General features: G+C 40.2%; 13 protein-coding genes and 2 long non-coding RNA genes across 24 annotated transcripts in view; 8 read left to right on the plus strand and 7 right to left on the minus strand.

Moving 5' to 3' along the window:
* Positions 1 to 3453: 3453 nt before the first annotated feature.
* On the minus strand, positions 3454 to 17138 carry c1ql3a (complement component 1, q subcomponent-like 3a). The gene is made up of 2 exons (XM_071485532.1): positions 16548 to 17138; positions 3454 to 4281 (listed from the first exon to the last, which is right to left on the minus strand). The coding sequence occupies exons 1-2, from the start codon at positions 17136 to 17138 to the stop codon at positions 4102 to 4104; spliced, it is 771 nt and encodes a 256-aa protein (XP_071341633.1). The 3' UTR covers positions 3454 to 4101.
* Positions 17113 to 33576, plus strand: LOC139625499 (uncharacterized). The gene is made up of 3 exons (XR_011691901.1): positions 17113 to 17247; positions 22838 to 22991; positions 32656 to 33576. It is a non-coding gene; the product is annotated as an uncharacterized lncRNA (long non-coding RNA).
* On the minus strand, positions 26750 to 58155 carry rsu1 (Ras suppressor protein 1). Of its 2 annotated transcripts, none has more exons than XM_071485530.1 (9): positions 57850 to 58142; positions 57603 to 57724; positions 57401 to 57451; positions 50827 to 50947; positions 46551 to 46669; positions 45053 to 45135; positions 43873 to 43987; positions 42809 to 42941; positions 26750 to 27645 (listed from the first exon to the last, which is right to left on the minus strand). In XM_071485530.1, exons 2-9 carry the CDS (start codon positions 57709 to 57711, stop codon positions 27543 to 27545), a joined length of 834 nt encoding a protein of 277 aa, XP_071341631.1. In that variant the 5' UTR covers positions 57712 to 57724; positions 57850 to 58142; the 3' UTR covers positions 26750 to 27542. The 2 variants fall into 2 exon arrangements, with proteins under 2 accessions (XP_071341631.1, XP_071341632.1); XM_071485531.1 differs by lacking the exon at positions 26750 to 27645 and adding an exon at positions 32612 to 32747 and having other exon boundaries at positions 57850 to 58155.
* Positions 58156 to 66301: 8146 nt separating this feature from the next.
* Positions 66302 to 68303, plus strand: LOC139625501 (uncharacterized). Its single transcript, XM_071485534.1, has 4 exons — positions 66302 to 66319; positions 66504 to 66548; positions 66901 to 66998; positions 67446 to 68303. Exons 2-4 carry the CDS (start codon positions 66516 to 66518, stop codon positions 67858 to 67860), a joined length of 546 nt encoding a protein of 181 aa, XP_071341635.1. The 5' UTR covers positions 66302 to 66319; positions 66504 to 66515; the 3' UTR covers positions 67861 to 68303.
* A 9990-nt stretch (positions 68304 to 78293) lies between these two features.
* Positions 78294 to 81037, minus strand: LOC139625500 (uncharacterized). The gene is made up of 4 exons (XM_071485533.1): positions 80926 to 81037; positions 79934 to 79978; positions 79472 to 79569; positions 78294 to 79050 (listed from the first exon to the last, which is right to left on the minus strand). The coding sequence occupies exons 2-4, from the start codon at positions 79964 to 79966 to the stop codon at positions 78633 to 78635; spliced, it is 549 nt and encodes a 182-aa protein (XP_071341634.1). The 5' UTR covers positions 79967 to 79978; positions 80926 to 81037; the 3' UTR covers positions 78294 to 78632.
* Positions 81038 to 96470: 15433 nt separating this feature from the next.
* LOC139625502 (DELTA-thalatoxin-Avl1a-like) lies at positions 96471 to 100181 on the plus strand. Its single transcript, XM_071485536.1, has 3 exons — positions 96471 to 96626; positions 97748 to 97845; positions 98233 to 100181. Exons 2-3 carry the CDS (start codon positions 97760 to 97762, stop codon positions 98648 to 98650), a joined length of 504 nt encoding a protein of 167 aa, XP_071341637.1. The 5' UTR covers positions 96471 to 96626; positions 97748 to 97759; the 3' UTR covers positions 98651 to 100181.
* A 1178-nt stretch (positions 100182 to 101359) lies between these two features.
* LOC139625503 (uncharacterized) lies at positions 101360 to 106805 on the plus strand. Of its 5 annotated transcripts, none has more exons than XR_011691903.1 (5): positions 101360 to 102924; positions 103206 to 103342; positions 103635 to 103888; positions 105654 to 105751; positions 106050 to 106805. It is a non-coding gene; the product is annotated as an uncharacterized lncRNA (long non-coding RNA). The 5 variants fall into 5 exon arrangements; XR_011691905.1 differs by having other exon boundaries at positions 101362 to 102924; positions 103251 to 103342; XR_011691904.1 differs by having other exon boundaries at positions 101364 to 102924; positions 103286 to 103342.
* Positions 106806 to 108176: 1371 nt separating this feature from the next.
* Positions 108177 to 116368, plus strand: trdmt1 (tRNA aspartic acid methyltransferase 1). 2 transcript variants are annotated; one of them, XM_071485539.1, is made up of 12 exons: positions 108186 to 108331; positions 108566 to 108718; positions 109061 to 109170; positions 109960 to 110036; positions 111153 to 111224; positions 111728 to 111793; positions 112802 to 112871; positions 112968 to 113039; positions 114616 to 114941; positions 115188 to 115245; positions 115868 to 115997; positions 116080 to 116368. In XM_071485539.1, exons 4-12 carry the CDS (start codon positions 109999 to 110001, stop codon positions 116178 to 116180), a joined length of 933 nt encoding a protein of 310 aa, XP_071341640.1. In that variant the 5' UTR covers positions 108186 to 108331; positions 108566 to 108718; positions 109061 to 109170; positions 109960 to 109998; the 3' UTR covers positions 116181 to 116368. The 2 variants fall into 2 exon arrangements, with proteins under 2 accessions (XP_071341639.1, XP_071341640.1); XM_071485538.1 differs by lacking the exon at positions 108566 to 108718 and having other exon boundaries at positions 108177 to 108331.
* Positions 116369 to 116497: 129 nt separating this feature from the next.
* cubn (cubilin (intrinsic factor-cobalamin receptor)) lies at positions 116498 to 163301 on the plus strand. Its single transcript, XM_071485537.1, has 67 exons — positions 116498 to 118161; positions 118638 to 118767; positions 121064 to 121159; positions 121502 to 121540; positions 121639 to 121740; positions 122459 to 122562; positions 123674 to 123800; positions 124418 to 124586; positions 125159 to 125290; positions 125483 to 125578; positions 126429 to 126553; positions 127184 to 127376; positions 127771 to 127889; positions 128918 to 129152; positions 129911 to 130092; positions 130492 to 130654; positions 131639 to 131829; positions 132618 to 132774; positions 133733 to 133908; positions 134121 to 134286; positions 134712 to 134937; positions 135825 to 135955; positions 136531 to 136720; positions 137086 to 137246; positions 138244 to 138425; positions 138998 to 139154; positions 139838 to 140025; positions 140405 to 140564; positions 140866 to 141047; positions 141893 to 142061; positions 142449 to 142630; positions 143267 to 143423; positions 143777 to 143893; positions 144007 to 144120; positions 144273 to 144401; positions 144496 to 144628; positions 144922 to 145127; positions 145292 to 145473; positions 145746 to 145938; positions 146730 to 146927; positions 147068 to 147214; positions 147395 to 147585; positions 148320 to 148488; positions 148769 to 148943; positions 149837 to 150015; positions 150366 to 150575; positions 151032 to 151172; positions 151350 to 151534; positions 151634 to 151805; positions 152973 to 153176; positions 153457 to 153606; positions 153741 to 153862; positions 154309 to 154534; positions 154785 to 154972; positions 156666 to 156822; positions 157079 to 157228; positions 157346 to 157531; positions 158086 to 158215; positions 158772 to 158989; positions 159194 to 159393; positions 159627 to 159789; positions 159908 to 160116; positions 160399 to 160543; positions 160863 to 161044; positions 161644 to 161809; positions 162378 to 162613; positions 163048 to 163301. The coding sequence occupies exons 1-67, from the start codon at positions 117935 to 117937 to the stop codon at positions 163153 to 163155; spliced, it is 10995 nt and encodes a 3664-aa protein (XP_071341638.1). The 5' UTR covers positions 116498 to 117934; the 3' UTR covers positions 163156 to 163301.
* Positions 163302 to 163472: 171 nt separating this feature from the next.
* On the minus strand, positions 163473 to 175155 carry LOC139625506 (putative ferric-chelate reductase 1). Its single transcript, XM_071485540.1, has 16 exons — positions 174763 to 175155; positions 174325 to 174653; positions 173502 to 173638; positions 172543 to 172640; positions 172233 to 172395; positions 171683 to 171880; positions 170968 to 171069; positions 170677 to 170821; positions 169577 to 169684; positions 169112 to 169227; positions 168810 to 168896; positions 167812 to 167903; positions 167336 to 167394; positions 167053 to 167196; positions 165577 to 165596; positions 163473 to 165466 (listed from the first exon to the last, which is right to left on the minus strand). The coding sequence occupies exons 2-16, from the start codon at positions 174509 to 174511 to the stop codon at positions 165377 to 165379; spliced, it is 1746 nt and encodes a 581-aa protein (XP_071341641.1). The 5' UTR covers positions 174512 to 174653; positions 174763 to 175155; the 3' UTR covers positions 163473 to 165376.
* A 687-nt stretch (positions 175156 to 175842) lies between these two features.
* On the minus strand, positions 175843 to 198627 carry LOC139625507 (glycogen debranching enzyme-like). Of its 2 annotated transcripts, none has more exons than XM_071485543.1 (33): positions 198527 to 198627; positions 197057 to 197267; positions 196230 to 196399; positions 195466 to 195669; positions 193048 to 193229; positions 191829 to 191940; positions 191481 to 191613; positions 191105 to 191213; positions 190878 to 190975; positions 190575 to 190714; positions 189656 to 189843; positions 188135 to 188258; positions 187493 to 187656; positions 186664 to 186765; positions 186043 to 186168; positions 185211 to 185361; positions 184963 to 185081; positions 184735 to 184844; positions 184500 to 184634; positions 183729 to 183859; positions 183435 to 183571; positions 182593 to 182726; positions 182047 to 182222; positions 181451 to 181553; positions 181056 to 181281; positions 180581 to 180692; positions 179918 to 180053; positions 178734 to 178846; positions 178162 to 178373; positions 177684 to 177781; positions 176557 to 176644; positions 176347 to 176480; positions 175843 to 176198 (listed from the first exon to the last, which is right to left on the minus strand). In XM_071485543.1, the coding sequence occupies exons 1-33, from the start codon at positions 198564 to 198566 to the stop codon at positions 176081 to 176083; spliced, it is 4536 nt and encodes a 1511-aa protein (XP_071341644.1). In that variant the 5' UTR covers positions 198567 to 198627; the 3' UTR covers positions 175843 to 176080. The 2 variants fall into 2 exon arrangements, with proteins under 2 accessions (XP_071341644.1, XP_071341643.1); XM_071485542.1 differs by lacking the exon at positions 188135 to 188258 and adding an exon at positions 188772 to 188895.
* Positions 198628 to 199819: 1192 nt separating this feature from the next.
* On the plus strand, positions 199820 to 221261 carry abcd3a (ATP-binding cassette, sub-family D (ALD), member 3a). Of its 3 annotated transcripts, none has more exons than XM_071485545.1 (23): positions 199820 to 199991; positions 200979 to 201015; positions 201134 to 201232; positions 203481 to 203569; positions 205101 to 205170; positions 207683 to 207780; positions 208697 to 208820; positions 209615 to 209671; positions 210663 to 210805; positions 210897 to 210966; positions 211194 to 211263; positions 211712 to 211809; positions 212471 to 212562; positions 212750 to 212841; positions 212949 to 213021; positions 213114 to 213177; positions 214138 to 214215; positions 214347 to 214412; positions 214784 to 214873; positions 215022 to 215141; positions 216221 to 216325; positions 217389 to 217445; positions 218576 to 221261. In XM_071485545.1, exons 1-23 carry the CDS (start codon positions 199882 to 199884, stop codon positions 218651 to 218653), a joined length of 1980 nt encoding a protein of 659 aa, XP_071341646.1. In that variant the 5' UTR covers positions 199820 to 199881; the 3' UTR covers positions 218654 to 221261. The 3 variants fall into 3 exon arrangements, with proteins under 3 accessions (XP_071341646.1, XP_071341647.1, XP_071341645.1); XM_071485546.1 differs by lacking the exon at positions 205101 to 205170 and adding an exon at positions 206556 to 206625 and having other exon boundaries at positions 199828 to 199991; positions 200982 to 201015; XM_071485544.1 differs by lacking the exon at positions 205101 to 205170 and adding an exon at positions 206556 to 206625 and having other exon boundaries at positions 199829 to 199991.
* A 1507-nt stretch (positions 221262 to 222768) lies between these two features.
* On the plus strand, positions 222769 to 227092 carry acp5b (acid phosphatase 5b, tartrate resistant). The gene is made up of 6 exons (XM_071485547.1): positions 222769 to 222959; positions 223416 to 223606; positions 224632 to 224759; positions 224948 to 225139; positions 225734 to 225881; positions 226647 to 227092. The coding sequence occupies exons 1-6, from the start codon at positions 222884 to 222886 to the stop codon at positions 226899 to 226901; spliced, it is 990 nt and encodes a 329-aa protein (XP_071341648.1). The 5' UTR covers positions 222769 to 222883; the 3' UTR covers positions 226902 to 227092.
* A 1165-nt stretch (positions 227093 to 228257) lies between these two features.
* Positions 228258 to 234198, minus strand: f3a (coagulation factor IIIa). The gene is made up of 6 exons (XM_071485548.1): positions 234013 to 234198; positions 232725 to 232836; positions 232083 to 232276; positions 230883 to 231064; positions 230623 to 230791; positions 228258 to 228979 (listed from the first exon to the last, which is right to left on the minus strand). Exons 1-6 carry the CDS (start codon positions 234074 to 234076, stop codon positions 228834 to 228836), a joined length of 867 nt encoding a protein of 288 aa, XP_071341649.1. The 5' UTR covers positions 234077 to 234198; the 3' UTR covers positions 228258 to 228833.
* Positions 234199 to 270435: 36237 nt separating this feature from the next.
* cnn3a (calponin 3, acidic a) overlaps positions 270436 to 288358 on the minus strand; it is an 18394-nt gene continuing 471 nt past the window's right edge. Inside the window, exons 2-7 of the mRNA XM_071485552.1 lie at positions 274450 to 274571; positions 274259 to 274325; positions 273940 to 274077; positions 273705 to 273821; positions 272783 to 272929; positions 270436 to 271555 (exon numbers count right to left, since the gene is read on the minus strand). Of these exons, the coding sequence (XP_071341653.1) occupies positions 271214 to 271555; positions 272783 to 272929; positions 273705 to 273821; positions 273940 to 274077; positions 274259 to 274325; positions 274450 to 274571 (933 nt within the window). The 3' untranslated portion in view covers positions 270436 to 271213. The remainder of the gene's footprint in view (positions 271556 to 272782; positions 272930 to 273704; positions 273822 to 273939; positions 274078 to 274258; positions 274326 to 274449; positions 274572 to 288358) is intronic.

A 288358-nucleotide genomic window follows, 5' to 3' on the forward strand; every position in this document is an offset into this window, starting at 1 on the left:
TGGAGCACAGGAGTCTGAGGGATGAATAACAGCAGGCTGGAGTCACAGCCACAACTCCCACAACTCATTATCATCATTATCATCGAAAGCTCCTTCATCAGAGAGCGAGAGGTGTTTGTATGAGTGTGTGTGTGTGTGTGTATGTGCACATGTATTTGTGTAAAATGTGGTAGGTGTCAGTGATCTTATTGTTTCTACGCCTGAAATCACAACTTACTTAGAGGTTTAAAGGCCTAATCAGTCATGTTTGACTATGTTTTGTAAATTACGTAAAATTCACTTGGCTTACACTTGTTACTGTAACGTGGGAAGAGCACGAGAGAGAGAAAGGGAACTTTCTTATGCGATAGTGATAGTGACAGAGACAGACAGAGGGCTCGAAAGAGGGACAGAGGTTGAGCCTGTGAGTGACAGAGAGAGAGTGTTAGGTGATGCATGTCTCTTTGGAAAGACAGTTTCAGTAATATTGTACAGCACAGGGTGCACCGTTCTCCATTGTTGTTTTCTAGTGTTGTCACTTGAGTTTGGTCACAATTCAATAGTTAAGTGTGTTGAGGGAAACTGAAGCTACACTTTTTATTTCATTTTTCAAAAATTAACCGCTTTGTTTTAAAATGCACATTTTTCAGAAGCTCTCTGTTGTGTACGTATTACTTACAGCACCTCTTTTCATTGATATGAGGAAAGAATATTTTATTTTTATTAGCGATCCCCCATTCGCAATGTTTCCTTTTTTAATCCTCGTAAATTTGTTTATAAAAATAGAGAATATATAGACAACCTTACGTCTTATTCATGAAATCTGTGCATACATCTGATTTGCTCTTACCCACATGAGAATGTTGGTGAATCTGAATTGATCGTAATTGGATGCACATCCCGGGCAGTTTCCATTAGCATAAGTAAACCTCCAAACAATCCAATGTAAGGACAGGAGTCTTCAGTGCCATATGCAAATCAGCTGTCTTCCTCAGCAAATGCAAAAACAGAAAACTGCAACTCATGGGAAAATAAATGAAAAAAAAAAAAAAAATCAACAGTGGAAACACTTCTAACAAATCAGAAATTCAAAAGAAAATGTTATTTTCCCATGTGCAGTGATTTGACAGCACCTGCAAAAAAAAAAAAAAAAAGTACAAAAATTTTAAAAATGGTTTCATGGGGAGCCACAGAAGCTGGAACCTTTGGTCACTTCTAATCTGTAAAATGAAATGTAGATCAACTCCCTCTTCACCACAATGGTTTGGTGCAGGGATGCCTGAATTACTGCTGACACTGCCTGTTGGTCTCACGCTCCATTTTACCTTCTTTCATGAACAAGACACCACAATACTTGAACTCCTTCATTTAGGGGCAGCAGCTCACTCCCAATTAGGAGAAAGCAATCCTCCCGTTTTCAGTAGAGACCACGGCCTCAGACTTTGTTGATAATTTTGCTGCCTTTTTATATAAGTCTCATCTTAGATGGCTTGCATCCTTCCCTGGAACGCTCACGCCTCTCATCAACAAACACTGAAGTGACTTTGCAATCCTGTAAGGCTTTTACCTCCTGACCTGCAGTGAGACCACCTGACTATACTTTCCTGGGCTCAGTATTCCTGTCAGGATTACTCTTAGATTTAATACCTTTTATCCTGCACATTCTGTTTTCAGTACCTAGGCTTGATAATTTGATGATATTTCCAGGATCTTTCTCCAGTTCTCTTTGCTCCTTTTAAACTTTCAGTCTGCTTCAAATAAATAATTCATTCTAAATGATCTAATTACAACTCATAACCTTGATTTCCTATTCCTCATTGATATCTGGCTTAAACCTGGGGATTGTTTCCCTCTTGTGGAGCTCTGTCCACTCAATTATACTTTTCTGACTGCAGTTTTGGTTGTTTTAAAGGTTTCATATTGTAGAAAGTGAGATTAAATTTTTTAATTTTTTAATTTTTTCGATAAAGCAGGTCTAGGTGCTATATTAATACTTTGAAAGTATCAAAGTACTCAGTCCACAGAGAAACCCTGTATATATGTATATAATAAACTGTCAGGACTCTGGTAACTTTGACATGTCACAGTGAAGAAGTCATTACCCTCAACCCGGCCCATCCGGTCCATGTTGTCTGGGTGTTTATCTGATATCTGCTATATTTTTATTCGATCGCTCAAGAAACAGGCAGCAAATCAGAAGAGAGGCTCACAGCTTCTATGAGATAAGCTCTATGGACTGAGGCCCAATTTTTCCCTCACTATTTTACCCTTTGCTCCAGTCTTACTATTCAATTTTGCTCCTATATCCTTGTAGGTCCTTTTAAATAATGTAGCATATATGTGTCCCTCTGTCAGTCTCTGCAATATACATCCCACAAAATTTCTAATGTCCATCTAAAGTCAGAGAATTATATACCAAGTGCCAAACTACAATTATTTTACAAAGTCCTGGAAAACAATGCTACGGATCAACCCCTGAAGCTGGTTGAAGGTCACAATATGATGATAAATTTCAAGTCAGGCTTTTGTCAAACAGACAGCTTTACTAAGACCAATGAAAATCTTATGCATGCAGATAAAGGTGAATTCCATTCTTATTATACTCAATCAGCCTGCTGTCTTTGAAGCCGTCAATCATGCCATTCTGTTCGATAAGTTGCATAACTGGGTAGGCATGTTATGGTACAGCTTCAAGTTTGTTACATTCCTATTTGACTCTAGTATCAACCATTGTCTCCTCAGTCAGTCCCTCAGGGTTTGGATGTTGGACCAGTCCTCTTCTATTCGTACATGCTTCATCTGAGTCAATTGTTCAGTGGTTTTCAAGATTTCATATCACTGTTATGCTGATGATACACAGATCTAGTTCTCAGCTAAACCCAGTAATCTCAATCATCTGCCATCTCTCCATGGTTGCTTAGCCGCCACCAAAGATTGGATGTTCTAATTTCTGTCACTTAAACCCTGATAAAATAGAACTCTTTTAATTGGGCCTGAAAACACTCCATACCCCCTATTGGTGAACTGAAAACAATTTTAGATTTTTTTGTAAGTGTATTAAAGAGGAAAAAAATTAAGTATCACATTGACATAAGTATTCAGACCCTTTGCTATGACTTGAAATTTAGTTGAGGTGCCTGTGCTAATTTCAATTGATTGGACATGGTTTGGAAAGGCACACAGCTTGTCTAGGTAAGATCTTACAGCTGATAATGCATATCAGACCAAAAACCAAGCCATGAGGAGGAAGGAACGGTCTGCAGAGCTCAGAGACAGGATTTTGTCGAGGCACTGATCTGGGGAAGGCTAGAAAAAAAATTTCTGCTGCATCGAAGGTTCCCAAGAGTACAGTGGCTTTCATAATATGCTCCAAGTGCACCATAATAAACTTCAAGTATTACTAGCTTTTCCTTGATAGCTTCACAGCATGCTATCAAAAAAGAAAGAAACAAAAACACACATGACTGAAGGCACTCTTATTAATTATCACCATGAATATAGTTTATTATAATAGGTATTGCACAAAATCATCCAACAGTCAATTACCTGACACGAATTGACTTGACAGTTTTTAGAACTACACGTTAGCTGATGCATTTCTGCCTGATTTCCACTTTTCCACTTTCTTATATTTTCCTTTCTTGACTTAAATGTTCTCTGTTGACAGGCAGCTTATTGCCCAATCAGATTTAAGGGTGAAGGGTCTCTACTTGTCCCACACCCCCTCAACACACACACACACACACACACACACACAAACACACACACACAATCTCCTCCCTCTTACCTTCACCACTAAAGCTCCATCACAGTACGACATTAACACAAGGACATCAGCTTTAAGTGTGATGTAATGGTAAAGAGAGGACATGGTTTGATCCCACACTGACAACTCAGCCATTTCATTACTGTTATTGTCCGAAGTCACTTTCACTGAGGACAGTGATGATGGCAGAATGTGGAAAGGAAAATATTACACAGGTTATGATGGTACTTTCATATTGGTTTTCTCCACACATGTTAAAAAGTGTGAGTCTTGAGCATCTTATTAGTAGTAGGAAGATTTGTAGAAGGACTGGGCCCCAAGGCCTATAACAGCTGAGGGCACGAATGTGTTGTTGTCTAGTCAGCATAGATGATGAATCCAGAGAAGGTGCTGTACTTGTTGTTGTTGCCTCCGTGAGCTTTGCCTCCATCTAGTTTAATGTAGACCTCATCTCCAGGCTCCAGATGCAGCACAGCACTGTTACTGGCATAGTCATAGTTCTGGTCTGCATCCTGGGCTATGGCGCTGGCCCGCACCTGCAGGAAAGCACACAAAAGCACACAACCGGCATAAATCATACACATAACTGAACATATCAAAAGCACAAAAAGTCTGAAACAGGGCTTCAGACTTTCACATATGAATACATTAACAGTTTCTCTACCAGGCAAGCAGTAATAATGAATAATTAAGTTTAGTTTCAGCAGCTGAAATGTGCAAATACAATGTGGTAAGTATTACATGTAAGGTCAGCTAATTAGCCTAAAACTTAGAAATCGACTCTATCAAAGCTTCAACATACAAGGAGGAGGGTGAGGAGGTGGAAGTAGCTGCAGCAGTAAATAGCAGAAAAGAACCAGTCCAGCGTTACAACTCACACTAGTGCTGCTGTGACAGCTCAGAGCTCCCATGACTGCAGTTTCACCGGTCTAACCAGAGTGAATCAGAGCAATGAAGAAGCTTTATACCACATACAACTCGGGAAAATTATGTAAAAAAAAAGCCAAAACAGAAACCAGGGGATGGAGGGGATGTACCATGCATGCTTAGCATGTAAGCGCTCCAGAGTTTGATTGACAAGATCTCCAAGTGTATTACGGCTGGTCTGTCACTCTACACACCCTGAAGTTATTCCATGTCAATCAAGGTTCTTCTCCATTCTGCCCTCACAGATACAGATGATAGAATAAATTAGGTGTATTTGGGAGGGTTGCTTCTAATTTATGATGACATCTAGCTCTTGTTCAAACAAAAGGTGCATTGGTCAAAGGCATTTGCCAAGTGAATGTAATATTTGGAAAAAATCTCTGCACACCTGAATGAGTGAGGAAGAGAAAGGTAAAACTTGAAAAAGAGTAAAAGGAACTCCTGCATGCCGCCTGAACTCTTACTGCTGAAATATTTCTTTGATTGCAATGTTTCGATCTCCCTTTCCTGAGTTACAGCACTGAATGACCAATAAGGAAACTCCAGCTGACCAATAGTCTGACCTTATCACTCAAGTCACAGGGCATTCGGCTGGCCAATGGTGCAACTCCATTACTAACATAACTCTATCACTCAGTCAGTCAATGACTCAGTCATTCTGTCAGTCAGTCACTTAGTCAGTCAATGGCATTTGTGTTTACCCTGCTGTAACCAAAAAGGTTAGAAAGATACAAAAGTACTAAACTGCATAATACTGTAATGATACTAATAAACCTCAAGCAATATCCTCAAAACTGTCAAGGTAAAAAAATTAAAGAATAAATATATTTAAGAGCAAATATACTGATTCAAACATATTATATATTCTATAAACAAGTCAAAAGGGTAGGTAAGCAGTGACAAAAGTCTCAATTTGTCAAAAGTGTTGTTGTTTTTAGCACGATACAAAAACCCCCTCCTGCAGTGCAATTGCTGTCACCTACTAGTTGCCAGCTGTCACAACCTGATGTGAAATGACTGAAGTAAAAATAAAATATGACAGGAATGACTGAGTCCAATTACATAAAAGAAAGTATGACAAAGCGCAGAATGTTAATGAGATTGTGTTTTGCTGGGATGAATAACATTTTTTGTAATGAATATGATATAAACATGGTTATTCACTGTAACTTTGGGTAGGATTACACTTTGCTCTGTGTAGGGCTACAGAGAGAGACTGTGAATAACCGGTAGAAAAAAAAGGTAGTCATCACATGATATCACAATCTTGTGTAACAACCAAAATAATAGCACTGGCAAAGATAAGTTACTGTAGTAAACTTAAGAAATAAAAATGTTCCTCGATAAGGTATTTAAGGCATTTATAAGTGTAACTGATTCCCTCTAATGTTGCATCTTTAAAACTCTCATCTTGGATCATTAACTCAACAGGCGACAGGTTACTGATGCTGAGCAGAAATACGATGACTAAAATTCATAATAAATTATAATTTCTTATTATATTTATGTATTTATTTTCTTATGCACAAGAAAATTACCATATATATTGTATTAGTATATATACCGATAATACAATTTTTACCAGTCTTGTTGCCTAAATGTAACCACACAAGGTTGGGGGATGTTGTACTGCACTAAAGTTTCCCTCAGGCGATATCATCAGGGAGGAATCTGATCAGCCACATATTCACTCTGCAGCATAACATTCCCAAAAAAACAGACCACCAGAATCATGAAGAACTATCTTCTTCAGTGACAATGTAAATAAAGAGTCCTGCAACAGATGGTATGGCTCCACCAGAGTCCTGATCTCAAGATCATCAAGTCAGTCTGGGATTACATGAGGAGACGAAAGCAATTGAGAGAGCTGTGGCAAGTTCTCCAAGATGCTTGGAACAACCTACCTGACAATTATCCTGAAAAACTGCGCACAGCTGTGCTGTTTTAAAGTTAAAGAGGGGTTCACACCAAATGTTGATTTCATTAATCAGGGTTTTTTTTCAGTTTACTGTACTTTGCATGAAGTCATTTGACAAATGGCAACTATTCTTGTCATTACCTTGCTTATCTAAAACCTTTACACAGCACTTTATACAGTAAGTAGACTAAATACACATTGCTGTGTTTATATGTTTGTTTGCTGAATAGTGAGTCCCACCTCCCACTTTGTTCACTGTGCTGGCACGTGACAGGCCACCAAAACAAAACAACATGTCCACTGTGTGGGACTTTTACAAAGCGTGTGGGACTAATATAACACATGTTATCTCAATGGTAGGTTTAGATATGGCCAACATGGGCAACTACCCAGGGCATTGCCAAAAATCGCTCATTTCATGAGGCATCCCTGATGGTAATGTACTAATGTATGTAGCTTACCTCTGTTAATTAATCCATCTATTTTCTATACTGCTCATCCAAACCAGGTCGCGGGTTCCCAGCTGACATTGGGTGAGGGCACGGTATACCCAAGTAAGGACACCAGTCCTGCACACCAGTCACAGGGCTGACATATAGAGATTAACAACCACACACTCCCATTAACACCTATGGGAAATTTAGAGTCACCAATTAACCCCTTCCCCAGACTGGAGGAGGAAGCCCCGGAGAGAACCCACACTGACACAGGACGCATGCAAACTCCACGTTCTCCCTGCGGTTCAAACCCAGAACCTTCATGCTGTGAGGCGACACCGCTAACCACTGCACCACCATGCTGCCCGCTTAGCTCTGTTAATGACCAGCTAAATAACAAATTACTTTACTGGTAGTCTGGAACTAAGCTCTGCTAATTAAAAGCCAGATCACATGAGATAAGGAGCAAGCAAACACAGTAGTTAGTGGTAACATTATGACAAAAATAATTCCAGTCACACTAGACTTTGAGGTAGATTGTGTAACTTTGCGTCATGTTTGCTTCCACTAATAAAAACTCTAATATTTTCACCCACCTAATATTAAGATATTAAACCACAATCACAAACAGCAATAACAGAAAAATGTAATCCCCACACTTCTGCCACTTCATCACAGTAACCAATAAATAGTAGAAGCCAGTGTTATAAGTTACTGGTTGAGTAAAGCAATTGCCATCTCCAGAAACCCAGCTGTTTCTTCGTTTCTTTCCATTGAGTTATTTTTTTGACCAAGACTCACTTCCTTTTTTTTCCCCGCTCACCCTCTAACAGTCTTACTCTAGTCTTCCTACTTGCAATGCTCAGTGCTCCGGTTGGTGGTGGCTCATCCATTTCCCCTGACATGATTGTTGTGGACAATTGTTTTGATGTTTTATGGTGGCTAGAAAACTATAAGTAACTCACACTACTACTCACTCCTCACTCTAAATAGAGAGCGAGACAGGCGAGCACACAGGCAGGCAGGAGAGAAGCCCCTCCTGCCAGATCATCAAACACAGGCTTACCTCAGTCCTCAGCATAGCGGACAGCTTGTGTACTTGTTTTTATTCAGAAATAGCAACATGTTGATATTTTGTGGTATTAATCCGGAGTGCAGTCTGCTAACTGTGAGACCCAAGGTGGAGAATACCTGTTCAGGTGATACTGATGTCCTAGGACAGTATTAAGAGAGGCCCTATGGGAAGTTAATTATGAACCCTACCTCAATTCACTCTTGTTGGGAATTGTGACTCCCAGTTGTGAAAAGATCCTTAAGCAACCTTTGAAAGGGAATACTTAATTTATTTAAGTGCATCAAGATATTGCTTTAATAGCTCTCCAAAGCTTGCTTAGCTGTGCTGAAGGTTCAAGACTATAAATAGAAAAAGGCTCCAATATTCCTGTCCAGCTCTGGTGGATCATTTCTAACCTTTTGCACCAAAGTTGTAAAGTGTCTCACAGCTCGCCATTTTATCCTGGGACATTATATGCTGACAGGCAGGATTCCCACAGCTAACTCTGAGGTGGAGTGGCAATATTGGAAACATTTTCAGTAATAGCCAATCACTTGAGCTACTCTCACCCCCCTTTACAAGCAGCAGACCTACCGAATGCTTCAAAAGAGAGAGGCCCTATGGGAAGGAAAAAAAGTTCACCTCATGAGGCATTATTAAATAAACCCACTGTTTGTACTGCCTCACACACTAATAAATTATAGAGAGGTGACTTACCGAGAGACTGTCCTCAACAGAAATATGACAGCATTTGTTCAAACGCCTAAAACACCTATAAATGTTTACATTTTCCTGGCAAGGACCTGACTATGGTCTGCCAGGAGCACACAGTGTGATGTTATTGACCCATAAAACCTTGTAAGGAATACGGACAACACCAAAATATGCTAGTTAAATAATTATATGATAACAGATACTAACAGCATCCAAATTTTTACAGTAATATATGAACCCTTTTTACATTTTTTTCCAAAGAGCTAACATAGCCTATCTTTTGTTAATAGCGTTCTCATGTTTTTTTTTATATATATCATAGACAGACACTTTAGACTAACTTTACATCTCATGCAGTATGGACCAGTGTGAAGCTGACTTGTATTTTCCTGTGTAAAACCCGTTTTCTTTCCACTACTGATTTCCATCCGGGCCATTAATTTCCACCTGGAAAACAGTTACACAATCGTTATTTAGACTAGTTCAGACTTTTTTCTTTTTTCTGAATTAGGGTTTTAAATACAAATGATGCTTTCTTATTTGATTATTTTAGGCACATGGTCATGGTTTGAATATTTTGTTGGCATCCATCCATCCATCCATCCATCTATCTATCCATACATGCATTTTCTGATGCTTATTTGGGATTGGGTCGCAGTGGCAGCAGATCAAGCAAAGTAGTCTGTAATGTGGCATTCCCAGGCCAGATGAGATATATAATCTCAGCGGCATGTTCTGGGTCTACGCCAGGGCCTCTTTCCGGTTTTACAAGCCAAAATGACCTCCAACTGAAAGTGCCCCTTGAGGTATCCTAACCAGATGCCTAAACCACTTCAACTGGCTCCTTTTGACATGAAGGAGCAGGGGCTCTACTCCAAGCACCCCAAGGATGTCAGAGCCCTTTGCCTTATCTCTAAGGCTGAGCCCAGCCACCCTACAGAGAAAACTCATGTCAGCCACTGGTTTCTCGATCTCATTCTTTCGGTCACTACCCAAAAACTCATAACCACAGGTGAGGGTCAAAACGTATATCAAGTTGTTACTCAAGAGCTTTGCCTTCCGGCTCACCTCCCTCTTCGCCACAATGGCACAATGCTCGCTTTACTGGTGACATTGCACCGATCCACCATTCAGTCTCCATCCCACCTAATCCAACTCACTAACAAATGATGATCAGCTGACAGCGCTACACTTCTCTTTGCCCGAGTGTCCAAGTCTTACGGCCACAGATCAAACGATATGACCACAAAGTCAATCATTGATTTTAGGCCTAAAGTGTTCTGATACCAGGTACACTTATGAATCTTCTTACGCTCAAACTTGGTGTTTGTTTTGGCCAATCAATGGCTAGCACAGAAGTTCAACAACAGCAACAAAAAAAAAAATGGTAAGGTTTCATCGCATCTACTTACTGTTGTCCTCCATAAAAAAGATCAACTATATTTTCGTCTTCAACGTGATTTGAACATGTGCAATAAACATATCGCAAAAGACTGACTGAAAAAAATCTTTTTATTTACATGCGTCATGCATTCACACATGGTTTTCAAAGCACAGGCCGTGAGCCAAATAAACCGGGAAAAAAAGGTTCTTTTTTTTTTCTTTTTGTGTGTTTTGGTGTCCTTGTAGTCAGGCTGCAGCCTCTCCTCTCTGACACACACACACACACACAGCGGACAGCACGGGAGACCAGTGAGAGGTGAATGTTTTACTGGAGTTAACAACATCTACAGTTGTAGCACTGTGTCATCAAAACCTTTAAGAGTAAAAATGCAAAAAGCGTCCTTCATCATGCCATCTGTTCAACAAGATTTATACACCTAGAAAAGACACAATTTCAACTGTTACCATCCACCGCGCTTTGTTTTACACAACCACCGTGCGCTAGCATTAAGCTAGCACTGAATTGTTATGAACAAGCTAAAAGGAAAGCTTTCCATATGTAGACTGCAGCTTTATTTGCGTAAATTCAGTTACAGGCTGAGACAGCAGCCACCCCTCTGAAGCAGCATCAACTGCAGGCGACATCAGCAGCAGAGGGAGGAGGACGGAGAAGATTCAACTCCAACATTCAACTTCACTCAGCGTTTTCGTGTCAGGAATACTATTTAAATTTTTACATTTCAGAGACATATTATATGTATAGTTTATATACAGTGACTCTGCTGCTGTAAACATTATTGTTGCTGCTCTAGAAACAAATTTTGTTTATTCTAATCCTATTGCAAATTTGATTCTTAAAAAAAAACAACAACAAAAAGAACCATACTATATTGATGAGATAAGATGAATATAATATTATATAGCTATACCCAATGAAAGAACCCTAACTGTCTCACCGCTGCACCCTCATCATAAGCCCTCCAGAAACTTAGGGGAAACCCTGCATTCACACTCAGCAAACATTTAATTTGTCAGATGGAGCACTGGATGAATGGGCCGTAGTGTCAATTTGGTGGTGACTGGGAGGTTAGCTAGCATGATGGTAGAGGAAGAAATAGGAATCATAGGAGTAAATTTATATTTTTGCTGGCGGGCACTCTAAACAGTTGAATGTCCCACCCCCACGCCCAATATAAACCTTCTGCAAAAACCACAGCCTACATGACTTGTTACTATACAGATATGGAAAAGTCAAATGCATGTATTTCACCGCCGCAAGAAATGAACAGCAGTGACTGACACATATACACACACAGAGGAACTGGAGAAAAAATTAACAATACACAACATGAAAAGCAAGGATAACACTATGCCATGCGTGCACAGTTTGTGCTGGGTTGGGTGGAGTATAGTAAATGCTAGATTGGATCAATCAGGGGGGAGCTCTGTGATTGGTGGTTGCAGTTAGTGTGAGGGGCCTGACAGCGAAACAAACACAACAGTTTAGTTAGTTTATGGCTGATCCGACCTAGCACCAATCTGGAGTTTGTCATCAAAATAATGTAAATTTGGGCCCAACTGCACTGTCCCGCATGTGCTTGGCATTCATGGACAAGCAGATGGGTGCTTCAGGGGCCAAGCACCCACCGTTTCGGCGCTTATAATAGGAACTGTATGCACTCTTCAATATATGTTTATTTATCACAAGTCCTATCATCATCACAATATTGAACAAGGTTATTGCACATCGCAGATTTTCCTATATAAGGAAAAATAAGGATAATAATGGGATAGAATTATGCTTACAAAATAAATTAAAATGCTTATACTGCTCTTATATTGATATTTTATATTTGATTATTATTTGATAATTTTGTTATTTGTATTTATTTGTATTATTTGCATTTCAACATTTATTTCTTCTTTTACATCAATATCCTTGTACAGATTTATTCTTTTTTAATGGCACTCTTATGACTCCATACACAGCGCCCGTAAGCCGCAAGGGGAAAACACGCCTCAGTCAGCTACTACATGCACTGCTTAAATCAAGCAAAAATGTATCACACAGTACTGAGATGAGGTCGTAATACTATTTAAGGTTGTAATTCCATCATATAGGGCTGGTAGCTAGTTTGGTAACATATAAGAGGAGGGTAAGCAGGATAAGGCATAAGCATTTGCCAGTGTCAGACTTAGTGTTGCCATATGATTATTTCCTGCAGGTCCTTCTCAAATTTGCACAAATACAAATTAGTTCATACATTTTGGGCCTGCACTAATTCACTGGGCCTTATCTACGCCACTGGTGCCCCAGGGATTGATATTTTCAATACATTTTAGTAGAATTAGACAAAAAATTATATTATTTTATCATTTTAAGTTCAACTTCATTCATCTCCTGCTCTGTGTTATTTCACCATCACCTTTCAATAAGAATCTTTACATAAGCACTTCTTTACATCTGTACAGGAATGTGTCTGACACCTCCACATCCCAAACACTCTCTGTCACTTGTGTCCCGAAGGAAGGAATTATTATTAGTATTATTACGATTATTAGTATCTGACTTTCACTTATAAGTCTCCTGACCACGTTTTATGATCCAGCTAAAATTTCAATTCTATATTTCTCATTATAAAACCTACTGTGCACACTGTAATATAACCTGCTCCTCTTCTATAATATTTTGTAAATTGTCTATACATGTATAGTATTTTCTATAATATCCACACAAAGATGAATCTGTTGCAGGACACTTTGGACAGGATTCAGACACATTCATTTATCTCAACATGAACAAAAGGCTGTAGTTTTCAGGATTACTGTCGAGTGTAGTTCACCTGCAAAATGTCTCTGAAACACCACACTGCTGCTCCCTGTTGATATAACTAAGTAAAACTGAGAGCTGTTTTTATATATTTTGTGGCACTGCAGCACAGTATGGCGTCTTTGACATCTGTTATTCGAGGAGCTGTGATGTACTAAAATGCCTGGATTTAACGGTCCCAATCTTTGGATCACCTCAGGACACCCTTTAATTTCAGATTATTGTTTTTCCTTTTTCTTTTGTTAAACCTAGCGATTTCCTAACTACTACACAACTGGAGTTGATGTCACACCTTCAGTCATATTATCTGTTTTCTGATTTTAAGTGTTATTCTGGTGTGAATAACACACAAGTGAGGGCTAATTCATCGTGGGATCTGCAAAATAAGCGACAGACAGTAGACTACTGGCACCTGAAATAAATCCTTGGCACCCCTCCAGCTGGTGGCGCCCTATTGCTATAAACAGCCCGGGTTGTTCACCTCTCATCCCTGTTTAAGGCTGCAGTTTGGAACACATTTTGTTCCTCCGTGTTTTCAAGTTTCATTGGTCAGATTGTAAGCCATTTTAGCCTACTGACTGTATAGGCTAAATACTTTGATACGACTATTATCAAGAGCTTTTTCCATATATCAGAAAGTATGCAATTATTATTGTTTACTTAATTATCATATTAGGTAAGGGTGAGTCTTTTTTTTTTTACCATTTTTGTAATTGTGCAGCAGTGACCGAAGTATTTAGAGCATAAAGAACCTCTATATAAAAATACTCCATTACATGCGTTCAAAAAAATCTTACTTCAGTAAAAATATTATCAGCAAAATGTACTATCAAAAGTAAAAGCACTTTAATTTTGTTCATGGTCAAGGTCATCATATTTTTTGTATTTAGATTAAAATATACAAAGTTAACACACCAGTCATATAGTACCCTAGAAGTGTTTTCAAACACAATACTTGAGTAATTAGAATTAGTTATGTTCCACAACTGTCACAGTGTCATTGTGACATTTTTATGGTTACTACCATCTTATTTTTCCCAAAGTTCTTTTAAGGTAGAAAAAGGTATTTGTTGGTTTAGCATGTACAGTGGTGTGGACACAGAAGGAAGCTGATGGAGCCTGGATATAGAGAAAAAGACAAAGATTTCCTCCCCCAAGGTGAGTTTGATGTCAGTCAATCCAGATGCCAAATAAATACCAGTAATTATAAATTACTAAAGAATGACTTGTTTGTTTTATTAATTTGTTTGGAGAGTTTTTGAAACATGATATCAGGATTTCCTTTTTAAACTTACCTGATTATTTTCATTATACTTGATATGAGAAGGTGAATACACCTTCAAAAAAGCCTCAAAGATGAAAGAACATCTGTCATTTGTCAATACAAATGTTCACATGCAGTGAACTGATTGGCAGATGTCTGTAGACGTTTTTACAAAGGGAGAAAGTCTTGCACAATCTTTACGCTGCGGATATATCCACCTGAATGCATAATTTTGGGCTGCAATGGTGCACTTTTTAAAACGAGAAAAAACTATATGCCAATTGCTGTGGACTACATTTTTTTCTTTTTTTGACATGAATTAAGAATTGATTTAAATCTATCTGTATCTTCAAAAAAACACAGAGTGTGGTTGATTGCTATGTAAGAAACTAGTAAAATGACAATTTTAGAAAATTACTGAAACAAGATAATTAGCTTTTTGTTTGTTAGAAGTCCGTAACAGAAAAAAATACTTGGTAAAATGGGGACGATTTGTATCAATTATATCAAGTGACTCCACTTTTCTTTTAATCAAATCAAAGCAATGGGCAACTGTATCATTTCCCTTCTGACCAGTTTAGAGGTCTCAGTAGCACCAGACCTAATTGAAACATGTCTTTCAGCATCTGATTTGTCACGGGGTGCAGCTCTGCTGGTTTAATCCCAGAGATGTTTGCTGTGTTCGTTGCAGTCTGCAGCAGCATTACAGTAGTAGGCTGACAGGCAGGAGGGATGTGCTTGGTGGAGCGATGCTGCAACACTGGTTTGCCCCACGGATTAGATCTGCTGCTGACAGCCTGATCACTACAGCGATGCACAGAGAGCAGGACACTATGATGGAACAAACACACAACAGAGGAGGAGGTGGGCAAAGGGCTTCTGTAGGTCCTCAGGCTTCAGTATTATCATTATTATTATTATTATTATTATTAACATTATCATTAGAAGTAGTTGTAGCAGTAAAAGTAGTCTTGTATTTTTCATTTACTTCCTGTTTGTGAGTTTTTTGTTTGTTTGTTTTTCTTTCATTCTACTTTATATTTGATGACTCTAGCATGATTACATACCATGACGATTTTGATAAAAATATGAAATAGTTATAAAATATAAAATAGTTTCCTGTAACCACTACTTTCCTGTAGTGGTTACAGGAAAGTTTTGGAAAACTTCAAGAAACAGATGTTGTGCAGAGGATTCTCAAAAGCTGACAAATCATTTTTATCTTATTGCATCTATATAAATATAACAGAAAGTTCTTTTCAGACATTTGGGTGATATGAAAAAAAGAAAAACCCAAAAAATGAATTTAATTGGAATGGAGCTGGGACACATTTGAAGTTTTATATAAAGTTTATGATGTTTTACTGGAGTAAGTAAAGTAATGCAGTGACTTTGCAAAATAGCCTATATATTCATGTTTACAATATTCCTTTGTATTTATTTATTTAATTTTCTGCAAACATGCAATAAATAGGATACAAATATATGATGCATTTCTGCAGACAGTGTATGCTGTGCAACATGTTACTACCTGGACCAAGGGATCCGAGAAGATGGAATCATGTTGCCTATAGAAAGCATTAAATGCACAAGTTTTACAATGTGGTCCTGCTAGTTCAGCTACACGTGACGATTGGGTGAGAAAAAAAAAAGGAAAAATATTAAATGAAACCTGTTGAGATCACAGAGAAATTGCCATTCTGGTTTTAATAATGAAATAATAATGAAACTAATGAAATTTTGAAAATAGCTCCAGACTAACCTGATCCTTCAGAGGAACTGTAAACTCATACTGAGGACAGTAGTAACTATGTATCCTCTCTTAAGAATCTGACCTCTGACCCTGTGGCCCAGTATGCATAACATGCTATGGCCCAGGAGCAGGGTTTGCATCCCCCCTCGTCCCCCCCCCCCCCCCCCCCCCCCCCACCCCCACCCCAGTTGCACAAGTTGTACAAGTGTTTGCATCCACACAGACTCATTGCTGTCATTGTTTTGTTAGATCATGCTCACACATACTAAGTGGTAGTGATATCTGTGTTATAATCTTAGTTTATTGTGGGGCTGAATTATTAAGAGCTGCTGCTGCGTCATGCCAACATTGTACCCGGGATAGTTCAGTAAATCAAACTGTGGTATGTGTGGGATACAGGTGAATTAACGAAGCCTTGGTTGACATAACATAATCGCGCGTCGCTCCTCCAGCCGACGTAGAGACCAAATGGAAAAAGACTCTGTCTTTAATATCTGTTCTTACATGCACAGTTTGAGTTACCTGATTGTTTTTGCACAGATCAGCCCACATGCTGGTGCCGTCCCCTCCGCGCATCAGGACGTGGTAAGTGAAGAAATAAATCCCGGGGATGGAGCATGTGAACTTCCCGGTGGTCGGATCATAGTGGTTTCCCAGGTTGGTCACCACGTCGTCGAACTTGAGCACCTCGTAGCCTTCGTGTTGCTTTTTCAGCCCTGCGTAAAAGGCGATCTTGGGCACGGTGGTGTAGGTGGCCGCGCTAATTGCACCGGCAGCTGCGCTGGATCCCGCGGGTCCTGGTAAACCGGGTCTGCCTGGTTCACCTTTTTCTCCAGGTGGCCCGGCTGGACCGGGCGGTCCCGGCTCACCGGAGGGTCCCCTTGGACCTGCCTTACCCGGCCTACCCGGTTCCCCTTTTGGACCTTGGATAAAAGTGGGTAAAGACTGGACGAGGTTGTTGTCTCGGACCGTGTCCACCGTGGCGGTGCTGGACGGAGATTTGGTCCCGTATGGGTCGCAAACCATCCTGCAGGTACCGAGCATTTCGTAGTGCGCCGCCGTCCCCGCTGAGTTGACCAGAACCGGGATGAGGATGACCAAAACCAGGACCATAACGACCCCCAGGACTCCCGCCGCAACCAGCCGCTTCCTGCCGACCAGCCGCGTCAGCGCAGGATGATCCTGTTGTCTGCTTTTGGGTGAAATTTTGCTGGATGGAGAGGTAACCCTTTAAAGAAAAAAATGTAGCAGAGCTACACTTTGTTGGTAATGCTGATTAACTTTTTAAAGCAGAGCCCCCCTCCCCTCGGCGTCCTCGTCTCTCTCCTCTCCAGACTTTTTCTGCTGATGCGCTGCTTATTCAAGTTTCTCTGAAAGTTCAGCCCTTTACTGCGCTGTGATCTCCAGAAGCACTGGGTTCAGCATCTCTGAGGCGCTCTGAAATCCAGACTTGCGGTCTGGCCCCTCTTTGATCCACAGGCCCCGAACCAAAGTGTCTGCACAGCAGCTGAACTCTTAAGGTGGATCAGGACCAAGTAGCCCGTCTGTCTGATACAGGGCGCTCAGAGTCAAAAGCAGAGAGACACAGTCTGAGCTAAGGAGAGAGAGAGGGTAGAGGGGGGTGGTGGCTGGGGGCTTCAGACGCTCTGTCATCCAATAGAAACAGGGCAGGTTATTCAAATGGGACTGATAACATTTTGTCGAATCTGAGTTCGTCTCCAAATCCACTTATCAAATTCCTTATCTTTGTTCTGTGGGGAATTAAGAACTTCTAGTTAAATCTAAAAAAAAATCTGTCCTGTTTTTATTTCCCTCAGTATCAAATCTAAGAGATTCTACTGTGGGGTGAAGGGCTCTCACCACAGGTCATGACTGCTCTGTGACATCCATTAACCCATCCATTAATCTTCCATTTGCATCAAGGGAAAATGTGTTTTGTCCTGACTATTTATTCAAGTATATTATTCAGCAAATATCAACTAAATAAACCTTTACTTATTCTACAGGATGCTCATGTGAGGTGAAGTGGTTGCACTGCTACAGGTCACAGAATCTGACGGGTCACTTTTGGGTCTTATAGTGGTCTGATGGGCTGTAGGGGTCCTTAAAACAAGGAAAATTCCTACACTCACATGATGGACCTCAGATAAATACTGAAGCAAAGACTTGGTGTTTTGTGTGTGTGTGTGTGTGTGTGTGCACGTGCGCACTGTGCCAGGCCTGTGGTGCAATGTAGGACATAAAGCACAAGAAAGCCCCAGCCTATATGCCACTATACAGCGAGGGGCCAAAAGCTGTGTATGTGTGTATGTCTTTGTCTAGCTCTCCTTCTGTGTGTGTGTGTGTGTGTGTGTGTGTGTGAAAGAAAAAGTGGGGGATGTGGTACGAATGATGGATTAAAAAAAAAAAAAGATTAAAATGTGTTTTATTGTATCCAGTAGGCCATTGTTAAGGATGTAATGAAGCCTTGTTTTTAGTCAGAAAAAATGAGGCATGTTTCACACTCTCAACTTAAAATCAGTCAAATTTGACTGGAACACAAGAGGAGGGTTATTGTGTTCAAAAAGAGTTTACCCTCTGAGCGCATGTGAGGTCAAATTCATGAACAAGCACTCAAAAAACACTAATTATCATCCAGTAAAATGTTTTATCTGCCAATTAACTTATTATTCAACCATAACTTTAAATAAACCTCAAACCTACCCTTTAAGGAGGAATTTTGAAAGCAGGACTTTTACTTGTTATGGAGTATTTTTTACTTTTACTTACATAAAGGTTTTGAGTACTTTTTCCACACTGATTAAAGCTCACCTGAGAGTCGGCAGGTCTCCTCTCTGTGTGTGTCTGTACTGGTTAGTGATGGGAGGTCCAAGTGTTAATTTACCTTGGTACAGGGTACCTCTAAATGTATCAAATGTTTCGATTATTTCGCATTGCACATTTTCAGGCCACTGAATGCAGGGCACACTAATTTGATATGCTGGTATTAAGTGGAAATTAAACAATATGCATCAGTATCCCATCAAAATAATATACTGCCCCAGCAGACCACAGCATAGAAAAGGGTATGGATCAAAAAGAGCTGACTCTGGCCCTTCCTGTAGAGAGCTGCAGAATTCCTAGCCCAGTCCAGTTTGCTGTCCAAGTTGACAGCGAGGTGTTTGTTCTCCTGTGCCGTCTCCAACATCTGTCCCATAAGAGAAAGAGCAGGAGTCCTGGATCTCCTTAAGTCCACCACCAGCTCTTTTGTGTTGCTGATGCTGAGCTGCAGGTGAGTCAGCTAACATCAGTCCAGTCCACCAGTTGACCACCAGCCTCTGCGTCATACCTGAAGTCAGAGGTCTACAGGATAAAGAGAAAATGGGACAGGACAATCCCCCGTGGAGCTTCAGCACTGCCCACCTCTGTGAAGAGGTGAAGGGTTAGGGTTAGGGTTAGTGAAGGCGCTATGGCCTGTAGTCACTGGTGGCTTTGGGATGGGCCTTCACAACACAGGGAACAGCTGTAGATGTAAATAGTGAAATATGACCATCATTACACCTGAAACCCAAGTTAACATATTGGTGCTTTTGTTGTCTGACCAATAATGAAAAACCCTGAAGCCAAAAAAACTATTTTTGCCGTGAGGCTCCAGAGGAGGTTAATCTGGCCATGAACTTAATCAAACTGCAGTAGTGAGTCTCTCCAAAGACCCCAGGCAGGTGGAACCAGGAGTAATAATCACAGGCTAACGAGCATTGAGGCCACTGTGGCCGATGAATGAATCTGGCGAGCCCAAAAGCTCCCAAGAAGTCTCTTCAGCATTTTTCAGTGTATGGGCTGCAGCTGGGCTCTCTACAAGAGATGGCATTAGCAGCAACCAAGTTGAGTCGAGTTGAGTTTACCGGTTTGTGCGGGTTTGTTGGATTGAATGGTCTCAGCAACAAGTGCATAGAGCTACAGTAAGCCCCAGGGAGAAAACATCTGATTTGGTTACTATCTGTGCTTCACTGCTTAAATCAAGGTAAACTTTGACATACTATCTAGGTGAATTATATCATTTTTATGGCTGGCTGATAGTTTGGTAATATATAAAAGATGAATAGGTGAAAGAAGGCGAAAGCTTTTGTCAGTGTGGGACTTGCATCTATCTCACAAACATAAGGGTTGCTGTTACTCCTACAGTGATGACAAACTAGTCAGTTGGACAAGGTGTGGTTACTAATATCAAAGATGATAAATATTCCGACTGGTTACAGAACACCATCATTGTCACTGACCCTTTGGCTGAGTCTGAAATCACTCACTACTCCCTATATAGTCCATAGTGAGTTTGCCATTTTATAGTGCTGTCTGAATGTGTTGTGAGAATTATTATACCTGATATAGTGGACTCATAGTATCCCACAATGCATCATGAAAAGTAGCGTATAACCGATGGTCACGAACCAAGCAGTATATACCAACATGATGCAATGCACTTGCGCTGAATGAAAGGAAGATGGTGCAGAGATAACGACCTGAGTAGCGTCCAAAAGTGTTTTTTCATTTTGCCACTAGCTCACTATATAGGCCTCCACATAAGACTCTCTAGATAGTGAGTAGAGAGATGATGAGAGAGATGAGTGAATGAGTGAGTGATTTTATACACAACCTTTGATTCTTACTAATAACTCACTCGTTCATTCTTCACTAAAATAACCCTCTTTTTTACAGTGAACACATTAACCTGGAAACTCTGCTGAGACTTTACTTTACCTGTGTGGCAGGGGGAAGGGGGGCGGGGTCAATTCAGCAGTGCTTTAAAATTGGTAAGGACATTATAGTCCATATACAAAATCCAGGCCTGCAACCAAAGTCATTTGTCTTGTGGATCAGGAGGATACAGAGGCAGCGACGGTGTATTGATGCCACTAAAATCAAACTAATGTCATCTTCTCTGGCTTCATTAGGTCTCCAAACGTCCACTTATTGAGAGTCCCTGAAAATGAGCTGCGAAGGTAGCAGAGGATCATTGGATTGGCACTTCACTCAATATCAGCACAGTGAATGATTAATTGCTGTGGAGGGCTTACAAGAGTCACAAATAGGCGAGAGACTGAAAGTGGTCAGGGTTATAACAATAAGAATAATAATAATAAATTTACAAGCCCTGTTCAAAACAAATGCTAGAAAGTGCTTCACAAGGAAATAAATGCAAGATGAATGGAGCAATAGTCAAATATTAAAGTGGTTTGAAACACCACTTTAAAGTTAATTGAAACAATCTGTGTCTGTGTGTTTACATAAGCGTACATTTAGATACATGCATTCACACACACAGGCACGTCTATACTGTACATTTTTGCACACATGCTACATTGCACATATGCACAGACACATATAACATTTTGACATTATAAAAATGTCATCCAATGAAGTGTTTAAATGCTTTTGGACACAGGTAAGGGCAGTATAATCTCTTTTATCATGCTCAACCTTACCCTAATCCTAACCAGTTATCTCTGCTACACCTAGGCATAACCTATCCTAAACCCTAACCCCAGTCATGGAGGGGGTTCTGTGAGAAATATCATTTAACAGGAGGGAAACACCACACTACACTATCTGACACAATACTGGCCATAAAAATAAAACAATGGCTGGTTGGCCAGGATTATGCTCAACTTTATTGGGCCAGTGTATCAACAGAACCCCAATCTGTACGTCTGTCACCACAACCTTATTTTGGCTTGTTATCAATAGCCTGCACATAACTATTACAGTGAGCAGCTACAGTGGTGAGTTTGCATTTACATTGAATGGCAGAGCTGGTATGTTGCTAATGCCAGTTGATTTACTTACTGGTGGGTTTCAGTCTTCCCAAACTATTTCAAATGAATATCAACTCCAGTCAGTATTTTCACAGCGTAAAACAGAGACCAGTCTTCCCCCTTTCCTTCCTCTCACAACCACAGCTGCTCCGTAAGCATGAAGCCACTGACACACTCTGGTGTGCTGCTGCACATCGAGCTAACCTCACTGCCTTTTAACTCCAAGAACCATCGGTGAGTTTCAAATAAGTAAGAAGTTGCATGGGGTCCACTTCTACTTCATAGCTACACACTGCTGCACCCCTGAGCTGTGAGAACTGATTAATATGAGGCTTAGAAGACTTTTTTTCTGTTTGGAAAAGAGGCTACAGCTTGTAAAATTAAAGTATGTCTTACATTTCTATCACAGTAGGACCTCAGTGCCAGCATTACAGCATTTTTGGTACACTGCTGTCCATACACAGACAGAACATGTCAAAAGTAATCATTTGTTAAAAATATGGATAATGTTGGTTAGTGCTTTTCCATACTATATAGCTGTTGCTCTATAAATATCTATTCTATTAAATGTACACCTTATTTTTTTACTGACAGATGCATTATGTATTTTAAAAAGATATATTTTTAAACACAATAAAAAAAATCTCCCCTTTTTAATCACATTTGTCAGGCTACACCAATACTGGTGTACTTTGCTTAGAGAAAGTTAATTAAAGACGAAAAACATTTAAATTTCAGTAACTATGGCCAGATCACATAGATATAAACAGATAGAACTAGACGGTCTCACATCGCTTCACTTCCTGCCTGTTAGGTATAAGATCCTGATTAAAATTCTCTCTCGCGCTGCATGATCAAGCTCCTGCATATGTGGCTGATCCACTTCACCCTCACTCATCAGTTCGCTTTCCTGGGTCCAATATGCCAAATGTACTGTATGTCCTAATCACCCGCTTACCTAGACAGCTCTAAACAAACAGTGTAATTTACAAGTAACGCTGAATCTGCCATGTTTTACAGATCATCTGAGTGACCCGATGAAGCTCGTGTTTGACGAGGTGTTGCTACTCTCCTCACACAGCGAGGGACCATCACAGGAGGAAGTTATCACTTGGTGGGTGTTGCGCATTAGTCAAGTGACAGCCTGAAGACAAGACAGCAGCCAGCAGCATCAGTGAGTATCAGGATATCTACAGAGGGACATGTCAAGATGACTACTCTTGACACACTGTTTTATCATTTTTAAATGTAGTTATAAATTAAGTTTGTAGTTATATTAATTAAATTAATAGGTGTCCTGTGGTATTGAAGGAATATATTATTTTCTCTCACAAAAAAAAAATGACTTCATGCAGGGAAATGGGTCAAAAAACGTAGTTCATTTAACATCTGGGCAAAGAAAATGTGATATTGAGTTTTTCTAGTAACCCTTTATTACCAGTAGTTTTTATCTGAAAGCAACACAACATTTCAACAACATTTCTGTGTTTGACAGCCAAGTGTCGACACATCAAAACATATAATGAAAAGTTTACAATGTTTTCAAGAGGTATCGGAAAATAATCTGAATCATTTTAAACATTTTAATGTGGGAAAAATATTGTCAGACAGAAAAACTTCCAAGTTCCTCTGTGAAACATGGACACAGTGCAGTCCCGACAGTATTGTAGATGCATTGGCTACTGAGCAGTTTTTCAAGTGACAAAGTTTCTAAACAACATGCATTGTTTTACGCCCAGCATGCACCACGTTAAGTCGTCGCTGCAAAGTGCTGCAGGAAGTCGAACACACCTTAAAAGTCAGGATATCTCTGCCTCTGCTGCACAAATTTTAATCATTTATTGTGTCCCAGTGGATTTCAACATTTTTTTTTAAAAATTCATCTAATGAGTACTAGTTTGGATTTTAACTTGATTTGTTATTGATTAGTTTATTGTAATGGATTGTCAAAGTCCTACAGTACAGTATGTCAGATTTGCAGGTGCAGGCTTTCCTCCCCTTGAATGGGACATCAACCTCCATCACACTGCTCTGATCGGAGAAGGATCATCAGGCCATTTTCATCTGATTTTGGTCTGGGGAGGCTTCATAAAGTACACATAGCCAGCTGAGGCCCACTCAGTCACAGAGCTTCAAAGACACAGCATCAATACTGTAAACTGTAGTGTTTGGTGTTCTCATTGATTTGTTTCACTGCACGCTTTGTTGCCTGTGTATCTGCGCTTATGGTTTAAGTACAACGGTTTTGCCAACTGCATGTGGCTGAACACATGTGCACGAGTATGGGGGACTGCCAGGCTGTTGCTTTTATTTATACACTTATATATTACATTTATATATTATACCACCTGAAATTCTCTGTGCCCACCCACTATATGATTTCTGGCTATGCTACTGCTTCACCATTTGTTTGACATCAGACATCATCCCTAATTGACAGTTCTCTCTCACTCAGTGTGGACACTTCTGACTGTGCGAACACACCATGTCTCTGCAGACAGTGGTCCCCTGATACTGAAAGTGAAAACACATTGTGGCTATTCTGGCAGATTTATCCAGAGCGTTCCAGTACATTTGAGAGCACCCAGTTTTAGCAGTTGCCCAAGTGGTTCAGGTGTTTTGAGACATCTGCTGTGCCTCAAATCGGATAAACAGTCAGTGCACTCGCAGGTAGTAAAACTGTGTACACAGTATCACTGCCGCACTGCATGAATTTCAACAGAATAGTGTTGCATTTTTTATATACAGTCAGTGGTCGTCCCAAATCAAACACTGCCACTGTGTAATCACGGGAAATGATGATCGACACAGGTGCCCGCGATTCTCGCCAGCCTTTCAGCTGCTTTGCTAACTTGACTTCAAAATAAATGTTTTACTTTCCCGTGTCTGCCCCCCGTGTAGGTCATACAACATGGAAATCAGGCCGCCATCACCACCGACAACGTTTTCTCTGTTTTCAGGCGCTGTTTTCACAAGTTTGAAAATATGTTGGTGACCCCTCCCCTTCCGCTACGTAGCCAAAATGGCGAAGGCTCTGGTGTCCACCACCGACGTTGAGATTTAAAGAATGACTTTGTTATTTCTGACTTCCTGGATCAGCGTGGGCTTACTGTCCTCACCATCACCTCTCTGGTCATCACACCACTTTGATGGATCTTGTGTCATTCGACTCAAGTAATGAGTAATGTTACCTTGACCTCAGTAGTTAATTTGAGTAGTTGTGGACAATGTTATCATAACTATCATAAACCCATAGAAATGATGGGAAATGCTGCAAGAGCCAAGTTGTAATAAACTCAAATTACTCCAAAACTCCAAATCTTATATTTGAAAGCTTTATGATACCAGTGTATTGAGCCTCTCTCTTTCAAAATATTGAAAATAATTTAAAATAATCATATTAAAAGAAATTTTGTTGCAAAAGCTGAGGAGTAAACAGAATGACAGACTGATGTTTATTTTAACAGAACACACTGTATACATGCTTTGGTCATTAAGTAAAGCAGCGGCTGTATATTAGCAGCTCATCCTGTGGTGGGGCTTGCCTCTCTGCCCTGTGTCACCTCCCTCATTAAAGTGGCACAGAGCAGCCCTCCTTAGACAATCAAACCTGCCCTAACACACACGCCACCTATAAATCACCTCATGAAAATCAATGGGCTTTAGTTAGCCTGGGACTCATTGTGTCCTTGGAAGGGTGTGAGATGAATTGAGATGAAGTGAGAATAAAACAGGAACAGCATCCACCAAAAGGGATGCGGTAGAAAAACACCAAAGAGTGGAGCTGGGACCATAATTAGCCCAAGATTTAGGGTGGTGGTGATGGGTAGTTTGGGATGACAGGTCATTGACTCTTTAGATTTCCAAATCTGACCAGTATTAATTTTGCATAACGATGCATTGTTAATTTTTCAGTCCAAGCTTTGCCTTCAGAACAGACTCTGACAAAACAACTGAGAGACAACAGAGGTTGAGGTACTTAACATTCTCTCTGAGACGACTGGAGGTCTAAAACTAAGGCAACCATATTGAATGTTCTTTTCTTTCAGGAAACTTTCAAAACCCTGTCCCCTGCACAAATGTATTGAATAAATACCCTGCCTCTGCCCAAAATCCTATAAGCAAACAAAGAAACGTAAAACCTATCCATCTCAGTGGTGCTCTCAATGCTACCTTACTCAAGATCCACCTTAAAAATGAACATAGATAAATGTGGACCTACTCATAGTAGGTTATGGAAAAGAACAGCCAGAATAGCAAACTGCATATATCAGTATGGGTCTTTTTTGCTAATTTTATTTCAGTTTTGTTTTTTTTTGTTTTTTTAATTCAATTCTTATTATCATCCGTGATAGATATTTAATAATGTCACTGTTACTAGTAATGAGTGTGTGAAGCATCTTGACTAAAGTTATAATAGTAACCTAATGTAAAAAGTGGACCAACGTGGCCACAAGCCCTCTGAATTCACTTAAGGTGCACTTTTCTTCCTATTTAGTTAACATGGAGCCTACAGCATCCATTCAGTTTCTGACATGATGTGTCGTTGTCCGTGTGTTCCTGTCAGGACAACCGGCTCTGAGGACACTGACAGCCATAATGGAGAGAGTTGATGTGGATTGATGGATGGACACTTCAATAGCAATATCTCACATATGGTGTTAATTTTGATTAAATTGGTATTTTAATACACAAGAATGAGTCCACACCACAATTTGCTCTTAGTTTGTTTACATAAGGCGTCAAACCCATAAACCCAGAGGCAACACGGTGTTGGTGCTATGATGTCTCTGAGTACGTTGAGATGTACTGTGTACTATACTGTACAGTGTTCAAAGTGATAATGAAGAATGGTAATAGTAAGTTATATTCAAACCACAAACATCTCAGTCTTTTACTATATATTTATCTGAAATGAATGAAACAAGAGAATACTGTGATTGTTTTATTTGAAATGTTCAACATAGACAGTGAACTTTCTGTATATTTTGGCCTGTGATAAAAGCATGGTGAATTTTTAAAAAAATGATTACATTCATTCATTTTTGCAACAGGCTGAAATGTGAGCGACACTTGTTTATGCTTTAAAAAAATAAAAATGTGAAATTAAAGGTACGGTGAGAGGTACAGTGGAGTGTAATATTCTCCATTCAGGAAATACAGACATGAGACAGTATGGATTAGTGTAGTAAATAAACTGAGTGAAGTGCAGCCACAAAGGGTCTGTTATCATATATATATATATATATAAGCTGCAAATGTCTTTTAATATGCTTGTAATACATTAAAAATAACTCTAAATTACTCTAAACTGTATAAGAAATATGGCTTCCTGTGATCATTGGAACCACAATGAAGCTGAACCTTTGGCATTATTGCAGTTTAACAGCGTTGCCTTACAGCACTTTTCAATACTGATGTCTTCAACAATAGACAAGTTACAATACCTCCGTTTACCTGGGGGCCACCAGCATATTAATATTATTTTCTTTCTTAACTCCAAGACCAGGATTCAAACAGTTAAGAAGAGTTGAAAAAAAAAAATACATCCATCTGAACTCACCTGCAGAGGAATACAGTCACGACAGGTTTTATTATTACATATTTAGAAAAAAAAAACTTGATAAATATCCATGTAATACAAAAAAGAGAGAAGAAAAAGGCACATGCAGGGAGTTTGGCTGGCTGAGCGTGTATTCATCTCCATCCTCCGCCTGTCTTCTCTTCACTTGTTCTTGGCAGCCAGTGGTTTGCGGCTTATCTTCTTACTCTTATCATTGCTCTTCTTTGGAGGTTCTGGGTTGGCCTGCATGTGTCTGCCATAGAGACTGAGGAGAGGAGAGGAGAGACTTGTTTCAGTTTACACTGATGGTGTGCCTGTATAGTTATCTGTCACAGAGGAACACAGACTCCTAAAAGTCTTCCTAGTGGTCCCTGAGCCTGCCATACTCAAGACAAATCACAATGTAAAAGCAGGACAAATGATGTACAGATCATACTGCTATTCAAAGATTCTGCATGTTTATATAATATATATTGAGATAAGATAATTCTTTATTAGCCCCACAGTAAATTTTTTTTTAATTCTTTTACATAACTGCACATTGTACATATTCATATTATTCTTCTATTAGATATTTTTATGATATTTTTTCAAATTTTTATAGTAAATATTAATTGGAAAAATGTTCCATTTATATTTAAGATAAGATTCATTAGTACCACAGTTCCAAAAAAGAAACTCCAGAATGTTGATATCAAATAATTAGATAGATATAGGATAAATAATAGATAATAATATAATATGTGTGATTAGATATTTAAATATATCAACAAAAAGCAGCAGACAAGGGATATTGCAGAGTTGGTGTGTGTTCATTATTGTACACGGTTTGTCAGTTTTTGGTGTGTGTGGTCTAATGAGTGCAGTCAGTTTAACAACCTAACTTGCAGTACTTGCTTTTGCTTTATCTTTTTTATATTTTTCCTCTTCCTATGTTTAATGTTATGCACTGAAACAACAGCAAATTCCTCCAATGTGAAATCCTACATGGTAATAAACCTAATTTTGATTCTGATTAGCAGGACTGAAAATGTAACAAGAACATCTGGAGGAATCTGGTTTGTCAGTTTTATGTCATCTAGTTCTAAAGAAGAGATTTGATTCATGAACAAACCAACTCTCTAAAGGTCGTTAGAGCAGGTCTGACCAATGGCAGAGCGGGAGGGTAGGGCTGTTAAGAGCACAAACCTCCTTTGGTATGAGAGGGGAAGCTCTGAAGTTCCAGTTTTTACTGGAACATCCATCCACATTTCAATGGGTCTGTCTGTTAATGTATCCATCGATGTAACGCCTCATATAAAGTCATAAAAACAACTTTGACGTCAAAATGGCTGGCTACTCTCTTGGCTCTCCTCTCTGGTGCCCACCCTCACTCATTCCAGCACATGCACAACCCCACAGAGACACAGATTTAACTGAACAACTGCAGGCAGATAAAAGTCTAAGTGTGGTCAGCAGCACTGCTGGCACACAATCACTGTGATCCGCACCGGCACAGTAGTGTCTGACAGTTTCATTGGAACAAATACAGAGACACCAAATATTCACACAGCATCATCAGCGGTGGACACATACACAGTCATGGAGTCGAGGTCAGTAATGATGGTCAACATTCACTGTGGTTCACCTATTAGTGTCGATTACTGCTGCGGAGGAGACAAGGCGAAAAGTGTCCTTAGTCTATCCCTCCCCACTCCCCACCTCTCCTACCCACACCCACACACACACACACACACACCCCTCACCCCACCTCTGTCTGTCACTTTTCCTCTCCCATGGGTGTCTCTTGCTCGCACAGAAGCGAGAGAGCTCATTGGAGTGGAAAAGACGTTTTCTTCAGCTCGGTCTCTGTGCTCCTCCCTGCAGCCTGTTTTACAGATAATTGTGTCTTCGTTTTTTCCTCCTCTTACTGTACTTCACGCTTAGCCCAGGTTTAAAACAAGCTTACTGAAAACAGGAAAATGTTGGAGGGCGTCAATGACGTGAATGACCAGGATCCATCACTCAAATCACACAGTGATTTCACACAGTTTTTTTTAGCTTATCAGTGGTAGGTCCACAGATTGCTAATTTATAACTTTTTATAAACAGGTGTCTCAGGGGATCACAGCTGTAGTTTGCTCCCACCTCAGCTCCAACCAAACGTCTTTGACCAAATGAATATGTTAACTTATAGTGCCACAAGAGGAAAACTAAAATAAAAACTTCAAAATGTCCCTTCCAGATCTTGTTAGTGACACTACAGCCACTATGCTTTTCTACAGACTGAACACACACACACACACACACACACACACACACACACACACACACACACTCAGAGGGTGTTTATATACAAATCCACAGTGGTGGAAAACTGTCAGCCTATGACTTAAGTGTCTTATATTCTCTCCTCTCTCTGTCTCCATCCCATGTCAACACTCTCAACTGGGAATTAAATGCTGCCAAACCCCCTAACATATGCCACCCATCAAAACCACCGCAGGCCTACAGCCCAGAGACAGACAGAGGAAACAGAGAGAGGAGGGGTGAGACAGAGATACACCCCATGGAGGAACTGTTGTCCTGGAGGAGACACTTCCTCTCCATTTTAACACGAATGAGTGCTTGCTTTCTAGGTGGCTGTCTTCTCTTAGCTCACATGCATTGTGACTGTTCACCTTTGAAAAACTCACCATAGCTACTCTCCAACTCTGTGTGAGTGTTACATTACTGTCAGCCATCTTGGTTTATTTCCCAGATTCCTCCTACCTGGAGATTCAAAGCCAGGTCTCATTCATAAAGACTAGCAGCCGTCGCTATCCCTGCTTTTTGAATCGTTATGTGGAACTCCTGTTTCCTGCTGACTATGGTGATCCTTTGACTTTGCCTTTAGCACCATCATGAGGTTGATATTTATGGTTTGAAGTTCAATGAATTAACTGTTGCCATGAAATCTGGTTAATTTGCAGTCAATTTAATCCCAGTATGACTTCTTGTTATCTTGTTATGTGATATATATTTCATCACTTTGATAACCGATCACCGTCATCAGGTCAAAATCTCTTCACATTTTGGTTAATGACCAAACATGAATGACTAATGGCATTCCCATCAGCCTCAGATATACTTTGTGTGTAGTGATAAATAGCAAATGTTAGCATGCTAACACATTAAGCTAAGATGGTGAACATGGTAAACATAACCTGTTAAACATTAGCATGATAGCATTTCATTGTGAACATATTAGCATGCCAACATTAGGATTGAGCAGTGCCTAGGGAAGGATGACCATATTTTCAAACCCCAAAAGTGGGACCCTACACACATTCATGCACCCGCACACATATGGAAACAGAAAAGGCGTTTTCATCAGAATGGGGGGCAATAATTTTCACCACTAGGTACACCAAGTGACCGCACCTTTTTTACACCTGGACAGTGGCTCAGCAAACGAGTCAATCCCTGGACAACCCGGTAGTTCTGGTTACTGTAGCCTAGGTGCTGGGTTATGGTAGGAAAGAACTCCAAAGAAAGAACCATGCTGGCAATCAAATGAGTTTATAGCTGTTGTGAACGGCCACACTTCAAACCTGGGTGAAAAGCTGGCCGGTTCCAAAGCTATTTGATCATTCACCAGGCACTTCTCATAGTAGTAAAGCATACTGGCAGCTAGCGTGGCTGTAGACTCTGACGGCGAGTCCGGAGGCTTTTCAGCCATGTTTTTTATTCATCCATCTCGCATGTGTCTGATGGAACAGATACACTTCTGTTTTAATCAATACAGCTGTCTACACAGGCTGCTTAATAGGTGACATTTCACTCACACTATATGCCTCTAACTGTGGCCTTCAGGCTAATTTTTAGGCTTCCAGTTTATATTTTTTTCTCTTTTATGTTCATAACTACTTTGATTTCATGCTGCCTACTGGGTGACCTACACTGAATACTGTTCCTGAACACATCCTGAGTAGACAGATGGAGCTATGAAGCTGCTGCACCGCTAAGGTGCTGCTCACGCTATGCCTCCTATGTAGACATGGTGTTAGTCTTGTTAACACTGTATCTGTCAGCACTGAAAGTCAAATCACCAACTCATGAAGCCGTTGAGGGGAGCTCCGGGGTACTACAACAGCAATCCTCAATCGGGTTCCTCTATCACGTATCCTGTGATTGCTCATGGATTATCATGAAATCCGAAGCATAAACTGTTCAAATTCAAGACAACCAGCCAGAGCATAAAATGTCTGAGTGTTTCTTTTCAAGTCAAAGTAGCTCCATCCCACACCTCCAATCTGATTTCAATGACTGGAGTCCAGGTTTGATGACCTCTGACTCTAGTCAGCTTTCGTTTAGATCATTACCTGAGTTGCTCACCTTTTCTAACCTACTCTGTGAATGTTTAAATTATGTTTTCAATACAGTCAAGAACAATACGACTTGTGTGTTATTACTTAAAATAGATTGTTTACTATTGTGATTTAGATGGCCATATTTTAGGACAAATTAATATATAAATTCAGTTAATTCCAAAGGGTTCACTTACTTTCTCTTCCCACTGTAATTTGCCTCTATTGCAAAAGTGATCTTAATGAGATTTCCCGAATAAACTAAGTTTGACTGAGGGAAAATCAAAAGTTAGACAACCTGACTTAAAGACAAATGGAGCTCCAAAATCACCAAAACCATTTTGGTATTTCTTCGTGTATTGATAAGGATGTGTGCATTTAAATTCTATAAGAAAGCATAATTACACATCACAAACATATTTATATTTTGTGAATATATGCCATGCTATTATAGCTGTTTGTACGTGAATTGGAGGTGGCATGGTGTAATGGTGTAACAGAGAGCACAGCTGCTGGAGGAGGAGATCAGGACTGTGGTGACTAATTATCTGAGCTCCTTTTAAGAAAAGAAAGATTATTCATTTAGTCAATAAGTGGCCAATGCAGCCCACTTGGTGCTGTCATAACAAGCTAGCGTTCATATAATTGTGGGTCCCCAGCACTGATGGATGAGTAGAGGAAAGAAGAACGTGGAGGGAAGAGGAGGAGTGGAGGAGGGGAATAATCAGTGAGTGTGTCATAGAGGAAAGAATAAATCAATGTGAGGAGGGGAGAATAATGCAGCCTAATTGATGATGGAATGATCACTCAAAAAAAAGAAAGAATAATCAGGGAGTCAATATTTATTAATGATTTTTAATCATTTCTTTTCACTAATAGTATGTTTAGTAGGTGTTGCTGTGATGTTAAGTCATACAGTCATGCTCCATCTCTTGCCTATCTGACAGATGAGGGGGCAAGCGGAAGAATGAAGTTGGGGATCTTAGACGGACGCCCAGGGACTGGGCAGGGGCGGGTCTGGATACCTGAGGTGGACGGCCTGGGGGGAGGACAAAGGCATAGCAGGAGACCACAGGCGAACGGCCCAGGCACAAGACAAAGGTAGAGCAGAACGCTTCAGGCAGATAGACTGGGGGCTGGAGAGACGATGAGCAAGACACCATGGGCAGACAGCGGACAACTTTACAGCTAAATGTACAATTCAAAATTGAATTTGCTAAGATTATTTACTGCCGCTGGGTCCTATCAGTTTATTGCACTTTAGCCCTCGTACTAGTAAAAGAAAGTGAAGTGTTTAAGGAGGTTAATTTGCTAACATATTAAAAGTTATGGTCTGTTTTACTTGAATGACGCAGCACTGGGTTTCAAGTGATGCTAACCAAGATGTCAAAAAGTGCAGCGAGTATTCAATTTTGAAATTTTGAAGTGTATTCATTATTCAGCTTGACTAATTATTCACACAATTAAAATGTCAAAGTCTTGATTTTCAAGGCTTCAAATTTTCACTGAAATACAGTTTGCAGGTGATAGTTATTTATAGTTATAGTATTATTCATTTGATTTGTTATTTAATATTTATTAATTTCATTTTATTTTGTTATTTATGTATTATTCATGTATTTATCTATTTATCCATCTTTGCCTATTGTTTTTCCTACAATAGACAATATCAAAATAACTACAGGATCTACTTTAAGTTAAAAAAAAAAAATACTAGTGTTAATCACATTAAAGTCAACGATGGAAGAAAGAAAAGACAGAGTGAGACAATCACGTTCAAGTACATAGCTCTGTGTAAGATTTTGCAAATATTGAAGTCGCATCAATTAAATTCTATTTATACTGCACCAAATCATAACACAAGTTATCTCAGGGCACTTTTCATATAGAGCCAACTGGTCTATGTGGTTTGTCCAACTGTTGTTGCCGTACCTAGCTGTCCAACATGGTGGATCCACCCAACAATTACCTACTTACTGCCAAAAAGAAAATCACCTTGCGAGCAGGTGAGAGACAGTGACAGTAGTTGTGCACTTGGGCATAACAGTTACACACTCATTTGGATTTTGGATGCACTCAGAGCATGGTTTGCTCCTTGCAGGCTACAATATTGCTCTCGTGAGCAGAGATATTCTGCACGCAAATGCTGTGAAAACGCTCACAAAAATATAACGGGTGTGCAGCTGTTTGAGCTGCGTGGGTGGCTCCTTTACATCCATGTGCGTGGATCTCATTTCCACTCGCTCTTTTTGGCAGCAAAATGTCATCACAAATTTTTGTCTCTCTCTCTCTCTCTCTCTCTCTGTGTGTGTGTGTGTCTGTGTGCATGTGTGACGAGACATACAATTTTAGTGAGAAACCACACAGGCGTATGTAGGTGCGTCTTGTCCTTCTCACCACCCGTGTGTGTGTGTGTGTGTGTGTGTGTGTGTGTGTGTGCGTGCGTGTCTGCGTGTGCTCAAGTGCAGCTCCAGTGATGAACTGTTAGGGCCAATTAAATGCAGAAGAAGAGAGGCGAATGGATTCAGATTTCTGATGATGTCTTTATGGAGTTCTACTATTCCTCACGGCTTAATTAATCACAGCAAAGTTCTCTCTCTGTGCGTGTGTGTGTGTGTGTGTGTGTGTATAAAGAGATTGAAAGTTGGTATTTTCTTTTCTTTTAGCCATGTGTATGCATGTGTGTGTGTGTTGCAAAGTTAAAAATATGTATGTGTGAGTGCGTGTCTGATAAATGTGCAGGGAGGCCAAAGGCCATTGATCTGATGGGGGCCTTCCTCTCGCAGCCACCTCATCTTCACCAGAGCTGCCAAGCAATTTAGTAGCTTCCAGGGAGGCAAAGAAACATTAGTAGGAAGGAGAAGAAGGAGGAAAGGAGTAGTGAAGATAAGGAGGGGTGTATGGGGAGTGGGGGGAGGGGGGGTGGAGAAAAGGCACAGGAAGAGAGGAAAGTGTAGAAAAGATCCTAATTAAGATTCATGACAAACAACTGGTCTTTTAGCCAATGGCGGAAAAGCCCTCTGCCCTCATCATTAGTTAGTTACAACTCCTGCTGAGCCATGAGTACTCTGAGGGATGTGTGTGTATATGTGAGAACTATTTTACCCATAACTTAAATCGAAACACAAATATCCTCTACCTTAATTATCCACATACGCAGACATGCATAAGTGCAGTCCACATTTTTTCTGAGGCATTTTTCTGCTTTTGACCTCCAGGCCCTGCCCTGGCAATACACAGAAGAAGTCAACAGTCTAAGTTTAGAGTAGTCTAACTCGCCTTCATAATGTGGTTTGTACAAACCACATTATAATGATGATCAGAAACTCCCTACAACAAATGAAGGTACCTGTTTCTGAGACCTAAAGCTAACTGATACAGTAATATTCTCAAGTGAATGTATTGTGTAGCAGTGAATTACATCATAAACACTAACATGCATATTAAGGTCATTATTATGTGTAAAATCTGAACATTTCCAAATTTCCAGTTTCTAGAAAAGCACCATGGAAAACAGCAACACACGCTGCTCATAGTTTAACATACCCCCTCCATTACCCTGTCTGCACCTGCATGGCCACAGCAAACCTCTAGGAAAGTATACAATTTCATACTTGTACACAGCAATGTAAAATACACACTGACAGTAGAGATAAGCTGGAGACTCAAACAACTGCTGCAACACTTCCTTTTCACAGATTTAGTACTTATTGCGTGTCTATGTTCAAGCTGATACAGCAGAAGACCACAGTCCGACAGCAGCCATCATGCATCTCCAACCAGACAAGGACGCAGTTATGGATGTAATAATCAATCGACCACAGATCATTATTTGCTGATGGTTGAAATACTGTATGTCTTTGGTGAGTGGCTGATCATTATTCGTGCTTTCGTCCCACTTGACAGTGACTGAGTATGGTCTGTGTCTTATATAGTGAATGGATTGACTGCATTATAAGTGGTTTATTAGGTGACTGGGGTATTGCAGTAAAGGAAGTACGGTTGCTGCACGTCAGCTGAGAGCCTCCTCGAAGTGAAACTTTTTGACGCGGGTAGACAGTATATTCATGGCGTGATGAATGGAGGGCCGCCAATGGATAGCAGACATACACACAGTTTTATTACATGCCGCTACAGCATGTGGCTGTTGTTGTTTTCACTTTGTGAGTCTGTGTGTGTGTCATCATGGCAAAATGTGGTCATGGAGCCACCCCCTACAGTGTACTACTGTCTGTGATTTATCAACAGTATTATTTTTGGTTTGTCATGAAACTTAAGGTCAGTAATGTTAAACGGTTAAAACATGCTAATCATATGGCTATAGTTGGTCTGTTCCATAAGAAAAACAGATGTTATTTTAAGTACATAAAATTGTAGAAGTGTGTAAATCTAGCTCTGGGCTAACCGTTGATAAAACAAAGCAACTGAATTTACTGTAAGTCACACAGGTCAAGTAACACATCTTTCACTTTCTCACTGACTGAACGTCACACACTGCTGAAGCTCTGTAATAAGAATATTCAGAGAATATTTCTCAATCTGACTACGGCAAAGATCACCAGCAAAGATCATTACATGCTTTGTATAATCCTGCTACATACAGGAAAGCCTTGACACTGAACATGACCTCTATTGTGAATTGTGAATTTGAATTGAGGCCTTCTGGACGACATTATGTGACACCTCTGGTCAACAAAAAGATAAGAGGGATCCTTTGTAACAAATACAATCAATACAATGAATAAACTGGCAATAGAATATCCCCATGTTGGAGGATCCCATTAACTTGTACTGTATAACCTGTAGCACATAGCTGCTGATGTTTGACCTTGTGTGTGTGTGTGTGTGTGTGTGTGTGTGGGTGTGTGTGCGTTTCCTCACTGCTTTTATTGTCCCTGCTGTTTTTTATTGTGCTGTTGTTTTAATGGTGAGACAAAGACACATTTCCTCAGTAGGATAATAATAATAATAATTCTATTCTATTCTATTCCGTGTGTATCTGTGGAGAAGCTTAATTTCAGCTCAGGATGTGAGCCATCACTCAGCCTGTGTTGACAGCAGTATTAATTAAAATGGGGCATCTGTTCTGTGAGACGCACATGAGATGGATGACCACAAACACGGCTGAAATGCTTCCTGTGACACGCCTTTAGGGTCAATTCTTTCTAGTGAGGCAATTGAAGAGCATCCAGCGTACGCTGTGTAAAAGCACTGAGTAAGGTCTGTCTGCAGATACACAGTCACAGCTCTCTAATTGGAAGCTAATTGGCTGTTAATTGTAAATTCTTCTTGAACTTGAGTTCTCATCTGTTTAAACAGCTGCTACATGTGGAGTAGGAAGAAATCTGAGACAGAAGAAGAAAACACTTCTCAACTATTACAAATTTACAGGATCCACAGTATGGTGGTATTCGTTTATTTCATATTCAATACCATATCCTTCTGACATCCACTTTTTGGCAGTAGACCTCTGTGATCCAGGGTTGGGTTACCCTAGCAAATGAGTAAAGATGGCACCAGGTGTCTGTGGGGGTCTGTTAGCAGATTGGTGTCAACCCAGGTCGTTACTGCCCTAACTGTGGGAAGGTTGGGAGAGCTAACGCTAAAGCAGTTCCTTTTGATTTCTGTGATATATTTGTTAAGATAAAATGTGGAAATATCACATCAAAGGCTTATGATCTTGCAGTGAGGAGTAACTTTTCTATTAAGAAATGTATTTATTTCATATATTTATGTTTAATTGTTAATGAGTTTTGGTTTTTAGGATTGCTTTGCTTAGTTTTTATGTTAAATGTCTTCTTTATGTTTGCCTTTTAACATCTTGGGACCATGTTGGAGATAAGTGTTTTTCACTTCAACATTGGATTTTTGTTTGTGTCTGATAATACATAAATGAAATCAATCAATCTTCTGTATTCGATTTAGATTTTAGTCAGTGTAATGTTTGTAAAGGTAGTAATATTAATACTGGGATTTTAATTCAATAAATATTTATACAAGTCATTTCAAAAGTATTCTCAAACAGAGATTGAGGAAAACTCAGTTTTTTCCCCAACAACACTGAAACGCTATGAAACGAGAGCGATATGGAAAGAGAAAGGAAGGCAGGAGGAGGAAATGAATAAAAGATAGTGTATTGCAGGGAAAGAGAGGGGTTTCTCTCTACAGTATGTTAATGTGTCATGAGCTACATAGTCTTGCGGCTCTCTCTGTCAGGATAACAAGATTGCTGATGAAACATGTATGACAGGTAACATATCCCAACACTCTCTCTCCGCCTCTCTCTTTCTGTCTCTCATGCACACGCACACAAAATGATGTAGCTGGATGCTAGTATTTTAACATTTAGATAAATAAATGTTTGAGTCTCCTCACTACAGAAGTGTTATTCTAGGGACAATCTCACTGTACACTCCAAGCAGTTTAGAACCGTCCCAGTCGGAGGGTGATGCAATTCCAGAGGGAATTTTCCTGTGAAACAAGCTGCATGTAGTTCAGAATAAACTACGACAGATGTGGCCAAAGGAACAGGAACTGGCATCAAAAAGTGTTATGAAAAGAGTTGAATTCTTCCTATTCTACAAAGACCTTCTGAAATGACCTGATCCAAAGAGCTGTCTGAGGTGATAAAGAAGAAAATAAATGCCAAGCATGGTGGAGGTAAAGGCCACAAGGCAATTTCCAAGCAGCTTCATGTTCCTCTGACCACAGTTACCCATATTTTGAATAAGTTTAAGGTCTGTGGGATCATAGCCAACCTCCAAGGATGCGGCTTCAAAAGGAAAACTAACCCACGATGGACCAGAGGGATAGCTTGAATGGTGGATAAACTGAACTCCAAGATGAAGGTACAACAGTGTCCAGTTACACCATACGTTGCATTGCTTAGTTGAGATCAACAAGATTTCCACAGTGGGCAGACTTAGGAGTTAAAGAGACACTCTACCTGTTCTATATGTCCACATTGGAAGGTAAGATGAAAAGCCTGCTGTTAACAGCCTCCCTGACCTCTTTCCAACAACTCCAAGCCTTCTGCTCGTCTTTGTAGTCTCAACGCCACAAATTGCATGAACAGGGTGAAGCACACTTTTATTCTCCTCAAAGGTGTTCATGGTGTTGCACTTCACACAAAACAAGAAAAAATATTTTCACAAGTGAGAATCCATCTTGCCAGGCCCCAAGCTTTAATGCTTGCAGCAGAACCACAGCAGTTCAGACCAACTGGCATCCTATGAGGGTGATACTACTAATTACTTCCATGCCTGTATACATTTTTCCTAAAATATGGTCAGATCTTCATCCAAGTTACGATAATGAACAAACTAAATCTATATGACTAATAACACACAAGTCATTGTGTAGCTCTTGTCAATACCGAAAACACCATTCAAACATTCACAGTCTAGGCTCTAAAAAATTATGTGAACCCCTCGGCTAATGGCATCAACAAAAGCTAACTGGAGTCAGGAGTAATCAGACCTGGAGTCCAGTTCTGTGGCTACTCTTCCTAGAAGTGGACATCCAGCTAAGATGACAGCACAATGCACCATGATCAGCCATGTAACAAAGAACCACAGAGTAACAGCTAAAGGCCTAAAGGAATCATCGGAGCTGGTTAACATCTCTGTTCATGGTGCTAGGTTGAAAATAGTAGAAAACATCATTTCTTTACCAAGGAAAATAGAAGAGCAGAGTATTATTATTACTTTTACTTTCATATTAAAGGCTCAGCCCACTAAATTAGACAGAAACTGGAGGTGCAGACATTGTTTGTGTGTGTGTTTGTGTGGGTGCGGTGGTGGTGGTGGTGTGTGTGTGTGTGTGTGTGTGTGTGTGTGTGTGTGTGTGTGTGTGTGTGTGTGTGTGTGTGTGTGTGTTGAGTTGGAAGAGGAAGGACATTTAGTCAGGTGTAAATGAAGCTGTGAAGACACAAAGATCTCTTTGGGAAATTATTTAACACCTGTCTAAAGACAGGCTGCTCCAAGCTGTGTGTGTGTGTGTGTGTGTGTGTGTGTGTGTGTGTGTGTGTGTGTGTGTGCGCCTACATAAACATTGTGTCTTCTCTTTTGCTGTTGCCCTTTTTCACATGCAACCACACATCTTTCTCACGTGTTCTCACAGTCTGTTCAAACAGTGTCTGCAGCAGACTTAGAGGGTATATTCAGCGCGATGGTCGTCACAAGAGGCAGAACAAACTGAAAATAACCACATTTGGAGGAAAATGTGCTCCTGCTCCTAATTGTTCATCAGATCAAGAGTAACCGAACACCCTCTAAAAATTGTGTTTTTGTTCATCTTGAGTGGTCCCAGACTCCTTGGCATCACTGTTGTGATGGTGAGGTTTACCAGTGCACACTTCTGGCCACACCAACGCACACAGGTTACTGATACTGACTGTGGTCACAGGTGAAACATACTGGAGCTTTCAACCAGAGGGGGTTGCTCTTAAGTTACTTTTTAAAAGGTACCCTGTGGAGTTTTTGGTCATGTAGCAATGTGCCAATGAACACAGGGGGGAAAGAAGACTGCATGCTACCAAGCACAGATGTAAACAATGTAGGATTTTTAAAAAAAGATTTGCAAATGTTTAGTGAGGAATGAAAAACATTCTAAGTGATTATTAGACCTTGAGGATACACACAATGAGTTCTTGTAAGACATAACTTACGTCTGTTTACAAGAGAAAACTACATGGGGCAACTTTAACTCAACTAAGTGAACGCTTAAGTTGATTCTCTTTCTCTATGCCTTTCCTTCCGTTGATGTTGATGTGCATTCGTAAGTGAGAGACTTGTGTGGTTGATTGTTGATCATTCCTATTTGATTGATTGATTTTGATCTGATTTGGTTTTTATTTGGTGACTGAAACAAGATTTAATTGATAAAACTGAAATGATGGGTTTATCTTGTACATTTTTGTACATTTTTGCTATCTGGACTTTCTGTCCAGTGTGTTTATATCAGTGAACAGTTAGTGACTGTGTCAATTCTCCTTGTCTAGCACCCAACTCAATTTTGAATGTTAGGGAAACACCTACGCTACAACCTAATTGACTTGTTAGGACTTGTAGGCAGGTCAAGAATTGTCATTAAGAATTATCAACCCATGACATCCTAGAGCTTCATAGACTCTTCAAACCTTGTGGTAGAACTCTACAACCATCAGCTCATCTAAGCAACTCACTGTGGATCTGAAAATGAATCTAAGTGCCAATTTCTGAAGTGACTAATAACTTCAAGAAACGCAAGTTGAAACTGGAGCATACCTCAGAGTCTCCTGACCTGAACATCACTGAAAATCTGTGAATAGATCTTAAACATGCTGAGGATGCAAGACAACCCAAAAATATCTCAGAGCTTGATATGATCCGCAGGAAGAGTGGGCGAAAATTCTAAAATCAACAATAGAAAGACTCTTAGCTTGTCACAAATGGTGTTTGAAGGCTTCTTTTTTGTTTTCAAATAACCAACTCCTATTGGTTCAAGAGCACTGTATGGAAAGATGTGCTAATAGATAGAAGACTTGCTTGCACACATTGCTCATACACGTATGCAAACATAAGATGGACTGGAATATGGTTGAGACATGAGACTTTTTGTCCCACTCACACACAGCCACACAGTGCAGGGATCAGTTCCAGAGCATGCCTCAGAGCAGCAGTTTGAAGCATTCACACAAAGGATTTGCAGCATCTCTTTCTGTCTGGAACAAAGAATTAATAGCAGCCTTCTGCTTCACTGTACTGCCTCCAACCCTTTCTTTTTGGCTTCAGAAAGTATTACACCCTGTCATTTTTTGCACCCTTTTCAATGTTGTAGATTTTATTTTAAATGGATAAAATTGCCACTTAATTCAGTACTTTGTAGAAGCCCCTTTGGCAGCAGTTACAGCTTCAAGTCTTCTTTGGTAAGTCTCCACAAGCTTTGCACACCTTGATTGGGGCAGTTCATCCCATTCTTCCTTGCAGATACTCTGAAGCTCTGTCAGATCGGATGGTAAGCGTCTGTGAACTGTCAATTTTATGTCTCTTTGCAGATGTTCTACGGGGTTTAAGTCTGGGCTTTGGCTGTGCCCCTGAAGTACAGTCAGACTTGAGTTTACAACACACATGCGTTGGCTGTTTGCTTCCGGTTTTGTATCAGTCTCTGGTTGAATGCACACTGGAGCAGGTTTTCTTCAAGGACCTCTCTACAATTGGCTGCAATCATCCTTCCCTCAGTTCTGACCAACCTCCACATCCCTGCTGCTGAGAAACCCCACCACAGCGTGATGCTGCCACCACCATGCTTCACTGTAGGGATGGTATCAGCCAGGTGATGAGCAGTGCCAGGTGTTCGCCAGACACAGTGCTTGGAGTTCTGCCCAAAGGGTTCAGTTTTTGTCTCATCAGACCAGAGAATCTGATGATTCATGTTCTCAGAATCTATTACTCCAACTGGGTTGTCAAATGCCTCATATAATTCTCAAGAGTGACCTTGGTCTAGCCACTCTACCATAAAAGCCTGATTGATAGGGTGCTGCTGAGATGGTCACCCTCCTAGCAAGTTCTCCCATCTCTGCAGAGGGCTGCTGGAGTTCTGTTGGAGTGACCTTCTTGCCCAGTTACTCAGTTCGGTCAGATGGCCAACTCTATGAAGGGTCCTTGTTCCAAACTTCTTCCATTTCACAATTATTAAGGCAACTGTGCTGCTGGGAACACTGAAAGCTTTAGGGATGGTTTTATACTCTTGCCATGATCTATACAACCCGAACCCTCGCCACAGTTTTACCACAGAGAGTGGGATCTAGAAAGAGTTCCCTGGACCTCATGGTTTGGTTTTTGTCCTGACATGCAGTGTGAATTGTGTGAGCTTATATAGAAAGGTATGTGCTTTTCTAAACTATGTCCAATCAACCAATCCAATCCAACCCTACTGCCAACGGTCAAATAGCAAAGACAAGCACAGCAAGCACATATTTTCATTTCAAGATTTTCCTAACAGTGTAAAGAACCTGGGTTGAGTTTATAAAACCCACCTGTTTGTAGTGTGAGCAGCAATATCAATATGAAAATATCATATTGTGTGTCTGCATGGGTGTGTGTGAGTGTGAGCACTTACTACTTATAGGTCTCTGAGCGAACATATTCAAAAACATGCGAGACACCCAGCTGGAACTGGTCCGCGATGGGAGTGACCCAGGGATTATTCTCTGCCTTGAACACCTGTTTCGGACCAGTCAGATCCAGATTACCTACAGACAGAGAGACACACAAACATACAACTGAACAGATCACACCTGAATCTGAGCATCAGATTTATCTGTGATAAAGCTCATGTGTCAGTAGCATGGATTTCATGACGGTGGTGGTGTGATGGTGAGGGGAATGTTTTCTTGACACACTTTAGCCCCTTAATACCAATCAATCACGGTTTGAAAGCCACAGTCTGTCTGAGTATTGTTACCGAGCATGTGCATCCACTGACGTTCACAGTAGCATGGATAATGCTCCATGTCACAAAGCAAAAGTCACCAGATCTGAATCCAGTAGAACACCTTTTTGGGATGTTGTAGAACAGTAGACTCACAGTGCGAATGTGTAGCTGAGAAATCTGCAGAAATGATGTGATGCTGTCATGTCAACATGGAGGAGAAACATCAAATGAAAGTCTCCAACATCTTGTAGAATCAGTGACATGAAAAACTGAGGCCGTTTGAGAGTAAAGGAACTACCCGCTATTAGTGTGCTGTTACTAATTAAGTGCTCAGTGAGTGTGTATCAGTATTTTTTACCTTTGAAATAATCCTTAGTTTTCACACTTAACCTGATTTGTATTGGTGCACATTAGTCATAGTACATCCTTCCAGAGTGTGCCACCCCCACATTTGAGTGCACACATTGAAAATCAGTGGATGAACAAATCAGTGCAGTATGTGACAAATAAATCTTTGAACCTTTGAATCTCAATGCTACAGAGCTCATTATTTCTGACTAGCATGGACAGTAGCCGCTGATTTATGGACACTGAAACGCCACATTTGTTAAAACAAACATCCAAGGTGTACTGTTAGCTTTCTATAAGCTGGTGTTTTTGATTTTCACTGGACTCCTTCGTGATAGATGATGTGTGATTCTGTGTATACAGTATGTGCATGTGTCACTGTGTATGTGTGTGGTCAGTACCAAGTTCAGGGGGCAGAACGGTCAGTCTGTTGCCCTGGATGTGAAGCTCTTTGAGTTGAGCCAAGTCCCCAATCTCCTTAGGTAACGAGATCAGATCGTTGTCTCTCAGACTCAACTGGACAGGAGGAAGAAACAGAAGAGGAACAGGACACACTCATTTAACACACACAATCTGATCCTTATATAGAAACAACAGCATCAGTTTGTTAAAAGCAAAAATACTTATACCAAATTAGATTTCACGAACATACTGTTTTTTGTTCATCTGTTCCTAAAATCTATTACTTTGATAAAATCTAAATCCATCATCGCTATCATGTAAAACACCAAATATCAAACTTATTTTCTTTGTCTCTAGGTACTTTATTCATGGTTCTGACGTTCTAACTCTGCCTCTATCACATGAACATGCTTGTAGTTGGAATAAGAAAACCAAGAGTTGCCAGATAACAAGAAGACATTCTGGATATGTTGTAGTACAGGCCTCTGGATTGTCACAGTATGCTACCAGAATAAACTGAAAGATACCTCACACACATGCAAATTCAATACCTACAGGATTTAGAAAATACAAGTACTTGTATTTGATCTGGATAATCCATGGACCTCATTGTTATCAGTTTTCACTTCAAGTACTTTCACTTAATGAAACAAAGAGTCCCTGTGTAAACTGTTTGGTGGAGTAACACTGTTCCTGCTGCTATTTTTTAAATGTCTTTTTTTCCAATGCTGTGACCACTGAAGCGAGTGAAATTTCATTTACCTCTATTGTACTGTAGTGGAGACCAAAACCTTGACAAATTAACTCGCCTCAACTCATCTTTATTTATATAGCCCTTTACACACAGCACAGTTGATCCAAAGAACTTTGCAGCGCACACAAAGTGAAAAATACAACAAAAAAAGGTCAAAAAGAAAAAAAGAAAAGAAAAATATGTCATCTTTATCTTTTCAAACTAATTATCAAGTCATTAAATCCAATCCTATTTTAAAGATGAACTATAAGATTACTGTAACATATGCGCTGTACACTGTCTGGGTGCTACAGTGTTTTGTATTTGTGAATCAGTTAAGAATCGTAAAAGACAAGACACCGTTTTTCAGCCACCCCTACTGGTAACTCATGTACCCACTAGATTACCTACTGACTTTCCTCTATGTTGCGTTGACATGAACTTACTATTTGCAACTTGGTCAGCTTCCCGATGTCGACAGGCAGAACCTCGAAGTCGTTGTCACTCAGATAGAGAGCACGGAGAGTGGCTGCAAAACAAGCATCTCTGTTAGTCTGCGCGTGTGTGTGTGTGTGTGATTCTAATCAATACCACCAGTCAAGCCCGATTAATAATACTGCCTCACAAACTGGACAGAATCAATCTACACAGACCTTGTGCTTGTCTGGCAAGACCACAGACAGACAGACAGACAGATGGTCAGCTCTGTGTGCAAAAACAGTATTTCACAAAGAGGCACTAACAAAGTTGTCTCAAAAAAAGCTGCTTCTGCTGTAAAGTCCTATTCATCTTTTAATGTGAAATCTATAATACACTGTATATGACTAATGTAGCATGAGGCCTGGCACCTTCTTCTCTCACCTCCATCCCCTGATCCCTTCTACTCTGTTGCCACCTGAGTGAAAACACTGTGTCAGATCATCATCAGCTGGTTGTGCTACTTAGCGAACCTCAGGCTAGTGGGCAATAGAGTAGTTTACCAAACGCTGTAGCTATGATACAGTTTAAAACAAAAAAAAAATTCATTGTCTTTGGGACACATGCACTGGAAGTTACACAGCAAATCACTAAAACATGTTCAAACTCATAACCATAGGAACATGAATATGCACATATTCATCTAACCATGAAAGTTTGTTTGTGTCACATGTAGTTTTTTAGGAGAAGTTGGAGGAATGAGTCTGTATTGTTGCTGGTGAGAGAGTAATCTATATACGCTGGGATATACTGATAAATACGAGGTTCCCCAGCATGTTGTCCACTGTATTGGGAAACGTTGGCCCTTAAAACAGGGCAAGAAGCTCATCGACACAGTGGCAGGATGGACTATTAACTCATCTAACTTCTTCTCTGAGAGCAGACCACTTCTCTATCACTGGTAACTTAGCATCAGATCACTGAAAGTTTACAGTACTGAATGATGCTGAGCAGACAAACATACACTTTAAGATGCTTAAAGCACACAATAAATGAGTGCTGCTAGAATGAACATTAGAACATGTGCATTTCTTCTAATCTTTCTTAATGTTAAAAGAATAGTTCGACAATTTGTGATACTTACTTGATTTCTTGCTGAGATGTATAAGACACTGATATCCCTCTCATTTCTATCCATTAAATATGAAGCTACAGCTAGCAGCCAGTTAGCATAAAGACTAAAAACAGGGAAACGGCTAGCCTGACTCGGTCGAAAGATTAAAAAAATAATTCCTAAAGCTCAATAATTAATACATTTTGTATTGTTTGTTTAATCTGTACAAAATTTGAGGTTTAACAAAGATTATTATTATAGGAATATTTCTTGACCAAATGCATCAATTTCCTTGGGTTTCTTTAGTAAATATTACACCAGTGTATGTATGTGCACCGCGACAAGTGCCTTCTTTCCCCCATAGTGTGTGTGTGTGTGTGTGTGTGCTTGTGTGTATGACAGTGTGCACTCACTGAGGTAGAAGAAGTTTCCAGGCAGGGAGCTCTGGTTCAGGTTGTTGTACGTGAGGTCCAACACTTCCAGAGCCGGCAACGAACCAAACCCTCTGGGCAAGGTGCTCAGACGGTTCATGCTGTGTTCACAAACACACACATGCCAAACATACATTACATACACAAACCCACCACTGTGAAAATGCCCTTAACTTGAGCCAGTTGCTTTTCAGATGATGGTACAAGATCCATCCATCTATTAGCAATATAATGGCAGAGCTGACATGATCACATTTACTCCTACAGGCCAAGTTTCCAGTCAACCTAATCTGCATGTCTTTGAACAGTGTGAGGAAAACGCAGGAAACCCGAGACAAGAGGACATGCAAACCCCACACAGCCCTGTGTGTGGTGCTAAACACCACACAGTCATTTAGTTAAGTAACATAATGACCAATAATCTGAAATAAGATCTCAATTTACTGATCATGTATCAGAGTTATTTCAGAATAGCTTTCCCACTGGCATTGTTTTATTTTGACAATACAACGGTGAAGGCCAACAGCTCACGAAGCATGTGCTTCCATCTGATCGCTCCATAAATTAACTAGTTCTGAACGATGTTCTCATACATCAGCACAATATTTCAGGGCATTTGAAAGGGACAGTGTAGTGATTCAAACATGAATGCAGTAACTTCATGGCTCCATGACGGGGCGTCTGACCAACTTAAACTGTCTTACTGTATTCACTCCTGCTATTAAACGAAATTCAAAGATGTGTTTTGCTTGTGGTTACATCACTTGGATGCTTGATCTTCACTGTGCAGTACGATGTACAGTATTGACACTAGGCGGTCTGTTTTGACTTTCATCTTGAAAGAAGAAAGCCTCTCTGTGCTAACCTCCAGTCTCAGTTTAACATTTCATCGCACTGCAACGATTTGCACCGTCCAGTACGCCGATTTTTTTAACAGCGCAAATAACAAGGTGCTTAGGAAGCCACTGGGTGTTCCATATGGGCGTAAATAGCCCGATAGCTGCCATGTAACTCCACAAATAAATTTTAATTTTTCACTGAGGGGAAAAATTTTCCAAAGTATGGTCATGTGTTTGGAGGTCATGTGTATGGATGTCATGTTTCATATTTGTCGGAAAAAATTGGCAGAATAGTGGATTGGCAGTGGATTGAGCACTTTGATACTTTCACAGGATTTATATAGCACCTAGACCTCCTTTATAATAAAAAAGACATGGAAATCACACTTTCTACCATGGGACCTTTAAATATGGGTGAAAACCTATGCTTTAAGTGTAGTAATGTCTCTTAAGACTACTGGACTATAGTGGAATTTAGGTAAACAATATTTATTTGTTCTAATCTACGACAGTCAATTAAAAAATCATCTAAAATCTCCAACCCTACTTCTAAATCTTAATCTCTCGTTTCTAAACAAGCTCCATGTTCATGTGGACGAAGCATCAGCCTCGTCAGTAATCAAGTGAGTAGGAAGCAGCTAACCAAAGAATACAAATTTCTTGATTTTGGTGTATTGCAGGCAAAACAAGTGATAAAATGGAAGAAAATAGTTGCACCTAAACTTGCAACTACACTTGTGCTCCGTCTCGGCCACTGCGTTCCTCCAGGGAAGGTCTGGCATTGCCGTCTCTGTACACAAGGCAATCTCAGTCCAGATTGTTCTCCTTTGTGGTTCGCCGATGGTGGAACGAGCTACCAAGTTCTATTAGAGGAGGGGCGTCTCTCTCTATTTTCAAGAATCTCTTGAAAACTCATCTACTCCGAGAGCACCTTCTTTCCTAAAAACCTTAACATGTCTAATTAGCACTTTTTGACGCACTTCCTTATGCAAACTCCCAGCACTTATTAAACAGATGTAGCACCTAATGCTTACATGAAGGTTTCCCACTGCACTGTAGCTTTACTTTTGTCCTTCACTTGTAAGTCACTTTGGATAAAAGCGTCTGCCAAATAAATAAATGTAAATGTTAAAATGTATTGTAATGGCTGTTTGTTTATGTTTATGCTTTTCTTTACTTTGTTGGAGGAACTGTTAAATTGTATGACTAATTTTGTCATATGCTTTTGGTTTTAAACACAAGGAAGAGAAAGAACAAGTATGTATTTTTGTTTTGTGTGTGTGTGTGTGTGGGGGGGGGGTGTATACTATGTAATATATACTGCATAATAAGGCTATTGTCTATATAATGAAATCTCAATAAAGACATTGTTAAATAAATTTAAAAAAAGTAGGAAGCAGCTCAAAAGTCTAGACAGACAGATGAGACAGGGAGGATTTGCTGCTGGAACAGACACCAGCTGAGCTTACACACACATATACACCTGTGTACGACTTCCAGGTCATACGGACGACTATTCTGTTTCAATTCTATTATGTGTATTTGACAAATGAGATTAAGCACTTAAACGGCTCAAACACAGAGGCACACATCGGCCGACAAATACACACAAGAGAAAAATAAACAGACGATGAAAAGTGAACGCACAGACTGAATAGCAGTGTGCGGCTTACACTATCCAGATGATGTTTGTCTGCGGATCAATACCCACCCAGGCTCACCTCCTAATCCTCCCGTCACCGACATCCTGCCTGTGTGAGCCTGCACTCATTTCTAAAAACACACAACAAGCACTTCTAGCCAACAGGTGAGGAACTGAACCCCTCAAAAATGTGTTACATGCATCAACACACTTGTGAAAAATTTGGAGGTTGGATCAGTTTATATTTGTAGCGTCAGCATACAACGTGAATGGATCGTTAAGCGTGTTTGATAATTACTTAAGCTCGAACTTGCTGGTGAAGTGTATTTTAGCTGAAGTGTAAGTACTAACCTGAGGTTAGACCACCCTTTAAATAAGCTCACTGACCCATTGATTTGGTGCTTCCTTGCCATACAGCCTCGTTAACCAAATCAAGCAGAAAGGCTTAAAGGTTCAAAATGACTGCTGTGTCCAGATCTGAGCTGGAACTGTCTCAGGGTGCGATTTGGGTGTCAGTGTGGAGAGACTGCAGTGATGGAAAAATGAAGGTAGAGACCGAGGTAGAACTGGAAGTGCGTATGGCCTTGTTTTACTATATTCATGGGGTCCAAAAACCAGGAGCGATCTTTATTTGCAGGGTACCAAAATGCTGGACCCCACAAGTTTAAATGGCTGGGTTAGGGTGGTTGTAGGCATTCAGGTGTGAGGGTTAAGGCAGAGACAGTTCATACACGCTTAGAATCATTTCCTGTGTCTGCATCATGTGGGTTTCTGCCCCGGCCCTTTAGAAGACTAGAGGTAGGTCCTGAGTCTATTTACTCCAATGGGAGAAGTGAGCATGAGCACAGACTATGACCAATTCACAAATCAGGAGAAAATCAGCTTTGTGTGAGTGTGAGTCTGTGTCATATTTTTGAGGGGTCCTGCAACACATATCTCCTCTCTCTGAGGGTTGCTGCTCAGCTCACTTTCCAACCAGATAAAGAGGAAATTTAAAAGATTTATATGTGAAACTATGAATTAAAAGTTAAAACTGAAATAAAACTAAAAAAAGATAATTCCGTAAGACTCTCATAATCTTGTACTAGGTAGATCAGATATTAAGACGCAAATTTGTACTGTATCTGGTGTTGTGCTTTTTTTTTTTGTAGACAACAGACAATAGTCCATCAATTAGTGTTAAAATGTCCAAGCGTTGTACAACAACAGACTGTAATAACAGCAACAACACAGCTGCCTTTTCTTTTCCAAAGGATGCAGACAGGTTAGTAATTAATTAGATATTTATATTAGCTACTGTACTGCTACTGTCACATTTCATACCAGCTGACCACACCCCTTTTAGGAGACAGGAAGTGTATACCACACCATCATACCAGTGACAGTGATACCAGTGATCTTAAATTGACCCAATTCCAATTCACAGGGTCACAATTTGATGTGATCCCCAATTTGATTCAATATCAATTCAGTTAGAAATATTTCAGTTACATGCATTATTACAAATGTTGATGTTTACATTATGAATGGACCCCAAAGCAGTTACATTAACACACTGTTTAATTTAACATGAGCAACAGATTGGACACACATTTCAGGAAATAATCGGTTCACCGGCCACGAGGCATTCTAATCCCGAGAATTGATTTTGGTCAAGGTTAGGGTAAGAGGCTCGGGACTGCATAATCTAGATGGTGGGGCCCCACAAAGATACTAAGGCAAAGGTGTGTGTGGGTGTGTGCGTGTGTTAAAAAAAAAAAAAAAGAGTGGGACATACCCGAGGTTGAGGTGTTTCAGCTTCTGAAGACTGCTGATCTGAGTGGGCAGCTCTTCGATCTGGTTGTTGAACATGTTGAGAACCTCTAGGTTCTTCAGTTCAGAGATGTTAGCAGGCACCGCTGGAAAACACAGCCACAGAGCAGAGAGATGACACACGCAACACACACTTCTCCGCGAGGTTCATCGCGTTTCATCTCTAGATCACACAATGTGTGGTTAGCACCCATCAAAAGCCCCAATTCCTGACAACCAGAGCTGATCTTAATTAGCTGCAGGCCTCTGACAAACCTCATGTAATTAACAACACCATTAGCTGCTGTGTGGCCCTGCTTCTACATGCTGATATTGGAACAGCAGACAGAGCAGTTTCTCTATCCGCTACCATCTACAGTTTTATTCCCCTGTGGTCTGTGGCCACAGAGCCGGACACAGATCAATGGGCTGATAAAAGAAACAGGAAGTTTATTGGATTATCAGGCTGATCAATGGAAGAAGAGAGAGATAGAAGCAGTGAGAGGGAGAGGAGAAGAGCAAACCAGGCTCTGACCTGAATGCCGCCAGAAGGATCAGTGTTAGAGAGGTGAGGTCTGGGCATACTGATACTATATCAGCTGGACCTGTGTGCGCATGTGTGGGAGGATGTAAAATACATACTGTACAAATTTAGACACTAAGTGCTGCTGAGGTGAGGACTGCCATGAAAAGCAAGACAAACCTCAACTATTGTGCTTATCTGTTTATTAATCATTTGGCTATGTGCCAAAGATGTCTTCATGAGAGGTTAGATCAGCGTAGATCAGCCGCTGTCTGCAGATACAAACACACACACACACACACCAAAAGCAAAATCTCCACCTCTCCAAATGTCTGTGTAGGAGGAGTTGATGAGTGGAAGAGACAGGGCGCGATTAGGCCCAGGAGGCAGAAAGAGAGTAATGATTTCTGTACTTCGTGATGCAAAACTGTGATGAAGAAATTCAACTTTGGAAGGAAATTGTAACTGCTAACTAGATCCTGAAAAAACTCCTAAATCATATTAGACTGACCAAGAATCAGGAGCTGTTACCAAAGCAATCAGCACTTTGATATGTGACTTTTGAAAGCAACAGAGGAGCGACAGAGCTCCACTCACACAGCTTTACGTAGACCCAAAGGTCCAACTAAGCTCAAAGAGAAATCCCGGGGCTAGAACAGTGACATGAAATTTTTGGCACTGAAATAAAATTTGACATTGAAACCAAAACCTGAAATGAAAAAAGGACACTGCTGCATTCAAAAACTTGTATTGGCACTAAAAACGGGTCCCACTGAAAAATAAAACAGAGACATTACAAAAACACAATCTTATTGTGTTATTTAATTTGATATTTTGTGTTTTTCAGTGTCAACCTTCACATTTTTTCTTCATGTTTGTCCTTTTTTTTAGCAGCAGTTTTTCTTTGTGTTCTTGAGAAAATAGTCCAGAATGTTTCCACTGGAAACAAGATAACATCCGATATCTGCACAGGCAACTGATTTATCACATACTAATAGAACAAATGCATTGTGTATGTTTTTTTTCAATTATTTCATACAGTGAAGAAACTATGAGTCAGCTACTCTGTCATCCGAAAGTAAATCAATTTTGTATTTTAATTAATTGTCATTTAAGTTATTTATGAATTAAGACAGGTCGTTTAAAGTCACCCAACTGTGACAGGCATTTTAACAGTTTTACTCCTTCACCTCCAACCCAGTGTAAGTATGTTTAAACAGAGGGTGTCAAAAATGAGTGAAGATCAGCCGAGTTTACTATCAGAAGTAGGACAAACCCATTGTTCTGCAAATCACAAGTAAGATTCAAGTCTTTGTTTTGAGGACCCAAGTCCAGGACCATCCAGTCCCAAACCAAGTCCTAAAGATTTTACATATTTCTGTCTCTGTTGTTGAACAGTAGAGTCTGTACATCTGAATTTGAGAATCTGAGGCATCATCTGTTGTGTGTCTGCTGAACTGACAAACTCACATTATGTTTTATATATATACATATATATATTGTCAGGAAAACGAACAGTACAAAATGAAAGGCATGGAGAGGATTTGAAGGGAGGGTGGGAAGTCATTCCAAGTCAAAAGGTCCAAAGTCCATGTGAAGTCACAAATCTCTGGTGTTAAAGTTAGAGTCAAGTTTCTGGTCTTTCTTCAGTTTTTCAACTGAAGTCTTAGGTCTTCAGTCTCCTGACTAAAATCTGACTCGACTAAAGTGAGTCAAGCCCACGCCTATCAGTATCAGTGAACATCATCACTTCATTAACATGGACCAAATACTGAAGTTCACAAAAAGTTGTCAATTAACAGCCAATTAAATTGAAACATTTTAATCCAACTACAGCTGTCTTCATCTCACCTTTTGTTTTGTTTTTTGTTTTACCTACACAACCTGGAAACAAGAAAATGACTTAGATTCTGCTTTCTCAGTTTATATTTACAAAACTAAAATATAACTGGATTGTTTGCTTTTAAATTCTGGAAACGTGACAGTACTTGTTTTTCTACAGTATGAAAGGTACTGAAGATGTTGAAGGTGGTTCTTCTTCTTCTGATGTCAAACGCAAAGGGAAGAGAAGGAGGGCAGGCTCATGTGGTAAATACTGAAAACATCACGTGGCATGGCAGCGGCATGTGCTGATTCAACAACAGGTCCGCCGCCACACACCAAGAGTCATGTGTGGAGATCATCAGTTATAGACGATTAAAAGCCAGGAAACACCAAACTGATCTGAGCAGCTCAACACAGGACAGGTTTTTTTTTTCCTTTGGTGTTAACTTTGTATTCACAGCATGTCATCGACATGTTCGTGTCCTGAAGAGTCGTCATTATTGTTTCTGAATTGCGACTGCTGGCATCTGTGGAAGCAACACTGTCAGAACATAACTGACTTCCTAAATGAATATTTTCACACCACCGATCAGTCACCTCTTTAACCAATTGAAACTACTGCTTGCACACTGAACTACAATACTACTGTGCATGTGTGTGTTGTGGTATTGAATTTGGAATAAAATTTCACTGGTATTTGCACCGACTACCACATTTCTGGTATGGTGACATCCCCAGTAGCTTGGAGCTAGTAACTGTTTTCCACTGACAGCAAGAGAAACTGTAAAGAGTTTTTTGTTTATCATTTTCTTAAGAACACGCAGAACATGAAATTTTTTTCCCTAAATAGGATTTACAGTCAACAGCAGGAGCTGGCTCTGTTCTGTGTGTATCTGACCACATTCAGCTCATCCATCTGAGAGAAATTGGTGTTGTTTATTGGGCAGTTTTTGCTTTTTGATAGAGACAGTGACATGAAATTAGAGGGAGAGAGGGAATGAGGTGCAGCAAAGGGCCCGGGCTGGATTTGAACCAGCTGCAGTAAGGACTGAGTCTAAGTGGTATGTGCTCTACTGGGTGATTATTTGGCTCATGGGCTGCTTGATAGGGTCAGAAAAATAAAGATTCTCGCAAGTTCAGAGACATAAAAGTGAATGTGAGACCCTGTCATACAGTCTTCGTCTATAATCCAGCAAGTGGAAATAGAGGATTGTGGAGATGGGCTTGGTCGGCATGCAGCTGCAGGAGAGAGAGAGGTGTGGAGATGGCTTATGAGAGCAGTGCCAGATGAGTTGAATAATTAGCTGCTTGTTACCTAATCATACTCCTTCTTTAAATGCAGTAGCACCTCAGAGCCTGTGGAACTGTTGTAAAGCCATGCAACCAGAGACGCACGGCAGAAAGTTGAATTTATGTTGGAAGTGTGTGTGAGCAGTCTACACATTAAAAAGACACTGTTGGAGAGTGGATCGTCTGGTCAGTGTTTGCATTGGGGGGGAACTCACAGTGGCTGCAAGAGCTGCTACAGGGATATAAATAGGAGAGTCTGCATATTATGATTTTATAGACGGTTGAGCAGCTGATCATCATCTCTCTATTATCCCTCTATCATTTACTCGTTTCTGTCGGTAAAACAAACAAACAACAAGTTGCTTTTTTCACTTCCCCTGCTGTCATTCTATTCTGCTCTATTGTAAATGGAGTAGAGCAGCGACACAGCCGCTCCGCCGCCTGAATCGCAGCGCCAGCACTTGTACAACAGCCAACAGACAGACAGTCTATGGTGTGTCACAGTCAGTAAAGACTATGTTTCTCCAGAGCTGCTGCATTCAAAGGTCCCACTGTTTCACTGTGGATGTCAGAAATCAATTTCATTTAGCGGCCTTCTCTGTCTCCCTGTGGGCAATCAGTGCTCAGTCAATGGAACACCACAACCAGCAGACAAACCTATCGTATTTATGAAGTCCTCCACACACTAAATGATATGCTGCATCCTTTTATGTGTTAGTGGGACCTTGGGAGCTGCTGGATCATCAGGGTGTGTGTTGGTGTGTATGAAGACAGCCCAGCAGCCCTGTGAGACAACACTGACATGACCTGCGACATTTAATGTCGGTGCGTGATGGGGAGCGGTCACCTGCACCACCTGTGACAGTGTTCCCCTTAGGTTGACAGCTTTAGAGGGAGGCTGCTCCATGATGGCTCTGTAGCTGTAACAGCAGGACAGCTGCTGGTGCTCTCAGAACCAGCATCCCTGCCATCCTCGGATGTGTGTTTAAAAAATCCTGAAACGCTCTGTCCTGACTGTCAGACGTTTGTCGATCTTTGGTTTTAGAGGGATTTCTAACACTGGTCGTCATTGGACCCGCCGATCTGTCCCTCCTCTGCTCCGCTCGGGGGAGGGGAGGGGAGAGACTAGGATTCACACAGTTTAAGAGGAAGCAAAGGAGAGGAGAGAAATGCCACCATACATGTCAGCAAACCGCAGTACACACGCTGAGCTGAAATGAAACGCGTGCCCGTAAATTAGGTAAATGACAAATTAAAAATACAAAATATTTAGTTTGGGGGGGGTAGCAGCCGGAAAAAGCTCACCCTCTCTCCCCTCGAATGGAAGACTTTGGAAATGCAACGATAACTCTTGACCACCTTATTCAGCAGGGTCATTCCATACCGACAGACCTGGGACCTCGCAGTTCATCTCATGGACTTTCTTGTAAAATTAATGTGAAAACTTTAGCATTAGAGTTTAAACATTCATGACAATGAAGTTTTTACCAGAATTTTTTTTAAGAGATTCCATGAAATTAACTGGAAAAAGTTCTGAATTTTAGGTGAGTTATCACTGAATGACACAGCAGCAACATCACTGTCCTCTGGATCAGACGGAGGTGAGGAAGAGATACAGAGGGCCGACTGTTTAAAGAAGCATAAAGTGTTTTTATTCAGGCTCTTCCTTTAATTTATCACCTGTCTATTGAACTCGCCACACAGTGATATTTCCTGCTGCTTTTACATGCTGTTGGCTGAGTGGGACAGCTGAGATTTCTCTACAAGGCTGGAGTTACTGAGCGTTACCTTGAGAATGCCTGAAGGTGGGTAACTATGCTGATTATGTTATCGCCACTTCTGTCTGATCTGGGCTATAAATAGCCTAGAAGAGTGAAATGTGTGTAATCTTTTCATCTCCAGCAGCAGATTAGAAAGCAGCTCACTTTGATATGTCACTATAAGCTCTGCTTACCTGGAAAATAAGGAAAGCAGGAGAGGAAAAAGAAAAGGCAGAGGAAAAATGACTTAACATTCCTAATCCTATAGTTTTATTATACTTTTTATAATTACCCTTCACGTTCAACATTCAAATGACACACAAATTAAGTTATCAAACAACCAAAACTTTATTTGGTTATTCACTTCTCTATTTTTTTTTTTTTCATAATGTATTTTAAACACAGGTTGGTGTGAGTGTGTTGATGGATCTGTGATGACCTCTGCTGGTGCAAAACACCATTACATCACTTCATTCCAACCAACTGTTTCTGAAGACGTCCACTCAATTTCTCATACAAGAACTATGACAGAAGACCATGAGCTGCCATATTTACAACATCAGCAAGCTGTATAACAGACTGTGACTGTAATTAAACAATCTGACTATATGAACGTCAAGTCTCTCAATGCAGCTGGCTTAGGTGTAAAATATCAGTCATGTGATACGTAGCGGTTGTATGTGGGGATGTTCTGCAGAAGCGCTTCAGAGCAGAGCGAACAGGTCCAGGATGGACACTGATAAATCAATGGGGACACCACAAGCATCCCAGTGGGACTCCCTTCTGCGACTGCACTGCCAGACTATCTAACAAGGGGTCAACCCTTAACTGAAAAAAAGAAAAAAAATCAACCACCACCACAAGATCTCTACTGGCACACCTTAAACACAGGCTCCAGTGCCACATCCATATCCAATGACGCAGACAGGGTTCATGGTCTCCCCTCATATATGACCACCTATCATGTGACCTAGATTTGGAGACACCTAGGTCCACATTGAAGTCACATGATGACACCTGGTACAGCCCCACCGAAAAAGACTGTGAGATGCAACTGGAGCTGCAAAGAGACACGCAGACTCATTTCTCTGCTGTGAGACGATTCGAGCTGCTGTCTGCAAGAGAGCAGGGGGTCGGGGACGGGGGGTGGGGGTGTAGCTTACCTGTCAGCTTATTGTGGCTGAGGACCAGCTGGGTGATGTTAGACAGAGTGACTGAAACGACATGGAACAGCATCATAACAGTTTAGTGCTATTTTAATCAGGTTCTGCAGCTGATGTTATTAACATACTACAAGTGTTTGAATTCTCTGTTCCTGTAATAACCTGTCACCAAGAACCACTGAGACATAAGACGTTGTCTTACACAGTCCTGGGATGTCCAGCATGTTGGAAATGCCTCTGTCGCACATCTCAACCTCAGGGAGGTTCTTGTCCCGAGTCTCCTCCACTATCTTCTTCAGAGACTTGGACATCTTCCTGAAAACACTGATCCAAAGCACAGGGAGTAGTTAGGAAAGTAGTCATTCGCACAGTATAGTATATAACAGCGAGAACAGCACAACCAACGTTCAGCCACAGGAGAAACTTCATTAATTATTGCGGGTGTTTACCGTTTGAAAAAAAGGGAATGAAAAAGGGAGAGATGTTTAGTTTAGATCCAGAGAGCCGCTTCGCTTCAAGCTCACACCCTACCGGAAGTTTGTGTGAGAGACACTCTTCCATAATAGGATACTTCCGGTTCCTCGATGTGTTCAGCCCCGCCTCCGTGTCAAATTCCCAAAACTCAACGTCTGATCGCAAAACAGCCAAACTGCGAATCTAAATTATTGTCATTCAAAAATATGATTTACAATGTGAAGTGTAATTTGGATCTAAAGTTACAGTTCGTTTTCCATGTATCTTGTTTTGAGTTCAAAGTTTTTCCTTTGCGTTAGCCATTACGGTAAATGGACAAACGTTCAAGGGGCGGGGATTCTGCGTCGTGTAGCCCTGGTGCTCTCCAATTGGTCCGATTCACTGTCAATCATATCCTGCAAGGAACAGTAGGAAGTGACAGCGTCGCCGTATTTTTTATTTTTTTTTAAATCAACTTTATTAACTTCAAAATATTGCAGAAAATAATGGTACGGGGAAAAATAAAACATAAGAGAAGCAGAAACAGAAGCAGGATTGTACAATTTAAAAGCACACATAACAAAATAATGATAATAATAATAATAACAACAATAATAATAATTTATCTGCTAGTGTTGTATTCTGTGTTTTCAGGGGATGAGATGAGTCTTTTATTTTTAAATACGCGACATCCTGAGTCACAGAGCGGCTGTTTTTGCCAGGGAGAAGCTGAAGAAATCTGGTTTTGTGAATGTTACCTTATGCGGTCCATACTTTACCAAATTAATAAGGAGATTTGGCCCAAAAATTACTTTAATGAGTACACACTACTTTAATGAGTGGCTTCAGAGACCTGGTAAAGTGTGCACTCGAGGGGAAATATTTGCTTCTCATCCTAGTTGCTTTCCACCATTAATGTGGGGGAAAAAATCCAGTCTTTACGCTAAGATAGGAAGCTGCTGGCAGTAACTTCATATCTACTGGGATGAGACATGAGGGTGGGAGCAATCTAAACGTCTCACTCAGCACATGCAGAATGTTGAGTAGTGTCGACCCCACTGCCTTTACTTTAGTTAAAGCAAAAGTGCTGCACTAATGAATCCTAAAACCTGGAAATAAGTTGGCATTTTTGCCCTCTGGTTACCTCATCCAAAAGTCTAGTTTTTTGAATGGGATTTTGGTTCGATGATTGACATAAGATCTCTGGCTAACACAAGCTCAAGACATTTTTAGGTTTTACTTGACCAAATTAAATTCCATTGTGAATACCCCACTTTTTTTAAGCTTGTCTTAGAAAAAGTGTTTGCCAACAGTTGGTTAAATGAGACTGTCCGGGACCTTAAACGTCATCACACCGAAAATGAAAACTGATCTATTCACCAATCCACCTTAAAAGCCTCATTGTCTTTCTACTCACATATTTGAAAAACATTAAACCATGTCATCCATGCAGCTCTCTATCCAACTATGTCAAAATACTACACTACAAAAAAAGTCCTGCATTCAAAAGTGGATTTGAGTAAAAAAAAAACAGAATATGTATTATAGACAAACATGTACCAAGGCGTGAAGCGCAAGCCTCCTGAAGCTTTCCAGATGCTTCTCTGTGTCTGACTGACACAAACAGTGGCTGTGGTTGTAATGGCCATTCAATTAACAGTTATCATTGTTGGACTCATGATGGACATTTTTTTAAGGACCAGAATCAATGCAGCAGAACCAGAGATATTATCCTTTTTATTCCACACATTTGAATCCTCGTCAGAATTTAGTGCCTACATTACCCACAACAGTTTGGTGTTTGATGGACAAAGATGTTGCTAAATCCTGAGTGGTGCATGGAAAAAAAATGACATTACCATTAATCAGCTGATTCTAATTTCTGTCAACAATCAAACTCCTTCTAACTATAAATACCCTAATGTTCAATGTGACTCACACTTTCCGAGGATATCATGACCTCTGATGTCCATCAACAATAAATCTCCATAAATCAGTTTAGAGAAGAAAGAAACAGAAAAAATACACTCCTTTTAACTACAGAACTTCCCTGAGATTGATCTCATTTTTAAGTTTTGTTCAGTATCACTGTAATCCAGCGAATGTTGTTTGAACATTCATGGCTACACTGCAAACAGGAGCTGAACACAGCTGAGTCAACAACTTTTCATGGGGACAGTTTGATAAAATGAAAACAAATATAGGTTAACAACCAACTGACTGAGTTGTCTTTGAGCTTTATCAAAATGGCAGTTCAAAATAATTTGCCTGAGCAATGTAAAGTTTTGAGAACCACTGACCATCACTCACCAATTACATATGAATTGTGTGATTCTCCTGGAACCACCAGAGGGCAGTGTTTAATCAAACAACTCCATCCTGAGCTTCATAGCGGTCATCCTCAAATCTACTGTGACAAGATAAGTATTAGAATTTATTCCACAACAACAATATTAAGTCAACTACTAACAGTTTTTTTTTTTTGCTGCAAACACAAAAAGCCCAAACGAGATGTCTGCATTGTGCTGCAGAAGAGACGTAATTTGTGCTCTGCTGCAACTGACTGAAGAAATAGGTCTCTGATGTATGTCTGTGAAGAATCTCAGTCATCCTGGTCATGGATGACTTGGAATTGGACCACTGTGACTCTTTACTTCCCCCGTTAGCATGACCTGAGAAAGGTTCTATCAGGTTTGACAGATGTGCTGACCAACACACCACAGGAGTCCAGGAACACAGCGGCTTCAATACGATGTTTAACCAACACAGTCATGTGAAAACCCACTGCACAGATACACACCCATTAGTGTTACAGCTATTATGAATGAATATGTCAGAGCCAGAATCATAACAACCTCCTAACCTCATAATGATCAGCTGCATTAACAAGCTCTGGTAACCAGCTCCACTAGTTATTTACCATAACTGTAGATGTACCTCTCAGCAGACACAGTTGAGGGTACTATTATTCCTGCTGTGGTCACAACCAGCAGCAGTCTAATGCATAACACATAAAACTACATCATAACACAGCTCAGCCTTCCTCTGTGTATCACAGGGAACGCAAAACCCATTGCAAAAGTAATGCAAGCAATCATTCTGTACGGCATACGACACTGTGCCTGAAAACTCAAAAACTCTCCAAAAAACCTTCAACGGGGAAATAAAATGGAACAAACCTGTGTTCTGCGATCAGTCTACACTTGGTCCCACAGACTGTTTCGTGGAGGCAGCATGTGCCAGTGCAGACCTGGTACAAAACGACAAACCTGAAAATGCAATTTGCACAATAGATTGTTCTTTTTTTTTTTTTTAAGTGCACGGTTGCCATGCTAAAAAAAAATCCTACTTTGTACTTTATTATATTCATGTATTATGTATCATGTATTATTATTAATTTCATTTACTTTAATGCTTTGGAATCCAAGGGACAAGAGCAATGTGCTTTGGGTATTTGGCAATTCAATTAATTTAATTAACTTGTCAGCACTGTGACCTCACAGCAGGAATGTTCTGGGTTCAAGCTTGCCCAACAGTTGGCATCTCTCTGTTTGAAGTTTGCATGTACCCCTCAGGCCTGTGTGGGTTTTTATATGGTACTCTGGCTTCCTTCCACAATCTAAAGACATTCCCCATAAGTGTGAATGTCAGTAGTTTGTCTCTACATGTCAGCCCTGTGATAAACTGACAGGCAGTTGAGGGTGCACCCTGTCCTTGCTCAATATCAGGTGGGTGTGAGCAGAAACTATCTGCTTATGACAAAGGCAAGTAAAGTCACACTGGAAGAAGTGACAGAACAAGACAAACATCCTCTGGAACCTGGGGTGTTGATGAGTAAGATGAGCTGCAATTGATCAAATGCTGAAGATGGCAGATATTGATGAATAAACTATGCCCACATTCATCAGTCAATATGGCACTTCAGATTTAGGTTAATACTTATCCTGAGAACAAATATACCAAATTTGGTGAAATTCTGTCCACCAGATTTTGAGGTAAACATTTTTGGTATTTATGGCACCCCCCATGGGTGAAGATGAAAATGCTGTGGTTGACATGTTTCCTATCATGGCCAGAAGATATATCCCAAGTTTTATGGTGACTGGACAAATGGTTAATTAGTTATGGCCAATATTTGTGAAGCCCTGCCCTTTGCAAAGGAGGCAGATTGGGCTCATACTTCTTGGGCAGGTAATGAGCATCATTTCCAGGCATTGGGCCAAGTTTCACTTTTTCTACCTCATTCCAGCTAATTTGAGCAAACTGTGAGCTGTGCCAGATGACATAAATAATAATAATAAACTAATTCCAATGAAAACAGCACAAACTGTGTTTTTGCCTACAGGGTGATATGTTAATGTTTCCCATGAGTTTCAAATTTCATGAGCATTGACAGTAACACAAAGACGATATGTTGTACTTGATTTATCCAACTCACTCTGCAGCAGCTTCATAGAAGCTGCAAGTAAACTTTTGAATATATTTAGCATAAAACAAGGACTGTGGATTTTGTGCATTAACACCAAACATCTTGTACATTAAACTGAAATGAGCTGCCAGGTTTGAGTGTTTCCTGTTTGAGTGTCATGAACATTATTTATTAAGTAAATTCATAATCTTATAACTTACAGCACTATGACATTTTTATGAGTTATGACACCAGCACATTCCTCCAGTCCATATGTCCAAATGTCCCTGTGCAAGATACTGAAGCCCAAATTACCCCCAATGAGCTATTAAAATTTTTTCAATTACATTTTTTTTTTCAATTACATTTTTTTAATTTTGAGGTGAAGGTGCCTCCCAAAGTGAATTTCAACACCAAGTCCTTTTTTAACAAATGAAATGTAACAGTAGCAGCTGAGCTCAGCTAATAAGAATGTTCTGTAATCAATCAAAACACTGATCTTCTTTGAGATTAGTCAGAGTTCTTACTACTTCCAAATTACCCCCAATGAGTTACCGCTGTGTATGTGTAACAGGAAAGTGCTGTATGGATGTGCGTGTGAATGGGGCTTGTAGTGCATAGTATAGGAAGTTGTAAACATGATTTGGTTTCTCACAAAACAACATGTTTAAATACATATTATATAATAATAGAAATAATCATTCATTCATTAAGGACACAGCTCATTGGGATCCATGGCAAGAGAAAAACAAAAATGAATTACACATAAAAAATAAGACATTCAATAATCAGAAATTTGCATTCAGGCTGGAACACCAGTGGATGCACTTTCTAGTTGAGAAGCTGACAGAGCTCAGTTGTAGATGATACTATTTGCAGAATCAAATAACCTACACATACATCTATATATCTGCAACAGCCAACATTAACAAACATATGGATAGTGCTGCAGCCTCATGCTTTTATAATTAGCCACTGGTTAGTCTCCGCTGCCTTTACTGTATCAAAGTGGCAGGGGGGCAGTATGCAGTGGGGTATAAAAGCTTTAAGGAGAGAGATCTTAGCTGTCACTTCACACATACCCAATTTACAAGTCAACATATCTGCTTGTGCTTAAAGCTTTTGAATAATCTTTATCATCTGATAGATCATTGATCGTGTAGATCTTCCACAGCAGTGGCATATGGTGACTTTTACAGACAGGCCAGCAGAACCGAGCAGCCAACCTCTACCATATGACAATATTACTGTAAATTGATCGTTTACTGCTACTGCTGCCTCTTAACACTTAATGTGAGGGTTTAGCTTCCAAACACTGGTCTGTGCATGATGCGTGCAATATCATAACCAATCTAAGAAGGGCAGAAACCAAGGACAGGTCGGAGTCCAGGAAAGCTTGCCCAGCACACTTTGGCTGGAGCTTTTCATCAGTTAAAGATCCTAAGATTATCACAGATGAGCACGACAATAGCCTGCTGCCACCACAAGTGTGAAGGAAATAACACAATGAACGCAACCAGGCATCGGATCCTTGATGGGAAAGAAATCTGTTCTGAGATCAGATGTAAGGAGAGATGTCTCTTCCACTTCAGTGTCGTTCTAACTGCTTTTATCATTTTATCATTCTAACTGTATTTTCAGCTTTAGCTGGGCAAGCACTGCTTGCCTTGCTTGCTCTGATGGCACGCCACTATTGCACACTACTGTACATTAGGGATGAACAATTGATCACACAATTGTTGTTAACTGGAGGTCAGTAAGATTAATGCAAAGAAAATGTTGGACTCCTTAATTTTCTCTGGACTCCGGCATAATTTGACCTGTGCTGACATACAGCTGCATGTCATTATTCAACTGTCCAGGTGATGACCAGCAAACAATGTGGGATATGAAGATTATTGGCAGACTTCCATTAGAAAGCAAAAGCCATGACAACCCAGAGTTGAGTTGGTGGACTTTGGGAAGACTTTGGGAAGTGTGGTAGGAAAGCTGGTATACGTCCCACACTGGAGGGAGCAGCTCTCATATCAAAGTTTATTAGAGACTCAAAGCCATGACAACCCAGAGTTGAGACCAGGAAGTAGAGTTGAAGTCTTATACGCTTCTCTGTGCTTCTATTAGAGCAGTCACCTGCCATAAAGCCTGTAGAAATTGTGACCACCTCAATTTCTTAACTCAGACATATGGGCCAGGTCAAAAGGTTACTTAAAGAGTCACAAACATGATGAAGTAATAAAGAGGCAATACTTAATTAGAAATGATTAGAACACTTGGAATTCAACATAATACATATGCACTGCTGCAACAGGTCAGTTTCAGTCATGTCCCTTTAATGGTAGATTTCCCTTAGAAGAAAACATGAACATCATTAATAACTTGGAAATCACCACCAGGAAGACAGAAATGTGAAAATGTTCAGAAGATTAAACAATGTACTTTTACAAAAGTGTTTTATGCAATTCATACAAATGCTGATAGGATGGAAATGATTACAATAAACTGTTCACCATGTTTTGTTCAAAATCGGCAACATATACAGCTTATTTTGTCACATAGCAGAACATATGTCTTACTAATTGTTCATTTTAATGTATAAAAAAAGGCAAACAAGTTCTGTTGGGAATTATTTTGTTTGCTTGTCATGGTCATACAATATATTTGCCTGCTCATAAGCAATAAAAGAGAAAAACTGTGTCTGTTTTGACTCAAGAAAGGCCTATGTTCGATGCAAAACAAAACCCAGTAAAAAATACTTACTCAGGGTTGGGAACAGTTGCAACATCTAAATTCTTCCATTCAAATAAGTATTGTGAATGATGTGTCATATGTAATCATCTTTAAATGGTTTGGGTAATTAACAGACATATGTTAAGTTTAATATATAAAAGTTTGGTTGGTCTAAACCAAATAGTATCTGAGTAACCGAGAGAAAAAAGTGCAAAAAGTGTTGAACCATCTCCAGTCTCCTCTATTGATATTGGACAGTATAGTATACTGTACATTGACATTACACAAGAGTGTTATTGACAGTTTTGGTGTGAGTGATCGATTGAGAACGGTGTTGATTTCAAAATCTGACAGCAGCAGAACAGAAGGACCAGTGGTACCTGTCCGTCCCACACCGTGGGTGGAGAAGAATCTCCCTCTTATCAGTAGAAGTTAAAGTCTGCCACGCCCTGTCAGGTAATATGAAACACATAAAAAGCTGCTTCTGTCACAGCCTCACACACTACGACCTGTCTGCACAGAGACTGCACTCTGCAAGCTGAACGTCTGACTCCATCTCATCACTGCTGTAAGTCCAACACTTTTACCTGCTAATGCTTTAAACTGGTCTGAACTAGTTATCACAGGATTCTCATCACACTCCACTCACACAACATACCTGCTGCTGTGAGAGAGGGCGGCAGACGTGTGCAGAGGGAAGTTTATTTTTCTCAAGGATTTTAGCTGTAAGAGGACGTTGTGAAAGAAGGTAGTGGCCAACTGTTGCTGTAGCAACTTGGTACCATGGTGAATTGGCCCACCAATGTTTGTCCTTGCAACAGTTAGTATATATATACTCTATATACTATATACTCGTCATGTACATGATGTACTGCCTCCTTTATAGCAGCAAGTATCAAGCTTTTACCACACAGGTACAAAACAGGATGTTTGAGTTCCTCTATTTTCTGTATTTAAGGCAGGCAAAATCAAAGCCATGGTTCTTCTTTTTCATTTTCCTGAGGATTCTGTGCTGTTTCTTTATTCTTTTTATATTAGATTCTGTAGCACTCAGAGACTGCTTTTTGTTAACCTTAAATAAAAGACTTAACCTTCATTGGGAGAAAACTCAAACAGCTTGGTCCTCCACACCTCTTTAAGGTAAGTCCCACTGACATGATGGCTGTTGAAATAGATGTCAGGAGCCCAAAGTATTCTTTGCAGTTTCATTAGGAACAGGCTGGGGAATGCAAATAACGCTTAATGTTAATTTATATTAAGGGTGACTAACTACTGGACTGTCCCTGACTGTGAGGTTGCTCCCTGAGGTAAAAGAGAGGGAAAGTCACTGGGTGAGGCAGATCACAAAGAGACTCAAAAGCACCACAAAGAGACGTAAAACAACTATTTGGTTGTGCAATTGCAAAAGGGGTCCCACCCAATTACTGGCGCTTTTTGACTGCATTTGGAGGTTCCAGGTGTCTGCTTTGAAGTAAAGTTGAACAAAGACCTGATGTTGTCTCTGTCTCTATACAGGTTGAAGACAACATGGAAGCCAAGAAAATGTCAACACGCAAAGAGGTAAAACTCAAACATCTTGGTCCTCCACACCTCTTGAAGGTAAAAAGGTCATTTCCAATTAGGTCTAAAATAGACCTTGGGAGCCCAAAGTGTTCTTTCAGGCTCCGACAGGCTGCGGTATGCAAGGAATTGATAGTGTTAATTTATATTAAGGGTGACTCACCATCAGGCTGTCCCTTGACAGTGAGGCTGCTCCCTGGTGTATCTAGAAAAGGGGTACAAAGGGGAAAACCCTTGGGGAGACAAGCAAAAGGACTACTACCCAATGAAATGACTTGTGCTTTCAGTGGCTCCAGGTGTCTGCTTAGGAGTAAAGCTGAACAAAGAACTGATGCTCTGTCTCCATATACAGGTTGAAGGCAACATGGAAGACAAGATTATTCCAACACATCGTCAGTGCAAAATTAAGATTGAGAATAAGCACTCTGAGTACAGCCTGTGTAACCCACAGTAAGTACAGACTTTACTTCCTCACAGTGTTTCTTTTTCTACATTTCATCTATTTTCTAGTATTTGTGGTTAGGCATTTTTCGGATATTACATCTTTTTTCATCAACTTAAATAGAAAACAGTTAAACTGTAAACGTAATTTATGCAAAACATTGGACGCCCTTCTACCTGTAAACCACCAGTTGCAAAGGAAACACCGATGGAGGGAGGAGTGGATTCCACGAAATAGTAGCATTGATCTGCAGTCAGCCAGGAAGGTGAAAGTGAGAGGGCACAGCAGTTGCCCTTGTTACTGGTCAATACAGGCACATCAGTCCACCTCCTACATAGCAGTCAGATTATCTTTCTTATCTCCATCTTCTTACCTGACTCTGAGGATTTCAAACCACATTAACATTTTTCTTCACCTGCAGGTATCTATACTCACTCGTGTTTCTCTTTTTTCAGAGTGTACATTGAGAGTGGATCCTGTGAAGAGACTCTCACAACAGAGATCAAGCCCTCTGAATCTGGCAGCGGTCTGTTCATAAAAACTCCTAATGCAGCTTGTGGAGCTGTTGGAGTCTTTACGTATTCGCTCCTCCATGTACCCTCAAATCAGTACAAAGGAAAACTCGGTGTCATGTTCTCTAATCCTTATGACTTTAACCTGTTCGATAACTGGTACGCAGTGGGTATCTTTGCCATGGACAAAAGCTGCGATGAAGGTCTCTATCAAGAGATGTATTACAACACAGAGAGCGGGTTTGTCAGACGCAAAGCTAGTGACCCTGCTGTGACTTACACTGATCGTGGTGTCACCGTCAATGCCTCCATGTCAGACAGTTACGAACCTGTCATCGAGTTAAATCTTCACAACTAAAACAGCTGAAATGTGGAGCATCTTTAAACCCTGCAGACCTTTTTTTTTCTGCTCACAAGATTTATCTTTTAGCTCATCTCCTACATGCACCATTCATCCCAATTGGCTCACTAAGAGAAAAAGTCTAACTTATGTCAAATGACAAATTTTCTCTTATTTCACAATGTCACTTTTCATTCTGTGCCTCATTTTATTTCATATATCTCTGTATGAACTTTGCTACAGCTTGCTCTGCATGGCTAAATGGTGAACAGTATTTTGTTGTCTGTTGTTATTTACAAAATCATTCTTTCATAAACTCTGGAAACCTGCTGTGCTTAAAGATAAAATAAAATAAAATGAGTGAAAATAGCTGTTTCAGTGTTGGGCAGCATTCGCAGTCTTTCAGCATGTCTTTGTGAACACCTGTGTATTGCAAATACAATAAATGCTGACAGAAACAACATGGTCTGGGGTGTAGTTTTTTAATATAAAATTCAACATGACAGTATTGTCAATGTCAAACATTCAATGTACAACCTAATCTAACAGTGGAATAAACCACTCGACCCAAAGAATACAAAAATCAATCAGTATAAAAGATGTTAACATAAATAATCCTATTGATAAACTCTGTAAATTCCTCAGTTGAAGTGCTCTGGTTAGCACATTTTGTCACTTTGTGTAATGTGTTGCTTTGTCTACGCAGTAAATTTAATTATTGTTTTCATTACTGTGGCTAACTACTTGCCATACATTTAAACTTGCACTAGTTCTGTTTAAACACTTATAGCTCTATTCTTTTGGTGACTTTCTTGTAAATGAACAGTTGTTTACATGCTGTTCAGTTCTGCAAATTTCTTTAGCTTAGCAGTTAGCGATGGCTTCTCCCCTGCTGTTTCTTGCTAAGTTCCTTTAGTGCCCAGTTCCTTAACCTAATCAATACGTGTACATCAACCAAAGTTAACAATGCTGCTCTTAGCTGTGCTGTGCTATGCTAGGTTAGGTCAGGCCCAGTCAACAGCAAGATGTAAACACATTGTCACAGCCTGGCTCTCACAGCCATGACAAAGAGGGAGACACACCATGTTAACAACAAAACATAATTGTTTATTAAATAATCAAAAGCAATAAAATCATAATTCCTAACCAAAAAACCCTAACTCATGGAGTGTGACAATCAGTAAGTCAGTGTGAAGTGTATGTTGTGTGAGTGGACATGTTTGTAGGTGTTGTAAGGTGCATAAAACAAACAAATGAATAACAGAAGACCTAGAGCAGCACCCAACACCACCGGAGATGCCTACAAAGAGAGGGAGAGCGAGATGAGTAACAGGAAGTGCCTTTTATAGGCTGGTGAACACTGGGCCCAGGTGTCACCAGGAAGCACTAACAACCAGAGGTGTACAATACCATCACCGACCATAGGGGTCGCCACAACATATAGGTAAAAAAAAAAAAAAAAAAAAACACAGCTCAAGTTATATCCCACAGCTAACTGACTGAGACCTCTAAATGTAGACAACACTGTCTTATGTATGTCTGTGTAGATTCTCAGTCATCCTGGTCATGGAAGACTTAAAATAAATGAAATGGAATAAATCTAAGAAAACAACCTCTTCACAAGGGCATGACACAACACAGAAGAGACAAGTCCTCAGGTCAGGACTCAGCAGTCCACCTACATTTTAGGGACAGCGACACTCATTTGAGGACAGCAATGTACACATATGGACACAAATTTGGAGATTTCGCTACAACAGTTGCTAAAGGCAGATGAAGAGGGTTTGGGAAAAAGCTACTTTCAGTTGTCATTGATCTTGAAGTTGGATTCGGTGTACCAGTATTTAGGCTCAGTCACATCAGCAAGACCACAACACCAAAATTTTACACAAAAAACTAAAAGTCCATCTTGGTGGCCTCTGTCATCACACAGGCTTTTTGTTGAACATATTGCGTTGTAGGCATGAGTTACATTTGGAGTCAGTAGGACAGCCTCTAAAACTCTTTGACCCTTAATTATAGTGCCACCACCGAGCCAATTGAGATCATACTTTGTGTGAAGCATTAGCACATTATTTATAGTCATGGTGCCAATTTTTGTGTCTGTGACTCATTCCAACTCAGCTTGCAAAGATGTTGTTGATGACAGACATGCTTTTTGACTGATCTTGTTCTTTCTAAAAGAAATTTGTATCTTAAGGCTGTATACCAAATTTGGTGTTGCTAATGCTGAAATTCTTCTAGAAGACTTTTATGGTCCAGGAAGCTTTTTTGTAGATCACATCGAGCTGGACTTGTGGGTGAAATTTTAAGTCAGTTGGATCAATTGTGTGAGGCCTTTTGACTGTGGCATGTTTATCAATATTTTACAACCAGGTCAAAATGTAAAAAGGAAAACAGAAACTGACACACACACGTTGTAGTAAAATCTGCAAGATTCCTTGTTTTCTCAATTTCTTTTTAATTTGCTTTTATGTCATTATCCTTCCAATTGCATCTAGTCCATATCTATGTTTTTGTTACTTCAATCAAGGAAATAATGTTTTCTAGCACATCTGTTTGTTTTTCAGCAGGATTACGCAAAAAGTACTGAACTGATTTGCACTTCCTATGAAAGGTGTGGCCTGTCCTTTCCCAGTGTCGGCTGCGTGTGAGCAGAAAGTATGGGGTTACCACTTGGAATTTCAACATTCGCCTCTTCTGAAGAAGGCAAAGGCAAGTAAAGTCACATGCAAAAAAGTGACAGAGTAGGACAAAAAGCATCATCTTGTAAGAGAGCCTGAGGTCTCAGTGAGGAGTGAGTTGAGCTGCTCCAACAAGGCGAACACAGAGGTCAACAGGGAGGTCAGGGATGATGCCACAAAATAAATATGGACACAAATGTGGAGATTTTGGTAAAACAGTTGCTCAAGGCAAAAGAACAGGATGTAGATAAGAGTTGACAAGAAGTGATGTATGGTGAGAGTTTTTAAAGTGAGCGGAAAAAGGTACTCTCGGTTGTCAGTGATCATGAAGGTGGATTCAGCGTTCAAAGTGATAGTTTGGGTTATTTGACATGGGGTTGTTTCAGGCACAGCAGGAGAGGGAAGATAAAGTGCTGCAAATGTTCTAAATGAAGCAAACATTTCAACTGATATTGGATTGTTTAACTAGGCATCTTTAACTAGGCATCACAGTCCACACTGTACCATCCCTCCCTTTTCCATAGCCACCTCTGGCTGAGATGACTCTAAGGGCAGGCTGAGCGCTCGTTGGCTCAGCATAGGCCAGGACAGCGGAGATCACCTGGTGTGTCAGCCGTGAAAAGAATATATCTGGATCCACAGTCACTGATGAAAGTATCTGCCTGATTTTCCTTGGTATGGATTTGGAATCAGAAAGTGTTTTCATCCACCCTGGAAAACTCGCTGTCAGTTTCCACCTACAACAGACCCCCTGCATCAGAATGACCGCTGTCCAAGTTCTGAAGCATCTCCAAGCCCACAGCAGATAATGAATAGAATAGTACAAAATTCTGTGCGGTCAATATGACCGTCTATGGCTGAAATAGGTAAAAATTATCATATTTTCTTTGCCTTTTGTGTAATTTACATGAAAACTATTTTAAATGAAAATACTGACACTTTTATGAAAAGTCAAGAAGCAGCAGTGCTGTATTTTCTCATTTAACAAAGTTATTACACATGTACATTTTAAAACGGTCAAAGTGACTTTCTCAGCTGTCCTAGTGTTAAAGGTTCTGTGCTTTTTCCCCCATCAATTTCACATTTCAAGAGCGGCAGTGGAGAGACACAAATGACATTTTGTACTTCTAGCTCACTCTAGATCTAGATCTATCTAGCTCACCCTGTGGAAGCTTCAGTATACCTTTGAATATAGTTTTACATAAAACAAGTGCTGTGATTCTCTTTCATAGCATTTGTTTCGTCTCTCACTATGTGGAATGCCTCTGGCGTGACCTCATCAGAGGTAGACATAACATTATGCCAGCCCTAATTGGCTGGTCCTGGGGAGGACTATGTCAGGAGGGGAAGGGACCTTCCTCCTATAGACTGTATTACTCTGTTTATAGTAATAAAAGTGATAATAAAAGACTCCCTCCTACGCGTAATCTATCAAACAGATCAGAGTTTTTTTTCAATAAAAGGTTATTCTTGGAGTGTCACTGCCAGCGATCCCTCTGTTACGTGTTAATTTCCACACTCCAACCACTTTCTTAGTCACAGCGGCTGTGATATGAGTTCACAGTAGGTCCAAGCAGAAGTGGTTTCACTACAACTCATAATGTTTCTGACATGAATGTTCAATAAAGATAACAGATTCAAACAGACGACAGAGCAAATATGACACACCCTCTGCACACAGTTACAGGTGCTATCTCTGTCTGTATCAGAGCCCGCACAGTCAGCCAGACATCGCAGTGCAGCTGTGTTCACACTTACTTACATAATTGTGTTTTGATTTGGCTTTATACAGTATGGAGGCAGACACACCTGAGTCTGTTAAATAATTTGTTTTCTGTTCCTGTTCCATATTTGCTGTTAAACAAAAAAAAAACCCTACACACCAAGAAGCAATGAGTCATTTATCCAGGTCAAAGTTCAAAATGCTCTCCATTATATATCTCTATCTATACTAGAATATAAGTTTGGGATAATGGTTGATTGCTTTTTTGATGATCAGTGATTAATGGTGTGTGGGTTGCAGCCAGTTCTCATCAGTATGTTTGCTTGTTTTGGCAGATGTTAGTGACATTGCTGCTGGGATACTCCCCACCTCAGATCAGGAGGCAGTCTGAACAATAGTCAAAATTAGATTATTGCTTCAGGCTCCATGCCCAAACAAGGGCCCAGGCAAACAAATATCAAAGAATATGATCAATTGAATAGATCAATTGCACCAATCACCAGAAAAAATTCCTTGTATGTGAAAACATACTTGGCAATAAAACTGATTCTGATTCTGATTCTGATTCTGATTCTGATATAGTGTCACCAGTCACATTAGGTGTAGATTCATCTGTACTCACTCAGGAGGGATTGGCTGCAGTGTTAATGTCTGGCAGCCCTCATTGATACTGATTCCTTGCTCAGCAATAATGAAAGTGGCAGGGTTTGGGATTGGGGTGCGGTCAGTATGTGTCTCTGCCTGGGGCTCCTAACCATTAAGCCCACCCCTCAGACAGCAAGGAGGCTTTTGACACCAAGATACTAAATAGGAGTTCGAGGTGTTGACCTGGCCTCCAAATTCTGCAGATCTCAATCCAGTCAAGCATCTGTGTGATGTGTTGGAAAAACAAGTCTGATCCATGGAGGCCCCACCTCTGAACCTACAGTACTTAAAAGATCTGCTACTGATGGCTAGATGCAAGATACCACAGCATACCTTCAGAGGTCTAGTGGAGTCCATGCCTCAAAGGCTCAGGGCTGTTTTTTCAGCAAAAGGGGGACCTACTAAATAAGCAGGTGGTCATAATGTTATGGCTGATCGGTGTATTAGGCTGACATAGTGTCAGTTGTCATTCAAAAGATGTCTGCACTGGAATCACCTCCTCCCCCCTTCCCCCCCTCCCCTGGAGCAAATTGTCTTGAGTCACTGTGTTGTAAGATGTGTTTGTTTATATATGCCTATGTTGCTGAGGTTTTTTTCCCGAATCCCACACTGTACCCCAGTATAGTTTGTATAAACACTGTATAGTTTGGGTTCTGTTATTTTTTCTCCTCTCCTCTCCACTTGTTTTTCCCCAGCCTGTACCTTCACCCAAAGACTTCTATGCTTTCTTCGACTCCGTCTCTCCCTTCCCTTCACCAACCTGACGACCAAGGAGAAAGAGGAACTCCTTGACACTCCTATTGTCCTTCAGGGTCTCTTAATTGCAGCCATCACCTCCAAGCAGAAGAGACGTGACGAGGAAAAGGAGAAAATTGTAACATTACGAATACTTTTTTAAAAAACAAAAAACTAAGACAGGCTTTTATTAACTGGTTGCAACATGTTCAACCGACCTTTGTGTGTTTTTCAGAAAATGACATGCCATGCCTAATTTTATTAGCATTTTACACTGTACCCAACTTAAAAATATTGTTAAAAACAATTAAATAGTGTAATTAGGAAAAATCAGTTTGAATTTGTGTACATTCAGCAAACATTTAGGACTATTTAATGTACTTATTTTCAGTCTCTTCGCTCCTCTTGTTCCTTCCTCTCCTCCTCAGCTTGCATCTCATGTGAGAAGAAATGAGGGTGCTGAATAATTCCACATTGTGGTGTCTCCCTTTCAGTATGCTGTTTGTTTATTTGATATCATACTATATTCCTTCATGTAATATGGTTTTAATGACTGGTTTTGTATTGCAAAACACACTCTCTCACACACACAATGCACAATGGGTCAAAGAACATTTTTCATGTCAATTTAAGATATGTATGTGAGTCATTATGATCATTGAATCCTTAACCTTCCTCTAGTGTTAGGCTCAGCACCGTCCCGTTTATAGGTTTTAACCCTTAGATGCATAAGTGGGTCAAAAATGACCTGGTGAGGTTGTTTTCTGGAAATATCTTCGTAATGAAAAATTGTTATCATTTCATATTCCAGGTATTCCTCAAAAAACATGTTTTTGATATAATGCCATTTACATTTTTAACTTACCTTTGATACATTTTAAGAAATTGTAGTTTTTGTATTACTACCCCAAGCTTCCATAAGTGGGTCAAAAATGACCCGCATGCATTTTCTATGGAATCCAATGGGAACCTTTGATTCTTATCAACTGTGGCTGTCAGGAATAAATTAACTGTGGACAACACAGACTATATCAGAAGTGTGTGTGTCTTTCATGACTGTTGTTATTATTTATCAACAAATTTGCCTACTTTATAACTAGCTAACACTAGCTAGCTAACATTACTATGGCCTTGTTCAGACTGCCAGCCAAAATCCGATTTTTAGCCCATCCAGATTGGAACTGGAGCTCTTTTGAAGTCTGAACAGTCACAGATCACATGAAATCCGATTTTTGGAAACCAGATCAAAACCACCTTTGGGAGGTAGATTCAGATTGCATTTGGACAGATGCGTCTCAGTCTGAACAGCTCCAAACACTCAGATTGGTTTTGACTGTCCGTGACGTCACTCTACGCGACGCCTACATTTTCCCACCAGTCATAGCTCTTCGGGTGGCACCACAGTCATCGCTGCACAGAAACTCCGGCAGTGAGTGCAGCATGAAGCATTGTTGTGTATAATCCTACCAGTTTCCTGCGGCGTTGCAAATGTCGAGTGCGTCTGACAGTGATAAGGCCAATATACTGAGGTGACCTGCCTCCATCATGTTTGTTGTTTTTGTTGTCGCTGTCGCAATTATATGACGTCAGACGCTCCATTACAACAGCAACCTGTCAGATCAGTCAATAATGTGGCACAGTCTGAACAGAGCCATATCCGATTTGGACACTTGTTAAAAACAGTGTGGACAGTCAGCCCTAAAAATTGGATTTGAGTAGGAATCTGATTTGAATCAGATTCGCCTGCAGTCTGAACGCGGCCTATATGTATTGTCTGTGTGTGTGTGTGTGAGTGTATTTATTTATATAGCTACATATTGATCTATTGAGAACATTACTCTTATGTTACACACACACAAAATGGATGTTCACATTTTTCTATTGCTGTTCTGGGTAATTTTCCTTTTCAAAAATGTTAAAAAGTGAAAAATAAAGATATTTCAAATATGAAATCATTCTTGTGTGGTCCTAAATATAATACTAAATATTATACAAGTGATTATTCTTAACCACAATGACAAAAATGGCATGAAAACACATTGATTCTAATATGGGTCATTTTTGACCCACTTTTGGAAGAGTGTAGGGTCCAGTCACTCGTGCATCTGAGGGTTAAATGCATAAAAGTAATACATACATTTGTGTATTGCATCAAGACTTTTTGACTTTGTCAGGAACTTCTATTTACAACAACAACAAAAAAAAAAAAAAAAACAAAAAAAAAAAAAACAGTTTTACTAAATTATAAAATGCTCTGCTTATGACCTTTATGTTGTTCAGGTCAGTTTCGACCCAGTTATAATATAAGATTATAAAACAATAATAAGTGCCAAAACTAAAACCATAAACATACTGTCAGCCAGCAACCCACAGCCAGCTCTTCCTCCAACCACTTGAGCTTCAGTTAGGGGCTTCTCTCTTTGCCTGTTTGACAAAACAAACAAAGACGGACATGTCCAGGCACCTAAGGCCAATTCAGTTTGGAGTTGGTGACTTGCAGAGTCACACATCTCCAGTTTACAGCATGCAGCAATGAGAAGAAGATTTAATGTAAGCCAAGCTCTGGATCATATCTTTGCTGACAATGAGGCAGAGGACACACAGCAGCATAGCGATACAGATGAGCAGGTTTCTGAGGAGGAAGATGATGTGGAGTATCAAGCGGAAGACACAGACACATCTGATCAGTCTGATGAGGAGGTCACCGGTGCTGAAGCTGCTCCCGCTCCTGCTGAAACATTCAAATCCAAAAGTGGCAACATCTGTTGGAGCTCAGTACCTCCTGGCGTACATGGCAGGGCAGCTGCTGCAAATGTCATCAAAATGACCCCTGGGATCACAAGGTTTGCTGTGACGAGAGTAAGTGACATCAAGACGTGTTTTGATCTGTTTATGCCATTGTCACTGAAAAAAGTCATCATTGCTAATACAAACCTTGAAGGAAAAAAAGTCCACAGCCACATGTGGAAGAACAGGGCTCCACTTTCCTCAAAGTTTGTTTTTTTTTTACAGACACCACCACTGCTGTTTCATATTGTCCAAAAAAACGACGGAATGTAATACTGATGTCCACTCTTCACAAAGATGCAGCTGTGTCATCAGGAAGTGACAAAAAGCCCATAATCATCCTGGACTATAACAAAAACAAAGGAGGAGTGGACAACCTGGACAAGCTGACTGCCACCTACACTTGCTAGCCAATGACCAGGAGATGGCCAATGGTTGTGTTTTACAGCATCCTCGATGTGTCTGCATACAATGCATTTGTGTTGTGGACCCACATTCACCAAGGGTGGAACTCAACCAAAAAAAACAAGCGGAGAATGTTTGTTGAGGAGCTAGGAAGTTCCCTTGTCAAGGTGCACATTGAGAAAAAGGAACAGGTCCCCCAAGACCCAGCCGCTGCAGCCTTGGTCAGACAGCTGCAGAGCTCACCAAGCACTCCGTCCACGCCCACAGCAACACGATGAGCATCAGCACCAGCATCCTCCTCAGCCAGCCCTGCCTCAACATCAACCACAACAGCCACAGCCACAACCACCTGAGACCACCTGATTCTAAAAGAAAGAGGCGTCAGGTCTGCCCTAGCAATAAGGACAGAAAGACAAACACATTGTGCTTCACCTGCAAAAAATATCTCTGCAAAGAACACACTAAAAGTGTCACTTTTTGCCACACATGCATCTAAACACACACACATACACACGCATGTTCTTGCACAGAGAGACATTTTATGGACCTAGTACAAACATATTGTGCCTCTACTGCAAAAAATAGCTCTGCAAAGAACACACTAGTGTCACTTTTTGCCACACATGCATCTAAAAAAACACAAATCCACATGCATGTTCTTGCACACAGAGTTTTTATGGAACTAGTACTTGATTTCTGTTGGTTTGATTTGCTTGATTGGTTGTTGTTTGTTGTTTATTTGACCTTGCAAATCTACATTTTATTATGATTTTTTTATTATTTATTACTAGTTCTGCTTTTCATTTTGTATTTGTATTAAATTTCTATTTTTTGAAAAAGAAGACTTGTTTTTTTGCCTTTTCTTGAAGTAAATATATATATGGGTCACCATAGATGTTACTATAGTTAATAATATTAAAATTTAAAAAAAAATCTTTTGAACATTTAAGAGATATGTTCTAATACCCTTCACTAATAATCAGGTAACATAACAACCTTTTATTTATTTGTATTATTCTCTTGAGGTTCATTTGACAATTTTTTAAATATTGAAAACTGTCAAAAGAAACGCCCAGAGGGCCACAACAAAAATATTAAAACCAATCGTTTCATGGATAAGGAAGCCTAACAAGGTAACCAAGAGGTTAGAAACAAACTGGATGATAAATAATTGTTTTTGGGTATTTTATGGCTGATTTAAGACACGGGTTAAAACCGACCCATTAACATAAGAGATAGTAACAGAAAGCTAACACAAGAGAAAGGCTAAATGTACAGCAGGTAGTTGGCTACTGTGATGAAGACAATAGCTAAATTCATTTGTTTAGGATTATTTGTTAACATATTTTATATTGATTGATCATTGTGTTCCAGCAGTTTGTTCCACAGTTAGATTAGGTTGTACATTTAACATTTGGGACTGACAACAGTGTCATGTTGATTTTTGGCCAAATATTACACCTAACACCACGTTGTTTCAGTCAGCATTTATTGTATTTGCATTACACAGATGTTCACAGAGACATGCTGAAAAACTGTCGATTCTGCTTAACCTGTTCACCATTTAGCCGTACAGAGCAAGCAGTAGCAATGTTCATACAGACATATAGGAAATGAACTAAGGCACAGAATGAAAATTGGTATTGTGAAATAAGAATAGATTTATCATGCGACCTAATCTAGACTTTCTCTCTTAGTAGTCCAAATGGGACAATTCGTGCATGGAAGAAATAAGCTAAAAAATAAATCTTATGAGAAGAAAAAAAAAGTCTGCAGGGTTTAAAGATGCTCCACATTTCAGCTGTTTTATTTTAATTGTTCAGAAACTGTATCTTGATGACAGGTTGGTATTCGTCTGACATGGAGGCTTTGATTTTAATATCAAGATGACTGTAAGTCAGATCATGGCCACTAGCTTTACCTCTGACAAACCCCTTCTCTTCACCGTTGTACATCAGATCATAAAGAGCATAATCACAGCTTTTGTCCATGTCAAAGACACCCACTCCGTGCCAGTTAGAGTAGAGGACAAAGTCATATGGATTAGAGTACAGGACACCTATTTTTCCTTTTTTCTCATTTGTGGGTACATGGAGGAGCTCATACATAAAGACTCCAACAGCTCCACAAGCTGCATGAGGAGTTTTCTTGAACAGAGCGCTGCCAGATTCAGAGGGCTTGAGTACTGGTGGAAGAGGGTCTTCACAGGTTCCACTCTCAGTGTACACTCTGAAACAAGAGAAACATGAGTGAGTACAGATACCTGCAGGTAGAGAAAGGTGTTAATGTGTGATAATCATCTGATAATCTGACTCTGCAATAGGCTGTTATGTGGCAGGTGGACTGATGTGCCTGTATTGACCGGTATCAATGGCAACAGCTGCATCTTTTCAGGAAAATGCTACTATTTAGTGGAATCCACGCTTCCCTCCATCAGTGTTTCCTGTGCCACTGGCGGTTTACAGGTAAAAGGGCGTCCAATGTTTTGCACAAACCACAATTACGATTTATTTTTTCCTTTTTAAGCTGATAAAATAAAAAGTAATTGTGCATTAACATTTGAAAAGAAGTCTAAGTCTAAGCACGATGACTGAAAAATAGATAAAAAGTAAGAAAAGAAGCACTTGGAGAAATTGAAGTATGTACTCACTGTGGGTTAGACAGGCTGTACTCTGAGAGCTTATTCTCCAGCTCAACCGTGCACTGACGATGTGTTGAAATTTTCTCGGGTTCCATGTTGCCTTCAACCTGTATATGGAGACAGAGCATCAGTTCTTTGTTCAGCTTTACTCCTAAGCAGACACCTGGAGCCACTGAAAGCACAAGTCATTTCATTGGGTAGTAGTCCTTTTGCTTGTCACCCCAAGAGTCTCCCCAAGGGTTTTCCCCTTTGTACCCCTTTTCTAGATACACCAGGGAGCAGCCTCACTGTCAAGGGACAGCCTGATGGTGAGTCACCCTTAATATAAATTAACACTATCAATTCCTTGCATACCGCAGCCTGTCGGAGCCTGAAAGAACACTTTGGGCTCCCAAGGTCTATTTTAGACCTAATTGGAAATGACCTTTTTACCTTCAAGAGGTGTGGAGGACCAAGATGTTTGAGTTTTACCTCTTTGCGTGTTGACATTTTCTTGGCTTCCATGTTGTCTTCAACCTGTATAGAGACAGAGACAACATCAGGTCTTTGTTCAACTTTACTTCAAAGCAGACACCTGGAACCTCCAAATGCAGTCAAAAAGCGCCAGTAATTGGGTGGGACCCCTTTTGCAATTGCACAACCAAATAGTTGTTTTACATCTTTTTGTGGTGCTTTTGAGTCTCTTTGTGATCTGCCTCACCCAGTGACTTTCCCTCTCTTTTACCTCAGGGAGCAACCTCACAGTCAGGGACAGTCCAGTAGTTAGTCACCCTTAATATAAATTAACATTAAGCGTTATTTGCATTCCCCAGCCTGTTCCTAATGAAACTGCAAAGAATACTTTGGGCTCCTGACATCTATTTCAACAGCCATCATGTCAGTGGGATTTACCTTAAAGAGGTGTGGAGGACCAAGCTGTTTGAGTTTTCTCCCAATGAAGGTTAAGTCTTTTATTTAAGGTTAACAAAAAGCAGTCTCTGAGTGCTACAGAATCTAATATAAAAAGAATAAAGAAACAGCACAGAATCCTCAGGAAAATGAAAAAGAAGAACCATGGCTTTGATTTTGCCTGCCTTAAATACAGAAAATAGAGGAACTCAAACATCCTGTTTTGTACCTGTGTGGTAAAAGCTTGATACTTGCTGCTATAAAGGAGGCAGTACATCATGTACATGACGAGTATATAGTATATAGAGTATATATATACTAACTGTTGCAAGGACAAACATTGGTGGGCCAATTCACCATGGTACCAAGTTGCTACAGCAACAGTTGGCCACTACCTTCTTTCACAACGTCCTCTTACAGCTAAAATCCTTGAGAAAAATAAACTTCCCTCTGCACACGTCTGCCGCCCTCTCTCACAGCAGCAGGTATGTTGTGTGAGTGGAGTGTGATGAGAATCCTGTGATAACTAGTTCAGACCAGTTTAAAGCATTAGCAGGTAAAAGTGTTGGACTTACAGCAGTGATGAGATGGAGTCAGACGTTCAGCTTGCAGAGTGCAGTCTCTGTGCAGACAGGTCGTAGTGTGTGAGGCTGTGACAGAAGCAGCTTTTTATGTGTTTCATATTACCTGACAGGGCGTGGCAGACTAACTTCTACTGATAAGAGGGAGATTCTTCTCCACCCACGGTGTGTGACGGACAGGTACCACTGGTCCTTCTGTTCTGCTGCTGTCAGATTTTGAAATCAACACCGTTCTCAATCGATCACTCACACCAAAACTCAATAACACTCTTGTGTAATGTCAATGTACAGTATACTATACTGTCCAATATCAATAGAGGAGACTGGAGATGGTTCAACACTTTTTGCACTTTTTTCTCTCGGTTACTCAGATACTATTTGGTTTAGACCAACCAAACTTTTATATATTAAACTTAACATATGTCTGTTAATTACCCAAACCATTTAAAGATGATTACATATGACACATCATTCACAATACTTATTTGAATGGAAGAATTTAGATGTTGCAACTGTTCCCAACCCTGAGTAAGTATTTTTTACTGGGTTTTGTTTTGCATCGAACATAGGCCTTTCTTGAGTCAAAACAGACACAGTTTTTCTCTTTTATTGCTTATGAGCAGGCAAATATATTGTATGACCATGACAAGCAAACAAAATAATTCCCAACAGAACTTGTTTGCCTTTTTTTATACATTAAAATGAACAATTAGTAAGACATATGTTCTGCTATGTGACAAAATAAGCTGTATATGTTGCCGATTTTGAACAAAACATGGTGAACAGTTTATTGTAATCATTCCCATCCTCTCAGCATTTGTATGAATTGCATGAAACACTTTTGTAAAAGTACATTGTTTAATCTTCTGAACATTTTCACATTTCTGTCTTCCTGGTGGTGATTTCCAAGTTATTAATGATGTTCATGTTTTCTTCTAAGGGAAATCTACCATTAAAGGGACATGACTGAAACTGACCTGTTGCAGCAGTGCATATGTATTATGTTGAATTCCAAGTGTTCTAATCATTTCTAATTAAGTATTGCCTCTTTATTACTTCATCATGTTTGTGACTCTTTAAATAACCTTTTGACCTGGTCCATACTTCTGAGTTAAGAAATTGAGGTGGTCACAATTTCTACAGGTTTTATGGCAGGTGACTGCTCTAATTGAAGCACAGAGAAGCGTATAAGACTTCAACTCTACTTCCTGGTCTCAACTCTGGGTTGTCATGGCTTTGAGTCTCTAATAAACTTTGATATGAGAGCTGCTCCCTCCAGTGTGGGACGTATACCAGCTTTCCTGCCACACTTCCCAAAGTCTTCCCAAAGTCCACCAACGCAACTCTGGGTTGTCATGGCTTTTGCTTTCTAATAGAAGTCTGCCAATAATCTTCATATCCCACATTGTTTGCTGGTCATCACCTGGACAGTTGAATAACGACATGCAGCTGTATGTCAGCACAGGTCAAATTATGCCGGAGTCAAGAGAAAATTAAGGAGTCCAACATTTTCTTTGCATTAATCTTACTGACCTCCAGTTAACAACAATTGTGTGATCAATTGTTCATCCCTAATGTACAGTAGTGTGCAATAGTGGCGTGCCATCAGAGCAAGCAAGGCAAGCAGTGCTTGCCCAGCTAAAGCTGAAAATACAGTTAGAATGATAAAATGATAAAAGCAGTTAGAACGACACTGAAGTGGAAGAGACATCTCTCCTTACATCTGATCTCAGAACAGATTTCTCTCCCATCAAGGATCCAATGCCTGGTTGCGTTCATTGTGTTATGTCCTTCATACTTGTGGTGGCAGCAGGCTATTGTCGTGCTCATCTGTGATAATCTTAGGATCTTTAACTGATGAAAAGCTCCAGCCAAAGTGTGCTGGGCAAGCTTTCCTGGACTCCGACCTGTCCTTGGTTTCTGCCCTTCTTAGATTGGTTATGATATTGCACGCATCATGCACAGACCAGTGTTTGGAAGCTAAACCCTCACATTAAGTGTTAAGAGGCAGCAGTAGCAGTAAACGATCAATTTACAGTAATATTGTCATATGGTAGAGGTTGGCTGCTCGGTTCTGCTGGCCTGTCTGTAAAAGTCACCATATGCCACTGCTGTGGAAGATCTACACGATCAATGATCTATCAGATGATAAAGATTATTCAAAAGCTTTAAGCACAAGCAGATATGTTGACTTGTAAATTGGGTATGTGTGAAGTGACAGCTAAGATCTCTCTCCTTAAAGCTTTTATACCCCACTGCATACTGCCCCCCTGCCACTTTGATACAGTAAAGGCAGCGGAGACTAACCAGTGGCTAATTATAAAAGCATGAGGCTGCAGCACTATCCATATGTTTGTTAATGTTGGCTGTTGCAGATATATAGATGTATGTGTAGGTTATTTGATTCTGCAAATAGTATCATCTACAACTGAGCTCTGTCAGCTTCTCAACTAGAAAGTGCATCCACTGGTGTTCCAGCCTGAATGCAAATTTCTGATTATTGAATGTCTTATTTTTTATGTGTAATTCATTTTTGTTTTTCTCTTGCCATGGATCCCAATGAGCTGTGTCCTTAATGAATGAATGATTATTTCTATTATTATATAATATGTATTTAAACATGTTGTTTTGTCAGAAACCAAATCATGTTTACAACTTCCTATACTATGGCACATTTTTGTAACATATTGTACTATGGCATTTGTAGGAGTAAAATGAACTGCACTGTGCTTTGCACTACAAGCCTCATACATGCATTCACACGCACATCCATACAGCACTTTCCTGTTACACATACACAGCGGTGACTCATTGGGGGTAATTTGGACTTCAGTAACTTGCCCAAAGACATTTCAACATATGGATTGGAGGAATGTCTTAGTGTAGTAAGTCATGGAAACATCATAGAGCAGTGAATCATAAAATTATGAATTTACTCAATAAATAATGTTCATGACCCATAAGAAGTAGTAAGAACTCTGACTAATCTCAAAGAAGATCAGTGTTTTGATTGATTACAGAACATTCTTATTAGCTGAGCTCAGCTGCTACTGTTACATTTCATTTGTTGAAATTCACTTTGGGAGGCACCTTCACCTCAAAATTAAAAAAATGTAATTGAAAAAAAAAATGTAATTGAAAAAATTTTAATAGCTCATTGGGGGTAATTTGGGCTTCAGTATCTTGCACAGGGACATTTGGACATATGGACTGGAGGAATGTGCTGGTGTCATAACTCATAAAAATGTCATAGTGCTGTAAGTTATAAGATTATGAATTTACTTAATAAATAATGTTCATGACACTCAAACAGGAAACACTCAAACCTGGCAGCTCATTTCAGTTTAATGTACAAGATGTTTGGTGTTAATGCACAAAATCCACAGTCCTTGTTTTATGCTAAATATATTCAAAAGTTTACTTGCAGCTTCTATGAAGCTGCTGCAGAGTGAGTTGGATAAATCAAGTACAACATATCGTCTTTGTGTTACTGTCAATGCTCATGAAATTTGAAACTCATGGGAAACATTAACATATAACCCTGTAGGCAAAAACACAGTTTGTGCTGTTTTCATTGGAATTAGTTTATTATTATTATTTATGTCATCTGGCACAGCTCACAGTTTGCTCAAATTAGCTGGAATGAGGTAGAAAAAGTGAAACTTGGCCCAATGCCTGGAAATGACGCTCATTACCTGCCCAAGAAGTATGAGCCCAATCTGCCTCCTTTGCAAAGGGCAGGGCTTCACAAATATTGGCCATAACTAATTAACCATTTGTCCAGTCACCATAAAACTTGGTATATATCTTCTGGCCATGATAGGAAACATGTCAACCACAGCATTTTCACTTCACCCATGGGGGGTGCCATAAATACCAAAAATGTTTACCTCAAAATCTGGTGGACAGAATTTCACCAAATTTGGTACATTTGTTCTCAGGATAAGTATTAACCTAAATCTGAAGTGCCATATTGACTGATGAATGTGGGCATAGTTTATTCATCAATATCTGCCATCTTCAGCATTTGATCAATTGCAGCTCATCTTACTCATCAACACCCCAGGTTCCAGAGGATGTTTGTCTTGTTCTGTCACTTCTTCCAGTGTGACTTTACTTGCCTTTGTCATAAGCAGATAGTTTCTGCTCACACCCACCTGATATTGAGCAAGGACAGGGTGCACCCTCAACTGCCTGTCAGTTTATCACAGGGCTGACATGTAGAGACAAACTACTGACATTCACACTTATGGGAAATGTCTTTAGATTGTGAAAGGATGCCAGAGTACCACACAGGCCTTAGGGGTACATGAAAACTTCATACAGAGAGATGCCAACTGTTGGGCAAGCTTGAACCCAGAACTTTCCTGCTGTGAGGTCACAGTGCTGACAAGTTAATTAAATGAATTGAATTGCCAAATACCCAAAGCACATTGCTCTTGTCCCTTGGATTCCAAAGCATTAAAGTAAATGAAATTAATAATAATACATGATACATAATACATGAATATAATAAAGTACAAAGTAGGATTTTTTGAGCATGGCAACCGTGCACTTAAACTCGCACTAGTTCTGTCCAAGCCCTCATAGCTCTCTGTCTCTCTTTTAGTGACTGTCTGGCAAATTAACAGTTTTTTACATCTTGTTCAGATCTGCTAGTTATATTAGCTTAGCAGTTAGCGGTGGCCCCTTTTTCTCCACTTCACTCACCTGCTCTTTCTTGCTTGATGCATCTTAGGTTTGGTTACTCCTCTGCCTCCTTATAGGTACATAGTACATGGCATAGCTGTAAGCCGAAGCCCTCAGTTCACCACCAACCAGCTAATGTTTCCATCAGGTTCTCTCCACTCAGTAGCGCACCTGCTCTGGTTATAGGCAGCTCTATTTTGAGATCAGTTAAATGTATTCCTGGGCTGAGAGCAGGTGGCTTTGAATCCCATCTGAAACCAGTGGCTGAAGATGGCAGAGTAGGATTGTTATTTTTGTCGGTGCCAACAATACCAAATTTCGCCAACTGGAGGTCACTCGGAGTAACATGGACTCGGTGTGTAAATATGCAAAATCTAGTGTATACAGGTGTGTGGAAGTATGTGTCTGTGGGGACAAAGACAAAGGCAAGATGTCCGATTCAGAATGGTCGCTGTGACCACATGGCTTAACCAAGAAAACTACAAACAAGATGGCAGTAAACAAAGAAACTAAACAAGATCACAAGATGGCGGACTCGAAGATGGCATGTGGGGGAGGGAGAGTGTGAGTTTCTTTGTTTAGGCCAGTTCCTTTAGTCTGAAGGGTGCCAGCTAAATCCTAAGAGTGGGATGTGCTACAGTATGAACAAACAAGTATCAAGTTAACTGTGTGATTAACCAACAACCTAAACAGACATCACAACACGCTCAGTGGATACATTAACCTAATCAATACGTGTACATCAACCAAAGTTAACAATGCTGCTCTTAGCTGTGCTGTGCTATGCTAGGTTAGGTCAGGCCCAGTCAACAGCAAGATGTAAACACATGTAGGTAAAAAAAAAAAAAACACAGCTCAAGTTATATCCCACAGCTAAGTGACCGAGACCTCTAAATGTACCCCAAGCATATCTCGGTAGTTCAAAACGATTTGACCGAAGGGGGTGCACAATGTCAGGCTGTGACAAACCACTGACCTTCACTGATCCCTTATGTGATTTTTTCCTGAGACCACCAGAGGGCAGTGCTTAATCAAACAGCTGCACCCTGAGCTCCAGAGAGGTCACCTTCACCCCAATGGGACAAGAAAAGTATTGTACCCCTTCCACAAAATCTTTTCCCATATTTGTTTTTTGTTACAAAAACAAAAAGATGAAATGAAATGTCAGCATTGTGTTGTTGTAGGGTAATTTGTACTCCGCTGCAACTGAGTTAAGACAACACTGTCTTATGTATGTCTGTGTAGATTCTCAGTCATCCTGGTCATGGAAGACTTAAAATAAATGAAATGGAATAAATCTAAGAAAACAACCTCTTCACAAGGGCATGACACAACACAGAAGAGACAAGTCCTCAGGTCAGGACTCAGCAGTCCACCTACATCTCAGGGACAGCGACACTCATTTGAGGACAGCAATGTACACATATGGACACAAATTTGGAGATTTCGCTACAACAGTTGCTAAAGGCAGATGAAGAGGGTTTGGGAAAAAGCTATTTTCAGTTGTCATTGATCTTTGATTGAATTCCTCTAGAAGTTCTAGTCATTTTACTGATTGTCACCTTACGCAGATTCGCAAAAAACGTTCCTATGTGGACTTTTATGGTCCAGGAAGCTTTTTTGTAGATCACGTCGAGCTGGACTTGTGGGTGAAATTTTAAGTCAATTGGATCAATTGTGTGAGGTCTTTTGACTGTGGCATGTTTATCAATATTTTACAACCAGGTCAAAATGTAAAAAGGAAAACAGAAACTGACACACACATGTTGTAGTAAAATCTGTAAAATTCCTTGTTTTCTCAATTTCTTTTTAATTTGTTTTTATAGTCCATAACTATTTTTTTGTTACCTCCATCAAGAAGATAATGTTTTCTAGCACATCTGTTTGTTTTTCAGCAGGATTACGCAAAAAGTAAACACCAAACTTTTATACAAAAAACTAAAAGTCCATTTTGGTGGCCTCTGTCATCACACAGGCTTTTTGTTGAACATATTGCGTTGTAGGCATGAGTTACATTTGGAGTCAGTAGGACAGCCTCTCAAACTCTTTGACCCTGAATTATAGTGCCACCACCGAGCCAATTGAGATCATACTTTGTGTGAAGCATTAGCACATTATTTATAGTCATGGTGCCAATTTTTGTGTCTGTGACTCATTCCAACTCAGCTTGCAAAGATGTTGTTGATGACAGACATGCTTTTTGACTGATCTTGTTCTTTCTAAAAGAAATTTGTATCTCAAGGCTGTATGCCAAATTTGGTGTTGCTAATGTTGAAATTCTTCTAGAAGACTTTTATGGTCCAGGAAGCTTTTTTGTAGATCACATCGAGCTGGACTTGTGGGTGAAATTTTAAGTCAGTTGGATCAATTGTGTGAGGTCTTTTGACTGTGGCATGTTTATCAATATTTTACAACCAGGTCAAAATGTAAAAAGGAAAACAGAAACTGACACACACACGTTGTAGTAAAATCTGCAAGATTCCTTGTTTTCTCAATTTCTTTTTAATTTGCTTTTATGTCATTATCCTTCCAATTGCATCTAGTCCATATCTATGTTTTTGTTACTTCAATCAAGGAAATAATGTTTTCTAGCACATCTGTTTGTTTTTCAGCAGGATTACGCAAAAAGTACTGAACTGATTTGCACTTCCTATGAAAGGTGTGGCCTGTCCTTTCCCAGTGTCGGCAAGAGGTGATGTATGGTGAGACTTTTTAAAGTGGTAAAAGGTACTCTCAGTTGTCAGTGATCATGAAGGTGGATTCAGCGTACTAGTGTCAAAGTGATAGTTTGGGTCATTTGACATGGGGTTGTTTCAGGCACAGCAGGAGAGGGAAGATAAAGTGCTGCAAATGTTCTAAATGAAGCAAACATTTCAACTGATATTGGATCGTTTAACTAGGCATCTTTAACTAGGCATCACAGTCCACACTGTACCATCCCTCCCTTTTCCATAGCCACCTCTGGCTGAGATGACTCTAAGGGCAGGCTGAGCACTCGTTGGCTCAGCATAGGACAGGACAGCGGAGATCACCTGGTGTGTCAGCCGTGAAAAGAATATATCTGGATCCACAGTCACTGATGAAAGTATCTGCCTGATTTTCCTTGGTATGGATTTGGAATCAGAAAGTGTTTTCATCCACCCAGGAAAACTCGCTGTCAGTTTCCACCTACGACAGACCCCCTGCATCAGAATGACCGCTGTCCAAGTTCTGAAGCATCTCCAAGCCCACAGCAGATAATGAATAGAATAGTACAAAATTCTGTGCGGTCAATATGACCGTCTATGGCTGAAATAGGTAAAAATTATCATATTTTCTTTGCCTTTTGTGTAATTTACATGAAAACTATTTTAAATGAAAATACTGACACTTTTATGAAAAGTCAAGAAGCAGCAGTGCTGTATTTTCTCATTTAAGTTATTACACATGTACATTTTAAAACGGTCAAAGTGACTTTCTCAGCTGTCCTAGTGTTAAAGGTTCTGTGCTTTTTCCCCCATCAATTTCACATTTCAAGAGCGGCAGTGGAGAGACACAAATGACATTTTGCACTTCTAGCTCACTCTAGATCTAGATCTATCTAGCTCACCCTGTGGAAGCTTCAGTATACCTTTGAATATAGTTTTACATAAAACAAGTGCTGTGATTCTCTTTCATAGCATTTGTTTCGTCTCTCACTATGTGGAATGCCTCTGGCGTGACCTCATCAGAGGTAGACATAACATTATGCCAGCCCTAATTGGCTGGTCCTGGGGAGGACTATGTCAGGAGGGGAAGGGACCTTCCTCCTATAGACTGTATTACTCTGTTTATAGTAATAAAAGTGATAATAAAAGACTCCCTCCTACGCGTAATCTATCAAACAGATCAGAGTTTTTTTTCAATAAAAGGTTATTCTTGGAGTGTCACTGCCAGCGATCCCTCTGTTACGTGTTAATTTCCACACTCCAACCACTTTCTTAGTCACAGCGGCTGTGATATGAGTTCACAGTAGGTCCAAGCAGAAGTGGTTTCACTACAACTCATAATGTTTCTGACATGAATGTTCAATAAAGATAACAGATTCAAACAGACGACAGAGCAAATATGACACACCCTCTGCACACAGTTACAGGTGCTATCTCTGTCTGTATCAGAGCCCGCACAGTCAGCCAGACATCGCAGTGCAGCTGTGTTCACACTTACTTACATAATTGTGTTTTGATTTGGCTTTATACAGTATGGAGGCAGACACACCTGAGTCTGTTAAATAATTTGTTTTCTGTTCCTGTTCCATATTTGCTGTTAAACAAAAAAAAAAACCCTACACACCAAGAAGCAATGAGTCATTTATCCAGGTCAAAGTTCAAAATGCTCTCCATTATATATCTCTATCTATACTAGAATATAAGTTTGGGATAATGGTTGATTGCTTTTTTGATGATCAGTGATTAATGGTGTGTGGGTTGCAGCCAGTTCTCATCAGTATGTTGTGCTTGTTTTGGCAGATGTTAGTGACATTGCTGCTGGGATACTCCCCACCTCAGATCAGGAGGCAGTCTGAACAATAGTCAAAATTAGATTATTGCTTCAGGCTCCATGCCCAAACAAGGGCCCAGGCAAACAAATATCAAAGAATATGATCAATTGAATAGATCAATTGCACCAATCACCAGAAAAGATTCCTTGTATGTGAAAACATACTTGGCAATAAAACTGATTCTGATTCTGATTCTGATTCTGATTCTGATATAGTGTCACCAGTCACATTAGGTGTAGATTCATCTGTACTCACTCAGGAGGGATTGGCTGCAGTGTTAATGTCTGGCAGCCCTCATTGATACTGATTCCTTGCTCAGCAATAATGAAAGTGGCAGGGTTTGGGATTGGGGTGCGGTCAGTATGTGTCTCTGCCTGGGGCTCCTAACCATTAAGCCCACCCCTCAGACAGCAAGGAGGCTTTTGACACCAAGATACTAAATAGGAGTTCGAGGTGTTGACCTGGCCTCCAAATTCTGCAGATCTCAATCCAGTCAAGCATCTGTGTGATGTGTTGGAAAAACAAGTCTGATCCATGGAGGCCCCACCTCTGAACTTACAGTACTTAAAAGATCTGCTACTGATGGCTAGATGCAAGATACCACAGCAAACCTTCAGAGGTCTAGTGGAGTCCATGCCTCGAAGGCTCAGGGCTGTTTTTTCAGCAAAAGGGGGACCTACTAAATAAGCAGGTGGTCATAATGTTATGGCTGATCGGTGTATTAGGCTGACATAGTGTCAGTTGTCATTCAAAAGATGTCTGCACTGGAATCACCTCCTCCCCCCTTCCCCCCCTCCCCTGGAGCAAATTGTCTTGAGTCATTGTGTTGTAAGATGTGTTTGTTTATATATGCCTATGTTGCTGAGGTTTTTTTCCCGAATCCCACACTGTATCCCCCCCCCCCCACCAGGAGTATAGTTTGGGTTCTGTTATTTTTTCTCCTCTCCTCTCCACTTGTTTTTCCCCAGCCTGTACCTTCACCCAAAGACTTCTATGCTTTCTTCGGCTCCGTCTCTCCCTTCCCTTCACCAACCTGACGACCAAGGAGAAAGAGGAACTCCTTGACACTCCTATTGTCCTTCAGGGTCTCTTAATTGCAGCCATCACCTCCAAGCAGAAGAGACGTGACGAGGAAAAGGAGAAAATTGTAACATTACGAATACTTTTTTAAAAAACAAAAAACTAAGACAGGCTTTTAATAACTGGTTGCAACATGTTCAACCGACCTTTGTGTGTTTTTCAGAAAAAGACATGCCATGCCTATTTTTATTAGCATTTTACACTGTACCCAACTTAAAAATATTGTTAAAAACAATTAAATAGTGTAATTAGGAAAAATCAGTTTGAATTTGTGTACATTCAGCAAACATTTAGGACTATTTAATGTACTTATTTTCAGTCTCTTCGCTCCTCTTGTTCCTTCCTCTCCTCCTCAGCTTGCATCTCATGTGAGAAGAAATGAGGGTGCTGAATAATTCCACATTGTGGTGTCTCCCTTTCGGTATGCTGTTTGTTTATTTGATATCATACTATATTCCTTCATGTAATATGGTTTTAATGACTGGTTTTGTATTGCAAAACACACTCTCTCTCACACACATAATGCACAATGGGTCAAAGAACATTTTTCATGTCAATTTAAGATATGTATGTGAGTCATTGTGATCATTGAATCCTTAACCTTCCTCTAGTGTTAGGCTCAGCACCGACCCATTTATAGGTTTTAACCCTTAGATGCATAAGTGGGTCAAAAATGACCTGGTGAGGTTGTTTTCTGGAAATATCTTCGTAATGAAAAATTGTTATCATTTCATATTCCAGGTATTCCTCAAAAAAGATGTTTTTGATATAATGCCATTTACATTTTTAACTTACCTTTGATACATTTTAAGAAATTGTAGTTTTTGTATTACTACCCCAAGCTTCCATAAGTGGGTCAAAAATGACCCGCATGCATTTTCTATGGAATCCAATGGGAACCTTTGATTCTTATCAACTGTGGCTGTCAGGAATAAATTAACTGTGGACAACACAGACTATATCAGAAGTGTGTGTGTCTTTCATGACTGTTGTTATTATTTATCAACAAATTTGCCTACTTTATAACTAGCTAACACTAGCTAGCTAACATTACTATGGCCTTGTTCAGACTGCCAGCCAAAATCCGATTTTTAGCCCATCCAGATTGGAACTGGAGCTCTTTTGAAGTCTGAACAGTCACAGATCACATGAAATCCGATTTTTGGAAACCAGATCGAAACCACCTTTGGGAGGTAGATTCAGATCGCATTTGGACAGATGCGTCTCAGTCTGAACAGCTCCAAACACTCAGATTGGTTTTGACTGTCTGTGACGTCACTCTACGCGACGCCTACATTTTCCCACCAGTCATAGCTCTTCGGGTGGCACCACAGTCATCGCTGCACAGAAACTCCGGCAGTGAGTGCAGCATGAAGCATTGTTGTGTATAATCCTACCAGTTTCCTGCGGCGTTGCAAATGTCGAGTGCGTCTGAGATGTTCTGCACCTCTACTGGACAGTGATAAGGCCAATATACTGAGGTGACCTGCCTCCATCATGTTTGTTGTTTTTGTTGTCGCTGTCGCAATTATATGACGTCAGACGCTCCGTTACAACAGCAACCTGTCAGATCAGTCAATAATGTGGCACAGTCTGAACAGAGCCATATCCGATTTGGACACTTGTTAAAAACAGTGTGGACAGTCAGCCCTAAAAATTGGATTTGAGTAGGAATCTGATTTGAATCAGATTTGCCTGCAGTCTGAACGCGGCCTATATGTATTGTCTGTGTGTGTGTGTGTGGGAGTGTATTTATTTATATAGCTACATATTGATCTATTGAGAACATTACTCTTATGTTACACACACACACAAAATGGATGTTCACATTTTTCTATTGCTGTTCTGGGTAATTTTCCTTTTCAAAAATGTTAAAAAGTGAAAAATAAAGATATTTCAAATATGAAATCATTCTTGTGTGGTCCTAAATATAATACTAAATATTATACAAGTGATTATTCTTAACCACAATGACAAAAATGGCATAAAAACACATTGATTCTAATATGGGTCATTTTTGACCCACTTTTGGAAGAGTGTAGGGTCCAGTCACTCGTGCATCTAAGGGTTAAATGCATAAAAGTAATACATACATTTGTGTATTGCATCAAGACCTTTTGACTTTGTCAGGAACTTCTATTTACAACAACAAAAAAAAAAACAAAAAAACAGTTTTACTAAATTATAAAATGCTCTGCTTATGACCTTTATGTTGTTAGGGTCAGTTTCAACCCAGTTATAATATAAGATTATAAAACAATAATAAGTGCCAAAACTAAAACCATAAACATACTGTCAGCCAGCAACCCACAGCCAGCTCTTCCTCCAACCACTTGAGCTTCAGTTAGGGGCTTCTCTCTTTGCCTGTTTGACAAAACAAACAAAGACGGACATGTCCAGGCACCTAAGGCCAATTCAGTTTGGAGTTGGTGACTTGCAGAGTCACACATCTCCAGTTTACAGCATGCAGCAATGAGAAGAAGATTTAATGTAAGCCAAGCTCTGGATCATATCTTTGCTGACAATGAGGCAAAGGACACACAGCAACATAGCGATACAGATGAGCAGGTTTCTGAGGAGGAAGATGATGTGGAGTATCAAGCGGAAGACACAGACACATCTGATCAGTCTGATGAGGAGGTCACCGGTGCTGAAGCTGCTCCCGCTCCTGCTGAAACATTCAAATCCAAAAGTGGCAACATCTGTTGGAGCTCAGTACCTCCTGGCGTACATGGCAGGGCAGCTGCTGCAAATGTCATCAATATGACCCCTGGGATCACAAGGTTTGCTGTGACGAGAGTAAGTGACATCAAGACGTGTTTTGATCTGTTTATGCCATTGTCACTGAAAAAAGTCATCATTGCTATAACAAACCTTGAAGGAAAAAAAGTCCACAGCCACATGTGGAAGAACAGGGCTCCACTTTCCTCAAAGTTTGTTTTTTTTTTTTTACAGACACCACCACTGCTGTTTCATATTGTCCAAAAAAACGACGGAATGTAATACTGATGTCCACTCTTCACAAAGATGCAGCTGTGTCATCAGGAAGTGACAAAAAGCCCATAATCATCCTGGACTATAACAAAAACAAAGGAGGAGTGGACAACCTGGACAAGCTGACTGCCACCTACACTTGCTAGCCAATGACCAGGAGATGGCCAATGGTTGTGTTTTACAGCATCCTCGATGTGTCTGCATACAATGCATTTGTGTTGTGGACCCACATTCACCAAGGGTGGAACTCAACCAAAAAAAACAAGCGGAGAATGTTTGTTGAGGAGCTAGGAAGTTCCCTTGTCAAGGTGCACATTGAGAAAAAGGAACGGGTCCCCCGAGACCCAGCCGCTGCAGCCTTGGTCAGACAGCTGCAGAGCTCACCAAGCACTCCGTCCACGCCCACAGCAACACGATGAGCATCAGCACCAGCATCCTCCTCAGCCAGCCCTGCCTCAACATCAACCACAACAGCCACAGCCACAACCACCTGAGACCACCTGATTCTAAAAGAAAGAGGCGTCAGGTCTGCCCTAGCAATAAGGACAGAAAGACAAACACATTGTGCTTCACCTGCAAAAAATATCTCTGCAAAGAACACACTAAAAGTGTCACTTTTTGCCACACATGCATCTAAACACACACACATACACACGCATGTTCTTGCACAGAGAGACTTTTTATGGACCTAGCACAAACGTATTATGTCTCTACTGCAAAAAACCTTGCAAATCTACATTTTATTTATTTATTTTTTTTTAAATTAGTTATTACTAGTCCTGCTTTTCATTTTGATTTTGTATTTGTATTAAAGTTCTATTTTTGAAAATAAATAAATAAATAAATAAAAAAAAAAAAATCTTTTTTTGCCTTTTCTTGAAGTAAATATATATGGGTTGAAATTGACCCGTAACACCATAGATGTTACTATAGTTAATTTTAGAATTAAAACATATTTTTTGAACATTTAAGAGATGTGTTCTACCCTTCAGTAATAATCAGGTAACATAACAACCTTTTATTTATTTGTATTATTCTCTTGAGGTTCATTTGACATTTTTTTTTTTTTTTTTTTTTTTTTATATTGAAAACGAGGGGTATGCTGTCAAAAGAAAGGCCCAGGGGGCCACAACAAAAATATTAAAACCAATCTTTTCATGGATAAGGAAGCCTAACAAGGTAACTAAGAGGTTAGAAACAAATTGGATGATAAATAATTGTTTTTTGGGTATTTTATGGCTGATTTAAGACATGGGTCAAAACTGACCCATTAACATAAGAGATAGTAACAGAAAGTTAACACAAGAGGAAGATTAAATGATAAGAGTGCAGCATGTCAAAATAAAACAGGAAACAAGACTTGTCATGGGAATGTCACACATTTTTGTGCTTTGTTCTGAACAAAGTGTCTGTCAATGTCGCATAAATGTAGTTTATGTTCACCCACCTCAAAGGATCTTCCCATTTTGACTCCCCTCTGTGTGACTGATAAGATCTTTGCAGCAACTATGAGCTGCCAGGTTTGTGTGTTTCTGCCAAAATGTTGGTGATCATGATGAAGACTAAAAGCCTGTGATACGGAGACACTCAGCTTCAAACTGAATAACACCCTGTTGAGTGGATGCAGCCTACCAGTGGCAGTGGAGTATTTTGTGTTGGGAAAAAACATGGCAGAAGGCAGTGACAGAGATTTTTCAGCCTTGTAATACCCTTTTACACCAAAGTTAGCTAAGGATGGGTATTGTTAAGATTTTAACGCTACTATTATTGATACTGCTTATCCATCCGGTACTTTAATGGCACTTTTTTTCGTTCTTTATGTTAATTTGTAAGAGAGAAGAAAAAACAAAGACAAAGAACAAATCAAGAGCAGAATTAATATTATTTTCATCATGTAACTAACATTCTTGAGTAGCAAGCGTCACCAGCATTGTTTTAAACAAATCACTTTTATAGATTGTTTTTGTAATAAGAGAAATGTAAATCAAATGTAATGCACAATGATTGACTCTAGAATTTTTTATTTGACAGTATTTTTACTGTGCAGTAGTTTCCAGCAGCCACCAAATCACTAACCCCAACTGATATCATGACTCATATTGCAATCACAAGATCTACTACTGTACACTGACATTGCACAGGAGTCAGTTTTGGTGTGAGTGGTCTATTGAGAACGGTGTTGATTTCAAAATCTGACAGCAGCAGAACAGAAGGACCAGTGGTACTTGTCCGTCACACACCGTTGGTGGAGAAGAATCTCCCTCTTATCAGTAGAAGTTAAAGTCTGCCACGCCCTGTCAGGTAATATGAAACACATAAAAAGCTGCTTCTGTCACAGCCTCACACACTACGACCTGTCTGCACAGAGACTGCACTCTGCAAGCTGAACGTCTGACTCCATCTCATCACTGCTGTAAGTCCAACACTTTTACCTGCTAATGCTTTAAACTGGTCTGAATTAGTTATCACAGGATTCTCATCACACTCCACTCACACAACATACCTGCTGCTGTGAGAGAGGGCAGCAGACGTGTGCAGAGGGAAGTTTATTTTGCTCAAGGATAGTCTTACAGTCGCTGTAGCAACTTGGTACCACCATAATTTGAGCAGACTATGATTTTCCTCACAACACTAGCTTGAGCCTTTTATCAAATAAGTATGTGGCTGTGCATTATGTACTCCCTCTTTATTCAGACTCAGACAACTTCATTAATCCCAAGAAGAGCAATTCCTTTGCAGCTTAACCAGTCCACACACAACTTCAAAATCCACAGGTGAACTAGTTAAATGTCAGAGGCAACAGATGGGTCAGTCCAAGGGAATGACAAGCAGTAAGTAAAAACAGAGTAAAATAACACATTTCGATTCATTAAGTGACTAGATAATTTAAATAATAAAATGAATAATAAAATGAGTGACTGTTACATGTAACAGTCATTAAATTTACAGCTGTCAGCATTTAGTGCCCTGATAGTAAAATGAACGAAGGGCTTGAGTAGCAGTTTGTTCTCCTAAGCAGCATGCTATCAAGGTCATATCAAAACAAAAACACAACCATGGTTTCGTTTTCAGTTCAAAATCAGTCTAAAATCTGCAGCTAAAATCAGCTAATTAACTATATGGAATGTTTGAGTTCCTCTATTTTCTGTATTTAAGGCAGGCAAAATTAAAGCCATGGTTCTTCTTTTTCATTTTCCTGACGGTTCTGTGCTGTTTCTCTTTTTATATTAGATTCCGTACCACTCAGAGACTGCTTTTTGTTCACCTTAAATAAAAGACTTAAACTTTGTTGAGAGAAAACTCAAACACTTTGAATCTCAACACCTCTTAAAGGTAGATTCCATAGACATGACTGCTAGACATTAACTCTAATTAGGTTTAAAATAGATGTATTATTTATGGTTTCATTAGGAACAAGCCAGGATATACAAGGAAATGCACAAGAGGGGTGATATCTCCATCTTTTATCAGGCTCCAGGTGTCTGCTTAGGAGTAAAGCTGAACAAAGAACTGATGCTCTGTCTCCATATACAGGTTGAAGACAACATGGAAGATGAGATTCTTCCAACACATCGTCAGTGCAAAATTAAGATTGAGAATAAGCACTCTGAGTACAGCCTGTGTAACCCACAGTAAGTACAGACTTTACTTCCTCACAGTGTTTCTTTTTCTACATTTCATCTCTTTTCTAGTCTTAGACATTACAATTATACATTTCAAATGTTAATGCACAGTTACTTTTGAATTTATCAACTTAAAATGAAAAAAAATAAATAAATAAATGGTATATGCAAAACATTGCACGCTCTTCTATCTGTAAAACACCAATGGCACAGGAAACACTGATGCAGGGAAGAATGGATTCAACTAAATAGCAACAAATTTTGGAGGCAAGTGTCCTGCAGTAAGTCAGGAAGGTTAAAGTGAAAAGATGCAGTTGTTGCCCTTGATACTAGTAAACATTAATGATTTTCTTCACCTGCAGGTATCTGTATTCACTCATGTTTCTCTTTTTTCAGAGTGTACATTGAGAGTGGATCCTGTGAAGAGACTCTCACAACAGAGATCAAGCCCTCTGAATCTGGCAGCGGTCTGTTCATAAAAACTCCTAATGCAGCTTGTGGAGCTGTTGGAGTCTTTATGTATGAGCTTTGCAATGAATCCACACATCAGTACAAAGGAAAACTAGGTGTCATGTTCTGTAATCCTTATGACTTTAACCTGTTCGATAACTGGTACGCAGTGGGTATCTTTGACATGGACAAAAGCTGCGATAAAGGTCTCTATGAAGAGATGTATTACTACACAGAGAGCGGGTTTGTCAGACGCAAAGCTAGTGACCCTGCTGTGACTTACACTGATCGTGGTGTCACCATCAATGCCTCCATGTCAGACAGTTACGAACCTGTCATCAAGATAAACCTTCACAACAATTAAAACAAAACAGCTGAAATGTGGAGCATCTTTAAACCCTGCAGACCTTTTTTTTTTTTTTTTTTTTCCCTTCTCACAAGATTTATCTTTCAGTTTAATTCTTCCATGCTCCATTAATCCCAATTGGCTCACTAAGAAAGAAATTCTAGCTTAGGTCAGATGACAAATTTACTTGGATCACAATGTCACTTTTCATTCTGTGCCTCAGTTTATTTCAAATATACAGTTGTGTGAAAAAGTGTTTGCCCCCTTCCTGATTTCTTATTTTTTTGCGTGTTCGTCACACTTAAATGTTTCAGATCAAACAAATTTAAATATTAGACAAAGATAACACAAGTAAACACAAAATGCAGTTTTTAAATTTCATTATTAAGGGGAAAAAAAAAAAAAAAAAAAAATCCAAACCTACATGGCCCTGTGTGAAAAAGTGATCCCCCCCCCCCCCGTTAAAACGTAAATTAACTGGTTTATCACATCTTTGGAAAGCTGAGTTCAATTTCTCTAGCCACACCCAGGCCTGATTACTGCCACGCCTGTTCTCGATCAAGAAATCACTTAAATAGGACCTGCCTGACAAAGTGAAGTAGACCAAAAGATCCTCAAAAGCTAGACATCATGCTGCGATCTAAAGAAATTCCGGAACAAATGAGAAACAAAGTAATTGAGATCCATCAGTCTGGAAAAGGTTACAAAGCCATTTCTAAAGCTTTAGGACTCCAGCGAACCACAGTGAGAGCCATTATCCACAAATGGCGAGAACATGGAACAGTGGTGAACCTTCCCAGGAGCGGCCGGCTGACCAAAATTACCCCAAGAGCGCAGCGACAACTCATAAAAGAGGTCACAAAAGACCCCAGAACATCATCCAAAGAACTGCAGGCCTCACTTGCCTCAATTAAGGTCAATGTTCATGACTCCCCCCATAAGAAAGAGACTGGGCAAAAATGGCCTGCGTGGCAGAGTTCCAAGACGAAAACCGCTGCTGAGCGAAAAGAACAAAGGCTCATCTCGGTTTTGCCAGAAAACATCTTGATGATTCCCAAGACTTCTGGGAAAATACTCTGGACTGACGAGACAAAAGTTTAACTTTTTGGAAGGTGTCTGTCCCATTACATCTGGCGTAAAAGTAACACGGCATTTCAGAAAAGGAACCTCATACCAACAGTAAAATATGGTGGTGGTAGTGTGATGGTCTGCGGCTGTTTTGCTGCTTCAGGACCTGGAAGACTTGCTGTGGTAAATGGAACCATGAATTCTGCTGTCTACCAAAAAATCCTGAAGGAGAATGTCCGGCCATCTGTTCGTGACCTCAAGCTGAAGCGCACTTGGGTTCTGCAGCAGGACAATGATCCAAAACACACCAAGTCCACCTCTGAATGGCTTAAGAAAAACAAAATGAAGACTTTGGAGTGGCCTAGTCAAAGTCCCGACCTGAATCCGATTGAGCTGCCGTGGCATGACCTTAAAAAGGCGGTTCATGCTCAAACCCTCCAATGTGGCTGAATTACAACAATTCTGCAAAGATGAGTGGGCTAAAATTCCTCCACAGCGCTGTAAAAGACTCATTGCCAGTTATCGCAAATGCTTGATTGCAGTTGTTGCAGCTAAGGGTGGCCCAACCAGTTATTAGGTTTAGGGGGCAATCACTTTCACACAGGGCCATGTAGGTTTGGATTTTTTTTTTTTTTTTTTTTTTTTTTTTTTTCCCTTAATTTAAAAACTTTCATTTAAAAACTGCATTTTGTGTTATCTTTGTCTAATATTTAAATTTGTTTGATCTGAAACATTTAAGTGTGACAAACATGCAAAAAATAAGAAATCAGGAAGGGGGCAAACACTTTCACACAACTGTGTCTGTATAAACTTTGCTACAGCTTGCTCTGTATTGCTAAAATGGTGAAGAGTATTTTGTTCCGGTTAAATTTTTTTTTTCTTTTTTTTTTTTTTTTGACAAATCTGAATTTTTAAACTGAAATGTTGATGGGATAAAACATTTCAAATTTTACAAAATCATTTTTTCATCTGAAAAGATCTGGAATTATGTTCATTTATATGTTGGGCATCATTCAAAGTCTTTCAGGATGTGTCTGAACATCTGTGTATTGCCAATACAATAAATGCTGACAGACACAATGTGGTTTTAATTGTAAAATTCAACATGACAGTGTCAACACCAAATGTTAAATGTACAATCTAATCTAACTGTGGAATAAACCGCTGGAACCAAAGAACACGATCAATCAAAAGACTAACAGATAATCCTGTTGATCAACTCTACGGTTCTACAGTTAGCGCACTGTGTCAGTGTGTTGTATTTTAACTATTGTTTTCATCTTGTCTGCTGTACATTTAAGCGCTGGAGGATGGGTCCATAGGGCTATGGTGCAGGACTACGGAACAAAACCCACTGGTTGAAAGCCACCTTCTGGGTCCATATCGGTCAGTTCGTTCTGTTATGTTTCTAGACAAGATGGATCCAAAGTGCAGACAACTTGGAAAACAAAAGTTACTTACAAGACTGGTTCTTTCATGGTACTCAGCAGCCAAAGAGGAAAAAAAAACTGGAGAACTGGAAAACATCCAGGGAACACTGAAGCAAAGCAGGAGCAAGACACTGGGAAACAGAACAGAGCTGAAGACACTGGGGCAGGACGTGGGGTGGGATGGGATGGGGTGGGGCAGAGACAAAGGGGAAGACAGACTTAAATGCACAAGGAAGGCAAGGGCAATTGAACACAGGTGTATCACATTAGGCGGGGCTGACAATTAACAAGGAGGGAAACAGACAAAGACAGGAAGTAAGTAAACACACAAGGAGGCAGCTTCAAAATAAGGCAAGAAATGAAACAAAACAGAATAAAAAAAGTCCAAAGTCCTAGCATAAAATGTCTGTCAGGGCAAACCCTGACACAATCCTGCTCAAGTTTCCGACTCAAGAATGTTAATTGATAATTGGTGGACTCTGGAAAGACCTGATGTGATTAGCAGAGAGGGCTTACATCTCGAGCTGGATGGAGCGGTGCTGAGAAATTTGGTCATCTATTAGAAAGCCAAAGCCATGACAACCCAGAATTCAGATCAGGAGGCAGAGTTGCAGTCCTTTACACTTTTCTGTGTTTCTGTTAGAGCAGTCACCTGTCATAAACCCTATGGAAGCCACCTAAATTTCTTAACACGATACATATGCACTTTTGTGACTGGCTGTTTTTCACTCTTGTCCCTTTTTAACGGTAGATTTACATATGAATATCATTAATAATTAAGAAATCACCATATGGAAGACAGACATGAAAATGTTCAGGAGAGTAAACAATGTGCTTTCATACAAGTCAGTCATTCACCCATCACATCACCACATCACACACATCACCTCACAGCAAAGAAAACAAAAAACAAAAAAAAACCCACAACATTTTCAGTTCAAAATCAACAATATATGCAGCTAACTTACAGAACAGATGCAGAACAGATAATTACTGAATTTTAATGTATAAAAAAAAAAACAGCTTACTTTGGGACTTATTTTGTTTGACTGTCATGGTCATACAATATATTTGCCTGCTCATAAACAATGAAATATATACATCTTGTCTCAAGGTAAGACTATGTTTTATTCAATAACTCGTTGATACTTATTTGATAAACATTAATATAAAACATTATAATATTATTATTTTCAGAATAGTATGCTTTTTTAAATTTTATTTTTATTATTTATTTTTCTATTTCTATTTTGTAAATACTCAGGGTTGTGATCAGTTGCAACATCTAAATTCTTCCATTCAAATAAGTATTGTGAATGATGTGTCATATGTAATCATCTTTAAATGGTTTGGGTGATTAACAGACAGATGTTAAGTTTAATATATAAAAGTTTGGTTGGTCTACTCTAAATAGTCTCTGCATAATTGAGAGAAATGCAAAAAGTGTTGAACCATCTCCAGTCTCCTCTATTGATATTGGACAGTATAGTATACTGTACATTGACATTACACAAGAGTGTTATTGACAGTTTTGGTGTGAGTGGTCTTTTGAGAACGGTGTTGGTTTTAAAGTCTGACAGCAGCAGAACAGAAGGACCAGTGGTACCTGTCCGTCACACACCGTTGGTGGAGAAGAATCTCCCTCTTATCAGTAGAAGTTAAAGTCTGCCACGCCCTGTCAGGTAATATGAAACACATAAAAAGCTGCTTCTGTCACAGCCTCACACACTACGACCTGTCTGCACAGAGACTGCACTCTGCAAGCTGAACGTCTGACTCCATCTCATCACTGCTGTAAGTCCAACACTTTTACCTGCTAATGCTTTAAACTGGTCTGAACTAGTTATCACAGGATTCTCATCACACTCCACTCACACAACATACCTGCTGCTGTGAGAGAGGGCGGCAGACGTGTGCAGAGGGAAGTTTATTTTGCTCAAGGATAGTCTTACAGTCGCTGTAGCAACTTGGTACCACCATAATTTGAGCAGACTATGATTTTCCTCACAACACTAGCTGTAGCCTTTTATCAAATAAGTATGTGGCTGTGCATTATGTACTCCCTCTTTATTCAGACTCAGACAACTTCATTAATCCCAAGAAGAGCAATTCCTTTGCAGCTTAACCAGTCCACACACAACCTCAAAATCCACAGGTGAACTAGTTAAATGTCAGAGGCAACAGATGGGTCAGTCCAAGGGAATGACAAACAGTAAGTAAAACAAATTTATTTTTTTTTTTTTAAAGAGTAAAATAATACATTTCGATTCATGAAGTGACTAAATAATTTAAATAATAAAATGAGTGACTGTAACCATCATTAAATTTACAGCTGTCAGCATTTAGTGCCCTGATAGCAAAATGAATGAAGGGCTTGGAGTAGCAGTTTGTTCTCCTAAGCTATCAAAGTCATATCAAAACAAAAACACAACAATGGTTTTGTTTTCAGTTCAAAATCAGTCTAAAATCTGCAGCTAAAAACAGCTAATTACATCCCACCACAGGCCAACGTGCAGGAGGCACAGCAGGCACTTGCCGATCAGATACTGTGTGTGGAGCGGACCAACCCGGACTCCGTAGTTATTGTCCTTGGTGACTTTAACAAAGGTAACCTCAGCCACGAACTGCCCAAATACAGACATTTTGTTAATCGCCCGACCAGAGAGGGGAACACTCTGGACCACTGGATGAGTTCACAGAGGCTGTGACGTCATACATCAGCTTCTGTGAGGACTGCTGTATCCCATCATGCACCAGGGTGAGTTATAACAATGACAAACCCTGGTTCACAGCTAAGCTCAGTCAGCTCAGGAGGCAAAAGGAGGAAGCTTTCAGGAGTGGGGACAGGGACAGGTTTAAAGAGTCCAAGTACAGGTTTAGCAAGGCGGTGAGAGAAGCTAAACGACTGTACTCTGAGAAACTTCAGCTCTAGCTCTCAGCCAACGACTCTGCTTCTGTCTGGAAAGGGCTCAGACAGATCACAAACTACAAACCTAACCCCCCCCCACTCCATTAACGACTTCCGTCTGGCCAATGATCTGAATGAGTTCTACTGCCGCTTTGAAAGACAGTGGGACAAGCCTGACACTAACCTCCACATCAGAGCCACATCAGAACCCCCCTCCTCCCCTACCAAAGGAACATCTCTCTCTATCCTGGAGAGAGATGTCAACAGGCTTGTCCTGACCATCAGCACTGGATCCCCGCAAGGCTGCGTTCTTTCTCCTCTGCTCTTCTCCCTGTACACCAACACCTGCACCTCCAGCCATCAGTCTGTCAAGCTCCTGAAGTTTGCAGACGACACCACTCTCATCGGACTCATCTCTGATGGCGATGAGTCTGCCTACAGGTGGGAGACTGAGCGTCTGGTGACCTGGTGCAGGCAGAACAACCTAGAGCTAAACGCTCTGAAGACAGTGGAGATGATAGTGGACTTCAGGAAGAGCCCAGCCCCACCCACCCCCATCACCCTGTGCGACTCCCCCGTGGCTACCGTGGAGCATTTCCGCCTCTTGGGAACCACCATCACAGAGGATCTCAAGTGGGAGCTGAACATCAGCTCCCTCATCAAAAAAGCTCAGCAGAGGATGTATTTCCTGAGGCAGTTGAAGAAGTTCAACCTGCCAAGGACAATGATGGTGAACTTCTACACCTCCATCATTGAGTCCATCCTCACCTCCTCCATCACCATCTGGTACGCTGCTGCCACAGAGAGGGACAATAACAGACTGCAGCGTATCATCCACTCTGCGGAGAAGGTGATTGGCTGCAATCTTCCATCCCTCCAGGACCTGTACGCCTCAAGGGCTCTGAGGCGTGCAGGGAAGATTGTAGCTGACTCCTCCCACCCTGGACACAAACTTTTTGTGACACTCCCCTCTGGCAGGAGGCTGCGGTCCTTCAGGACCAAAACCTGATAGCACAAAAATAGCTTCTTCCCATCTGCTATTAGCCTTATCAACAAGGCTAGAGAGCCCCACTGTTGCTGATCCCCCTGATCCTCAATTGCACCAATCACCAGAAAAAAATCCTTGTATGTGAAAACATACTTGGCAATAAAACTCAAACAGCTTGGTCCTCCACACCTCTTTAAGGTAAATCCCACTGACATGATGGCTGTTAAAATAGATGTCAGGAGCCCAAAGTATTCGTTGCAGTTTCATTAGGAACAGGCTGGGGTATGCAAATAACGCTTAATGTTAATTTATAATAAGGGTGACTAACTACTGGACTGTCCCTGACTGCGAGGTTGCTCTCTGGTGAATCAAGAATCAAGAGAGAAACTCTCAAAGTGACACCTCCACGATGTCATCAGAGCACGGAAAGACTCAAAAGCACCACAAAGAGATGCAAAACAACTATTTGGTTGTGCAGTTATTGTGCAGGTGTCTGCTTAGAAGTAAAGTTGAACAAAGAACTGATGCTCTGTCTGTCTGTCTCTCTCTCTCTCTCTCTATCTATCTATCTATCTATCTATCTATCTATCTATCTATCTATCTATATATATATATATATATATACAGGTTGAAGACAGGATGAAACCAGAACAACTTCCAACACATCGTCAGTGCAAAGTTGAGCTGGAGAATAAGCTCTCTGAGTACAGCCTGCATAACCCACAGTGAGTACATCAGTTTCTCCAAGTGTTTCTTTTTTTACATTTCATCAAGTTTTCAGCTTCTCAGTCATCAGACTATTTTTTCAAATGTTAATGCACAGTTACTTTTAATTTATCATCTTAAATAGAAAAAAAATAAATAGTAATTGTGGTTTGCCATTGATACTGGTCAATACAGGCACATCAGTCCACCTGCCACATAACAGCCTATTGCAGAGTCAGATTATCAGATGATTATCACACATTAACACCTTTCTCTACCTGCAGGTATCTGTACTCACTCATGTTTCTCTTGTTTCAGAGTGTACACTGAGAGTGGAACCTGTGAAGACCCTCTTCCACCAGTACTCAAGCCCTCTGAATCTGGCAGCGCTCTGTTCAAGAAAACTCCTTATACAGCTTGTGGAGCTGTTGGAGTCTTTATGTATGAGCTCCTCCATGAACCCACAAATGAGAACAGAGGAAAAATAGGTGTCCTGTACTCTAATCCTTTTGATTTTTTCTTCTACTCTAACTGGTACGGAGTGGGTGTCTTTGACATGGACAAAAGCTGTGATTATGCTCTTTATGAACTGATGTACTACGGTGAAGAGAAGGGGTTTGTCAGAGGTAAAGCTCGCGGCCGTGATCTGACTTACAGTCATCTTGATGTTAAAATCAAAGCCTCCATGTCAGACGAATACCAACCTGTCATCAAGATACAGTTTCTGAACAATTAAAATAAAATGGCTGAAATGTGGAGCATCTTTAAACCCTGCAGACTTTTTTTTCTTCTCATAAGATAATTTTTTTAGCTTATTTCTTCCATGCACCATTTGTCCCAATTGGACTACTAAGAGAGAAAGTCTAGATTAGGTCGGATGATAAATCTATTCTTATTTCACAATACCAATTTTCATTCTGTGCCTTAGTTCATTTCCTATATGTCTGTATGAACTTTGCTACTGCTTGCTCTGTACGGCTAAATGGTGAACAGGTTAAGCAAAATCGACAGTTTTTCAGCATGTCTCTGTGAACATCTGTGTAATGCAAATACAATAAATGCTGACTGAAACAACGTGGTGTTAGGTGTAATATTTGGCCAAAAATCAACATGACACTGTTGTCAGTCCCAAATGTTAAATGTACAACCTAATCTAACTGTGGAACAAACTGCTGGAACACAATGATCAAGCAATATAAAAGATGTTAACACAAATAATCCTTTGTCTCTAAACAAATGAATTTAGTTATTGTCTTCATCACAGTAGCCAACTACCTGCTGTACATTTAAACTCGCACTAGTTCTGTCCAAGCCCTCATAGCTCTGAACCTAGCGTAATCTGACCCGTGCTGACATACAGATGCATGTCATTATTCAACTGTCCAGGTGATGTCCAGTAAACAATGTGGGCTTTGAAGATAATATGTGGACTTTTATTAGAAAGCCAAAGCCATGCAGCCTAGAGTTGAGTTGGTGGACTTTGGGAAGTCCTGGTGTAATAGAAAAGATGGTATACGTCCCACATTGGATGGAGCAGCTCTCATATCAAAGTTTATTAGAGAATCAAAGCCATGACAACCCAGAGTTGAGACCAGGAAGTAGAGTTGAAGTCTTATACGCTTCTCTGTGCTTCTATTAGAGCAGTCACCTGCCATAAAGCCTGTAGAAACTGTGTCTGCCCCCGGAGCTCCTAAATTTCTTAACTGAAAGGTATGGCCCGGGTCACCAGATTAGTGAAAGGCTCACATGAAATAATGAAGAAGCAATACTTCGTAATGATTACAACACTTGCAATTCAACACGATACACATGCACTGACGTGAACATCATTAATAACTTGGAAATCATCACCACAAAGATAGAAATGTGAAAATGTTCAGGGGGGTAGATGAAGTACTTTCACGAAAGTGATTTAATGCATTTCATACACATCACCTAGTAATATAGCAATAGCAAGTAATATAGCAATAGCACCACTGTAATGATTTCATTTAAACTTTAACATTTTATTATTATTATTATCATTATTATTATTATTATTATTATTATTATTATTATTATTATTACTTAGAACCATGTCAGTGTTAGAACCTTCACAGGAACCTTTAAATGCTCTTTATTTTGGGTCGAAAATATGGGAGAGACAGAGACAGGTTCCACAATATAAATTATTGCCCAAAAAAAATTATATCAGCTAATCATAGCTTAATCTGGATATACATTTGTAAAGTACCTCATGACAGTAAAGTTCTCACACATTTCACTTTTATTTTGACAGTTTAATTTCACTTCCGTTTTTTCACGTTGTTCCAGTTGATTTTCAGTGTTGGAAACTGGGGTCATTTTCTTTTCTTTTTTTTTTTTTTTATTATTATTTTTTTGTTGTGCTATATTCCGCTTTATTACTCTGACAGAAATCTCCATGTGACTGGTGCGCCAGCCTCCAGGCCAGTGGGGGGCGGTACCGCACCGTTTGATTGCCTTTCAGTTTCCATGACCTGTGAAGAACAGCAGCTGTGAACGGGGACAATGTGCCATGGAGCATTTACGGGTGCTGGAGCTGTACAGCGGGATAGGAGGGATGCATTGTGCTCTGAAGGGTGAGCTCATCGTAGCTAGATACTCTTCCTTGTTCTTATTTTATTGTAAAGTAGGAACGGGAATGATCCATGTCGCGTTGCCTGTCATCGGCGCAGACTACAGTGCAACACGACCAGGAGTCAGACTGGTGTTTCTGATCCACCGGTCAGCTGGGGGATGTAAACATAACATAACATGACAGCACTCCACAAAGTTATTATTAGTATAATACCATGTTTTTGCAAACATTTCAGCATGACAGTCACAGCGGATGTAGAGAGGGAGAGATGCTGGTGGTGTTGGAGGTGAAGGCACAGCGGTACAGTCCCCCACTAAAATGCCCCTTTAAGTCTTCAGGAACAACAGTCACCTTCTCAGTTGTGCATTGAGCTAGTCCTTGATTTGAGGTAATGTTGGTTAAATGATCTGCTTTTGAAGTTTTGTTTACTCGTTCCTGTGTAACATTACCATTACACCAGCTGGTGGTGCTGTGAGAACATCTGCCACTCCAGCCCTTGAGGCACCAGATAGTTCATTCATGCAAACTCCTGTCCTGTTGGTGGACTTTTGTTTGAAAGAGTAGGGCAGAAAATAAAACGGGATGAATGGAAATTTAAAAAATGAAATGAAAAAATAAAAGAAAAAAGTGATAAATCAGGCAGTTTTAGTTTGCTGTGGAGCTGAAGGCACCAGCCAGATGAAGTTTAGAAACTCTGCATCTGTGGCTTATCTGTTTTTTCTTCCTCCAGAGAGTGGAATACCTGGCCAGGTAGTGGCTGCCATCGACATAAACACCACAGCCAATCAGATCTACAGGCACAATTTCCCCGACGCGCCCCTCTGGAACAAAACCATTGAGGTGGGTGATAGTGAAGGCATGACATCTTGTGGTAACACTTAACAATAAGGCTACAAACCATATACTTAACTACTGCTTAATTCATGCACGACTCATGGTGATTTAATGTGTGAATTCATGTAGATGTATAATGGATTCCTGTTGCTCACCATGAACTAATGACCACTAATGTCACTGTGGCTCTATGCGAAGTGACCACATCACATATGATTACTTCACACTCACCTGATCATCAGTTATTGATTGTGAAATCACAGTTACTTCATACATTAATTGATATGCCCCCAAATTAGCTGGATCCCAGAAATGTTAATTTCATATCCAAGCATTTGATCAGCCTCTGTAAGGAGAACAGAACCTATTCTAATATTATTAATAAAAAAAATAAAAAAAACATATGAAGCTTTTTAAAATTAAATAATATAATTGGACAACAGAGGCAGAAAATTCACATTTTAGTGCAAGACCCAATGGTCAGAAGAAGCACTCAAAAAAACTGAGACAGTGTAAGTAAGACACATCAAGTCTTCACCATTACTCAACGGTAAGTTTTTAATTTAATTTAATTTAATTATAAGTTCATCATTACCCATTGATGAGTCCAAGAATATAAATCATTAGGTCACTGTTACCTCATTATCTGCTCAATGATTTGTTTCCCCTTGACAGCAAAACATAATCAACAAGAGCAATGATATGCCACCTAATAAATGAAACACTACTGCTACTCTCATGTTTACTTTTTTAAAAACGTCATGTTTTTGTTTGTTTGTGTGTCTTTCCTTTTAGGGCATAGCACTAGACGACTTCAATAAATTATCTTTTGACATGATTTTGATGAGCCCTCCTTGCCAGCCTTTCACCAGGTGGGTCTCACGTGTTTTGTGATCCAGTGAATTGTAGAACTTCAGTCAGACAGTCCTTTGTTGAGTTTGTATTTTCCTTCCTTGTTCCTTATTTGTGTACATTTCACATGCTCTCCTTACTTCCAAAGGTAATAGGTGAATTAGAGAATATAATTTGCTTGTATGTCTGAATGCGGGTTTTCTGCCGATTGGCTCTTTAATAGACACTTGCCTGTCAAAGGTAAACTTGGATAGGCTTAGTGTATGTAGTGAGTGTAGTTCAGTGTGGCTAGGTGAATACAAGAGTAGGAGTCTCGACTCCATTTCATGCACTTGTGCTCTGTTTTCAGACCTGAAAAATGTACTGCATCTCGTCAGTAACGGGGATTATTATTGTTAAACTGCCTGTAAGAATCGGGTGCTGTCAGGGTGGGACTGGGAAATAAACTGAGCCCTGGACTAATGGGGTGGGGCACTTAGCTGTCAGTGGTTAATTTACTTGTGCTTCAAATATCAGTATTATAGGCTAAATTGTTATTTCAGACTGCGGCATCTAACAAAGACTGGCTCTCTGCTTGGCAGCAACGGGCTTAAGGACCTGTAGCATTTACTTTCTGAATTTAATACTGAAGATTCAGTGTTAAAATCGTGGCTTATTGCTAACCTGACTCCGCTGTAGTGTTCAGCACACCTGTCTAGACTCACCACCTCTCTCCTGCACATTCACCACTCACTGTATAGAGCGCCACCAAAGAGGTTCGCTTTGTTTTGGCCTGTATTGTGTTGACATGAGCCTACACAAGATTTGGTGGAATGCATAATGCATGTGACTGGTAACTGTAACTGCAACAACCCAAAGCCAGGCTGGATAGTGTGACGTAACAGTGTAAAACATGTCCAGCTGGTGACGGTAGTCTGGCGTTTGACCAGTAACGCAGCACCTCTTTTCTTGATTCAAACCTTTTTTATAGCCCTCTGGTCCCTTTACTGCATCATATATCATTTTATACCTCACCTCCCACACTGTCTGCTTAACCATCATAGAAACTTTTTTTTTCTAAATCACTGTATTATATGTCTTTTATGGATTTGAACTATTATTTCCACTGAAATCTTGTTTTTTTTTTCCCTATGCAGGATAGGACTCCAGGGTGACATCAGTGACCCCAGAACCAAGAGCTTCCTCTACATCCTCGATCTTCTGCCAAGGTCTTTCATCTCCAGATTTAGCTTTCTACTGCCCTCTTTGTGGCCTGAATAAAAAATATTTTTACATCAAAATAGGGAGTTTGAAAGACTTTACATTTCTAGCCCAAAGAGGTGCTTAATTATAACTTGTGCTATTTACAAAGCATTAACTAGCTAAAAATGCTGCAGCAAACTTTCTTTTGTTTGTTTGTGAAACCGCTGCATAAACCACAATTTTTGTTAGCTTCACCTGATTTCAAGGAGCAGCTCAGTTTCTGTTTTGTTTAGCTGTCCAATCAGAGGCCAGCATTTTCCCCAGACACATATCATAGCGTGTTCTGCACTGATCATTTATCCGTTGTGGAGGTGTAGCGGACGAGGTATGAGATGTGGACTCCACACACACACACACACACGGCTTTGTAAATGAGGTGTGTTCTCTCTGTCGTGGGCTGTTGGTTGGATATTGTCTAAGCATGGTTTCTGGCAATAAATTCCCTCATGTTTTCTTCCCAACCGGCCAGGCTTCGCAGGCTGCCCCGTTACATCCTGCTGGAGAATGTGAAAGGCTTCGAGAGCTCAACTGCCAGGTAATGATGGAGAGAGCTGGGGTTCAATAAAAGGCCTGAAAGGTCACCATGTCAGCATGCAGCAACATGCACAGCAGGCAGGTAGTATTGAAATGTTGCAAATGATTTCCGTCATGTCTTACCAATACTGGTCAGCGGAATAATCTGCGAACGCTCTGTGTAATAGAAAAGCTTTGTCTTTGCTCACACTTCAAGATCAAGTTTACTGTTTCACAATAGTGTTCTCAGGATTTGCATGCATACATTTGGAAACCAAGTGTGTTTTGAAATGCATTTAGAACATCCACAGACATGCATTGTCTGATGATTGTGGTTTACTGTCCGAGCTTTGAGAAGGGTTAGAAGGATTTGATGGTTTGATTTAAACTCTAACACTGTAAAACATTGCGCAGAAAATTCTGTGGAATCAACTCATCTTTTCTGGTTAATTCAATTTAGATATGTAAGTAAATTTCAAGTTAATTCAACTGAGAATGTCTGGTTTTAATTTAACAGACCACTTTAGAACTCAAAAACAGTTAAAAACATAAAATAGGTCTCTTGAGTTGATGATGAGTTGGATGAATGAATTTGCTGAGTTCAAATTTCTTTTTTCATCTGGATCATCAGAAGCTTTTCTGGGATGCTTCCTAGGTTTTTCTGCCATACTCCTGCTGCTGTAGCTGCTCTGTCTCTGTCTAGTGGCACCTTTTTGTCTGTAAGATATCTCAAGACTGACTCGTGTTAATTGATTTATTATTGTTCTAATAATAATGATAATAATAACAATGATAATAATGTTCTTATCAGCTATTTAATAACATCACTAATCTTGTTACCAGCTTGAAATTTGCCTGTGTAATTAGTAAACTTTTTTTTTTTTTTTTTTTTTTTAAGATTTAAACTCTATTAAACTCTATTTCTCAGCTTCAATATTACTTGGAATCAGTCTAATTTGGCTCTAATAAACCACTGCAGTAATGTTCTACACAGGTGAATCTGTCCTCATGTTGTACTTCTTTTCTCTAGGGAACTTTTGGTGAAAACACTACTGGAATGTGGATATACTTTCCAGGAGTTCATGATCTCACCCACAAGTGTAAGACATACTCACTGTGTGACTCATTTCATCAAATACATCTGTACATGTACATACTAAGTCTTACTTTTATCACTTCTGTATTCACAAATCCAGGTTGGGATCCCAAATTCCAGACTGCGTTATTTCCTGATCGCTAAGATTGCAACAGAAAACTTTAGCATTCAGGTAAGTTCAGAGGTGATCATGAAATTTATCAGTAAAACATTTTCGCTTCCATCGTGAACCAACGCTGAACTTGAGTAATATTGTATGTTTTCAACCCTTTTGTGAAAATCTGCCTTTAGGATAGATTCACTTTTTGCACATGTCTAAAGTCAAGTTGGTTTTTATTTATATAGCCTATTGTCACACAAATCTCAAATTTTCTTCATCTGAATCAGATGAGAAAAAACGTGAATCGAGAAGAAGGAAGGATCCATCTTCCCGGATGGACAGACATCAAATAGATTTTGCAGTAATCAAAGTTATGTGATATCCAGCATTTCACAACAGACAAGCAGCAAGTGAGAGGCTGGGACCTGCTCCCCTGAACTCTCCACCTTCTGATCACAACACTGCGATTTTCTTAAGGAGAAGTGTAACTGCCCATAAAGTGAATATGATAGCCATATCAGAAGGAGTAGTTGAACATGAAAACATATTGCTTGGTTAAACCATGTTAAAATTTAAGTGAGGGAAAAGGAGGGAAAACTACATCTTCTCAAAAATGCACAGAGGCATAATATTTATATTGATGTACTGCAGAAGAAAATCCATTAAGAAGTCCAAATGAAAAAGTCCATCAACTAAGAACCATACTTGAAAGAGTATCTTTGAATGAAATCAGTAGAACTAGGTTTGAAATCAGTAAAATAATTTTCAAACTACAGTGCTTTTTGACAAACTGCTGTTATAGTTGTAGTTTCACAAACAAACAAAAAAACAAAAACAAAAAAATACATACCTACAACCCTAACATACATAATAATGTGTATGTACATGTCTTTAGAATTACTGTGGATGTTCATATCTTACCAGAGTAGTCATCAGATCTCAGGTTCACAGTTTCGTAAAGAGAAGAGTAATTTCCCATGAACTAAAATCAAGTCGTGCTCAGTGATTTTAGAATAGTCAAATACCTTTACAGGCACATACAGCTGAGTACCACCGGCATAGAGGTGGAAATTAATTCCATCACTGCAAATAATTTGGGAAGAGGTCTTATCTTAAAACAGCGGTGAAATGCCTGCATGTAAATTGAAGGGGTCCTTTTCAAATGCAGTTTCAATATAAGTGATGGGGGACAAAGTCCACAGCCCTCACTCTGTGCAAAAAATGTTCAGAAAAAGAGAAGAAAAAAAAAAAGAGGAAAAATTCAGCTGAAACTAATATGAAGCTTGTTATACAGCAGCAGTGGTTTCTTCCAAATTAAAAGTCTTTAGGGTATAAAAGTCTCTCTTTGTGTAAGTAGCCATGCTTTAATTGATATGTCCAACTTTTGGGATTTCTGCCTCTTCATTAATATTATTCATATTATAACTTTTGCTGCTCAGTGATTGAAAAAAAAAATATCAAGCTGTCACTGTTGCTCTGGACAATCCTCAGATTGTGTTGCAAACCGTTTCTACCAAAGAAAATGTCATGTTTTTTTGTAATTTGGATGAACTGCTGCTTGAGGAAACCAAATCTGTTGGATGTTTGCTGACATTAGGGTCCAGGTCATAGCTATAAGTAAGGCTTTTGACAAAGTATGTGATGTTAGATTTCAGATGTCTTCCCACATCTTGCTGAGGGTGATTCCTCTGAGCAGCCTACGGTCTTGAGTCCTACCTGCCCAGGTACCTGCCAGCCAGAAGAGGAAGTGCAGGGCGGTCAGGTCTTGTATAAACTAGAGACAGCGACCGATGCCCAGAGGAAGATGAGTCAGAACAACAATCTGTCCATCAGGCAGATCCAAGACTTCCTGGAACCACAGATGGAAGTAAACATGGAGCACTACCTCCTTCCTCCTAAAACACTGCTGAGATACGCTCTGCTCTTGGACATCGTTCAGCCCACATGCAGGAGGTCTGTCTGCTTTACCAAAGGGTGAGTACTGCGAAATCTTCATCTGTCATTAACACTGTCAGTTGGCGGGGTAACGCTACTGTCTGCTGTTGGACAGGTCCAGTATAGGTTCTAGGTCAGGTCTGCCTTTAATCTGAATGCAGCAAAAGTGTAAATGGTGATAGTGTATCTCACCCCTGCTGTATCTCTGTTTGGCCAGGTGATCACTGTTAAAATGATGCATTAGTAATGCTGCCGTTTGATTGTGTTAACATGTTGTATCCTCAGCTACGGACGGTATGTGGAGGGAACTGGCTCAGTACTGCAGTGCTGTACGGAAACAAAGGTAGGTTTCGGCTTCAGTAAACGGGTCAATATGGCTACAGAGTCAAGGTCATTGTCTGAGGTGAATGTGCAGACTGTGTCCAGCAGCAGTAACTGGAGCTGTGATATAATGCAGCCAGACTCTGTGTACATCAAGAATTATTGTGTTGATGCAGATTTGTCCAGAATATGTAAAGTCATTGTAAAAAATCAACAGGCAGCGTACCGGCTGGTTAGTTGGTCAGCAGTTACACTGTGAAGTAACATTTAGCTTTAAGGCAGAATGGGAGGAAGCAGCAGTTCACTATGATGTAACAGCTCGGCTTTGGCAGCTTTGCCAGGCAAACATGTGCCTGTTAAATTTATATTTCTTCATCTTTACAATTTTTTGAGTTTTGACCCATATTAGATAATATAGACTAAAAATGTAAGGACTGTTTGAAAAATAAGGACGACGGTATGTGTGATCCAGCTAAGCTTTGCCAGTGAAGTTTAGCATCAGGGTCGATGTTCATCCTGCAAGTCAACCTGCCCACCTGTTTTAACTTGAAATTTATTGTATTTAACTCCAGTCTAGTTCCTGCAATGCCTTCACAATAAAACCTGTAAGTGTGTTGAAGGCTTTTACTTTGTGTGCTCTGCAGATGGAGAGTGTGTTTACTGGTCTGGACCAGTATTCCGAAGAAGAAAAAGTCCAGCGGCTGTTGAAGTTGAAGCTGCGTTACTTTACTCCTAGAGAGGTTGCAAACCTCATGGGATTCCCTCAGAGCTTCTGTAAGTAAAAAGTCCATCAGTAATTAAAATATAGTAAGTCAGTAAATATTGTCATTGTAATTACATTTTATGTATTTATCAGCATTTCCTGAGGAAATCTCTACCAAGCAGCGGTTCAAAGTTCTAGGAAACAGCCTGAATGTTGTGGTGGTGGCCAGACTCCTACAGCTGCTGGTGTCCTAGCACATGGGACGTGTCCCTGGAAGAGAGGACCATTTTATTTGTCATAGTGGATTTTATGACGGAGTGCTGCCTGCCCAGTGGCTGCACTTGAAAATGTATAGAGAGCATGTTTTTTTGCCGACTTGAATATGTTTGTTTTCTACATTTTTATAATAACACAAAATAAAGACCTAAAAATAACCTGTAAAGTGCATTGTTGATTGTTCCCCTGATTAATCATTATGCATTTCCCCTGTTTATGAAGCAGAACTACTTTGAGTTTAAATTTGAAAATTGAGGCACAATAGGTGAACCAAATGAAGCATTCTTACAATCAGACATAGTAAATCCTCGATTCTGGCATCTCCTGTTTCCGCCTCACAAGAACATACAGGACAACAGCTTGGTAATAAATTAACATATTTATTATATGTAAATGTCTATAAGTAACTGAATGAATAAAACATTAATAATGAACACATAATAAAAGAATCTGAATCAAATAGATGAATAAAAATTGATCTAAAATGAACTTGTCACCTTAGCAAAAGTGAAATGAAGTGTTACAGAATTACAGAAAACTACTATTAATATATATGAAGAAAACGTGAATTATCACCCTGATCCCAGTGCAATTATTTAGAATGGTAACAGACAAGTTAACTATCAAAATGAATAGTTTTGACATTATAAAACCCGCTGAGTTAAGTTAATGAACTTCAAAAATCAATCAATCAGTTATTTGAATCAACAATGACCAAGGTATGTTGGTAACTACCCACCCTCTTGCGCTCCACCCCTGATCAGGATCCTGTACATTAAAATGTTCAGTCGAAGCCACTTTAATGTAAGGGCTGTAAGAGTCTTCTCAAGTGCCTTTTATCAGTGTCAATGCTTTTTCCACCATAAAAAGGTCTCAGTGTGAACTTGTGAACTTTATTGGCTCTGTCACATGATTTTTGATCACTGTGTGTGTGTGTGTGTGTGTGAGAGAGAGAGAGAGAGCAAGAGAAGATGTCACTTGAGCAAATAGTGCAGATGGTTATAAGACATCATAAAAGATACCTGGAAAATTGTTCCTTAATTGTTTATGGTGAAACATCGTAAGTACATTAAAAGCAGTGATCAAGCCTTAATGAGCTGAACTAAAAAAGGTACTTTTTATAGAGCATGTATCATCCTCATCATCATCCTGCCTAATAATAAATGGAGAAATCTCTGTCTGTCTGTCTGTCATGAAAAAAACAACAGAAATAATGGGGTCATTTTTAAACTTTATTTGTTATAAATCTGCAATACGATGGTAGTGAAGGCCACCCTAATCAATCTTGCTCCTGTTCTATCATTTTAATGACCATGGGCTATTTTGCCAAAACGAATATATTTCAATTGTACATTTAATTCAGATGGTTGCTACTGCCCCATCATTAGGTTGTTTGGAGAGGATGCACCATTCTACTAATTTAGTTGTTTTTAATTCCTAAATGAAATAAAAGAAAAAGAACGATTTGTAAAAAAAAAAATGAAAAAAATAAAATTTAGGATTTAAGACATTGTTTCAAAGGGTAAAGTTAGTGTTAAAAAAGTGAAGTGACTAAAATATAAATAAATACATAATTTTAGCATATATTCATCTGCCCAGTGCTAACATGCTTCTGACATCTGCAAAAAGCTCAAAATCCACGGTGTCACACAAAGCAAGTTACTTATCTCCTACAGTCATGTGAGGGGCATCTTCACTCAATAATAAAGTTAACCAGCTTTGGTAAGTTGTGATGCGCTTTATGGTTGTACTGTCAGGTCAAAGTCTTGGCAGTGAACATTGGAGTGGCAGCAAATCAGACCTCAGTAAAGCGGTTTGGAGTGTCCAGGCAGCACGTCTCTTTTCTATGGCTCGGACACTGCGGCTATCATGGCTGTTCCTCCTCTTCCTCCTGGTGGGACTGCAAGGAGAGCCGAGGGACACACAAAGACGAACCGAGAGGAGCGTCAGCAATGACCAGTGAGTTGGGGTTTGCAGAGATTAAAGGAGGATGTCCTCTGTAGTGATGAATCAAAAATGATGGGCTCCTCCAGTATTATCATAAACTTAAAACACCTCTTCTGTTTATGTGCAGCTGGTCAGTCTACAAAATGAGTGGCGCCGGTATCTGAGCCAGCTTTATCTGTCAAAATCCAAAAAATTAGTCACAATTCATTAGTCACAAACTCATTAATCACAATTAGTCTTTATCAATCAGTATCTCAGTTGCCAACTTTAAGATGGCTTTTTGTGCACTAGCTGTGCTCCCAACAGAGCTTATCTTGTTCAACCCACCGATTATAGACATAAAGCAAAATAACAAAAAAATGATAAAAATCCAGGAATATAATTTTAAATTCATGGTCAAATTCTGTATGGAAAACAACCGTTTTCATAATACAACCCTGGCTGACCTAAATACAAATTGGATGTTTGTGTGTGATTTGACTCCATAGGCCTCGTATGCTGTCAGATGATGGTCACCTTGTCTTTACAACTGGGAACAATAAAGACATCCGCTTCCAGACATCAGCATCGGGCCGGGTCAAAGTGGGTAATGAAGACCTCACCCAGCTATTGAGTCAGGTACGCTTAGACTTTTTTCAATAACTAACAAATGTGAACACCTGAAGTGATGGAATACAGTATAGTACAGTGGTTCATGAGATTAAACAAATACCGTGGAAATTTCTGTAATTTTCACAATAAAAGTTTTTTAAAAAGACAGATTTATGTTGATGCAATAAAGTGACTGTCTATACACATACACTATACACAACATAACTTTAAAAGCATGAAATCCATATGAAAGACTAAACAGTGTGCTTCTGTTCCATAAAGGTATCTGTCCTCTGTGCCTATAAAAAATAAACAAAACAAACAACAGAATTAAATTATTTATTATTTTTCTTTTACAAATGTATTAAAAAAAGGAGACACTGAAATATCACATTGACATAAGTATTTAGACCTTCGCTGTGACACTTGAAATTCAGCTCAGGTGCTTTCTGTGTCTCTTGATCATCTTTGAGATGTTTCTACACCTTGATCGGAGTCCACCTGTGGTGAGTTTCATTGACTGGACATGACCTGGAAAGGCACACGCCTGTCTATGTAAAGTCCCACAGCTGACAATGCATATCAGAGTAAAAACCAAGCCGAGAGGAGGAAGGCAATGCTGGCAGTGCAGAGCTCAGACTTAGGATCGTGTCAAGGGACCTTCTTGTCTAAATATGGTTTCTTCTTGTTTAAAAAAACCAAGATGGTGACAGCCAAATTGCAAACTCAAGGCAAAAAAACTGCAGTTCGCAAACCAGTGGGTGACGTCATGGTGGGTTGGCACTTGGCTTGAACCCATTCAAACATTTCAGGAGGATCCTGAACATGGCTGTCCACCAACGGCCCCCATCCAACCCACCAGAGCTTGAGAGTGTCTTCAGAGAAGAATAGCAGAAAATCCCCAAATCCAGGTGTGCAAAAGCTTGTCACGTCAAGACTTGAGGCTGTAATCACTTCAACAAAGTACTGAGTATGGGTCTGAATATGTATCTCAATGTGATGTTTCCGTTTCTCTTTTTAATACATTTGAAAAAAAAATCTGTTTTCACTTTTCAGTGTGGAATATTGAGGGAAAAATGAATTTAAAGAATTTCAGCACTGAGGCTGCAATAAAACATTTGAAAAAGGTGAGGGGGTCGGAATACACTGTAGGATATTTACCCTGAATGAAATTAATTTCTTCCTATGCAACAACCCATCCTAGCGGAATCGCATAATCCTAAGCAGGGGTCATTCAACTCACTTTACATTTCCTGATTTTATTCTGAGTTGGTCTCTATTTGTTGAAGCAAGGGACCTAGTTGATCATAACCATAAACTCAAACTCATAAACTAATTAGCTTATCCAAACAACCTAGATATATCCACTACTGTGCTATGTAAGTGTTTCTTTATAATTTGTTATCAGCTTTTATACAACTGAAAGCCTGCTGCTCCTCATATGAGACTGTGAATGATTAACATGTGAGGAAGCACACACAGCAGTTTGGACAGGACCAAAGATCAGGGCCCAGGGGAATTAGAGTCCTCTCATCCCTTCTCAGGGGATTTAACAACCATTCACACTTGCACTCGGATGACCCTAACAACTCCAGTGACTGTCGTTACAAAAGCCAGGAGCTTCAAGTTACATCAGTGACAAAACAACCCCAAGGAGGTTAAATAAAATCTGGGTCTCCTCAGCAGGCATTCAGAGCTCAAGAGGCCTCTTGGATGAGAGGTGAAATGTTTTCAGGTGTCTTCAAGTATCTACAGCCAAGTCCAGTTGCCCTGGATTCAACTTTTTGTGGTAGATTGTAAGATTGTAACTGAACAGAATTTAAGTGGACAAAGTCAAATGTCCTGAGCCCTGAGGCATGTATGGGGAAATGGTGGAAAAGAAATGCTGTAATTAATTAATGAAGTAATTATTGATATAATTTGAATATAATTGTAGGGAGAATGTAATAATAAGTAAAAAGAAATTAATACATAAAATGTATAATGCAAAAATGACAATTTATTTGGTACCCTGTCAATGCATCAGTGATAAGTCTAATGAAAAAATATAATATATAATAGTGTAAAATAATATGACAATAATGTTAATAATCTAAATATAATAAGTGAATATAATTATTCAAAACATATCATTGTATTATAGTAATATAATATACATCATAGTAACAACATTATGCTACGTGGTTATGGGTGGCAAGGTCCGGTCTGTCTACTGTGGAGGTGAGGCAGTTTCTTTAAAGTGGATTAGATGATTTCTTCAGGAACTGTTTTGTCTTCAGCTTTCACATACTGAAGTGTCTGCATGTGAACTCTCCGGTTTCAGATCCAAACCAACAAAGAGGACATTGATAACATTAAGACTCATGGAGGTGGCGTTCCCCCTGATGTCACCAACAAACTGAACCAGCTGGATACCAAGGTAGAACATGAAAAGTAGCTGTAGTTCCTGTTGGATTAAAATACTACATGTAATGAATTTTTATTTATCTTCATTTCAAAAGAAAATGTCATCAATTAAATCCAGATTGCAATCACATTACAACAGTATCATTAGCGACATAAACATGTTTAATATTGTACTGTTTTATCCACATCATTCATCTAACTTCCATTATTGTGTTGTATGTAAATTATAATAATTTATAATAAATATAAATATAATAAAGATTTTATAATAAAAGCTCTTTAGAATTAATCTGTCCAAATAAATTTTCTCAATATTGTGAATGCCATAAAACACATTTCCCATGTTTCTTTCCAGGTGTCAACACTTGAAACTAAAGTGACTACACTTGAACAGGTAAGACATTTAGGAAGTGTTTATTGTAATGGCCCAAACTCAAGACTGTACCATACATGTTTCTCTACTTGCTTTTCCTGTCCCCTTTTCTCCCCAAGACAGTCCAGAGGGTGTCCTGCAGCAGCAACCCCTGTCAGAATGGAGGAACATGCCTGAACTTAGTGAACTCGTACCACTGTGTGTGTCCAAGCAACTGGGCTGTGAGTTCCTTACTGTTACACTACAGGGGTGTTTGTTACAACTAACAACTAACAGATGGCACTAATCAATACCAGCTGATATTACTGATACTGGTGCTGCATAACATCCCAAATATAAAGTAGAGTCATATACAACAGACTACATTATATTCTGTTCAGAGCCCCAGAAATAAACCATTACTCCTGTGCAGGAATATTTAAAGTTGGTTAGTTGGTTATTACATTTTTATTTTTTCCTTTTTGTTTTATTTATTTAGTTTTTTTGTAATTTATTAAAGACGCTTTATGCAAGTTTCAGTTTCAGAGAGGCAAAGATTATCAAGGTTAGAGTCTGTCACTCATTGTTAGAATTGTTCCATCCTTGACGCAATAGTCCTTAAATTTAAGTGTCTTAGAGCATTTTCTCATGATTTTTATGATTTTGGTTTTTTGTTGTTTTATAGTTGTGGAATTGAAGGTGTGTCTGTTGAAGAAGTTGAGGGACCAGCTTATAACTAAAACACCTCCTGAAGACTGCAGTACTTTATTCAAAAAATAACCTTGCCTCTGAACACGATCGACCCCGCAAATACATACTGTAACAGTGTAGTAGTATATGAACTGAATTTCTAGGAGACAGGGTTGCTCATCAAATGTCAGTATATTCCTTGGCTGATTCGTAACCTGCTGTCTGTATTTCTCCAATTTTTTTTTTTCTCTTGCTCTGTGTGTGTGTCAGGGTGCTAACTGTGCAACAGATGTGAATGAGTGTCAGTTGTATGCAGGAACATTTCAGCAATGTCAGAATGGAGGAACCTGTGTCAACACCCCTGGGTCATTCAAGTATGTCTTCAGCTTAAATATAAAAGTCGAATGTTAAGAATTGAATCTTTGCTGTTTGTTTGCATTTGTACAAATATCCGAAGACTGTTGAGACAGTTCTGTGCTTTGTGGATAAAGGGGGAAAAGGAGGTTTCATTTACAGTTAAGCTGCGCTGATTTCATGTACCCTTGTTTTTAAAACACACAGAATATCTGACTGAAATGTGAATCACTGTCTTTCAAAAGCCAACAGACTCTGTTTCAAAAATTCAAAAACCTCAGTGCAGTTCATCATTACATCTTTTTCCAGTTTAGTTTAAGGTAAAAGTACCACTTAACATGCATGGGTTTGACCTTGTGTTTTTGATTTAAACTTAATTCTCTTTTATCCACCACCTTGTCCACCAAGGCCGAAAGGAGAAATTCTGGGTCACTCTACAAGTCTGTGTACATGCAGTGTACAGAATATTTCAAAGCATACACATATTTAACTAGTTACAATAACAATGAACATGTACATGCTTAAGCAAAACATAACCATATTATTTAAATGTGAGTTTTATTTTTCCTCCTTACTACCACTCTGAATAGGAGATTTTACAACAAATGGTAAAATCTTAGAAACTTACATCAACCACCAACATTTCATATGAAATTTTAAAACTCAATTTACCTTTTAACTGTTCATTTTATACTTTTTTTTTTTTGCCCTACACTGCTTTTCTCACCTCTCACCTTTTTCACCAGCTGCTGGTTTTGTAGTGCTCACAGCATTAATGTAATTGATATTGTTTATTTATATCCTGGTTCTTCAGGATACACTAAACAGTCTATACAAATCTTCAGTAGTGATGGTGGACCTTGATTGAACAACTTTCAACCAGAGAAATAGCCTCTGTGAAAGCTGATTACAGTGAGATGTGTGGATTATTCCAAAAAATGGGGACAAAGCATCTCAAATATAATAAGATTCACTTCCATTGTTTGGGGCTGGGCCAGAAGTGTCTCACAAAACCTTAACAAAAAACTAAAATCTACTATATGGCTTAATAACAATAGAGGATGAGGACTTGATCGTTATCTTGTTCTTGATAAGAGAAAAATATTAAATGATATTTCTGTGTCCGTGCAGTTGTAACTGCCCTCCAGAGTGGTCCGGGGTTCTCTGCACTGTGCGTTATGATGACTGCAGAAATGCAGGACAGGACCTGTGTGTACATGGCACATGTATCGATGCAGACCGGGTTACTGCTGGACAGGTAAGCAGTCACTTACTTACCACACAGCGTGTAACAACTGTCTCCTAACACTAGTTGCGCTTGCTGTGCGCACTCACATCATGTAATATCTTCACCGCTGTGGCTCAGTGAGTTATTTTGCCTCTGTTCATGTTTTTGGACGTTTACAGTCATGATCGCCCCCGTGCTCTCACTGCAGCAGTGGAGTGTGATGCTTTCACTCTGATCATTTAGTCTAGTCTTGGAGCAAGAGAGGACCAGAAGGCAGTTTATGTTATTTTATCTTTGAGTCAATAAAAGTGAAGCTGTCTGTCATTACTTCATGTAAAAAATATACAAATGTCAATACAAATGACATAAAAAAGAAAAAAAATATATAATAGTTATAATAGTCATCTTTTAGTGATCAGTTTGACCCAGACAGACGTGATCACTTTAAACAGTTTCAACTCTACTAACAAAAGACTAAGCTCCATTTGCACATGTTGTTCCCATTGAACATCGTTGCAAATAACTCCACTTACATCACAATTCAGTATTATTTCACTTTGTTCTTGTGTTTCTATTATTCTGTTTTACTGTAGATATGATTTTGGTTGAGTTTTTACACTGTGTCTATTTTCTTCCCCAATAAACAGCCTAAATACCAGTGCATTTGTGAGAGTGGCTGGGAGGCTTCAGCTGGGAACGCAGCCTGTGTAGCAGATGTGGATGAGTGTAACCTACCCAACAAGCCTTGCTCCACCAACCCTGTGGTTCCCTGCTACAACACTCAGGGTTCCTTCTACTGTGGAGCCTGTCCTGCTGGTAATACTCAATAACACAACTCATACTGTGTTCTGCTGTAATGGGAACAGGCCTCGAGTACTGAGGTTGGCTGATTTTAATTTGGGATCATAAGAGGTGGCGGGATTGGGCTGGAGCAGGAGCAGTTGGGGCTACAATTAATTGGGGGTACTATCAGTATCAGAAAAGTGGGAAAGTAACATTTATTTAAGAGTAAGACATTCTTCTGAAATAAGCAGACGGTGCACATCTGGCACAATGCACACAGAGGACTAAGTGAGTAAGTCCAAGTTATACCTTGTCTACACGGAAGGCAGATGTGAAGCATAAAAATCACTTTGGGTGCATGTAGCATGAGTATTTGGAAGCTGTAGTAGGTTGACTCTGCATGCCCTGATATAAATTATTTAGGGTGACCCCTAGTTTTTCCAAATCTATAAAACAGCAGTGACAAGCATAAGGTTAGCATGACCACAGAGCCACAATAGCCACATTTCTGGGAAATATGTCAGGTTGAAATAAACTGGAATTATGCTTTAATGTACAGCCTGAATAAGTGGAGATTTGTTCTAATTACTTCTAATATGTCTCAGGTTGGCAAGGTAATGGTTACAGCTGTCAGGATGTGAATGAATGTTCGACCAATAATGGCGGCTGCTCCACTGCTCCCATGGTGCAATGCCTGAACACCATGGGTTCCTTCCACTGTGGTTCCTGCCCTCCAGGTATGAATGTAACTACAATTCTATGCATTCTGGATAACCAGCAGAGAAAGTGTGGTAATACCTGGATATCCATCACCCAGGTCACCCAGTATTATACAACACCTCTAGGGGCCAGGAAGAATGAAATAGATGATATAAAAGCTAACTGACATCACCTGGCTGATTTTACAGACAGATCTTGTCTTTGTGCAGGTTATGAGGGCGATGGAAGAACGTGCACCCAGAGCAACATCTGCACTGTCAACAATGGAGGCTGTCACCCATTGGCTACTTGCTCCTCCAGCTCAGGTAAAAACAAACATGTGCATGATTTTCTTACTGTGTCTTCTGAACAGAAATGTAGGGAAATAGAGAATTAAACAGATTAAAGAGAATCATACCTCATGCTTTAGATGGTTCTAACATATCATCTGATCTCCATCCCAGTCACAAACAATGACCATCTTTTGTCTTTTTTATTGAACATACCCAATAAACATTGACAGTGCTGGTGGTAAATATGAGTGAACCCTTGGATTAAATTAAATTTATCTTTATTCAAATCAGTAATTATTGATCATAATCTCTTTTTTGTGAGGTCTGGTTCACATCAGCAGATGCTTCTTTTCAACAGGAAACTCAAAACGTACAACCCCTTTGTAGAAAGATTTCTGTGAGTTGTATCCCTTCATTGAAGCATATGTTCAGGTGACACTCGGGTGATTTGCTCTAATCAGCAGAGAAACTAGATCTGTTGTATCCGTTGTAAGTGACCTCACCATCCGAAGATCAATACATCAAGCTTAGTTCCCCGAGAGATAGAAAAGCAACTTCATCCCAGATACAGAATTTGCTAAATAAAGAACGCGAGACTCCAATCAGCAAAAGTCCTGTCAAAAGAAGAGCGTCCTGTAGTGGCCTCAAAGGATGAGCAGCAGTTTCTAAACCACAGGGAAACAAGGCCAAACGCTTCGGGTGCTCGAAGAATTGCCAGCATTAGCTCTACTTGGTTCAAGCAAATGACATCCTCTTGTGTTCAGCCAATACTCTCTGTTGTTTTTGTTTTGCTGTTGTTGTTGCTGTAGCTGTTGTTGTTGTCGTCTTGATCTATTTTGAGTGACATGTGCTTCTTCTCACCCGCCCCTCCTGCATCCACCAGGCTCAAGCTTCCCTGTCTGTACCTGCCCACCAGGCTACATAGGCAATGGTTATGGGCCAACAGGCTGCACCCAGACCAGCAACATATGTCAAACCAACAACCCTTGTGTCAATGGACAGTGTGTGGTGAGTGTGTGTGGCTGTGTGTATGGTGCGTGTTGGGCATGCCATAATGACAAAGATGTTGTCCGTGACACTGTGTGTGTCTCCACAGCCTGCTATATCTTATTCCTTTGTGCCATGAGGCACATTATCTAAAAACTATTAAAATGTCACATCAATCAGCCAAACCACTGGGCAACTCTCACTCTGTAGTTTATTTTCACTCAGTCACACATACACTGTCCTGCTGATGGGCAGATTTAGAGCACTGAATATTGGTTCTCCTCTTGGATAAGGGGTAGCACTATAACCCATGAATAAAGAAATGTGAGTTTACTGTATAGACGCACAAAACAAATGGTCATAAAGAGCAGGAATTGACAGAAATGAAGCTTAATCTACTCTGATCAAGTTGAGTAACCGCACTGCCTATTCCATTACCAATTTACCATCACATAAACATCTAAATTGTCTTTTTAGATTTACAGTATTTGCATTGGTGTGGCCGTAGTTTGAATCAGTCTTCAAATGCAAGTCCTGTGTTGAATTTGTGTTAATGAGATTCTCAAAAAGGAGAAAATCCATTGTCAGATCTCTATCTATCAAACAACAAATTCATAAATATCTGACTAAAGTGCACTACTGCTGTCACAGGCCACCACCACGGCTCCTGGATACATCTGCAATTGCAACTCTGGCTGGGAAGGAGTAAACTGTGACCAGAACGTCAATGAATGCTTAAGCAATCCCTGTCAAAACGGAGGAACCTGTACCGACGGCACTAATGGATTCACATGTACTTGTACTACACAGTGGACCGGCCCACTCTGCCAGACTGCACAGCAAGGTACCACCAGGAACTGGGGAGATGAGGACAGGGACCTCAAGAGAAGAAGTAGGGGGGGATTGGCTGAAAGGAGGTGGAGAAAAAGCAAGGTTGAGATGAAAAGAGTAAAATCGATGTCTAGAGACACAGGAAGTAAGAAGATAAGGGATTGGATGGGCTGCTTACCAGACTTGTGGGCTGACATAAGGGACTCATTGTTAAATACTTTATGATCTCCCATATAATGACAGAATAAAAGCTGTAATCTACTCTTCTATTATTCTACTCCTTTTTATTCAATCATAGTTGCAATATCTATTATTTTTCATTCAGTACCTAAGGAAAACCCCATCCGTTGCCTTTTGTGTTGTGTTCATTCTTTGTGGTATGTAAGTTTTTTTTATGTGTGTTCCAGTGTGTGGAGGTTACCTGACCGGCCCTGCAGGTTCCTTCAGTTACCCTAACACACCAGGTCACGATGAATACGATCACCAGGTCAGTTGTGCCTGGGTGATCCGTGTCGACCCAAACAAGGTGAGTTGCTTTCTCTCTTACTTTGGTAAAATAGGTTTCCTTTCCTATTCTGGGACAAGAAGTGTACGGTTTGCTCGTTGTAGCTTCTCTCTTTCTGTCTCGAATCAGTCCGTCCTTTTCTTTAAACATTATCAGATAGTTTTTTTTTAAATGCCTTAAGTGAGTGCAGTAATGGGGCCATAAAACAAGGTCCAGAAGACATCCCCTGTGTGGATCACGATGTTGTAGGCACTGCTGGGATCACAATACTTTTCCCAGTGACCCAGCACTGGAGGCATCCTACACATTATCAACCTACTGTTGTCTTGTTTCTGGTCAGCAGATGATACTGGCCTTTTATCTTGGGTTTGGTCTTTACCAGCTCCTTAGAATAATAAATGTTTCTACTATTGCCTGATGTGCTGGACAGGTAGTGTACAGTCACTAAATCAGTGCTTTCTTTTGCTAGCTATTTGTAAGTTTTGCTATTGCTACATAGCAAGCATTAGCATTAACAGCTGTTTACTTACCAGTCTAGTGGAAACACTGCAAGTTCAGCATCCAACTTCTTTCCTTTGCTCACCAAGAGCTGTCTCCAGCAGTGGAAAACAATGCCAATCGTTATCTCTTGTCTCTATCACATCTTTTCTTTTATTTAAGTTAGCATGCTAATCAGCTAGCTCTGGCCTGTCTTGTCACTTTCTGATAGCAAATCACTGTTGCCTCCAATCTGCCCTTAAGATGTAGCACTGCTCAGAGGATGTATTGTCTTGTAGTCGCAATGATGGCCAAAGTTCTTGTCAAGAGACAATCACCACCACCCACTGTAGGTAAAAATAAAACATTTTAACTGTCTCTCGCCAGAGAAATCTTACCAATAGCCCCTTTAACAGCTGTTTGCTGCTGATGGGGACTGGTGAGAGTACTGAGACCAACTGAACCACAGGGAGTACTAAAGAGAGAAATGACCACGATTAGTAGATGTGATTATATTTCTAACGTTGAGGATTAACAGACATCCTTTGAATTCTGTTTGCTCCCTTCTTCAGATTGTGCGAATCACCTTTCCGTTCTTTCACTTGGAGAGCAGCGCCAACTGCAACTATGACTTCCTTCAGATTCATGATGGGGACAGTGCCTCTGCTTACATGATTGGAAAATACTGTGGGCAAAATAACCCACAGGAGCTCTACAGCTCTCACAATTCCCTATATTTCTGGTTTCGCTCCGACCACTCTGTCAGTGCTGGTGGCTTCACAGTCGCTTGGCAGTCTCAGGATCCAGGTAGGGGTGTTTTTTAATGTTTTGGTTTGAGTAATGAATAATCCTACAAATTTTGCAGTGATCTGACACATACAGTATACCCCACCAACATTGTCGGACATTGATATTTGGTTGAATGTAGGTGACATCGGGTGACCAAAACTCAATGTCAGGATGACATCTTATGCCAACATCAGTTTGATGTAGAATACTGACGATGGATGACAAAGATATTTGTGTTGGTTTTAAGTTGTGTTATTAAGTTACCAAAATCCAACACCTTCTAAACATAGCAGTCTCTTGAAATAGAATACCAACACTCTAGTCATGAAGTGTGGTGATGGTGACCAAAACGCAGTGTCGCCTGCTAAACGTCTCAGTTTCATTTAGCTAACGTTGGGTTTTGATGTTAACCAGATTTTAATTTCCAGTGTCTTTCTGATGTTACATTTACATCTGGTGCCAGTTGGGTACTTTATTAAATTTAACTATATCACTTTCTTCTTCTATATTTTCTTCTCTATTATGTCTTACATTCAGTTAATCGTTCACAATTACTCCCACATACACACATATACATCTTCAGAAATTATTCTGACCTCTCCCATTTATTATTTAATTTTGCATTGATGAAACTGCCATTTTTGCCCAATAGTCTAAACAAGGGGTTACCAAAATGTTTATCTCCAAGTTAGCAGAATAGAATAATAGTGGTCAATCTTGCAAAGGACTAAATGTCAAATAACTGTTCATTTCCTGAAATCTCCCTCTCATATTAGTGTGTGGAGGCCAACTCACTACTTCCTATGGAAACATTAACTCACCTGGTTACCCTGGAAACTACCCACCTAGCCGAGACTGCTATTGGACAGTGACAGTGGAGCCCAGCCTGCTCATCACCTTTGCTTTTGGGACTCTCAGTCTGGAGACTCACCCTGACTGCACCTTTGACTTCCTAGAGGTGACAAATGCCGCCACATATCCCATAATCTTTTACATTTGTTGAAATCGATCATTAAAAATCACTGAGAATTAAATACATTCCACAGGTCTAATGACGTAGTTAAAGGTTTGTGTGGGTAGGTGCCAGATTGTTTAGGTTTAGTAAAACTGCTTTTATTTGTGAAGTTCCGGTAAAAGCAAGGCTACCTGAGGTATCATTTTAGTTTTAACATATGTTTTTCTGTGTGTCAACAAGGACAATGCTCTTTAAACCATTTTCCTTTCCAATGCAACGGTTACCTTTACAGAGAAGTATTCTGCATTATGTTCCACTACTGACCCCACAACAATCCTACAGTGTAGCGCAACCCTACAATTAATTGTTGTTTTTATTGTCTTGTTTGGACAAATGTTGTAGATCCGGGATGGTCTTCTACCAGAAGACCCTGTTCTGGGGAAGTACTGCAGTACCGCATCACCTCCACCCCTCAGGACTACCGGTCCAGCTGCATGGATCCACTTCCACTCTGACTCGACTATCTCTGACCGAGGCTTCCACATTACATACACAACATCACCAAGTAAGAATCTATGAGTACCAAGTAAGACAATGTATACACCATGTATAATGGTAAGTTGATAGTGTTAATAAGGTAATATTATGAGTCTTTTTTTTTTCTGATTTGCCAGAGCACCTAAGTAACATAAATGTATTGTCGGATGTCTGCCTTAATTCCTTGCTTTTCTTAATTAGGAGTTCAGGCAAAGAGCACTAAATTTAGTAGGTACATCTGGCATGAGCTGCAGATTTACCATGCTAATTCTGTGATGCAGACACTGATAATGGGAGCTTCTGTTCACTTAGTCTACACTGTTTGCAGGTGCAGCATGACAAATGATGAAAAATGATTACTTAAAATAATTTTTAAATTAAATCCACCACTTTAAGTTACTGTATTGTCTGAATATTAGTATTTATCAAACATTAATGTCTCAGAAAGTATTTAATATTCATTTTGAAAATGAACATCATGTTATCCTCAGCTCAGATGAGTAACAGGCACCTAAACTCTGACATTTCATCACTCGTTAATGAGATAAAAAATGTTTAATCAAGAGATTAAGAAATTCATCATGGTACTAAACCTGGATCAGAGCCTAACAGTGTTTCCTGTCTGAGGTCTGCTAATATGCTTAACCACCTGTTAAATCCGTATTTAGTGATGCTGATTGCTCCTTGATTGTCTTGCTTCAGTCAGCTTCGAGGTCCAACTTTGTTATACTTGTTTGCAAGTCTAGTCTTATTTGCAACAACAGGAATACTAACACCCTCTGGACTTTTATCAGGAAAGTCCCAATAAACAATAGTTGATTGTTCAGTTTTTAAATGTTTTGTGTTGCTTCAAATGCTTTGCTATGGAAGAAGCACAATTCTAGATTTAGTGTCCTGTTTATTTAAATACTTAGATCATAGTTTCAGTACCTTACTCTTAAGGATGAAACTCTGCAAGCAATTGATCTTCTTAAATGCAACAACCTCTCATTCTGGTGTGTGTGTCTCTTAGGTGACCCTGGCTGTGGTGGTACCTTCACTGACAGTGAGGGCATCATCATCTCCCCCAACTGGCCCAATGACTATGCTCACAATCGCCAGTGTATCTATTTGATCAGGTTACCAGTCGGTGAGAGGGTGGCCCTCAACTTTACTGACATGAACCTGGAGAGTCACAGTGGCTGTGCTTTTGACTATGTGGAGGTAGGATGTACATACTGTTTTAATAATAAGAGACTGGGCTGGCTGAATAAAACATTGCATTAAAACAGTTATTAGAGCATTCATCCATTTATCTGTTTTTCCCATTATTATTCAGTTTTTATCCATTGACAAATAAAATGTAATACATGGGGGACATCTGGTGACTGTCCAACCATGAAAGACATCATTCTGAGCTCTGTTTCAAAAGTCCAGAGACTTACCACAGTATCCTGCGATTTGGAAACTAATCGAGTTTATTTAACATCCAAGTGTCCCAGCAGCAAGAAATAAGGCATCTCAGGAAGATCCTGCAACTAAAAATAAAGCACGTGACAAACAACCAGAGGACCCATCAAACACGGCCCTCTAGTTAGCATTACAAGAGCAAGATGACAGGTTGACCATGCAAGTTTAGTTAGCTGTGAGAGAGGCCAAGAGCACTTGAACACTGCCAGGTTGATGTCCACCACTTATAATGATTTAGGGCCTTATCTTACACATGGTGAAAAACTCTCAGCAGAGCTGTGCGCAGCACATTGATTGGCTCAGCCCATTCTTGCCCATCATGGTGGACAGAGCACTCTGATTGGTTTATTGCATGTTACGCCAAAAGCACTCCCATGAATGGTGCACAGTGTCCGAGTTTTTATGTATTATTAGTATTTATTAGTTTTTTTTTTCTTTGCAAGATAATGGCGATATGTGTATAGTTTGAGTTAAATGCTGTTCATGTACAGAGCACTGCCTCTTAACATGTCTTCTGATTCTTTTACGGCATTTCTTTCCAGGTCCGTGATGGCATGTTGGAGACTGACCCTCTAATAGGGAGGTACTGTGGGACTTCCCTGCCAGCTCCCATCATCTCGTCCTCCAACCTCCTCTGGATTCGCTTCAGGTCTGATGCCTCAGTGAGCCGGGCTGGTTTCCGGGCTGTCTACACTGTTGGTGAGACTTCACACCTTTGCACACACATGATATGGAATCATGTTTATGTTGCTTGCTCTGCGAGGCATGTCTTGTATAATGTGCTATACTAAATGAGTGAAATCATGTTCAACAAGGAATGCTTTCATATTTATTTGTTACGTAAACTGTCCTGGCAGTGTGTGAAAAATATAAAAAGCTTTTAACAACAACATTATTATATATCATCTTACAGTGACATTAGAAAATACATCAAGTAATGTTAAGTACCTTAAACTTACTGTTAAGTCACTGAACCTAGCAGTTCAATGTTTAAGGATTTAAGGAGGCCATGAAGTTTGAACTTGCACAGACTCGCTGAACTGCGCAGCGTCAAACTGTTTTGACGTGGCGGAAGCCATTGGAAATAATGGGTTTCAGAGAGCGGTGGTGCCTTTGCCACATTCTGTCTGAAAGCCCTATATCACTGTGTCAGCCACTGCCAGTTGCGAGCTAACAAACACCATAAACAAATAAAAGATGCTAACTACGCTAACTGTTCTGTTATGTCTACTAGTCACTGATTTTTGTGCTGGAGAGGAACTTTAAATTTCCTGATTTTTGTATATCGTATATTATTTCCTTATCTTGTTCATGTTATTTCAGTACTCTTTTTTTCACTTCTGCTTGTACACACATGGTGGTCATAGATAATGTTAATGGATTTGACATTGGAATAACAGATATTTTCATGGTGAACAGGTCTAATATTGCTGTTTTCCAGTTCATTAAAATTCATACATCTGGATGCATAAAGCAATGAACAATATTAAGGAGTGTGAGCAAACATGTGCACCTGGCATTTGAATAGTATATTCACCCTTGATGATGATTAAGAAATTTTCCCAGGCCCAGGCATTGATTTTAATCCATACAGTCTTAAGTTATGTCTATCATGTCCATTAGCCACTGACCAACCATTAACCCTTCCTCTCCCCAGCTTGTGGAGGTACTTTGTCTGGGACTGGGCAGTTCCGCTCTCCATACCACCCCAACGCCTATCCCCACAACAAGGTCTGTGAGTGGGTCATTAACCAGCCAGAGGGCTACGTGGTCATGCTCAACTTCCTGTCATTTGACATTGAGGGAGGCTCCTGTCGTTATGACTTTGTTGAGGTAAATGAACATTAGGGAATCAAACAGTTGGACCTAAATATAAAATTAACCAGAAACAATCATTACTACTTTTATGCAGTTTTTGTCTTTTAACTGTACTTTTCCTCTACTTTCTACTATCTATTTGTTGTATAGTGTGCAATATTGGTCGAAAGATTGGATAGAGAAAGATTGATTCAGTTAAAATGGTCCATATTTCCCCTGTCTTCCAGGTCAGGGACGGCTCCACATCCAGCTCTCCTCTGCTGGGGAACTATTGTGGTGATGATATTCCCCCGACTCTCCAGTCCAGTCAGAGATCTATGTACATCCGTTTCAAGACCGACTCCTCTATCAGCAACCACGGCTTTGAAGCAGCCTATGATTCTGCCTTGGAGGGTGAGAGTAGCCTCCACAAAAAGTCTCCACAGATGATTTGAATTAGCAAATGTGAAAACAAAACTGGTAGCACACAGTTTTTATTGTTTGACTTCTTCAAATATTTTATTTGGTTTGATTTCCTTGTAGTGCCATCCTGAAAAATACCACTAGTTTGTTTAAAGGGAAATTTAGGTGTTTTTTTAGCCTCGATGATATTTTCTTTTTCGTCAAAGTAAAATTTACTCATGGGCCTGCTGTGGGAAATGCATACTTGCCAGTTATGCTAAGAAATGGTCATTTAAACTGTAGCTGCTGCTTTTAACAGGACATGAGAACCAGGATTTATTTCAGTATTTCTTTTCAATTGGTGTCCTCTGAAGCAACTTAAAGCGCCAAATTCTAATGTTGACATTTTGATGACTGTCTTTTTCTTCCTCTACCAGGCTGTGGCGATACCCTGACCAGTCCTTCAGGCACCATTACAAGCCCCGGACACCCCACCAACTACCCCCATGGTGCCAACTGTACCTGGTACATCAGTGTTAGTCCAGGCAACCTGATTCGGCTGACATTTGAGTCTTTCAACTTGGAATACCATACTAATTGTAACTTGGATTACCTGGAGGTCTATGACAATGGCACAGTAGAGACTGGAACCAAGATTGGCAGGTATATGACAATATGCAGTGGCATGTGTGTGTCTGTATACCAACTTATATGCAGTGGCTTCAGGAAATATTCATCACTGTTCGTAAACAGTTTTATGCATTTAAAATGAAATCTACAACGCAATAAAGTGAGCAAAAGTCAAAAGGTTTTAACATACACACAATATAACACAGTCTAACCCTTGCAATAAATCCTGCAATAATCTGAATTTCAATGATGGATTTTTTTCCAAAGAAAAAAGAAAATTATTATATAAATGATACTGAGATTTGGAAATGGTTTATTTCAAACAATTACTCTTTTATAGATTTTGATCTGTCTCAGAAATAGAGGAGGACCAACTTTCCTCAATCTCTATGGACAAGCCTCATCTGCTATATATCACAGTACAGTTAAACAGCAGCACAAACTACATCCTGCAAAATTATTATACTGTTCAATCACACCTGTATAAAATAATTTAATAAAAAACTGATCATTTGGAGCTTCTTGATTTATTACACAACTGTTGTTATAAAAGCTTTTCAACAGGTGTTATAAATCCCTCTAAAACCAAAGATGGACAGACATTGACGTCAATGACTCCACTAATGTTCAGAAACTGCTACATTTCCAATCTTGAACTGCATATACTGTGCATATGCAACAAAAGAGGCATCTGCCAGGTTTCTACCACCTTGGTCTTGGTTAAATATATATATTCATATATATATTCGTAGAGTATATTCAGACTATTCTATATATCCAGTCTTTTGTCCATTCCATATATTCAGACTTTGATAATACTTAACATTTAGTTTAGTCACAAATTATTTCCCGAATGACATTCCCTATTTATTGTACTTGATTGTACTTGAGTAAAGATCTTGGGTGCTTTTTATGTGCAGGTACTGTGGGCGTTCAGTGCCTCCATCCATCACCAGTACTGACAGCCAGCTGACCTTGCTGTTCGTGTCTGACTCAAGTTTAGCCAAAGAGGGATTCTCTGCCAGCTATGTCTCCATCAATGCCACCACAGGTACGCAATAAATAAGCCACACAGTTTCAGATTTTATTTAATGCATTTGAGACTACTGATACATTAGACTTAACCTACAAGGCATGGTGGATTTGTTGTTAATATTGACAACACTGTGATACAGCATTGTGTGTATGTAGTCTGACATGGAGTGTCGTGCAATTTAACAGTTAGCTTGACTAAGGACCAGGCAGTATGAGCATACACAGTGAGTTTCATGCAAGAACATTTACTCATTCTTACCCGTAATCTCTATGACTTTCTGAGAGCTTGCATCCACCAAACCCAGGACTATATTGCACCCTGTCTAATCCATTCATGTCATCTGATTAAACTGTCTGCAGACTGTTTATCTTTAACATTGTTCTGTTGACAGAAACCATTCTTTTCCTACTGATTTTCTCTATAGGCTTGCTATTGACCTGAGGTACCAGAGGAAACCCAAAGAATGTTAGCGTGACTTGTTAGCATATCAGAGAAGCAGCCACAGAATATACAAAGTAGTTTCATCTGGACAAAATGAAAATGCAGCACTCAAATTATAACGTTCTGCTTTAACCTTTTTCTCTCATTAGATTGTCGTGAGACCTTCACCTCCCCTACAGGATCCTTCTTTTCACCCAATTACCCTAACTACTACCCCACCAACAGAGACTGCATCTTCAAGATCGTTGTGCAGGTCAACATGCAGATTATGCTGAACTTCACCGATTTCGACCTGGAGGGTTCTCTTCCTTCTTGCAACTTTGACTTTGTGGAGATCAGGTAAGAAAAGAATTAAGGTGGCAATGTTTGGAGTAGACATTGTCACAGTCTAAAATTGCAGTCTGCGAAACAAGAAATGGCTTTGCAGATGAATATAGTTTCACCTGTTGCAGCTGTCTGAAAATTTTAGACGGTAAAATTTTAATGTCTGGGTTGCTTTGCATGCTGTCACTTGAAAATTAACAGAAATGTTGCAGGGTACATGAGTCTTGCAGGATGATTGCACAGCAAGACTGTGTTTCAACCACTCAGCTACCAGATGCCCCACGTAGTGTGATATTTAAGTTGCCTGTACACTGGTGATACAGCTGTCTTTTTATTCAATATGACAATGTGATATTTTGAACTTCCACCATATTTTGCAGGGATGGTGGTTATGAGACGTCTCCCTTGATTGGTAAGTTCTGTTCCAATGCAAGGCCTCCAGTTCTGGTTTCTCATAGCAATCGTCTCTGGGTTCGATTTCGCTCTGATGCCTCTGTCACGCGCCGTGGATTCATTGCCCACTGGGACGGCTCACAGACTGGTGAGTGTTTAGGAAATAAAGTGATTGTCATAAATGATTATCATTTGTATGTTTGTCCCAAGTATTTGGAGTTTTGATCAGCAAGGTCTTCATAAGGCAAACATTTATGCAAACATTTTTATCATTACTGTTTTTATTAAAAAAAATGTTTTATGTCAAATTCTCATTTAAATCATAGGGTGATGTACAACAAATGTTTCACATTGGAGAAGTTTTTTTGAAATCACCATGTATATTCTAAAAAAGTATAGGCTTACTACATGTTCTTCAGGGACAAGGGACAAGGTTTTCTGTGAACTTTTTCACATATGGCTAAATCAGATTATTTCAAATGATTACTCTGATTACTCCTAGCAATACTATCACAATCATTGGCATATGGTGACACATACATCTGGCCGACAGCACATCACAAGAAGAGCATCATACTTTGAAACACAGCACACCTTAGCTTTTAAGCTGAGTTCTTGGAGACATCTTTCATTGCACCATGAATGAGCTAGATTCTTTTCCTAAAAAAAGTAGCTGCTCAGAGGACATATTATGACCTCTTGTGCTATAAACGCAATGATGGCTGAAGTTCTTGGCAATTAAGGTGCCATTACCACCACCTACTCCTGGCAAGAAACCAACAATAGTGGCAGAGAAAACTTACAAATAGCCCCTTTAATAACATGTCAAGATCTGTCAGTTGAGCTTAATGACATGGTTCCCCTGGTTACCCTGACCTCACCCATTACACCTTAATGCCTAACCCTTACCCTTACACTGACCCTATCATCAAAACATGGCCTTATTATAACCCTAACCCTAAAGCCAAGTCTTAACAGCCCTCTGAACGTTTATCAGAAAGTGATCACTTTCTAACAAACGTTTTTGCGGGTCCTTACTTTCCCAAATTTCCAAAACTCAAACTGATCCTGACAAAGATAGCCATAAAAGTACACACACAAATGCACACATAACAACCCATTTTATTTCATCCCTTTTTTGCAAGGCTGTGGAGGGACGTTGACAACTGCATCAGGGGGATTTTCGTCTCCTAACTACCCCCTGCCGTACCACCCTAATGCCGAATGCTACTGGAACATCAGGACCAGCCAAGGGAGCCAGCTTTTCCTGTCTTTCTCTGATTTCCACCTGGAGTCCAGCTCCTCCTGCTCTTATGATTACCTGGCTGTGAGTACTGTACCTCACAGTGTGCGGGGTACTTTCCAGATGATTAATTTACAGGCCCTCCACCATAGTCGGACAACCCATCAGGATTAGTGACAGACTGTCTGGTGGTGACAGAATTGTAGACCACTCCTTCTCCTTTTCCAGGGAATCCTTATATTGGATCTGTTAGCAAATGTGTCAGATTTACCCACATTACTCACCCACATTACCCCCTTCAGTGATACACAGTCCTTTTGGTTTGACTTATCAACAGTTAGTGACAGTGTACATATTTATACTAAACCATTCATTCATTGATAACCTACAAGTCACAAGATGCCAGTTAACAGTAAAGTGCTATCATTATGACAGTATTAGCCAGTATTGTGAACAATGTTAGTCTCTCTCTACAGCAAAAGGGAGCCAGCAGGACACAGACATTATTCTAAATAAACTTAGCTAAAGCTTACCAATAAACACACAGTCATGACTGATATCACTTTCATAAATTTTAATGTATGAAATTTAAACAAACAAGATACCAATCATTAGTGTTATATGGTGTCTATGTTAATTTGTGCATGTGTGTTCAGGTGTATGATGGTGACAGCAGCAGTGCTCCAGAGCTAGCCAAGTTGTGTGGCACTGAACTGCCCAGTATCATCAATTCCTCCAGCAATGAGCTCTTCGTCAAACTACGCACTGACAGCAGCATCAGCACCGGAGGCTTCCTGGCATCATACACCACTGGTACGAAAACACACATGCACACACACACAGGCAGGATACTGCAAAACGTCTAAACATTGTCATATGTTGGTAACTTTGGAACATACACTGCTGTGTGGTCGCAGTAAACTGAGGATGTTTTTTAAGAATCCAATTAGAATCCAAGTCGCTCACGACTTTTATTGCGTCTTTTATTTCATTTTAACATGACTGACATTGTCTTGCCAGATGGTGATAATGATTGATGATTTTATTTTGAATACAGGTATGTACATTTCCCCTGTATCTCAGGAGGATACAGGGGAATTGTTGGTATTCATCACATGATGAGAGATGTCAGCATTACAATATGAACAAAAATGCAAATTAAAGTCTTATGATGAGAGTTTAAGTATACAAAGAAATAAAAGTAGTGATTTTTATTTCAAAATATACTTAATAATTGTGAAAAGTTAATTTAATAATTGTGAATAAGTGTTACATCATTAAAACTGCTTTTAAAACTAAAATTCATTATTCATTACATCTTAGTTTTAATGCATTTTCCAAATGATTCTGTTAAGTCTCAAACAGTTTCACTGGAGCATACTGATCATAATAGATGTGTATCTAGGAAACCTTATCAGCTCCTAAAAATATTGTCTGCTGTGAGGATTAAATTGTATTTGCATTGTGTATTAGCATGTGGTTGCGTTTGTTTTCAGGCTGCCGTGACGTGCTCATCTCAGGCCGATACAGAGGAGTGGTGGAGTCACTGAACTTTCCCAACAACTACCCAGCCAACTCCTATTGTAGCTGGACCATCCAGGCCAATGGTGGAAACACCATCAACTACACCTTTACTGCCTTCCAGCTGGAGTCCACCAGTATTTGCCAGTATGACTACATCAAGGTACACAGATACCTGTCTAATGTAGGGTTCGGTTTTGAACCAAAACCTCCTATTTTAATGAGATGACATTTTAAATTTGATATATTTCCAAATACACTATCATACTGTTCTGATGTTTATTGTTTGTGGTCACTGTCAGTTTTGTTTATTCACACACTGACAGGAACGATTGCAAAATATACAAACCAAATTAAATCAATCAATCTTTCCTTAGTGGAATAAAAAACAATTTAAAATTTTAAAAGTCAAGTCCAGACTTTCCAGGTTGATATTGTCATAATTTCATATTGATGGTGTTTCCGTTATGCACAGACATATTATTGTGCCTGATTACCGTACTCTGCACTCATACCGTTTTCTCCAAATGTTACCGTCCTAGCTCTATAATGGACCAAACACACAAGCTCCTCTGATTGGCACATTCTGTGGATACAGCCCCCCCCCAGCCAACAGCACCACAGGCTCATCCCTCACTGTGGTGTTCAGATCAGACTCCTCTGTGTCGCTGTCTGGCTTCCAGATGATGTGGTACCAGCACGGTAAGAGGGACCTGTCTCTTGCTGTTGTGGATCAGCAGGACACAGCAGGACTGTCAGCAGCAACACAGTTAACAGTGTCTTGAAGAACAAAGGCTCTATTATTCTGAGCTTTTGGTCATTTTGTGGCTGGGTCAAATGGTGCACCAGTGGTACACTTGAGTACAGGGTCAGATCACAAAGCAAAAATGATGACATCACTATTATAACAATATTGTCAATGTAAGTGATGTTTTTGCACACTTGGTGAGAACAATTTGAAGCAGGCTCTTTTGTCCCCCCTGACTGGTGTGTGTCCCCGCAGGTTGTGGTGGGGAGCTCACTGGTCCCACTGGCTCCTTCACCAGCCCAGACTACCCCAACAGGTATCCAGAAAACAGGGAGTGTATCTGGTACATCACCACATCAGCTGGCAGCAGCATCACCCTCACCATCCATGAGTTTGACGTGGAGTTCCACCAAAACTGCAACTATGATGTGCTGGAAGTAAGACCTGTCTCTGCGCTAGTGTACAGTTCATAGCGTAATTTGTATGGTGCATAGTTTATGTTAGTGCTTATTGCAACGTTGTTCTTGTATAAACTGGTATAAACTGAACAGGTGATATCCATATTTTGACCAGATATTCATATGCAGTACAGCAAAAGTCTACTTCAAGTGGTACTAACACAAACTGTGACATACTATGTCAAGCCTTCATGTAATTTTCCGCTGAGAAAAAGAGTTTTTTTTTTTTTTGTTTTTGTTTTTGTTAGCTCTAGAAATGGCTGGGAAATAAGCTGATAAACTACCAGTCTTTCTAAACAACTTAATTTGATGAGTTAAGTGAGAGGTGATTTGTACATTTAGTCAACTCATCATTTTACTGATCATATATTGATTAAAATCTTAACCTACAAAGTAATCAGTTGCTATAGCTGTCAGGTTGTAAAGTAAAAGTACAGTATTTCTCTCTGAAATGTGGTTGAGTAGGTGAATAAAGTGCCTGAAAACTGTTTGCCTTGTATCCCACAGCAGATGTAGAAGATAAGGTATTTTAATTAAGCACCTCAGAGTTGTACTTAATTAGAAAGTATACTCATAACCTGGCCATGTTCAGCTAGAAAAGCTTCAGGGATGAAGACTACCTTGTTAAACACCCTGAGCTTTTCTATTGGACCTTCTTGGAACTGTCTGTCCAAAGGGAACTATCCATAACCCACACTTTAACAATGTAGATATATTTCTGAATAAATCTATTCATGGTTTCATATATTACTCAGCAGTGCACCTGGTGACCTGCCAGTATATTACAGTTGTCCCTTTGACCATTACCTTTGACTGACCCTTAGGTGTATGGAGGCCCAGACCTTACGGCACCTCAGCTGGCCAAGCTCTGCAGCACCACATCCAGCCCAATGCAGGTCTCCAGCACTGGCAACCTGCTCACAGTGCGCTTCAAGTCTGATGCCTACGTCAGCGGCCGAGGTTTCAATGCAAGCTGGGCTGAAGTCGCGGGAGGTGGGTGGACATGACTATTGTTAGACAGGATTTAAAAATGTTAAGCTATCATTTAAAATACTGAAAAACCTGGTTTCCAAAAGTATCTTACCATGATATCAACCTGAAGAAGTTCAACTAAGATGCTCTGTGTTGCAACTGTCCATTGGAAAACAATAGTGAGTGATCTTGGTCATAATCCATGAAAGCAACTCTCACCAAAATATTTGGGAGATGGATGTTGCCAGCATGAAGTGTAATTTTTTAATGCTGGATTTGTGTATGACATGTGTTGATCATCTGTGTGACCTTCCATAATCGTAACAGATCCTGTGTTATCACACATACATACACTACATAGACATACAGTAAACCGTCAGCTTTAATGAACTGTCCATCTTCCTGCAGGCTGTGGAGGCCCAGTCACAGCTCCATCAGGGGAGATCCATTCTCCTTCATATCCCAACAACTATCCCAATAATGTGGACTGTTCCTGGATCATCAGTGTAGATGTCCACCACCGTGTCTTCTTCAATTTCTCTGACCTGGACATTGAACAACATAGCAACTGCGCTTGGGACTATGTGGCTGTGAGTGAATGAATGAATGTATATTAGAGTTCCCACAGGCTAGTTTCAGGAGGAAAGAGGAAATAGAAATGCAGCATGAAATCTATGCGAAATAGTTTTTTTTGTAGTATTCCAAGCCATTTCCCTTGCCACGACCAGGTCGCCACGACCAGGTCCTCCTCCTTTTTTTTTCATACACATAAATGCCACTTTTGCAAGATTTTTGCCTTTGATTCTTACTTGGTCTCACTGTTTACCACTGTAGTGGTGCAGGTGGATGGCGCACACACTGTTGATGTTCTATTCCTGTATATTGATTTGTATCGTAGCCACAATTCAGGTGTTAATCATCATTCAGCATCGTTATCATCTGCCTGCTGCAGCCGTGATGTCGTACCCCAGTCTATTAGATCCATGTTGCACGGTGTGGCCTGAAGTAAACGCTGAAATCTTATAGTGTGTTGGTGTCTCATAGCAGCATGTGGATGGTTCAAGCCTGAGCTCTAACTGAAAGCTTAAAGTTTAAAGCCTACCGTTAACAGTCTGGGCTGTAAATTCAGTGTATTTGGCCTTTTATTCTGAAGTTATTAAAATAGAAAGTAAAGTAAATCTAAAGCTGCATATCTTTATTGAAACCATCTCTCTTTCCCTCCATAGATCCATGATGGTCCAACCATATCTTCTCCTCTGCTCGCCCGTGTGTGTGGTACCAGTCTTCCTCCCTCCATCACCTCCACCCAGAACACCATCTTCGTTCGCTTTAGGTCTGACTCCAGTCGCAGCCACCGCGGTTTCAGTGCTCACTTCTCCGAGGGTGGGTCCACTTTCACTTCTGTTTCAGTCCCTTGAAATATCAACTCCATCAGTCCCTTCTCAGTACTCACTTATGCTCTGCCACATTCAGACCACAAAACTTTTAAAATCTCAGATTTGCTGTGCCTCTTGTACCACAAGACATTATTTGTCTCGGATTAGTTTCCAAGATGTTTGAGTGCGCAAAGCAAACTCTACTGAGTATAAGACACATGAAAGATTGTTACGGTTCGTATCTGTCTCATTCAGGCCTTCTACATTAATTCTCATCCTGTTAGTCGCAGCTTGTTGCACCGGCCCTGTGGCCAAGGCCTGGCCAGACCCTGACCATATAATTTTGTTTGTTTTCAACAGCCTGTGGTACAACCATCCTCACAGACGATGTTGGTGGTGCCATTGCTTCGCCACGGTACCCAAGACCATACCCAGCCAATCAGAACTGTAGTTGGATCATCAGAGCACAGGACCCATGTGAGCTTCCTTAGTCAAGGCTCTCAGAGTCAAAAAAAAACAATTGTTGTATACATGATGCTATACAGTTGATGTCGTGTACTTTTAACCTTCGATTGTGTTTCTGTGGCCAGTCAACCATGTGACCCTGTCCTTCACTGACTTTGAGTTAGAGATGATCAACTCCAACTGCTCCCATGATGCTGTAGTGATCCTGGATGGAGATAACTCCCAGGCACCTTCTATAGGTAACTTTACTTTGTGTGTGTTTGTGTGTGTGTGTGTGTATACGCATGTGTGGGTTTGTACATACAGTATTTTGGCTGAATCTCACAATTAAACAGATTGTTCAATTACCGAAATTAAATTCTAATTAAAATGTAATGTCAATTTTCATCAGGGCGCTACTGTGGCTCTGAGGTACCTCACCCAGTCACATCCTTCAGTAACGCTTTGGTGGTTAACTTCATCTCCGACCACTCCGTCTCCAGGAAAGGGTTCAGAGCCACCTACTCAGCATCCACCTCCAGTAAGACAAACCAGGACACAGTGCTCATGGTTGTACTGTAGCCGCATACACTTAGAACTGACAGGATCTCATTCCTCTCACCTCTCCTGCTCAGGCTGTGGAGGAGATATGGTGATGGAAAGTGGCGCATTTAACAGTCCCAACTATCCAGATGCCTATCCACCCGATGTGGAGTGCGTGTGGACCATCAGGAGCTCACCAGGAAACCGTCTCCAGCTCTCATTTATGTGAGTCAGTCTGATTGCAGAGGTTCATCACGTATGTGTCATGAAATATTCCAAAATCCAAAGAATATTTTATCACAGAAAAAAACATTTATTTTTTTTTTTGTATTTTTGATTAGTGACTAAGGGTTTTATTTAACATGCTTGTTAAATATAGAGCAAAAACAAAAATGCATGTAAAAGAAAAATATTGTGAATATTTTTGATTTTTGTTCCTTTCCTTTCCTTGACTGATGTTTTGTATCTATAATATCCTTTACTACTAAATGTCGGTAACAGCCTCATGTTTTGTTCAGTGTCTTTAGCCTGCAGGGAGACGCCAGCTGTCAGAATGACTACTTGGAAATCAGGGAGGGAAACTCCACTGGGCATCTGGTTGGTCGCTTCTGTGGAAACTCACTTCCCTCCAACTACACCTCTGTGATCGGTCACATCCTGTGGATCAAGTTTATCTCAGATGCATCAATTAGTGGAGCAGGATTCAGAGCCACCTTCTCACACTGTGAGTGTCTGTATGCAAATGTAATGTAATGTACATATACAAATTTTACTATGGGTTTTTCATATATGTTATAAACTTCTATCTATATTTGACAAAATATATATTTTATAGAAAATCGAAAATCTAAAGAAATCTAACCTTTGACATCCTCTCTGTTTCCTCAGTGTATGGTAATGATGTGACCGGGGAGTTTGGTCAGATAGCCTCGCCACTGTATCCCAGAACGTACCCCACTAATTCGAACTACCGCTGGACCATAAATGTGGATGGAGACAGTTATGTCCAGATCCGCTTCTTGGACATAGACATTGAGGACCTGTATGACTGCTACTATGACAACCTCAAAGTAAGACTGTGTGTGCTGTGAAATCACATTGTATCCTTGATTTAACCTGTTACAGGCCACAGTTAGGATGTTGTTGTTGTTTCACATAGTGCCTCATTGCAGCAGTAATAAAATACGTTTTCGTTTATTGACTGATTTAAAATGGATGCATCAGATCAGTGATTTGCACATCAAGGTAGAATAAGATATAAATTTAGCCTCACTGTGACTGGAGAGCCAGGTGTCCACTGATATGATGCTATGTTAATCTTTCTGTCTTTGTCTCTCTCCAGATATTTGATGGCCCCAGTGTTCATTCCTATCCCATCGGGACATTCTGTGGTCTGGACCTGCCCCCTCTCCTGAGGAGTACTAGCAACGCTGTCACCCTGGAGTTCCAGTCGGATACGGTGCAGGGAGGACGAGGCTTCCTCGTGGAATGGACCGCTGTCCAGGACTCTGGACCACCACCCACTATCACACCAGGTCAGACACAACACTTAGTCCCTTTGAGCCTTTTTAAGTGAACTACACAACATATAAGACACGTCTACTCTATGCTGCTGTATATGCTACTATATACACTGTCAAAAGTGTATTGCTAAAGTGGTTCACTACCTTAATGTTAAGGTATGTAAGGTGCCTTTATTAGTGAACAGCATCGTGTTTTAATTTTTGTATTCCATTGTTATGCCAAAGTAACACTTATAATATAATATAGGACTATTAATGTGTTGCAGCAACATTAATCAGAGATTGAGAATTTTTTTAGCACTCAAAAAGTAATCAATCAAAAAACATATAGCTTCTTGTCAGGTAAGTATCATGTTATATGCTGCACTTACTTTATTTCAATCATTGTATTTCAAGGAACCATAAATGAATAAGTGAAGTGAATGAGAGAAAGAATGGTCTCCCATCAGCTTGTATTTTGGTTATGATTGGCAAGCAATAACATTAACTGGGGTAGATTGACCCTACACAGCTCACTCAGCTTTCCCCTGACTGTGAATGTGTTCCTTGTGATAGGTGAGTGGGATGATAGGTGTGGAATATGGTTTTGTATATATGTATGCATGCTTTTCTGACTGAGTACAAAGCCAGTGAAGAAGAAAATGACATGATATCAACTGAAAAGCAGAGTAAATATTTTGTGGTTATCTCCCTGAAACTAAGCTACAGTACATTAAGTCAATATCGCATCTGCACAATCTGAGTGAACCTCGTGCTTTTTCTTTTTTTTTTTTTTTGTCTGTGCATGTTTGTTTTTGTGTCAGGTGCATGTGGTGGAGTGCTAATGACAGGGGAGACTCCTGGCTTCCTCTATTCTCCTGGCTGGCCTGAAAACTACCTTCCTAACCAGGAGTGTACCTGGTTGATACGTTCTCCAGACTCCACTGTCGAGTTCAACATCTTGTATCTGGACATGGAGGACTATCCCAGCTGCTTCTTTGACAGCCTTGTCATCAGAGACGGTGAGCCACGAAGGCCTTCTCTGCAGGGACATGAGCATGAACGGAAACTGAACTGACTCACTGGTATATTGTTAGTGACAGCACCAAGCTGCAGTGGTCCGTTTGCTCTTCTAGACATCTCTGCACGTGTGTGTTCCCAGGTGCGACCAGTCTATCCCCCGTGCTGGCCAATGTGTGTGGTCGGGATCCACCAGGTTCTCTCCACTCTACAGGGGATTCCATGTACATCCACTTCTCCTCAGATGCCAGCATCAGTGGCCGAGGCTTCAATGCCTCCTACTCCAGAGGTCATACACCAGAACCATCTTATATTGTTGCATTTAACATCTGACATTCAATGTCGGACATTAACGTTTATTCCCATTTCTTTTTCTACACATTTCCTGCCACTACTCTACAATAATAATAATTATATTATTAATAATAATAATGATAGTAATAATGATAATACTTTTCTGTCTTTTCAGGCTGTGGTGGCCTCCTGCATGTAGACAGGGGTGTGCTGAGCAGTCCCCACTACCCCCAGAACTACCTGCCTGGTCTGGACTGCAGCTGGCACGTGATGGTGACGCCTGGCTTCAGGGTTTCTGTCACCTTCCAAAGCCCCTTCCAGATTCAAGGCTTTGGAACGCAGTGCCACACAGGAGACTACCTTGAAGTAAACAATATATGGATACATAAATCTGTATTATTGTACTGTATTATTATGAATAAAAGGGCCACACTGCTACAAGTTAAAGTTTAGTTTTGAAAGGTTGAATCACCTTAAGCTTTTCAGTTGCTTACAAGTTGTCCAATTACCGGTACTATGAACTTTAAAATGAATTGTTAAAATTTGATTTCTGTGCTCAACATCAAATGGCTCCATTTACATTAACTTATTATGAACCCTGTTGTTCTTATACAAACAAATTCATCTTGTGTCTGACGTCAGAGAGGAGTCTCAAATTATATGTGTCCCTGTAAGTACATAGATGTCACTTAGACATGTTTGCAAGGCAGTGTTTTTTTTAATACTTTTATGTAATAGGTTTACATTTGTTTTCATCTCAGCTTCAAACCAACCTCCCAATAGGGTTTAAGTCAAGCTACCAATTAGCTTGACACAAAGATCCGTACAACATATACAGCTCAGATTTGTATCTTCTATACTGAAACCTTTGATTCTATCTTGATTTGCCCTAATCCTGAGAGGACTGGTCTCATAAGCAGATTGTTCCTCCTTCTAAGCAGAGTATAAACTCTGCTCATGTATTTGGTGTTTGAAACAGCTGATAATGCAATTTGTTCTAGACTGGGGATTAAATCTAAAAAAAATGGTTCATTTTTAAAATTCAGTAATGCTTCCTATTGTTTAAAATTACTCACAGTTCACTTGCTGCTGCTCCACAGGTTAGGAATGGTCCAGATGCTTCAGCTCCACTACTTGGGGGACGTCTGTGTGGTGCAAGTCCGCCATCCGTCCTTCAGACTACTGACAACCACCTCTTTGTTCGCTTCGTTTCTGACACCAGTAATGAGGCCACTGGCTTTAAGCTGACCTTCGAGGCCCACAGTCAGGGTACAACCACTCTTTTTTTCTATTTTTTCTGTTGCAACATTTACATGGCTGGTGTTTGTTCTGCAGCGTCACATGATGCCATCATGTAATCAATAACTTTATCAATAACCATTTTGTTATTGGAATTACTGCTAGTTGCAGTTAATGGGGTTGAAATAAAAAGTCAGGTCAAACACTCTCCTTTGATTTAACAAATAGACTTTGTTAATTTAATTGGCTTAATGAATGTATGTATTTGTGCCATTGAGAATAAACTTCTAAACTCTCTCACCTTCTGCAGCGTGTGGAGGCTTCATTGAGCTGAATGATGGTGATCCTCCAGGTTACATCACTTCACCTAACTATCCTCAGAACTACCCCCAGAACATTGACTGTATCTGGGTCGTCTCTGTGCCCAATGGAGAAGCCGTCCAGATTGACTTTGAGGATGAATTCTACATTGAGCCCACAACCAGGTACGGCTGCTACTATCTCCTTAGAGGCTGGTTAGTTTGTTGGTTTATTTTTTACATTTATACCAGCTGGTTACTGCTTGGACTTATGTTTCCAGTGGACACTGAACATATTGTGCCCTTTACTTTTCTAGAGTTTCATTTCATGATGGATGCAGTGAAATTCAGTTGAACTCCTCAACCTTCAGACCAAAGTTATCATCATTTTGATATAAGCTCAAGCTATATACTTTCAAATGAACCATTGGAGGGACCCTGTCCTTAAAGGTCCCATATTTTACATTTGTCCAGTGTTTTATTTGAAGTTTTAATATCCAATAGAAGATATATTTGTGGTTTTAAGCACTAAAATCTCCTCTCTCAGGCTTCTTTCTAAAGCTCCAGTAACAAGAGGTCAGTCAGCCAATCAGAAGAGAGACTCATAGCCTCTCTTCTGATTGGGTGAGTGTTTTCTAAGTGATCAAATAAAAATATAGCAGATTATAGGTAAATACTCAGAGAAACCAAATTCTGCAAGGCTGGATGGTAGGTCAAGGTGGGCTGGGCTTGGGGCTGAGGGTGGTGACTGTTTAGTTGTGACATCACAAAGATCAGGAAGTCCTGATGGCTCTTTTTACATACAGTTTCTGAATACGGGTTGTGTGCATTTCTCTGTGGACTGAACGCTTTGATACTTTCACAGTATTAAAATACAACCTAGACCTGCTTTATAATAATAATAAAGACATGAAAATCTGACCTTATACAATACAGCTCCTTTAAACCTAAACTTTAATTGGGGAAATCTTTTGCTGAGCAGTTTGAAAATAAATCTCATTTTCTGCTCTGTTCTGGCAGTGATTTGAGTATCATGGCCTTCAGACATGTTTTAATTTACTCATTCATCTATTTCTCAGTTGTTTGTACGACTACTTGGAGCTGCGTGATGGCTCAACATCCGACGCTGACTTAATTTCCCGGCTCTGTGGCAATACCCGACCATCTACCCAACATTCAACAGGTTCCTCCATACTACTCAGGTTTCGTACCGACACCAGCATCACGCACAAAGGCTTCAAGGCAAAGTATTCCAAGGGTAAGTACAAAGTCACAGTCATCACACACACAATCAGAAGATGGTTTTCCAGATCCAGGTTTAGATTTTTGGGTACAGATACAGCTCTAATTAAGACATACTGTAACAAGGGAAAATTGTCTTCTTTGAGCTACTCCAAATCAATTTTTGGGCTTGTTCTGTTTGTAAATTCTTCTCAAGTGTGAGCTGACACAAGCTTTTAGGTTGCACCTCTTTTCTCCTCTTGAAAAATGTAAAACTGACAGTGACAGAGATGCAGGGACAATGACTTTTATCAGGATTTTAAAAGATAAAAAAAGAGTCAAACACCAGTAATCTTACTCTTATTTTGTATCTCCCCTCCCTCACAGCAACATGTGGTGGGACCTACATAGGTCAGAGTGGTACGATCAAGAGCCCTGACTTCCCAGTATCCAATTATCCTGACAACTCCAACTGTGAGTGGTACCTGGAGGGACCCACAGGGCACTACCTCACCCTTACCTATGGGAACTTCAGCCTGCAGAGCAGTGCAGGATGCTCTTCAGACTACGTGGAGATCAGAGATTACAATGCCTCAGGTGAGAGAACGAGGATTCAGGTTCAGCTACTCCTTTATTATAACTGACTACCAGAGTGTAAAATTGTTTAATGATTGCCTTAGGCCTGGGTTTCACAGTTGTTTCACAAATTTCCCATCAAAGATGCATCTGCAATGAAAATGTTTGAACATGAACAACCATCTGCAGTTCCTGGTTGGTTTTGATTGATTAGTCATACCTGCACATGCACCTGTCAGCTTGTTTGCATCAGTGCAAGAGGTGTACTGGCTTTTCATGGTGAATAAATGTGTTCTATAAAAACACTCTAAATGAAGTGAATTAGATCACTTCATATTAAGTCTGACTACATCATTTCATGTCAATGTGTTAAATACAAAGACATGAGAGGACTGCAGCCACACTGCTTCATGCTGACATGCTGCAAATCAAAATCCCACCACCAGCTAAATTTCCTGTGTTATGCTGTGTGTGTAGGGCGCCTACTGGGCCGACACTGCGGGGGTAACCTTCCGGCTTCCATTGACACCTCTGACAGTTTTGCCTATGTCAGGTTTGTCAGCGACAGCAGTGGAAATGCACCTGGCTTCAGTCTGTCATTTGTAGCCAGCGTTGAAGGTACAGTGACGTTCAAAAGATTATTATTTGTTGGATGATCACAAACTGCATTACATTCGCATACTAAAAATAGTATTTTACATATATTCAATATTTGCTTGAGGCTCACAGAGCTGTATAAATGAATATTTAATCACATTAGAAAATATGATTTCTTTTTCTCTCCTCCTGCTGCAGCCTGTGGCGGAGAGCTGAATGCTCCCTCAGGAACGATCTCATCTCCCAATTACCCCAACCTGTACCCACACAGCCGGGTGTGTCACTGGTCACTGGTGGTGCCACCAGGCCGCCGGGTCACTCTCACCATTAATGACCTACGGCTGGAGGGCTCTGGTAGTTACTGTGCATACGACTATGTTGATGTGAGTCCCTCTCTTCATCACAGTTTGATATCATCAGTTTCTGGAAACGTTGCTGCTTTGCTACAGACCCAGTACTCCTGTGTTCCCCTGTGTTTCTAGGTACTGAATGGGCTGGCAGGTAATGCCCCTCGCCTGCAGCGGTTCTGTGGCACAGTACCAGCAGGCACTCAGGTGCGCTCCTCGGGCAACACCATGACCGTTGTGTTCAATACTGACGCTTCTGTGTCCAATGGCGGCTTCACGGCTTCTTACTCCTCCGAGGAGCCTGCAGGTGAGAAACATATCAACAGCATAACACATTTAGAAGAACTTAACAGAGTTGTGTATCCATCAATATCTAAGTTTAAGTAGATCTTAAACACATGAGTAAATTTGCATGTACAGATGCTGAGATTGCATAACTGTAAAACTGATTATTGCCATATATCACTGAACATCAGCTGATTCGATAAAGAAATTCTGTTATGTGTCCGAGACACAACAGAAACATAAACACTCTGCTGAATAGGTTTCATGTTTTATTGTGTGAATCAAAACTCCTGCCAAATTTAACAGTTTTCAAATTCCAGAAGGGGCGGTGCTCTGCTCAGCATGGAGAGCAGTGATGGAGAAGTAGGTTGTGAATATGTAGATTATTGCCTGGACACACATCATGCCATTTAACTGTTAAACTGTCCCAGTCTGGTGGTAAGAAAAGAGCATGAGAGCTTTCTAGCTTTAATCAGTGAGTCCTACTAACGGCTGTGTACCAGCCTCAGTTGATGATCACTTTAAGTTCATCAGCCTTTTTTTTTACATTAGGCCTCTACTCACACAGTGTAGTCACCAGAGTTCAATGTGACATTATAGCACTTAAAAAAAATTTTTTTTAAACATGATGAGAGTAAACTTGGTTAGAGTACAGCAACATCAAAAATAGTCTTGGTGAATGTACAGCATACACTTTGTACAGGTATAATCAGGCTAAAAAGTTTGGGTGGAAGGAAAATATCCTGCAAGTTCATTTTTCATCGGTGATGTTTGCAGTTTTTACTATTCTTTGCCTTTCTTCATTTATTGATTATTTTAAGAAGTCTGCAGGACTTCATTAACTAAAGCTTCTTCTCCATTTAACTATGTGTTAAACCAACCCAGAGTAAATGGGAGGGTGGTTAATTATTTTACCTTGACTATGGTCTGTTCAAGTTTGTCACCTTTGTTTCCAAACTGCGGGAAAATGACAGTGTCTGGTTTTATTAGTCTACAGACCTGGTGAGTTCACCTAATGCAGTGTAGTACAATCATTAGAGAGGTGTTGATTCAACTTCATGGTTGTTATTGAGGATATAGTTTGTGTTGTTGTTGAATTGTAATTGTGTTATACTGAAAGGTGCATTGTCATGAGTAGTGTTTGTCATGATATTTTCTCAGCGTGTCTGTGCCTGTGATTGCACTTTAGAGTGTGGCGGAGTCCTGACCAACCCAGAGGGTGGGAACTTCACCTCTCCTGGGTACTTGGTGTCCAACTACAGCGACAACCTCAACTGTGAGTGGCTGATCCAGAACCCACAGCACACCAACTCCTCTATTGTGGTGCTGATAGAAGACCTGCACCTGGAGAACCACCAGACCTGTCAGTCAGACTACCTCCAGTTCCGCTTAGGTGAGCACCACGCAGAGATAACACGGGCACCAGGATGCACTGCAGGAAGCTGCTACACATACAATCACACACCAGAGAAAGCTGTTTAGTATGCTGTAGTGTCTGTAATGCTAGTTTTCAGAAAAGGCTTTAAGGTTTTAAGTTCACACTTAACTCTCACCACCCTCTTAAGGTCCCCGCCAAAAAATGCCATCTGTGCGTGTGATTTAACTGGATGGATGTGTTATTTATATAGTCTTTATGATTTACTCCTGTTAAACTTTCTACTCTACTCCCTCAGGGAACCATGAAGGGGAGCTGCTGGCCACATTTTGTGGGCAGACCACCCCAGGAATTCCCATTGTGGTCTTCACCCCCGAGCTCTGGGTCCAGTTCCAGACTGACAGCTTCCAGGGAGACCTGGGCTTCAAGGCCAAGTACTTGTTCTCCGGTAAGACAGACAATGAAAGCTTCATTAACTTCATGTGCTGCAGGGTATATTGAAACATAAGATCAGTGTCTGTCTAATCTTGCAATCATAATGTTCCCATCACTGTCCTCACACGAATCATTCTCTCCTTGCAGAGTGTGGAGGCTGGCAGACAGGCGCGGGAGGGGCGTTATCCAGTCCTAACTACCCCAACACCTACCCGAGCCCCAGTCGCTGTGCTTGGCTGCTAGAGGCTCCAATGGGCCACACCATCACGGTGAGTCTGCACCATGGCCAGGTGGAGGAATTTATACTGGCACACTGTCTGCTGTGTTTCAATATCATTCCTCATAATTGCTTTCATCGTGATTCTTATTTAGATGCTCTCATCCTGAGGGACCAACACATAAGACATAAGACACAATACATAAGACCAGAACCTCAACTAGCCTCTTTTATATTATTAACAGTGATAAAAGACAGTAAAACACACATAAAGACCAAGAACCTGTAGACTGACTGTGCACCTGAGTAGTAAAGCACTAATAACTGATAATTATAACTGATAAATGTAGGTACATAGCACACATGTACCATGTAAAATGTATTTTTATATTATCATGTAAGATAAATGCAGAAGTCAATGTTTGCTGAGGTTGTTTACCCCCTGGACCTTCTGCTTAGTAGCCTCCTACATTTTAATAAGTTCCCCCTGTGCTGCAGCTAACCTTCACATACTTCAACTTGGAGCCCCACTCTACATGTGGCTGGGACTCTGTCACCATCTTCAATGGAGGATCCCCTGGCTCCCCAATTATTGGTCAGTACTGTGGGACCACCTCCCCAGGAACCATCCAGTCCGGATCCAACAAGCTTGCTGTTGTCTTCCTGGCTGACCATAGCGTGTCCAGAGGAGGCTTCGTGGCATCCTGGTCTGCTGATTCCTCAGGTGGGTTTACACTGACTGACTGGCTGGCTGTAACAGAAAGCATCTAATGAGGGGTACGTAGATGCTTCGAGTTTTAGGAATTTTGTGTCTACTTTTGAGTGTTAGATTCAATCTTTTTCAGAAATAGGCCTATACAACCTCTGTTCTCACCCTATACTCCTCTCCAGGTAATCTGCAGTCCCTGAGGATAAGGACATCATTCAGTCTGCTTGTATCTGAGTTCTCAGTTCCATGTTTGTTTTTCGACCAGGCTGTGGAGGGGTGATCCACGCTGACACAGGAGCATTCAAGTCGCCCAACTATCCCCAGAATTTCCCAGCCAACGTGGAGTGTTCCTGGCGGATCATTGCCCATGAAGGGAACCACCTGGAGATGAGCTTCAGCAGTGACTTCCAGATTCCAGACAGCACTGGGACCTGCCAGAACAGCTATGTCAAGGTACCGACACTGAGCCACAGCAAAACATCTGGTCAATCAAGAAGCTAATGATACTCTTACTGCCGCTTCACTCATCATGTCAACATTAGCTTAAGATAATAGCCTGTGTGGTACATGATGATGCCGTGTTCTGATTTCAGCCTAGCAATCACTTTGGTGAGTACAGTACAAAGTTATTAGTTAAAACCACTGGAATGGAAAATAAAATCCAAGTCATTATAAACTGAAACTTGTAAATGGGGTGAGATCAGAAAAAATGCATTATTAGTTATAGGTGAGCATCTTCAAGGGTTTGACAATAATGGCTAATTACATTCACTACTTTCTTTGGCTTTAAACACAGAGCTGAGAATCAACAGTTCCCTGGACAAGCTGAAGGTCTGACCATGGTGTTTTCTGTGCATAATAGATTTTATTTGTCCATTTGTTTATTAATGGTCCATAACCACCTGCAGTTCCACTGTATTGTCATATATACAGTCAAAGAGGAATTTCAGTGTGTCCTAGTTATTTCTTTAGTTCTGATTATTTTAAAGTTTCATTGAGTCTCGATTTGTCTGTTTTCCATGGGAAAGTGACTGCTGACACTCTGGGACAGATACACTGTAGTTGTCTGTTTAACCCTTATATTGCAACAAAAACATGATCCTGGTAATGCCGATGAATTATTTAGGTTACCGAGAATAACACTTATGTTTTAGGGAACACCTTTTTCAAATTGTACCCAAACTATCTCTATCTGCCTAGCGAAGTGACACAGCCCTCCATTTCAGGCCTTCAGTATCTTTTATTGAAAGTCCAAAATATGAGACATTACAGATATCGTTTTTGAATTCCGTTGTATTATTTTTTTTTATAAATGTCTGTTTAAATAACTGAGAGAGAGGTTTGGGCAACAATCCAGTGGTTGGGAACCAGGCTAAGTTTGTGTATCCATGCAGATGACAAGTCATTATGATACTGTAGTATCTGAAGTTCTGTATGTTATGTTGTGTGAATTTATGGATTTGGTATGTTTAGCTAGTAGTCCCCTGGTCAAAAAGATTTAATGGCCTTAGACAGAGGGCTCTAGGGCAAAAAGATTTAGGGGTCGTGTGTAGGGGTTTCTAGGTCAAAAGGTCTAGGTGCCACTGGGAGATGGGTGACTCCCTCATCTTACGTAAGGAAGCCCTTTTTCTGCATTTACAGAAACCATATGTTTTACCTTAGGTTCACGAAAACAACCAGCCTATATAGATGGGGAGTTAGAGCAGTTGTTCAGAGGAGATTCATATTGGCTTCGACTCCTCTCTCAGGCAATCTCGAGTGCTTGATTTGATGCTGGACTTCTTTGTAATAAACCTCTTTATATACAAGCAAGACGGTGTCAGCGGAGTTTTCTTCATCATCATCACATCATCGCTGCTTAAGAAACAACAATACAAAAACAGCTGTAATAAATATCCTAATAAACATTGTGAATGTAGGTTTAATGATCTGAGAACATGTGCACGGGTCAGAGGAATTATTCGGTCAGAGGTGAAGGAAAATGTTAATGTTGTTAATTGTTGTTTGGTTAGTTGTTTCATTTTGGATCAGTTGACCAGTTGCTTTAAGCATTTTGAATTATGTTTGGATATTTTCCTACAAATTCAGACAGTCGCCACTATGTATCTCCAAAACAATTTCTCAGTCAGTGTGTACTTTCCTCCAGGTGTGGTCAGGTCAGACCCAAAACACTGAGGCCCTGCTGTCAACAGGCTGTGGCTCAGTGGCCCCAGGCCCCATCATCGCTCCAAACAACATCATCACGAGCAGATTCCAGGCCACTGAAGCAACCGGCAGAGGTTTCTCAGCCTCCTTCACAACCAGTAAGAACCCCACAGCTTCATATTGAGGTTATGATGTTTGTTCAGAGTGAATGTTACAGAGTGAAGGTCCTGGAAACTTGTGATCTTCCAACAGTGATTTATTTGCATTTTCTTTATTGTAAGAAAGAGTTTTCAGTTTCAGCTTTTATAAGACACAGGTGTAACTTGGACTGTGGACGCTTCAGTGTGTTTGAGTAAGGTGACGTGTCCAGCCCCAACAACATGTAAAGAAAGTCTGACATCATCTGTTCATCAGGTTGCGGCGCAAACTTCACAGCTCCCAGTGGTCGTGTGGTTTCTCCAAATTATCCAGCCGACTATCCCGACTACTCCAACTGCAACTACACCATAGACGCTGGGGAACAGACAGTGGTCGTTGTCACCTTCCGGGTCTTCCAAGTAGAAGGCAAGTGTTTCACCTGCAGATGTCTTGGCAAAGTCACAAGATTGGTCTGTTTCCCTTTTGGACATTGAGTCAGAAGTCATTTTTTTTGAGTGTGTGGCTTCTCTGTCTGTCGTCTAGCTCACTCCACCTGTAGGTATGATGGGCTAAAGATCTACAAGCTGGCTAACAGTGGCAGTCCTATTGCCACTTTGTGTGGCAGCAGCATCCCGGGGCCCTTCTCCACCTTTGGCCCCATGTTGCTCCATTTCTACTCAGACTCTGTGATGACTGACAGTGGCTTCATGGCAGAGTACAGGGCCATTCGTAAGTAAAACAGCGGCACAATTACTGCTATGCCGAAATGTGCAAAATTAGGCCAGTTGTAGTAAATAAAACCAAGGTGGCAATGTGAGGAGTTCGGACAGAAATATTTGTCAAATGTGATGTAATGTAGCTAAAACCTGAGTTTATTATTATACAGTCATTATACTGAAATTAAATACAGCAACTGCTAAATTATTAATAAAGACTCTCAGAAACTGGGGGCAAAAGAAGTACATTTTTTTTATGTTTTGACATTTATAAAATAAATATTAAAAATTAAAAAAAAAATTTAAACTGAAATGGAAAACAGAAAAGCTTAATAGTAAATGCTCAAATTAAACATTTAAATTAAACAGAAGCATATCTAAGAAAATTGGAGAGCATCTCACATTGCAAGCCAAACTGTGGCCCAAAGACTGGACGGACGGCCTGGGACAGGTTCTTAGGTGTATATTGTTATACTTTACATGCAGTGATTCTGAGGGTTGTGTTCGTGTGTGTGTGTGTGTGTGTGTGTGTGTGTGTGTGTGTGTGTGTGTGTGTTCTGGCCGCAGCATGTGGTGGTTTCTTCAACAGCACTATGGGCACAGTGAGCAGTCCAGCGCTCTCCATGACAAACTACCACCACAACATCAACTGTACCTACCACATCATGGTCCGAACAGACAGAGTGGTGGATCTCAAGTAAGACTGACAACTCCATTAATTACACTGCCACACTGCCACTGGGGAAGTGAAAGTCTATTTAAGACATACCTTTTCAGTTACTTTTTCTCTCACACTTTAATTCCTTTTAGTCTGATTTTCCTCTTAGAGGCCAAGATAAACTCTAGACTATACTCTGAGCCATGTAAAGAGAGGCAGGGAAAGACAAAGAGAACAGAGAGAAGCGTGACATTATTACTTTCATATTTTGAGGTTATTATAACATTATAGCATTATTTTCTTGTTGTATAGACATAACCAAATTTAATTGAATGCAACATTATTTGTCCCTTGAAAAAGACATACATTTAAATTTCAAACATTTTTATGGATTTTTCTGAAAACAAAACAATAACAGAAACATTTTTGTTGGTCCCCATCGTTCTTATGCTGGTGGTTTTACTTGGCTCCTATTAGTAGCCTCTGTGAGTGTGAAACAGGATGTTGGAGCTTTAAAACCATAGGAAACAATTTCTAAAGCTTTAAGCAACATTCCCTTCCAACGTTTCATGTTGTCCTTTTTCTCTCTCCACAGGTTTAACACCTTCCACCTGGAGGCATCTTCTTCCTGTCGCTATGACTACGTGGCAGTTTATGACGGACCGGACACCTTGGCACCCTTGCTGGGGAAATTCTGTGGTGCAGTACTCCCACCCAACCTGCGCTCCTCCACCAACCAGCTGTTTATCGTCTTCAGGACGGACGCCTCAGTGAATGGGATCGGCTGGAGAGCCGTCTACAGTGAGACACTTGGTACGCCACTGTTTGAGGAGGGAGTAGTTTTTTCCATTTGTGAGCAGCTCGTGCATGCAATACACAAAAACAGGTTACGGTTACAAACAAATCTATTTGGAAACATGCAGCATGTCATTGACTGTATGACTATAAGACAGGTAGTGACGCAGTACTATAAGGCTTATTTGATGTTGTTGTTGTTTGTTTCTGAACCGCCTGCAGGTCCAGCACAGGGATGTGGGGGCTACTTGTCCATGCCCATGGGCATGTTTGGTTCTCCAGATCCAAACCTGGATGGGCACTATGAGCCCAGGATGGACTGCCTGTGGACCATTGAGATGCCAGTGAACAGGGCCATCAACCTGACCTTCGAGTCTTTTGAGCTGGAGAGCTCCTCCACGTGCCGTTACGACTACCTCAAAGTAAAGAACCCTCAGCCATTATGTCCAACATGTATTTTATAATCATACGATCAGTTGTTGGCACATGTACAAAACTTATATTAACTACAGTTTGTTGCTGTGTATATGCACTTCTACAGTTCATGATGCGTAAGAGTTGTAGTAAGCAGAGTCACTTGAACTGATAGGACAGATATGTCCTATGGATTTGCTATTTTCTGTTAATGTCTTTGATGTGTGTGTTTCTCCATCAGGTGTATGATGGTGACAACAGTAACTTCCCTCTGGTCGGGACGTTCTGTGGAAACTCCATCCCGGCTTATTTTGCATCGAGTGGAAACTTCCTGACTGTTCAGTTTGTCACTGATAGCTCAGTGCAGCGCCGAGGCTTCAATGCTACATACAGAGCAATCCCATGTGAGCCCTCTCTCTCTGCTGCACAGCACTCTGCTGCAGAAACAAGGCTTTGTTTTCCATCAAAAAACCAATACTTTATGCATTTTCCAAACCTCTCTGTTTGTCTGCCTTCCCTCAGTGGTTTGTGGAGGGAGTCTGAATGCCACAACCGCCGTCCAGACCCTGACCTCGCCCTCCTTCCCCGGTGCCTATCCTCCTTACACCACCTGCCGCTGGATCCTGGATGCTCCAGCCCAGGAAACCATCAAAGTGTCAGTCCAGACCTTTGTGCTCCAACCGAGCCAAAGCTGCTCCACAAACTACCTGGAGATGAAGGACTGGCCTGTGGTGAGTTCAGACAGGGACTGGACCAGAAAGTGCTGTATCATAGGTGACAAAATGGATACTAATGGAACAAATGAACAGCAGTTATAAGAACGAGTTTTGTAATTTGGCCAGTAGCAAAAATCACTGTTCTCTTTTGCAGATCTTTTAGATCAAGCTAGATATAGTATAGTATAGTATAGTGTAGTGTAGTGTAGTATAGTATTGTTATTGGGAGTTAAGCTGATGCTAAAAATCACATCCTGAATCCACCATCGCAACATCGTGCGGTTCTCCTGTTTCCAGGGAGACTACGGGCAGTCACACAAGTTCTGTGCATCAGATGTTCATCCACCAGACTTCTACAGCTACGGCAGAACCATCTTCATGTACTTCAGATCTGACGCTTTCATGGCAGGAAATGGCCTGAGCTTCACCTATCAGATCGCTGGTGGGTACCTTTACTAAACCTGTGGCACGATGACAAGCAGAACCAAAGCACCCTGCTAATGTAGAAGCGCTATTACTGAGATGTTATTGTACATCTATTATCTATTTATTTTGAAGGCTTCAGATGTGCGTGTACCACCGACATGTGTGGTTGCGCATTATTCTATAGAGTTTTCTTAGGATTTCCTTTTTTTCCCTTTAGTGGTATCTATCCACACAGACAGTTCTGATATCTGCACAATAGGTTTTGAAAGAGTGGGCACTTTTTAATGCCTGATCACTGCCCTGACTGTGGTGGTGGTGGTTGTGGTTGTTCTCAGGCTGCAGCAGAACATATGAACAGGAGTATGGCTACCTGAAGAGTCCAGGCTGGCCTGACATCTACCCCAACAACATTGACTGCACCATCATCCTGAAGGCACCACAGAACAACTCCATCTCCTTCTTCTTTAACAATTTTGACGTGGAGAGCCACAGCCACTGCGAATTTGACTATCTGGAGGTAAAACAGCCAGCGCACACACAGAAACACATATTGCTGACAACATTCATCTTTTAGTTTCTATGTGTGTAGTTTCCTCTTTTCGGGGAATTTCTTCATCCTAGCAACACAGTCATTTGTTTAAGAGAGTAAATATGTTATCAGTAAAAAAATAAAAATAAATAAATCAATCAATCAGTGAAATTCTGAGAAAGGATGGTAAGGATGTGGATACCTGAACATTTCAGCCAATCACTGCTAGAACAGCCTTGAGTCTTGAGGGGATTCACTACGATTCAGCCACAGGAGTATTAATAATGTTGGGCTATACGGCCTGGCTCGGGTTCAGCAGTGTGGTTCATCCCACAGCTGTTGGATGGGGTTGAGGTCAGGGCTCTGTACACAGGAGCAGCAGGACATGGGCCGCTTGTCACAAAGATGGATGTACACTGTTATATAAAATATTACCATGGTGCCCAGTTAAGTTTTCCCTTTATTACAACCAAGTCTGGAGTGTCCAAATAATTCTGGCTGTATAGTAAGTCTTTATATATTGAATGTGACCTCTCTGTGATGTGTTAGTGACTCAGTAAATCACAACCTTCTGTGTTGTTTCTCAGATCCGAAACGGCAGTACAGCAGAGTCTCCGCTGATAGTCCGGCTCTGTGGCAACACGCTGCCCAACCCCATCTTCCCAAAATCCAACCAGCTCTACCTTCGCTTCAAGAGTGACTTCTCCGCCGCCCGAGACGGCTTTGAGGCCACGTGGACATCCTCCCCTCATGGTCAGAACTGAACTGTTTATATAAACGATTTAAAATCAGGTTCCATTAAAGAGCTTTCATTCCAACCAAAGACCAAAACAGCTGCTGTCAATTCATATATCTCAAAGTGAAATCTGTGACACACTGTGTTCAAACTGTAATTTTATTGATGTGTTTCATTCAGATTCCACGTCTCACATCTCTTAGTGAGAAGCTGAAAACACATTAGCTTTCACTGTGGACATTCAAACCTCTCATACATAAAACAAATACAAGCTGTGTCCTGATTCAGGGGTCGCGTTGTTGTGTTTGGACATGGTTCACCAGCGTACAATGAATCTTGGGACAGGATAGCAGCAGAAGCCAAAATGTCCTGACTTTTAGTCTCCAAGCTCCAAACAAATTCAATCCAACATTTCCCATGATGCAATACCATAGTATCTTACTAAACACTCACATCTTTCAAATTGCACAACCTGTTTTTCCATGGCTATAGCTGTTTGTAATAGAGTAGAGTTGGTTCATGTCTTCCTGTTTTTTTACCCTGCTATTCTTTAGCTGAAGTATGTGTTATGTGTTTGTGCATTAGGTTGTGGTGGCACTCTGTATGGAGACCACGGCTCATTCTCAAGTCCCAACTACCCGGGCACCTATCCAAACAATACCCACTGTGAATGGGCCATTATGGCACCCAGAGGTCGTGTGGTGACCGTCACCTTTGCCCAGATCAGCATTGATGACCCCGGAGATTGTCAGGACAACTTCCTGAAGCTGTATGATGGCCCAGACACCTCCTCACTGCCTGTTGGACCTTACTGTGGAGTGGTATGTAACCTGACAGAGCAGTCACTACTTCAGCTGTAATGTAGCAGACCTTGGAAGGGAGGGTGGGGGTCATGTTTTTATTGAATGGGGTGTTTTTAGATTTAAGATATTAATGAGCCCAGTCTCACTTCACTTTAAGTCAATGCACAACCACATACTGGAGAAATCAAGTGTGGAGAGAAGTGGCACAGGCACTTTGGTATCTGGTTATGGAGTTTGTTTACCCACGTTGATGCTATTGTATCAGCAACTAGCACGGTGCGTACTGTGTGTGTCTGTGTGGATACTTGTTGTTAATCACGAGACCCACCATCATGTTGTTAATCACGAGACCCACCATCTGCAGACGTAATTGTTTTAGAAAACAATTGGTTAACATGTCATGTGTATATCCACATATTTTCTTAACACAATCTTCCTCTCTGTTTGTTCAGGAAACCAACATCGCTCCGTTCACAGCCTCCTCCCATCATGTCTACATTGTTTTCCAAGCCCAGTACGCCACCCTGCCTTCAGGCTTCAGACTCACCTGGAGCAGCTGAAAGACTGCCCTTCTACACACACACACATACACACACATATTTGTTGACTAATGTGCTAATCATGCTTTGTATGTATTTTTTAACCTAACCAATGTAAATAATAAATAAATCTGTACTGTTATAATAAATGTATGATTCAAGAAGTACCACATGGTCATGTCAGATGTTGATTTTAGTTTTATATTCATTTTAGACCAGAGTACTGCAACAGCCCCACTGACCTGCCACAGAAACACACATCACAAACTCATATGTTGGGCCACACTGTTACATTCTCCAAGGAAGAACCAGGGAGGAACAAAGATTGGGAGGCGGAGCAAATCTCTAGAAAACTGAAAAATTTATTTTATAAAACTGAAACACTAAACACAACTAAAGATGCTGGTTTTAAACAAAACTAAACAACCAGGGTTTTACAAAATACGTTTTATACTGTCAATGTCGAACAAAAGGGAGCAGGTAAGTTAGATATATTGACACCCTGTTTTACAGAGCAAGGCAACAGACACTGGCCCACAGGCACCAGCTGGGCTCCCTCTCTCTGCTTTGGTACTCCTACTGATTAGTAACTCAAAGCAGCTGCACTCACCTAACCTGCTCCACCGCAGGAGGGGTGACACCCGGAGCCCAAGGGAGAGAGAGCAACACTACAAAAACAAAATTTATGGCACTAAGGCCGTAACACACCTTAAGAGCCTGATGCGCTGGTAGAGAGTTTCCAAAGACTCAAGCGGACCTCGAGATGGCATTATTTGGTCGTAGGAATGATACAGTGTCAGATTCATTCATCCAAAATGTGCAAGCGGATCAGAGAAGCTGAGACCTGCAGTTAACAGGCTGCACACCTCTAAGTCCACAGCTCCTTTTATTGTGTCTCTCTGTGGAAAACTACCTCCGTCATATGCAAGATGAAATCTAATGCTAATGGTATGATGGAAAAATTATCATCTGACTTCTTTATTAAAACATCATGATTTTTATTTATTTATTTTTTTTGGATGAACTAATAACAGATACGCCAGTGGCTCTTCTGCTGTTTCTGATAAAACAGCCGCTCAGCAAATGTTTGCTGCCACCAGAATTGTGGGAACTGAAACTGCACTTGCTGTTACCACCATTAACTACAGGTGTTAATAAGAACTGAAGCCTGAAGGATTATAATTTCAAACCTCACCATCCCAAATGAAATTCCTCATTAAAACCAAGTTAATCAACCGGTAACTGCTGTCAGAAAGGAGTATTAGAGAGGTGTTCTGTGAGGCCTGGTTACCAGTGTCTGCTTCACTTTCCCTCTCAACAAACTCTTCAGGCATATTTAATAGATTAGCTGGCTGGTCTCCAGAGGACCCATAGACTGCACACCTTTGTGGTCTCTAAAGAGACCTGATGCCATTAACAAATGAAAAAAAAAAGTGTTTCCATGTGTGCGTTCTCATGGGAGTCGCTTCTTTCACAACCCAAGTAATAAGGATCCTTCAGCATGAACTGTTTTTGTTTTGCCCAGAAAATCCTTGGAGGCTTGTTGCCAGTTGTTTTTTTTCAGAGAGGCAGGAGTTGGTCCCAGTCCTCAAGCTAATAAGAAGCATGTGCATCAAAGAGTCTGTTGGTTTGTCTCTAATTTTGGTAGCACCTGTCTATTTCCATCAGAACCAATTTGACTTTAATGCAAATAATCTGTGTGTCCTAGACAGTCTATAAAGAGGAATTTATCATTTTTCAATGGTGTCAGTGCCTCAAATGAAATACCATTCCCCTCCACTGGACTGGGATAAAAGCAGAAACAGCTGATTATTATTATATTATTATTAGTCAATGATGTTTGACCTTATAAAATCCAGGTACAAAAAAGATTTGGACAGGGAGAACTATGTTGAAATACAACACACAGCAATACCACATGGCAGCACAGTGTATGAAAACAGGAGAGAAGTTGCTTATCATCTCTGATCACCCTTGTATACATACAAACATACATGCATGGTTAAATACATATACACTGTGAACTAATTATGTTTACAGGGTGCAACTATTTACATCTAAAGAAAGGGGGTTTTACAACACAAAAATATACAGCTCAGTTTATTTGAGGTAGGGTCTACAAGTTAGACTTTAAAATAATATGTTCAAGCATTTAATGAAAAAAAAAAATTTCTGGATATAATTTGTGGTATATAATAACAGTAATGCTTTAGTAGGTTGTTTTTGTTCTGCCATCATCTTCTCATGACTTCCCAATTCCCACCAACAGTGCCACCAGAAAGGTAAAGTTTCCCAGGAAGAACAGGGCCATCAGCAGGACATCAACTGTTATCTGATAAAACAATGCAGTTTATGTTACAAATCAGTCCCATGTTATTGTTTTTTTTTTAATCATTATTATTATTGTTATTTACTTTTAGCCTTTAGCTTTTTTTGTCTTACCATTTTTGAATCCAAAGTATCTGTGATCCAAAGAAAAGACAAAAGTTAAAGCTGCTGCAGGTGATAATCGCACATTTTTTTCCACATTTGAATATTCTATATTTAATTTTATTGTGTGTGTGTGTGTGTGTGTGTGTGTGTGTGTGTGTGTGTGTGTCTGTGTGTGTGTGTGTGTGTGTGTGTGTGTGTGTGTGTGTGTGTGTGTGTGTGTGTGTGTGTGGTAAACACAAAAAGAACCCATAAATATGTTACTCACACTTGAGATAAATAATAAATAAACACAGATGCAAACCCCGCCCTTCCTGAAACAGACTGACTCTACAGATCTGACCACAGAAAGTGAAGCAGTGTCATGAATCTTTGCTCTTTATGAAATATGAGGTTCTGGAAGCTTGGTGATGTAGTGACATGTGGCTAGTCTGGTGGGTATTGCACTACTTTTCCTCAAGCTACAGTGTCAAACTACAGTTACGTATAGATGATTGTTTAAATGAGGCTAGGTAAAATGTTAATCATACATTTATGGGATCAACTTTCTCTCGTCCCACAATCACTCTCTCACTCCCACACTGGTGAGCAATAAACATTTACCCAGCTACCTGCCTATTTCAACAGAATTTTCAATTCAATTTTCAATTCAATTTGGTATCATTTTTATTAACATTTAATGTATTTCATAAACATAATATTTTAATACAATTTAATTTTTTATTTAAATCAACTTAAATATTTTTTACATATATATTTTTTATTTTACGTTCACATAAAAAATGTCACTGACCTCTTTTATTAATATAATTATTAATGGTAAAACAAGACACCAGATTCCCCTAGATCTGTCTGTCACAGCTCCACCGGGACTACTTTTTCTCTCTCCCTTGTGTTTCTGTGCATTTCCCCATCCTCCCTTGTGTCTCCCTTGTGGGGGGGGCTGCCTCACCTCCACACCTGCTGGCTAACCACCTCATCAAGCCTCCAGTACAAGAACCTTCACTGTCTCTCCACTCGTTACCAGGTTGTTCAGCCTACACCGTGGTAGCTGTACTCTTGGCCACTTTCTCCTCTAGTGCAAATCCCCTTGTGATCAGTGGCTGTTTTTCTGAAACACTTGCTAATCGGTGCTCCAGTAACAGCCTCCAGCCAGTCTTTGCCTACCACCCCATCTCACCTGCAAACCCTCCAGTCTCCATTCAAGCCACATCAACAACCATCCTCTGCCAGTCTCCCGCTCACACCAGCCATCAAACCTCCCCACTCCTTATCTTCACATTAAACCACTTTAAACCTCTTTAGGTTTTAAAACTAACTAAACCAAAACCATCACACAGTCCTTGGTGTTGATCTTGGTTTTGCTGTTGACACTAGACAATAACCCTTAAGTATCATCTGAGCTGCAAATAAGCAACCATTAAAAGCCAATTTACAATAATATTAATAACACTAATAATAATTAATAGGATAAAAAAGTGTATTTACCTGCACTGTTATCCTTCCATTTTAAATGGACATCCAAGAGGATATAGAACAAAGCTTCCCAGCCGACAAAACCACCCATCACCTTCATCAGCCATTGGTCCAGAGTTCTGTCAATAATTTTCAGGCCTGTGAATATGGCCGCCACTGTGTGATGTCACATAAAGGAGCAATTTAAAGACTTGTAGTCAGAGTTGTCAGGTTGTCTGTGTTATAACATACTGTATACGTGAATGTTAGAGTGTACAAAAGCAGAAGACATGAGAGGCCTTTTATCAGAGCTTACCAGCCAAAGCTTTTATCACCTGTCCATTTAAAGCATGTGACCAGTTGAAGAGAAATCTCCTGTCAAAGAAAAGGACAGAAATAGTCAACGATCAGCTGCTACAATAAGACTGGCTTCACAAGAGGAGTGGCACTATTGTCATTAGCTGATGACTATAAGATGTAGGTGACAATTAGTAAATGGGCCCTGAGCTAAAGCTGAATACTGGTCGTCCTTGTTGGTTTAACAGTTTTCTGGTCTGAGACCCAGACTGAAATTTGTTTATGTTCATGTTTGCAGACAAACTAATTCTTGTGTTTGTGTGACTGTGTCTCTTTGTTCAACCGTCTTAACAAGATAGACTGATGCAGAAGTGGCATTTAGTCAAATTACAAAGTATAAAAATAAAGTGAAGTTGTTGTTTTGTTTTTTTTTTTTTTTGTTTTTTGTTTTTTTGTTTTTATGTTAAAGAAGGCAAAGGCTGTACAGGTACGTACAGTGGATGCTGTGGGCCACAGCGCAGCAGAGCCAGTATGGGCTGGAAGAAGGAGAGGATCATAACCAGGCAGCCTAACACAGGATGGGCTCCCTGCAAACAGCAGTAACACTGACAGTCACTGGCATATACCCATCACACAGTTTTCAACACTGAAAAATATCTGAGGAATATCAAGTCAAAATAAGGGTTATCATTAGACAAACATCAGGAAAGCTGAAAAACAATCAAATCAATACCATTGCATTAATTATGCAGTTGGAAAAGTGGATTTTTACTTATAAGAGTTTCATAAAATGTATTCAATGTTTTGATATGTTTCAAGGAAATATTTTTGTAGCCTTGTGGTTGTTGATGTGATGTGATCAGATTAGCCAAGCCAAGACAGTGTCATCCAGTATGTTTTTGTTTCTCTTGTAAAACTAAAAAAAACACCGCTTAAACACTCATCAACCAAATGAATATATGTCCATCCACTGAGGTAAGACAGTGTCTCCAGTGGCAGTCTGCATTACTATCTATTTTATCATCTCACTATCAGAGAGAAACACACTTTGAACGCTTCCTTAAAGTCACGGATGGCAGTGCTGTTGTATTGTATTGCTTTACCGTTATACAAAAATCAATAATGCAAATTATATGCAAAAAATGTTGTTGTGCACATTTTGAAATATATTGTAATCCAGTCACTCCACCCAATAACAATGAAAAGGAAGTTACCACATCAATGATAATGATGCTGTTTGGACAAAATATGCCTGTATTTTGAATCAGTTTTCAGTAAGAACACTTTTTATATTACATTTATAGTTAGAATACAATGCATTAAATGGCCAATTTCATGTGTATTGTGATGATAATGTCCTTCAATGACAGTTTTTACCAGAATTTTTTTTAATAAAAAGTCCATGAGATGAACTGGGGGAAAAAAACACAAGGCCTCAACAATCAACCCCTGTCAGAATGTTTTCTAAGTCCCAGCAGTGCTGGTGTACTCACTCCAGACCAACCCTTGACGTGTGAGAAGGAGAGGATGAAGGCGATGATTGTGGCTGCTGTCGTCACGCTCATCACTGCTACATGGACCTGGAGGAACACAAACAGCACAACATGATGCTGTACAAGTCTGAAGAGGGTCGGTACAATAATACATTTAACAAAAACGAGACATAACAAGTCAGCGACACTAAACGCACCATGGAATAAAAATCTTCACATGATGTTGAGGTTAATTTTGTCATTTGATGTTTTAGTGGTTGCTTTTGGTAGTCCTGTGGTACTTTGTATCTATGAAATCTCACCAGAAACCAGATGTCTTTGCCCCAAAGGTTCTGTCCTTTGGCCACTCCTTTCAGATACCGGGCTACCATCATTCCCAGTGAGCCCGTGGTCATCCAGGCTATCAGCATCAGCGCTCCTGAAATACAGTTTACTCTCAGAATACTGCTGAGTCCTAACCGCACAGCAAAAAAGTCAATATCCAGCCCCTCTTCCTGTCTCAACATAAAACTTCAGAGCAATATTAAAGTGACAATAACTTCACACCGTGGTTAAGCGTGGTTAAAGTAAACTGCACTGAAGAAATAAACCAGGAAAGAACGTGTTGTCATTGTTGGATGAGACACACAGACATCCCACCTGTACCTACCAGAGTGCTGTGGAAATATTTCTCAAAGCTTCTTGCCACAGCAGATCTACACTAACACATCTCTACACTCCTCTGACACTAGTGTAAGGTGACCAGGAGGCTCGGGCCATGAGCTCACCATGTGCTTTGATGATATGAGGCCATCCTGCTTTTCTGACAGTCTGAGGTCTGGAGATGTCAATCTTCTCAGTGCTGATGAAGGTCGCTGCATGAATCTGGATCTGTCCTGTAGAAGAGACATATAAAACAGGCCCAGATGAATGGTCCTTTTTCAGTTCTTTGTAGATCTTTGGAGCGATGAATGTATTTCACTCAGGAGACTGCAATGGGTGGAAGTTTCTCTCTTACTATTAGTTCAGCTTCATAGTAGCCGTTGCCGATCCTGTTTCCTCTATTTTTGTACACAAGCCTGAAAATAATTTACCTGTTGTGTTAAAAGGGACTGAAACTGAATAAAACACGAGCCCTTCAAGTCCTAGAGAACAAAACACAAGACATTTGAAAGCTAGCCTGTCTGCTCAGGGCTAGCTACCAGGTGGTTCAGTTCAAAGGTCTGTGATAAAACCCATTTGCAGACTTTGTGAACAAGTGTTTCACTAAAGAAGTCGCTGGAATCTGCCCAGAAAAGCAGAATTTAACAATATAGGGCAACACATTTGCCCGGGAAATAAAAGATTTGTAAAAACACCTGATAGATTAAATTTTAGACAAAGGATTTTATTATTACATGTGATGAAAGCACAATATGGTGCTGACAATGATGTTTCAGGCAGCAGAGGCAGAGTCCTGCTGTTTTTGAAACATCATCTCAGCTGAATCCCTTTTAGCAGGACCTGAAGTTGCTCAGTTGGTTCTTGGCACTCCCAGTGACACTCCCCACGGCGCAGCCAAGCAACAAAGGTCCAATTAAACCTTTGTGTATTTTAAATCTCCACTACAAGACTTACACCTGACCTGGCAGCATTTCTTCAGTCCAAGGCCCGGTATAACTATTGCCATTATGAGTTATATTCACTGGTGTGTGAAATTGAATAGAGATAAAATCATCATACATTCACAGGTACAGCACAAAGTGCTTAAAGCTCACTAATACCTAATCTCTTAAATTAAAGGATACCCTGGTATGAAAAGTTTGGACACCCTCGTTTTAGTTTTTAGTAACATCCTCATCTCTGATCATTGATAAATAGCTTCCTCCTCCACCATTGTCTACATTACCATTGCTACTGGGTCCATGAGCAAACATGAGATAGTAGGTTTTGTTGAAGCCGGTGGTCCTCTGAGTGGAAATGGTGTTCATGGAGACGAAGGAACAGCTGATCACCCCGTCCTGCGCTGACAGTCTTATTTCAGAAACATTCCCCTGATGGACAGTCAGAAATCATTTCAGTATCAAGTTATGTGTACAGTTCACTTATTGTAAAAGCAAGTGATGACCATTAAATATTTCATGGTCTGACAGAATACACATATAGATCAGTATCAGTGGTTTCCGAGGAACTTCAGTACCAGAGGAACAGCTTGTGGAGTCGTCCGACCTGTTGAATAGGCACGCTGCAACCGCACCAGGCCGTTACTGCCTGTGCCACAAATATAAATGTCATCGTTTCCCTGAGGAAAGACAGAGGGAAGAATAAAAAACCAGTGCTTTGCTTGGAAATTGGTCCACTGCTTTTAAAGAGGCTATTTGAAAGTTTTCTCTGCTGCAGCACATGTTTACCTGCTGTGCAACATAAGTGACTATAATACGCCCTCTGAGCAGCGCTACAACTTAAGGACAGATTAGAGGCTACACTCACTCGCTAATTAGCTAAGATAATGAAAACACACAGGAGCTTAAATGTGGCTATGAGCTACAGTGTTAGACTGAAACACTGAGTAATGGACAGACATCGCCATCCTTCGTTATTGCTGTTTGCAAAACCAGATCTTCAGATCTTCATTGTTGAAAAATATGGATCTTTTTATGACTAAATGAGCCACTTACAGTCGTACAGAGTTCACTGACAATGTTAGGCTCATGATACACTTGTTTGCAGACACAGAAAAATGACATAAGCAGATATATGAACAATGCTGAACGTAATGCAGCCACTTATCTACACATATATGTGGTTATTGAATTGTAATCTGTTGTCAAAAACAAGAATATCAAGAGTTCAATCTTAGAATTGTTACAAACATGAAACATTTCATAGAGTTGAGTATTTTATCTTCACATTACCATCATCTGATCATCTGAGAATCCAAAAGAGATGTATCCATCAGACGGACCTGTCATCTCAAAGCGGATGGCTGTGTCACTGGAGGACAGCATCATGGCTGACATGAAATAACAGTCAGCACTGAGTGCAGGGTCACAGTTTGAAGGCTGACTGAAACACACCTTGGTGACACCGCAGTCTGAGCTGGAGATGTTCTTCTGCAGGAAATGTATAATCACATTAATATAATCACAAGAACACAGTTAGATCCTGGAGCTCGTGGCTGACAGTACATCGGGCGATCAGAATTAATTTCAATATTTATCAATTTCACTTCATTACAATTTTTATTCCTGATACCCCTCAGCCATTAAGGTCAAGATCAATTTGTTATATTGATGTTTTATGCAGTAATGACATCAGGTTGAAAGCAAGACAGCAAAAGCTAAAAGCCCTGATAGAAAAGGCTGATTGAGCATAATAAAGTGTCTTAATATGGAAAAATTGTTCCTGTTCCTCATCATCATCATCATCATCATCATCATCATCATCATCATCATCATTACTCACAGCTGGTTTTGCAGATTGAAGTGTCGTGGTTGTTGTTGGTGGAGTGGTGGTGGTGGAACTGGTGTTTGTTGGTGTCGATCCACCAGTACTGTCATTAGTGAAGGTCAGGGCAACACTTGTAACATTGACCCAGAATGTCTTATAATTCTGCACAAAGGAGGCACTGCAGAGACACCAGAACCAGATTCCATGAATCAAGGTAAACACATGGGTATTATGTGGTAATGACTCAGTAAAAAAAACAGAAAAACAAATGACCAGAACAACAGAACAGAATGGATTAGAGCAAAACAGTTGGATTTAACCTTACTGGAACTGAATGGGCTTTCCTTCTCCTGTTGCTTCTGCTCTCCATTTCACCTGAATGGAGGTCTTAGCAGACTCTGATCTATGAGATACAGCTGAGTTCTGGACACACACACACACACACACACACACACACACACACACACACACACACACACACACGGAGAGTGTGACAGAGAGTGAGAAAATGAGACCATCACATGTTCTGTTTGAAGGTTTATCACCATTGTTACTCAGTCAAGTCCACTGATTGTAGTCTGGAACAGTACTGTTCCTGAATGCAACCTGTGTTGGCACAGGACCACAGCAGCTGCATCTACTGTCTTCACTATGTGGGCTACAGTATGTAGCCACAGTGTAAACACATGCTGATGTCATGTGTAGGAAAGTTTTTAATGCTTAAATGAAAACAAATCAAACAAAGAAATAAAGTGAAACACAGAACTCAACAACATGTGTGTTTTTCAACTTGACATGAACCACACACACCAAGAAAAAGAAGAAGCTCCCTTGTTCCTCCTCATGGAAACTAATGGGCTTAGAATTTAACATTGGCAGGTCAATGTTGTTCTCTCCTGGATAACAATAAAATGCAATTTACCTTTCACTGTTTTCTATGTTGTGGTTTGATTTTTAATGTTCCCTGTAAAATAAATGTTACACTGCAAAACAATCCATTATTAGTATTAGTGGCACTTTATGATACAGCCCTCAATTCATAGTGCCATGTTGTAGTATCAATTTTAGATAAAGAGGATGAAAACAAGACTAGTAATTTATAATTATTATAATTATAATAATATGTCTTTCACATTATAGAGGAAAGTGGAAATAAATTGCTGGAATATTTAGTAATTTATTTAAATTACTAAATATTCCAACATAAAGTTTTCTTATGCTATGTTCTGTTTGCTGCTGAAGGCCTGCATTTTGCTCGGGTTATGGTGCATGAGGGTAACTCACAGGTCTCTGGCTGCAGGTGAGCAGCTGAGCGGCCTCTGCTGTCAGGCTGAAGGAGCCCGCAGGAGACTGGCTCCCCACCTCTCTGGCCTGTAATAGGAAACCAATGAATGGTGTGGAGCCCAGAGCCTGGAGCTGAACTGAAAAAAAAAAAAAAATTCCACCTCAGTGTTATTTAGCAAACAACGGGTTGATTCATTTTCACTACATTAGAAACTAGATTTTACTGTAGAGCTTGTATTGTCTTATCAACAGTGCAGAAGTCAAAAGTTTTCCATTCACAATGACAAAAAGAACAACAGCAAATTCTCACATTTGCTTTGCTTCGTACTTAATAAATGATGTAAAAGATCAATTTGTTTAATGATTGGATAATTGAGTAATTATCTACTCGACTAAACAATTCATCAGCCAATGGTATCTGCACCAGAGAGGTAGTTAGTCACAGTGAACAAATCTGTGCAGCTGATCTTTTAACCATGTGGGTTGAATGCAAAACAACGGCTGTCTATAGACACAAGGAAACACTGTACTTCCTAAAAAAGTGTCCTCATGGGATTGTACGAAGTAGGGCAACTCTCATTACTGTGCGCACTGTGAAATAAATTCCACTAACCTCTCTTGTACTGTGGTGGAGGCCTGGACAAATAAATCCAAAACTATCTACACCCAGACATACATCTAGAAAAAATATGTTATCAAGTCATTTGGGTGGACTGACCCTTTTTTTGGTTTAAATATTGTTTGTGTTTTGAATGTGATCTTTTCATGAATCTATATTAGCTGCATTCCACTAATTCCAGGTTTCCATAAGTCTGTTGCTTACCTTTGACCTCCTCTCCAGATGTGTAGCTGCTGTTGTCTGTAGTGACGGTGAAAGGCGCTGGCTCTGTCTGTGGGTTCAGTCCAGAGTGGTGGGGTCTCATGTCTTCACAGCTCTCCATAACCTGACCCGAGCTGTAGCACCGAACCACCGGGGCGACACACACCAGCAGCAACACAATGTGGTCCATTGCACAGTGATGATCAGGTTCCACTACACTCACAAACAGAGCCGGCGAAAATCAGACACCATTGTGAGACAATGCTTCTATTCACCTGAGAGGAGCTCAGGTGGGGACTGTGCGGAAACAATGAGTGAGAGGAGGGAGGAGGCTGTATGGAGAACAAAGCACATGTTGCAGACAAAACAGTTACTTAACTTAAATGCAACTGAAAAATCATGAGAAGTATGAAAATATGCATCATAAAACAGGACAATAACCTTGTTCAGTGTGCTGGGGTTGCTGGGCAGGGTGGAGTTGTGGGGTGAGAAGGTGGGCACGAGTCGGTAAATGATGTCAACACCATGACATGGCAGAATTTTCTGAAGCCACAAGACAAGGAGCAGGATAGATTCTCTGATAATTCTCCCTGAGCTGGAACAATGAGAGCTTCTGTTGTTACTGATGGAGACAAAACCAACACAGTGAAACTGGAGATGTGTTTTTTTCTTCTGCTTTTTCCCTTTGCTCTCAACTGTGCAGCAGCTGTGGACTGTCTTGCCTTTTGTGTGCATATGTATGTTTTCCATAAATTTGCCACGACACAGATCATTCTCCTGGAGATGTGGGGGCAGCAGAAAGCTTAAATTCTGGTCACTGGTGCATTTAACATGAGAGTCAATCACTGTCCTTTTGTTTGCTTGAGCTGACCTTCACTGCTTCCTCATTATGCAAAAAAAAAAAAAAAAAAATCACTATAATTACACGCATCTTCAGATGCTATTGGTTGCCATAGTTACCTCCAGCCTGGTAAATGACCTCATCTTTCAAACAGGCTCCAAGCAGGTAACCATGATGACATCTCTATGACATCATCAGACTTGACAAACTCCTCCAGATCCACAGGAAGCATCATACAACAGTTTCCACCGAATAGTAAAATGATCTTCATGGTTACATTGGTGGACATACTGTACATAAGGTATTTCTTGTCATTTGCATTTCCTTTGTAATTTAGTAGTGACCTGCTTATTGAACCAAAAGTATGTCTGCTTTGCGGACACACAGAGTTTGGATGATGGGTGTGATAGTGGAATATATTCTTTATTTAAACTGTATTTAGCCGCAGGTATTTCTGTGGTATTATTACAGTGCTTTTGACTGGATGAAAGTCCAGACTGGATCAAAAGCTAATCAATAATAAAGACAAAGACAAACCATGGCTGAGCTCCTTTATCGTAGTTTATAAGTTTAAATTTTTATACCATGTTGATTAGAGTTTGTGTTGATTATTATTGTGCCATGAGTAAAACCACTCTGACTGATGGCTATAGTAAAAAAAAAAAAAAAGACACATGTGCTTTGTAATTTTACATTTTTGATTTATTACATTAAATAAATTCTTGAATGTGTTCAGTTTCTTATCACAGTTTTAGCAGCGTGTTCACTCCCACTCTTCCTTATTCACAAATTCTTGAATTCCTATAAATTTGTAACACTTCAGATTCAGAGGACACAGCCTGCCCTTAGGGAAACACAGAATTATGCAGCAGGAAATAACAATTCTAACTGTTGATGGTGTTGTTTGGGGTACAGCAGTCAAAGGTCATACAGGACCTCCAGGATGGTAGCAATGGATGAGGCTTGACTCTCACAGCTGAAGGGACAGTGCTGGCCATTCTCATTGGTCAGCCCAGGGAGCCCCTTCCACGGTGACCTGAAAGAAGAAAGTTGAAACTCATTAATTCATGGGAATCATCATTGTCCTGCATTTGCTACATCTTCAACACCAAGTTAAACAAGCTAAAAGTCCACCGACAGATCAGAGGATCAGTAACAGTGACAGCTGCTGGTGTGATTCATACCTCTCCACGTGAACAGCATGATGAGACAGAACGCTTTTCACCAGGTTTACAGTTTCATCATATGTCTCCTTTCCTATTTTCTTGGCGAAGTGAAGTTTTGCGCGCAGGAAGTAGCTGACGGGCCACAGCCACTCCTGAAAAGGAAGGAAACAGGAGTCAGAAGCTGCTGAATACCTGCTGTCGGGAGGGGAATACTGTACGTTCGCTTACTGGGCCTTGATGATAGTTGAAGCCCTTAGCTTGGTTGAAGTTTTCATTGTCTATGTTAATGTCGTAGACTCCACAATACACCATGTCACTGCAGAAAAACAGGGTAGAAGGAGAACATCATCTTGCATTATTTGTACAGTGCATGTGTCAGAGACCTCAAAGGAACAGTTGATTACAAATAATGTACACAATTTGATTTTTTTTTTTTTTTTTTTAAAGATTAGTTTTGTCTATCATTTCTAACCATTCAGTTGGCCAACTCACAGGGAATACATTATTATTTGATGGTAGAATATATAAAATTTGATGACTCCAACCTCATCACCAGCACATAAAGGATTCTCAACTGCCCCTTACAGGTAAAACAGAGTTAGAGCCTACAGGTGGGTGCTTGGGTGGAGGTGGGGTCCTTTAAATGTTGTACGAACAGTAGTAGCAGCAAGGGACAGAAAAGCTTTCAGGTGAACAGTGTGGTGGAACGCATGGCAACAAGAAACTGAGCAGAGCACGGTTCCAGCACAAGCTGCAGCAGTGTGTTTGTGCAGCAACACCTGGGTCACCCTGCTGTTACCATGGAGATTAGTTGCTATCAGGAGGGGTTGGGGGGGGCTTGTAATTCTGCCAGGGCACATGAACTGGTGGATTTTCGCGTCAGCATGCACATATGCCACAGACTGTAAACAACTTACACATGTAAACTAATGAAAGACAGAGCTGCGCTGCACCTCAACACAGACTATGCAGCTTCACCACAGATGAAGCTGTAGATGTGAGGCAGCATGAGTGTAACAACGTGTAACACAGTAATTTTACTTCTACTTGAGTAAAATGTCTTTTAAATAACATTACTTTTATTTACATGCAATTTTCCAGCACTCTTTCCACCCCTATGTCAGCTAACTGGAGAGCTGTCTACTGTAACTACAGCTGATGTAATTACTTAAGCCACAATAGCCACATTTAGAGGACACACACAAGATTCAAATAAAACAGAATTATCCTTTCACAAACCACCACTTATTCATTATTTCAATCATTCATGTTGACCCTCCAAATCCAAACAGTCCCGCAGGTCAGTGTTGATGTCGTGAATTCAGCTGACAGTGCTCAACACTCAGGAAACTAACTCAGGGTCTAAGGTCTTCATTCCCAGGGGGCCCAGCAGCTTCTTCTCAGCTACACTCAGAGCCTCCCAGGCTTTCTCCACAGTGAACAGCTCAGGAGCCTGTATCAGACACACACACACACACACACACACACACACACACAAACATGTTCATGATGAAATTTGTGCAGGAAACAACAGTTGGAGTAAATTGTGAAACTAATTATTGTAATTAGTCTCATGATGTGAATGTATCGTTTTCTCACATTATTTGTTTTTCAAAGTAAAGCGCCATACCTGATGAGTATGACAGATTAACCTGTTTTCTAAAGAGGGTCGTAACAACCAGCTTCAAATGAAACACTTCGCTACTTAAATATTTTCAACACTGCTAATAAAAAATAACAAAGAAAAATCAGACATTTGATTCATTGCTCTCTGAGATTAGTGATTTAGTTAACAAATGTACACTCAGGCACAGCAGTTGTCACTATGCTTACCACCGTCATGGCAATGGGGAAGTTAGGCCGGAGCTGGTAGTCACACCAGGGGCTGGAAGCCCCAACGCTGTCCTTGTAGATGCCTCTTTTGTGGACCAGTTCTGGTTGTTTCTCCTCAGGGTCCTGGGGATTGTGGGAGATGTAGAACTTCTTCTCAAAGTTTTCCTGGATCTGAGCGTCCCACTCCACATACGTCACAGAGTATGTCTGTCCTAGGATGAAGAGGAGGATGGTTTAAAATGGTCATAGAAAGTGTCAAATCAATTCATTAAATGACCACAAACGCTTTTAGGAAGGAAAGCAGTAAACTGAAATGGTTTCGTTCAATCTTCCATGCTGATTTCAGCCAATGAGAGCCCATTTAGAGCTGATACTGTAAATACTACAACAATTGTCTCAAAACGGGTTTTTGAAGTTGTGAACAAAGGCAAGGCGGCAGTACCCTCTCAGCACTTAATATGGGTCAACCTTGTGCACCTCTGACTATATTTACATGTTCAACAGATGTGGTGTTAAAATGAGGTACAAAGCAAGCCACCGTAGATCATGTTAGTGTAAATGAATGGCTGTACCTCCTCTGCAGATGTTGACCTCTGCATAGGGGAAGTGCCCATCATTGTGGAGCTTCACAAGCCAGCATACAGTGGATTTACACAGACCCACTATCTCCACTGCAGAGCCATCCCTAGATCACACAGATATAGATACACACACACACACACACACACACACACACACACACACACACACACACACACACACACACACAGATAACTTTGCAGATCAAAGAGATTCACAGCAGTTTGTCCATTTATGTAACTCAGAAGGTGTGTCTAGGTAAAAACTGGTGTCCCTCTGCCTGCCATCTCAGCCGCTGATATCATGAACCTCCTCACAGTTTCACAGAGGTTTGTCTTTCACATTTTGTTTCATCACCGGGACTCATCGGCCTCCAGATAAACTACTGTTTACCTCCAGCTGCTGACTGGAGGACAAACACTCCATCAGCTCAGAATAAAGAAATGTACCCACAACACTGTCTTAGTATCTCATTCCATTACTGCCAGTGGCCTATTTAACCCACTGAAATTCTGGCTATATGAGAAATTAAGAAAGCCTATGAGAAATTAAAAGCCTAACATATCAAATCCTACATTTACATTTATTTAATTTGTGACATGAGTTGTTATCACCAGTTCGCTGCTGTGATACTGAGGGGCCCACATTTAAGAAATGTTGTGAAGCTACAGGAAGCAAGAATGGACAACTGATTGCATATGATGAATAAAATCAAGCATGTTATTATAAATAGTTGTGTGGTGAGATTATTTTGTCCTGCACCACCGTCTACGACAAAGCATAAAGCCTTAGCCATCACATACCTACATGGAACTACATGGTACCAGACCACCCCAGCCTGTTCAATGGCCAAGTCAAAGCCATGTATTTGAAACAAAAGAACATCAGTGGGTAACTAAGTCTTTTTATTCTTTCTGGGGAGGAGGAGTTTTCAGGTCACACTGGTTTCTATAGTTTTACAGGTATGCAACCTGATCATCTGAAATTGTTGGGCAAACAGGTTTGTTCTGACAATCTTCACAGACAATAAGGCCATTTATCACTTACATAAGTGGTACTCATGCAGTATAACCAGAGCCTGAGAAATCCCAGTCCTCAGTAAGTTTACACAGAATAAAAATAATAATGATGGATGTTTGTGGGACAAACAAAGCTGGAGAAAAGGGAGGAAACATACCTGGGTGTAGCAGGGACTCCCTTGTTGTGCGCCCTCTCACTCTCGCCCATCTTGTCCATCCAAGTCCCACAGTTGAAACGGTTTCCTCCATAGATGAAGCCAGTGGTCTGGTCCACTCCAGCCTCCACATTGAATCCTAGTGGGAGCCCAGATCCATGCATCACTCAAATTTACAATTGCCCGTTAAGGATTCTCTGCCTCCTGGTCTGCACTTCCATTTAGGTCCAAAACCGAACTCTTATAAAATGCCGTCATCTGTCTAATTCTTCTTTATCTTTCAGGACCTGTGGCAGAGATTTAAGTAACAGAACCACCTGCTGTCTGATTTGACTCTGCCTTATGATGGACTGTCATTGTCCAATCAGATTCAGGTGTAAAAACACTGTGTGGGAAATTTGAGTGCTGAGTTTATACACAGTTTTGATTTGTTCACATATTTTATTCTCTTTTTTGACAAATAGAAATCTTTTCTGCAAATGTCCAAATTTATGTTTACAGGCTCAAAAAGGTTGATTCAATAGGTGACTGATTTGTGACCCTAATTTCAGCACTAATAACACATAAATGGCTTTTTCAGAATTCACAGTTTAATCTACACAGGGAACAGGGAGTAGCCTGACCTAAGCATCAGTTAGTAGTATTGTTATAAGCACATAAAAATACCTTCCTCAGTCATGTTGGGATCTAACTGCAGGCCAGCGTTGGTCTCTCTGAACTGAATACCCTGCATGTGTGTCTGCATGGCCTCCTGGATCAGATCATACAGCGGCTGATCCTGGAGGAAAAAACACACTTTTCAAATGATCCATATCAAATGATTAGTGTGTGAATCAGAACGGTAGGAAATTCAAACTGTGTTTTCACTTTTCCCACTAGCACAATCTTTAGCTGCTATTAGCAGCTGATGTGACAGAAGTTTGAGTAGGCATGTACCTTGGACTTTTTTGCATGGAACCAGATAATTTCTATAGTATGTGTTAGTTATTTAGACTAGCGATTGAACTAAGTTTATTCATGTCTAATACAGTATAAAAGAAAAAGACTATGGTTTTAGTAACTATAGTATCTGGTATGGATTTGATCGACAGTGGCTCTCGATCATGTAAAGAACCAATAAGAACATAGCACCAAGTCCTACCGATGCTCCAGCAGGCTGAGGCTCAGATACATTGTTGGGGTACATCCTGGAAACAGGACACTTGAGGATGGAGACACCATCAGGTACCAGTGTGCAGTACTCCTGGATAGACTGCAGCCACCACCACACAGCGTCCCTGCAGTTGTAGCGAGCACTGCCACCCTGGCCCAGCAGGTTGGGGATCAGGCCATAACGCAGTGTTCCCGCAAATGCCAGGATGATGTTCCTGTGGTAGTCAGGACAATAGTTTAATGCTGCTGGACACAGCAGTGGGATTCATCACTAATCAGATTAGTTTGTTTTGTCTTCAGTCCAAACAGACTGAATATACCGTGGTCTAAATGTCTTGAAGTCTACAGTAAGTTCCCGTCTGGTGAAGTTGTGCGGAGACTCACCGAGCCTCCAGGTGTCTCCCGGTCAGCAGGAGCAATCCTCTCAGCGAAATGAAGGTGTCACGACCCCAACAACGAAATATGCCAGCACAGAAGTGAGGAAGACCTGAAGCAAAGAGCAACAGCTTTTATCTCTGGGCACTGGTGTATGTATAACCTATTTAGTACACTAATATAAGATGTACTTTATTTCACAGACTATATGTTGAACAAAACCTACATGTAGTATGGCTATGGATCTATCTTTCGCCTCTATTGTCTTCCCTATTCTTTTCTAGTTATTTCTATTTCCATACTTTATTTAGTCAGTTTAGTTACTGTATATAATGTAGCCTATAACTGTATTGCTACCTGATTGTTTTGTGATTTTCAGTGGCTGCTCTAACACTATAATTTCCCTTTGGGATTAATAAAGTTCTCTATCGAATAAAAAAAGTTCAGTAATATTTTAAAACAGCTACAGTGGACACTTGTTTTTGACCAAACAATACTCTTGTATTGTATATATATTTATTTCACTATGTATATTGAGTGGCTTCAGCGCAGGAATGTCCTTTTCTAATCTTATGAAAAGTGAGAGCAAAAGTGGAAACACAGACCTGCTGCCAGTGACATACAGCCCAGCTCCTCCTGGTCACTGGCTTCATCAAGTCCATTTGTAGCATCTTTCAGGTGAGGAGATAGGGCTGGCAGGGCCCAACTGCGATACACACCACACATCTGCACCGAACCCAGTGCCAGCTGTTTAACAAGGCTGGACCCATTCTGCACAAAGCTAAGGGAACACAATAGACAGGTGAGCAGAGAATTCATCATTTATCATTTTAAGTCAGATTATGATGCAGAATCAGTCTGGAGAATCCACAATGGAATAAATCAAACTACTAGGCATGCAAAACATATAATTGTTATAGATTAATGTGCATTAAAGTCGAGTTAAATAATATACATTCCAGATAATTTAATTTGAAATATCCTTGCTTGTTTTTCAAATTCAATGTGCTGATGCACAGAGTCTGAAGAACAATGTGTAACCATTCAAATACTGTACTCAAAATATGATGTAATACTGTATGTATGAAAAACCCATATAAGTAATCCATCCATCAAAAACTAGTAGAGAAAGTAAACTAAGAAAAAAAGACCTTGACATGCGTTTGAAAACAGCCTCCAGAGCGGTGGTGTAGACGCCCTGGATGATGGCGTCAAAGTAGCAAGGCACAAGGTAGTGGGGGATGTGTCTCAGGTAGCCAAACATGGCCTGCAACCAGTGGCCCACCTGTAGGTCAAAGGTCAACAGCAATCAACTCTACAAAGATTTTCCACTGCGTTGCACTGTACAGAGAGCAGCAATATCTCAGCAGCTCCAAAGCCACATTCACACAAATGCAGACAGATTTTCTAAACATCCTCTGTCCACAAGTGACAAACAGAAATATCACAAAATTTTAATAGTTTATATTTTATTAGTTGATATTCTTGGCTGGTTGCTCTGCCAGCCCTGTCTCCTGTGTTAAATCCCTTATTTGCCAACTTTGCCCAGTTCCACAGCCCAAGTCTGGCCCATATACAGCACAATTGTCATATGCTACTTCCACATCTGGACCAAATCTGGCACATGGAGGGTAACAGCTGGAATCTACCCAGATATGGAAGTATATGGGCCAGACTCGGGCCATGAAACCAGGGTGTATACTGGGCCAATGTTTCATTTTGCTATCTAGTACACATAGCCAGTGCAGGATTTACTGGGTATGTTTTTTTTTCCAGTCCAGGAGGTGGACAGTGGGTGCACCACTGTTTTCAAGTTCAACAATGAGGCTCCATGGTCAGGTTTTAACTGCTGATTTGATGGTGACTTTGTTTCTGCAGCATTGAGGAGTTGACTCTCACAAGTGCTGGAGTTTCCCTCATTAGTTATTGATGGCTTGTGACAATATTAACCAGGTCTAGTAAAACCATGAGAGCTAATCTGACCCAAGCTCACCTCTCCCACAGCTCCACCCTTGGCCAAAAGTCTATTGGAGACATAGTCCATCATCCAGTCTCCCTGTCTCAAGTTGTCACAGAGCGGATGACTGAGATCATTCTTCGGACGAATCTCTGCCATCACTGACATCAGCCCTAAGGACCATAAACTCTTCATGAAAACTGGTACAGCACAAATTGTGGAATCATGATGTTGATAAAGGCGATGATGATGACTATGATGATAATGATGATGATGATACTGGTGCATACCTTCAACTTGCCTGGCTTTTAATCTGTGTGCTTTAAGTACCTTGCAAGCCTCCATAGTTGAGAGGTAACCAAGAAGGAATGTTGTAGCATCCTCCTCCGTCCTCTCTCTCCTCAGCATCACAGCGGTACAGCAGCATGTTCATGTCAGCCGGGGTCACCCTGGACATGATGCTGAGGAAGAAGAAGCAGATCAGTAGTGATGACGATGATAAATGACAAAATGACATGGTTAGGGGAAAAACATCTATGCACTGATCAAGGCTCGTGAATCACACAGAGACTGTAATGAGTCTTCTGTACTGATAAAGGATTGTTAGGCAACTGTCAGGAAATATTCATCTAGACCTGTATTTATCAAGCATTTCAGAATCCTTTTTTATGAAGCGTTCAGAAATCCAATCTGCTGTAGAACTAGAAAAACTGAAAGTTGTCAAGCTTCCTACAATGACAGTGGGTGTGTTTCAGTAGTGGTCTTCCTTCACTTCCTCTTATTCACTTAAGCTCAGCAGAATATTAAGTGCCAATGAGCACATATTGCAATTGTTTACTCTTTGACAATAATTGGTACGGAATGAAAGTGTCATTAAAGTGGTACGACTGCTGGTTGTGACAGAATCATCACATCACAGCTGTATTTTCCCTGTTGCTAAAGTGTAAGTGAGAGGTTACTACATATGTGCACCCGGCACAGTCATTCAACATTATTCAGGTTTGGTTGAAATTTTATTTTTCAATAATTTCATTGTCATTAAGAGATCAATTATGATTGTTGCTGTTGTTGTTGTTATTTTAATTGTTAAGGCATACGAACGTCATCAGTGGCTTGGTGAGAATAGACGGAGTGCTGTGTTCGGCCAGGCTGCCGCTCTGGTACTGAGGACTAAACTGGATCAGGTGGCGTCTCAGAGCCCCCAGCTGCTCCTGGGACCCGGGCTCCAGAGTCACTCTGCAGAAGAACATAGACCACAAGTAGAGCCAAACCAGACCAGACACATTTAAAACTAAAAGTGATTCTGTCAAATTAAGAACAGCACTCGCTGACCCACCTGAAGATGACGATGCAGCCAGGTGTGAACTTCTCAAACACTATCTCCTGACCAACACTGTTGTGTTTCAAAACCGTGTCAGCCTTTTTCACCACTTCACTGTCCTTCACCTGCAAGAATTTTGAAACACTTAGCCACGTCACACAGAACCTGAGCTTCGGGCCCACAGTGCAGAATGCATCAGTGTATCAGACTCCCAAACCCACTGAAGATGACAGCAGTACACACCTGAATGTGTTCTCTGATCTCGACAGTGCACGCTGACAGCCCACTGATGTTTTTGTCATCTTTTCTGTTGGTGTCACTCACAATGGTCACAGCCTCCAACACCACCTCTTTAACCTGACCTGTACAGTTAATAAACAAAGAGTCCAGGTTGATTCCAGTCTCTGAAAGTGGATGTAGCGTGCCTCTGAGGATTAGGATAAGCTTAAAGACAAAGGTTTAGGCTGAGGATGAGGTTGCAGGACAATCACCTGGTATGAACATGGGTGGAACATCATGTGTATAGTGGTTTCTCTCCGGATTCTTGACTGGTCTTCGCAGCACAGCCACCACAGACTCGTGGTTGCTGGGACAGTGTCTGGTCACTGCAGTCACGCCCTCACCCAGCCGTTCCACATACACCTGCACATCCAACCAGAAAATGACAGCAGAAAGCCTGGATTTAGTGTATGGAAACAAATCAAGTCATGATTCCAGTTTCATGAGGGGGTTGAGGAGGAATCTACATTACATTTGAGGGATAATTATCATATTGTTTCAGGCTCAGCGGCCTCAAGTTTCATGGTGGCATGAGCAAAGCTGATGGTAACGAGAATGAAAAGGTGAAGCTGTGTGTCCTGAATCTCATCACGAGTTTATAAGTCAAACTTCAGTTCGCCACTGAGATCTATCAGCCTGTAGACAAACTAATATTTGCCTCCAACTGGTAACAAAAATCGGAGTTAAACACTTCAACTGAAAAGAAAGAAATGTGTCCACTACTCTGTTTTAGTACCTCATTTCATTAAGTGTGCAGTCTGTCTGCATACAAATAACAAGCTCACAGGAAGTTTGTTATTAACTATGTCAAACATATTTCATGAAGGCAGCAGGAGATGTGTTCTCTTCAGCGGGACTGCATGAAGCGTCACATCGGCCCCCTCTGCCCAGGTTCTGTTTTACATTCTCCCTCAGCTGCATCTTGTTTTTGTTGCCTTTCATTAACACGCACAAATAATATCAGGAAACAAAAATAAAAAGTCAGGCACCAAAGAGCTCTGGCTGGTCCAGGTATTCATGCTGTATGTGAATGAGAGAACAGACCTGCGTGAAGCCCTCAGCAGCCAGTTCCTGGTGAAGCCTGTTCAGAGCCAACTTGGCAGCCACGATCCCAGTCTGCAGGTTGACCTGGTCAGAGTTCCAGTAAGTGTACTGATGATCCTCTGAGATCTGAACAACACACTAAAGGTTAATCCCTGAACAGCTAACAAAACAGATAAGATCATTTTCTTTTGTAGGTGGTTACAGGATCAGCCCATTAAAATATTCTACTGACAATATTGGATTAGTTCTTTGAAATCAATAATATATTGAAATCAAATATAGATTTTTTTGCATAACATAATGCATTACAAAATCTAATGAAAATATTTACATAAAACAGCCTCTGTCTCTTTTAGTCATTATGTGGCTAAATGACACAAAATAGAACCACTAATGCCAATTGCCGCTGAAATTTTCTGTAGGTCATTATAGTTCCCAGATGTCCAGTGGAAAAGTTGTGTGCTCATCCACATTCACAAGTTGGACAGGTTATGGGTAGAAACAATGTTTATGGTTTTGTGCGTAATTTGTCTCATATTAGTTGAATTAAAAAAATATGAAGACCATCTGAAATTCAATAAAATTCATGTTCAGATATCAGGGAGAGATGCTATACTTTACCTGATGAGGAAGAAGCTCATCATATCCTCTAGTGCTTCCTGTAGCACAACAGGCCATAGAAACCAGGGTAGAGTTGGGCAAGAAGTCATAAACTGAACAATTCTGAAACAACACAACAGGCAAAAGGCAGCTAAGTCCAGGGTTGAATTTCTTTTCCAGTCCAATGTCCATTGTCCACTGTTGTGTTTTTGTTTTACAGCTTTTTACCCTTGCCCCTTCTTTTTCAATTTTTGTTGTTCTTCCTCTGGCTGTTCCTCAGCCATCTCTTCTTCTTGACAATAAGATTATGGTATGGAGAAAACTGCTATCAGATCGCTGCATGTAGACCTTCCTGCATGCACTCACCTTCACACTCGCCTTAACCCCAGTCAACCACCGGTCTCTTATCTGCAGTCCCAATCAATCCCATTCAAAATTCCACACAGTGTGGCAGCAACAGAAGGGTAGACTGCACCTTCTCTTTGTAATCCTTACAATGGCACTCCCCTCTAGCATGTCCTAGATTTCCTGCCTTTGCTCTCAGTGCCTTCTTTGGCTGGAATTGGCAGTCTGAGCCACTCTGTTTATTTCCCATTTATACTGCCAGTGCTGTGCAAGAACAGATTTTTATTTGTGCCAGTGGAGCACAAGGAGACTGAACTTGACAAAATGCGTATTAGATCAGAATCACCTATTGTACAGTAAACAGTAAAATAACAGCACAAAAAACACAGTAAAATAATGTAAACAATGAGTGGCAGTATATTTAGTAGTGGGTGTGGAAGATATGTCAGTTATGTCAGCAGTAAAATATTTGGTTATTTAGTCTGTATTCTAGATGAAAACATACCTGGATTTGACTGTGATCATTTGGGCTGATGTCCATGAACATGGTGTGAGCAACAGCTGGGACCAGAGGCCGAAGGCTGGGCTGGATGAAGGCACCGACAGGTTCCTTGCCAAACCAAGACAGCCAGCGCCCCTCCTCCTGACTTTCTGCAGCACCTGCAGCATCTGGCAGAGATACAGAGGGAAGAGAAGCTTCTGCACCTCATATCAGCAAGTATTAATGATGACAAGATTTACTGTATATGAAAACATGCTCAGATCACCAAGTATGGCTGAAACATCCCAACTCGTCATATAAAAATGTATCCCTGTACAGTTGTCATGAAGGGAGAACTTAGCGAGAGACCATAACTTCTGTTTATACCAGGCTGTAAACATTTTAACAAGTGGATTGACTCACTTTTGGAACCAGCCTCTAGTGGTCATTTGAGGAACTGCAGGTTTTTTTCCATGTTGACTTAATTTTTCAGCACTGGAGGTTGCCATTTGTATTTGACTAGTCTGATTGCATACATTTTCAGTATTTTTGTCATTGTGTGCAGCCCTAACTCATGAACAAAATTAAATCTGAATAACAGGGGTACATATCATGTGAAAATGTAGCAGTTGGAACTACACACACGATGCTGGTGTGGTTGCTTACCTCTGATGAGTGAGGTAATGCCCAGCCTAGTCACACAGGCATTCTGCAGCTCCTCACTCCTATTTAACAGGTCAGCCACCACATACAGGTCTGGTCTCAGAGCACGAGCCTGATCGAGCATGTACTGCAGAGCCAAAACACACCAAACACAGCCAGCAGGGTCACCCCCACACCATGCAAAAGTACGCAAAGAGTTAAGTCCAGAAAGACAAGGAGGAGGTAGATAGATGAACAAAGAAGACATGCAAAAAAAAAAGAGAGGAATGATTTAACATGCAACATGATGATGAACCACGGTTTAAATTGAAAGGATTAAGGGAGCAGGTGAAAATTACAGGTTTACCAAGGATAGATAGTTTAACAGATTTGTATTAAAAACAGAAAAACAGTGATAATATGGAAAATTCATGTTCATGTGAGATGCAGTTATATTCAAAAGCCAAAGGAGAAGAAGAAGAAAGAGAAAAGGAAGAAGATATTTAGTGTCATTCCCAGTCTAAACAGCTCACAGCTGCTCTTTACAATCCACTACACTTCGCAGTGCTTTTTCTAAACTGTGTGCACTTTCCAGCACAGCAGTGAGCGGAGAAGAGCGAGGAGATGGGATCAGGATCGAGCTCGGGGTCGGGGTCAGTACCTCGCATCAAACTGGTGATTCCCAGGCGGTTTACAAAGACATTGTCAATAAGCTGACTGCCGGTACAGAGCTCAGCTATCACATAGAGGTTAGGCTTGATGGCTCTGGCTGCTGCAAGCATTGCCTACAGGGACCAACACATAAAGTAGACAGCAGTTAACCTGGAGTCTGTCAAAATAAATGGCCACAATTAGATGAGACTCATATGCATCTTTTAATTCGCTGCAGTATTTGCTGTTGTCATGAATTATCATAATTACGGATAAGGGTCCAAGTTCTCTTTTCTTAACACTCTGTGTGGGCCCCATCAAACATTTTTAACAGAGTTGCAAAATTTTACACTATCTTCTCCAAAATGCGACATTACACACATAGTTTGCAGTGTATTCCTCTTCCAGTGATGTTAAAATGAGTTCATTATATCTTATAACAGATCCTCTACCAGAAGATTGTAGAACTGCTCCAACTGCAACAGCCGACCAAAGTTGCAGTATCAGATGTGCAGCTGCTCATCTACCTGCTAGGTCACTGATCACTAAAACAATTAATCAGTGATCCACCAACACCACCACCTTCAAATTGAGTATCAAACAACAGCCAGTTTGGCAGAAATTAGGTCTACTGTCCAATTCAGGTTTAAAATCTTAATCTTGCTTAGTGTCTGCCCAGCATTAGTGCTGCTTATGGTTACTTCAGTTACCTTAGCACCAAGGTGATGGATAAGGGGAGGATAAAAAGGTACTAGCAATAGCATTGGTCTTAAGGATGAAAGATTTATAGTATATTATGACCAACAATATGCATGCAACACCTTCGTGAGTTATGCTCAGCAGAGTCAGGATCAGTCAGCTGCACTGAAACAGCAAGAGTAGTTAGGAGAATACCTCAGCCACATGCAGAGGGGTGGAGAGGCAGTTGACCAGGCATAAACCAGAGAAGACCTCGGCTATAATCTCTGTGTATGTCTTCATATGAGTCCACAGGTAAGGACAGTCCTCTGGTTTCTCTCCATAACGAAGCTTGATAGTGTTTTCCTGACACACCAGTTCTCTCCGCAAGTAGACTTGTGAGCCTGCGGACGAAATGAAGGAGAGATGGCACTTCAGGAAACTTGGTAGTATCTCTCCATTCATTGTGTGAGATCTGATTGCCTGCATGGGGAGATTTGTCAGCAAATTTGTCAAAGTGGTTGGTGGATTAGTCAGCAGTTTGCAGGCCTTTGGTCAGAAACCAGACCTGATGATGTGATGAAAGGTCAGGAGATCACCACGGTTATTAGTATCATACCTGGCACATAGACACATGAATAAAGCACAGTCGGTCATCACTCACCCTCTCACCAATATGCCAGTCCACAGGTGATTGTTCCCAGCCTGAGCTAACCTTTCTGCCTAACTAGCATTCGATTTTCTTTGAGAAATAGCAATTACAGCAATTTATTTATTTTCAAGTAAATAAATCATGCAAGAAAAAGTAGGATGATAAAAACACACCGCTGCCAAACAGTGTCTGTCAAAACAGCTACCGCTGTTATTTTCTATGTACAACCCCCTCAGCCCTGCCCTATTTTGCTGCCCCTGAACTAACTCATTTCTCTCCAGAGAAAAAGCTGTTTTTTACTTCCTGGCCCAGCTCTGTTTGCTAGCTGTTTCTCGTGAGGAAAGAATACACATTGGTTTTGAGAAATATAAAGAGCTATATGACCCAGCATTTGTTTAATGCAAAAACAAGGTTAAAAAAAAGATACTGTGCGGTGAGCCATAGCTCTGGATACCAGCTCCTCAGGTGACACCTGTTGTTTACCTGGTTCAGCAAAGTTCCTCAGCAGATCAGTTCCTGCCACAAAGCCATCGTGAGCCAGGATGTAACACGCCTTCTCTCTCTGCGCCATCAGCTGCGCCTCTTCATCAAAACCCATTTTTTCAAATGGAAAAGTGAAATACCTGAAGGGGGTACAGTAACTAATTTATTAGAATCTCTAAAAATGATCTACATTCCTCACATTGCTGTACACTTTATACTGCATTTTCTCCTTGTGTGTTCTGATCTCTTGGGGAAAAAATTAAGCTAATTACAGTAGTGAGATTTAATGGTAGGAGAGGCTACCTGGGACAGAGAGGATATCTCCTTGTAACTTGGCCCAGTTTAGGTCCCTCATCAGCAAGACGCTCATGAATTACACCTTCCACAATGCAGTTAGTCGCCTGAGGAGATAAAACAGCAGTGGGGTTTCAACAAAAAGTCGAACCCAAAAGGAAAGTTGAACAGTAAGAACTGAAAAGAAATCTGTTATGCAGGCCAAATCTCACACATAGATACACACATAGACGCACCCTCTCTGTGTGGTGGATCATCTCTTTGTACAGTTCAAAGTTCAGCTCCTCCAGTCTCCTTCTGAAGCAGCTGCAGCAGTCCTGGATGGCTGATGGGCTCATACTGTCACTAGAGAAAGGGAGATAGAGAAATCGATCACATTAATACAAGCATCATATGATACTGTTAGGCCCTGTGAGTAATTCAGTGCATATTTTTATCTACTTTCTTGATATATATTCTAAAAATCTAAAATACTTCACCATAGAGAATCTACCAGTGAAAAGCTGACAGTAATAGTATTACTGTAATATCTTGACTGCCTGTATCTGGCTACACTGTGCCTGCCACATGGGGAATAAAGTCCAGTATGTTGAGGCTGGAGAGATGAGTCACCTGTGAGGTGTGAATATGTCCAGGGCAGAGTTCATGTCCACTGTGTTTCCAAAGCGTCGATGCTGAGGGTCCTGCACCATCAGTAGCTGCTTCTTACACTCTGGAGCAGACCTGGACCTGACACCTGAATTACCTATATGAACAAACGTCCATAGACACAGCTCATCATCATTCTGAACTTGTGTTTTCATGACTTTAACTTGGTGGTTTAAAAATACCTAATGAAATATTCTAACATATCATTACTGAAATAATTCATCAAAAAAAGCACATTTCTCAAGTTCAGTATCAATTGCAGAAAGGTTGCGTGTGTAACTAAAGTGTGCTCCTCTATCATTGTTGTCTCACCAGCCTGCAGCAGCTGTTTGAACTGCTCCACAGCTGCATCCACGCTGACCTGCAGAAACTCCCACAGCCTGAGCCTGGAGAAGACCTGCTGCAGCAGTATGCAGCGCAGAGCCTGACACACACACACGCACACGCACACACACAAATGCAAAATGAAGAAAACATTCAATCAGATTGTTTTCCATTCCTACAGATGTTAAATACAAAAGATGTGATGTGAGGGTGTGGAGGTGTCGGAGTTGTTTGAAGGCACTTTTGATGGACTTGACAAATGAATAACAAAGGTAACAAATAATGTAAAATGCATACATTTTTCTGCTGAGTAATTAGTAAAGTAATGTAATCACTTTTTCATTGATTAATTTGTAATAACTTTTTACAGTTTTTAAGTAACTTGCCCAACGCTGGTGCACAGTATCGTATAGGTCAGTTGGTGATTGGTCACCATGTAGTCTGTTGGTGCAGAACAAAACAAGGAGCTAAAAGACAATAAAGCTACACACAACATACTTATATTGTGTCATTACACAATTTAGTCTACTAGAAGTCACATTATACAGCACCAACTGCCCAGTGTCACTCTGGTGACAAACAGAATTGCGGATTAGGTCACAGGGAAGTGGACATGGTGCATGATGGGAGTACAAAATGCAGAACTTTGACGACAGGTAACGGGGTTCACATCCTGAGTTCTGTGTGTGGTTAGGTTTAGGCAGCAGAATCAGTTTGGTCCAGGTTAGTGAAAAATGATTGTGTCCATTTATAAAGACTTTGTGCATCTTGTGTGAAGTCACTACAGATTTTTTCTGGGACACACCAAGACCACAGCCTCACCCAAACCTTAGTCATATCAACCAAGTGCCTGAACATAGCCTAATTATAAAAATACTTCATGATTCTGTAGTCAACATGAGCAGATATTGTATTGAAAGATTAAATAATATGGTGGAAAATACAATTTGTGACTTGAAAAGTGTGTTAACACAGTTTTCTCATTAATGTGCAGTATTAGTTTTCTGCCATAAGAATTTGCTGTTGCAAATTAGCTGCAGGCTAAATGAAGGTGATTTCTAGGAGACAGAGCTGCCTCACACTGAGCAGATTTAACATCCAACAGTTTGTGGGGACAAAAACAAAAACTGACCAACATGGTTATTGGTAATAAAAACATGTAAGATGAACCTTATTTTCACAAGCACCCAAGAACATGAAGTCTCACATTTATGTGCTGCTCATTTTGAATGAGTGCTGGTACTCCTTGTTCAGTATATTTCCCATCAGCCACCTCACAGCTGAGGTGCCACAGAGCTCTGTCCAGGAGCCACGCTGGTTTCAGATAGGGAGCGTTCACCAGGTTGTAACCACATTCAGGATGGAGGTGAATCCACTCACTGTCAGCCGCTAGAGACAGTGGAGAGGAGAGGAGAGGAGAGGAGAGGAGAGGAGAGGAGAGGAGAGGAGAGGAGAGGAGAGGAGTGTAAGCTCTGTATCCAGTGCCACGTCAACATTTTCTTTAATTACATAATTGACTGATTACAACAATGGTCTTCTGTGCAGAAGACCAAGAACACCATAGGGGAAACAGACTGAAATATGTTCAGTTGCTGTAAAAAATAAAATATTATTTCAATTAACAGATGAGGCCTCTTTAGTGAAGCTGATGACAACAAGGTGATGTGGCAAAAGGTTACGTATAGCTTTGCTAAGCAATGACATCAGAATTCAAGCTATACTGATGATAACACTCTGAAACGTGAATGTACCACATTGTAGTTGAAGTAAATGAAGATCTAAGAAAGGAAGGTTTTTCTGTCTGAGGTCTGACAGCCTATCTATGTATATGACCTTCAGCATGAACAGAGACTAAATGTCAATGGGGAAACTGAGACGCTGATGCAACAGCCACAACTGCCTGCTGGAAAGGCCAACAGCTGTGGTTTATTTCCACCACAGCACAGTCACTATGGTTGTTAAAAATAAGACAAGATCACTTTTCACTCATCGTACGGAGTCACTGCAGCAGCAGGTAAAAATAATGCACAGCACAGAACAATACAGTTGTGTCATTGTGCAATTGCCACCCATTATTACATAAAAATAATCCATTTGCTCTGATATTAAAATCAGGTGACCCAACTATGTTTGCATCCTTCCTGTTACCTCTAAGGTTGCTGAGAGTTGGGTAACTGACCAGCTAATTATCTGAATCACAGTGAGGCATTCAGTCCATTACGGTTTGGGTTCAGGGTTACCTGCTCGCTTGTTTGTTTGTGTGTTCATTAACTTGTTGTTTGCCTGTGGTCTCATCTTACACCTGTCCACTTTGTCTTCAGGATCATCAATCTGTCTGCCTGCCCAGGATACCTTCCCCCTCATGAGTGAGAAGGACTTGGTTGTTAACCTTACCATTTGGGTTCAGCTTTTACATGTGACAGAAGGTCTGTTAACCATTAAACCATTACACTGGTAACGTTTATAAATTTCTCAAAGTATTCTTTCTTGGATAAAATCTTATTCGAGCAACCATCCAGAGGGTCCACCTATAGGGAAATGCTTATTTGACTCTCTTCAGGACAACATAGGGGTACTTCAGGGTTTCATGTTAGGCCCTTTATCTTAAGAAATATTGTGCTTTCACCTGGCGTGAAGTTCAAACACAGTGATGGAGATTTGTATGTTCATAGCACTAAAATGTCTGCAAATGTTTGTCTATGAAAATGGACTCTCACAAACTAGCTGTGTCAATAACTAGAGAAAAAATTAAAAGACTCTTGGTTGCAGGCAAAATTGCAGTGCAGGGAAAATACCAAAATTCAGACAATTGAGAAACTGGAGGAGCCTGTGTCTATGTTGCTGTTGGCAACTGATTTAGTCACTGATAGGCCAGCAGTAGGGGTAACTCCTACTTATCTCTCTCAGAGGCAAACTACACACTCACCAAGGGTGAGGGTATGTAACTGAGTGACATTATGCCGACAGCAAACACCCATTCAGCTGTTGCCCAAAGCTCTAACACCATCCACCAGCTCAGTACCATCAACCGTAACTACTCTACCCGTGGACGGTTTATAAGACACCAGACACCATACTTATATCAGTCACTTCCACCTGCTCCCTGCTGGATTGTCATGTTGCTGTCATATAGCCTTTGTTGTGGAGCTGTGTTCTTGTTTGTTCCTGTTGCCTGCACCTGTGCTGATGCTCCATCCTGTGCTCTGTATGCAAACCATGATAGTTTGTGTCTCTTTGTGATTGTTTTGTGCATTTTTGGGGTGATTATGCATTTCTTTGTGGTTGATTTGTATCTATTTTCAAATTATTTGTCTCTTCATGGTCGCTTTACATTTCCTTGTGGGCATTTTGCACCTGTTTGTAGTTGTGTTGTGTCTCATTGTGGTTGTTTTGCACCTCTTTGATGTCTTTTTGTGTCTCTTTTGGTTATTATGCATCAATTTATAGATGATTTTCATCTCTTTGTGGTCATTTTGAGTCTCTTTACAGTAGTTTTTGTCTGTGATTGTCTGTATATCTGTCTGGTTGTCTCTTTCTGGTTATTTTGGAGGTGAATGTCATGGAGCGTTCCAACTCGTTGGGCCCATTAGCCTATCCAGTTTTAGTAATTCATCCATGACTTTACCTGTGTGGTTATAGACCACATCAGTGATGCAGACCATGTTCCAGTCTTTCCTCAGCATCTCCACCAGATTGCCAATGTCCCTCCAGGTGTAGGACGTCCCATCACGTGAGAAGTCAGGGTTTAACTCCAGCTGATCAGCTATGGAGTAGCAGCAGCCAGAAGAACCAAGCTTCTGCAGCGCAGTAAAGTGGATCATGTTGTAGCCTAAACCAAAAAGAGCAAAAGTACCATGAAAACTAAAATAAAGAACCCATTGTTATTGTTACATTGTACAATAGATTTTATACTTTGCATAGAGTCATTATTGTGTTGCGTTCTGAGCAATCAGTCATACCACAGTCCATAATGGAGGATGTTTACAGCCCCCAGGTCTATAATTTGGGTAAAAAAATATCTGGGTAAGACTCCTTTGAACTACTCATCTGGGACTGATACCCATTATATCAAGTTCAGACTACATGATATTTTTGTCTGATTAGATGATCACTGAGCCAAAGGGGATTACAGGCTCATAAATTCTTGCCATGACTTGGCAGAGAGATATCACAGACTACATGTCAATACCCTACAAATCATAGCTTGTGGCCTTTCACAACTTGTGTGAGGTCATTGGAAGGAGGTGCCAGCGGCCGACTTCTGTTTTAATCTTACTTGTAAACTTCAAATTAATTATTACCCAATATCTGTACGGTCAGTGTTGCAATGTGAAGTACCTGTAGGATTTTAATTCAGAAGAAATTGCCCTGCCATGCTAGCCCACTCACCAGTCTCCTTTGCGACCCTGACCCTGTCAAGCCATTTGTCCAGTGGGCCGAGGCACTTGGCCAAGTATGTTTGACTGCTGATGCAGTCCAGTGGGAGGATGTCATTGCTGGCTCCCACCCTCAGCACTGGATCCACAACGATGTAGCCACCACTCACTTTCTCTTTATCTCTGTCATTAAAAAAGACACACATATATCAGTATATGCATGAATACTTGATAAACTGGACACATACCATAATTACTGCATGAAGCCGATGAAGCTCATTTTTTACACTCGCACTTGCGACTCTTCCGGCTCCAAGATAACCTGCTTTTTATCCAAAGGTGGGTGGAATGTCTCGTCTGATTGGGTTTGCATTAATGCAGATGAGGTAGTGCAGTGCGAAAATTTACCTATACTACGTGTACAAATGCTTGAGCTGTGTCCTCTTGCTCAAATTACAAAACCAAATGCAAATGGTAATTTCAGCAGCTTCTCGCTGTGACACACGAAATTTCAGATGTTGATATATATGGTGAGCCCTTTCACTGCATTACAATTTGTCATTAACTACCAATCAAATGTTAATTAAAAAGAAATGTTATTAAGTTAGGGTCTGCAATGGGTGGCATTAATCAATCCATCAGCTGAATGTAGCTGAGGCTCCTAAAATAAGTTTATACACTGAAATAATTAGTTGTGTTGGACATTCTTGTGCACACTGACTCTCAAGACTTTAGCTGCTGAAGTGCAAAGCCTTAACCTTGTATCAGTTATAATTTCAGTTATTTTTTCATACAAGATTTAAGAACAGACAATGCAGTAGTGGTGACAGAACAACTTACCCACAGGAGAAGTAGTACTGGTATGATCCAGCCACCACTAAGTCTAGTCTGCAGTATTTATCACAGTCATCCTCCTGGCCGTTTGGATAGACCCAGTCCAAAGGATGGAACTTGAGGCGATCAAATTTGTGGCCTTTGGCAGGATAGTTGGTGTAGACCTGGACTTCCTTACCCTGGAGGGTGGGGCCGAGACGGAACTGCAGCTCAAAGCCTGAAGACAGTGAGAGTAATGAGGGCAACTAGAATACACTGTGTTAATGCACACATGGTGCCAAGTGAGACTGTGATTACTCTGTTTACCATAAGTTCATGCTGATCTATCTTTTTAATATTAGTGTGCCTGAAAAATGTTTTTTTTATCATTAATTACTTTTGTTGTCTTCTATTTTACTCTCATTACTAGCACGTCAGCAGAGGTCTCTCTGTCAGTCTGTGGGTCATTTTTACAACCCTACCCACATGATTTCCTGTCACCTCCTGCTTATGGCCATATCACATCAGTAAATTTCACTGACGGGCACCATAACAACGTAGGACCAAGCATGTGGAGCACAGTACACGCATACAGTACCTACATCATGACATGCTTGTGTCACTGTATTTAACCAAACCAGAACCAGACACAGATTTTATTTGAAACATGCTGCTATTGGAGACCTTAAAGCTTGGTCACATTACATCTCCAATCATGAGATTTACCCACCACCCATAACTTTTGATCAGGGCAATCACAAACAGAGCATGAGAGTGCTGCTAAAGGTTTGTTATCTGGTAGTGTAATAGTGTCCCAAATCTAATGATAAAACATAACATTTAATGTCTCATTTCTAAGCACACTGCAGCAGCGTGTGTACTGGCCAAACAACCTGATCTGCCCAGTTTAAGTTGAGCAAAGGTGAATTCTGACCTGTGAATCTGAAGTGAATGGGAGACGAAGGCAATATTCATACACTGGGTCCTTTGATTTATAATTTTCTATGCCTTCGATATATATTTTATCACATGTAGTGTTAAAGATAAATTATCTGATGTGTTTGATCATTTTTCATTAAACAGTAAATATTCAGAGCATAAATGCACAAACAATATGAACACACATTGTTGTTTTTTTCTTCAATGTTGTTAAAATTAAGATTAAGATTAAGATGAAATGAGCCTTTATTAGTCCCACAGTAAGGAAATTTGTTTATGATATATTAAAGTAGCCTCACAATACTGGTGCATTACACAAACTAGACTGGAATAAACTGAACAAGTCCCTGACAAATCTGTTAAAGGTTAAACCTGTAACACATGGTGCACGTTGTATTATTCCGCTATGGGTGATTGTAGCACAGTTGCACTCCACAGTATGGTGACAGTGTAGTGTTGCTGTGGTGCTGTGGTGCTGTGGTGTAGTGTGTGAAATAGTTGCGCTCTGACTGTGCAGTATTATTAACATGCTATGATTAAAGTGCAGAGTAGTCCTACCTTGCTCCAGGCGGAACAGAGCTTGCTCCAGTCTCTCCATGTCAGTGAGCAGCAGCAGGCCTCTGCGCTGTCAGCTGGCCTCTAACATGCCATCCTGTTCTATTTAGGCTGAGACACAGAGACACAGCACTGACACAGCCTGGTAACATGAGACAGCTCTGCAAACTGCTCTCCTTATGGAGGACCTCACCTGCCAAAACTAATAAGTGATAAAAAGTTAATAGATTTTCTTTTTTTTCTGACTTAAATAGCCTTCTCATTAGCACATAATAAATTCTTATTGTATATTTGCAGGGGGAACTGTCAATTCTAACAGAATTATCAAAAGTGATGACTTTTAATCTGACTTTCTGTTTTATTCCTAATAAAAGTAAAGAATAAAATGTTTGCAGGTTACCATGTGTATTTGGTGCCAGCTCCATAACTGGTACACAGTGTTGATCCTATATTTGGATGTGGCCCACTGACCTGGGAAACAGAGAGACTGCATTGCCTGTTTGTCCGTCAAACTGAAACACTTCTCGCAAATTAAGAAGAATATAGCCAGGTAGGACCAGGCTGGAGTCCACCAGACCTGAGCCCTGTCTCCTTCAGTATCACAGCGATGTCAGCTCTCACACCGCTGTCTTTGAGCATCAGCCTTAACTCTCATTTAAAGGGTCACTCACCCCAGATTACCAATGAATAAGTAAATGAAATAAAAATAAAATGAAAATGTTCAGTCTTTCTTTTACCAATACAGTGGAGGTGAACTGAATTGAATTTGTGCCACAGCATTTTTTTTTTTTGTGACATTTAGAAAATTCAACAGCAGCATTTCTTTGCAGAAACAGTGCCATTGTTACGAATTGCCACTGGTCCATGGAAACCACCACACTCATACCCGACCCTTCAACCTCATTGGACAAAGGATCCCCCTCCTCACAAATACCAGTTAAACCTGTATGACCACTCTTTATCTACTTCATTTATTTTTGTTGTTTGTTTAGATTGAAACAATACAAAGTTGAGATGAATATGACGGCCATTGGGGGTTTTATTATTAGTGATTAGTCATTGTTATTAGTTATAAAGATGGAAGCGTAATTGATGAAATTTAAATAATAATTGCAGTCAACTATATTGTCTGTGCAAACACACTAGGCTGCAGCCTTTGCCTTAGTTGTGGGCTATTACATTGCAACACCAGTTACACTGAGCTCAGCTTACAGAGGAGAATACTGCTTCCGGTCCACTTGGGGGAGATATGCTCTGTTGTGCACAAAAAAAGGCGGAGAAGAAGAACTCGACTCCCAGAATGCCATTGTTGAACCGTCTAACTGGAGCTAAGCCGAACCGGTCGTTGTGTCAGAGACATGGCGGCCTTCAGTAGATATCTGACTGCGAAAAACTCCTCCATAGCAGGCGGCGTTTTGCTGGTTTTATACCTGCTGAAACACAGACGACGGGCGGCCAAACAGAACGGGTAAGTTGGCGGCAGTACAGAGTGTAAAGGTTTCATTGCAAAGCACTGAAAAGCTGAGGTTTTCAGGTGAGGCTGTGGCGGCTGTTAAGATGCTAATTAGCAGCTGCTACCTCCCAGTTGTGACAGGTGACAGCGACCTGCTGCTCCTGTTGGGGCATTTCCCCGATCAGCTAAAACCCCTGCACACTCCCCGAACAACGACTCTCTTTGTGCTGCAAGAAAATGGCCGATGTGTGTAACTTTAAGCGTCTCTCTCGCTCGGGAAAAGTATGAGCCGTTTTAAAGATGATCAGTTGAAGTGTAGCTGTCTGCCGTTAGCTTTGAGAAAGATTTGTTATGGGAATCGACACTGTCATTACGATAAACTATTTTCCGCATTGTCATTTAAAATCTTCACTGCCAGGAAATGTCTTTTAGGCTGAAATCTACAAAAAAAAAACATATTCATTAATAAAAAATACATTAATATTACTGTAACTGGTCGTCATGGGGATTTAGCTGGATAAGAAACATCACATACTCTTAGGATGATTGTGAGTCTCAAGAGGAGTCATTAGAGAATAACATTAAAACTGTTTATAGATCGAATAACCACATAGAAATGTCTGTTTTTAATTAATCCAGCAAACTAAATATCTGACAAATCAAGAACCTTCACCACATTGATGCAAAAACCAATATTACAATTAAGTTTATTTGCAGTATTGTCCACAATACTCCAGTGCAAGTATAGATATTAAAGGATATTAAAGGTGTTGCTTTTGCATTATGAAATTTAAATGTATCCCTGATTGATGACTCCACTAAAAGATAACTATACACACAGTTATATGTTGAATGTGAATTGATATGATAATCAAAAGGACATTTTACTCAGTCGTACTTGAAGGAAGGGATGTTCTGTTTCTACTGTTTGAACTTTCTCATCTTCTCATGTCTTAAATTCAGCACTGTTACCTGTCTGATCTGATTGTTATTTCTTTGCAGTAGAAAAGGAGGCTCGGATCTTGTGCTCAACGTTGAGGTATGTAAGTCTTATTTTCATGATTGAGTGTCTGAAAGTCTCTCAAGTTTCTGTAAAACAGGTAGAATATTCTGTGGAGTAGAATCAAGTACCACCTCCGTTGTGTCTTTTCATATAGAAAGATGGCAGAAAAGATCGTGCAGCAGTGGACAAGGTTTTCTTCCTCCGAATCATGCGCATTCTGCGGATCATGGTACCTAGAGTTTTCTGCAAGGAGGTATGAATTGCTGATAGGCTGGTATATTCTCAGCCATGTTGTTTATTTTTACAGCAGTCATCCAGATGTCTAAAGCGGTACTTACACCTCATTAGTGTAGGAAAGTAAGGCCGACTAGGGAGATCTCAGGGGTAATAAAGGAGATGGAATAGATGTCTATTTAAATGAGATAATTAAACTGAATTGAATTGAATTTTTTTTTTTTTTTTGGAAAAACCATCAGACAGAAATTATTATTATCGTTTAAAGCTGAGTGTAATCTGGTCTTATACCATATCTTCATAGGAGGTGTAGTGTGAGCAGCACGTTAGCAGAACAGCAACAGCTTTAATGCTTCGTCTCGATCTACACACAGCATTTGAGTTGTGTATGTCACCTACATTTTGGCAGTGTTGATAGCCAAACACACAATCTGACAACTGAGAAACATGACTGACACACGTCCTGTGTATACACACATCTAGTTTCTAAAGCTCAAAATTTTAAACCTGTCTAATACATAAAGTGATTTATTCGAAAGTGTGTAATTGCCTCAGAGTATACTATACACTCACCGAGCACTTTATTAGGAACACCTGCTTAGTAAAGCAAGTATCCAATGAGCCAATCGTGTGGCAGCAGTGTATTGACTTTGACTGTGGTATGAGTGCTAGTGCATCATGAATTGCTCCGAGTATCTCTGAACCTGCTGATCTCCTGGGATTTTCACACACAACAGTCTCTAGACCTTTTACTCAGAATGGAGCCCAAAATAAAAAAACATCCAATGAGCAGCAGCTCTGTGGACAGAAACACCTTGTTGATGAGAGAGGTCAGAGGAGAACAGCCAGCTTGGTTGGAGGTGAAAGGCTACTGTAACTCAGATAATCTCTCTTTACAACTGTCATGAGCAGAAAAGGATTTTAGAAGAATAATACACCCAACCTTTAGGTGGTTGAGCTACAACAACAGAAGACCATGTCAGGTTCCACTTCTGTCAGCCAAGAACAGAAACCTGAGGCTGCGGTGGACACAGGCTCACCAACACTGGACAGATGAAGACTGGAAAAACTTAAAAGGAAAGGAAAGTTCCCAGCAACCTTGTGAAGACCAGAGGCTGTTTGAGAGCAAAGTGAGGACCTACCCAGTGTTAGTTTTGTGTTCCTTATAAAGTGCTGAGTGAGTGTATGTCTGCTAATCTCTGGCTTTACTGTGAAAGAAGATTTTTCCAGAGTTTGCCCTTTTCTCCCTCTGTAGTTTGGTACATGATATTTGTTGGCTGAACATATTGTCATTGACATAAATACACATGAACAAAACTCTTTGATTAAGATTTAAACAGTAATTATAATTTGAACTTTGAAATTTGTATGAGAAATGAATATAAACAGCAACAAAATATACATAAGTAACACTCAACTATGTAAAGCCTGTGAATATTCTCATTTGTCCACTATGTAAAACTACAGCCTAAAAAAATTGGTCCTTTTCAAACATTTGAATATCTGTGATAAGTGAATCTAGTCGATGATCAACCCAGTGGATTTATCAGGTTATTAAAAATACACTGGTTTATTAAAGGGTCTGGTTTTGGTTGCAAGAATAAAATCATCAAATGTCCTCCCAGTTCACTTTATCTGTTGAAATTTGAGTGTGAGCAGTTTTAAATGTAGTTAGAAGCTTTTAGCAAAAGTAGAAAGTCTGCTGTAAATCTTGGGCATGCATAATTTTAGTTTTTGCATGGACAGGCATTACATTTTTTCATGTGAGAAAGTTTGAACCTAACAGGGTTTATACTTCTCCTAGGATGTCAGATGAACCCCAACATGGAGCAGGTGGTGTCAGATGAAGTTTTCTTACGTTACTGAGCAGTGTTAAAATTCCATCTGTCCTGTATCCAGTTTGTGCAAGTTCAGAAAGTCCACATTGAAGATCCAGCTAAGGCAGATTATTATAAAATATTTAAACTTTTTATTCTATCTTGGTAAAAACATGTAGTTTGGCAACCAAGAGTTGGACATCTGGAAGTTCATTGTGGCTGTACAGACAGATGAGCCCTTTGACACAGAGAGAAGAGCCCTTTGACACAGATACATCAGCTCCATAATCCAAGGTCACAGTCACATGGCCTCTCTGGTTCTCTTCAGTCTTATCCGATCAGTTCAGTAGATATGAGCAGAGTCAAGGGCAGGATGATAAGGGACTTTATGATGGGCAGTGTGTTACAGGCTGTGGTAACTCTTCTCTGTGGTTGTTGTCATTACTGCAGACTGGCTACCTTATCCTTATCGCTGCCATGTTGGTGGCCAGGACCTACTGTGACGTGTGGATGATCCAGAACGGCACCATGATTGAAAGGTCAGATTCTGCCTAGATGATTGCATTTCTTTTCATGACTCTATAAGGATATTGTGGGTTTTATACTTCTATCATGTAGCAGCCATGACAACCCTGTTGGTGCTTTATGTCCACACAGTATTAGGGCATTGACAGACTCAGAACTCCAGCACACTGGATGTAAAACAAAACATTGACTATGATTTTAAAGTGTCAGTTCAGCCCAAAACAAAACTACAGACCATGATGTAACAGGATCAAACCAGCTGCCATGCCTATCAACTGACTCGTGAGTAGTCATTTCTACATTATTACATAACTACTCAGTGCAAATGTATCAGACCACACCCATCTCAACTCCATACCTGTAGTATTGTGACAGCATCTTGCGCGATTGTGCGCTATAACGCTGACAAAGATGTGTCTACAGACAGACAAAAAGTACTCATTTTCAATGATCACACACACACATACACACACTCACAAGGTGATAACAATACCAGCCACACACTGTTGCAGCTGGTAATAAAACAAAACTGCAGTATAGCCATTCAAATATTGTTTGTGTGCAGTGTTTTATATTTTCCATCCCTGAAAGTCGTCGCACCGCCACAGTAGAATGGAGGTGAATAAAACTTCTACTGAGATACTGAAGTGACTTGAAAAATGTATTTCTTACTGAAAACAATGCCCTCATTCCTCAGGACAAACCACAGAGCTTTACTGTCTACAGTTTTCACAGCAACACATCTAATGTTATCTGTCAAGTCACTCCAGGTCCATAAAAATCAAAAGCTGCAACTTAGAGATTGGTTCACATAGGATAAACATGTTTGATAACTGTATTCTGTTACCTGTGGCAGTGCAACAGTGAGTTGGCCTGTAGGTAATGTTAAGTGCATTATGTAGAATTAATATGATTTCCACTGCATTGTTTTTAACTTTAGCTTCCATGGCTGCTGCAGCTGCAGTACAGCAGTGAGGAGCAAACACTGTTCTCCCTCACAGCAAAAGGAAAACTGAGTCAGGAGGGCGTTAATGAAGATCATGCAGCAGTGTTGAAATATAATAAAATAATCAAATTTAAAAAAAAAAGTTATTAACACAATTAACTCAAGAAGCTAGATTCATAAAATGTTGTATCTTTACAAGCTACACACAACAGTTGCAATTTATTTTTTCACTGTGCTGAGTGAAATGAATCTGGACTAGAGTCAGATTCGAGAAATTGTGGTCATTGGTAGACTTCACTTTCCATGACACTATGATGCAAGTCCGGATCCTGTTGCCAGGTTTCTGCAGTTCATACAGGGCAGATCAGCAACATCTGCTGTTGCTGTTAGCACAACATCCATACAAAGTGATATCCCGTTTCTAAAAGAGACAGATCTGATGCAGTCACAGTATAAAGCGTTTCAAAACCTTAAACCAGTGCGGCTTAAACGGACATGTTCTGCTCTTTTTCTATAGTAGGATTGCTGTGGACTGTTTCATCATGCATTGCTGTTTGATTCTGTGCAGGAACTGATGACTTTGTTTTGATTTTCCACAGCGGTATTATAAGCAGAGACATCAGTCTATTCAAGAGGCACTTTTTTTCCTACATATCAGTCATACCAGGGGTAACTGTCCAACATATGGTCTCATAGAGGTGGAAACCCAAGCTTTAAACCATTAACACTGTGTTTGTCACATCTTGCTTTGTTGTGCTTTTTCATCCCTTACTGTCTGAGGTCCACATTTCCTTCCCAGCCATAACTCTGACCTGAGGGTTTGAGCAGGTGGTAAAATTAATACTGTTGGCACATATTAACTAGGAAACATCTTCACATGGAATTCCATTCAATTTCCGTTATTATATTTAAAGAAATTATATTTCTTTAACAGCAAAACATGTGTCGGGAATAAACTAAATAATGAGACAACTGAGAGCAGGGCAAAAATAAAAATAATTAAATATAGTTTTGTAATGGGAGGAAACCTGGTGTCTGTTACATACTGTGGCAGAATAAAACAGTATGTCATTCCAACTATTAGCTTGAACGTCAAATTCACAGGTCAATGTCTGTTGAATTCATCAATTCAAAGCTGTAAATTTGAATCAGTGCTGCTGACCCTCAATAAATTATCCATATGAATTTATAGAACAGTTGTGTAACAGTAACATTTATTTGAATATGCATAAAACAGATAAGTTGTGTAACAAGCAAATTAAAAGCGACACTGTTAACTGAAAATTCCTTATGCATATTATTGTGGAGGTTACAGTTATTGATTACGATCAGTAGTCTGCATACACACATTGGGCCTCATGTAAGAACCACTCATTCAAACGGGTTCATTCTGAAGTCTGATTTAATGATATCGATATAATGAACACAAACTATATAATTAAGACTAAGTTAATGCTGCATATGGTGATTTTTAAAGGCGTTGATTGAGTTGATGATGAACTCTGTAAACGCAATCTTCTTCATGAACACGTTAGCAGGCTCTGGAAAGATGCCCTCCAGACCTGGTGATTTGCCAGAATTCATCAGTTTAAGTGCATCATATACTTCATTTAAAGTAAAAGGAGAGTCAAGTAAGTTGTTGTTTTCTGGTTCATTGGGGAACATTGAAGCCAGTAAAGAATTTGTAACTGATTTCACATGAATAAAACTGCTGATTGTATTGGATCATACAGTACACATCATAAAGTTAATACTGATGAAATAAAATGAAATAAAAACTTGGTTCCAAAAAATAGAGGAGCATAAATTGAATGGTATTCCTTGTATTATCTACATCAGGCCTCCACTGTTACTGTCTGATTCATCTTAGTAAAATATTTCGTACTGTTCTCCAACTTGAAGCAGAAATTGTTCTTGTGTTTTCTTTTTTAGCTGTTCAGGACGATTAAATTGGTTCCACAGGAAAATGAAATGAAATTAATTGAGCCTCAGTATTTGTCCTACTGAACCTGTTGGCAATTTTTGCTCATCTTTTTGCATGTTGTGGTTTGCAGTGCAATTATCGGTCGCTCGACAAAAGATTTCAAGATCTTCTTGTTCAGCTTTATCAAATTCATGCCACTTGTAAGTGTGTTTTTTGTTAACTTGTCCTTTTTGAAGCACTTTTAAGTGTGATCTTAATTGTTACATATGTAGTATTTTGTAAAATCTATAATTTAGTATCATATTCTCCTGCACATAGTTTTGAGCAGTTTCCTGTTCTGAAAAGTGTACAGAGGAGACCTGATATGACAAACACAGACATTTCTGTCTTCTACTGTGTAGTTGCTAATATTCTAGTAATAATTATTTTCATTGAATCATTTCATGCACTTAAAAATACTACCATCAATCATTCTTTTGAGCTAATATGTCTGTCGCTGCTATGCAAATTACCTCATTGTTAAATGGCTGGCAATATTCTGTATTTCTTATTGTTAACAAATCCAATGAAAAGACAAAAAGCAACACTTTGTTAGTTCATCTCACTATATTTCCTGACTTCTCCACCCTGTCTGGGACCTCCAGTGTCAAGTCCTTTGATTCCTTCTGTAGATGTTATTCTTTAAAAATGGCACATAAATAAACAGTTTCATTTTTTCAACGGACCAGTACTTTATGAAAACAGCCGATCACTGTACATTATAGCTAATGTTATTCAAACAAGAATTTGTTGAATCTATTTTCATTGGCAGATTAATCCACGTTTGGTGGATTTAGTATTTGGAGCAGCAGGACGGTGTAGGTGTGTGTGTTGTTTGGTCATAGTGTGTGTGTTCATGGTGATGAAGGAACATGCCACTAAGTGCAACAGTGTAGGTCACTGATAGCACAGAAGAGTAAGATATATCGAACTTTATACACAAAGACACACACAATACTTGTCAGTAGGATTCTTTAATTATCGTTTTGTTGACAATAAGAAAAAACGATTATCTCCAGCCTGAGTGTTTAAGTTGTGACTTTGCATTGCTCTTGTAAAATCATACTAACCATTCTGCTTGTGCATGTTTTTATTTCCTCCCTATCCTATGCTTCTGTTTGAAAATCAAAGCAAAACATCTGCATGACAATTTGTTCTGCTGTACTGAAGATAGTGAGAGATGGATACATGTGTTTTATGTGTGACTGTGTATTGCAGATTGCCTTGGTGAACAACTTCCTGAAGTTGGGCCTAAATGAGCTGAAGCTGAGGTGTCGTGAGAGGCTCACAAAGCACTTGTACGACCAGTACCTTCAGTGAGTACTTCAACCTAACTTTAGCTGCCGTCCCATCATGTGGGATCTTCTGACAGTCATTTTATCTTTAACACTGTTTATCAAACAAAAACAGCTTCTCAAATGTGACAGTTATATTTCACTTTCTTGGTTTTCCATTGTTAAGAATTGAAAATCTTTAGTTGGACAACATGAGTACCTCTAGGAAATTGTGGTGGATTTTCTAAGCATTTTTTTTTTTGACTTATTATAATTGATTATTAAAGAAATCAATCAATCACTCAATAAAGATTAATAGATAAGCAAAATAATTAGCTGCAGCCTCAGTCTTACTTTCCGTGTAAGACTTGGACAACTGATAGAAAAGAAGCGGGTTGACCTCGAAGACAAGCCAGCACTGAACAATATAAACTATTACACAAAGAGGAAAAACAAATCGACCCATCAGAATCAAACCAGATCAATGTTACATAAAAGATGTTGAAAACCAAATCTTGCTTGTGGATATTATACAGCAGGCACTTCTTAACTCTGACCATCATGATCAGTTGGTACACATGTATGTTCTCCAACCATTTGGCAAAATAATGATATGACCTCTATAATGAGAAAACATGTGGACCATAATAAGCTTTGAGCCGAGTCTTCCCACCTGACTCCTGTAATCCAGTGCCAGTGTCAGTACTTAATGAATGGCCAGACACCAGGAATGTATAAGGTGAATATGATCAGACCTGTGAAGTGAGCAATGCACCTTATCAACTTTTAACCACTAACCTTTGTGATGATAACTAGTGATGTAACACCAGAGGTCATGTTGTAGAGAAAGCCCAAAGCAGCAATGTCATCTACAAACCACAGATCCAGTACAACAGCATATATAACCATCCCACCACATGTTCTGTGTAAGTCCTCATCCTGTGTTTTCGCTCTTCAGAGGTTACACGTACTACAAAATGGGAAACTTGGACAACCGGATAGCCAACGCAGACCAGCTGCTGACACAAGATGTGGAGAAATTCTGCAACAGTGTGGTGGATCTTTACTCCAACCTCAGCAAGGTACTGTACTGTGAGAGATGTTCTGCAGTCTTCTTCTATACACAGTGAATGATCTGAGTGCAAGTGTTTGTCATAGAATTAAATGAGCATCTTCACTTGATCTGTGTGCCAGTAAGATTACCCCTTATTCATGACTCAGTCCTCCTGCATCACATATGACAGCCTCAGCAGTGGACCCTGCAGCCCTGCTATAGAGGTCCAGCAGAGGTGCAGTTCAAGAGTGCACCAATAAAAATAAAGTCCTCTACAGACACTAGGTTTTTGTGTTGTTAATGTTTGAAAGACCTATATCCACAGTCCATCACTGACAAATGTCAGTCAGACAGGGCAGGCGAGGTGTGTTGTATTTCAACATATGTAAACATGGATATGTAAACATCCTCATTGGGTATGAGTTAGAGGTTACATACGGCCATTGCACGCACATTCCTGCTGTTGGGGCATTGCACCAGGCCTGCCGCACCAGGCCTGCATGGTTTTGAGTCACAGATACATTAGACTGTTCAGCCCATACATCGTGATGCTACAGTACAGATGCCTGTGTCTCCTGCTGTCTTTGATAATAGCGGTTCAGCCACCATTAGAATAAGGCAAAGCACAAAACTGCCATTTTAGCTCAGGAGTTTTTTCTGGCCCAAGATCACTGCTGCCTGATATTTGTCCACTTCCCTTTGAAGTGGACAAATATCAGGCTCTTCTCTTTGGAGTTATATTATGAGCAATAGATGCCAAAGTGAATTTGAACAGTTCTGTTATTTATTAATTAATCTGTCTGCCCTCTGTCTGTCCTGCAGCCTCTGTTGGATATCGGTCTGTACATCTTCAAGCTGACAAGTGCCATCGGTGCTCAGGTAAGCAGATTATCTCCAGCTGCATCTTCTTCTGCATAGTTTCCTCAACCTGTGGAAATACAAATAAGAAATGTACCATACCTACTTTAATAAGAACAATACTAAGACATAAGGGTCCAAATTTTCATTTTACAAAAACTTCCCCATAATTACATTCAAAACATGTAAAATATCACATTTTTTTCCCCTTTTGCACTGTCATCAAAAAACTGGAAATTTGTGTTTCAGTCTCATCCTGCAGAATTTAAGTGTTAAAAGGGCAATTTGTTCACAAAGTCTTCCACACCATGTGGAGCCACGTTGCATTAGACACAAATGAACTCAGGCCAAATTTGAGAAAGCTGTGCTTCATAGGTTAGTTTACAACCTTGTTCATGCAGTTAGCCTTAATTAGAAATCACAGGTTAGATCAAACTTGTTGCAGTTAAACAGATTTTTCTGTCAGTCGTCAGTTGTACTCACTTGAGTTGCACTGAGGTTAGAATTGTAATTTGGGGCCTTTAGTTTCAGTGTAGTCCATCCAGCCTGTTTATTTTTATACTGAAGATTATACAAATATACATAAGATCAAATACCCTTCACTTCAATATAAAAATAAAACAATTATTGTAGATGACACAGTTTTGAATCATTTAACACTGTAGTGATATTGTACAGAGGTGAACCCAGTTTTGTTGTATACCATATGTTTTCCTGGTTGTGAAAGGTACACTCATTTTGTTACAATGCAAACAGCTCTTCCTGTTAGTGTTTTAAAAGTTGACAACTCAGAAACAACAGCAGTGAGTGAGTTAGCTCGGTAGAATTTGTGGCCTCTGATTGGTGCTGTAACAATGAGTGAACCTATGTCTTCTTTTCTTTCTTTTTTTTAAACTTTAAACTCCCCTGAATCTGGAGAGAAAATGTGTCTGTGTGATCATGGCCTTTACTACACACATCCTACAGTCTGAGTGCCAAACAGGAAGTGACATCATTGTGTTCACCTACCCAGGGCCCAGCCATCATGATGGCCTACCTGCTGATCTCAGGTCTATTCCTGACCAGATTGAGGAGGCCAATAGGCAAGATGACAGTCACAGAGCAGCGCTACGAGGGAGAGTACCGCTACGTCAACTCCCGCCTCATCACCAACAGGTAAACACACCTGCAACTGTTCAGAAATTTGTGTTTCTGTTACTGTGACTCTGTTCGCTACAATATGTGGATTTGTTTTCTTTCTCTTTAGTGAGGAGATTGCCTTCTACAACGGGAACATGAGGGAAAAACAGACCATCCACACCACATTCAAGAAACTGGTGGGTAACAGTTTGGCAGTGAAACAGCAGTGTGTTGTACAGAGAAAAATCAGGTTCATTTTACCTTTTTATTCTGAAAGGAACAGATGCTTAATAAAAAAACATTAATATGGAGGTAGATGTATTTGGAAATGATACCCACATTTATTCTACACAGTGTAAACAAAGTTCATCACGGTGTGTTTTCCTAACTTCAGAATGTAAACATAGTTATTTTTGTCTTCCAGGTGGACCACTTGCATAACTTCATCTTCTTTCGCTTCTCCATGGGGTTTGTGGACAGCATAATTGCCAAGTGTAAGTAGATATATTTCTTATTTAGATTAACAATATTTAGGTCATATCCTTGAAATGTATAAATTTTCCTCATTGTGCCAAATGTAAGTTGTAAGGAAAAAACATGACTTGCCTTTACAGTCATTCATATTTAGCTAATTTCATACAGTGTCAAGACAAAAGAATGAGAAAAGAAAAGTGAAAAGTAAACATATAAATAAAAATTTTTTCTACATAGCCATTAAGTTACATGATGGGTTTTCCCATTAAATTTCAGAGCAGGCCCCATAAATCCAAAAAATATTGGAATTATACATAATGTGTTAATATGAAGCACAGAAATCACTGCCAATACTGATAACAATTCTTGGCATTTAAAAAAAAAAAAAAATAAAAATCTACTCATAAATCCGAGTTGTTACATGTCTTCATTCTCTGTTCTTTGTGTCCACATGCTGCTCCTCTCCAGACCTGGCCACTGTGGTGGGCTACCTGGTGGTTAGCCGGCCATTCCTAAACCTGTCCCATCCCCGACACCTGCACAGCACACACTCTGAGCTGCTGGAGGTCAGAGAAAAAGCATGCACACACACACACACACACACACACACACACACACACACACACACACACTTGTTTCATGATATTTGTGGGGACCTGTTATTGACATAGCCCCTTGCCCTAACCCTGACTGAAGGCCTAACCCTAAAACCAAGTTTTAACCCTCAAACAGACATTTGAACTTGTGGGGTCCCACATCTGGTTTTTCTCCTCGTTTTTGAACGCCACAAATATAGTGAAACATGGCCACACACACACACACACACATAACTTCCTGTCAGATAAGTATGTAAGATAATGTAGAGTCACATGGTTATTTGTTGCAAATTTGAACTTGAAACTTAAAAATAGAAGTACATCTTTTGTGTAAAGCTGTACAGTTTTTGATCGGGTGGATTTTAGTATCTACAAGTTGATTTTTGTACTGTATTGAGATGAGTGGAAACGTATGGAGGCCTGGCCTTGTATGTGTACCACAAATCTTTCAAACCAGTCCACACATACAGCTGTACACAGCGACAAGGTAGCTTCTTGACAATATTAAATGTTTCTTATTCTATGACACCGTCTTTCAATAAAGAACCACCGGAACACAATAAAGCTTGGGTTGAAAGTGCTGTGCAGCTGTGAGGTTTTAGTGATGTGACTGGATCTGTGTGGCCTGCAGGACTACTACCAGAGTGGGAGGATGCTCCTGAGAATGTCCCAGGCCCTGGGCAGGATTGTACTCGCCGGCCGAGAGATGACCCGCCTCTCAGGGTGAGTATATAGTACTAAAGAGGTGAACATGAAGAAATAATCTCAGGGACTAGATATGTAGTCAGATAAATGTATTGTGCTTTGTAACTGTTAAATAAACAAGACAACCTTTTGTTGACTGCTGTCATTCTCTTGATATCATCCCCTATAAATTGAATTAAAATCTGACGTTTGCATGTTGCCACAGATTCACGGCTCGTATCACTGAACTTATGAAAGTCCTAAAAGAGCTGAATGCTGGGAAATACGAGCGCACCATGGTCTCCCAGCAGGAAAAGGGTACACATACATACTCCTTATCACAAAGACATATGTTATCGAGATGAGTTTTCATCTCGGATAACTGGAGCTCTTTACTGATTTTTGGTTTCTTCCATTCACCTCAGAATCAGACACAGCAGATAAACTCATACTGGTGCCTGGAAGTGGTCAAATTATCAACAAAGATAACATCATCAAGTAAGTGTCTTTTTTTTGGCACTTGAATATAACAACATTTTCTCTTTTTCTCCCTTTTTCTGAACTCAGGTTTATTTACTTTTATTTTGCAGATTTGACCATACCCCACTAGCAACACCCAATGGAGACATCCTGATAAAAGACCTCACATTTGAGGTAAAGCTCTCATCATTGATTAATGATTGGAGTGAATGAATTTGTTAGAAATTTGGTTTAGTTTTTTATCATGAAGGTACAGTGGCAAGAAAGTGAACCCTTTGGAATTACCTGCATTTATGTATAAATTTGGATTTAAAGTATGGTCAGCTCTTCATCTAAGTTAAAATATGAACTAATAAAAGTCTGTTTTAACTAATAACACAGGACACAGGAATGATCAAACCTGGAGTCCAGTCAGTGAAATGAGTTTGAAGGTGTGGGTTGGAGACACTTTGACTTATAAAAAAACACTCATTTTGAGTTTGCTTTACTAGAAACATCTGCTGATGTGAAACATGCCAAAAGAGAGATCTCAAAAGATTTAGGATGAAGAATTATTGTTTTGCATAAAACTGAAAGGCATCATCAAGGGAAGTTTATCAAGTTCTCTTCCAGGATACTGTCAGGGTGGCTTTCCACCTGCTGAAGCTCAGTAGAAGCTGGTGATGCAGCAGGACAATGACCCTAAACATCAAAATAAACTACTATAGACTGCCTTAAGACAAAGAAAATCCACCTTCTGGAGTGGGCCAGTCAGAGCCCAGACCTTAACGCAGTAGAGTTGCTGTGGAATGAACTGAAGAGAGCCGCTCACACAGATAACCTGAGAATATGTCAGAGCTGAAGCATCTCTGTAAGAAGAATGGTCCAAACCTCCTCCTGAACATTGAACAGGTCTGATCAGCAGCTACTTGAGGAGTTAGTTTGAGGGTATTGCTGCCGAAGGAGGCTCGGCCAGTTATTAGATCCAAGAGTTTACTTAGTTTTTAATGGCTTTTTATTTAATGGCTGTGTTCAACAAAGACACAGCCAAAGACACTTTTTCTTGCCACTGTATAAGCTTGATTTTGCACGTATGAGTTCAGTTGCTTCTCTGTCATGTTGTTTCACATGTCATTGTTTCTCCATCCGCTGCAGGTACGGTCTGGCACCAATGTTCTTGTGTGTGGACCAAACGGCTGTGGAAAGAGCTCTCTGTTCAGAGTGCTGGGAGAGGTCAGAGACCAGTTAATTGTAGCTCACTGGAAATTGGAAATCAAAGTTAAATCAGTTTGCTCAGTAAAGTAATATACACACATTGTACATAAATATAAAGCAATTATACTTTTTTTTTTTTTTTTTTAAAGCTGTGGCCCCTGTTTGGAGGACAGCTGACAAAACCTGAGAGAGGGAAGCTCTTCTATGTTCCACAGGTAAAAATCCTCTGTAGTCCATGTTTTCTTCACTAACACCTTTGTTCCAGCTGTAGCTTTTAGCAGCAACGTGGTCTATGCTCAGGCAAATTTAGCTTGACAAGGCAGATTCTTAACACCAAGACAGATACTGTAACAGTACATGACATTGTGATGTTTAGGTGGAAGTTCAAATGCAATAAAATCAAACATGGTTGCCAGTTTTACAGTTGAACTAAATTTAATATCTAAACATATAGCCACAAAACAAAATAAATACATCAATAATATATAAAGTTTAAAAACAAAAATGTTAAAATACGAAGAATTAATGCAACCTTCTTACTATGGGAGTCGAAGTCGAGTTTTCTGACTGTGTTGTGTTTGTCCAGAGACCCTACATGACTCTGGGTTCTCTGAGGGACCAGGTCATTTACCCTGACACCTGTGAAGGACAGAGGAGGAAAGGCATCTCCGATCAGGTAGACACAACACATTCCCACACACTTCACACTTTGACCTCTATTGCTGTGTGTGTGTGTGTGTGTGTGTGTGTGTGTGTGTGTGTGTGTGTGTGTGTGTGTGTGTGTGTTTCTAATTACACCCATTATCTTGTCTGTGTGTGTCCAGGTATTGAAGGACTACCTGGACAATGTTCAGCTGGGTCACATCCTGGACAGGGAGGGCAGCTGGGACTCAGTCCAGGACTGGATGGACGTCCTCAGTGGAGGGGAGAAGCAGAGGATGGCTGTAAGGACTCACTGGCTGTCAGCAGGCAGTACTGGAAACATGACACAGTGACTGATTAAGATTACTGAAAATACATCCACTTTGGTGGTGGTGGCAGACTAACCCAGTTCATACTCACACATACAGCTAATGGGGTTGATGATTGAGTGAATCCTCATGTCTGAAGACTGTGTGAGAAAACATACACAGTCATACAAACTCCGCACAGAGAGCTGGTTAATTTAAACCCAGGGTGTTCACTGTCACTGTGAGGTGAGAGTGTGAACCATTGAGTCAGCTCAGCCCCAACAGTGGTAACTAGTAACAGATAATACTAAATACTTGTACTTGTACTATACATAATGTATTTGTATATTGGAGACGAACCTTAAATCCAAAAAAGAGCTTCTAAGGACAGTAAGCCTAAAGAAGTAAAGCTGCTAGAACTTCAAACAACATTGTATAATAACTTTGTTATTATTATTAGTTTTTATTATTATTTGAAAAAATAATAAATAATAATTTGAAAAAGTGTTTGTGCAGAAAAAACCATAAGACCTAGAAACATGAAACTTCAAATCTCAGTGGAGCTGATGTAAACTGCTTTAAATCTGAGCATGTGTTCATAATGTGATTTATTTGCAAAATTGTCTACACTCATGCAAAATGTTAGATGTATGATGAGAAGTGTACTTTCTGCTCTCTTACTAATCTCTATTATTTCAGGTAAAAATCAGCCTGAATAATCTGTTAATAATAACACTGACAGAGAATTTGTTGTAAAATGCCCTAAACATTATAGATGGAGAAGTGTGAAACACTGAATTAAGAATCAAAATATAGGAGACTTAAGAATATAATGCATTCTAGGTAAGGGTCTGAGCAGTGAAGCTGCAGGAACCTTATTGTTATTTTTTTATGCACTCAACACTGAGTTTGCTAGTAACTCAGTTGTAGGGTTTTGTTTCCCAGTCCAAAGGTCGAGGGTTCAAACCCTGCCTCTGCCTTACTTCACCAGGTCGAAATGCTTAATCTTATCATTATTATTATTATTATTATTATTATTATTATTATTATTATGTTTCTGTTTATGTTTGTAGATGGCCAGACTGTTCTACCATAAGCCCCAGTTTGCCATTTTGGATGAGTGCACCAGTGCAGTGAGTGTGGACGTGGAGGATTACATCTACAGCCACTGCAGGACGGTATGATACAACAACACATCATACACACAAAGACAGGAGAAACCTGTATCTGAAAAACAACATTTATTTAACTCAGATGTTAAGACACTTGAATACACCATCGCCAGACAAACTATCTTAGTCAGTAAGGAATAAACAAATGCCAGCTCATGTACTGAGTTTAGAATAGACAAACTCTCATATCTGCAGTTACTCAGTATGTGGACATATCAGTGACTGGCAGTGTGAAGATTTTTATCCTCTTTAAAAGTTTGTCTGTCTTTTATTTCAGCGTAGCTCTGTTAATTTTGTCAGCTATTTTTTGTCCTGGGATAAATAGTCCAGGTTGGTTTTACTCAAATTAGTATTCCACATTACATGCTATGCATTTTAATGACCACTAGATGTCTCAAATATACAACATTTAGCTATCACAGACCCACTCAACATCTGCAAGACCTGGCTATTAAATGTGTATGAGAGTTAAGTTCTGCATTCTTTAACATGGTTAGGATGTTAAATACACCAGAACAAGCAAACTTATCTGAAACAAAAGGTTAGCCAACATAGCTGACTGGGCTACTGACCTCCAGCTTTTATAGTGGGAGTCATAATATTTTGACAATGAAAAAAAGCATCAGAAGCAACTGGTAAATACTTCAGTGTGTTGGAAACACTACAGAACAATCTACAGTGCATGTAAAACATGAAGGGAATGCAGGAAATGAGCAATAACATGCCAACCTGCAAAAGGCTGTTTATCTAAAAGCTGAACCTTTAAACTCCTCCATCCCTCACTGGATAAGATAACTCTCTTTCCAGACCATCTATAATTGCCAAACTTACCTGTTTGACAAAGTGCTATAAAGCAGTCCATCAAATATTATTGTGCACAGTGCAGTTGTTGATATACAAACACAATCATGTAGAACCTGTGAAAGGTTTGTGAAAATTAGAATATCTCAGGGTCAATGCAGTAATAATTATATTTGATGTTGCGGTGACTCACATCTTGTAGATGCTGGTAGTCTTGTTTTGAATCTGAGATGGATCAAATAACAGTTGTGTTTTCTTTGTTTCACAGGTGGGCATCACCTTGTTCACAGTGTCCCACAGAAAGTCTCTGTGGAAGCACCACGAGGTAAGGACCAAATGTTAGAGTCTCAGGACCTGATGAAGTGAAATCATCAGATTCCTGCAGTCACCTTCACTGCTTTCACTGCAGTCTGTTATTTGTATCACAAAAGTTTTGACAGTTGAAGTAAAATTCATCATTGTATATAGAACAACACAGGATAAAGATGTGGAAAGCTATAAGGTTTAACAAAGTCAGAGTCCTGTTATAAAATGATCAGACTGTAAGAATTTTGACAGTTGCACATTGTTTTTCTTCAGGCTTTGTGCTTCAGCACATTAAATTTGAAATACAATAAAGGATACTACATTAAAGGGCCAAGTCACAGCTTTAATTTGACGAGGTTTATGAGGATTTGTTGCCAAGTTTCACGAGTTGAAATAAAAGATCTAAGACTTTTTCTAAGCACACAAAAGGATTCTTTCTCTCAAAGTTTGCTCACAAATGTGTTTAAAGCCGTGTTAGTGAGCATTTCTCCTCCGTCGAAATCATCCAAGCACCTGACAGGTGTGACATAACAAGATGCTGATTACACAGTATGATTACTGCACAGGTATGCCTTTGGCTGATCACAGTAAAAGTCCTTGAGCTACAGATGTGCATTTCTTAGGAGGGCAGAGTCCTGGTTCAGAAAACCAGTCGGTACCTAGTGTGAACATTTGCCTCATGCAGTGTGACACATCTCCTTTGTACAGAGTTGATCAGGTTGTTGATTGTTGGGCTGCTCTTCTTCACTGGCTGTGTGAAGTTGCTGGATATTGGCAAGAAGTGGAACATGCTGTTCTACACACAGATCTGGAGCATCTCAAACATGTTCAATGATACGAGGCCATGCAAGAACTGGGACATTTAAGCTTTCAGGAATTGTGAGGACCACGCTGCAATGGCAGTAGATGAATGGCACGACAATGGGCCTTAGGATCTTCTCATGGTATATCTGCAAGTGTGTGTGTATGTTTTGTCTGCTCAGAAAAAAGTCTTAGATCTTTTATTTCAACTCATGAAAAGTGAGAGTAAAAATTTTGCAACATTGCATTTAAACTTTTGTTCAGTGTAGTTTGTACTGGCGCAAAATTGTTACCTTTAAAAGTCGTTCTTTTCTAACCTTCTTGTTCTCTTTGCCCTCTGTTATGAAGTACTATCTGCACATGGACGGGAGAGGAAACTACGAGTTCAAGCCCATCACAGAGGAAACTGTTGAGTTTGGCTCATAACTGACTGCTGACCTTAGCCACGAATGCACTGCTCTGATAAAAAAACCAGTCCATTAATTCTTTGCACTCAAGACAGGAGTTATAGCTAAATCTAGAAAATAATGTTTTTAATCATTTGTAACTCTCAGCCTTGTTTTCTTTGGTATTTTTATGTAAAGGATCAATCGTATCCTGTCTAATCATTAATTTGTTCAGTGTGATTGTAAAACATGTAATTTATATTGCCAACATCTAGGTTGTGTTTTACACACACTAGAGATGAGTGAGTGAAGGTGGAAGTGTACTATACTGTTTTAGTCATCTCTGCAGATGGAAGTCATATCTCACAACAGTAATATAGGTTAGTCTGGAAAGAGAAACTAAATAGCACAGTGGTCTATGAAGAATCATGCTCTACAGTAAAGTGTGTACTGTATGTATACACAAGGTGATACTTCCTAGATGTGCACTGGCACAAGTGATGCTCCTGTATGTTCTTGTTAAAGTTGAACTCTCCACAGCTTATAGAAGCTGAGTACAACCCACACCAGGAGGCAAACCTTAATTGTCTTGCCACCTCAAGGCATCAAGCTCTTATCATATGATTACAACGTAATGTCATGTCATGTAGGCATACTTGCTTCTCCCTCTGTCTGCTCTGTTCATTCCTGACTCTCTCTTCTTTAGACCAAACGATCGGAAAAGCTACTTGGATATTTTACGATGTAAACTGTTAGCCTCAATTCACGAACCCTGATAATTATAACCAGAAAACCAGTCTGAAAAGTAGGAAAAACAGAAATCGTTCTTGGTTATCTCAAAATAAAGTAAGAACTAAGCAGTGAATACAAGATAAAGGGCCTAAAAAAATAAGTCAACCTCAGCTGCTCTCTGCTTCTGTGGCTACAGGGAGCTACAGGACAAACATTGCTCACAGGAACTGAATGAACTTTTTCAGAGGCTAGTCCAGACCAGCTGTTTGACATGAAGGTTTTGAAATGCCCACTGCAGCAAGGTGACAAGCCTCTTGAGTCAACTCTGAAATCTGGTGAAAGGAGAGTTCTTTTGTGTCTGACCCTAATCCAGGACCATCCTATCTACATATCACTGTCCTGTATGGCTGTCGGAGGGAACGCCAGCATATCAGTCCCTCAGGTGTTCAGAGTGTTGAAACTTTGAACTCACCAGAAGGAAGTCTGTCTCCCAAACTGAGCCTAGTGCACATGGGAATATTTCCATATAAGTCAGTAAAACCCATTTTAAATCAAAGATGGCACAGAATCTTTCTGCATATGAACTGGACTGCTGCTTGTTAGTATTATGGTATTGCAACGGTAGTGCTGTAAGGATACAGACTGTTGCTAGGCAGCACTCAGCTCCAGTCACTGTGTTTGAACATTCCTCCTGTTTAATGAATGACTCAAATTCGAACATGCAATCGTCATGAAGGACTCTGATCTGTACTATGACAGTCCTGCATCAGGTAGAGCTGCAAGGGTGCTGTGGACTTGAGGCCTGGTCACACCAGCAAACAAAAGCTCATTTCAATGGAATCTCTGCAATTAGGGGAATTTTTGTAGAGGGGAAATTTCACATATAAACCCTAACATATGACCAACCCATGGTGGAAGTAATGACAGTTGTGGGTAGGGAAAGCCAGAGCATACAAAAAGAAGGAAGCAATCACATGAACCATGTTGCTTCATCCAGTTTTATGTAACCTTGCTCCACAACAGAGACACAGCTTGGTCAACAGCCAGTCAAATGGCAGCTGTCACTTCAATGAGTGACAATTGTTTCTGTGAGAACAAGTGAATGAATTTCAGTACCACTCTCTGATATAACCGGGTCTTAAGCTACAAAGTCATGGACGGACTATTGATGAAACACTCAATGCATTAATAATAAGCTCTAATAAAGGAGATCACTTCAGAGTTTATTTCTCTGCAGTGTTTTTTTTTTTTCTTTTTTAAGATAAAACTTTTAGTTGTTGGTATCAGTTCCATTTTGTTTTTGTTAGGTGGGGCTGTAGTTCATGAAATATGAGGATGTCAGTAAGGAAACAGAACACAATGAAATCTGATTGGCTGCTGAGGTTGCTAAGCTCAGCTCTAGTCACATGCTTGGTCCATCTGTGACTACTATTGCCTGGTTGCATTCAACTTCTTTTTCAATGGTTGATCATGTTACCTAAAATTTGAAGACGTGGTCCAAACAGCAAAGAACAGTTATGATTATTAATGAATGTTTTTTCATAATCTAATCCAATTTTTATTGTTCCCCATTTAGGAAATTCCATCATAATTTGATATATATTTCTTGGGTGTTGGGATTAAAAGTTCTTGAATTTTGGATAATTATGTTGAAAACTGATTTTACATGAGCTCTGTGAAGCTGGGGACTGGGTCTTAAGTGCAATGATGGCTTCTCTCGGTACATCACTGGTACATGAATATGCAGACAGGATCCTTCCTTGACTCCTCTGCAATAACTCAGCACGTCTCGGTTCTGTCACACTAATATACTGTAACTATATTTTGAAGATGTAAAGGAGCCTTAGCTGTATCCATGGTTTTATATGGCTAATAATGCAGTTGTGACCATTAGAAATAAAATGAAAGAGTAATAAGTTTTCATGTTGTGTTTTTTTTTTTTTTTTTTTCTTTCTTGTGTGTGTGAGAGAAAAGTGGCTCAGTGATCGACCTGCTGATTAAAGTGTAACAATGATGAGGCGGCTCTAATGGATTTCACTGCATAACAAAGTTATGTCCTGTGACTACAGGAATCTGGACTTTATACAAACCCAGAATATGTTTTCACTCTGGACTTAACATTTACTGAGAAATGTTTTTAAAATTTCCATGGAAGTGATTGTGAAGTACTTCAGTGTATACAGAGCCATCTTAGTTTATCAAAACTGTGTTTCACATTCTAAAAATATATCACTGCTACATTTTTTTTAAGTCTCCAGCATCCAACCCTCAGTTGTTCACTCAAATATAGAAAGCACTAACCACACTAAGGAGTATATAAACAAACAACAGGAATACATATATACCTGAAGATAATGTGGCAAGTAGAAGAACAGATGACCACAATGTTGACAGTGACTGTAACGTTTTTGGTCTGGCTGTTGTGACAAGTTACTGTTCACAATAACTGAAAAAAGGGTAGTCACATAGAGTAAACTGGAACTCACTACATCACTGTCATGTTTGCACAAGGTCAGCATATCCATTCACCAGCCTGGCTGGCAAATGGCTGGGTCATACCTGACCCATCGTTACCACGATCACTGAGGGAAGCAGCTGGATCTCTTTGAGGGATGACAGCATTGTCGTAGAGTAGAAACTTAGGTAACTTTATCAGTAACTTTGTGTGTGTGTATTCCTGTGTTATCCCAACTGTGACTATTGTTGCGTTTACTCCTATGACCACACTGAACAACGGTGAGTATTTGCAAATGCATATATCAATACTAGACACCTTAAAGATGATGCGTACCAAAAATCTTTGTCCTATCTTTACTATGCTTTTATTTGATGCAGCCATTCTGCCACAGTGCAACCAGGAAGTAAACAGGTCATGTGACAATTTACACAAAACGTGACACAGCACATATTTCATGAATACCCTTTAAATGTGTCCTTTATTTGGAAAAAGCATTGGTATAATATTCAGTAACAATTTTAGCCTTACAACTGAAAATATTTTTCTGTTGCAACAGATTGGATTAAACTGGTTCATGAATATACAGCTTCAGTTACTGTTTTGAATTGATTTCAAAATCATGAAGCTGAGAAAGAAAAAGAATGAATCACTCCTGAATTAAATGTCTAACTTAGATCATAAAAATGAATCAAATCACAGCCCTAGTTGTGGTGTCATAAAATATACAGCCAATCAAAGAGTAAGACAAGATTTTAAAAAAATAACAAGTATGTGTACAAGTGTCACAGAGAGAATAGGATTTGGATATGTGAAGCCATTAAGAATGTGTCAGTAATATAAAGAACACATGTACATGTCTTTACACCTTTCCATTGTCCCAGCTGTCGCTGTGATGAAGTGTCCTTTGAAACATGCACGACCAACAGAAACAAGCGCAATCAATGAGTCACTCACTTTGACCTGCTGATCAACCGATATCCTGTTTTTCAAGGCTGCCCTGATTCAGGAAGTCATACTGTTAACGGCTGAAGAGTTTGTTTCACTTTTCAGCAGAGTGGAAACAAACAGGACTGAGGAGTTATGGACAGACTGCAGTGTGTCCTGTTGCTGCTCTGCTTCCAGAACTGCTGCCGTCTGCTCCAGACACTGGAACAAGGTACTGTGCTGCAGGCTGCTCACGACACATCTGTGACCATCAACAAACACATGATGAGTCATGTTACTCATAGATTATCTGAATGTCTAATTTCCGTGTTGTTATCTCCAATCTGAGATGCAGGTGCTTTTGGAGATGAAGCTGTAGAAAATGCAATGATGTCATGGATTTGTTGTTATAGCGGATTTGGCTACAAGTTGCCAGTTGCTGTTCTGTTTCTCAGCAAAACCAGAGAAGCAGTGACCACCCAGAGCAAATGAACTTCTGAACTCACCCAGCTATGAAAATTATACAACTTTTAGACTGAATATTTGCCTATGTATGCTATTAGAAATATCCTATCTCTGTTTTTCAAGAGGAATGAAACCATTAGACAGTTAGAAACCTGACTAACTGCTCTGAATAATGAAACCTGTGAAAGAGGAAGTGACAGAAGAGTGTTTTGATTCCCCACAGCTGCTCTGCGCTTTGTTGTGCTTGGTGACTGGGGTGGTATTCCTGTCCCTCCATACTACACCCCTCATGAGGAGGCTGTTGCTGCAGAGGTGGACAGCCTGGCCCGGACTGAGGGAGTGGACTTTGTCCTCAGCCTGGGAGATCACTTCTACTTCAACGGTGTCAAGAATGTGGAAGACCTGCGCTTTAAGGTCAGCTGACAAAGCAAACACACAGGGAGGGAGACACATGTTTGACTGATCAAGCTCACACTGTATTGTAGTGTTTTATTGATCCTTGTCAGGTCTGGTTAGCTGCGTCTCGCTCACCGTATAGTTTTGTTGTAGCGCTGGAACAAGGATGCACAGTGTCTACTATCTATTAGTGTAGGAAATTATTTTCTTTTTCTAAATTTAAATTTTTTTTAAAAAATAAGGATTAAGAGGTTAAAATATTATTACATCGTGAAACTGTTGGGTGGATTTTTAGGTTTGTGGTTGACATTAGCTGTGTTTCAATTATTTTAAAGGTCCCATATTGTATAAAGTGATTTTTCCATGTCTTTATTGATTATAAAGCAGGTCTAGGTTCTAAATTAATACTGTAAAAGTATTGCAAGCGCTCAGTCCACAGAGAAATGCACACAGCCCATATTCACAAACTGAGCCTTAAAACGAGTCGTCAGGACTTACTGTAACTTTGTGATGTCACAACAAAACACTCACCACACTCAGCTATGCCTGAAGTCTGGCCCACCCACACCCACTATCCAGCCATAATTGCAGAATTTTGATTCTCTGAGTGTTTACCTGAAATCTGCCATACTTTTATTAGATCATTTAGTAAACAGTCAGTCAGCGGCTCAGAGCCTCTCTTCTGATTGGCCGACTGACATGTTGTTACTAGAGCTCCAGAGAGAAGCCTGAGAGAGGAGATGTAAAACTACACTGAGAGGTTTTTAGTACTTAAAACCACAAATATATTTTCTTATACCTATGGGAAACAAAACTTCAAATGAAACACCTGAAAAGTGTAAAATATTTGACCTTTAATTATTTACTGTTTAAAAACTGATGACAGAAGTCTGATCAGAGCAATAAAATTAACAATGTTGAGAATGAACAGAGAATGAATACCTAATTCCTTCTGATCAAGTCACATGAAAAACCCTGTTGTATGTTATTATTCCAGCGTGTTTACAGTTCGCAGTGAATTCTGAATGGTTTCCCATCCGCAGCACACGTTTGAAAGGGTCTTCTCTCAGCCCTCTCTGCTGCATATCCCATGGTACCTGATTGGAGGAAACCACGACCACAGGGGCAACATCTCAGCTCAGATGGCTTACTCCAACATTTCCCACCGATGGTAAACAAACAATTTCCACACTCAAACACTCACTTCAGCTTTTTTTTTTTTTTCATTCTTTTATTCTCTGATATTGTGTAAATGTTCACCCACCCATCTGATAACACCAGAGAGTGAATAATCTCTCTACGTCTCCCTGTTGCCTATATTTTTATCAGTGTGTTATTAGGTGTGTTTTGTGTCTGTAGGAATTACCCTGGTCTCTACTATGACCTCCAGTTTAAGGTCCCACACACAAATGTGTCAGTGAGTATTCTGATGATTGACACAGTGGTGTTATGTGGAAACACCTACGACCAAACCCAGCCCTCAGGACCAGAGAACTCCAGAACAGCAGATCGTCAGTGGGACTGGATCAGGTCTAAATTGGCCAGCAGCAGGTGAGCCATCATGTTTTATATCACTATAAAAAATATATTCAAAAATAACTCATAGAAATACAGTAATTAAATGACAGTTTTTAGCTTTTGTTTTACATGAGCTCTTGTGCAATTTTTAGCTTTTTGAGGTTTATTGAAGGATATTTGCAAATGTAACAACAGTGAAATTACCTATAACTATGGTCGACCACTGAATACAAATAATCTGTTTTAAAGTGTGCAAGAGTGCTTTTATTAGTTGGCTTTTATCATATAATTGTATGTTAAAAAAAAATCTTGGCTAAAAAATTTGAAAAAGACATTGATCAATGGGCTGAAAGCAACATACACAACAGGATTTTCTTAATTTTCCACAATGACGTACAGTATGTCATGATAGTCATTTAAAAGATGCTTTAATTTCATTTAAAAAATCTACACATAGTGGCTCACAAGTTAAAATCTAAGAGCATCTGAAAGCTGTACTTTCAAAAACTATGTTTTATTATTATTTATTTACAGGTCTGTGGCACAGCATGCAAAAAGATACAGTTACAGTTGCTTGTGTTGCTGATCCCTGTGGATCAGACTGACAGCTTGTACGACTCCTTCCAGGTCAGACTACGTTTTGGTGGCTGGTCATTATCCTGTGTGGTCCATTGGCCATCATGGACCAACATCCTGTCTGGTCAACAGACTGAGGCCCCTTCTGAAGAAATACAGAGCCACTGTGTACCTGTCTGGCCATGACCACAATCTGCAGGTGTGTACCGCATGCTCAGTCACATAATCTAATTGCATCTACCTGGCATTTTAAAATGTGTAAGACTTGTCAAGGCAACATGCTATTAGGTGCTACAAAAAATGTTTACTTGTTACAGATTGGTTCAAAGCTAGTTTGCATCTTTCAGACCGGTATATGTGCACATTAAGCTGTGCTGAAATTTTCACAAATCTGGAAGTTAGAGACAAAATGTACTTTGACATAGACATAAAAGTGTAACACTACATTTATATGAAGTGACTCCACATGGCTCCAGACCCCACAGCTAAGAACAAGGGTTCCATGCAGATGACGTTTAATTTGCTTCAGGTTAATTGTTACTGAGTACTTAAACACTGTAAAACGTGCACATCTTAAAAGAGGTCACAAAGTTAGAGTACTACATGAATGTATGTATGTAACAGTGGTAGAAAGTAAGAACATTCAGTCAAAACCACACCACTACAATTATTCGATTAATTGAAAGTAATCTGTACTCATTTTCATACTGTGTGTATAATCAAGTAATAAAATATCTTGCTTTGCTATAAATCACACAGCACAACAGTGAATAAAGTTGTTGACCTGGTAAAATGCTGCTAACACAGGGATGCATCAGTTTTAATAAACCAAAAATCAGTACTGGAAAATTGTACTCAGGCTACCAGCTGCAGGTAACAGAGTTGTTGTTGATGCTGTAACATGAGTTACAACAATCCGTCATATGTTACTCTCACTTCTATCTTCTATCTTTTCTTCCAACAGTTCATCAGAGAGGATGATGGGAGCTCATATGTTGTCAGCGGGAGCGGGATCGTCAGCGACCCTGCCTCCAGTCACAGGGACAGTGTTCCCCTGGCCTGGCAGCTCTACTCCAGTGCTGTCAATCACACGATAGGAGGTGTGGCTTACTTCCAGGTCACTGAGCGTCACATGACAGTCAGTTTCATGCAGATTGATGGGAAATGTGTTTACCAGGCAGCGCTGCTGTCGCGCACAGCCAGCAGAGATACTGTATGACTACAGGCACAGTCAGAACAGGTGTTGTATTATTTGTACACATGGTGAATTGTGCTCACCTTTGCATAATTTAGAATATTGCACATATTGTTTGTCAATAGGAAAGTGGTCTCAGACATCTCACCCTGTTATTGCACCATATGTATTGAAGGTCTGTGCATGTATGTCCAAAAATATAAACTGCCACAGGCTGTCTGGTCTTCAAAATCTGTCAAGTACTGAATCTCGGCTGGATCCACTCAGATTATTCTTGGATCAGATGGTTTCTGATCTACATCAATTTTTTTACACTATATCTTATTAATCAAAGTTCTTGTGCGGCTGCTTGTGTCTGGGCAACATCTAATATCTGAGGAAAGAACTCTGTAAATAAAATGTTTATTTTCTACAGTAACCATATTGAAAAAGTATTCAGTCACTATCTGTACCAAAACTGAGTAATTGCATCATCAGTACCCAACCAACAGACTAAATATGGGCTGAATACTCATTTTGAACATCAGTAGGTGTATGATTCATGATTCACAGTTTGCAGGACATGATGGTTGGAGCACAACAGCTAAACTGAAAGCAGAAATGACAACAAAGACACGCAACATCTTGAATGTGAAGCAAAACTGCTGTTGGTCCAAAAACTGCAGCAACTTAGTTCACAGTTTCGTTTTCTATTAACAAAATGAAGACATTTTGTATATTTTGTTAATGAACATATCTGGCGATTGGTGAAGCTGTTGATACTGAATATATAAGTAAAATGTTCACAAACAACATGTTTGTTTTCCACCAAAATATCTGGCCATGTAGCGTCATATCCACTTGTAGTGACTCAGCATTATTCGGGTGTTTTAAGGTTATTTCCACACACTGGCAGCACTTGGTTAAGGTTGGGAAAAAAATCGGGGACTGTGTTTATACCAAAAAGTCCACAGTGACATGAGACATTTAGCATTTTGTCTTTTGTCCAAAGTGACACAAGGTGTTTAAAACCATATTACCCAAACCATGATCTTACCATAAAAAAGAGCTTTTGTTGCTTAAACCTAATCAAGCAGGAACCAGGATGTGAACGCTGGGTTCTGGTGTCACAATCATGCCAACATAACCCTGATCACCTCCCTGTCACTGAGGTGAAGTTTATAAATCTATCTGTCTGTCTGTATATCTTCATATATCTGTACTTTCTATTATTATATATATATTATTTATTGAATTGTAAATAATTTTGTTATCCCAGCTCAAATGCACTTTAAGTACCTAATTATGGCATGAATATATCATTATATCCAGTTTGATTTAAACACCATAATATATCATCACCATCACCATCATCATCATCATCATCAGTACTGAAACTGCTTGTGTTCTTGAAAATATTTATTCTTCAATATTTCAACATATAATCACAATCTCAGCATCATATACAAATATGTTAATTTCAATTAAACAATAAATTATTCATTAGATACAAAAATAATATATACAAATTCTTTCCCATAAAATGTTTCCCATAAAGCTTTCACCAGTCTCCCAAAAGCGCCCCATCACGATAGTCACTTAAAGTTAGAAAGGTACACTATAAAATGAAATAAATAAAATCAGCTGGTAGTGTTTCTCCACAGTCACCAAATATAACAGAGAAGGAATATTACAGCTTCAGCGTGATGACTAGTGTGTACAGTAGGAGTGTTCAAACAGTGTTTTCCTGAAGTCTCTTTTTTTCTGCAGCATGAAATGATAAAGAAAAATAATAATACACGTCTGACACATTCAGGGGAAGTTTCACAGAAACTAAAGGAAGGATTGATTCCAGTGTTTGACAGAGGAATGTTGAACTAGTGTAGATCTGCTCTCCTTACAGGCCTCAGTCCAGTTCAGCTGTACCGCACGTTCCCACAATAGTGTATGTGTGTCTCTCTCTCTCTCTCTCTCTCTCTACACATCCCGGAGTGGCACTCCTTCTTTTCCACTTTTCAGAGATTTCCTCCAGCGCTTGTAGCAGACCACCGTGACAGCAATGATAATGCCGATCAGCAGCAGGATGAGGAAGATGGCAGCAGCGATCACACCCACTGAGTACACTGTGGATGACACAACAAGGCACAAGACAACATTACACTACAGAGCTTTACTTATTCATTACAAGAATTAACTGATCACGGTGCTACGGTTAAAACAGACGCAATATTCATTACATGCAAATACCAAAACCAAGAGGTGATAGTCTAAAATAAAAATATATACATATTTTTCCCTCATCAATTTACATCAATACCCTATAATAACAAATCCAAAAAAGAATTTTAGAAAATTTTGCAAAGTTATTCAAACTGAAACATCACACTGATGTTTTTGGTGCTTTCCAAACATCTGTGCCTCGACACAATCCTGTTTCTGAGCTCTGCAGGCACTTCCTACCTCCAAGGCTTTGTTTTTGCTCTGATATGCATTGTCAGCTGTGAGACCTTAAATAGACAGGTGATTGCCTTTCCAAACCATGTCCAATCAGCTGCACTGACCACAGGTGGACTCCAGTCAAGGTGTAGAAATATCTCAAAGACGCTCAAGAGAAACGGGAGAAACCTGAGCTACATATCAAGTATCATAGCAAAGCGTCTGAATACGTATGTCAATGAGATTATTTCTGTTTTTCCTTATGAATAAATTTGCAAAATCTTCTGTTTTGGCTTTATTATGAGGAACTGAGTGTAGACTGATGAGGGAAAAAATATCATACTATTTTAGCATAAGGCTGCAACATAACATGAAAAAAGTAAAGGGGTCTGAATACTTCCTGAAAGCACCGTAGCTTCATCCCAATGTCAAAAGCTTAACAAGCATCTGTCCGTGGTGTCTATGTGTGTTCCCTTGTACTGAATCGATCAAAGAATGTGCCGCGCTACAACGTTGTAACTGCGTATTTTCTCCTCAGGAGGGTGCTGCTGGATTTCTACAAAGAATCTCAATCACAGCCCGAGAGGAGAGAGCTGGGACTCCTCACTGACAATCTCAATCAAAGATAAAATCTGATTTTCCAATCTGTCACATCACATGACAACTACAGCTGATAAGTGGCGGGATGGTTGGCATCTAATTTGATCCCTCGACTTCCAGCAGATGTGCAGCATCGTATGATATCCCTTAATTGATGTGCTAAAATAGTAGCAGCTATGAGTAGAAATAACCACGTTTGGATTATGCGTCATGTCATCTGATAAACTGATGTAAAGGATACAAATGGTGCTAGAAAGGAACAAACAACAGCAGTGGGACAGAGTCAATAAACACTGCACTGTATCAAACATATTCAACAGAAATCAGAAAGAGAGAAGTAAAACAAACCAGCCAAGCTATTTATTTATCCAGAGTCAGCGCGATGAGCTTCACTCAGCTACACCCTGCCTCACACCCACAAAGACAAACAACAATACATCCTGTGTCCTGTCACCTGGAGCTCTGGCTGCGTCTTTGCTTTGCGCTATCATCTTGTTAATTCCATTTTGATGCATAAAATAACAGAAAATTTGCAGTTTTATTATAAATTGTACAGTGTTTTATTTTCCACTGCACAAACTGATATTGTTAATGTGCAGGACGCAATCGAACCTGCCACCGAAACTGTGGCGTTTCAGCGCTGCACGCCTGCAGTGAGTGTGTGCATGAATGTAACTGAGTCACTTCCCTGCCCATGTTTTTTTTTTTCCTGTGAATCGTGACAGCTCACCTTCAAAGATGGACTGGTTGCCATCTTCGGAGCACTGGGTGTGGCTCAGCTCCCCCAGCTGCTTGTCGACGCTGCGGCTGGGGATGTAGGCCTGGACGCTGAAGCAGTAGCTCTCCTCTCGGTCCAGATCGGTCAGTTCTATGACATTGGTCTTAGCGAACATCACTTTCTGCAGGGGACACAGAGCGGAAACCATGCAGCTTATAATGTCTCATTCACGTGCATTTGAGGCTGATACAGTGACGTCTGCTGTGACTCACCTTGCCGGTGCTCTTATTCCTCCGGTAGGTGACTTTATACTGCAGCTGGTCAGAGAAGATGTCCCGTATGCTCAGCTGGCGGCCGTCTTTGAACAGGGCGGTGAGCGGGTCAGTCACATACAGGGTGGTTTTCTTTTTGTCTTCACTCACCTCCAGCTTGAAGTCAGGTTTGCCTATATCAGCTGTGGAGGAGGGACAGACAGAAAAAGAGTTAATCTGTGCATGTGCAGCCCGGCATTGTCCCCAGCTCTGTGGAAGTGACCACTTGCTGAATATGCTGGCTGATCAATCACTGAGAAAATAATCTGCATATTAATTGATTATGAGTTTAATCATGAACCACTTTATTTGGAGGCCAAACTGAAAGTGAGCATTATAGAAGCAGAGTTATATCTATCTATCTATCTCTCTCTCTCTCTCTTAGAGTTATATCCAGGTAACATCTGTTTCCCTGCTGTACAGATGTTGTATTCACATTCTTCTCTGTTTTTATAGGCACTATTTCCTAATATTCCAATAAAAACTGAAGACATTGTGTTCTGTGGATGTGTGGACTGATACTGGTGTTGCTGTCGAATAAGTCACTTTTTAAAAGATGAAACACAAACTAAATTCAATTCAACTCCACTGTATTGGTGAGATGTCAAAGACAATTATCTCAAATTGAATCTTGGTGTTTCAAGGGCAGATACCACAGATACAGAGGATCAAGAACATTTTCACCTTTATTTTAATTATTCATTTATCGGTGGTTTAGGGAGGTGGTGCAGTGGTTTGACAACCATCTGTTCTCTTACTGTCTAATGACTCCCAGACCTCGACGTGCAACATCGTTACGAGATAATTAACATTATTCTGTAAGTGGTCATATTGTACACCTCATTATTAGGCCTACTATTTGATTTTTTTCATTGTGATTGGATAAGTTTCACCATTTTCATTGAAGCCACTACTGCAGATATTATCGAATTTATAGAGCAGAACTGAAACCTTCCTATAATAACACACTTGATAGTCTACAGAAAGAGGAAATTATATTTTGACTTTTCCTGAAAAGAAAAATGTATCGACAGCCTTAATGGTGCTCTGCACTCATCCTGACCACAGCCACTTTGCTCCTGGTGTATAAAGTTAAAGTAAAAACTGCTGCTTATTTCCATCATGTTATGGTGATTAGCTCATTGTTACAAAGGAACTTACTGTCTTTGTAGGGGCAGAATCGCGGTGAAGTAGTGTAGGGGAACTCAATGAGGTCCGAGTTGACGCCCAGCGGGGGTTCAGACAGGACGTCAGCTGTGTAGCAAGCGTTCAGGTCGGTCAGAGAGTTGGACAGATCACACACCGTCGCTGAGGACCGGATACAGTGAGGGTTCTTCTGTCTGCTCTTACCAACCCTGCAACAAGTTACATGTGACGTCTTAACAAGGGAATTATAAAAAACATAGACTAGACTCTCGAAAAACAATAATCAATCACAGCAGGAGCAATATTGGTGTTGGCATTTGTAAATTATATTTGTTGGACGTTCAAATGGTTATGTTCTTGGCTCTAAGGTTCACTATGGTTCATGTGCCTTTTGTAGTTATCTTTCTGTTTAAAGATTTCTGGCCAAAAATCAGCATTCCAGTAAAAGCTTTTACTGAATCAATGCGGGACTCTTATCATGCCCTGCTGCCATTAATCATTCCTCCAAGGTCACACGGTACGCAAGTCAGAGGGGCACGTTCTCCAGTCGGCACGCTAACAACCTGACTGTGTCTTTAAAGGGAATACCTTCACCGCATGAACAACCTGGGGAGTAAATGCCATTTCTTGAAAGGGCTAACAGATGCAGGTACTTACGCAGAGTACTCCACGGTGAAGGAGTAATCAGCCGAGGGTTTAGGCTCCCAGGTCAAAAAGGTTTTAAAGTTGATGGATGTCCAGGTGACGTTCTGTGCTTGGGGATAGGAGCCTGCGAAACGGGAAGAAGTCATGTAAAATAACTCCTTTTAAAATGTTTTGAAGATCAAATGATGAAAATTATAGAAAGTTAAAATGGCTTCAGTCATTATGGCAGAATACAATTGATCAGATGTGTTATAGATTTGCACATATATTAATTCATATATAAAGGATTTGCAAAAGCTGTAGGTCAGAAAACGTAACTAAAGCTACTGTAAACTACACATTTTATGTAATAAAAACTTAATAATATAATTATATTACATGGGATTACACTAACTTATGAGAGAGAAAACTGCTTTGATGTAGTGCAGAACCAGTTTTCCGACACAGCACTTCATCAGCCTCATGAGATCAGGTGATCTTATCGGTGTTAATAAGATCCTTGGTCATATATATTTGTGGACGGACTGTTCACTCCCAAACACAAACACTTGTGGGTTTTTTTCATGACTGCAAATAAGTGTGCCACCCAAAGAGCACACAAGAGAGAAGCTGTTTTGATGGTTAGAGGATTTAAAGGCAGGACTGTCATTTCTTTAACTGCTGAAAGACACTGCTTCCTGCTGGGGGGGGGGCAATCAGAGCTCATCTTGGTGCATCATTTTCAAAGGTTCTCATATGAAACACAGTAGAATACAAAATAGAAAGTAGAAACATTAGAAACAGAGAGTTGTCATATACTGTTTATGGTTTTAGAAGTCTGGACAGTAAAATGGTAAGAACACACATGGAGGGCCGAGGAAGCCATTCACTAACAAATAACTATAACTATATACATGTATTATAAAACTTTTATAGCATAATTCATTCTTCAATAAATGTCTTTTTTTTTTAAAGGTGGGCAACCTCATCTTAAACGCGTGTGTGTCCATTTGTGTTTTAGAAAACGTGTCGCGCAGAGCTCGTAATAACCTGTGGCACTGCTCAGCGATGCTCAGCTGCTAAATAATAAATAAAACTCTATAAAATATACATTTAAATATAGTGCAAATATAAGTCCACAATAAAAACGACTCCGTTCAAAGGATTCTATGTAGGCCTATGTGTTAGAAGTCGCCCTCCATTATTCTCGCATATGCGTTAATAGTTTACGTTTTGTTATCTAGTAATGAATAATTAACATATTAACAATTAGCATAAATATTGGCGCTAAAAGTAACGTGAGAGAAGCGTCGCGACTCACCTGAGGCAGAGTGTGCGCACAGAAAGAAGAGAACAAAAAGAGCCGCTGGTTTCATTGTCTCCATTTCCAAATGTATCCAAGTAAGCAGCGTTTGACAGACGCGGCAGATTGTGTCTCCGGGTTCGGCTCTGGGTGGAGGTGATGTGCTCGCTGCAGACCCTGTCGTTTGGTTTCAGTCTGACTTCATGCTTTCAGCAATATAAATGCGCGGGGCTTAGCCAAATAAGGAGCGTCCGGCTGTGGCGTCATCAGACTGGCAGAGTCACAGCAGTACGAGTGTTACAGTTCATGCAGCTACAGTGCAGAGGTCACCCTGAGTTCAGCTGATACATCGGGGTATTCTTTCATTCATTCATTCATTCAGTAATCAGCTTCTTCTTCTTCTCCTACCACTTCTTCTTTTCATTATTATTATTATTATTATTATTACTACTGTTGTTATAATAGACCCACATTATCTGTCAGCATCTAACTTAGTTATTTTAAGTGACTGATGATGATCATGATTCATTTTTTTGAGTCATCATTTACTGTGAAAAGATCATGACACGTTACCTGAGTTAGTCGTGGGTTTTTTTTTTTTGTTTGTTTGTTTTTTAATTCAAGAAGGCAGAGGGACGCTTAATCAATTTAAGGATAAATTAATTATTATGTTGATCCTGTAAAGTCATTTTTGATTGTGGTTCTAATGATTATTAAATCATTAATTAAATGATTTTACAAGTTGGAAAATTTTCACGTTGGTTTCGTACACATTGTGTTTTTTCCCTGAATTTGTCATGTAGCATGACTCAAAACACACTATCCACACACTTCCAGACAGAGGTATGAAATCAGTTCTACATATGCAGAACACTATATTTCTGCGGCCATGAGCAAAAACCATGCTGAATCAACCCGAAACGGATCTAAAATCCAAAAAGTAAAAAAGTTCAAACATCCACATTTTACAAAGCTGCACCTCTCACCTCACCCTGCAGTCAGAGCTGCAGCAGGATTTAAGGCTCACTGCTTCTTCACTTCTTTTCTAAAGCTGGTATCTGCACAGTCTTGTGCAGATTTCTTTTTTTTTAAATCAATCAGTGTCTCATTGTTTGCAGTGCTGACTGAGCTGGGAGAGCTTTAGACATCCATATCATCTCGCATGGTCTATGGGAAACATGAATGGAACCGTTGCTGCAGTAACTGCTGCCCAATATAAACCACGTACAGAGGGTATGTCTCATTAGGTCACAAAACTCAGGTTTTTGAGTCACTGCCTTCTGCAGTAACTGATGCCCATGTCAGAAGTTACTCATATTTAATTCATTCTGCAAACTAAAGGATTTTTATTATCTCTACACAACAAGCCCAAGATAAAGGTTTTCTCATGCTGTGAAGGTGAGACACAGGTTAAACTACAGCTCATCTGAGCCTCAGTGGTTAAAGTAAACATTTCTCAGTTACTGTGTGCCAGCACCTGACCTCTTTATGTTTCAACACTCACCTTCACAGCTTAGTGCAAAATCTGCTCCAGGCAGCGAAGAATTGACTCCAGTCAACTCTCAGACAAGAGGGAGAGAAGGACATGCACACTCTGTACACCAAGAGATGTAAAAACCACCATCATATACCTACATTTTATTATCATTTATTTATTTTTTTTTTATTTTTTTATTTTTTGCAAATCACATGCAAACTATCACATGTTGTCAATCATGTGCATACATAACGTAACCACCATGTAATGGGTGATTGATTGACAGATTGTGGATTGTTTTTCATTAGTTTTTTTGATCATACTAATATTGTTACTGTTGTTGTGTAATGTTCAGAATTTAATTTTGTAATTGAGGTGAATTTAAATGTGGAAATAGTTTGGGCCTGTGTCCGTGTACTATTTTGCATCACTGTTTAAAAACCTGAGAGGTTTCAAAAATAAATGTCTACGCTTACACAAGTGGTCTGTGATAAATAGCACAAGATGTTTCCTATGATTACAATGGCCCATAAATTTATATTCATTTGACTCAAAAAATGAGTTGTATATGTTCAGCTCAATGACACCTACAAAAGTATTTCAACCAGGAGAGGCTTCATTCTGAGTCAGCGAAGAAATTGTTATTGCCATTTGGAAAATAAGAGAGGAAAAGTGAGAAATGTTAGAGTCTCTGGGGATTAGATATCATCCTTATGTCAACATATTTGAAAGGGAGGTGCGGCTGTGCAAAGTTTGGAAACCCCCCCCCCCCCCCCCAGGGTCAAGACAGTGCTAGTGGAGGAGGTGATGAGAAGAAGAGAATGGTGGAGCTCTGGATATGATGAGGAGTGGAGTCTGGAGGAGCCTGAAAGACAGATTCCCACGTTTGACAGCAACAACGTGACTGGCCGGTTGAGACTGTGACAAAAATCTGATTGGTTACTGAAAACACCTGAAGTCAGCTAATTATAAGAAGTGGAGTGAAAGAGGTAGAGAGCAAGACAGAACTGTGAGTGAATGAGATAAAGATGGTCTTCCTGATTGAACTTGTGCTTAGCTTCATAAACAGAATAGCAAAACTTTATTAGGAATAACGGTGATTGAAAGAGCTGATACAACATCCGATGGTGATTATGTTTTATGACAGTTATAATGGGCGGGTTGATTTTCACGTGGGACACTAAAGCCGATTCAATGAAACAGACACAAGACGGGGGGTGTAGTAGTCGGTGATGTAGTCATAGCTCAAAGAATGGATGACATGCTTTCCAGTGGTATGCTGACCACACGACCACTTACTACTGCATGATGGAACAGAAATACTCTCTGCCGCCCAGAAGCCTGGTCGAATGTGACTACGGTAACAGTATAATCTGTGGCAGATGCTGCAGCTCAGTGAGTCAGTGGACTTCCACTCATCAAACAGCTCCAGTGAGTGAACTAGAGGTCTATTTATAGGCTCAGTTGTTGGACACCAAATCTCCAGACACACAGAAATACCACTGAAAAGGAGGTTTATACTGTGGAATGAAGTTTTTATAGAAAGGCTTAATTGTGTTAACCCCAGTTAAATGTGCCAACATGACTGAAAATGGAAAGCTTTAGTTCGTTTTTGGTATTGCAGAAGTTATTGTTATAGGGAAAGGCAGTGCAGCCTTTCCAGACTGTGCCGTTTCTGGCAGCTCAATGAACTAACACTAGTGAGAACTTTGAAGATAAGAAAAACACATAAAACACGACAACATGCTCTGTTAAATGGTTGGGAATCATTTATATAAAGTAAACTGACCGTGATTTGTTGTAAATGTCGAGCAAAAACACTGGTGGTTTAAACGTGGGACAGTCTTTAATGTGGGTTTTGTTTTTCTCCCTCTGAAGTTGGCTGGGAATATGTATGTGGCACTGTGCCAGAACTTGTCCCCCTGCCCCTATTATCCCTCCTCCTGCCCCCCCTCCAGCAGTGAGGGGCCCGCTAAATCAGGGTCCACTGTGGCTTTGAATACCAAGGCACCCTCTGACGGGAAGGACTGAATGCAAATTCATGAGTTCACCAATTCTTTCCAGTGGCTAAAGCCTCCAGTACACACACACACACACACACACACAGACACAGACACAAGTCCTACAGTAAAACCTAACGTAACTCTTTTGGCTCTCTTTTTGTGCCATAAAAGTGACTCACCTACCGTTTATACTGACTTGCTCTTTCATAGTGAGAATGGAATGATAGTAACCTGAAAAGTGATTTAAAGTATTAAGTGTTATTCTAAATATATATATATACATATGGAAAATTCAAGAGCAGATCAAACTCAAATAACAAATGTTTTGGTTTGGGTTGCTTTTTGCATTTTCCCTAATTGATTCTACTGTCAACATTAGAAGCAACAGCAGCAACAGAGTTTAGTGTCTCTGTGCTGATGAATGACTAGATTAAACTAAAGCACTGGGAAGAAAAGGCTCCTAGTTCCCAGGACACTGGTGACTACAAATTTCATTTACCTCTCGCAATTCAAACATTTATCCACCTCATCATATCTCGAGGTGTTTCCTCACAGCACATAAAGTAATCTACAGCTACCATATGCTGCGTGCACTTGGCTCTGTGGTCCACAGCATTACGTAGACATATACAATGGCATGAGATCATCGGGCCTCTCTGTCTATTGTATCATGCTACGGTCGGGGGTTGATCGACTCTTAATTACATTCCCAGGCTTATTCCTGGAAGCAAGGATAAGAGCGGCCACACAGCATGTCTGAGTGCAACACTTCACTGTTTTTCACGGCCTCAGTGACAGGCATGAAGTGGACGCTAGTTCAGACAACACAAAGGCTTCTGGGTTAGTTATGGTTAGACAGCCGATCCACTCGAATTGTGTTTACTTTTACTTCCGTGAACAGCACAGGTTCATCTCTCAGCACATGGTTCAAGATCTCTGCCTCCGCCCCACTACAACAGCAGCTCTTGCTAGCATCAGAGTCCGTGTTACAATCACAAACTTCAGTGTGACTACAACTACTGTCCACCAAAAAAAAAGCCTTTATGAAAATTGTTGCCTCTGAGGTGTGTTGATTATCCTGAGTAACAGCAACTCTGTCTCAGGAAATTCGATGTAATTCTTTTTATTATAAAGTAGTTTTTTTGTTTGTTTTTTTTCTGAATCTGAATTACACCTTGGAATATTTCACCAAATAGCCACGGGGAGTAAAAACCCCCTCACAACAATGAGCACGGCCCATTGTCGAGTCTCCTCTCTCCCTTACTTTTATTTTTGCTTCGCCTCAAAGAACTGCTCACATTTATGTTGTTTGTTCCTCTCCTTCCTGTTCTCTGTTGGTCCGAGGTGGAGTTCTGTCAGTACCGGGATGTGCATGAATACAAATATACGCATGTCACGTTTTATTTTGACGTACGAATAAATACACATGACTCCTTGATTTTTTGATATTGTCACCAAAATGTTATAAAACAAATGGTCGAAAAAAGGGAACAAGGTGTCATTACTCATTCACTCGCTCAGTATTATTAACACTGATAAAATGTCAAGACCCATCACTGATGTATGTGTATGTCTCACACAGTTGTTGGGATTTATTGTTCTCTTTTGGGGGCCAGATTTTTCTGTACAGTGAACCATCTTCACTTCTCCTGTTTGTTTAAAGGTCTAAGGAAAAGGAAATGTCTTCCTAGATTCTCGCGGGGAAATGTCTTAAAGACAAAGGCTTGTGAGACTGGGCGTCATCCACCACTTCCTGTTTTGCTAGCTTGTTAGTTATGGTATATTTACAAAGACCCTGAGCCAGGATCCTCTACCGGAGAGTTTGGACATGTTAGCAATGCATGCAGATGAATTTGTAAGTCGCAACACAGGTTTTGAGTTTTGAAGTTAAGCAACAAGTTGGAGGAGTTTGATACATGTAGCAAGTACCAACATGTAAGACCCATATAAATCATCGCCTGTGATTAAGGTTTGGTGCTTCTTGGGAAACAGTGGACCGTGAGAACCTCTTCCCTCAGTGTACTCCAATGGGGAAAACATGAAAACTAAAACTGATGTAACCAAAAAGTGCCCGAACAAAATGCAATGGGTGGTGCATTGGAAGAACATTTCAAAAAGTGTGAGGCTTGTGTTCAAGCAGTGACAAAGATTCAGAGCTGCAAATTCCACCCTGATAGTTCCTGAGCAAGGTGCTGGTTTTGTTGTATCGGCTTCTATTTAGGGGACAGGACCTATTCCCCGGACAGAGGTGTGGTGTTATTTGCTGAAGTACTGGAGCTCACCTCTGACAAGTGCACAAGCGTGCATATGCATGGTTAAATTGTGGCTCATTTTGAAGGTCATGTAACGACTGATCCTACAATGGCAAGTTTACATTATAGCTGACTCTAACTGACCACAGAGTCGAATGTTAGACTGACTTTATGAATAGTGTGTGAGCTGCGGCCTGCTGGAAGTCAATCAGCAGCAACAAAGAGTGTTACCCTCCTTATCAGCGTAGATAACTGATAAGAGCTACATTCTTGGTTTACATTCCTGTGATGGAAGAGAGCTTAGGCAGCAATAGAGCAGCTGTCTGAAAAGTACAGGCACACTTATCATAGTCATGCACAGGGTCAGTGGGTTTAATGAAACGTGGGGAATTTGGCTTGTTGGTTATACAGGTTGACCTGGTCTGGAGTGTGTGATGACCGAGAGTTAAAAGGGACACTGTGTAAGAACTGGCCAGCTCTCAAATTGATACCCCAAAGAAAAAGGGGGCAGCATGTTATGAGAATGTTGGGGTGTCCACCACTACCTGACGAAGCAAAGAAATGCTTAGATTATGTATTTCATGTGAATTTGATCAAACTACAGCAAACAACCCTAAAACACAAGGCATGGCCCACAAGCCACATTATTTCCACTTATCATCTTTTCACTTACACAGATCACAGGGAGGTCTGGTGATGCAGCACTGAGCTGGATTCAACAGCCTCTAACCCACAGGGAGTGGCTACTGACAGCAATGCTAAAAAACAAAACCCAGCCTTGCCCCTGTGAAGCTGGAAGTGCTGAGGTGTTAGATTCTCTGTGACCAGATAGTGACTGAATGAAGCGCGGCCACTGTAGGTTCACCAGCAGAAAGGTCTCCTACAAGAGGAACTGTGTGGGAGGCCTCATGTACAGTCATCTCTCATGGTGGAATTAATTTGTGGGAGTGGGAGTTTTGAAGTTGTTCAGCTTTGTTTTCAGCCAGCGTTGCTACACGTTGCTATAACATTTTTTTTTATCAGTGCTCCGAGGGCAGTGTCAGCTCATTCAGTGTCTCTGTCTTTGTGTTGTCCTCTCCCATTTTGATTTGTCCTAGGTTTGGAAAAAAGATAAACTGTCTGACTACTGTCTGATTATGTACCTGAATTAATTATTGAATCTATGTGTTGTATATAATTACACATATGCATATACAGTACATGAACACTATTTTACTTGGTACACCTTTACAGCCCCAGGCACTTAAGTACATTACTGTCATATATTGTCAAAAAAAGAGCATAAAGTGTTTATAAAAGATTATGAAATATATTATTTGTTCATAAGACACATTTTTCTATTGTACTTCGTATAATGCCTCTCACCGAGCACAATAGTGCTGTGAGGTTTCATTGTTGTTTTTTCCTGAGTTTATATAGGGTGTGGACCTCTAAGTGTATCAACAGGCCACAAGAGTGCAGGTAACTGTGATGATTGTGTTGATACTATAGTATGCATGTATTTCTATAGTGAATAAAGAAAACTCTGCCACCTTGTATGTATGTTGTATCATGACAGTAGTAGAAATTAGAAATATCCTGGAGATGATAAACTGCAAAACAACTATTAACACTATTAACAGGCACTAAAGCTTATGTAACACGGAACTATATCCGCAAGTCTCTCCAAAGTCTGCAGGCAGCATGAATCAGGAGTAATATCCACCAACAAGCACTGAGTCTATTGTCTGGTATTGGTATATGAACAAATCTGTTGACCCCTGAAGCTCAAGCAGTCTCTAATTCTTCAGCAGCTGCAGATTGGCATGGACAAGAAGTGCTGAGGGCATTGAGAGAGCTGGAGAGCAACAGCTGAGTCAAATACAGGTTCAGTACAGATACTGAACTGTTGAACAGCAAGTGCCTGCAGCCACAGAAAGCTCACCTACCACGCTGTTTGAGCAAACTTTGTCACACAGTACTAAACAGCTTTGTAACACTGTTTAAGGTTGTAATGTTTTCATTTATGTGGTGGGCAGTTCGTTCGGTAGCATATAAAAACAGAGTAAATGGGAAAAGGCAAGAACTTTGTCATGTTGGACTGTGGAATGCAAGCATATGACTAGGCAGGAAGCACTAGTGTAAACTTGATTTGTATCGAACTTGCAAAAATACCTGTAGAAAAGGAAAGTTTGATCATTTTTGCCCATAACTAGAGCATTTTAGCATATACGAAATAAAATAGAGTTGAGCTAGGGATTGTCAGAGTGAGGTCTTCTTAAATTCACTGGGATTTTTGTCTGGCAGGGCTTTTCTGTGTTAACAGGTTTGGCTTCCTCTCTGTAATTTCTGCTGAGGCGCCTAAACACGGCCAGGAAGAAAGTGATCCTGTCTGAACGACCAGAACCTGACCTCATCACATCATCTAACTTCGACAAATTTACAACAGTTCACCTGGGTGAAATTGTAGCAGAGAACTGCATGAAACACAATGATGCAGATTTTTGCCTCACAATTACACAGATTAATTTTCTTACCAGAAAGAAAACAGCAGCAGGTTGTTTCTTACTGTTATATGTTACATTGAGTGTCCTCTTTCTGTAGAGATTGATGCCAGAGTACATGGTTGCTCTCAAAGTTCAAAGAAACTGAGACTTGTGTCCCATCTCCCAGCAGCAACTGACACTGGTTGCTTTTAACCATAACCACAATCTTGGCCTGATCCCACATAGCAGCTACTGTGCAGTGGTGTCTTCTAGCTACAAATCAGGCATCAGTCAAACTGGATGGGGTCTTCTGTTTTACCGCAGCCACAAAATGCAGCCATTTAGATTTTTTAAAACAATGCAGTATGCAGTTTTCAGTGTGAGCACCTGCAAAGTGTCAGTTTTGGAAAAGTCATATTATCTTGCTCATGCTTGTTTGGAATACTTTATTTTAAAGTTTTCAAATACAACTTGTTCCCACTAAAACATCAACAAAACATTTATTATTAATAAGAAGAAGAGGAAGAAGAAGAAGAAGAAGAAAAGATAATGGGGAACAATGAAATATCACAAAATAACAATCACTGTGACACCTCAACATAATGTGTCTGTAAATTACTAATGATTTACTGGAGTCAGTTCAAGGTTTACAATGATTCTGCAGCTGCCAGACTTAATGTTTTCATGATAATAGGCTGCCAGATCTGTAAAAATACATCTTATCTGTTTTTCAGGAAATGTGTGACTTTCACTAAGGGGATATAGTTAGTCATTACCAAATTACTGATATCCTTTCAATGTTGAGAGGGAAGAATTAATGTTAAATGTCAATGCAATGTCATTGCAGGAAAAAGCAAGAGGAATTTTCTGGATGTCTGACTTATTTTCCAGTTTGGTACGTTTCCTAGGAGACAAAGCTCTGGATGTAATGGGATTGGCGTATCTATAGTTTTAGTCACTGTGTCACATGAATCACGCCAAAATGTTGTGACTGTAGTGCATTGGCATATGCACTGGAACACTGTGCCCTCAGTAATACCATAACCCTAAAGCTAACATTGAAACATATTTGGGATCATAGATTTGCACATGTGTGCTCATGCTTATTTTGTTATTTTGGTATAAGGACTTGTATTCATACTCTTCAGGAGCAAAGCACTAATAAACTGTATATAAATAGTTTAACTAAACCTTCAGTAGTTAAAGAGTACAGTCAACTGGGAAAAGTGAGTGGGGATTAAGGATTTAAGTTAAACACTTAAGTTTACATAGTTGTCTGTCCAAGAATGCATCAAAGAACTTGCTCTTTTGTTTGAATAAAAAGAGAGAATTGTGTTCATCAAATGTGTGTGAGTTTAGGTGTAATATTAACAGCAGTGGGGCATTGTCAACCTCAGAGAAAGCCAAACATCAACATTTTAAATATTATATTTAATCTTTTTTATTAAATTTTTCCCTTTTAATTCTTTTATTCTCTTCTAGTTCTAATTTTAAGCCCTTTTTTGTTGTCTGTTTGCTGGCTCACCCATAGTTAGAGCTCCATATCACAAGACCCCGTTAGCTGTGTGTGTGTTTAGTTAGAAAGTGGCAGGTGAATTAACCAATCACATTTTGATTTAAAGTGGGTAGGACCAAAAATGACGTGCCCTATTGTACAGGGGAAGTGGTCATCAGCTTTTCAAATAGGTGCGCTCGCTGTCCTCACTCGAACCTCCCCGGGTGAAAACTCATCTGAACATTGAGGGGACACTTCCACTTTGTAGGCAGCAAACTAATGAAAACAAAAGTGGAAAGTTTTAATGATGGAAGAAGTGAAGAAGAAGAAGTTGCAATGGAATGGATTTTACTTGACGGTATTTACAACATGGAAAACCTTTATGAAAAAATGTTTTGTTTCCTTTGAGCTGTGGACCCTTATGGATTAAAGGAATATAAATAATCAAAGAATACACAATCAATCGCAATCAATGGCTGCCAGTGACCAGGCGGGTTTTATGAGAGTTTAGCCCCCTCTCTTGCATTGTTTGCATTGTTTAGAGTAGTAGAAACAACAGCGTTTGGCCAAGATACATGTTAGTAATCATGGGGAAGTGAAGGAAGAGTCAGGCGCCCAGCTCTAATGCTCACGGTTCGCCACTTATTAATGGTGACTAAAACAACAGTGAAGAAGTCAAGTCCAGGATGTTATTGCAATACTGTGTCAGTCAGAGGTCTCTTTCCTGTTAGGGTTTGCATCATTTCCACTTTTGACACTGCACAGCTACTATAGTACTATTACTATTTCCACTATATTTGCCCTTACCTACTATTCATCATGTGTTGCAGACTCTTAGGCAGAGGGGCATTAATCCAGTACCAGTAATGAGCTTTATCCAAACAGCCCTTCCTGTAATAACATGCCGGACTAAAAACATAGCTGTTAAACCATCCTGTTCTGCCCTCCTGTGAGGTCAATGAGCCAGCAATTGTACTCAAGACTCCCAACAAATTACTGGAAGTCCTTCCAGGGTGACTACATTATGTACGTACAGTATGTTATGTGCTAACGGTAAATTCTGGCACAGTGTTTGTTCTTTTGGTCAGTAAAACTCAAGTGTTGCGAACACACTTTGATTAAATAGACATAGGTACAAGTCCACAAAACTTAACTGTATAAACAGTGAATTTCCACTGTCACACACGGGGTTGGGGCACAATGCCTCAGCTTGCCCAGGAATGTGCAGAAGGGATGTTTGGTGTGTTGGTATGCAGGTTGTTGGGAGAGTAGAAGTGGAATATTTGCCTGTTGGAACATGACTGTCTGCACCTTTTTTCCAAAACTTGGGATGAAAGCGCAAAATGGTATCAGATCAGGAGATAGGTTTGTTTGTTAGCATATGGCAGTGGCATCAGCAGAGTCTGCTTCCTGGTGAGGGATAATGGGATGGTGGTGAGACATGTGCGGGAATTGAGAAGGAGGTGAGAACACACTGTACCTTTATGACGGGATAAAGGGAATGGCAGTCTGAGCTGAGATGAACTCAGCTGATTAACAATAATCTTGTTTCAGCAGCGAACAGTAAGAGGATAAAGCAAAAGAACTGACCATAAGTTAGGGTATATTAACATTGGAGGAACCACTAATCCCATCCTTTATCCCTCAGCTAGGGAAACAGCAAATGGTCAGAAAAAAGGAAAAGAAAAAGAGGAGAAGTATATAAATCACAGTAAAAAGGGTTCATACAAACATCACCGGGATAACTCACCAAATGAATAGTCTGGGAACATGGTGACCTCACAAGACTGATGGGTCAAGAAACATGAGCAGTCAGATGATCAGACAGGCTGGAGGGAGAGAGATGCACAGTACGTATATAGAAAGGAGGAGGGGGAATCGATATGAATAAAAGAAAGTTGTCCTGCTGCAGATGTGACTTTTTGTTGAGAACGGTGACGGGTGATGAATGATAACCCTGAACTCTGCAGGATTTTGTTTTAGTTTCTGTACGCATCTATTTGTTAACCTAAATTCACGTAAACCTATGTCAAATTAAGTGCATGGTTGGTGACACTTGAAGGAGGCCGGAGCAATGCTGTGGGAGTGAAGAGTGGAGCGACTGTGGATAGGGGTTCATCTACTCAAAGGCTTGCACCCTTTTTCATTTTGGACAGCTGAAAGCACCCCTGTGAATGCTGAGGCCTGTTGGTAACTGGTGGTAATTAAATCCCAAAGACTTAACAACAACAAATCATCCGTACCACATGTGCGGTGACACATACTGCCACTGGTTTCGTTTTAATACACTTTGAAAGTCGACTTGCAGGGAGTGCAAACTTTTTTTGACATAGATAAGCTGTTGTTGCTCCTATTGAGCATCTTGGTGTCAAAAGCCTACTTATTATCTGAGAGGTGGACTTAATGATTTAGGGACTCTATGCAAAGACAAACACTGACCATACCTCAATCCTGAACCCTGCCATGTTCATTTACAGCTGAGTAATGAATCAGTATCAGTGCGAGGGCTGCCAGACATGAACACTACTGCCGATCCCTCCTGACTGAGTACAGATGAATCTACACTTAATGTAGATGGTGACACTGCATTCTTTGATATTTGTTTGCTTGGGCCCTTGTTTGGGCATGGAGCCTAAAGCAATAATCTAATTTTGACTAGTGTTCAGACTGCCTCCTGATCTGAGGCCAGCACAGTCATCAAGGTGGGGAGTATCCCAGCGGCAATGTCATTAACATCTGCCAAAACAAGCACAACATACTGATGAGAACTGGCTGCAACCCACACACCATTAATCACTGATCACCAGTGACATTACTGTCCCAAATCTTGTGTTCAAATCTGTGCAAACAACACAGATCCTACACCTATATTCTAATATAGATAGAGAGGATTTGAACTTTGACCTTGTTAAATGACTCATTGCATCTTGGAGTGCAGGTGAAGGGTGAGCACATATTTAGTTTTTTGGGTTTTTTTGTTTTGGGTTTTTTTTTTTTGTTTGTTTAAAGGGACAGAAAATAAATCATTTACCAGACTCAGGTGTGTCTGCCTCCATACTGTATAAAGCCATAACAAAGCACAAATATGTGAGTAAATGCGAACACATCTGCACTGCGATGTCTGGCTGACTGTGCGGGCTCTGATACAGACAGAGATAGCACCTGTAACTGTGTGCAGAGGGTGTGTCATATTTGCTCTGTCGTCTGTTTGAATCTGTTATCTTTATTGAACATTCATGTCAGAAACTTTACGAGTTGCTGTGAAACCACTTCTGCTTGGACCTACTGTTAACTCATAACACAGCGGATGTGACTAAGGAAGTGGTTGGAGTGTGGAAATTAACACGTAACAGAGGGATCGGTGGCAACGACACTCCAAAAATAACCGTTTTTTTGGAGTGTCGTGTTTTTAAACTCTGACCTGTTTAATAGATTACACACAGGAAGGAGTCTTTCATTTTCACTTTTATAATTATGAACAAATTGATATGTTTCTCCCCTGAAGCCTATCAATAAGATTCCTGGAATTTATTTTGTTCTGTTTTTGTTGTCCTCTGGGTCAAAAGTGGATCAGGAATAGTTGCTGCTGGGCCTACAAAACCTACATATATCAGCTGAACAAATAAACTTCCCCTATGCTTAAACTGCCTCTTTATGCACCACTTCTGAGTGTCTTGGTAAAATCCTGCATATCTGTAAAAACAATTATACTACACGCTGGAGCTCCAGATGGGAAATGGAGCTCCAATGTGTAATTGAAACTGGCACTAAACAGTCAGTTTCAGGGAACTTGTGGTTCGTATACATGTCTACACAGTGACGTACAGTAGCAGACTGCAAGCCTTGTGACTTCCAGTAAATTCAGCTTTAAACGCATGGAGGAGCAGCATTTCCACTGAAATCCTTAACCCTCCAGATGTGTTAAAAAAGGCAAACACCTTTAGGGTTGGCAGGGCAAATCTGACCCACGTCTGAACAAGCACTGAAGAAAACACTTAAGTAAAATGTTTTATATTCCAAGTAACTTAATATTCTTTTTTTATTATATACCACATTTAAATTACTGTGGACAACTAGAATACGCACAATTGACCTATTGTATTGCTTATGATGAACAGAACAGACAAGTAAGACCATTAGAGGCCCGTATATATATATTTCTGGACTCAGAGGATTAGTCTTCATGGTTTCCAAGATTCATTCCAAAAGTGTGGCCCAATCATGAGCCTGTACACAGATGCAGAAGTCAGCCTTTGGATGACTGTTTACATGACACCCATTTTCTATTTGAAAATGCCATGTGGTGCACGTACTACGCTTGTAGTAAGCCTGACGTGTTTCCAGTGAGTTTGAAATTCCATCTTTCCAGGAAAAGTGCAGTTCTTTCCAGGTGTTCTCAGTAGTTAACGTTTTATTCTTAACACAAGGTTGTGGTGAGTTGGTCATACAATGGTAGTTATTGTAATTCTTGTTTATGATATTCTTTCCATTTCATTAGATTATGAGGTAAAAAATATTAGTAGAACAGTAATTGGTGGCAGTGGCAGCGGCAGGAAGCGACTGATGTGTTTTTCTCGTAATTAGAAACGTGAGCTTTGTTGTTGAATATTTAGTTGTAACATCAGTTTAATCTTCTCTACTCAGTGCTCCAACTAAACTCTGCTCTGCTGTCTGATTTGGAGAATAAGATACGTTCTTTACATTTTGCTCTCCTTTTTTTCCTTTTTGATTGACTTATCAAGAATTTATTTTTCATTCGTTAAGTTAAAATAAAAGTTTCTGAACACAGAAACTTGGCCAATTTATTACATTTCCACAAAATGATAAATAAATGTCATAAAGTGATATAGCAATGACTGAAGTGGTTTAGGACGGCATATACTCACATTTCATGTATACATGCAGACATACTGTATGTGCACATATACTGTATGTCCATTATGCATTTACACATTGAAAGCATGCAACATGCATGTAAATATTTCATGTTCAGTATAATTCAACTACAGTTTGTATTTATTACATTTTTTTATAGACAGTCTTTTAATTTTCTCAATTTTATGACACAATGTTCCTGACTGTTCCTTCGATTTAACCCTTTTAACTGTTATTCTAACAATATTCTGTAACACAACTGAGCCATTTTGGTATGAGAGGTAATTACAACCTCTGCAGCTGAAAGGTTCGTCCACTTATACTAAAGTATTGTAACAAAAATAGCAAAGTAAAGGCATCTGAAGGTCAGATTTTTATATTAACCAACAACATTTGTGTGGTAGTGTTAGCAAGGTTTGGACAGGTTGTCTTTGTTTCAGCATATATGATGACAGTCAGTAACACAAGCCCCTGGATTCCCACACGCATTTTTCCCAGAAAATACCCAGATCTCTGTTTGATACCTGCAGCAGACATTTTGTGCGTCTTCATGTAAGATGTTGTCAGACACACAGGGTATATATATGAACTGGAGGCCAACACTGAGGAAAAATGTAACTGAGAGGCTCCAGTTTCAGATAAAAGTGCTGTTGAGTGTAATAACTAATAGCCAGCCATTCCTATTTTCTTCCTCACTGAAAACATAAAAAAGATTTTCTTGTGCATATTAAAACAAAAAATGTAAACTGAGGCAGCGAAAGGAAAAAAAAAAAATGTTTTGGTTAAAATTTACAAAGACTTTTAATGATTCTTCGCTAGAATGAAATCAATCATTTCAACTGAGTACTCCTACTCTGCCTCGGCCCAATCATCTGGGATAACAAAAATGCTGCCCAAGTTTAAATAGTTATGTGTTTGTTATCTCTAGCTCTTCTAGGACCGCAGAGGACAGCAGAGATCTCATTCCAGCTGAGAGGTTCACTGATTCCCTGCTCCCTGTGAGGCCTCAGACTCCCCTTGAAACAGTGAAAACACTCTCCACTCTATTTATAACAACTTCCAGACATAAAAAGGCAGTAAGAGAAGAAGTCCGCAATAATTTGTTAAGAACATGGATGATGAATCATGCCCGCTCTACTGGGTAAAGATGGAAGTAACACAGTACAGACACTTACACTACCATAACTACTGTAATAATGCAGTCACATTAATGGGAGGAATACTGAAGCAAAATACAATTTTTTTGCACCATTTTAAAATTACCCCAAAATAAAAAAAATCACTGGGAAACTGCACTGATTAGCAGACTACCATTCTCTATACATTATTTTGAACTTCCATCTACATGAATATGTTCTTATATTTAGTCATATGTTGACATACAGCATGTGAGAATGAGTCAGCATTTTCTAAATTGTGTTGCTATACTTGATACAAATTAATTACGCAATCCAAATATCATGTGAACATTGCATTTTTCTGAACAGTTCTGTCATGTTTGGATTGAGTCGTTACGGGATATTTACATATTGCAGCACTGTGATTGAATGTCAAGAGGAAATCATTTCAATGGGAAGATGAATCCAGTAAAGTCACAGATTCTGTGTCTGAGAAGAGTTTTATTTCATCATGTTGTTGTGCCCTAAAAATTACAAGTCAGTGACTAAACCCATATGTTTCGATTTGATTTGATTTTCTAACACAGTGGTGTGTATTTAAACTGTAACTGTGCTGCTTCCAGCCCTTTTGTCTGCTTGATGATACAATCAGTGAGTGAGTATACGCACAGTTAAAGTGATAGTTCAGGTTATTTACTGCCGCATTTTCACAATTGCAAAACAAATACACATACGTCTAGCTCTTTCTGATGCCAACAGCTGATATGCTGCATTAAGACTGTGTAATATGACTGAAAGTGGACCTTGAATTCAGAACATTTGTCTTAAGACACACATTAGCTTCTGTAACTCTAAATAAATAAATGTCCACAGTTCACAACAAGTAAAAACAGATTCTTCTCACTACACTGTCAGTCCAGATACTTCTACAGAAAACAGAAGCAGCTGTATTTTTCATCGGTGGCTGGAAACTGCAGTTTCTGAAGAAATTGCAGTGGGAAAAGCTGATGCATAATTGCACTTCTGCCAGCTAAATATAGGCTGAAGCTGAGCTTTATTGCTGGAATTGCTGGAAACGAACCTGCATGATTGGTTTAATCTGTATGAAGGAGTAGGTGACGTTGTCTTAAGTGGAAAAAGGGCAGAAGGTTGCAAAACATGCCACGCCATAACTCTAAATTACAGAGGAACAGCATTTTGCATGAGTGTGATTGTAATTCAACATAATTTCTTTGGAAGTGATCTAAACATAATTGTGTCTGTTTAGAGGAATCTCAAACCCTGAGCTGAAACTTGTGTTTTGCATGTAGTGTGGAAACAGTATGTAAACAGCTCAGAGACCAGAGAAGCTGTTGATAACAAAGCCTTCTTCCACACTGATATATTTTAATTCTAAAACGCATCATGTTTTCTAAGTTTGCACCTGCGAGGGTTCTGAGCACCTAAAACTTTAGCTCAAACATTTTAGTTTGAAAACTCTGGGGTTGTGTTTCAGTCTGGACGGGCAAAAATGGAGACTTTTGGAAACACAGTCGCTCTCTGATGGGTTGACGACATCAGCCTCGACTACCAGTGATGAATGCAGCATGGATCTTGCTCTTGTGCAGTTGAATTCTGCATTTTCTAACGCTAAGAAATCTCCGGCCTTGCTTTTTCGCCATTGTTGTTCCTCATTGGTCGAATTTTCTACAACTAAGCAACAAACTGCAGAGAAAACAATCTGCTACCTGTTTACACTGGCACGTGCACGTCCAGTGTAATTGAATGGACATGTGATATGCGTTTTCAGGTGTGTTAGTGTTTTAAAAAGCCATTTTCATTTTTTCATGTTTTAATTTATTTTCAAATATGTTGTTATCCTCATGATTCTATTCTTTCCTGACTTCACCTAATGGCACTTTTAATTAAGGTGTATGTTTTCATTGTTTTCCACCCTTGTCTGTGGGAACATTTGCTCCAGCCATCCACACATGGGTGTGGGAGCAACGCTGTTGTGTTGCACAACAGTACTCCTTCATTCTTCGTGTTTATTAGCATTCAACTCCTCATATCCACAGACGGCCTCTGGCTAGAATCACTGAACTTTTTTAAATATTTGCAAACAGTCTCAGCAGCCTGTCAGCAGGATACTATGAGTTTCACAGCACCCTCCCACCCCCACCCCCTACCCCTGAGAGACTTCCACATAGCATTTCCTGTAATTTAGCATACTTGTCATAGCAGGGTCTGTTGTTTCAGATGTTTGATTACTAAATGAGCTGTGAGGCTACAGAGGTTACATGGTGGACAATCTGAGAGCTGTGATGCATGGACCAGAACAGTGTCCAGATCTTATCAGGGTTGTCCAGTGATCATTTGAATAGTTCTGTGTTTGAGAACCAGACGCAAAAATGGTGCCGATGTTGAGTTCATCGCTGTTCTCATGCTTGTATCTCAGACATCTAAGTGCTTCACTGAGAATATCCTGCCAAGGCCCTGAACCAGAGCTGCACTCGAGTCCAGTCTCAGCCGCTTGTCTCAAGTCAAGAAGTCAGAACTGTCACTCTCTGTTTCTTGACTTGGGTTTATCTTGATATTGACCAAGTCCTGCTAGGTTTGTTTGTTTTTTTTTGGCCTAGCTCTTCCTAGCCCACCCTTTCCCTACAGGAAGTAAACAAAACAGTAGTGGATGCCAAGCTAAAGTAGTTCTCCAAGGAATAAGCATTACATCCATCTCCTCAAGCTCACCTAGAGGCCGTTTCCTCGGTGTGCTTTTCCCATGGCAGGTTTGGTGTTTATGAAGAGGAAAATGTATTCTTTCATCTTTCTCATTCTTTCTTAGCTTTAATCTCGACTCTTGCAAAGGTGTAGCTCTTTTTCCACTGCAAGAATGAGCAACCTGTAACCTGAACATTTAAGATCATTTTGAGGCTTTCGGGCAAGGTTATTCTTTGCATGTCTACTGATTTCACAAACTGAGACATTTGGGATACACAGTTTGCTCTCCTGCATTCACTGTGAGCCTTTATTTCATCTTCTAAACCTTTGCTGCACTGTAGGGCTGAGTGTTAAATCCTAATTTCTACCAAACGCAAAGAAATCACTCGTTTCCACCGGTTGCCTCCAGCTCCATCTGAATGTCCTCACAAATACAAGCAGGGCCTGGACAGCTTGGTTTGTCCGACAAGTGTGGTCCACTGTTCTTTCGTAAGGATTAACCGGCATTAGTTGTTATATTTGTTGTCACCCTCCATGTTGTGATTGGATGTCACATCTGTTTGCAGAAATTCTTCTACATTTTCGTTTCTTATACACACCAGTCACGATCAAAAGCACTATTGTACTATTCCCCTCAAAGTATCTGAAACTTGGATTAAGTATCACCTCCTGCTCAGAGCCCACAGGCACACAGTGAAAACCTGCCCCTTGGATCACAAAAGCGGTAAAACCAGTTGGTATTTGCTCAACATGCAGTATTTGCCCTCCCCAACCTGTGAAAAGGTGCAATTACTTCACAAACTCACTACAATTTGTAGAGCAAATGAATAAAGCGAACTGAAGTGATCTTACGGATTCACATCAGTATTTCAGTTACAGCCCATAGTCTCAATAAAACAGTCACCATATTCAGAGTAAGTTTGATATTTGGTTATTATGACATAGAGCATACACTTCAACGTGGTAGTTCCTGCTTGTGTGGCCCTGTGAGTTTATTCTCAGACTCACTGATGTTGCAGAGCAGATACTGTTTTCATCAGGTGGAGGGGAACATGAAGCAGTTCCACATTCACTGCAGTCGGGCTGGCGTGCCGTCAACAGCTTCTGCATTCTTCAGAGGCTTGTCGACCGGCACCAAGCAACACAAAAACTAAAGATCTGAATCACCCAGCTGGAGACGGCAAAGCTGCTTTAATTTGTGCTTCAGGCTGCATTCATGCAAAAAAAAAACAAAACAAAAAAAAAAACGCAGCCCTGTTCATTTGCCCAAAATGGCACCAAACCCATGTCAACTTTTGCTGCAGCACAATGTGACATCATCCAGCAAGGTGCTGCTTTGGCCTGTCACAAACAACCAGGCCCGTTCCCCCATCTGGTCTTCCTGGATTTTTCACTGTTTCAAAAGTACATGAAACAACACACACCCACCCACACAGACCTTTGCTTTGTTTTAAAGTGGGGCAAAGTCTGGCTTAGACAGCCTCAGAAGACTGTAGATGAAACAGAAGATTTGAAACAAGAGTGTGATGGAAACTTACCACTGCCTGAGCCGTGAGTTTTACAACTTTTTTTTTTTTATTATTGTTATTCTGTTATTACGACTCTCACATCAGCCATGACCCACTTCATGCCTCTCATAAACACTGTGAGCACGTCCAGCAGTAAACGGCCTCTTGAATGTGTCGAGGCCTTGTGAACTGCAGGACTTTGGCCCGTGCTGAGTCGACAGCAAGAGCTGAAGTGGTCGATGCCTCTGATTCAAGCTGTGGGCCTCTCTCCTCGGTGTGGGGACGCGCCTCCACCCCCCATCATTGTGCTGCCACCTCCTTTCATGGTCATGTGAATATGCAGAGAGTGATGTCAGGGACATGGGGGGGCGCTTCAGGAGAGATACACACACACACACACACACACACACATATGGGACCTGGGAAAACACAATTCGCCTCTGCTGTCAGATGGCAAACACTTGTGGAAAACGCTGAACTCTGTGTCTGAATACTCCTCTTAATATTCATCCTGCTTCTCAAACAATGTGGTATGAATTTACGCATAAAGCCGTTTGAAGAAGCTAGATATCGCGGGAAATATACTACAGACAGACGTCTTAGGTATGTTAGGTATGTTTAGTCTGGCTTAACTCAAAGACTGGAAGCAGGAACTAAAACTCCATCAAAAGAGCAACAACTCCATAAAACTCGAAAAGCTTTTACAGCTGCGTGTTGTGTCGTGTCTAGAAATAGAAAATGAGACGAGGGGGGAAAAAATGTCTGAGACTTAAAAATCTCAACATCTTTGAACTTTATGGACAGCTCCTCATTTAATGTTTCAGACTGTGGGCACAGTTTGGTTTAGTTCACTCCATAGAATGTAAATATTATCTTTATGAGCAATTATCTGTTTGTTTTGTTTTTTAAATTAACCAATTAATGGTTTAATCTACAGAATGCTCTGTGTTATTTTTACAAGTTACCGGAAGCCAGAGAAATGTTCCGATCGCTCTGATTTACGGTGTGAAACTCAGAGGTTCACTGACATGAAACATCCCCCTCGAGAATCTGTCGGCAGCAAAGATTATTTAAATGTAATTGACTTTTTCAATTTGATTAATGTCTCCCTCTCTGTCATCTGTCTGATATTTACTGTATGTGTATGATACCAAACCACTCCCCCCCCCAGCTTCACTCCTCTGTCTGCCTCTTGCTATAACTAGTGTTTGTTGTTGTTGTCGTGCAGCTGATATGCAGTATGATGCGTAATAATGTTATCCAGCCATCCATACCACAGAAGACTATGTGATGTATTTTACTAAACCCACCCTGCCTGTATTCTTCCCTTTTGTTCTTATGATTCACTTTTCATACTTGCCACAAAAGTCATTATGTTGCACTCAGCTGTTAAAAGATGTATTAAATCCATTTACGATACAAGAGTAAACGCAGAAGTTCCATGTTGTAAAAGTTCTGCATTTAAAACAGCAGTTCTACGGTGGCCCTGAGAGCTCAATGCACTGCAGCACTTGCAAACAGACAAAACTGTACAAATTCAGAAAACATCATCCGTTTGACAACACAATGAGGTGCTGTGGAGGTGTTGTATGTGCAGAAGCAAACTGATGTCAACCGATGGCCCACCGAGGCTGGCCAGGACAACCTCCAAGGCAGTGGGGAGGGGCGTCACAAAATGTTTTCTGAATTTGTGTTTTAGTCGATTTCAACTCAAATTTCCTTTTTGAGCTTGTTTGCATGTGTTGAGCTTCAGGGGCCGCCGTAGTGTTTAGATAAAAGAACAGAAGTACAGCGTGAATGATTCAGCATGTGTGAATGTCAGCATTTTCTTGAACGTCAAAAGTACTCACTATGCAGAGTGGTCCCTTTCAGAGTTGGGTGAGCACAATTTTAATGTTGTAGCTGATGCAGGTGGAGCTAAGTCTGAGCAGCTTCCTCTACACAGTCTATAACATGCCGTCGTTTGAAGTCTAATAACTTCCTCTAATTCAATAAAGGAAAAATTTGATAGCATGACAACATCATTTTAGCCAAGTGCCAGAATGTAGGAAATTACATTTTGATGATAAAAATATAATATAGTTATGTATCATTTTCAATTTACTGGTGATTGTTAAAATACTCAACTCAACTAATGTTTTCATTCTATAATTACATCTTTTTTCATAATTCTGTGACTTCAGAGAGGGAGATCAGATAACATTTGATCAGAGTCTTTGCATTGGTTTCCACTTTATTTTATAACTGACTATAAGGTTTACTCATTATTTTTTTTTGTCTTGCTACAGCATATAATCGTTCTTCTGAGCACACACATATTCAGCGCTAGATTCTGCAACAGAACTAATAGTCCCCCGCCACTGAAACCTATAAATGTCAACCAGTAACTCGTTTTTATTAAGCTGCATTTCTACCTTAAGTGGTCTTTCTGTGACCTGTCTCTGTTCCCTCTCACTTTCTTTTTTTTCCTCCAAATTATTCACTGGGTTTGATGTGTGTTTTTGTCTGTTTTCCTGTGAAGCTTTTTTAGAAAAGTGCTGTATAAAAAATGTTATTAAAGTTATTATAATTCATTTTTATTAGTTAATTGTAGATTTTGTATGCAAAACAATGTGTAAAGTATCTAGAAGACAGTAGAAAAAATGTAGCAGAGTAGAAGTATAAAGTAGCGGAATATTAATATAAGTGTTTCAAATATGCAGTGGAGAGCTTTCCAACACTGATTATATTATCATTTTCTTGATAATTGAAGTTTCTGAAATAGCTAGTTCAGGGAGGGAAATAAGTGTGTATATGTAGTTTTAATTTGGTAATATAACGCAGGCCAAAGGGGCATGTTTTAGCTCTAAGGACATAATGACATTGTTCAGTGATTTACACTAAGACAAAAGAGCGAATGGTTTTGTTTTGATAGAGCTTGTTTTTCTTCAGAATATGATACTTCAAAGGAAAAAAAAAAGACTGGTCATCCTTAAAGTAGACCTCCATGAGTTGTGGTCACATGGCAAACATTGAGGTTGGGAAAAGGCCCTGAGAGGACATGTACAGCACTCAAACAGGATGTGGCTCATTAGACATCAAGTGTTGATCTCATGGAAAACCGATCAATCTTCAGAGCCAATCACAGAATAAACTTTAAGGAGAACCAGTGGTATTGTATGTCCGTGAACTGTATACTTACATATTTCTCTTAACTCTTCTTAAATCTGGTTTAAGTTGCTGTAGCAAAGTCCTGCATCAAACTGATACATTTTGATTTATAATGCCTTTGAAAAATTCTCTCAGAGCCTGATGATGATGAGTAGACAGAAATATACTGAAGGCCTGTTGCAGCATTAGTTTTTTCCACTCTTTAAAATGTGTTTCTTTAAATGCTGCAGCCTGCTGGATGTTTTTGTGAACTACACATTTCACACGCACACACACACACACACACACACACATACACACACACACACACACACACACACACACACACACACACACACACACATGCAGATATGCATGTTTTTGTCACTTCTGGGGAAATGACATAAGCTTACGTTCATTTCCTGGAGATTTACCCTAACCTTAATCAGTGACCTAAAAATCAGCTTTTTCTCAATTGGGGACACGGCTTTGTCCCCAATTGGCTAAGTTTTCCCCAATTAACTGGTCTTTAATATGAAATTTGTCCCCAATAGTAACTTAAGTCATACCCACACACACACACACACACACACACACACACACACACAAGCACAGATGACACTAATGACACTGAAAGATATTGTGCTCTAGAGACCTGTTCCTGTTTAGGCTGAATGATGAAATCTTGGACAAGTGATTGGCTGAGATGTGCACAGTGCCACAGATGTCCATGATTAGCTTAGGCTGGACTTTTCTGTAAAACTTTCTCTTCTTCTTTACTGGAAAGCTAATCACATGGTCTTGTGTTGGAAGCTTCCAGAGAAAATACAACTGCAACTGAAATTCAAAACAAGGGTAAATGACAGGAGTAGGTGGAGGAAATCAAAAGGATTTGTCTCCTCATTTTTAAAGAAATCATATCATATCCGATTATATTCTATTATAGTTTATTATTATGCCAGACTATGATGGTGGAAAATAAACTGACAAATAAAGAAATCCTGACTGATGCATGATTTATTAAATCATTATCGCCCACTATAATTCAATGTGCTTGCAGTGTTTTATTTGAACAGAGAGATTCAGTGCTTCCTGTTTTCAAGTAAGGAACAGTAAATTGTTTGTTTTGGTAAACGAGAGGAAAATGTGGAAAAGTCGCTGAGCCACATATTTTCTCAGACTTTGGCACACACAGTCTGCAGGCTCTGGCTGTGTTTTTCTGTCTGCCCTGTCCAAACCAGACGTTAGCATGCAGGAAACATGCCGAAGCGTGACGGGAATGGTTGTGATTTTTTTTTTTTTTTTTTTTTTCGAAGAACAATGAAGAGAGCAGACGTGTACTTCACTCGTCCGCTTGGAGAGTTCAGATCGTCTCCTTGGTTTTCACAAAAACAGATGTTCTGAGCAGTACCGCGATTGTTTCAACTCTGACAAGTCGACAGATTGCCTCTTTCTTAATAATTGTATTTTGCTCCACAAAGGTTATCGCAAGACTAAGATACATAGACTGATAATAAGACACATATGACAAAATGAATCCAGAGGAAATATGCAAACGTTCCACAGAAAGGCCCGAGTGAACCCTTCTGACAGTGCTAACCCCAGAGCTTCTGTGATGCCCAGCCAAGGAACAGTGATGCATGGATCAACATACTGGCAACACTCAGGCCGTCAAAATCAGTGTTGGATTCAGGCATCAGATTAAAATGTTTGTTATTATCTATAAGCCTTGACATATTTAAAAGATAAGTTCAGATTTTTATGCCCATAAAAGTGAAAGGGGAAGTTGTTGCCACACTTATTCCTCTTGGTCATGAAACACTGAACCTTGGTAACATTGTGAGTGTTTACTAAGGAATGCATGAAAAGTGAATCAGGGATGACCTGATAATTAAAAAACTGGTAATGAATAGTTCCTAAATAAGTCAGAATGAATGACAAATAGTCGAGAATGGTGAGTTACTGGAGAACAGTAACTGGGCAATGCTGTATTAGTATAATAGCAATGATTCCAATAAGTAAAGACCATTTTCTTCAAAAGTTATTAACTCTAAACAGCTGTTGAGAAGCACAAACTACTAACAATTAACTATATTAATTACTGAATCATTATTTACCCCTTTGTTCACCCCTGAGTATCTCTGAGTAGTTTCTCATTACTTCATGATTATCTGATCTTTTTTTTTTCACTCAGTAATTTACAATTAGTTCCTTAATAACAAACAGAGACAGTAGGACTTGTTTTTTAATCACCATATTCAGACCACATCACACCCAAATGCCATATACTACACAGTTAGACTATGCTATACTGCATATGCCCAGTATAAATATAATGGTATTAATACTTACATGTTAAAATTAATTTATGAACAGGCTTATTACACTTGTTTGAGAGAAACTGCAGTTTGAGGACTTTCAGAACCACAGTCCTAAGACCACTTTTCTCAGACTCTATTTTTTTGTGATACTGCCACAGTACCAGAAACCCAATATGTTTTAACTTGTGCATAGAACAACACTAACCCTAACTAATTTGCTAGGTGATGCTCTAGCAAAAATACTTGGGTCCTACAAATGTGGTATCAGGACTGTGGTCCTGAATGTCCTGAAACTGTGCCCTCTGGTACTGTGGAAACATAGTATTGAGCAGATGTGATCAGGCAGCAGCAGAGGGCAGTGGCAAAAACATGCGGTCAAGGCAGACAGTTTCCAACAGTCTTCACGATCTGCGCAGGGGGTCACAGAAACGCTGTTATCAGGCCAGTCTTTAGCTGTATCTGGTCAGGATCAAGTTGGACAAAAACCTAACCAGCATGCATTGTGTGGCGATCACCAGTAATCAGTTCTGCAAAGGCCTTAGTCTTTCTAAATCAGCCTGTTAATTGGAGGTGTAAGATGCACATTTTTAGTTAAGTTCTTGTGGCAAGCAGTTAGCATTGTTACAAAACACATGAACGCTAACCTATATGAAGATCTGCTAACATAGTGTAATCCTGTCTGTCGTCTACAGCAGTCACCTGAACTAAAGTGACCAAAATGTGATGCAGTGTTGGATTTATTCTCTTGAGTTTTGGAGAATAGCAGTTATTTTATTCCTTTTGTTGTACATTGCTAAGATTGAACTCCTGGTCATCCCAGCTAGTCAATCTCTCTGTCATGATATCAATATCAAAATTGTCTGTTCATCCCTTACCCCAAACAAGGTCGCAAGAAACCTGGGTGTCATGTTTGATGATTGTTGTGTTGCATCTGTCTCCCGGTCGTACTGCTTTGCACTCTACAAAATCAGGCCTTACCTGACTCAGTACACCACCCAGCTCTTGATCCAGGCCGTGGTTATCTCTTGCCTTGACCACTGCAGCACCCTTCTGTCAGGCCTCCGTTTGTGCACAGTGAAACCCTTGCATATGGTCCAAAATGTGGCACCCTGTCTGGCCTAAGATCAGCCCCTAAGGGCCCATGTCACTCCGCTATTCATCAACCTACATTGGCTACCCATGGCCGCTGAATCAAATTCAACTCACTAATGCTTGCCTTCAGAGTAACTTCTGGGTCTGCATCCATCTATACTTGAACTCAATCATACAGCCTTATGCTCCTTCTCGGCCTTTGTGTTCCTCCAAGGAATGTCGTCTTGGTATTGTCATCCCTGCACACAAGCCAATTGCAGTCCAGACTGTTCTCATCTGTGGTTCCTTGATGGTGGAAGAAGCTACTGAATGCTATCAGAGCAGGGACGTCTCTCTCTATCTTCAAGAATCTCTTGAATACTCATCTGTTCCATGACCACCTCATCTCCTAACACCTTTACTACCTTTACACGTCTAACTGTGCACTTCTTGACTTGACCTTTGGATAAAAGCATCTGCCAAATGACTAAATGTAAATGTATTGTATATTCTCATACAAGAAATGACCTCTGCTTGTTTGTGCAAACTCCTCTGGCAATCCCGCATGGACCTTTGGGAGTGTGGTGTGGTAGGACTGTACAACTGTGAGCGTTGATTGATTCAAGATAAAAAATTTTGTTGCGTAAAAACTCACTCACAGTCATTTATCATATGATCATATCATATGATAATCATCATATGAATATGAATGAGAACCAACTCAGTAACCGTTCACACTGACGTGTCACTTCACTCGTGGATGAAGAAAAAGAGCAACTGATGATTGTAATTAGTAATCAACGAATCATTGCTGGGTTGTGCTACTCAGAGGCTGATTCCAGTTAATCAGGAACAAATTCTTCATTACTCTGTTTCACAGGTGCTGATGAAATACTCATTACTTCATTCATGGCTGACAAGTATGTAATAGGATATATCCCAATTTGTTCCTCAGTAACTCATCATACTCTACCATGTAGCCTGTAATTCAGAGTTATTCAGGAACTATTCGTTAACCAGTCATTATCAGGTCAATCCTGATTTGTTTCTTAGCTCCTCAACTACTCACATTTTTGTATTCTGTGCATATTTCATATTTAAATGTAATTCTTTGTGTAAAAATGCATCCTAAAGTTCAGCTGAAGCTATGTTTCAACAGTTTGACTGTATTTATCTTCCAAGGTTACTGTTGTTAATGAAATTTCCTCTTAGAGTTTCTCTCCATACACTGTAGCTCAGCAAAGAAACTGAGAACACAAAGTGCCTGAATACTGATTAAATGACTTTAATTTTCTGGTAGATACAAGATATGGTTTACAAATTAGAATCGAGTCAGGAAGGAATTTGATGGGCCGGCTTTTTCCGTTTTCACTAAATGTGTATTTGTGGCTGAGAGGTTGTAAACTGCCAGCCAGCTGTTTCTGACTTCCTCTTTCATTTTAACAACAGGGTGCTCTCTAGTTTTAGGTTGGGCCGTAAGAGGATATCTGCTTCACCGCAGTCCAAGACAGAGGGAGAAAATAGGACAGGTACCATTTTCGAGCTAAAAATTATTAGCTTAAAAGTAGCAGAGCTATGGGCCACATATGATAGTTTAGAATAAAATTCAAATAGAAATCAATAGGCTAACTTATAGTTCAACACATCACATGTAAAGCTCTGTGTGTACAGTAAGGCCAGCTCACATTGTGGCTCTAAAAATGGACAAAACACTTACAGAAAGGCTAACCATAATGTGATCATATTCATGACTAATTGTGTTTTTTTAAATTTTTTTTATTGTTATGTCATCTTCCAAAGCCACGTATTGTGATATGAGCTCTGAACCTCGTGTCTGACAGACTCACAAATAGATGATGTATTGGAGGAGGGCCAAGTCATTTATGAAATTTTCCACACATTTTAACATAGTTTTGAATTGTCATTTGTCTCCTTTATCAAGTCTAGATTTTATTTACTCTGTCAGGTGTTAGGCAGCTGTTTGGATCCAGAGCCAAACTGCATTTGATGGAAACCAAAACTGCTCCTATTGAAATAAATTCTCAGCAACTTGTGAAAGTACTGGCATTGAGCCTGCAAGTCTGTAGTTACTCCAGATTTGCGTGTGTGTGTGTTTGTGTGTGTCAGCAAACATTTTTCATTAGTCATGGGAAAGACATCTTCCATTTTGTCATCTCGAGTCAAACGGTAATTCAGCAGAAAATCCACCGGAGGTCAGTATCCTCACAGACTCAGCACCAAACCTGCCGCTCATCTCTCTGACCATGAGATGGCCTCGCTTCGCTTTGTACTAATTACATCCTTAATTCACAATGAGCTGTGCAGAATTACCTCCATTTATCATCTACAGAACACAAAACAAACATAACATCACAACTACAACTATGATGTTCTTCACAGCGGGTCTGTGATTTCTGTCATCATCCTGTTGCTCATCATCTACGCTGTGCACATTGTAGGATGCTGGCAGTGGCAGTTGAGGTGAATGAAGTTGCCATAGAAAAGTCGTAGCATTTAGTAGAGGATATGATAAGTTAAGCCTCCAATTAAGGGAGTCATGACAAACAGCCGGTGTCTCAGTGTCTTGTGGTCAAGTTTTCTTTAGGTAGAACTGGCACCAATAGAATCATCACACATGTATGGATGTGATGTGGTTCCATGGAGACTAACTTTATTTGGACATGTATGGGCTCAAATTTCTCATGCAGATTTATTTTACAGGTTTACAAAGATCACATTAGGGATTATTTATGTGTTATATGTAATTTCAGCCCATAGACATGTACAGTAGTATGTATGACATATTCATAGGTTAAATATGGTTCAATAGAGATATTCATCGAAGAATGGCTTTGTTTCCCAAACTATTTTCCATCAGCTCACAAAATTCCCATGAAACTCTGATGCCACAGAGCTCATCTCTGTAGGCTTGTCAGTTCATGCTATCGTCTTAATGTGAGTATGACAGCAAGCATGCATGTTTGTTAAGCAAAAGAAGAATCCGTCTGAAGTTGATCCTGATGTGTTTGGAGCAGACAGGCTCAGTATTCAGACATGCAAAAGTTATTACTGACAGACCACACTAATGGTTGAGAAGTATAGCAGTTTTTCATCTCAGTCAGATGAGAACGTTGACATTAATTTCATCTCTGTGTCCATGCAGTGATGCAATTAAAAAGGCAAGGAACATTTTTAGCCAGAGCTCAGCACAAAGACCAAAGGCTTTGGGAAGCTTAGACAATAGAGTGCTTCAGGAATGAGTCATAAAACCTGTAACAAGTTAGCATGTTTACACCTCTGGTTCCCTTGTCCCATAGTCAAAGGGTTTTGGGCATTGATGCCTGAAATAAAGTCTGTGGTTAACACAAGCTTAAGCTATTTTCATGTTTTATTCTCCAACATAAAATACATCTTTACACTTTTATGTGTCTTAAAAAGGTGGTTGCTAACAAGTGGCTAAATGAGACCACAGCAGTTGCCGAGGACATTAAACATTATCACGCCGAACATGAAAACCAGTGTACTCATCAGTCCACATTCACAGTCTCATTGTGTTTATACACACACTTTGCAATCTATCACTGTAAGAGGAAAGGCTTTTATGTATGAGGTAAGTGGTGGGGGTGACGCTGAAGCCATGACGATGGTGGAGTTTGTTTATAGCCTAACATCAGCTTCTTACTTCTGATGATTGCACTAAGGCTTCAAGAGTCATCAAAGTGGTGTTGATTTGTGATTATCCTGCAGAAGAAAACATGTAGGTATCATAAACTTTGGTTTGTCACAGAGATTATTTTCTGCAATAATCCAAAAGCCAATCATCATGCCATTTTATATCCATATAACCTAGAGCAAGTTTTAAGAAGACTATGCAGATGATATGTTGTAGAAGAAATACGGCTGAAGCATTGGAGATGTCACCTGCAGCTTTGTGAAGAGATGCATTGAACCTTGCTTTTAGGTTTACCACTGTTTCATTGTGCCGGTACTGGAGAAGGAAAATCCTACTTTGGGCAACGAGAAGGAAACATGAAAGCAGCTTTGTACTGAAGAAGAAATACATATTCAAAAAACTAAAGTGTATATAATAAAGTACAATTATGCAATCCAATTATGATTACATTATCTAATAATGGTCAGAAAAAATGATTTGACCAGTAGTGAAGAAGCTAGAAGTTGTAAAAACACTGGTATGCTCATTCAAGCAATGAATTTTGGATGTTTAGACATTACTGTCCTCCAGTACTACCATAATTGAATATTCTGTTTTATACCCCCTGATGAAGTGAAAGAAATGAGTTACATGTACATCCTGTAGCAAATTGCCTCAGAAGTTGCATTTGTCTGAAGCAGACAAGAAGCCTAGTGTATTCAGCCTGTGCTGCCCTGCTCATCTTTCTAACAAGGCCAAAATGTGTGTATCTAAATAATGATTTGATTCGCTTAGGTAAGGTAATCCACATGTGATTGATTATTCTATCATGAGATTACATGACAAGTACATCTACAATGACTCTTCAAAGGACTGGAGAACCGCTGTGGAATTCGCTGCAGCAAATTGTGTTAATGTCAATGAACTGTGGAGAATTCAGGCATGTTCATCCTCATCTATACTCAGTTAATAGTTCCAGAAATAAAGCTCACTAACAGAAAAGCGTTAAGTGGTTAGAAGGGTGGCGAATGACTGCAACATGTCTAATATTGACTGATTACAGTGTTCAACAAATTTGTCTTCTGGCCAGAAATCAGGCTTTTGAACTTGTTGCTGGGGAACAGTAATGGTTCCATCTTCTTCACCATTTTCAAACGTGCTCTGTTTGTGAGGCTTTGGTGCATTTGAGGATATAATAATCAATCATTAATTTAGCCTGTAAATAGTGAAAAATACATTTAAAAGGTCCCAAACCCTAAAATCTTCAATTGTCTTGCTCTATCTGACCAAGTTGTCCAAAATCCAAAAATAATCAGAGTACAATGATAAACAGTTAAATCAAAAGCAACAGATAGAAGCTACAACCATAGAGTGAGGAGTGAGGGGTGGATGGATGGGTTGACAAAACAAAAGATTATCCCACAGGACACTGCTGCTTGTTTCCTGTCAGAAACTGATTGTCAGCATTGTTGCTTTTATCAATAGCTGTTCCACAACCTCAGCCATGTGTTCATTATTGTAACCGTGACAATGAAGGTCCTCTAACCTGAAGGAAGAATTTATTTTAACCCAAACCACAGTATTCTCCTAAACCTAACCAAGTAGTTTCTGTGCCTAAACTAAACTTAACTAAACTGAGACTGTTCCACAACATTAAGTGCATGATTATTGTTGTCATCCTGACGACAATGCTTTCATCTTCCTATGGGTTGTATCCAAGGGTAGGGACAACTTGTTGCACTTCCATTAGCAAACCTGCAAACTACTGGCTGCACTGGTAACTAAATTTGAAAATGCTGAAAGGTGACCAACAGATACAGCCACCCGTAGGGCCACACTGCTAGCATGACTAAAAGATGACAAGGCCGGCACTGCTGTTGCCTTTTTAAGGCTAATGTACTGTAGATATCTGAAAATGAAACATTTTGGTTCTTAAAATAAAGTTGGACCAAGGCCTCGGAGGATTTATTACCTATCGCTATTATCTCCATATTTAATCAATATCACAGCGTTTCACTCTGCTTCAAGTCTGGCCATATGGAACAACTACAGCATCAACAGTTTTGATTTCTGATGTGGTCGTCATTAGTGTGTAATGACCTGAAACTAAGAATTGTTGAGTTTTCTTAACCTTAGAATTAGCTCTTCACATCTACATGGGGCGCAGATCCTCTTCCAAGGAGACTGCCTTGTTGCACCGCCATGTTTTTAGAGTAGTCCGGAACGGACAAACCAAACACTGGCCTTTCACATTTGTATGCTACCTGAAGGCCACTGTAGATTCTTCTACATGCTGGGAAAGGGATAAGGGATAAGGTGAGGGGTATTCAATTGGTTGCAACTTGCAACCTCACCACTAGATGCCACTAAATCCTACACACAGGTCCTTTAAATGTCAGACTGTTCCTTTAAGGTGGGATGACAGTTTGGTGAAAAAGATGTGCAATATTACCTCTCATGCAGATGTCAAGTAATAACTATAAATAACTCTGTCATTGCTGTGCTGTCCTGGGGGGGCAAACTGAGTTTGACATAGAAATTGAGCCGAGGTCCTGAAGCTCTCCCACAACTCCAGTCCCCCTCAGCTGACATCTCAGTCAGCAGGGGCCATAGCTCAGGATGATCAGCGGCCTGTCGGCTGCAGGAAATCCAACATCCACCTCCACCCTCTCACCGTCCCAGTCATCCATGTGTCTGCCAGAAGCCTGCACACCTCCTCCCTCCTCCTTCTCACTCCCTGCGCAGAGGTGCATTGAATTACAGCCATGAGGAGGAGGAGAGCTGGAACTCCCATGTTTATAAAATCCAGGCCTTGAAGGCTGAGAGTGCTTCCACAGACACTGACTGCAATGAGTGACTGGATTCTCCAATTATCAGGTACCAACCCGAAACAATCAGTTGAAGTGGAAACGTGGGCACTGATTACAGAATCTCTCATAAGGAAGAAAAATGATCAGCTGCCTCATTCTGCAGTGGTTGAACACTATCAGCATAAATCTTCAGACCTCAACCATACACCTCTTCTGTTTGGATTTGAAGCCAGCGGTTTTAACTGAACAGGTCTGACAGTGCAGGCGTTGCAGCAGAACAGTGCTGTAGCTGTGCACTGGGCCATTGAAAATGATACTGTGCATCATTTATCAAGTATTTGGCACAAAAACTCTCAAATGTTTGTGGCCCCTAACAACATGTGTGCAGTGGGAGGGTGCCACCGGGTTGGTTTCTGATTGCAACGAGCCCGGCCTGCAGGACTGGTTGTGTTTTATGCCTTTTTTTCCTCTAAGGGCCCTCTGCGGTTGCTGCGGTTACCATGCTTTTTGGACTCTCTCTCTATAATGACTCTTGCATTTTCACCCTCAATTCTGCAGTCCTGCACAAAGCAGTGATTATTCCTGAGCGGCGGATGGGTTGGGGGCAGGGGAAGGTCTGGGGTTAGGAGGGGCTTTGAATGAATGCCACTACATTCTCATGAAGCTCATTGGCTGTTCGCTCTTTGTCGTAAACTTTGTGAAATCCCAGACTGCCTGACTGAAGCTACAGGGCAGACACACGCTTGTTTGATCCACTCATCACAAAGAGCGATGACTAAATTTAACCTGAAGGATGCTCATTACACCATCACTAAAAAAGCTCTTCATGGCTCTTCAGATGGTCATTATTTCATTAGAGAGCAAACAGGCTTGACAGCATGAAAACCATACAAACCATTGAGAGCACTGAAGGAAAACTGGTGTGCTAAGATAAATGAATAAAGTCTTTAGTTTGTGCTGTGTTAAAGTTGAACTAAATTACAAATTTATAACAGAAAGCCGGTGTCTCATTTTGTTCGGACCGAACAATCAATTGGAAGCGACATATCCACGCTACTGATGTTATTTTTTAGTGCTACAGGTGAAAGCTGTGGTAAAGGTTGCTAGGAGCAGTTAGCACAACATTTTTCATCATGATCGAAAAACTGTGTTGATTCCACAGTAAACCCTTACAGCTTCATCCATCTCATGCATACGTGTTGCAGTTTTCATGTTAATTTTCTCTGGCTATTTTTTTGTGGATGTATCAAGGTATCTAGCCGGCTGTGGAGGAAGGTTGTGGTGCCCATTCGCAGTCCTACTTACAAAGAATTAGTTGATTCTTTCTCCATCCAGCAGAAATAGCTGTCAGTGGGCACAATAGTAGGTTTATATGACTCCTTGAATAATTAAATCAGAGATCTGTGTGAGCCCCTTTATGAAAGTGCAATGCAAAATCACAGGAGTAGTCCTTTAACAATAAAACCCTTGACACCATTAACGTCTCTTCGGTGCCTGTGTCCAACTTAAAAAGAGTTCATCAGAGGACCAGAGTTTACTGTAATCTGGCCTGCTCATTGACTTCACTCTCACTGACTGTTTCACAAACAGAGGAGAGATTTTTATCCAAAACAGCCTGTTGTTTAATTAGAGATGGGAAACTGCTGACCCTTTTTAGAAAAGGTGGTCTAACACTAGCAACATCATGAGCCGTTGAACATGGCTTTACTTTTCAATCCAAACTACGGGTATTAACAAACACGCGGCCTTTTAAACCGGAGGTGTTCTAACTAATAAAACCATCTGTAAAGTATGACATGGACAAAAGATGCTCCACTGGTGCACCAGTATGATTTAATGAAAAAAGTAAAATGCTATTGAATACAGCTTCAGTTCTTCACTTAGATAACATCTGTAAGCCTGCTTTCTGTAACTTTGAGTTACTAAAGTAGAAATCACGCTGGAGAACCAAACAAGAAACTTTTTCTACATGACGGGTTTCATCATGTTGTAGTTTCGAACAGCGTTTCCACTGTGAGCTGCCATGTTGACAACATGTTGATACAGTAACAGCATCTTGGAAAATTCTGGACTGAAACCTGACCCAAGTATCATTCTTGGCCTTTCCACAGAGTTTTTCCTGGTGGAAATTTAACGTCTGACTTTCCGATGCGTCTGGAATGCACCATGTGTCTAATTGACCTTTTTAATCTTCTTTTGAATACACCATGAACAGCTTCCTTTCGTACAGCATAAATGGATTTTACAGTTTTCATCTCGGTTATTCTTGAAGCGTGTGAACAGCCTGCATCCTGCTGTAATGTTTGTTTTGCCGAGTTGCTGGAGCTCATTCCTCACACACTGAGCTTTTGTTCATTTCCAGAAAATCCTGGGAGAGAGGCACTTCAAACAGCTGTTTCCAAAACTGCTCTTCAAAGAAAAGCTTCAAACGCAAGATTCAGTTTGCCCTCAACACATTAGCGTGCCTAATTATGAATAGTAGTTTTATATATAAATACAGTCCATTTCCCATTAGGGCTATAAGTCTTTTAGGGGTGGAAGTAGAGGTAAGGACATGAAGTAATAGTAACAGTGAAGTGCCATCGGAGCAATACATGTGCTCAGCAAATTCCATGCCACTCTGCCTGGTAGATACGAGATATTGTTTGTGCAAAGCAGATGTTTTTCTCTTCGGGTGGCACAACAGGAAAATGCAAGAAAGAGTTCGTCCTCTGGGTAAAATGAATGTGCTGCAGATGTTTTCTGATAAGATTTATCAGCTCCTTGTTTACAAACGTCAGCCTGATGTGGGAAGTGAGTCAGTGTGTTAATTGTAATGAAGGAGCGTGTCACACTCAGTGCACCAGTGAAGATGTTGTTTTCTACACTTCTACACTGCAGTTGCACTTGAAGAGCTCTCGCACTTTGCAGACCCTACAATGACAATACAATTGTATTGCACAGCATCGCAATATCTACTCAACCTGCGTCACTAATGCACAGTGTATTACCGGGCAGCACCAAAGATCATTGCCCCTTCTTTTATTTTCTCATCTTTTCTTTTATTCCCTTTATTAATATTTTTAATTCTGCCCTTTAATTGTTGTTTTCTACCTGACTTACCTCATTTGTTTTTTGTTTCACATGTGCTGACTGCTATAACATTTGATTTTTCTGCAATTAATAACGTGCTTTTATCTATGAATAAGATCTTATTATGGATATGAGCACATTATAGGTATTTATATAATGTAATAGAACATGACCAGATGTATCATTTAAGCCTCACTCATGATAATTACCCTTTAAAATTGAGTTAGACATGATATATCTATAATCCAGCTTGTTTGAAATTATTCTGGCGATACATTTGTTCTGGAAACATCAGTATGAGTGCGACTGACAGTTTCTTATCTGCCTCCAAGTTACTGCATGTTGCTCATACAATCTTTCCACTCCATATCATCAGGAATATGATGTTCTTGTATGTTGACCTGTTGAAGGTATAGCAGTGGATGCAGCACCATCTTTCAATATGTATGGACGTGTTAAATGTTTGGAACAACATTGTGCAGCCAGTCTTCCAGAATTAAAGGGTTTAAGTTTTTATTTATAACATACCATTTTTCTTTATGAACCATATAACAGTGGACTGTTTTGCAATGAGAGTCATCACAATAAATACAGTTTGGGAATACAAAGGGAATGATATGAAGCTATAAGTCATGTGATGGCACGCCGAGGTCTAGCTGTAAAATAAGAGTCACGTAGGTTTGGTCATCTGCACTATCTGACAGCCATCAGGATTTACACAAAAAAAAAAAAAAAAAAAGTGATTACATGTGGTAAAAAAAAAAAAAAGTAAGGAATACCAGCATCACAAACCGCGGCTGGGTGTATGAAAACAGACACAACACAGAGAGAGCAGAACACTACACATGAATTCATTTCGTATGGATCAGTGAAGTTTCAGTCCATGAATACAAAAAAAAAAAAACAAACTGGAATGCAGCTGCTTCACCTGATGCTACACCACCCGCCAACAAAGTGATCACTACTTCAGTGCTCCATCATTAAGACATCTTTTAAAAAGTGGGTATTAAAAAGAATGCTCTTTAGCCTTTAAAAAAAACATCTTCAAACATGTATCTCTGCATCTCTGCATCTCATTATTCTATGCTACTACAACTTCTTACAACCTTTGCTGCTCGGATGAAAAGAGTCTAGGTGAAGAAGGAAAGAGCTCAAGGCAACGTTTCATTTTATGCTTCAAGAGAATAAAAAGACTAGTGAGGATAGCAAAAGACTTGCTCTGTTGTGTAGATAACATACACTTGTTAATACTTCTCTGGAGGTTGGGGTCAGCACTAATAGTCAATGCCCTGGTCGTTGTAATGGGAGCTGTAGTTGTCATGGTAACCTCCGTGGTACTCGTCCTCCTGGAACTCGGCCTGATAGTCACTGTCGCTGATCTCAGAGCCATTGGTGCCAGTGCCCTGGCTGCCATTGGTGTGGATGACCGGCTCCGTTGGGGGGGCGCAGTACTTGGGGTCGTACACCTGGCGACCCAGACCGTACACGCTCATGCCCCTCTGAGACGCCACCTTGTTGGTGCCCATCTGGAGGGAGATGGTGGAGTTGTCCGCCGGCTGTAGTGCCACCTTCTGGTCATAGATATCTCTGCGGGTGCCAGGGGCGGACATGCCAGCCTGCGGGAAAACCGGAAAGCAGCAGTAGCTTTACAACATGATGGAGGTGGTGTGCTCTATAATCTGTAATCCGAATGCTCTGTTCTAATGTAGATGATTCGTCAATAACAGATTATCCTTCATTCACATCGATCGAGGTTAAATTTTGAAACTTATTTTGGGGGAAAAGAAAAGAAATTTGGTCAGTTTACATTGTTACATTATGAATCGTCATTGACACATGGTAAACTCTCCAGTTGGGGTTTTATTTGTCCAGGTTTTGGGATATTTGACTTACAACAGAGGTGAAAGGACTTGAAGTTCGTACAACTCAGCTTTGAAAAGTTCAAGAGCAACATTTCTTTCTCTGAACCATGTCCCAAATCCAGTTATGTGTTAAAAAAAAAAAAAAACCCAATTGTCTCATTCCTTTAAATGAGGCCAGTCCAGTGAAGCAGCAAACACATGCTGAACCAGGCTCAGTTTTTGCACCAGCGACACAACATCATCTTGCAAGTTGCTGCAGTGGCCAGTCACATACGTGCCAGAATGCATTCTCAGTAGATTAACATGTAACCGAGGTATTTCTACTGTTTGCCTCGAGATTATTGTAATGCAAGTTTAAAAAAGATTGTAACATGAACTTGTAAAACTCGTGTGAGAGTGATATAAAACTCTGTGCAGTGTTTTCTGACAAGCCTTCATGTTCAAGGCTCTGTTACCTAAGCTGGAATTCCTGGATGGTATGTCATGTCTCACCAGTGTTTCAAACAACAGGCTCGTACCAACACAGCTGTGTTGTTTTAACCCAGGGCTGAACACTAAGTTACTCAAAATACTGTCATCCACAAAACACTGGAACTACTTTCTACTGAGGAAATAGCTCCTATAAGAAAAGTGGATTAGTGGACTTTTTCAATTCTGTGAGTATTTGAAACTAAATTCCATTCACCTCTATTGCATTGGGGTGGAGGCAAAAATCCCTGAGACAGGTCTCAAAACCAAAAACAAACTAAACAAAAACTATCTGCATGAGTAGCTATTAGATGTATATGAGGAAATTAATTTTTCTGTAAAAGTGTAAACATGGAAAAATGTGTCCACAAGCTACATCAGGCTTTGGAGTTATAGAAAGCATTTGTTAGTTATATGAAGTTCTGTATTAGATTGGTTTTTGGTCTCCTCCGGGTAATTTTTTTAAGTAAAAAGATCAAATAAGAACAGCATTAAAGAGGGTTGGGTTTTCACCTGGCTGGCTCCTTTGTTGGTTCCCATCTGCAGGCTGATGGTGGTCTGGTCGTAGGGTTTGTCAGTCTGAGTCTTTGGATCGTACAGATGTCTTCTGGTTCCGTACGCAGTCATTCCAGCCTGACTCGCACACTTGTTTGTTCCCATCTGAGGACAAAAGGCCAACAATGAGACTGCCGCCAAGTCCAATCACAAATCACTCTAACTTGTTTAAAGTAAACCTATGAATTGAACTGTTGACATTTTAGTTTCAGTAGGTGTGTTTCCACCACAGCAACTTGATCCTAGAAAAATAAAAAATAAAATAATTATCCCTGCTCAGAAAGTGGGACTTTCTGAAGGTTAAGGAACAATGCACATTGATTGGTCATGTATGCTAGCCTTTACAGCAACATTGTTATAAACCTGTAACTGTAAATATGTTTTGCTTGTAGTTTGTGGCTGACAATAATCAAGATGGAGCAACCAAATAGATTTTACGACTGATAGGCCAATAAAAACCAGGCTTTGTGGTCCATTTCTGCAGAGGACATAACACATATGGCAGTGGAATAATCGGTTAATCTTTGGCCCTGCTGGGGAAACCCAAATCACAATGTGCTGGGAAATTAAAGTTCCTGTAAGTTTTGGTGGAAAAGCACCAAATGTAACAAGTTTGTGGGAACTGTTTATCTAAAAAGGCAGTAATGTAACCCTGTTTCTGTCATTGAACAGAGTGGGTCCTACACTTGGGAGTCTCATGACTGTTTCGCCACAGGAGAAATAAAACTCTCTAGGGGAAATGCTGACTCTATTTATTTCTCTGGTATTGAAGTGGTTATATTTAAAGCTATAATCATAACATCAGCTTTCAGTGACGTCAGACGTAAGACACCAGCTCATGTGTTGGCCTGAGGAACTACTTTATCACCCGTGCAGTTACCTGTAGTCCAATGACACACTGACCGGCCTTGATCTTCTCATCGTCAAAGTGTCGAGCTTGTTTGTCTGCGTATTTCACCCCGATATCAATCTTTGTGTCCATACCTTTGGTCTTTGCCTGAAGGAAAAGACATGCTGGTTAACAGGCTGATGTGACAGTGCATATGTGTCCTGTAAGAATGGAAAATGTGTTTCCTCAGCAGACAAATGACCCTCTGTAATGTGTGTTCACTCACCATGCTGGCCAGCGCGAGCAGTGTGGTCTGGACTTGAGTCATGTTCCCATTTTCAAATAGGTCATTGGCCTCAAAGATGTCATTGGGCTTTAGACCATAGGCCAGGATAGCTTTGATGAAATTCCCAAGGTTTTCTAGCTGCAGAGACAAACAGAAAAAAAGAGGAAAAATGGAGTGATGGGGGGCTGAGTCGGGGGACACCAACGAAAGCAGGAGTCCATTTGAAGAAGCTGAATGTGTTCTTGATGTTGCTGACTTCTGAGGTGCTTTCTTTGATGGCTTTTTGTTATCCGCGGTCGATGTGAAAGCCCTGCCTTACCTTGTGCCAGTTCAACTGTGACAGGTTGATTTTCTTTACTGAACCAGGCTGCAGCTTATTAATCAGTCTGAGAGAGGAAGGACAACACAACGCGTATCAGGACACATGTCAGTGCAAGTCCTGCTGTCACAGACGTTATGTTGAAGCATCATTCATGGCACAACGCACACACACACACAAAGAGAACTTACTCGCAAAGGATGACTCCATCCTTCAGCCCTTTCTGGAAGTTCTCTCCGATAGACATTCCTGTTACCTCCTCAATCCAGAAGCGGAGCTCCTCCTCCTTCTGTGGGTCATATTTCTGAGCAATCTGAAACATAAAAAAAACATCATGTTCAGTCTGCAGTCCATTCTGGAGAAAATAAATAAATAAATAAAAATTAGATTTTAATTTTAGTTGATACTCATCTAATATAAAGACAGACAATAGTTAGAACTCCATAAGACCATGAGAGAGAAACCACCTGATAGAAATGGATTATAAAGAGATGACAGGAGCCACTTGGATCCACCCTGGCACTGCACATACTGACACAGACCAGTTTGAGACCTGCTTAGACTAAATATAAATCCAGACCCAGCCTGACTCAGGTCCTGGTTTAGGTTTCTGTCGGTAGAAACTCTGTGGACCCTCAAAGACCTCCGTCTCACAAAGCAGGAGCCAATGTTCAAAACACGAAAACGACAGACAGTCCTCCGGCCTGAATGGTTCACATCGAGGACATCATGAAGACCATCACGTGAGCTGATGTCACAGACCATCATGGTTCTGAGACTAATGGGCTCATACATGACTTCAGACAACAAATAAGCTCACTAGCTGCAAAAGCTTCACTAAGTCATTAATTTGCTGCACAGTGGATTCATCAAATCTCTTTTCAAACCAAAACTTTGTTTTCTCGTCCAGTGCACGACAACAAGTGATGAGTCAATCAATTAACAAGCAAACATGATTAATTCTAAGAGGTTATGTCTTGATCTTATCTCCCCTTAATTACCATCTTCCAATTATGGTTACTAAACCACAACAGTGACAGGGTTAGTTTCACAACACACTACATTTATAACAATTTAATTCCAGTTAACATTACAGACAGACATAAACTCACCCCAACAAAACACAACACTCATAAAAGAAAATGGCTTATTCAACTATTTTGATATTTCAGGTACAAATGGGTATGAATAATTGATTAGTTGAAGGTATGGGTTAATTCTTTTCTTCTTCCTATTATTATTATTAATAATAATCAATATACTGTGAGCATGAAAGGACACAACAGACTGTGCATCCAACTGTCCTCAGTACATATGGACACACTTCTTTTCCAATTATACATCATAAAAAAGAACAGATCACTGGCAGGCTTGATTGCTCCTCCTATCTGAACTGAAGAGATCACTATAATGCAACAGCACTAATATGGGAAATAATACACTTTTATGACATAAAATATCAAAGTGGCAGAGGGAGACTGTGGTTTAGGACTTAAATACCTCTGCTGGTAACAAAAGATGATACATGTATCATTCAGACGTCTGGGAGAGGACAGAAAGCTACCTGTCAAACAGCAGCTTGCAGTTAGCTTGAAGTTAAATGTTCACCAGCTGAACCTGCCTCATTATATTTCTTATTATAATAACATAATCCCACACATTCATTTGAAAAAATCTGGTTAATAATCTGGTTAGTCGCAAGTTTTTGGCCTCTTGAAGGCAGCAGAAACACGTCATGAACACAACACTGACATATCAGCACCTTTTAAGTTGATATGGAGAACTGCTCTTTAATACATCCAGCAGTTACAGAGCCACCCCAGCTATAACTGCAGGCTTTTTCACCCCGCCCTCCAACGTGGTCACTCAGAGTAAGTGCAAACACTTCGACCTAAGACGTGATTCAAACCCACATTGTACAAACTACTAGTTTGTTTCGAGCTCTGGACCTTAATCACATCCTCAGTTGCACAATAATGCCATGGTCACAGTGTAGTAGACAGACACCAGAAATGTGGCATAGGCCAACAACCAGGCAGATTTTAACAGTGGTGCTATGGGAACAGTCAGAGGGTCACCAGAACAAACATGGACACGCCTCACTGACCACACTGTTTCTGTGGAAATAGCAGAGCACTGCACCATAGTTTAAGATAGCACTGGATGGACTAATGGTTAATTCTAACAAACTTAACAGCTTCAGCAAAGTGGAATAAAAAGCAGATCACACGAAGCAGTACAGTAACATGAAGCTGGAGAACTCCTCTGACACTTTTTGTCACTGGAAAACAATCCAGTAAATCTCAGTGTACAGTAATCCTCCTCCCGTTAGCTCTCTACGCTGTGTAAACAGCCTTTTAGTGTTGGCTGACGCTGCGTAAACATCCCACAGACAATCTGCTAATCCTCAGCAGGACAAAGAGTCCCCTTCAGTTTGTAGTCACTGAAGAACCACAGGAGAGAAACCATGTGCAAACAGTTCACTCTGCTTTCCCGAGGACACACCACAGACCCACACTTCATACTCTGAGTTTGTCTGACAGTATCTCGTGAGGTGACTCACATACAAGCAGCTGTATTCATTGAGTTGTTCAATCTTTTTTTGCCAGTTATTAGAAAATGCCTCCTTTTCCAGCACCTTTTTAATGATGTTTTTATGTTTTTAACGTTCGTATTTCTAATAAGAAACATGAACATCTCACTGTGTCCTAAATTAAGTAGTCCAGCAACTGCTGATTTCTTTCATTACAAATCAGTCGATCTGCTGATTTTGTTTTTTACAAATGGATTATTCATTTATCAATGAAACGGAATAATGACAATTATCCATCCCACAGTATCAGAATTATCCTCTAAGGGAGAGTTAAAGAGGTGCAGAAGAAGAGACGAGAGGCAAAGCTACTGTGTGTGCATGCAGGTGTTGTACAACCAATGACAGTTAGTCAGTTAGCTGCAGTCAGACGCTGCAGCTACAGTGGCTGTGACGCACAGCTCATGGGGGCAATTAGGGTACTTTAAAACCCAACAGCTTCCAACTGCTCACACTTCTTCTCTGAGTCATATCTGAACACAAAGACACGACCACGCATTTATAGCTTCAGTGTGACTTGTATTTTCTGAAGGTATCATTATCTCCAGTGTCCAGAATAAATCTCAAAACAAGCCCTGTAATATTCAAACACTTATAGTAGTTGTTTTTATGTCCATGGGTATCCTGCAAACAGGAACTGCTAGTAGCGAACCCTACATACTTTTAATGGTGCCAGGTCTCCTGGCAAGTTGTCATGGTTTTGTCTGAGGGGGAATTCCACAGTATCAAACTTTGAAAACTGCTTCACTGAATGAAGCATTCATTTCACAGGAGTTGTAGTAGCAGCTAAAAACTGAAAAATACAGAATGATTGTCTCCCAGATGTTACTGTATATCCCAGTGCATCCAGCAGTTGTTGTATGTCCTGCCAAAAACACTGTTCACTTGGGTGGTTCACGGTAGTCAAGGTCTTTTTGTGATGAGGACAAATCCAAAATGTTTGTGGTTACAGAGGATGAAGAGAAAAATAGAAAGTTATTAATAATTATATTTCCAATAACAAACACTGAAAAACCCCCAGGATTTCCTAATAAAGACACAACATAATGAGTTATAGGCTAAACATAAAAACAAGGCAGTCTTCACCCTGTGAGTTTTGCACACAGATAAACAATCTTGTTCTAACCTGGTACAGTATCACCACATCACAAAATTATAACCAGCTGCTGTTAAAGAACAGGTCACCTGTTACCTGGACACACTGTCCAATGACAGAATACAAACCTGTCATTATATCATAGTTTTCTGCCTGATCAATAAAAATATTAAAAATATATATTGTGTTAACTTTTAAAAAAGACGAAGAGAAGAGAGTCAACTTTGTTCAACTACACAGGCCTCCAGATCAAAACTTAATTCATTTCACTCACTTGTCCTCCTCCACTGGAGCAGTCACATCAGACACTTTGTGCCTGTTCCCTCAGTGTGATGCCAAACCCCGGCTCATGTAATAAACAGACAAAGAAGTGAATCTTCACATGCCCTCTCCTCCTCCAAGTTCTCGTTAAAAGCCAAAGAGGATGTTTTGTTCCAAACTGTGACTCAGTGGAAGGATGGAGTTAAAGGTTACATCTCCTTTGGTCATGGTATCAGGGTTGAAAGTTGTGTCATTCAGGAATTAATGTGAGGCGATTTGTGTCTGTGGAGTTTGACGACACAGAGGAACCCCACTGAGAGGCCAAAGAGCCCCGAACGATTAGAAGGAAGGCATTTTTCTCTCTTCTTCTCTCCCAGCAGTTATTTTGGAGGAGCATTGCCAAGAACTCTACGAAAAAGAAAAAAAAAAAAAGCCAGGCATTGGAAAAAGGGATCTAATTCTCTTGATGGAACCATTAAACTGAGCTACTGAGGGAAAAATCTGGAAGGTTACAATTTGAGCTTGCTGGAAGTGAAAACCAGACAAACCCCCTCCCCATTTCATCTCTGTACCCAAAGGCATTTCCTGATGACAGCACAAAAACTGCTCGCATTTGGAAAATAGGTTTAGTGAAGTCAGTGCTACTGCCCAACACTTATAATATCCACAATCAGGGGTTATGTAGTACAGATGGTTACACATGGCTCACCAAAGTTGATGGTAAATTTAACTGAAACGCTGATTATGATGACAAACTCGCCCAACCACAGTGGTTTATCAGAATGAAGCTGATTGGCATTTGTCACATCATACACATGACCGAGCACTGAACCAAGGCTGAGCAAACAGAGAGGCTGCTTTTCATTAATATGTAACCACCGCCGAGCTTCAGAAACACTCAACATACCACATACTGTGGTGAGAGAAGCCATGTCATCAGCTGGGAGCACAAGTAGAAAAGCAGAAGCAACATTTCAGGATGGAAGAAAAAGATTTAGGGCTGAAACTAATGCACCGACTGTAACTGTACCCGATCGACTTCAGGCTCTGTGGGTGTGTCGCTGAGGATCCAAGAAGGTGCAATGTCGACTGATTTTTGATTTCTGATGAGTGGTTCACAATAAAGCTTCAAGTATCACTTTCCCACTTGTTACTTGCCGTGACGAAAAAAGGTGGAACTACACTATGAGGGCAGTGCAGCATCCGGACAAATATGCACACAAGCTAAGGTCTTAAGACAGGTTGAGCAACGCACTTTCTACGCCATCACCCAGACACTATCAGAGCGCAGCAGCCAGCTTCAACAGTAACACAAGGCACCAACTAACCACACACACACTGCAGGGTGTACTGCTCGCTGTCAGGTGTTAAGTAATTTGGATGATGCTCTCAAGAAAGCTGCAAGATGGATTAACGCAGGCCAAGCAAAGAGCCCCGACCGACAGGCAGTCAGAACGTAGGGTGGGCGATCAGGCCAAACGACCATATCACAACCTTATGATCATGATCCACAATCTGAATCCTGAGTTTCCCCACAGATTCAGTTGAACTCGTGATTATGACTTGTTGTGTTTATGGTCGCATGGAAACAAAGCCTGTCACTTCATCTCAAAGGCCCAACTCACAAATCTCTGCATCCTGTTTCCACATTGGTTTTATTCTGAAAGTCCTGACCAGACATTGTGATTCCTATCTTTCTGCCGCTTTGACCTTTCTTTCAGATGTTTGTCTGCTCGCCACTATTCCTCATCCACAATGCTGTCTTCTGTTTACTAATTGTGTCACAACCAATCACACTTCTGCTTAGTTCATATGGAGAATCTGTTTGGACAGCACTGTTATTTATTTCTGAGGCGCTATATGAGGTTTATTAGGTGCTATATGCAAATGAGAACTGGTACATGTGCTGCTATGCCAAGCTCACCGAGGCTGCAGAGCCGAAGGACCATCGTTGCTATTACAAACACCAATGATGACAGGATCTAATCTGCAATTAGCTCAAATGGTTCAGTTTTATTTGACTTGGAGAAAAGTGTGGCTTGAAAGTGGCTGTGAAAATTTCTGTCAGTGTTGGGCAAACAGAAATTCTGACCTAACGGTGGTACCCACGAAAGGTGAGGATGTCACCACCAACATGATTCAACATTCAACTTTTCCCCAAGTTGTGAAAGGAATGGTTGCTTTTCCACATAAAAACAATCTCATGAAGAGAGCCACAATAAAACATTAAACCCAGGCTGACTAACATGTTATCTGATGTGAACTACCATGTTTTACTGTGAAAACTGTACCCATCACTGGAAGTGGAAATTTAAATAAGAATGGACCTGAGGACAAGTACTTGATATACAAACAACAAGGCTTCATAGAAAACTCATTAATAAGACATGATGTTTGACCACACTGGGAAACCAGTCTGCCTTGAGATAGATAAAAATCCATATTACCAATCATGAGATCTCAATACGATAATAAATGATTAGATCATGTGTCAGGAGCAGAGCTGTTTGACTTTACCTCCTGACCAGCTCCTCACACACAAACACAACCAATCTGTTTCCTTTGATACAACAACCAGTTGCCTTCCCACAGGGAAAGTGAACACAAAGGGGGTGAAAACAAACAGCTGTTTCAGAAAGGGGGTTTTCAAGAAGATGAAGGTCTCAGTTAGTGTTGTGTGCTTTGTGGTGGTCACACTAAATCTCATCACACCTTTAAAAAAGATCAAAGGCTAATCTAGCGTCTTGCTGAAGAGTTACAGCATTGAGAGGAAAAAAAAAAAATATCACTTGCAAAATAATAGTTTTTGTTTATTTGTAAAAACTATAGCAAAAAAACAAAAAAACAAAATTGAGATAAACCTCCTTTTCTAAGAACAACAGTCTACAATAATGAAGGAAATGAGGCTCTCAATTATGTAATCCATTCATAAGAGCGGCATTTGTCTATCGTATCTGCTTTACAAGATAATGTCGCTCGTATGATCTACTTATTGAATCTTGACTGAGGGCTGGGCGATATGATGCTATATAACCTGCAACAGTAGAAATGTGTCCAATGGTAGAGATACATATACATATAGAGATGGTAGCAATACATATCACTCAGTGCAAGGTCACTATCAGGTAGACCTGTCCTATCTAGACCTATAACCTATAAATTATTGAGAATTATTATATTTTTACAGTGTTTCTATTTTACCCAGCGCAGCTTTTCTTGCTTTACGCCATGGGTCACATGACGCGACTGAAGTCAATGAGTGAGATATGCACAGGGGAGAGACGATTGGAGATAAGTGGGGGGGTGGGTTATAAGAGGGAAAGAGAGAAAAGGAGGTGTTAAAGCTGTTCAGCTGTTAGAATGGGTTGAGATTGTGTTTTGTAAAAACAGCTGAGACCGTTAAAATGTGAAATGGAGTTAACAAAAAGAAGAAAAAGGGAAATTCAAGCCACACTTTTGTTTTCCAGTTTCCTAAAATTAAGCATTCTCTGATGCACATTTTTCCAAAGCTCTGTGTCATAAGAAAAGTTAATTTAATCATTATTAAAAAGTTATTACTTATAATCCCTCCAGTTTGCTCCTTACTAATAAAAGGGGTGCCATTATGGAAGATTTTGGTCATATCGCCCTCCCCTACTCTGGACCATGATTGGAGTTGAGCTTTCATGATTACATAAACCTTGATATAATTTTTAGATTAAGTTTCAACAACAAAAACAGTGGATGTTTCTCCATCTGAGAGGAGACGAACTGCCAGAGCCTGATGAGTCAGTCGCCAGAGTTGAAAAGATGTGGGCTGAGAGATTCACGGGAGAGAGCTCTCTTGTTGCCCAACCAGTCAGACTTTTAGCAAACACTTCAACCACAAGTCAAGTATGACCTCTTGAGAGAAAACAGAAAAGATGGGCCTGAGGTGACCTGAAGTGTTTGAGTGGAATGTGCTGTGGTTTCAGGTTTCACTTTTCTTTTAATACAGAGCAGACAACGGCTCATTTCTCTTTATTAACTGGAGCTGGAGAATTTAGGTTTATGAATAAGAAGTTAGAGATACAATGATTACATAATGTATCCTTTAAAAATGTTCCCCGAGGCCTGTTCCTAATTATTCTGCAGCTCAAATACTGAATATGTAACAACCTGCCCCAGGAAATCCTGGGTGTGGGCACGACATGAACAAATGATATGAGCATTTCAAATCTAATAATGCCATTGACAGACTAATAACAGACTTTATGATTATAACACAAAGAAACACAAAGACCACATTGTCGACCACACTGGCGCATTTTCGACTGCGATTAGGTTACAATCCCCAAATCCCCAAATCAGTTTACATTGTTAGTTTATGCTGCAATTTGTGTGGAAAGACACTGAAGAAAAAGACACATGTAGGTACGATGGCCGATAGAGAGATGTGGGAAAAAGGACTACATTTTTCAGAGGTGGAGGTGAATGAACTCTGTGACAGAGACTCTGAAACCTGAGTGATTTTCTGTTTCCTGTTCATTATGTCCTTCTACAGCTCACATGTGATGTTGGTTTTGCTGAGCCCAGGAGTAAAAATCAAACACGTTTGACAAGGAAACATCAACTTTTGCTTTCCCTGCACCAATTCACATCCTCATCGCTTTAAACGCTGTACACCATGAAACTTGTTTGAATTATTTTTACCTGAAGTAACATATATCTCAGGATCGCCGTGTCACTAAAATCAGTTGGCTAAAGGCTAACCAGCACAGAGCATCGCTACCAAGCAAATCTTCCCGGCTCATGTTCAGTCTCTGGCAAACAAAACGGATCACCTATAATCAAAGGACTGGAGTTTTTGCTGAAATTTGACGTAACATCGGCATTTCAGCGTGACTGAGCTGGACAGGCAACATACCTGCCAGAGAATACTGCAAAAGCAGACGCGGAGGCATGTGCGCCTACATAAACAAATCTTTGTGTACAGAAGCCACTGCTGATGCGGATCACTGATCTGATAAGATGTTGGCACTTTCACAGCTCCAGGAAGTTTACGACAACCATCATATCTGCGGTCCGTATGCCTCCACATGCTAATGCTAAACTGGCACCGGAAGAACTGTTTTGTTTTTCTGTGACAGAAACAAAAGTAGAAGGAAGTAGATTAATTTACACGACATCTAGATCCAGGAAAGAAAACCAGAACACTATAACACTAACACTAGAACGACGAGGTCAAACCGCTGGTCAGCTGAATGACGCGCGACAGTGATATGGTTGCACCATTGGTCGGCAGGCCGAGTGTTGCCGTTTTTTGATTAGTCATTTGCTCTTTCAAAATGATTTGGCGTGAGCAAGCAGCGGTGCCGACTTTGCGTCTTTGTCACTAGAGTGACCAACTTTTCAGACCTCAGACTCTGATGATGGCTTATATCTCAAACACATTAAATAAGACTATTTAACAGCGAGTGTCTGCATTTTGTTTAACTTGGTGAGTCAGCTCCGCCAGTGCACCCAATACCATGCTTACAGTGGTCTATGTTTCAGACCCCGTTTGTAACTCTTCTTCAAAAAGCACCAAGCAAGAAATCTTGCTACTTTTTGGACAAACCTTGGTGACTTTCCATTGAATAGAAATGGTAGTACTGCCCCATGGGTGCGAGGTAGGGCTTTCCCTCAGTAGGCACACCCCTTTATGCTCACAGCCAAATACCAAAGTTTTGAGCTAGTCCATAGAGAAAGGGAGCTACAACTGACTTATACCTGAAACTTCTGTCTATTATCCAGGCTTGGAAAGTGCTGTAATACTAACTGAGCAGAGTGAAAAGTGAATGGATGGGGTCCTCATCAAGGGGTTTGTGTTGAAGAATTTCAGGAATGTGATATATGCAGCTCAGAGAAGAGCATGGACTACTGATCACACATTATGCAATGGAGCACAGATGGGGCCCCTGCCTGTCCTCCTCCTTTTGTGCTGTGCACTCTCTGACAGAGGAGGTTTTACTGCAATGAACTGAGTATACGTGACTGTAGTTGTGGAAGAAAAGACAGATTTAGAATATTGTTGCCTCCAAATGGAAAACAGGAATTTGAACTTCAAAATCCAGAACTGAGTTGAATGAATGCATGCAAGGATTAACAAAGGTCAAGAGTGGAAAGGGACGACACTAGCACTTTTGAGGGACACGTGTTTTTGAGGGACCTTTCCAGGATTTCAGAATGTCTTAATCCATATTTGCAAATCAAGCACACAAAGCGTGCTGGAGTGTTTTCAGTATGCCTTACACACACTACACTATGGGCATGGCACAGACACTAGCAAATGACAAAGGTCAACCAGCTCTGTTACTCTGCATCCAGTATGAGGAAGAGACGAGTCCACTGTCACTGTTGTACAGCAAATCCCATCAACACACTGTTTAAGGTTCAAAGTCCAGTCTTGCCCTTGGAAACTGAAGTTAAGAAAACAAAACTAAACACCAAATCCATTTAGTAGCTACACTGGGGCTTTCAATCACATAACATGAACTTCATCAGGAGTGTTTACTTAATCATCATGAAACTGGAGATGTCCAATTTTATTTACCGTTTCTCTTCTGAGCACTAAATGGACCTTGAGACTGTCCTTTTTCAACAACTGTTAATAAGGTCTGAGCTTTGAATCAAGCCTTGCTAAGTATACTACTAAAAACCAAAATGGACATATTCAACTCCGAAATCCCCACTGTTGGATTGTATTGCGTTATACTAACAAGTTTTTCCATTCCATGTCAGCTCTCTTAAAACAGTTTCAACAAAAACTGAACAGTGTAACCTTCATGAAGGGCAGATTTATTACAGGACTGTATCACTCTGCAGTAGTTTAACAAGCTGTGCCAAATAAACTGACAACTGGGTGTACACAGTAAAGACATATAAGTCTATACTTAGCAGCAGAAGCTATGCATGTTGATTAAACATGTATCTGACAAATTGAAATAACAGGTGCAGATTCTAAATCTTAATTTTCACATGATACTTAATCCAAATACTGAAGGTCCTGTTTCAGTACTATGAAGATAACCGTCTTAGATTATTGATTTGATGTGAAATAAACTGTGAGGATGTGACGTGAAGGTGACGTGATGTGATGTGATCAGCTAATCCTCTCAGTCCACTCTGTTTGGACAGTGGTGTTACAGAGGGGAGCTTCTTCCCTCACTGATGACCTTTGGTCAAGTACAGATCCACAAACCTGACAGCAGATGTTTCATTCTGTGCACAGATTAAACGTCAATTAGTGACAGCGCTGGCGATGTTTGTTATGTTAACTGGTGAAACCGATGGTCAGCGCCGGCTGTAAACGAGAAGCTGCTACTCAAACGTTTTCTACACTGAGCTTCAGTAACAGATCTGTTAACTTACTAGATCTGTGTATTTTCTTAATCTGGTCAGAACTCCAGATTCGCATGTGTAACAAATAATTTTGTACATTAGCACTGTAGTTTTCACTCATGTATGCTGTGAAATGCATCACTGCAGAGCCAAGCCTCCATATTGGACAGCAGCTTTGCAACACTAGCAGGCTGAGGCGGACAAAACACAGCAAAGTACAGCAAAGAAAGGATCGGCATCTGATCAGGTTTATTTTAGTTGAAACTGATCCATTAATAACGTCTGGGATTGATGCTGATCCTAAGGATCGGCTCAGTGACTCTCTAGCATACAGTCTGTACAGGCTGACTGAACTTCACTAATAAACCAGCACTTCTGTGCAGCATAATTAAAGTATACAAAAAAAAGTAGGTAGATGAGGTATATTGTAGAAAATATTAGTTTTTTAGTATCTATAAAAATGGCATCAACTTCGCATCCCACAGCAACTCTTTATACTTTGCACAGTGACCTCTTGGCCTTCAGGACAGTGAGTTAAATATCTACACTAAACAAAGATGACTTTGGTACCACCCTCTAATCTCTTTGTTCAGAGACCAAACAGCTAATTTCTCAAAAAGGCAGAACTACTCCTCAAAGTTCAGATGAGTCACTTCCTGTTGGAGGAATATTTTCCACAGTGACCCTACACATGCTTGAGATTTTAATGGGCTAACCACAAACTACTTCTACTACTTTGCATCACTTGTGTGCTGTTGTTCCAGGCTTTACTTGTGGAGGTTTGACTTTAACATTTTGCCTGAGATGAGCTGTGAAGGGCACAGAAGCCTCCAGTTAGCTGCAGGATGTTTGCACTTACCTATATTGACATGCTTCTCATGAATGTATTTAAAAAGGCCCACAGCAGTGTGTTTTTGCATACAATAGTGTTTAAAGGGTAACTACACCCTCAAATTCTGCTAGAACCCTCCATCTCTGCATATTTTAAAAAAATGCAATGGAGTGGATGATAAACAACTGTCGGAGGCGTGGTCTCACACCCACATAGTATGTGACACAGTGGGTCAGCAGAACGGGGAAGAGTGACAGACAACTGTTGAGCATGATATGGATAGTGACGCAGACTTGGTAGTCAGAGCTAACCAGAAGCTTCTGTCACACTCAGTGTGTCTGCTACACAGACAGGGAGTCTGGTGGAGCTGTGACTCACTAGAAACACATTTATGGCCTTTTGAGAGAGACACTGTGTGGGTACCTGAGCTGTAGTGCATCTCGCTATTGTTACATGATACAGGTGTCAACGGGCCAATGTGTTGTGTTTACTGCCAATTCGGAGGAGCAAATCTTGTTCTGATACAATCTATCTTGGTTTTCCGATGGTACTTGTACCTGTATTGACATTATATGCCAGAATCTGTGCCATTAGGTATATAGTGCAAAAAACATGTGATGTGGAGTTGCTCTTTGAAGTCAACTTTTCACAACTTGAAACTCAACTTTTCTTACCATCACAGTAAGCATGGTCCGGTATGTACCTTTATTGTTGGCATAAATTGTTACCAAGTACAGAGTTTTCAGTCTGCACATTCAGGTACATTACCTAACTTGACATTAGCAGTGAAAGTAGATATGCTGTTCCAAACTCAAACAAGCTTTAAGACTCCAAGCCTCACACTAGAAATCAGTGGTAATCCCTAAGAGAAGGCACCGCATGCTTTGATATGATGAGCAGTGATGTACATGTGATTTATGATTAATGACTGACAAGATGCACAAACTGTATTACAGGCTCTTTTTCCAATTCCCTTCAAATGAACTTCACTATAATGTATTGCACGTGCTGAGCATGCACTAATGCAAATGTGCAATGATGCACTCTGAGCATAAGGTGGGACTGATGTTAATGGTGTTAATGATGGTAGAGGCACGGTGCCCTCTCCACTCCTGATGATGTCATCTTTCAGACATTTAACTCCAGCATCTGTCTGTGATAACCCCGACACGCACCTCTCATCTCCGTTTCTTCGCTTTAACTAACCTCCTGTTGCACCGCTGCACGTTTGCCTCTTAATAACAGAAAGCGTCTGTAATCACAACACCGCTACGTGGCAATGTGATTACAACGCGACACGGCGCATCCAAACGCAAACAGCAGCGGTCGGATCAGTAGCTGCAGCAGCCTACAGACCGTGCATATGGAGGCAGCCACACAGACCCAGCTGGGGCCGGGATCCTCCCTGCACAAACAATGACTTCGAGTCAGATTTGTGTCATATTCACGGCTCTGTGCTGTGTACGCGGCACCGCGCAGTGCGCCACTTCATCGACATAAGTCCCCTTAAAAAGCTTTCACTCCACAGTCGCATTTCAAAGGTGCTCTTGTGACCCGGTCCATAAACAAAGAGGGACGGAGGAAAAGCTGGGCTTCCCATCACTGAGGTGGTGTAAGCCTGAAGTTTGGATTATCCACCTAATACCAGGTTTATTAGTCAGCAGGAGTTGATTACTTTTACAGAAAGTTTGCAAAACTCGGTGACAGGCTTTTTTTTTTTTTTTTTTGTTTGCGCTCTCGGCTCCATCTCATCCTGCAGACAGGCCCGGACTAAAAGCCGCACCAAAACCCCAGCCTCGAAACGTGACTCGCGTTCCTTCCTTGCGCCTTTCTGTCGGCGTAAAAGTTCGAGCTGGAAGTCCGTGGAGCCGTGGGCAACTTCGCCCGGTGCGCACACGCTTTTTTTTCCCCATTCATGACTCTGCACGACGCCGAGCTGAGCCGAGGCTCGACGGGTTCGGGAAACTTCGGAAAGTTGGT

This window comes from Trachinotus anak, unplaced genomic scaffold (assembly GCF_046630095.1).
Source record: "Trachinotus anak isolate AG129_WGS33_773 ecotype Australia unplaced genomic scaffold, CSIRO_AGI_Tana_v1 ptg000009l, whole genome shotgun sequence".
NCBI classification, from domain to species: Eukaryota; Metazoa; Chordata; class Actinopteri; order Carangiformes; family Carangidae; genus Trachinotus; species Trachinotus anak.

What these genes read in the sequence shown, in the direction of transcription:
- LOC139625507 (XM_071485543.1), bottom strand. Translation starts at nt 198,566, where the DNA reads ATGGAGAGACTGGAGCAAGCTCTGTTCCGCCTGGAGCAAG. An exon ending in GAGGAACTTTGCTGAACCAG is followed by an intron (nt 189,844 to 190,574) that starts GTAAACAACAGG and finishes TTTCGTCCGCAG; the next exon opens with GCTCACAAGTCTACTTGCGG. An exon ending in GGGAGACACCTGGAGGCTCG is followed by an intron (nt 181,282 to 181,450) that starts GTGAGTCTCCGC and finishes TGACTACCACAG; the next exon opens with GAACATCATCCTGGCATTTG.
- abcd3a (XM_071485545.1), top strand. Translation starts at nt 199,882, where the DNA reads ATGGCGGCCTTCAGTAGATATCTGACTGCGAAAAACTCCTCCATAGCA. An exon ending in GAGATGACCCGCCTCTCAGG is followed by an intron (nt 212,563 to 212,749) that starts GTGAGTATATAG and finishes ATGTTGCCACAG; the next exon opens with ATTCACGGCTCGTATCACTG. An exon ending in TCTACAGCCACTGCAGGACG is followed by an intron (nt 216,326 to 217,388) that starts GTATGATACAAC and finishes TTTGTTTCACAG; the next exon opens with GTGGGCATCACCTTGTTCAC.
- f3a (XM_071485548.1), bottom strand. Translation starts at nt 234,076, where the DNA reads ATGGAGACAATGAAACCAGCGGCTCTTTTTGTTCTCTTCTTTCTGTGC. An exon ending in GTGCGCACACTCTGCCTCAG is followed by an intron (nt 232,837 to 234,012) that starts GTGAGTCGCGAC and finishes CCCGTTTCGCAG; the next exon opens with GCTCCTATCCCCAAGCACAG. An exon ending in GGAATAAGAGCACCGGCAAG is followed by an intron (nt 230,792 to 230,882) that starts GTGAGTCACAGC and finishes TGTCCCCTGCAG; the next exon opens with AAAGTGATGTTCGCTAAGAC.
- LOC139625502 (XM_071485536.1), top strand. Translation starts at nt 97,760, where the DNA reads ATGGAAGATGAGATTCTTCCAACACATCGTCAGTGCAAAATTAAGATT. An exon ending in TACAGCCTGTGTAACCCACA is followed by an intron (nt 97,846 to 98,232) that starts GTAAGTACAGAC and finishes CTCTTTTTTCAG; the next exon opens with AGTGTACATTGAGAGTGGAT.
- LOC139625506 (XM_071485540.1), bottom strand. Translation starts at nt 174,511, where the DNA reads ATGGACCACATTGTGTTGCTGCTGGTGTGTGTCGCCCCGGTGGTTCGG. An exon ending in ATCTGGAGAGGAGGTCAAAG is followed by an intron (nt 173,639 to 174,324) that starts GTAAGCAACAGA and finishes TTTTTTTTTCAG; the next exon opens with TTCAGCTCCAGGCTCTGGGC. An exon ending in TCTCAGATGATCAGATGATG is followed by an intron (nt 171,070 to 171,682) that starts GTAATGTGAAGA and finishes GTCTTTCCTCAG; the next exon opens with GGAAACGATGACATTTATAT.
- c1ql3a (XM_071485532.1), bottom strand. Translation starts at nt 17,138, where the DNA reads ATGGTCCTGGTTTTGGTCATCCTCATCCCGGTTCTGGTCAACTCAGCG. An exon ending in ATCTGTGCAAAAACAATCAG is followed by an intron (nt 4,282 to 16,547) that starts GTAACTCAAACT and finishes GCTTTCCTGCAG; the next exon opens with GTGCGGGCCAGCGCCATAGC.
- rsu1 (XM_071485530.1), bottom strand. Translation starts at nt 57,711, where the DNA reads ATGTCCAAGTCTCTGAAGAAGATAGTGGAGGAGACTCGGGACAAGAAC. An exon ending in AGCTGACCAAGTTGCAAATA is followed by an intron (nt 43,988 to 45,052) that starts GTAAGTTCATGT and finishes CCTCCTGTCCAG; the next exon opens with TTGAGTCTGAGAGACAACGA. An exon ending in CGTTCTGCCCCCTGAACTTG is followed by an intron (nt 42,942 to 43,872) that starts GTACTGACCACA and finishes CTCTGTCTGTAG; the next exon opens with GTAATCTGGATCTGACTGGT.
- trdmt1 (XM_071485538.1), top strand. Translation starts at nt 108,268, where the DNA reads ATGGAGCATTTACGGGTGCTGGAGCTGTACAGCGGGATAGGAGGGATG. An exon ending in TCTGGAACAAAACCATTGAG is followed by an intron (nt 109,171 to 109,959) that starts GTGGGTGATAGT and finishes CTTTCCTTTTAG; the next exon opens with GGCATAGCACTAGACGACTT. An exon ending in TCTGTCTGCTTTACCAAAGG is followed by an intron (nt 114,942 to 115,187) that starts GTGAGTACTGCG and finishes TTGTATCCTCAG; the next exon opens with CTACGGACGGTATGTGGAGG.
- LOC139625500 (XM_071485533.1), bottom strand. Translation starts at nt 79,966, where the DNA reads ATGGAAGCCAAGAAAATGTCAACACGCAAAGAG. An exon ending in AAATGTCAACACGCAAAGAG is followed by an intron (nt 79,570 to 79,933) that starts GTAAAACTCAAA and finishes CTCCATATACAG; the next exon opens with GTTGAAGGCAACATGGAACC. An exon ending in TACAGCCTGTCTAACCCACA is followed by an intron (nt 79,051 to 79,471) that starts GTGAGTACATAC and finishes CTCTTGTTTCAG; the next exon opens with AGTGTACACTGAGAGTGGAA.
- acp5b (XM_071485547.1), top strand. Translation starts at nt 222,884, where the DNA reads ATGGACAGACTGCAGTGTGTCCTGTTGCTGCTCTGCTTCCAGAACTGC. An exon ending in TGGAAGACCTGCGCTTTAAG is followed by an intron (nt 223,607 to 224,631) that starts GTCAGCTGACAA and finishes TCCCATCCGCAG; the next exon opens with CACACGTTTGAAAGGGTCTT. An exon ending in TCTAAATTGGCCAGCAGCAG is followed by an intron (nt 225,140 to 225,733) that starts GTGAGCCATCAT and finishes GACTCCTTCCAG; the next exon opens with GTCAGACTACGTTTTGGTGG.
- LOC139625501 (XM_071485534.1), top strand. Translation starts at nt 66,516, where the DNA reads ATGGAAGCCAAGAAAATGTCAACACGCAAAGAG. An exon ending in AAATGTCAACACGCAAAGAG is followed by an intron (nt 66,549 to 66,900) that starts GTAAAACTCAAA and finishes CTCCATATACAG; the next exon opens with GTTGAAGGCAACATGGAAGA. An exon ending in TACAGCCTGTGTAACCCACA is followed by an intron (nt 66,999 to 67,445) that starts GTAAGTACAGAC and finishes CTCTTTTTTCAG; the next exon opens with AGTGTACATTGAGAGTGGAT.
- cubn (XM_071485537.1), top strand. Translation starts at nt 117,935, where the DNA reads ATGCGCTTTATGGTTGTACTGTCAGGTCAAAGTCTTGGCAGTGAACAT. An exon ending in AACACCCCTGGGTCATTCAA is followed by an intron (nt 122,563 to 123,673) that starts GTATGTCTTCAG and finishes GTGTCCGTGCAG; the next exon opens with TTGTAACTGCCCTCCAGAGT. An exon ending in GTCGTTATGACTTTGTTGAG is followed by an intron (nt 133,909 to 134,120) that starts GTAAATGAACAT and finishes CCTGTCTTCCAG; the next exon opens with GTCAGGGACGGCTCCACATC.